The sequence below is a fragment of the Cupressus sempervirens genome, chromosome 10 (assembly GCF_028749045.1).
Source record: "Cupressus sempervirens isolate cs-2001-9-10 chromosome 10, ASM2874904v1, whole genome shotgun sequence".
Classification (NCBI taxonomy): Eukaryota; Viridiplantae; Streptophyta; class Pinopsida; order Cupressales; family Cupressaceae; genus Cupressus; species Cupressus sempervirens.
Window position 1 is genome coordinate 474,144,359 of NC_143127.1, and position 264,095 is coordinate 474,408,453.

General features: G+C 36.0%; 1 protein-coding gene across 1 annotated transcript; it reads left to right on the forward strand.

The window, feature by feature from the left end:
• Positions 1-81,936: 81,936 nt before the first annotated feature.
• FVE (Transducin family protein / WD-40 repeat family protein) lies at positions 81,937-241,423 on the forward strand. The gene is made up of 15 exons (XM_089807014.1): positions 81,937-82,184; positions 118,567-118,630; positions 118,892-118,978; positions 119,179-119,241; positions 119,347-119,412; positions 119,589-119,663; positions 119,961-120,036; positions 138,748-138,940; positions 149,023-149,104; positions 153,172-153,245; positions 153,557-153,668; positions 153,799-153,873; positions 187,050-187,123; positions 187,717-187,816; positions 241,088-241,423. Exons 1-15 carry the CDS (start codon positions 82,045-82,047, stop codon positions 241,184-241,186), a joined length of 1,380 nt encoding a protein of 459 aa, XP_089663140.1. The 5' UTR covers positions 81,937-82,044; the 3' UTR covers positions 241,187-241,423.
• The last annotated feature ends 22,672 nt before the right edge of the window (positions 241,424-264,095 follow it).

A 264,095-nucleotide genomic window follows, 5' to 3' on the forward strand; every position in this document is an offset into this window, starting at 1 on the left:
TTGAGAGTAAAGATCTAAGGAAATGGAAGTCTATAAGTTAGAGAAAGCTATTGAGAATGACAAACTTGATCTACATATGCATATGGAACAAGTAAAGAAACTCAAGGAACAACTCACTCACTCTCTAAAGGGAAGAAAATAATTGGATATATAGATGAATGAAAATATATACATAGAAGAAAGAATAGTAGACCTCTACAAAGAATGAAGTTTAGAAGAGGCAGATGAAACCATAGAATATCTATTAGTAAGGAATGCTACTCTACAAGAAGAAGCAAGAAAATTGAAAAGAGAAAAGGAAAGTCACTTAGTCAGGCTATGTGAAGTCATGGAACAAAATAAAAAAGTAGTAAATGATAGAGAAATGATAGATGAAGACAAAATATTACTTGCAACAAGATTAAAAGAAAAGACCAATGAAATCTAGCAGCTATCACAACATCAGGGAGACATGGAAAATCAACTAAACTATGCAAATCATGAAATCAACAATATAAGAACAAATAATGATAGACTCTATAATGAACTAAGAGCTAAAAGGAATTCAATGAAAGAAGGTTGAGGTTACAAGAAAGTGTGAATCAATTGTATGAGAAAACACTAAATAGACCTAAAGGCACTACTGGCTTGGGGTATACTAATCAAGGAGAATCAACACAACAAGGAGTACAAAAGAAAAAAAGGCCTACATGTAATAATTGTGGAAAGGTACATAATACATCAAATGTTTCTTGGAGTAATACTATGCAACCCAAGCTCAAAGGTCATTGCTATGATTGTAACAAATATGCACACAAGACAAATAAATGCAAACCAGATCAAAGTTTGAAGGAAAATGTTTCACACGTCATAAACATGGTCACAAATCTTCTGAGTATAGATCAAATTAATGGAGTCCAAATAATTAGTACAATATAGCCAGACAAAGAGAATTTATTAGTTGGGACTATAACACATGGGGAAGATGTCATTTATGTGGAGAATATGGTCACATTGGAGTAAATTGTGTAAGGACTCACTTTAGGACCAAACATACTAATGTGAGATGTTATGTATGCAAAAAGATAGGTCATTTGGAAATAAATTGTATGAATCAAGATACAACAAACTCTGGTGAAGAAAACAAAGGAAAATAAAGGTTGAACAGATCAAAATCTAGATGAAATAGAAATGGGTAAGGAAATCAAAGGAAAATACAAAGCAAAATAGTGAAGTTATTATCATCCAAACCAATGAGTTGGGTGAAGCATCCAAATCCAACTAAGTAGTCAAGGAGATAGATGGAACTGAGAATTCAAGGAAGATCATACATTGGTTCTAGATAAGCAAGAAAGAATAATCCAAATCTGCATATTGAGATGCACAAGGTCAAGCAAGGGAACTATGTTTTAACTGAGTTAAAACTCAATTGTAATCGAGTTGTCAATCATCATCGAGCTAAGCCAAGTTAGAAACTAGTTCTACCAAGCTTCTTGATGATCAATTCATGATGAGATTAAGATTGAAGACCTTGTCAAGTCTTCTCACCTACCATATATGAAGCATTTATTAGTCCCTTAAAGTTGTAATTTTGATGAAGGATGGAATTGAAAGTTTATTTTCTCACTATAAATTCAAAGACCAATTTGAGCAAAGTGATTCTCAAATCCCAAGTGATCAAGAGAGATTTATTGTGTTGGTGGAGTGAATTTATAGTACATTCAGGAAGGTCGTCTATCAAAAAATTTCTTCATTCACTGAGAAAAATGGCATCCAACTCTAGCACAAAGGTGAAGAAGGGTTCTAAGATGTTGCTAAAGAAAGTAGTTTGCAAGGCACCAACATTGAAGCTTTATCCTACAATTGCTGAGTAGAAGGACCCTATGGGAGCTCACTTGGTCATTCCTCAAAAGTTATTGTTGATCAACAGCATTAGATTATTTTATCATTGCACATTCCATGAATTAGGTTCTTTCAAGATAAATGAGGCATATAATGTATTATGTGAGAATGGAGTGTTGAAATCAGAGTACATACATTTGGAAGTCATGCATTTGACTTATATCTTACACATGCCAAGGAATTTTCAAGTGAAGTGGATCAGATATGTTCTAAATGGGTTCATAATATGTCATTATAGCTTGAACAACCAATGAAGATCACTAAGAAGATAATTCACCAAGTGACAACTTACCCAATGCTAGATAGACCCAAAACAACCAAAACCCTAGCTCAAGACAAGCTTGTAAAGAAAACCCCAGCAGAGTGGGATGATAGGGGCATGAAATTGAACAATGTCACAAATATGGAAATCAAGTTGGGAATCCGTGTAATTCCTCACAAAATCTACATCTCGAGTAGGCCTAACAACATACCTTGCAAGATAGTTGACCTAGCTTACAAGGTTGTGAAGAACAATCTATCTTTGGACCTAGCCAAACTGTAGTTGAGTCAATTAGGAAAGAAAATGGAGAGCATTCAGGCATCAAAGAAGAATGTTCATAAGTTTGGCTCTCTTCTGGTATGTTTATTTTTCTATGTGCAAAATTTCTTTCCTTCTAAGCGTAGTGCAATCTGGAGCAAGGATAAACCAATTATATACCAAATCAATGATTTCACAAATGACTTAGGAGAAAAATTTGATGATTCATACTTTGAGAATTTTAAGGAAAAGATACAAAATAGCTTTAGAATTCCTCAACAATTGGTTGACCAATATGAAAAAGGCATTTATTTCCTATTTGATTATGATACTAAGGATATCATACTAAGGTTATGAAGTGAACATTGATCATACTAAGGATATCATTGAGGCTCTATTGAATGAGCTAGCTAACCCCAAGGCTACATATTTTTGTACCTATGAGGAGGCTAAAACAAAAATATTTCCAAAAATATTTATCCCTCAAAATTTGAAGAGAGGAAAGAAGAAAATAGATAACATTCAAAAGAAACTAGAAAAAAAGGATGACCCTCATATGCTCACTGAGGGAAAAGGGGAAGATGAAGAAGAAGAGGAGGAAGATCATGAAGAAGAAGAGGAATAAGAACCTCCAAAGAAGAAGGGGAAAGTGATCAAGTCTACACCTAACAAAGATACACCTAAGAAGGTAGCTACCCCTGTGATCACCACTACCAAAAAGCCAAGAAGGAAGTTGAAGCTTTAGGATGATGATGAAGAGGAAGAAGAAAATACTTCTATCATCCAACTGAAGAAACCCCCACTATCCTTTGAGAAGCATTTGAAGAGATTGAAGGAAGAAAGTGGCATGGATTGTTTCAAGTATATCAAATATGAATCCAGCAGCAAGGAGGAGAAAAAAAAGATAGAGGATTATTTGGTTGAAAAGATGGCTAGATGGAAATATGATCCAAATGAGCTAAAAAGCCAAGCTCCAGAAGTCCTACTAAAGGAAGTGACACATAGATGGACAAATGTTGTGAAAATAGAAAGGGACATCAGAGAACAAATGTTGAAGAGTGTCATGCCACACTTCACTAAAGAATAAATCAAGGAGGCCATGAGAAAGCGTGAAAATAGACAAACTCCTAGATTCAAACCTTTTCAAAAAAAATCTAACAATATAGAAGAGGTTGTTTAGTCCACAAAAAAATTGTGGAAAACCATTTTTTAGGAAGATAATAAGGTAGATAAATATGAAGAATTGGTAAGTGCACCAAGTTGTGGTGCCAAAAGGAGAGTATAAGTGGCCAATTTTTTTTCTAAAATTAATAATTTGTGAACTTCAACAAAAATTTGAAGATAGTTACACTCAAAAAGTTTAGATATATTAAAAAAAAAAGTAGTAGTCCTTTGAATCTAGTTTCTAAACTACTATTTTTTTTTCAAAATACTTTAGTTTTAGGTCCTCAAAAAAGGGGGCCACGAAAAGTGGTACTATTTTTTTCAGAAAAAATATAACATAGTGCCAAGTGTGGTATCCCTAAAATATTAACTTTAAAAAAAAAAATTTAATCACTCTAGTCATAAGTTACCTAACACCATGTAGTTTATCCTAGATTTTTTTGGGTAAATTTATAATGTGTATTTTTTTATGAATTTTTTAATTGGGCACATCCCAAAAATGTGAAATATTTGTGTGCTCCCCTAGAAATGATTTAAAACTAATCTAAAATCACAACTTCTTTTTTTCAAAGTGTGTATAATGGAGTCTTGTTTCTAAAAAACTAAGTTGTTGTGAAATTCGATGAACAAGCTAAAATCTACACCCTGATTAGTACATGTTGATTTTTGACATAAAATGGATTTACATTCAAAAGAAATTATAGTTTAAAGGCTATAAATAGTTCAAATTTGAAATAAATTATATTGTTATATAGCTAACACAAAGGTCTACAATGTCATGTAACCTAATTTTATTGATGCTCAACCACAAGGCAACTTGAAAGAGAGCACACAAAAAAAATCAAACATTTTTTGTATACTTGCTGCAAAACACATCTTAGGCCAGTTTACAAACTCCAAACCTTTGGGTTGGATCCCCAAGGAAAATCCAAGCCTTACACTTGGTAGAATCCAAAGCGTTAAATAGCATGCACATGTTATTTAAAGCATTTTTTAATTCAGGCTTACATAGCACGTGCGTGCTATAGTGCACATGCACTTTGTAAGCCTAAATTTCAATAGAGAGGGAAAGAGAGAGGGTAGAGAGTGAGAGATATTAGAGGATGGAGAGAGAGTAGGAGATGGGAGAGGGAGAGAGGGGGGAAGAGAGAGAGAGAGAGAGAGAGAGAGAGAGAGAGAGAGAGAGAGAGAGAGAGAGAGAGTAGGGGATGAGAGAGGGAAAAAGGGAGAGAGAGTGATAGTAGGAGATGGGGGAGAGGGAGAGAGAGAGAGAGAGAGAGAGAGAGAGAGAGAGAGAGAGAGAGAGAGAGATGTGTGTGTGAGAAATATATAGTAAAAGAGAGGATTGGAAGAGAAATTTAGCTAGAGAAATATGGAGATGAAGATCAAGATAGATACATGAATGTGTGTGTGTGTGTGCGCGCGCGCGTGTGTGTGTGTGTATATAATTTAATATGCAACTTCATAACTTTTACCTAAGTATTTGCTGAATTAATGACCTCATTTTGTATATTTATCACTACAGTCCATATTTTTGTTGTTATTGCACCTGAACACAATGAAGAAGGGACAAATTACTATTTGCGTCATTGTATCTAGGCCAAAAAAAAAATTGGTTTCACTTATAGATGGTGAAGGTTTAGAGTACCATATAGGTGTGATGGTTGTAACTGGCACATGGCTTAGATGATATTCTATGAAGAACCCTAACTTGTGGTTATTCGAGGATTGGCAAACAAAGAGAAAGATTCTTCATTATTCGAGCCTTGTTGTCATGTCAAATATCCACTTAATAAAATATGGTGAAAACCCAAATAATAAGACTCTTTTGAAGGTTCGTAAGTCAGACCACAAGGAAATACTTAAGACATTAAAATGTAGAGTAGCTCTAGTTGGCTCATTAGATTGAATATAATTACAAAAACATGGACCTCTCTCACTTTTTGTGATGCAGAGTGCACAATTAGGTAGCTTCAAATGGAATTTCCCACTCTTTGGTGTAGGTAACCTCCCTTCTTTTTGGTTTTTGAAGTTTGTTAAGGGTTAGTTAAGAGGTTGTGTGTGTCTAATAAGTTCCAAGGGTCCTTTGAATGCAAATAGTCCCAATGTGTTTGTAAAAGAGCCTAAATTGCCCATTAGGTCCTAAGTTGGTCAAAAGTTGGTCAATGAGCTAAAATTTTCTCAATAGTCTAAATATTGTTAGGGTTGGGAAACTAAGGTATTTTATTAGCTAATAGGTCCTATATGGAACCATTTGATCAAAAGATGTAAAGAGTAAAAGTTGCTCAAAAGTTGCAAAGTTGCTCAAAAGGTTGCAAATGATAGTTTGGGAAGTTGTTGTGTGCATAAAAGTGTCATACTTCTATAAAATTTTAATGGCTATATAAGCATGTGGAGATTATTTATGTTGTGCCCTTGTCCTTCTAGTATCTGAAGGATTTGAAGGATTCCCCAGCAATGTACCTATTGAATCAAGTGTTTGGTGCACCTAGCAAGGTCAAGTAGAAGAAGAAGATGAAGAAGGAATATCCTTAACTATTTGTGGACCCTACAAAGGCGGTGGCCTGTGAGTCATAATATCATCTTCCAAGTCACTGTCATCACTATCACTTTCCAAGAAGGAAGAAGAAGGAGGAGTTGAAGAAGCCAAGTTAGGAAAAATTTCTTCAAAGTGAACACTCCTCTCATAGAAATTTTTATGTCTCTCTGCATCCATGGGTTTGTATACCTTAAGATATTCAGAATAACCAACAAATATGCAAGCTTTACTTTGTGGTTCCACTGCCTTGTAATTCTCTGGAGGTGTCCTTTCCTAAGTCGGACAACCAAGTACTTTAAAGTGTTTCAACCCAAAAAGGAGTAACTCCATCCAAGGCCTTATGAGGACTTCCATTCTAGATGTGGTTGATACAACACATAGCTTCAACCCAAAAAGCTTGATCAAGAGACTTATGTTGTAGCATACAAGTGGTCATCTCCTTATGGATTCTATTATCCCTTTTTGTAACTCTTTTTTTTTTTTGTGGAGTGTATGCAAGTGAATGTTGAAGATCAATACCCTCGTGTGTACAAAAGTCTACAAGTCTTGAATTTACATACTCACTTCCATTGTTTGTTTGAAGAATCTTGATAGCTTTCCCTGATTGCTTCTCAACTTGAAGGTGAGAATTTTATCAGACACTTCACTCCCATGAGAAAGAAAGAAGACCAAAGTGTAGTATGAAAAGTAATTAATGAAGATGAGAAAATAGTGAGCCTTGCCAAATGATGACACTAGAAATGGGCCAGCTACATCACTATGAATCAATTAATAAACAATCGTTACTCTCCAAGAATTCCCCTTGTCAAACATTTCTTTCAAATGCCTATCTACTTTACAACCTAAACATACACCCTCTAAATACTTGACTTGAGGTAGACTCGTGACCATATCCTTGCAACTAAGTTGCTAAAGATAGAAATAATTGAGATATCCAACCTTTCATGCCTAAGTTTACTCTGTGAATTTGAGTGTGTTAACAAGGCAAGGCAAGTTGACTTGGGCACAAGGTGAGATAAAGAATCAAGTCTTTTATAATGATTAGCTTTTCCAATTACCACCATGGAACATCCTTCAGATTTTTTTACCACAACTGAATTATGAAGGAACACTACTTTTTTTCCACATCCATGGTGAGTGATTTGATAAATTGAAAGGACTTTGATACTAACCTCAGGAACACGAAGAACATCCTTGAAAACTCAATTGTCCATCTCAACTTCCCCTATTCCTTCAAATTTCACTTGTGTATATTCTCCAACATATATGTAAGGTACATTAGGTGGTTTCAAAGAGTAAAAATGCTCCTTTGAAGCATCCATATAATATATAGCTCCTAAATCAAGAACCCATCGCTCAGAGTTGTTTGTACTTGCTAATAAAGCTTGTCCCTTACCTTTTGAATTAGATGAGGATTCCTTATCCTTGTAGGCATTTGGAAATTCAATATTTTTTTTCCTCATTATGTTTTTCAAGTCCTCAATTTGCCTCTCGTAGCATTCATGCACATCATGACCATTCTTCTTGCAATATGCACAAGTTTTATTTTCCTTCTTGTTGAAGTTGTAATCCTTCTTGTTATTGTTGGAAAGAGACTTTCCTTGCTGTGAGGAGGAAGATTTTTGTGTCTCATCTTGTGTCTTAACCTTCCATTGCTTTTTCTTCTTGTTGGAATTCTTCTCACCTTGATTCCCTTGATTCCCTTGATTAGCCACCAAAGCCCATTGGAAATGTAGTATAGACTAGGTGACTAAGAGGGGGAGGGGGTGAATCATGAACCAATAAAACTTATACTTTAATTTACCATTTAAACCTTCACAATATAATCTGATCTAATTGCATGTATGAAATACTAAAAGCAATAAAACATTCATAATACTTGACACAATATTTGGTAACCCAAAAACCTTCCAAATTGGAAGTAAAACTAGGGTGGGGATGATACCCAAAAGCTTTATTACTGCACTATAAAGCTAGTCGGTTAAAGCTTACAATTGATCACTTATGATGATCTACCTTGTTAGGAGCAATAAGGACTATTAGGCCCACCTTGTGAAAGGATTTGCAACGTACAATGAAGTATGCACTCTGTTGGGAGATTTGGAAAAGACTATCAAGTCCACCTTGTTAGAGGATTTGACTAATTTACCTGTTAGAATGAATAAGTGGTTGATCTCTAATCTGCAACTCCGTTTGTTGAATGAGATTTTTTATAAATATAACGATTAGCTAATTGTGATAGATAAGACCACGTTTTCCTTATACTTCTTGTAGCTTTCTTAATTTGTACTCATATTGCTTCTTTCTTGTTTCACTCCGATGCTCTAGATATGATAAGATGTATTACATGTATACCAATCCAATAAATTACCTTCTGGAGTGGGTTACAACACCTAATTCAAACAATCTTCACTACGTCAGCTTACTGCTATAACTTAGGTTCTAAAGACCACTTGGGTGATATTTTGACACTTGGCAACATTGTCAACTCGACAAACTTTGGCATTCATTTGACACTGGTGCTCAATCCATATTGATCACTCTAGAGTAGCACAAACTCAGTTACCATTAGGTGACTCGACAAATACTGAAGAACTTGGTAGAATCAGTTGACATTGAAGCTTGATCAACACTACCTTCATTCTAGTTCATTAACACATTGTAGCTCGGTAGACATTGATAAACTTGGTAGACACCACAGAGCTCGATTAACACTAAACTCTTCATTGATTACTTTGATGAACTCAGTAGCAATTGATATCTACTTCTAGAGCTTGGTAAACTTTGTTATGCTTGACAGATATTGCTATTTGTATATGGAGCTTAGCATCAACTATAAATAACTAAGTAAGTCACTAATTGACAAATGATTTGACCTTAATGTCAAAAATCCTTAGACTTGGAAGACTTGAGAATCCCCATACTCACCAACTTTTCATTTTCTAAGTCCAAGAATCTTGAAAATGATTTCAATGAAGGCTTAATGAAGGCATCTCCCATTGTCAACTTGTGATTATTATAACTTGAAATAAAAGTGACATACTCAGGAGGAAGATGAGGCATCCCATGTTTGATCAACTTTCCATCCTTGATGGGTTTGCCACAATCCTTAAGTTGTGCTCTATACATTTCTGCTTCAGCAATATAATATTTTATAGTGTCAAAATTCCTAGGATCCAATTTGAGAAGATTATCCTTAATGGTGTATCTTCATCTACTATCCCATACAATGCTTCAAGTTTATCCCAAGCTTCTTTTGCAGTGCTAATTTTTTTGATATGAAATTTAACAGGTTTTGAGATATGTTGTATCAAGGTTCCTAAATCCTTATCTAGTTTTGAATTAAATTTATCTACAAGAGAATCATCATCATCATCAAAAGGTTTCTTTGCAGTACCATTCACATGGCTAGTCAAACCTTTATTCGATATTTCTCTTCACACATTTTCTTTCCAGCTAGCATAGTTATGTGGTGTTGATTTTGCTAGAGAACCATAATACAAAAGAAAGAGCACAATAGAAAAAGAGACACAAGAACCCCCCGCCCCTGGCCTACCTCAATCAAAGAATCACTCCCCAAAAAATATGTTGTGACACTTTATATATAGTGCATGTATAATAGCCACTTGCCAATTTTGGTGCCAAAGTTGTAATACCACTCCTTTTCTATCATTGTAGGTTTCATTGTTTAAGTCCTTTTGAGCCTTCATTGAACTTGTCAAATCTTAGAATTCTTTGAAATGCAATATCTAAATATGTAGAGTAATTGATTTATATCAGTTAGTGGTGATTATTTACTTGCATTTATGATGCTTTTATTTCTCTTAGTTAGTTAATTGAATTACCTTTATGATGTTGTCATATAACATGTCTTCAAGATATTTATTGTATCCTCATGATGATGAGATGCTCATGTCCGAATATGATATTTTTATAATCAAGATTTACAACTATACGTACCCCATACTTACATGTGTATGTTGTGCATGTTTGTTTTATCTTTCTATCTGACATGCTTGATGTGATTGAGGGAGGGAATCATAGTCATCTGCTTGTCAAGATCTACACAATGCACCACTCCTTGTCATTATTTGTTTAAGTTAGATTTATATACTCATCTTTTATGTAGGCTTGTAGGTATTGGGCATTGACTTCCCTAAATTGCCAAAATGAGTGTGTCCTATCGCAATAACTCAATGGTAAGAATGTGGAGAGAATGTTCACATCTAATTCCAACCATAGCCTAATTAATTGTCTCAAGGAGAACATGTATTTGAATACCTACCCTTTTTAAACTCATGAGTTTATCTTTACATGTGTTGTTTGATTTTGGTTTTGGTTGGTCGTGCTTATGTTGCCTTTATGTGAATTTGGCTATGTAGTTTACGTGGTGAATGATTTAATTATGGTGTTTAGATTAATCTATTCATATTATCAAATGTTATTTAAATAAAAAAAGAAAATATTAAAAATATTATGTTATTCAATTCATTGGAAAATTAATTAAATATGTGCTTCAATTTTAAAGATTTAATTTAAACATCCAATTTGAAAAATTACATAAAGAGAATTAAAATATTAAAAGGTTAAAGACATAATTTTTTTTTGATAGGCAACATTATTGGTATTATATTGATATTAAAGAGAGATTACAATATTTGAGGTATGGCCATATACCTTACTACCATAAATCTACCGTCCCATGGCCATACATTTAACATTACAAAAAACAATAGAGTATTGACATCTTGCCAAAAGCATAGACCATCCAAACTAGATACAAAAAACCAAAGACAAAACAAAACAATGGATGACTACATGTTAATGTCATCGTCTCCACCATCATCTTATTGCCACTCCTCAAGCCAATGCATTTCCTCCTTGTGTGTGAATGTTTATAATGTTCCCGTTATAAAACAAATAATAAATTAAACTTTGTAATGAGCTGATCAATTTAATTTATCTTGGACCCATTTTTATTTTGTTTTCATAATTTGTGTCATCATCGGCTATCTTTGTACACCCTTGGAAAGTTTCTCGATGAGTATTTAAGCACAGTTTGTAGGTATGCTTTTGGATTATATCTCTTTGTATTGCAGATTCTTGGAGTTCAACATTGTTCACCATTTCGAAAGTGAAATACCTTCCCTATTTGGCTAGTGTAGTTTTGGTGGGACTCAACCCTCACCCTATTCCATTGGTGTATGTGTTATTTTGATTGGATCTAGCATATCAGAAACATTATTCTTTATTTTCATTCAAGTATCTCTGTTTATGTGAATTTCCATCTACAAATTCTTTGTGTTTTGTATATGCAAGTCTGCATTTCAGTTCCAGTTGTTTACCCTCTTCGTACGACCATTTTATCATCACCATGTAGCCTGTCAAGACACCGTACGACCTTCTTCCAGCCATCGTACAACTTCTATTTAGCATATCATTTTCTCCCTGTACGACCTCTCCATCTTTTCCTTCCCACATACTGTACTCTCTCTCCCGTACACTGATCTGTATGGCTTGAAATTGCATTGTCCTTCTCGCGTACGATCTTCAATAATCGTATGACCTTCTATATAGTCCGTACAACTTCTTAATACATAGTAAAACATCATCCAACATTTGTATGACTAGCCTTCCACCCATATGGCCATCTTGGTCAGTTTATAGGGCATCTAAATTGAAGTATAGAGTGCATCTTCTTTGGTCTCAACATAGTCGTACAGCCTCCCAAATCCTTAGCATTCATTGAGGTAAGTCATCCTTCTAGGTAGCAGTTCAAAGGAGAACATCATAAGGCACTGGAAAGACTTCTCGAGATATGGAGGAGAACATCTTGAGGCATTGGAAAGACATCTCAAGGCACAAAGGAGAACATCCCAAGGCACTGGAAAGACATCTCGAGGCACAGAGGAGAACATCTCGAGGCACTGGAAAGACATCCTGAGGCACGGAGGAGAACATCCTGAGGCACAGAGGAGAACATCCTGAGGCATGGAGGAGAGCTTCCTGAGGCACTAAAAAGACTACTCGAGGCACAGAGGAGAACTACCTGAGGCATTGGAAAGACTACCCAAGGCACAAAGGAGAACATCTCGAGGCACTAGAAAGACTACCCAAGGCACAGAGGAGAACATCTCAAGGCACTGGAAAGACTACTCAAGGCATGAAGGAAGAACTACCTGAAGCATTTTGCTACTAGGAGCATACGACAAGGCTACCTAAGTAATTGTCTATGGATCGAGATCACCTACAGGCCAAGTTCACCTTTGGAACATTAAAATCGTATCAGAGCCTTTGATCTTGCCTACCTATGGAAGTGAATGCAAGTTTATACTTGAAGGAGAAGAAAAAATAACCCTATTAATAGAATGGAAGATCATCAAGATCCTACAAAAAAACTCATGGATCTTTTAAGAGAGCTGGAAAAAAATCAAATGCAAATCAACGAAACCCAAAGGCTTATGTAGGAAACTCTACAAAAATTGGTCAAGGAAAAGACAACAGGAGAACAAAATGGGCATAGCAATGATTCTATTTTGGAAAGGACAAACTTTCAACCCTCTCGCTCTTGACCCTCAATACCCATCTTTCTTCCAAGGACATAAGCACCACAAAAAGGAAGAGAGGCCACTTTTGAGGAAATGCAAGAAAAACTTCAAGAAGATTGGCAAAACGCAAATTTGGAAGGTGATATATCTTACAAAGACTATGTTGATCTAAGAATGAGATATTCTGGCAGAGGAAATCGTGGTTATTTTAATGATGATCTCAAGAGAAAGATCCATAAGGTAAACTTATTGCCATTTGATGGATTTGGAGCCATTATTGTACAGTCGTGGATCCTAAAGGTAGATACCTATTACCAACTCAATCCAATGCCTGAAGAGGAAGAAATCAATTTCACAACACTTCATCTAGAAGGAGTGGCGCATGAGTGGTGGCATCGTGGATTGGTCACTCTCGATCACAACCAATTGACGTCTTATGTTGAGTTTACTGAGAGACTCATTGATTGTTTTGATGGGAAGGATCCTGAGCTAAACTTCAAAGATCTAGCTTAGCTAAAGCAAACAGGCACAGTAGACAACTATGTCATTGAGTTCCAAAGGTTGTCCGTATTAGTCACAGACATCTCTGAAAGACGTTGAATTGTGTTATTCATGGATGGGCTAAGAGAGCCTTTGAGAGGCTGGATCAAAGGGTTCAACCCAGGTACACTCAACAAATCTATTAAGAAGGTGCGTGATATGGCCACATCTTCCTCCAAAACTCACATAGTTACACCAACACTATCCCCACAACAAGACAAAGACAAGGAACTAATTTAGAAAAAAACCTCTATTTGATGAAGAAGATCAGTAAGAACTCTAGAGGAAAAAGCTCTATTTCACATGCAAAGAACCATGGCGTCTTAATCATCATTGCCTCAGGAAGGGAAACATTCATTACATTGAGGTGATGCCTGATGACGACGAAGAACAAATACCTACATCAACTGACAAAGAAATTACCCAGTAGGAGAGAATAAATGCCTTGATACAAAAAGAGGGTTCCATTGCTACCCTCACTACACTGACTAGAGGTGGTATCTTCATAGTTCACGACACAATTCATAGAAAATGAGTCCCAATCATGATTGATAGTGGTGCCACACTCAATTTCATCAATTCATCTTTAGTCACTAGTAAAGGCTTGCATGCAATTAAGCATGGAGGAATTGAGGTTAAGGTTGTAGGAGGAACCTTGTTACCTTGCACTCATGTGATCCCATGGCTACAAATTTCCATGGGAAACTATACCATGGAAGATGATTTCTTTGTCATAGATTTGGTTGATACTGATATCATTTTGGGCATCTAGTAGTTGGAAACTCTTGACTAGTACACTCAAAGTTTCAAAAGGATGGACTTTTCATTTGAGATGGATGGCAAGAAGGTGTTGCTAAGAGGAATGTCAAATAAAGGATCAAGGGAAGTCACGATCAAGAAGATGGAGGCAATTTTTGAACAGGATTTGGCCCTAGACACTGCAAGTAAAAACAAGATAGTCAACACCTCACCGCAATCCTTGGATAATTGGTGGTCCCATCTATTGGCTAAGTATTCCAAGAACACTTTTGCATGTGAGTTGATGTATGGTTATGTACGCAATGAAAGATACAAAGTTATTGATGATATCATTTACTTTAATGAGAAGATCTACTTAGTGCTTAACTCAAAACTGAAGGAGTTGATTACGAAAGGTTTAGAACCAAGTTTGCATTTGCTTGAGGACAAGAAAATTTTGGGATGGGAGGATTGTAATGTTCTCGCTATAAAATAAATAATAAATTAAACTTTGTAATAGGCTGATTGATTTAATTTATCTCAGACCCATTTTTATTTTGTTTTCATAATTTGTGTTTTCGTCAGCTATCTTTGTACACCCTCAGAAAGTTTCCTAACGGGTATTTAAGCATGGCTTGTAGGTAATTTGTAGGTATGCTTTTGGATTATATCTCTCTATACTGCAAATTCCTATTGGAGTTCAACATTGTTCGCCATTTTGAAAGTGAAATACCTTCCCTATTTGGCTGGTGCAGTTTTGGTGGGACTTAGCCCTCACCCTATTCTGTTGGTGTATGTGTTATTTTGATTAGATTTGGCATATTAGAAACATTATTCTTTATTTGCATTCAAGTCTCTCTGTTTGTGTGAATTTCCATCTACAAATTCTCTGTGTTTTGTATGTGCAAGTCTGTGTTTTAGTTCCAATTGTTTACCCTCTCCGTACGACCATCTTATCATCATCATACGACATGTCAATACATCATACAACCTTCTTCCAGCCACCGTATGACTTCCATTTAGCATATCATTTGCTCCCCATACAGCCTCTCCATCTTTTCTTTCCCACCCTCTCTCTCCTATACACTACTCTGTACGACTTGAAATTGCATTGTCCTTCTCTCGTACGGCCTTTAGTAACCATACGACCTTCTGTATAGTTTGTATAGCTTCTTAATCCACCATACAAAATCATCCAACATCTGTATGGCTAACCTTCCACCCGTATGACCATCCTAGTCAGTTCGTCGGGAATCTAAACTAAAGTATGGATTGCATCTTCTCTGGTCTCAACATAGGCATACAACCTCCCAAATCCACAACATTCATTGAGGTAAGTTGTCCTTCCAGGTAACAGTTCAGAGGAGAACATCTCAAGGCACTGGAAAGACTTCCCAAGGTACAGAGGAGAACATCCTGAGGCACGGAGGAGAACATCCTGAGGCACTAGAAAGACATCTTGAGGCATGGAGGAGAACATCTCGAGGCACGGAGGAGAACATCCTGAGGCATGGAGAAGAGCATCCTAAGGTAGTGGAAAGACTACTCAAGGCACGAAGGAGAACTACCCAAGGCACTGGAAAGACTACCTAAGGCACAGAGGAGAAAATCTTAAGGCACTAGAAAGACTACCCGAGGCACGAAGGAAGAACTACCTAAAACATTTTGCTACTAGGAGCATATGACAAGGATACCTATGTAATTGTCTACGGATTGAGATCACCTACAGGCCAAGTTCACCTTAGGAACATTACAATGTTGGCATAGAGCAATTGTCCAACAACAAAATGAGTGTGCCCTATCACAATAACTTAATGGTAAGAACGTGAAGATAATGTTCACATATGATTCTAGCCATAGCCTATTAATTGTCCTAAGGAGGACATGTATTTGATTGCCTACCCTTTTAAAACCCGCAAGTTTATCTTTACATGTGTTGTTTGATTTTGGTTTTGGTTGGTCGTGCTTATGTTGCCTTTATGTGAATTTGGCTACGCAGTTTACGTGGTAAATGATTTAATTATGATGTTTGGATTAATCTATTCAGATTATTAAATGTTATTTGATTAAAAAATAAAATATTAAAAATATTATGATATTAAATTAATTGGAAAAATAATCAAATATGTGCTTCAATTTTAAAGTTTTAATTTAAACATCTAATTTGAAAATTTGCATAAAGAGAATTAAAATATTAAAAGGTTAAAGACATAATATTTTTTTATAGGTAACATTATTGGTATTATATTGATATTAAAAAGAGATTACAATATTTGAGGCCATATACCTTACTACCATAAATATAACTGTCTCATGGCCATACATTTAACATTACATAAAACTACAAAGTATTAACACCCTGTCAAAAGCATAGACCGCCCAAACTAGATATAAAAAACTAGAGACAAAACATAACAAAGCATGCCTACATGCTAACATCATTGTCTCCACCATCATCCTATTGCTACTCCTTAAGCCAACACATTGCCTCCTTGTATGTAAATGTTAGCGTAGAGCAATCGTCCAACACTGAAATCCCCTGCCTCATCCAATGACGCTTGCTACTGCCTTCCCCTCCTCTTCAAGCAGGAAGGAATCCACCTAAACACCCTTTGTCATGGAAGCTCCCCCCTCATGTTGATTCTTCATGAGTTGGTGGCACAATGGTTGCCCTAGAGTGAGCGTGCTCTTTCTCGATGTAGCCTTCACGAAGCCTCACTTGCTCTCAGCTGACACCCAAATTTGCCTAAGTAGAAAATTCACAATCTTTCTCCAACCCTGCTCTACCTTTGGGAGATGCACTCCTTGTGGATTTGTAGAGGACCACACTACCAATGGTTGAACCGACAATTCCCCACCACCAATCAGTCTCCAAGGCTCCTCTCCCATCTGTACACCCACACCCACAATAGCTCATTCAATTATATCCTCCAACCCCAAAAGCCACTACATATCCACACAAGTTGTGACTATACAAAAAACCTCCTCCTTCATTTCCCCCACCATTAGTGCTAGTGCCAAAAATAGAGATGCCATATCTAGGTTTGATTGTCACTTCCAATATGCACCTAGATACTTCGATCCAAACATCTACTAAACTCCCTCCAAGAAATTTAAATCATCAAATCCAAATATGTTCCTAAGGTTCTGAGTAATGATCTTTCCCTCATAAGTCAGTGTCTGATTCTTAGAGCCTAAAGTGATATTTGCCTCCATTTCTGTCACCTTTGAAAAAAATTGGATTTGGCTTGTCTTCTACCCAAATTTAACTTCCCTGGAACTCTTTGGAAACAAGAAAATGTCGGAGTGCTGAGAAATTATTTCACACAAGCTAACACATGTGGAGGATTGGTATCTTTGCATACCATAAAATGATAAATGCTATTGAGGGTAGGAGTCATGATGCCTTCCCCAAGAAATTAACTAATATGTAAAGGTTTTAATTTGCAAAGTTGGCCAAGGCAAAAATATTTTTCTTTCTTTAATCTAATACAAAGTGTCTTAGGTCCTCAAAAATTTCATTATGAGTTCCCATTGCTACATTTGTGCCCATGTTAGCCAACATGTCTTCCACCCTGTTCACTTCTCGAAATGTATGGGAAAGCTTAAAGTCTTCAAATCCTATTAGCAAACCTTTGATTTTCTGAATATATTTATCAAGGTTCCAAGCCTCCATCTTCTCTTTCTTTATGCCATTTATGATTATCTATGAGTCCCCTTCCAAATGGACTCTTCCAATGCCCAATTTGGCTCCTAAGACAAGAGCATCTTTTGCTGCATAACTTTCAGCCACATTATTCATGCCATCATACATACATTTTGTCACGAAGGCTAAAGTATTGCCCTTGTAATCTCTTGCTACACAACCACACCCTGAGACCCCCGGGTTTCCCCTAGTCACCTTGTCAAAGTTAATTTTAACCCATCCTTCCTCTAGTGGTGTCGAGAAAACTATTATCCTTTTTTGAATAGGATTAACCCTACCAAGCCCATAAATGGGCCAAGTTAAAGACATAATATTGTTTTATGATAATTATTTAATTAAAATTAAATAAATTAGAGTTGCATTTAAATAATGGGCCTAATTATTATTGAGTAGAACAATAAATTACACTTTAATAGTGCTTTGCATGAACAATTTGTGGAGAAAATAAAATAAAAATAATATTGTTTCTTAAGAAATGAATTAAGTGTGCATGAGAAGATTAAATAAAGCAAATATTATTTAATAAAGTTAGGGACTTTTGATTAAATTAGAGGTTAGAAACCGTAAGCAGGGTCAGGGCTCTTTATTAGTGGTTTTCTTTGGTCATTTGAATACACACAGGTTTTGGGAGAGCAATTTGAGAATTGAAGTTGAAAATTTATTGAAGGATTGAGAATATTTGGATTGCACATGTTCACTAGACTATCCAAAATTTTGGCTGCCAAATTGAGGTAGGGTTTGTGAATCTCTCTATGAAAATTATTTTGAGAATTCTGTCTACCTTGTGTCTATCATGTTGTTGAAATTTATTTGTTAAAATTTATAGGATGGTATCTCTAAAAACAAAATGGTTTATATTTGAAACTAGAATTTGATTCATGTGTTGTTTGGGAAACTGTGTGATAAGTAAATAGTGGAATCACGTTGCTAAAATTTGTATAGAAAATTCTAGATCTAAGCAACCAGTAGGAAATTCACATTAAAATTTAGAGAAATTAGAAACTATGATTTTTTATATTCATCTCAAAACCATTTTTAATATGAGAATTTCAACAATAGAAAATTGGAGAAAAACAAATTCATTCAAGATAGAGAACAAAGTATATTATGCTTGCATGTTTTTCAAAAGATCATTGACGTGGAAATACTACTTGCATGCTTTAAAAAAAATAAAAAATTCAAATTTATAAAAAGAAATATAAATAATAATTTAAATTAGTTATTAATTGTTAACTTTAGAAAATAAAAAGAAAGCATTTTTTAAAAATCATTAATTATTTATTTTAGAAATTAAATAAATAAATAAATACTATTTATTTTTTAAAGTTAATTTTTAATTTTAATTCTTTTTAAATCTCTTAATTGGATATAACTTATTATATATTTATTAATGTAAGTGGAGTTAAATTTAATATGTGTGTGTGCGTGACTTTGTTATATTTTACGAGAAATTATAGTGGAGATCAATAAATAATTATCAAATTATGAATATTTAAATTTATGAGAAAATTTATAATAAATTTAATTATAATTATAAATATAAATATAATTTAAAGTTTGATTTATCTCTAGTTGCATTATGAATTAAAAGAAAAGTAAATATTACTATTAGACTTGAATAGAAGTAAAATTAATACTTTAGAAATGAAATTGATATTAATATTTAAATCTAAAAATATATATATTCATGTTATTAATTGACTCATTTGCAATTTAATATTATTTAGATTAATAACACAATAATATTGCATAACACTTTATATGCACAAAGAGATTTGACATTTAAATAAGTATATTAACATAAAAATTTATGTAAACATGTGTATTCATACTTTATTACTAAACACATCATTATGGCTCAATCTAAACATACCAAATGATGAAATTAAACTATGTGGCTGAAAACTATGTGTTTCTTATGTTTTGTTTAAAGTCTCTTGATTTTATTTTATGATGAATTTATGTGACTTGTATAGTTGGCCAAACTAGGACGTGCACTAGAGGCTTTTGAGATTACTTTTATGATGATTATTTGACTTGATGTCATCATGTATTTGATGATTCAAATTAAGATTTACGTTTATGAGATTTATTTCGATGAGCATTTATGATGACTTGACTCTTGAGAACCAATACATTTTGAGTTGACAGCTACGGAACTAAATTCCATCATCAGTGTTTTTGTGCTATGGGACACAATCGTGGTTTGTGAGTTTTTGAGAAGGTAGTCTAGGTGAATCCTATGAGAGTGACTTGTAATGGGGGCCAGGGCCCAAAGTGGCTGCTAGGGTAACTCATTGTAAGTTGTGTCACATGTGATAACATAGTAATTAAAATATTTAGACATACATTAAAAAGATAAATAGGGATGTTGCCTCACTCATGCCTTGACTTCTTGTATACGTTAACGATGGAAATAGGATGATAACTAGTGAGAGGTATGATTAGTTTTCTCATTTTCATGAGAGCATATTATAGTTGAACCGCATGTGTCATGTTGAGGGCCTAGGGTTCATAGTGACCAATCTAGGGTAACTCAATGATTGAGGGTTTTGGGTCTAGTGAGAGACCAATCTAGGGTAAAACAAGTAGTTTGACCATGTGATGACACTCCCTATTATGTAGTCTAAGTATCTTTTGTGGTTTTTTATATTTTCCTCTGGTGGTGTACTTGTTGGATGTATTTATTGTGAGTTGATACTCATTGTTGGATATTGTTTATTGTGGGTAGTAGACTTTTATTGAGGACAATTGTTTCTTTGTTTGTTATTATTCATTTGATACTTGACATTTTATTTGCAAGTGATTTCCTTTTAGTGTTGTATTTATTTGTCTTTGATATTTGATTTGGACTTAGTATCTTGTTATTAACTTTGGTATGTGCTGATTTTGGTATTGAATGATTATCTTTTCAACTTTGGTTATCTTTTCTTTATCTATAGTTATGTACCCTTGAGATAGATTGGGCTACCAAGATTCCTTGCCTAGGATTGATTTTATGATTTGATATATGTATGTCAATCCTACATTATCTCCCCTGTATAGTAAGAGTGGGAGCCTGATTATGTGACTATGTGGTTAGGAGGCAGTGACTACTTACCATTTACCCCCCCTAGATTGGAAGATGTTGGATGTCCATTGATGTAGTTTTAATATTATCATTCTTATTTTTATCTTGGAGATTTCTATTCAAATATTGTATCTATGTATTATTGTAATGATCCCATCTTTTAGCAGTTGACCAAGTGTGTGTGCGTTAGCCTTGTTCTACATGGTCCCGAGGGCTAACGAAGGGTTTAATGGGATCCTGGAGTGTTTTGGCCTAGTCATTTCCAGTTTGGGCCAAAACGAAGTTGATTTACTCAGTTTCAGACATACTATTTTTAGTAAGTCGGCAGGACACAGTACAGGTCAATTTTGGTGATTGGAATTCGATACTCCTCGGTGAGAGCTTTCCGATGAGCTATCACTTGCATTATTCGGAGTCCGATTGCTAATACATTTTAATGCCTGAAGTTTTATTAAAGTAACGTCTAGTTAATTGTAAAATATTAAAGTGTTACTTTAATATTTATTTTATGGTAGTGTGTACCTAAGGGAGACATAAGGGGTATTTTAATATATGTTTTATATAGTACACATCTTTTATCCCACATTGCCCATATGAGTTGAGCGGACCCTTGGAAATAGAATAAAAGGAAGCATTTGTGGCTTCATTAGGCAGGTTGAATATGAGAAGAAATTGGTGTGTGAGTTGCAGCTTTGTTCTTGGCATTTGAGGACGTCTATCCTCTCTTGTAACATTCTAGACGTCATTCCCTTGGGGTTTGGCCTTTGAAATTCTTTCTTGTTGGCTTCATTATCAGGCAGTTTAGTTGCATTTCCGGCTACAGGCAGATTTGATATTTTGCTCATATCTTCTTCACTACTTGTCCGACGCTTATGCCACTTGGAGGGAATGGTATTATGAAGGTAGTGGACTGATTGGAGGACAAAGTATTGTAGCAGCAAGTTTGTAAGCATGGGCTGGAGTATTATGACAATATTGTTGAAGTAATTAGTGAGTTGATAAATCTGCTATGTATTTGGTTTTATGAATTCTGAAAATAACATTTTATTAGCAGCAGTTCATTTCCACTTTGCATATTATTGTAGTTTATTTCTTTTTTATGTTGTATGATACCAATTCCATGCACGAAACACAACAAACAAATAAACGTTTGATTTCCGGAGTTATAAGGGGTTTTAAGAAGTTGAATGCAAACTGTTTGACATAATTCCTTTCAGCAATTTGGTTTAGTTTTTTGGGACATCCAAGGGTGTCCATTACAGTGGTATCCTTTCAGCAATTTGGTTTAGTTTTTTGGGACATCCAAGGGTGTCCATTACAATTATATATCTTGTATTGCAAGATCCTATAGGATGATGTATTGTATTCTTATACTTATATGATTATTGCATACCTTGTGACTTGTAATGGATGTTATTTTCTAGATGTACTTCATTATATCAATTTTATTTATGTATTTTCTCATGAGGCTATGTATATGTTTTTCAGTTATGATATTGATGTTGGAGCATCTTGGGTCTTTAAGCAATCTTGCATCAACAACAAAAAAAATCCAAATTTTCTGTAACAGTTTGTTGTTAGCAACGTAATCATTGTTGCTTTTGTTTTCATGAAATGCACAGTTATCATCATGTCAAGGACCTATCCTATATCCTTTTCCTAAATGTGCAAATTCTTATGTTTGATATTTATCAAATTCTGTGTCATTCTTTGTAGTTCTATTTTCTTGTAGTTTCCACCTTGTGTAACATGTTGATTCAATTGGCACAATTTTAGTTGCTTACATGGCATCTTGTGTAATTAGGAGCTAACTCCTAACACATGTGTGGACATACCTTCAAGTGCGTGTAATTTCACATGACTATTCAGATGGTTTTTTCTTATTCTTCCAAGTATGGACCTAAATTGTAATTAATTCTTAACTATCCAGCATGTGGCTTAGCTAGATATAAAAGAAGCTTGGTTCAATGTAGGAAAGTAGATTTCAAGAGGTAGTAAGAAGATCAAAAGAGATTAGAGAAGCAGTAACATTATTGGATAGAATAAGATAGAAGATGCGAACTAAGGCTTTAATTTTGTATATCTCTTGTTTTGTTTAAAGTTGCAACCTACAATGCCTCACACCCAGGTATGTTGTGGTTGTTCTATATGAAAAGTTGAATAGTCTCACCTAAAATATGTTCCATCTGGGCTTGTATTCTACGTGGATTCATTTTATTAATGTGTAGCTTTTATGTATAACTCTAAGTAGGGGTGTGAGAGTTGCAATTTGAGTTTATTCTACATGTTGTTTTGGAATCTCTTCACACCTCCTTTTGTTAGGTGGTTTCAGAGCTAGGTTCTTTCTTATGGCTTGGATCATGGAGAACCTTGTTGAATTTAGTTGTAGAGTGGAAGAGCTAGAATCTTACCTATAACTTATAGAAGGTTATGATCTTGCAGGAACTATTGCCAAGATGATTCATGGTAGAGGAAATGTTGATAATGCTATTATGGATATGTTAAGGCAAATTGCAGCGAGACTTGAAGCTGTGGAGACAATGCAGAGAAGAGGCATATATCTTGAAGATGTTAGTAATGATGAAGAAGCAACACTAAATCCTAATCCTAAACCCGAGGTTGAACAAGATGAGGAAAGGCTCATGAGAGTTTTGTCTATGATGAATGCTAGAGCCATTGTTAAAGTTGCTTGCTATGATGGAAGACTTAAAACTAATGCTATGTTGGATTAGATTGCTGATATGGATAAATACTTTAAGTATGAAGGTACTCTTGATGATAAGAACGTTAAGATAGTAGTCACCAAGTTAAAGGGTCATGCTTCACTTTGGTGGGATCATTTGTAAATTGTGAGACAAAAGAGAGTGAAGACATGGGAAAAGATAAAGAAGATGTTTCTCCCTATTGATTTTTGAGTTAACTTGTTGAGAAAAATGTAAAATTTGAGACCAAAAGATCTGAGTCTGAAGGATATACTAAGGAATTCTAAAAATTGGATATCATATCTCAACATGTAGATGATGAAGTTGAGAAGGTCGCAAGATACCTGAATGGCTCGAGGACATCAATTGAGTATGAGATCAGCTATGTTAAGATGGATAGTGTGAAAGAAGCACATTGGTATGCTTTGAAGGCTGAAGAAAGATTGGCAAAGAAACATGGTCAAATACATGGAGGAAGAGGTGGAAATTTTTAGAGAAGTAGAGGTAAAACATATGGAGAAGGTAGCAGATTTGTTAGTATAGTGAAAGATAAAGGAAAATCAGAATGAAAGGAAGAACCTGTTGGTAGAAGAGATAACTACACTTGAGGTAGCTATATTTCTTACGCTAGGAATAATAATGGTTGAAAGAGGGAAGAGATGTATTGGTTTAAAGGTACTCGTTATAAATGTGGAGAAGAAGGACATAGGGCCTTTGAATGTACTAAATCTAGATAGAAAATTGGAGGTAATAATAGAAGAACTTTGGCTCTTGAAGAAGTTGTTGAAACACCTAATGAATCTACAAATGGTGAGAACCTGATGTTGAGAAGAATCTCGTGGAATGAGTAGATTGATGGAGAACCTTTTGTAAGAAGAAATTTGTTCAAAACCAAATGTAAAGTAGTTCGAAAATGTTGCAAGATAATTGTTGATAGTGAAAGTTTTGACAATTTAGCATATGAGGAGCTGGTTAACAAATTCTAGTTGTAGAGATTGAGACATCCTAAGCCTTATCATGTCACTTAGATCTAGAAGGAGCATAAGTTACTCGTAAGTGAAAAATGCCTTGTTAAATTCAAAATTGTGAATTATCATGATGAAACCTTGTGAGATGTTATGCCTATGAATTGTTGTCATATTATTTTGGGTAGACCTTGATAGTATGATAGTCTAGCTTTGTATGATGATAGATTGAGTCAATTTTCTATTTGGGTAGATGGAAAGAAGCAAATATTGTTACCCTTGGTAGAGAAAACTGAGGAGAATCACTATACCATAGTTAAAGTATGTTTGGTTAAAGGTAATCAATTTTCTAGAGATATGAAAGAACATAATGTTTGTTTTGTTTTCATTCCTACAAAGACCAAGAAGCAAGATGAGTTAGAGCATGCAATTGAGATTAAATCCTCGATAGAAAAGTTTAAAGATATAATTTATGATAATGTACCTGATGGTTTACCACATGTGAGGAGTATAAATCATTGTATGGATTTGACACATGGAGCTAATTTGCCTAATAAAACACTACATAGATTGGAACCTGATGAAAAGGTTGAATTAAATAGGCAAGTGCAAGAATTGTTTAAGAAGGGTCTGATTAGAGAAAGTTTGAGTCCTTATGCAACACCTACTATGTTAGCACCTAAGAAGAATGGGGAATGGAGAATGTGCACTAATCCTAGAGCCATAAAAAAGATAACAGTAAATGTAGATTCTCTTTGCCTAGGATGGATGACATAATGGATAGTTTGAGTGGAGCAAAGCATTTTACCAAAATTGATTTGAAAAGTGGCTATCATCATATCAAAATTAGAGAAGGGGACAAATGGAAAACTGCTTTTAAGACTAATGAAGGTTTATATAAATGGTTGGTTATGCCCTTTGGTTTAACTAATGCACCTAATACTTTAATGAGATTGACGAATGAGGTTTTGAAGAGATTCTTGGGTAAATTTATGATTGTATATATGGATAAGATTTTGATATTTAGTAAGAATAAGGAAGAACATCTTGAGCATGTCAGACAAGTATGCAGAGATTAAAAGAGGAGAAATTATTGATTAACTTGAAGAAATGTTCATTTATGAAGGAAGAGATCGTATATCTTTGATTTTTTTTTTAAATTTTATGTGATGGTTTGAAGATGGATCCTAAGAAGGTGAAAGTTATTCTTGATTGGTTTACACCTGAGAATGTTGGAGAGGTGAGATCATTTCATGGATTAGCAAGTTTTTATAGAAATTTCACCAAAAATTTCAGTTCTATTTGTAATGCTATGGTTGAGATTATGCGAGGAGATTAAAGGGATTTCAAATAGACACATGGAGTATAGAAGAGTTTGAAACACTGAAACAAAAGATTACAGAATTGCTTACCTTTTCTTTGCCCAATTATATTAAAGTTTTTCAAGTTGAATGTGATGCTAGTGGAGGTGCCATTGGAGCTATTTTGAGTCAAGAAGGAAGACCTGTAGCTTTCTTTAGTAAGAAGTTGAGTGATGCTAAGAGAAAATATTCAATTTATGATCAAGAATTCTATGCTATTGTTCAAGCTTTGAAGAAATGGAGACACTATTTGATGCCTAAGGATTTTGTATTGTAAACTAACCATAAAGCTTTGCAGTATTTGGAAAGTTAAAATAAGTTGAATTAGAGACATATGAAGTGGGTTGAGTTTTTGCAAAACTTTTCCTTTTCTTTGAAATGCAAGAGTGGATAGTCAAATGAGGTTGTTGATGATTTGAGATAAAGAAGGAAATTTGCTGATAGAAATGAGGATTGAGGTACTTGTTTTTAATGATTTGAAGTTTTTGTATGAAATTGATCTTAATTTTCTAGAACCTTGGAAATTTTGTAAGGAACAAATGGTAAGGGACAAGTGGATTGATTATTTCATTTAGGAAGATATGTTATTTAAGGGAATTCAGTTGTGCATACCTAGAGGATCTATAAGAGAGAACATCATAAAAGAAAAACATAGTGGTGGAATTGCTAGATACTTTGGGATTGACAATATAGTGAAGTTGATTTTAGACATATACATTTGGTTGCAAATATATAAAGATGTGCAAAAAATGGTAAGAAGCTGTAGAATTTATCAAACAAAAAAAGGAACTAGTCAGATTTTGGGATTATATCCACCATTGTCTATACCTAATAAGCCTTGGGAAGATATCAATATGGATTTTGTTCTTGGTTTTCCAATCTCTGCAGTGTCTTGAATGGAATCAACAACAACAGCCTCCTGAGCCAGCTTCCTAGAGCTCTACCTAGTTCTCTTGCTTGGACCCCTTGGTGATATGATCTCTTCATCTATGTATTTTCCAAGACTGGCAGTAGCAACACATACCCTGGAAGTCACCTATTCCATTCTACTACCACTTTCCTTTATAAGCATTTGGAGGTTTTGTTCATAATCCTTGAGTTTGTTTGGGATGTTTCCCACTTGCACTTCCAACTGGATAATTTTGGCACGGTCTATATCTTGGTTTTATTGCACAGTATCCATTTTCTTTTTTAGACCCATAATTTCATTATATATCCATGAATCAACTTGGAGAATGGAATCGGCTTTTTGCTTAGCAGAGTTCAAAAAGGAAAGCATAGTTTCCCTCTGTGGAGAATCATTCTTGTCCTCTTCCACAACCTCTCTAGTAGGAGAAGCAATCTTATATGTTTGTTCCTCCTCCCTTATAGTAGCAGGGTCCTCAATTTTGTCTTGTTCCACAACCACTCTAGTGGGTGAAGCAATCTTAATAGACTAATCCTCCTATCTCATAGTAACATGGACCTCTTTATCCTTTTCCATCTCTTCTTCACCTGCATCAATATTAGTCTGATTATCCTCATCACCATTGTTCCCCTGTTCTGTATTATCTTCACTATTTTCTTCATCATCCTCTTTCCCACTTTTTCCTTTGCTCTCTGAGTAGCCTTCCAGATTAGAGATAAAATCTCCAACATCCGTGTTATCCACTTCCTCTAGAGTATCATCCTCTTTCCTTTCAAAGGTCTCAGACTCTATGTTTAATTCCACCTTGTCTTTTTGAGAATGTGAGGGTTTTTGTTCGAGAATCCTCTTCTTACCCTTAACATTCTCTTCATTATTTTTCTTTTTAGAATGAGTATCAGTAACAAAACCCTTTATTTTATCTAATGAGGGAGTGGAAACCATAGACTTGCTTTTACAGTAACCCTCAATTAGAAGAATTAAACCTTCATGTAAAATAGGACGCGACTCCTTCTTCCTATGAGCATGCAGACTTTGAAGCAAAGAAAACTACAAATAGAAAAGAAAAGAAAGTCTATCCTTGTATCTAAAATGATTGAGAAAGACAAAATGAAATTTATGAACTATTTCTATCATCCATAATGAAATACTCACGGGTACAGGAGAGCACATCTGGCCAAATTTCCTTTATTTGATCCACATCGTAGAAATCTCTACTTTTTTCCAGAGTTTTCTCCTTAGCATCTATTTTAGGGAATTTTTTGAAAGCAACATTTGAAATGCTAGTTTGTTTAGTGAACTTAATGCCTTCCATGGGTAAACCCGTGATCTCAGCTATGAAGTCCTCCATCAATTTCAAAGTAACACCATGTAAAGAGACCTTGTCCTCAGTCCAATTTTTGAAAAAGGCCATGGTGACATGCAGTTTGAACCCGTGAAGGCATTCCAAATAACTGGTCACCTTCCCCTTCTCCAAAATCTTCCAAACACCCTTCCTAGCCTTCCATTCATCACAATTTTTGGGTTCTTTTTTTTGTGGATCACCTCCCATTTTCAAAGAATTACAGAGAATGGTAGAAACTAGAAGCAAGCAAAAGCCAAGAGCAAACAAGTACAATAGGTACCAAATATTCATCACATCTCATAAAACCCATTTTAGAGGTGATACATGCAAATCCCACCTTGTAATCACATAAATGTATCTCCTCGAGGAAGAAACTCTAACAACCGTAGGCCCACTACCAAAAATTATTAAATTTCTAATCTTGGCATATCTTTCCCACCTTTGCATGAGTAATATCATAATGAATAAGGGCTTTAAGATCAAGGTGCTTGTATAGCTCACCAATCCACATCATTTTATAACCCATATGGATTGCATAATTGGCAACCCAGTCAGTAACCCCATTAGCCTCACGATAAGTATGGGATATTATGACTTTTTTAAATTTATTAATTAGAGACTTAATTTCCATGACCGTTGCCTCAATCGACCAAGTAATTGAATTTTTGTTATTGAGAATGTTAATAATATTTAACGAGTCACCTTCCAACCATAGTTTAGGGTATCTTGAATTAGCTGCTAATTTCATAGTGTACATAGCAACAGTAGCTTCAACAATGTGGCTATTATAATTACCTATAGGAACTGCAATGGCATCAATAATATTGCCAACATTATCTCTTAAGACCCCTCCACATATTTCTCTTCTTGGATTGCCCTTTGCAACACCATCAAAGTTCCCTTTAATCCATTCATTAGGGGAGTTTTCCATCTAGAAGTTAATCTTGGGTTATCAATTTTCAAATTAGGACCTTGTGATCGCAAAGGGTTATCAATTTGATTTGAAATTTTCCTTTATAGCTGTAGCAATATTTTGTCCAAGCACCCATCCTGGAAAATCTTTATTTCTAAAGATTCTATTATTTCTTTCTTTTTAGATACCCCACTAGAGATGGGGAAGAGTTATTTTCCATAACAGTTGAACATTAGGATCCCTAGAAGGGCACTTCCAACTTTTAAAACAAAGTTCAACATTATTTTGATGGACCCCCAAATTATATTCTAGTAGTTGAAAATCTCAGCCCAAACTTGTTCACTATAAGAACAATTCAAGAACAAATGGTCTCTATCTTCAAATATATTTTTACATAAGGTACATCTATTTACCACATTAATACCTCTTTTTTGTAGATTATCCTAGGTGAGGATTTTATTTTGAAGCATAATCCAGTAAAAAATGTTTATTTTAGGTATGAGACCCTTGATCCAAGCTTGATACCAAAAAGGAAGATTACCCTTCTCCCTATAAGTAAAGAGAGTAGAAACTTTGAATTGACCAATAGGATCAGCATTCCATATTATCTCATCCTCATAAGTAGGATATAGAGAAAAAGCATTCAAACTTAATTGTATGTTATTGAAGCCTTGATTAATATCAGTCAAATTCACCCAAGAATTGTTGTGCCAGTAATGACTCACTAAAATGCCATACCTTTGCTCACATTTATCAAGTTGAGTAGTATCTTGAAAGTCTTCTAGCAGAGGATGATCCATTAACCAAACATCTTCCCAAAATCTCACCTTTTGCCCATTTCCAATTTTCCAGGAGAAACCCTTTCCAAGAGTATTCTTTGTCCCCTGAACAACACCCCATATGGCAGATGGATGAAGGGCATCAAGAGAAGAAAGGAAATCGGCTAGAGAATTAATATTGAAAAGGCACTTATATTTCCATATGGTAATCCATTCATTGTCATCATGATAAGTTCTCCAACCTTGTTTAGCCAACAGAGCTCTATTCATACTTCTTATTGTCCTGATCCCCAGACCACCTTCTCTAATAGGCTTACATACTTGGTCCCAAGCAATCAAAGGTAGTCTCTTTTTTTCCTCAGTCTCGGTCCATAAAAAATTCCTCTGAATTTTTTCAATAGTATTTGCAAATTTCACTGGAATTCTAAAAATGCTCAAAGTATAAGTTGGTATACTTTGAAGACAAGCTTTGAGAAGAGTTAATTTACCCACCCGACTTAAAAGATTTCCTTTCCAACCTGCCAACTTCTTATTGAATTTATTAATGAGATCTTCCTAGAAGGAATCAGGGACTTTCAAACCTAAAGGAAGGCCCAAATAGATTGAAGGGAAAGATCCAATAGAACACCCAAGGATATTAGCAATTTTATTCTATCTAGGAATAGGGGTGTTAATAAAAAAAACACAACACTTTTATTCCAATTAATCAATTGACCCAAGGTTGAAGAATACAAATTTTGAGCTTGCTTCAGGTTTCTGGCTTCAATGACTTTAGATTTACCCATAAAGATTGTATCATCAAAAAACTGACCATGAGAGAAAATAAGAGGATGGGAAGAAGGCTATAAACCTTTAATAACACCTTTTTGAACCGAATCCCCTATGTATCTCCTAGACAATTAGCCATTATAACAAAAAGAATAGGGGATAAAGGGTCTCCTTGTCTCAAACCACGGGAAGGATTGAAAAAGTGACAAGAACTACCATTGACCAAGACAACAATAGAAGAGGTAGAAATCAACTGATAAATAGTTCCAACAACCTTATGGTCAAAACCAAAAGCATATAAGATTCTAGATAGGAATGCCCATTCAACTCTATCGTAGGCCCTAGCAATGTCCACTTTCATAATAAAATCCTAATTATTGGAACATGACAAAGAATGAATATTCTCATGGGCTGAGATAACAAAATTAAGAATTTGTCTACTTGGGATGAAGCCATTTTGCTGGTCAGTAATGATTGAAGGAATCACTATAAGAAGTCTAGAAGTAAGGACTTTGGAAATAATATTATAGAAAGAATTACAAAGGTTATTCGGTCTAAACTGATTTGGAGAATCAGCTCCAATCTTCTTCGGAATTAGACAGAGGAAAGTGGAATTGATTTCCTTTAGCATTTGTTTTGCTCCAAAAAATTCCTTCACGGCATCACAAACATCATTTCCAACAAGTTTCCATAATTTCTGAAAGAAAAACATGGGAAAACCATCTGGACCAGGTGCTTTGTCTCCTCCTAGAGAACATATAGCTTTGACAATTTCTTCATCTTTAGGAATAGAGCTTAACAGTTTATTATGTTCCTTCGAGACCAAAGGTGGAATCACTCTAAGAAAATCAGCCCGGTGGTCCAAATTAATAGTAGGATCAGCAGACATTAGAGAAGAGAAAAAGGCAACCATTTCTTCCATAATTTCTTCCATATTGCTTAAGTATTGTTACTTTGTTGTTGTGTAAACTTTAGGAAAAAAATGGTTCAATAAGCATTATGACATATTAGTTAATTTGTCTTGGGTTCCTAAGTAGGGCATTACAAAAGTGGACTTTCAATTTTGATTTACAACTACCTTATTAAGGCTGAAAAAATACACTAATCTATATATTTCAAATTCAAATCAAATCTAAATCTTTATAATGATCATACAAGGCCAAAAATACTAATTTTTTAAAGTGGACTTTGTGATTCAAATTAAGATTTATGTATATGAAATTTATTTTGATGAGCATTTATGATGACTTGAGTCTTGAGAACCAATGCATTTTAAGTTGCTAGTCATGGAACTGAATGCGATAATCTATGCTTTTATGGCATGGGATACAATTGTGGTTTGTGAGATTTTTGGAAGGTAGTCTAGGTGAAACTTATGGGATTGGCTTTCAATGGGGGTTGGGGCCCAAAGTGGCTATCAAGATAATTCATTATAAATTGTGTAATAAGTGATAAAATAGTACTTAAAATATTTAGGCACACATTAAAAAGATAAATAGGGATGTTGCCTTGCCCATGCCTTGCATTATTGTATAGGCTAAGGATGGGAATGAGATGATGCCTTGTGAGAGGTATGACTAGTTCCCCCATTTTCATAAGAGGGTATGATGGTTGAACTACATATATCATATTGACGGTTAGGGGTCCATAGTGACTAGTCTAGGGTAACTCAATGCTTGAGGGTCTAGGGTCTAGTGAGAGACTAGTCCAAGGTAACTCAAGTAGTTTGACCATGTGATGATGCTCCCTAGTATGTATCTCAAGTCTCCTTTGTGGTTTTTCATATTTGCCTCTTGTGGTGTACTTTTTAGATGTGTTTATTGTGAGTTGATACTCATAGGTGGATCTTATTTATTGTGGGTAGTAGACTTTTATTGAGGTCAATTATTTCTTTGTTGGTTATTATTCTCTTAACACTTAGCATTTTATTTGGAAGTGGTTGCCTTTTAGTATTGTATTTCTCTGTCTTTGATATTTTGATTTGGACTTGGTATCTTATTGTTGGAGTTGGTATGTGCTAATTTATGTATAAGATGATTATCTTTTCAACTTTGGTGTTTGTTATGCCTTGCATTATAGTGCCTCTCATGTTTGTAGTCTAAACCTTATTATACTTTGATTCAAGAGGTACTCGTACTCATGTTATTATTTCTACATTTGAGATGACCTAAGGGACAGGTGTTCTACTTTGATTTCAGTATCATAGATGCTAGACTACTATGTTGTGCAGTTAGTCATATTTTCTTGTTGATGCCATTTTGAGACAATAGTATGTTATGTGATGATATTTGGTTATCTGGTATTTGGATATATCTCTAATTATGTTATGTGGTGGACTTAATAGTATGGTTATTTACTTCATCCTTGTTTCTTTGTGCTTTATGTGAACATGAGTGATGTAAATGGATTATTTTAGTATAACTAAATAAATGGTTAAATTAGGTGATTTAATGCGTTTATTGCTTTGACTACATTATTATATGCAATCGTACTTGATCATGTGTTTTAGTGCATGATTTATATCCCTCACAGTGGCACATGGAGTTAGTGATTTAGTTGTTCATATTTATCAATGTCATCCTTGTATGGTTGATGTAATTAAACCTTTCAGTGATTATTAAATCCGAACTCATTTGCATTATGTGGCTAGACCTGTGAGCGTGTTGGTGCATTTAGAGGTTCACATTTTTTGTGAAAGATGTTAAGGAATTTCTATGATTTTGGGTTTTCGGGCTTTATTTTAATTAATTTTAATTTCTGGCAACTTTTCTATATATGAATTCTTATTACTAGGAATAGCCTATTTTTGTTTGGGTTGATTCAGGGTTTAACTAGGCTTTCTGGTTATTTGCCCTAATTGATTATTCACTAAAAAACTAAATAAGCATTGAAAGAGGAATTTAATTCCTCACTTTTACAATTTGGAAAATTGAGAGCTTTTTTTGAAATCATTTTCTAAAGGATTGGTTTTATGTTCATTGTGAGAGCTACAAGCATGGGATCTTCACAAAGATGGACTTGTTGGATCCAACTCGGGGAGACCTTGCTTTGCTATCATTGTTTGATGGTTCTGCCCGGTTGGTTAGGTATGAATGATTTCCCAATTTTTGGGATGAGGGTTTGGGGTTTCACACTATTATGCTGGTCATTTTTGCATATGGTATTAGAACCCAAATTTTATTGGATTTTCAAGACTTTTGTGCTCTAAGACCAAATGGGTTTTTATTTCAAAATTTTCCAGTTTTGGGGTTTTTACCTCATTTTGTGTGCCACCATATTTTCTTGAGTTTTCTTGGCATGATGTTGTTCATGGACTTGGATGTCAGTCAAACCATTGTTTCTCTTTTATGTTGCATTGGGATGCATTCCACATTTGTCCTCCCAAGATTGTTTTCAGTTGAGTGATAGTTTGCTTGTGTTCTCATCTAGTCCTTATGTTATGATCTTCATGAAGGTGGTGCACCACACATGAGTATGTGCACATACATTGTTAGGTGACTCACAAGGCCCAATCTCTTATTTTCACTTCGATGGAGTTATGATCATTTAAGGTTGGGTTGGGAGCATGCATGCCCATAGGCACTCATCACTGGATGAGCATGTTTAGGGTAGGGTAGCACATGGAGGGGGCTTCTATCTCATAGCCTAGTGTTCATGGCACCATAGGGTTGACATAGGAAGTTCTAATTAAGTGATAACTAAATAATTTAGTGGTTGGTAATAAAACTTAAGGTAATAAAATACTTTAGTGCGAGAGCCTTCCATTGGGAAGTTGAGTCCACACAATCCAAGCTCTGGCTTTCTGATGCCAAGCGACTCTCCATGGTGTTAGCACCTACATAGTTACCCATTGAGTGTTTGACCAAGATTTGTATTATCACATGATCTTGGTTTCAGTTATCATTATTATTTAGCGTGTGTGATAGCTATGGATGTTTGCTTTATGTGAGTGTGGTTGGATCATTATCTCCATCAGCACGGTGGGAGTGGACCCACAGGTTCCACGTGGTTGGGAGTCATAGCTACCTTCACCACTACTGGGGACCAGTGTATAGAGACTATCTTTTGTTCTAGTGCGACCGTTGCTTGATTTTTTCACTTGGTACTTTGAGTTTCAAAGTATGCTTTCTTGTGACTTATGTTTTCGTTGGAATGCTTGGATATCATGTTTAGATTATGTTGGTTATTTGACACATTCCCTTATTATGATGTTTAGTAGAGGATTTAGATGATGTGATTTGATTAGTTGGAATATCTAATGCTTTACCTTTTAGCACGTTAGATTTCCTTATTCTTATGATGTAGTACGTTTTAGTTGTAACATCCTCATAAGATAGCTCTAACAATTTGGTTGGTAGTTTGGGATGTTATGTGTGGTGGATGGCTAGGATCTTTGAGGTCTCATGATGCTATTATGGTTGGGAGGAACCGTGTATAGTTTGATTATTCTTGTACATTGTGATGTTGTGTCTGCATATTAGGATGTTACTTTTAGTACATTCTTTTACTGCTATGTTTCAGATGGTTGTTGTAGTTTCCATCTTGTAGTTCAGTGTTCAAGTTTTTATGCGTCAATTTTTAGATCTGGTACTCCCCAGTTTGGAGGAAATTCATTGCTTATCTTTTTAACTTAATTTTTTATGGCTTGCTTTTTTGGATCCTTGAGTGAGAGTACAAAAGTTTGCGTGGTGTGTTGAGTTTTCTCGTTCAGTTCTTGGTATTTTCTCACACAAAATTCCACACTAGTTTTGGGTGTTTTGGCTACTGGTACAAGTACTTCCTCATGTTATTTGGTGTATTTACTTATGTGAAAGGTAATTTCTCGCATGGCGTGTTGTACTTCCTCACTTGAAATTTTGTCAATTGTTGTCCTTGAGTGAAAAATAGGGGACATCTCCACTGGTTTTCGAGGAATTATTTTTGGTGTTTTAAGTACCCTTTGGGTTTGCTTAATTTTCCATGCCTTGATAAATTTGAGATTATTTGTTTTGTTTTCGTCTCTAGTCTTCGTTTCTCTGGTCATTTGTGTCAATTTGCTAGTGGCGTTTGGAGCTTTTTTGGTTGTTGGGATTGTGGTTAAGTCTTTTGTTGTGACCCTTGTGATCCTTGTATGTTGAGTGTTGTGTGCATCCATACTTGTTTTTAAAAAAATTATCTTGGCTTGTGTTGAATCCTTGTTCCAAGGATCTTTTTTCTTTGCCTTATTTGAGGTAGGCCTTTTGTTTGGATTTGGTTTTTAGATTCCCTACTTGCCTATCTATGATCTTGGACCCTTCCATTTTGTAGAAGAAAGTGTGGATTCCCAATCTCACAATAGGGATTTGTGGTCTTCAAGAAAGCCATTTTTGGATCAGGTAGAGGATGTTTCCCATGTGTCTTCTATGCTAAGAAAAGGTTTCTATGGTCTTAAGTTGAACGTGTGGAAATGTTCATTAATGTAGGACATGTACAATTAATGCTTCCTTTTAATTATCATGATTGATGGGTTATTTAAGACACCTAAAGGGATTAATTGTCACTTTGTCTAATAATCACAATTATGCTCTACAAGAAAAGAGTTTTTGTTTAGGTCATCACCTCACCTATAAGAAGTCATCCTATAGGTTTGCAAGTGTTTCCTAGGTCAAGCTACTTCTAGTCTATGCTTGGATGAGGATGGGTCCCAACGCCATGCCATCTTTGCATTCTAAGTGTTCAGGTTAGTTTTTTTTTCCCTTTGCCTCTCCTTTTTCATCTGTAGGTGTGCATCTTTCTAGTTTTCATGTGGTATATCTTTCTCTTCTTTCCTTTTAGGTCATTTTGTTTCCTCTATCGCTCCTTAGTGTGGTTTTAGTAGTCACTTGGATTTTTCATTGATTGGGTTTGTGTTTTGTATTGTATGGTTGTTTACTGTAGGATGAAGTTGCTTTGGCTCCACTCTTTATGTGTATAGTAGGTTCACATTTGTCCGACATAATGGACTTGGTGGTCTAGGTTTTGGGCCACTATGGGGTTGTTCAAACTCCATAGCACAATGTACATTTCACCATGGGGGAGGGGATTTTGTATTTTCCTTTTTGGTTGATGTGGTCTGGTGGTGCAATCTTGTTTCTTTCTAGTTTCCTTGGGTGTTTTCCCTATCAAAGGAATGGTTTTCACCGCATGGGTGGTCCTTAAAACCCTCTTTCATCCTAGTTTTGCATAAGGTAGGATCTCACTGGTTGAGTTGTTTTTATTTGGCTCAGCTAAGGTGTTATAGACATGCCTTCATGAGTGTTTGATTGGTGGTTTTGTCTCTAAAAGATAAAGAATATGGGTATGTTGTCACAAGTTACATGCACGTGTGACCTCTGTCCTAGTAGGGTGAGTGGTGGCTTGTTAGTGTTGCACTAGTGGCTCCACTATATTCGAGTGAATATTAGTGGTAGTTTTTTTACATTTGATCATCTACCTGGATGCAACATCCCTCCTCAAGTTGAGTGCCTTGCATCATTCACAAGAAGTTGGCTAGTATTTTGAATTTAAATAGTTGTTACATGAAAGTATCCAATATTTATTAGTCTCATGTGTCGCATGAGTGAATGTTGAATAGTGGTCTTGTCAATTGTGTAAGTACTATTGACATTAAGGTCAAATTGTCTATTAGTGACTCACACTTAGTCAATATATAATTGCTATTGATTTTCTCAGTTGCTACTGAGCTACAAAACCTATGTACAGTTCATGCCAAGTATAGCAACATCTACCAAGTTATTCAATGCAAGTGATGGAAACTCTTGTGTTAACCAAGCTCCATAGTGTCAGCTAAGTTATATAGTGTTAACCAAGTTATTTAGTGATAACCATGTTCTTTAGTGTCTACTGAGCTCATAGTGTTAGTGATGTGAATCTAGTGTTGGCCGAGCCATGGAGTGTCAACCAAGTGATTTAGTATATGTCGAGTTTCAAAGTGTTCACCAAGTCACACAGTGTTGATTGAGTTCAAACTACTTGGAAGTGATTAGTCTGAATTGAGCCTCTTCATTAATCAAGTGCTAGATAATGCCTGGTGTTGATAGTGGTTGCCAAGTATCAGAACATCATCAAATTTATCTTTAGAACCTGAGTTACTACAGTTGGGTTGACTTTGTGGATTTTGGTGAAACTTGTATTATAACCAACTTCAGTAAGTTATGACTTGGATTGGTATATATGTAAAGCATTATATCATATCCAAATAAGTATTACATGAGCATGGAATACAAAATGTTGTGAATTAAGAAGGCTACAAGCAATATAAGGGACAACAAAGATTTATTTATCACAACAAGGTGATCATTATAATTCAAGGAATCTCAACTAGCAAATTAGAGTTGTAGATCAAAGATCAGCCACTGGTTCATCCCAACAGGTGTATTAGTTAAATCCTTTAACAAGGTAGACTTAAAAATCTTATGTAAAATCTCTTTACCGAGTGCATATTTTATTTTCTGTTTTGTAAATCCTTTCACAAGGTGGACCTCATAGTGCTTATTTCTCTTAATAGAGCAGATCATCAGAAGTGATCAATTGTAAGTCTTAATAGGTTAACTTTATACTACATTACTAAAGCTTTTGAGTATCATCCCCACCCCATTTTTACTTTCTATTTGGAAGGTTTATGGGTTACCATATCTTATGTTAAGTGTTATGAATGTTTTACTGCTTTCATTCTTTCATGCATGCAATTAGATCATAATATTATATGGATGATTGATTGGTGAAATAAGATTAAGTTTTATTGGTTCTTGATTCACCCCTACCACTTAGTAACCTTTCCTACCTAATATTTCCAACAATTGGTATCAAAGCATAACAACTTGAGCAAAGATCATAGGCAATGGAGGTATACAGGCTAGATAAGGCTATTGATAATAAAAAGTTGGATCTTGAATTGGTCATTGGGCAACTGAAGAAAGAAAAGGAGAAACTCTTTATATCATTGAAAAGAAGGAAATATCTTGCAATACAAATGAATAATAATCTCTACATTGAACAAAGAATTGAATATATATATCTTGAAAGAAATTCAGATGAAGTTAATGAAGTAATCAAAGACCTATTAGAAAAGAATTCCAATCTTCAAGAAGAAGTTAGAAAGTTGAAAAGAGAATAAAAAATTCAATCAGTTAGATTATGTGAAGTCATGGAGGAAAAAAACAAAGACAAAGAAAAGGTAGAATAAAAGAACAATGATATCAATCAACTATCCCTTCAGCAAGAAGATTTTATTGATCAACTCACTAGTGCAAATGAAGAACTTATGAATTTAAGGTTAGAAAATGAAAGAATGTAGAATGATCTAAACACTAAAAAGCAAACCAATGAAAGGATGATGAAATATCAAGAAAACATGAATCAATTGAATGAAAAAAGTCAGTACAGATATAAAGGAAAAGCTAGAATAGGATACACAGAAAAAAGTGAATCATCCAAGCAGGGAGCTTAAAAGAATCAAAGGCCTACTTGCAATCATTATGGTAAGATAGGTCATACATCAAACAAATGTTGAAGTAATGGCAAAGCAAAATTCAATGGATAGTGTTACAATTGCAATAAGCATGGTTGTAGAGAAAGTGAATGTAAAGAGAAACCTAAGTTTAAAGGTAAATGTCACAATTTCAAGAAATACGGACACAAATATTCAGAGTGCAAAACCAAGTAGTGGAATCCAACAGAACAAATTGTGAAAGCAATATTTGGATGAGATTACAATACATGGTGTAGATGCCACTATTATGGTGAATTTGGGCACATTGGAGCAAATGGTGTGAAACATCACATGAGGAAAAGAGATACCACTAAAAGATGTTTCATTTGTATAGAACTTGGATATCTTGCCAAGAACTGCATGAACACAAGAAGAATTGAAGATAAAAAGAAAACCAAGGCTAACAATATCAAAAAGCAAATGAAGTAGTAATGAATACCAGAATCTCTTGAGAATGCAAGCCCAAGTCATGAAATAAATGTCACTCAAGAATTGGGTGACTCAAGCATTTCAACTTGAATCCCTATGGGAATTGTTAGAGTAAATAATTAATTATTAATTATTTATTCTATTGCTTAAGCTTACTTAGGTCATGCATTTATTTAATATTTCATATTTAATGCATGTAGTGGTTAGTTGTTGACAACACGGGAGTTTTTTCCCTTCTAGTTGTCACACTTATCTTCTACCACCTTCCAGCTTGTTCTACAAGCTTCCATGAGCTCTTTATATTCGGGCTCTCTCTCATTGTATCATTACAACAACATCACATCATTTCTTATTGTAAATACATTTCTTCTTGTGTTTGCATTCATGGTGTCTCTCATGTCCGTTTAGGGTTTTGCCTGTGCTCCATGCTCCTCCCCTTCTATGGCTTCTCTTTGACAGGTTTCGCATGTAGGTGATCTTGGCGTCTTCAGAGTTGGCTTTCCTCAACTCCAACATCCGAAAGAAGCGCTGGAAAGCTGGTTCCCAGACAGAGATTTTGGTGCAGGTATTTTTTGGTTTTGATGCTTTTTTATTGCTTGTTTTTTTTGTTGAAGTCCGAAGTCCTGTTTTTGACTCCGGCATGCATATCTTTTGCGTCCCATGTCTATTTTTTGAAAACTTTATATTTCTAGAAAGCTGGTTCTATGTACTTTTCAAAAAAGTAGTCCTTTTTCTTTGTTTTTGGCCTCTGCTCTTTTTATCATAGTTTTGGCATTTTTGCTCTATGGTGGATATTTTGAGTGTTTTAGGCCCGAGGATCGTTTTCCTGGCATGGTTTGCTTTCTTTTCGGCTGTACTTTCTTTTGGTTCAGCTCTTTTTCAGTTCTGATCATTGTAGCTATCATTTTGAAGCACTTTTTATTCTCGCACTGAGATAAACTGTCACTTTTGTATTTCGGGAGTCATGAACGTTGTTTTGAGTCAGCTATGCATGCACTATTTCATAAAGCACCATGGGGGGGATTATTGTTTGCTATTTTAGGCATTCTCCCTTTGTCAAGTGAGTGTCCCTTCCACGACATTAGCCCCATGTAGAGTCATTTAGACCGTGTCTTTATCGGTGTCTGTACGTCTTTTCCTCTCTCCTCGTTCTTGGTTCGTCTGCAAGAGACTTCGGCCCACCTTCTCAGTTGCCTGTCATCACACCCTGTCTGCATTAAGGGGGGGTTATGCTGTGTTCTAATGCATCCATGGTTTGATGGTTCAATAGTGCGAACTATGTATTCAATGGTTGATCCTATATACAAGGCAATTGTAGTGGCTGGCTACCTATGCATTTCGGTGAGATGGATCATCTACCATATAGACATGCTCGGTTCGTGCCTTCTTCCATGGAGGTTCTTCAGATCAGAAGTTTGGCAGATTTTGCGGCTTCTTCATGCTTCAGTGATGCTGCTTCTTCATGATCATTCCTTGTTCCTGTTTTAGGGGACAATTTCCCTAGTTGGAGACTTCTTCAGCTCTTCACTGGGTTCTTACCTCTTTTTGGGGGAGGGTTTTTCCCACGTGGTTTTCTCTCTTTCCTCGCTTACAGAGGTTGCATTCTTCTTGCATTGTACATGGGTACCTAACATGGCCTCATTGCCGGGACCCATTATGCATTCATCTTAGCTTTGTGAGCTTAAGGCATTTCCCTAAGTTGCACTTAAGGGGGGGTTGTTAGAGTAAATAATTAATTATTAATTATTTATTCTATTGCTTAAGCTTACTTAGGTCATGCATTTATTTAATATTTCATATTTAATGCATGTAGTGGTTAGTTGTTGACAACACAGGAGTTTGTTCCCTTCTAGTTGTCACACTTATCTTCTACCACCTTCTAGCTTGTTCTACAAGCTTCCATGAGCTCTTTATATTCGGGCTCTCTCTCATTGTATCATTACAACAACATCACATCATTTCTTATTGTAAATACATTTCTTCTTGTGTTTGCATTCATGGTGTCTCTCATGTCCATTTAGGGTTTTGCCCGTGCTCCATGCTCCTCCCCTTCTATGGCTTCTCTTTGACAGGTTTCGCATGCAGGTGATCTTGGCGTCTTTGGAGTTGGCTTTCCTCAACTCCAACAGGAATAACTGGAACTAAGATTTTGAAGCACACATCTCTCATCAGTTCCAGCTAGTAATAAGAAGAGATCCATATCATCATTCAAGATACACAAGGATCACCGAGTGGTTGTAGAAATTCAAGACCTTACCAAGCTAGGTTAGGTCGCAAGACCATGCCAAGCAAGATTGGGACACACTAAAGTATTTTATGTGGACACTGAGTTGTTGATGACTCTACCAAGTGATAATGATTTTTCCAAGCTATGAATGTCTATCGAACATTAAAGGCTGAACCAAGTGGAAGACAGTCTGTCACTGAGTAAGTAAATGTACCAAACATTAATGGTGATTGTAAAGAGGAAATTTGTTAAAAATGAGAAATTGAATGCATTGTTTCACCACGAATTTCAAGAGCTATTTTATGAAGGTTAATTTCAGAGCTTAAGAACAATTTGAGTGTTTTCTATTGAAGAAATTTTGAGGTTTTAGAAACCCTACCAAGCATGGCATCTTCCAGCATCAAAAACAAGAAAGGGTCTAAAATGTTGGTTTGAGGAGTTGATTGCAAGGCACCAAATGTCAAGTTGAGTTCGACAATTGCAGAAGCACTTGACCTAGCTGGTGCACAATCACATATTTTGCCCAAGGTATTGCTCATGCATGATATTCATTCATATTATCGCTATTCTATTCAAGAGATAGGCACTGATGAGATGAACAAAGCATTGAACGAGTTATGTGTGAATGATGTTCTAAAACTTGAGCATCAACATTTGGAAGCTCAGGGCTTGAAACACATATCAGATATGCCAGGAGACTTCTAGGTCAAGTGGATAACATTTATCCTAAGTCATGTGCAGAATGGACAGTTATGGTTGGAGCAACCTATTCAGGTATCGAAGAAAATGACTCACAAAATCACTGGTCTTCCAATGTTGAACAAAGCCAAAGTGACCAAAACCCTAGGATGGGTTGAATTAGTGAAGCAAACTCTTTCCAAGTGGGATGGTAGAGGAATGAAGATAAGAGGAATCATAGACATGGAACTAAAGTTTGGAATTCACATGATCGCTCATAAGATCGACAACTCTAGACATCTCAATAGTGTGTCATGTGAGCCAATTGATCTGGCTCTCAAAGTAGTGAAGAATAACATGGCATTTAGCCTTGTTGAGTTGTTATTGAATTAGTTCAATAAGAACATGGAGAGCATCATAGGTTCCAAGATAAATCTATATAAGTTTGATTCACTCTTTACTTGTTTATTCTTCTTTGTGCAAAAATTCTTCCCTTCTAAAGGTTCAGTGCTGTGGAGAAAAGATGTCCCTGATTTATATCATATAAATGAGTATATAGTAGAAATGGGTGAAAACTTTGATAACATCATGGAAAAATACTTTGAAACATTCAAGGATAATATGCCAAATAGATATAGAACACCTAAGAATCTTGTAGAAGACTACAAGGATGATATTTGTTTCATGGTGGACTGTACGAAGTGTATATTCAGGTAGTCATACCTAGAGTGGCATGGGTTAAGCCTTTGTAGTATGAGGTTAACATTGATGACACCAAAGATATCACTGAGGCACTGTTAAATGAGCTAGTGGATCCTAAAGAACCTTATTTTTGGGACTTATGAAGAAGCCAAGGAAAGGATAGAACTTGAAATTAAGCTTCCTCAAGCAGTTGACAAAGGAAGAAAGAGGATAGCAAAACTAAGACAAGTAAGTTCTACTCTCCTATTGTGGTGCAAGGAAAGGAAAGAATAACTCGGGCCAAAGGCACACCCAACTATCCAAACCACCCTGCAAGAGTTAACATAGTAGAAAACACAAAACCAGGACAACACCAAGGAGGAGGAGAACAAAAGGTTTATTGATTCATTAGATAATCAACATACATGCCCAACTGTAAGGCCTTCTAGGTTATGACCAATTACAATATACAACTTTTAGATTCTTGATCCAACTTCAAGTTCACACTTCCAGACACATAACACTTTATTTTATTCCTCTTTGTTCTACCAATCTACCTAAAACTCAATTCCTAGGCTTCCTTAAATAATTGAGCGGCCATAGGTTGGCCCATCATAGAATTAAATCTTACATTAAATGCATGTGCAACCACAAGTCGACTCATAATAACTACCTATACCAAAATTAAATGCAACAAAGGTTGGCCCAAACAAGAACTAAACACAGACTACTCAGCAAATGAAGACTTCGCAAAACACTGGCACTCAACAATTACACGAGCTCGATATCCAAAGGAATCGCTCAACAAATATTACAAACTCGACATCCTTCAATGCTCAACAACCAAAGGATCATTCAGCAACCAAAGGAATCACTCAACAACCAAAGGAGTCACTTGGCAGCAACTAGGAACTCGACATCCACTAAATGCTTGACAATAACTAAATGCTCAGCACCCACTAAGAACTCAACACCAACTGGTAGAATGAACAAAAGGTGTAGGATCACAAGGCAACTAAGGATGCTCCTACATCATGTTGATAGAAGGAAAATTTTATAATATGGAAGAAGATAATGTAGAGGATGAAGATGAGGAAACCAAATCTGAGGAAGAAGAGCCCATCAAGAAGAAATGTAAGGTTATCATAACTAGATCTACTAATTCATCCACTGTTGTATTCACAAGAAGGGCACCAAAGTCCCAAAAGAAAATGAAGTTAGGTGAAGAGGATGTCGAGCAAATTATCTTCAAAAATCTTGCACCTACACTTCAAGAAAAGTTAAAGGAATTAGAAGAAGGAATTGGCACGGCATGTTTCAAATTCTTCAAATATGAATCAAGGAATGCAGATGAGAAAAGATAGATTGAAGACACCATTATGACCAAAGAAAATAGAAGTATTCTACTGATGAGTTTACTCAACAAATTCCTAATGAGAATATGAAAGCAATTAAGCATAGATGGGAGCATGCAAGAAGACTAAAAAAGGTGTCTTTGAATAGACTCTAAGGCAACTCATGCCAAGTTGTAGTGAAAAGGAGGTGAAAGAATCTTTGAAGGAGAATGAACAAAGGTTCACTCTCAAATTAAAAACTTGCATGATACTTCTCAAAAACATTAAATATGTAGTGAAGGCAACTACAAACACATGGAAGAACATCTACAAACTACATCAACCTAGTGATTTTGTTGTTCATGTTAATGACAAAGATGATGATGATGACGAGGAAGAGAATAAGGAAACAAAAGCTAATGAAGTAGATGATGTAAATCTGGATGATGAGGAGGAAGAACAAGAAGCTACTGGAGGAAGTCTTCCAGAGATTCAAAGCATTGAGGAAACTGATGTAGAGAAGATTGCAGCAATAGTAATGGCCTCATTTCTTCATTCTTTGAGAAAAGCCTCAGTGCAATATGGCTCAACAAAAGCTTCTATCAAGTTGTTTGTGGCTACCACTACAACACCAAGCACCCAACCAAGCTTAGGTCCTATTTAGCTGAGTATTCCATTAGTTGAAGTGATCAACACTTCATCTACTGAGAATCAAGTGCCTCCATCATCAGGTTCAATCATGCAACAACAAGGTATTTATACTATTAGTGTCATATCTACATTTGTTGCTAGCCCCTCAATTTTTGCTATTATTTCTATTCCACATGTTTCCATAGCTAGTAAAATGACAGTTGAGAACAAGTCTCAACCGAGTACTGAAGTTTCTAATAAGGGTAAAGAAGAAGAAATTGATCTAGATGAGGATATAGTTATTCCAAATCGGGATATCTCTACACTCACTCTTGATCAAATGAATACCCTAGGAGAATTATTGAAAAATAGAGTTAAGTAAGAAAGCTTAGAGAAGAGAAGAGAAAGGAAACCCAAGTGCTTGAAGATATAAAGGACATATTTGTAAATGCACCAAATATTGAGGTTGATTGTACATAACCTATTTTGGTTCAGTTAGTAGAAGTTGTCCAAAAATTCAATGAAGACTTGAATGGATATGATAAGTTTCTATAAAGAGTAGAAAGAAAGTTTGAGAACAAGTTATTGGAACAAGTGGCACAAAAAATTGCAATAAACCAAGTAGAATTGTCTACTACTCTTGTTTTATTGGAGACACCTAAAAATAATGTCACTTCATTATTTGTTAAGTTGTGTAATAATGTATCCATCTTCACACAAGGAATTAAAGATAAACTATCAAAGATAGATGAAGACATGAAGGAAAGTGCCCACCATTTGTCACTTGACCCAAGCTATAGTTCTGCTCATTATTCAAAGATTAGATTTCTGAAAAATTTGCAAGCATAACTATTAAAGGAAGAAGCTAGGACTAGGGGTACACTTGTAGAAATCCAAAGCATGATTCTTCCAAAAATAGATGCATTGAAGACACACCTTGCACATGCTAAGACACTTATCCATGACAATAACTTCTCCATAGCTAATCACATGATGGAGTTATCGACAGAAGTTTAGATTGTATTGCATTCAAGTAAGGTGTTACAAGAAAATTGGGATAAGACAATGGCATTAATCTTGAAGGTACACTCTGAATTCTCATCACATTTTGGTATTAACATATAGTATACACCTTTGGCATTTATGCCAGAAAGGGTGAGAAGTATAGATGATTGTATATGTGTATAAAGAGGGAGAAGTGTATGTAAAGACATGTAAATAATATATGTATGCAGGAGTAGTACTCTATATATATAAGGTTTATGTATGGGGGAGTAGTATAATACTATATAGATACATGAACAAATAAGCAGAAAACATCTTTTGCAAAAGCAATTTTGAAAATTTTGAAAAACAAAGTATGTTACCAAGTTGTAGACACAAAATGGTGATAAAAGAATGTTTTGATTTGTAATTTTGAGTATTCAGTTTTTGGGATGATAAGTGTTTTTGTCACTAATGGAAAAGGGGGAGATTGTTGACATTAAGGCCAATTTGTCTATTAGTGACTCACACTTAATCAATATACAATTTCTACCAAGTTTCTTAGTTGCTATCAAGCAATACAACCTATGTACAATTCATGCCAAGTATAACAGTATCTACTGAGCTGTTTAGTGAAAGTGATGGAAACTCTTGTGTTAACCGAGCTCCATAGTGTCAACCGAGTTACACAATGTTAACCAAGTTATTTAGTAATAACCATGTTCTCTAGTGTCTACTGAGCTCATAGTGTTAGCGATGTGAATCTAGTGTTGACTGAGCCATGGAGTGTCAACCAAGTGATTCAGTATATGCCAAGTTTTGCAATGTTCACCGAGTCACACAATGCTGACCAAGTTCAAGCTACTTGGAAGTGATCAGTATGAACTGAATCTCTTCATCAATCGAGTGCCAGATGATGCTTAGTGTTGACAGTGGTTATCGAGTATTAAAACATCATCGAGTTTATCTTCAAAACCCAAGTTACAACAGTTGGGCCGACTTTGTGGATTTTGGTGAAACTTGTATTCTAGCTAGCTTCAATAAGTTATGATTTGGATTAGTATATATGTAAAGCATTGTATCATATCCAAATAAGTATTACATGAGCATGGAATAAGAAATAGTGTGAATTAAGAAGGCTACAAGCAGTATAAGGGACAAAAAAGATTTATCTATCACAACAAGTTGATTATTACAATTTAAGGAATCTCAACTAGAAAATCAGAGTTATAGATCAGAGATTAGCCACTGGTTCATTCTAACAAGTCTATTAGTTAAATCTTTTAACAAGGTAGACATAACAGTCTTATGCAAAATCTCTTTACTGAGTGCATACTTCATTGTATATTTTGTAAATCCTTTCACGAGGTGGACCTCACAGTCCTTATTGCTCCTAACAGGGCAAATCATTAGAAGTGATCAATTGTAAGCCTTAACAGGTTAAATTTATACTGTAGTACTAAAGCTTGTGGGTATCATCACCACCCCAGTTTTACTTTCTTTTTGGAAGGTTTGTGGGTTACCATATCTTATTTTAAGTTTATGAATGTTTTACTGCTTTCATTTTATCATGCATGCAATTAGATCAAAAATATTATGTGGATGATTAATTGGTAAAATAAGATTAAGTTTTATTGGTTCTCGATTCACCTCTCCCCTCTCAGTAACCTTGCCTACCTCATATTTCAAACAAAGACAACCTAACTTCATAGGACACGTTGCTGAAAGTTTTTTCTAGGCAACACATTTTTGGGTTTCCGATGGAGAGAAAGAAACTAATATTTTGTTAAGTTTGAAATTATCTATTTTTGTACTCATAAGAGTTGAATTTGTAGGTTCTCAGTATTTGGGGATTTCATCCCTTACCACTAGTGGGAGGTAGTTTTCATGCTTCAAAGGTATGGCTTCTGAATACCATTCTTTTGTCTTTTATTAGAAGTTAATTTACTATCTTAGGCTTTCATGTTTTGGCATTTATTTCTCCACATGGCATATTTATTCTTTAGGAGGATGGAGAGGCATAGGATCTCGAAAACCCTATAATATCGAGTCTAATAAAAGTATTTTTCTTAAAAAGGGATCATGATATTAACATGTTTTTTATTCTTCTACATGTGCTGGGTAGTGGCTTTGGAGGACTAGCAAAATTATTCAAGTATTATGGCAGGACAAGGACTGGTATAAATTTCAAGAGATGGTTGTCACTATAGATACCTAAATTTGATCACATAAATTTGTAATCAAATTTAGTTATCTTCTAAAGCATATTTTAATTAAATATTAAATATTAAATTATTTTAGCGCTATCCCCTAACTAATTTATTATAGTCAAATTAATAAATAGTAGACAACCAATAGTCTAATTTATTAATAAAATACCCCTTCATCTATTAATTTAAATAAATGCAAAAGTCATTTTATTTAATCTCCAAAAAACCCTCTCTATTTAATTAATTAAAACCCCCACCCACAAACTATCCCTTCAACCCAACAGTTACCCAAACTCAACTCATGCACTAAATATTCCTACTTTAATTAAATAATTCATTTATTTAATTAAACCTCATGCATCAAATATTCCTATTTTTATTAAATATTTCATTTATTTAATTAAGCTCACCACCGATCTTTTCTCTAACAAATCCATCCACCTCCCACATTATCCAATCAATTGAACCACCTCACCCACCTTAACTGAAACACATCACCTCCTCTTTCATGTCTAAAATCTCTCTCTAGATCACTTGCATAAATTAAGGAATGATTTATTCCCTCTAACTCAAGCCCAAGTCCACTCTCATGCTACATCTCCCTAATCCATCTCTAAACATAGAACTCCAACTCCTCCACCTATCTCAGCTAACTGAAGCCTATCTCACACCTCACTTAGTTAACTATCCATTAGGAATTCTTATCTCCTTCTCACTCAATTTCCTATAAATTGAACCCCTCTTCTCTCACAAATCATCCAACTTCATATGCAAACTTATAATACTATTTTGAGAGTCAATATACCATTTTAATGGAAAAATCCATTCATTCCTCCATTATTGAATCCTTCATCCATCTCTCATCCATTGAAGCTTGAGGCCAGACTTGAGCATATATCTCCATCCTTTGGACACATCTACTCATTTATAAAAGCTTAGATCGCTCTCCTTTGGTTTGCATCCCTCTTAGTTGTTTTTATTGTCTAATCTATATGTTGGTATGTGATTAGTTTGTGAATATTTTTTTTCAATTAACTAATGTTCTTTGCACACTAGTTTTCATAGCATACATTTTGGCACGCCTAATGGGACCCCACAAATGGGTCATTCATTCACCCATTTCAATCTATTTTGCTCACATACTAACAATCTAATGTGTGTTGTTGTTTGAGTGTGTTGCAGGGTGGGTTTGTTGATTGTGCAAGTTAGGAAACACATTTGGAGGTAAAACCCACACTTGGAATGCCTAGAGACTCACTCAAAGCCTCTTAAAAGCTTGGTAAAAATTTTTGGGGTCATTTTAGCACATATTCCATTTTCTATAACACATATGTTAACTCTTTCAACATATTTAATCACATTTTAACGCATTTAAACATTGTTATAACACATTTACTAGTTTCTGTAGTATATTTATGAGGTTTTGTAATGCATTTGTCAGGTTCTTGTAGTGCATTTGCCTATTCTTGTAGTGCATTTGCCTATTCTTTTAGTGCATATACAACTTTATATAGTGCATTTGCCTAATTCTATAACTCATTTGTTGAAATTGCAACTTTCCATTTTATGTTTGCACCAAAGGACCTGAGCATCATTTTAGTGCATTTATTAAGTGTTATGACACATTTAAAATTTGTTTTAGTGCATCCATATGGACTTTTAGGGCTTTTACACTATCTTTTAGTGCATTTGCATCATGATATAATGCATTTAAGAAATGCATTTTTACAGTGCCTGCTAAAGTATTCTAAAGCACTTTTACAAATTTTTTTAGCACTTTTACATGATTTTGTAGCACATCTAATGTCTTCTATACTGCATTTGTAGAACTAAAAAATCTTAAGGATCTAATTATGGATTTCATCTTTGTGTAGGTGAAGGAGCCTTGGAAGCTATTATTTTGCTAACTATTGCTTGCAAGTTATCATTGAAAGTCATTTTCTTTAGAATTAACTTGTTTGCTTGATAATGTCTTATATAATCACACTTTCAATTTGGGCTTAATAATCCAAAAAACAAAATCTTGAATGCAAAGGGGTAAAAAACTGATCAAAGTCATCACATTTCAATTTGGATGATAAAATTGAACAAATGCAAACTCTATCTTGAATGCTTAAGGGATTTACAATTTTTTTTTTGGAATGAATGTATAGAAATCAAACACACTTTCAAATGCAATAAGGATCAAAGAACAATTCTATAGAATCACACTTCAATTTTGGTCTAAAAAAATCTCATCAAATCTCGAATGCTTAAGTATCAAAGAACATAGCAAATCCACACATTTCGGTTTGGGTCTTAAAAAGAAATCACAAAGTCTTGAATGCTTTAAAGAGAATTACTCTTATTCATATCCTTTTCAAAGCTTTCATGTGAAATTTATTATGTTGACTCAATTTCTTATGTTGATGATATGTTGTAAAGTTGGAAAGAATAGTACATGCTGATCACAAGTGTCTTCAATCATATGTAGAAAATGTAAAGGTTTCTAGGTTGGAATTAAAAAAGCGTCTTGCATACCAACACATCTTTAAGCTATCTTTCATTTTTTACAAAGTAGAACCATTAAATACATGACACATGTACTGAAGTTGTTAACAAGATCATTCACAACAACCTAGGAGTGCTTCTAGTGAGTTCATCATCCTTTGGGGTGTGTCTCCCCTTTAGATATTAGCTCAAATGGGTAAACCCATTTGGACAGTATATAAATGAGAAGAAAGGTAAACTTTTTTCTCCATCTAGACATGTTTGGGTGATGCTTTTATGATGGTAGTCTGAGATGGGAAAACTTTCCCACAATCTTAGCATGGTCATAATAGAATATTAAGTGAGTCACATGCCTAACAATTGTTTGACATGACTCTAGGGATCTAATTACAAACCAACTTAGTAGCTACCTTGTTAGCCATATTCTAAAAATCCAATTTGACCTTAGGGATAATGCATTTCTAAAATGCTTGCATTGTGATTTGACCTCATGAAAACATTTGTTGAACACACACAGTTCTTGGTCCTCTTTTCCAAAATCCTTTTTTAGAAAAGACTATGTACTTGTCTCTCTCAAAGTTTCTATGTCCTTTGAGAGATCGTTTGTTCACATATCATATATATTGTTTACAATTATAACTTTGAGTACCAAAATGTTGTTAGCCAATCCATTCGCAACAACCCTAGGATTTTTTCCATAGAAAGTGATTATTCAACCAAAACTAGGGTATTCTTACCACAATCACCACCTCGTCAAAATAATTTGTCCAAACTTCCCAACATGGTCATCCTAGTGTTAGAGTCTCATCCTTGCTATCATCCAACATCAATTTTCTTATAACAACATTATTCTAGTCTTCTATCAAGTCCTCCTTTTTCTCATCCATCTTCATCCTTCATACCTTTCTAACTCATCATTAGTAAATCCTTTAATAGAGTGACCTTCTAATAGAATATTCTAAAGTCCTCTAACAAGGCTCACTCCTAACAAGGTGATTGAAATCCTTTAACCAGGTCACATTTAACAGTGTGCATTATAACCTTTAACAAGGTTAGCTCCTCATAGGGCTCACTTTAGAAGAGTGAAAATTGGTAGCATGTTGCTGGTGGTTTTTCCCAAATTGGGTTTCCATGTAAAATCCTTGTGTGAAAATGTGTGATTGATTTTGTGGTATTGTATGTTTACATTTTTGCAAAGTTATTTGGACATAAAACAACAGTATGCATATGTTTAAGATATTGAATGGTCAATGCATGCATAAGAATAAGTTGAGTACTGAAAATTTTTATTTGTACATTTGGACCTTGGATAACTAATTCACCTCCCCTCTTAATTATTATAAAGTATTCCAAAAATTAAAGCACCAAGTTCTTGAGAGAAAAGTTTGAAGGTACTTAAAGCTAAATATCAAGATGTATAGAAAGAAGGTGCCCAAGTTAAATAAGGAAAAATTTCCTACATGAAAATTTTTAATGAAGCTACATCTATGAGGTCTTGGATATTATGCATAGTTAACTATCACCACTGAGTGTGTTGATCCAACTGGAGCCCCGACTGCGAAATAATTGAAACAAAAGAAGGAACACAATTAGGCAATGTTAGAGATTGCATCTACCCTAATTTACTTAGAGTTTGAAAACATCAAAGGATGTGATTCTACTAAGAAGATGTGGGATGCCCTATAGAAGATCTATGGAGGAGACAAGAATGTGCTGAGAGCCAAAGTTGAAAGCTTAAGAGGAAAATTTGATGAATGAGAATGCAAGATGATGAGACTATAGTCTAGTACTATTAGAGTCTCTGCTATACAAGAACTGAGGTGCACCCCTAATAGTAATTTGACCCTTGAAGGACTGGTTGGTAGTCTCATTGCTTTTGAACTTTCAATTTTTGATAATTTCAAATATGAGAATGTTGAATTTGCTTTCAAAGCTAAGTTGACACTAAAAGAACTTAAAGATAAGAAAAAGAAAAGGGTCAAAACTTCTGCTAGTGATATTGATATAGATGATATAGAGCTAGAAGAACTAGAAGCATTTTTGGCTAGGAAATTTCACAGAGGCAAAGGAAAATACATAGGTAAGCTATCCATCATATGCTTTAATCATTATCAGGTTGGTCATATTGCAACAAGATGTCTTGATAAATCAAACAACAAAAATGAAGACAAATTCAAAGGTAGAAAAGATGATAGTAACAAAGGCTACAAGAACAAGGGAAAGAGGGCTTGTTACATTACTAAAGAAGAATACAATGATGAATCTAAAGATCATGATGATGAAGTTTATGTTTCTATGAAGGTTGATTCTAATGAAGATGAGGCAACTGCATTGATATCTTATGTGGAAAAAAAGTGACAAATGGATCATTGACAGTGGATGTTCACATCACATGACTAGAGACAAAAGTAAGTTCATTACCCTTGAGTATTACATTAAAAATAGTGTTAGATTTGGTAATGATGCACCCTCTTTGATTAATGGAAAAGGATCAATAAGATTGACAGATAAGATCATGTGTAATAATGCTTACTATATGGAAGGACTTAACTATAATATGTTGAGTGTGTCACAATTGAATAGTCAGGTTGTAAAGTTGAATTTGATAACAGAAAGGCTAAGATCTATGACATTGATGGAAAACTAATTGGAAGTGGAGATCAGACTAGAGGTAATCTATTTTATCTTGATATGAATGATCCTACTTGTCTTGTTGTACAATTTAATGATGTGTGGCTATGGAACAAGAAGTTATGTCATGTAAATTTTGACAATTTGGTCAGTATCAGTAAGATGAAAAGAGTAATTGGTTTGCCAAAATTGAAGAAACCTGATAATGTGATTTGCAAACAATGTCAGTTAGGCAAGATGATAGAGTCTAGTTTTAAAAGTAAGACTTATACCTCAAAAGAAATTTTGGAATTAGTTCATACTAAGTTATGTGGACCAATTGATGTGCAAAGCTACAAAGATGACAAGTACAATATCCCATTTGTTGATGATAACTCAAGAATGATAACAAAAATGTTCTTAAAAGAAAAATTTGATGCTTTTCAAACATTTAAGTGGTATTTGGAAAGAGTTGAAAAGGAAACTGGTAAAAGCTTGAAATGTCTGAGATCTAATAGAGGTGGAGAGTTCACATGAAATGAGTTTGAAAACTTTTGTAATGATAGAGGAATCAAGAGACTAACTTCTGCACCTAGGAATCCTCCACAAAATGGGGTTATTGAAAGGATGAGAATATCTATAATGGATTATGCTAGAACATTGATGATGGCAAAGAGTGTTGCTTTGAAATATTGGAGAGAAGCTATTAGTACAACTGTCTATACCTTGAACTGAGTATAAGTCAAGAAAGGTACAAATTTAACACCTTTTGAATTATTGTATGGATACTCACCCAATGCCCAATATTTTAAAGTTTTTTGGAAGAGAGTGTTACATTCTTAAAGACAACAAAAATGTTAAACTTGATGCAAAAAGTGAAGAAGGTATATTCCTAGGCTATCCCACAAGAAGTAAAGCTTATGAGTGTCTAAATACTAACACTAACAAAGTTGTGGAAAGTGCAAATGTAAAGTTTGATGAATATATAGAAGTGCATGAAGATGAACCAAAGAAGGAACTTGAAAATTACAAAAAATTTATGTACTATTATGAAGGCATGTCTACTAATGATGATAATTATGAAAATCAAGTTGCTAATCAACATGAATTAGTGACTGTTGAGTAATGTACAATGGATGTCAAGTTACAGTCAGGAGCCAAGTCGCAATCAGAACCTAAGGTACATTTTGATATTGAGACCAATTTACATGAAAGGAATGTTGAGTTACTTGATAGAGAAGTGCATAGTTAATCTAAAATTGAAAGACCCATTGTAGAAAGAAGAGTCGAGCCAAGGTTGTTAAAGTATGTCAAAATACATCACCTTGCTAAACAAATTATTGGAGATAAAGAAGATAGACCAATGAAAAGGAATAGGTTGAGAAATGACACATGTTTGTTAAGTATGCATGAGCCTAAGTTAGTGAAGGATGCATTAGAAAATGAAGACTGGAGTGAAGCCATAAAAGAAGAGATTGAGAAGATTGAGAAGAATAAAACATGGACTCTAGTACTTAGACTAGAGAAAAAGAATGTTATTGGAACCAAGTGGGTGTACAAAAAAAATTGGATGAGAATGGTGAAGTTACAAGGAATATGGCAAGATTAGTTTGCAAAGGATATGCACAAGAAGAAGGAATTAACTATGGAGAGACATTTTCCCTAGTTGCAAGATCGGAAGGAGTAAGAACTTTGCTTGCTTACTTTGCATACAAAGGATTTAAAGTTGATCAATGGATGTTAAGTCACCATTTCTAAATGGTATACTAGAAGAGGAGGTTTACATACAACAATCTAAAGGATGTGTTGATCCAAACAACAAGAAAATGGTGTGTAGATTACACAAAGCGTTATATGGTTTGAAGCAAGCTCCCAAAGCATGGTATGAAAGGCTTCACAACTATCTTGTGAAGATTGGTTTTAAGAAGATTGATGGCGACAACATCTGTACATAAAGATAGAAGGAGGTAAAGGAATTTTACTGGTTGAAATATTTGTTGATGATATCATATTTGGAGGACAAAATGCATTGTGTAAGGCATTTGAAAATAAAATGAAGAAAGAGTTTGAGATGTATAGGTTTGGAGAGATAAAGTTCTTTGTTTGATTGTAAGTATATCAGATAAATATAGTATTTACATCACTCAATCTAGGTATGTGAAGGAAATATTGAAGATTTTTGGTATAGAGGATTCAAAACTTGCTAGTACTCCTATGGTAACAAGACACAAACTATCCAAAACTAATTATTCTACTAAAGTAAATCAAACATTGTAAAATTCTATGATTCAAAATTTGCAATATGTAGTTCATAGAAGACCTGACATTGCATTAGGTGTTGGGATTATCACAAGGTTTTCTACAAATCCTAAGGAGAATCATTTAATGGTTGTTAAAAGGATCATGAGATAATTGAAAGGAACAAAAGACCATGGTCTATACTACAAGAAAAATGACAAGTTTGAATTGAGAGCTTATACAAATGTTGATTTGGTTGGAAACATTGATGATACAAAGAGTAAAAGTGGTGGAGCATTTTTCTTAGGAAAAAGATTGGTCACCTAGACTAGCAAGAAACACAATTGCATATCACAATTTACTATTGAAGCTGAATATGTGACTATTGCAGTGAATTGCACAAATGTGGTATGGATCAAATAGTTACTGAAATGAATGAAAGAGGAAATTATTGAATATGTGGTACTGTACCATGATAATACAAGTGTTATAAACATATCAAAGAACCCTATGATGCATACAAAGACAAAGCACATCGTAATAAAGTATCATTACTTGAGAAAATTGGTTCAAGAAAAAGAAGTGAGAATGTAATATGTGAATATAAAAGAATAGATAGCTGCTATATTCACAAAGGCTTTACCTAAGGATACACATGAATATCTTAGTGGTGATACCCCTATCGAAAGCTACTTTAGAAGCAAGAGTAATGCCCTACATCAATTGAGTTGGATGATATATTTTACAAATTGATGTAGTGGATCTTACTTTAGGACCTACCTGAAGTAAAGAAGGAGCTAAAAACAAAAGATTTATAGTCACATGCAAGGTGATAGAGGGAGAACCTGAATTGATTATATCTATATGTATAGATGAAAAGTCTTTAGCATTATTGTCAAAGAGGGAGATATCAAATAAAGAGGAAGAATATATAGAAAGTTGTACCTAAATCATATATTGAGGTAGATAAAGATATCAAAATGATAGAGATTGTTGGTCTCGTATTGGTTTTGACATCTGAGTGTCAACACATTTAGCCAAATTCTCAAGTTAATGCCAAGTATAATACAGAAGTCAAGCTACAATGCATGCCAAGTTAGAGAATTCAACAGGTGCCGAGTGAACTTCAAGTGCCAAGTAGTCTTTAGGTGCCAAGTAAAGTTCAGGTGCAGAGCAAAGTACAGGTGTCGAGTCACTATAAATGTCGAGTGAAACAAAATTGTTATAGAAGCCAAGTGAGCCAATTTTTCTATATGAGCCGAGCATCAACAACTAGTATGTGCCGAGTAACATAGAAATCAACATATGAGTTTGTGCCTTCAAAAACTTAGATGTAAACCATTTTTGGAGCTGACATGGGATGAATCTCAAAGGATCTTGAAGATAAGAACAAATCTTTCATATTACCTGTGCAATCAACATGCAACCAATAAAAAAAATGGAAAAAGGCATGCAACCAATAGGAAAAGTGCAAGGAATGAGTAGGAAATGAAGATTTAATATTGATCATAGATTCATACCTAACCCTAAGTCTTCAAAATCTTTAAAAGGAGGACAAAACCCCATTGAACACAGTGGAAGGGAGAAGTGTGTGGGTGAACTATAGTGAAATTTAGAAGGGTAAGAGACTTAGTGAAGAACATAACAACATTGTAGAATTTAGTTATTGAAGAACAAAGTATTAGAATTACATAGAGTGACATATCATATCAAACAAGGATTAGAGTGAGAAAGTAGAGCAAGGATCTGGAATAAACAATTGAAGATTACAAAGCTATCAGGTCAAAGATTTTCTAATACTCTTTAGCAATTGTATTAGATATGGAAATCCTATGGACTTAGGTTGGCCTAACAACCATTTGTAAATCCTTTAACAAGGTGCCATTCCAATTGAATGTACAAAAGTCCTTTAACTAGGCCTACTTTTAGCAGGGTAGTGAAATCTTTTAACCAAGTCACTTTTAACAAAGTGTAAAGTCTTTAACAGGATAGGCCCTTCAGATGGCAGACCATTGGAAGTGGTCAAATATTGTAACCTTGAACAGTTTCAAATTGCTACAATGATATTTTGTGGGTGTCATCCCCACCCCAGTTTTACCTTCTCATTTTGGAGGGTTTCTGGGTACCAATATTTGTGTGTTGTCTATTTTCATGCATGTCTTTATTTTCATGTTTATTAGATAATGGATGCATGTGAATGGTTTTAGTTTTAAAAAAATTGAAAAGGTTAAAGTTAGTTACTTCTAATTCACACACACCCCCCCCCCCCACTCAAAAGTAAATCTTCCCACTTGTGAATTCCAACAATTGGTATCAGAGCTAAGTTCTCACAAGAAGGAGCCTTACAACTTGGAGAAAAGATCTGGAAATGGAAGTCTACAAACTTGGGAAGATCATAGAGAATCAGGTACTTGACATACAACTTTCTTTACATGCTTTGGAAGAAGCTAGAGGAGAACTGTTAAAATCCTTAAAAAGAATAAAAGAGATTGCCATAGCTGAGAATGATACATAGTACAAGGAGATTGACACCTCAAATTTGTTTTCAAATGGAGATTCCAAAGAGTTTGATTTAGCAATAACAGACGTGATGGAGAAGAATAGAGCTCAAGTCGAAGAAATTAGAATACTTGAGCTTGAACAAGAATCACAATCCATGATGCTTTGTGAGGTAACTGAACAGAAGAAAAGAGCCATTGAAGACAAGGCTATGCAAGAAGAAGACAAAAGAAACCTTGCCAACAGATTGGAAGAAAAATCAATTGAACTTGCAAGAATCTCAAACATGTATCTGAACACCCTGAGTCAGATGATGAATGCACATCATGAACTAAATGTCAAGGATATTGAGATCTCTACACTAAAGATGCAAAATGAACAACTGCAAAATGATCTAAAAAGAGAGAAGGAGATTGCAAAAAGCTTCAACAAACCCAATGAGTCCATCAAATACTTTGAGTAGCTACTGAAATCACCAAGGGCCAGTAATGATACTTCAAGACTAGGTTACATCAGCATTGAACAAGGAGAGTCCTCCAAGACTGCAGAAGAAAGGAGTAACAAAGGTAAGAACACTAAACCTACTTGTCATCTTTGTGGTAAAAAGGGACATACTTCTAATGTATGCAGGAGCAAAAATGCCCATCAGCATGACAAGCCTAAGAATGCAAGTTATTGTCATAAGTGCAAAAAACAAGGACATCAACCACATACCTACAGAACTAGGACTAACAGTACACCAAAATTTTAAGGTCACTACTACAATTGCAAGAAGTATGGACATAGAGCTTTTGAGTGCAGATAAAAGCCTATGTGGACATCAAATTAGCCAATAAGGGAAGGTAACCATGGTCATCACTGCAATTGGGACTACAACACCAAGTATAGTTGTCATTACTATCAGGAATATGGACACATTCCTGAAAATTGCATAAGGACACATTTTAGAGGAAACTAAAATAGATGGTTGAGCCAAACCACATATTTTAGTTGCTTGAAGACTGGTTATATCAGTAGGAATTGCCCAACAAAGTCAAAGGCACCCAACTCAAAAAATGACAAAGGTAAAGAGAAGGTAGATGTTGAACACATCAAAGGATAAATGAACAAGACATGGAAGAAGAAAGATGAGGTTAGCACATCAAATGAAGGGATCACTTCATCTAACAGGTCAAATGGTCACACTTCATCAAACTAAGCAAGAGAAGGCATAAGGGATTGATTTACAAAGTTTCATCATGCATAAGTTCCTAGAAAATAAAGTACTAAAAAGAATACATCAACATGAACAAAGATGCAAAGTCAAAATTTCAAAAGTGTTGCCGAGTTGCCCTCAGATGCTAAGTACAATTCAATACAAGCCGAGTTGATTGTCAAGACTGTAGGAGCCAAGCTGGTAGAGGAAGCCAAGTGAAGAAGAAATCTCAGCTGAAGCCGAGTAAGTAATACTCCTATGGAAGCAAAGTGGTGGAAAGACAATGGAAGCTGAGTAATGTAGAATCCTTTAGTAGCCAAGTGGACAGTTGTAAACATACTGAGCATTAAATGCGATGAAAATAGGGTATAATATCATATTTTCATTCATTTTTCTTCACTATGAATGCAGAGCAAAGATGAGAAAGAACGCAGAGTGAATCCCAAGTGAAGAAACCAGTGTATACAAAGATTTCAACAGATTTCAGGCACAACTTCATCAATTTTAAGGTATTTACAACTGTGCCAAGCTACACAATTTCATGTTTTCATTGTGTTGAAACCCTAGTTTGTGAAAAATGGCATATAGCTCAAGAAAAACTTAGAAGAAGGATACATTTGAAGTTCAATTAGTGTCCAAAGAGGTTAGGCAACCCAATTTTCGTCCAATCCTAAAGGTTGCATACAAGAATGACCCAGCTGGAGCCCTTTCCATCATACCCCCAAAAATTGTAATGGTTCAAAACTTAAGGAAATGTTATAACTATAAGATAGGAGCCATAGGTGACATGGAAATGACAGAGCCATATGAGAAATTGTGCAAAAATAGAGTGTTGAAGGAAGAGTACAACATTGTTGAAAGGAAGGGTTTTACATGTGCCCTAGATTTCCCCACAGTGTTTAAGACATAATGGATTAGACTAGTTTTGAGTCAAGTGCATGATGGAAATTTATGGTTGGAGGATGGTCCTATCAAAATCACTAAGAGGATAGTTCATAGAGTGACAGGGTACCCAACCCTAGATCGGCCAAAGACCCTTAGAAGTGACTCTAAGGAGGTAATTGAGAAGAATACAAGTGCAAAATGGAATAAAAGATGGATGACAATTGACACAACCCAAGACCCTCTAGTTGACTTTGTAGTAATGGTCATTGCACACAAATTCTACCAGTCCAGCAGACTCAATAGCATGTCTTGTATTGCAATGGATGTAGGATATAAACTGGTAAAGAAGGATCATGCATATGATCTTGCAAAGCTGCAACTACAACAGATAAATGAAAATTTGGCAGCAATTAGAAGAACAAAAGGAGCACAATGTAAATTTGGTGCAATTTTGATATGTATTTTCTTTTATGTACAGAATGAATTTCGTTCTTTTGGTAAAGTGGAATGGAAGAATGATGGGTCAATCATAGCTTAGGTCAATGAATATATAGAGTAGATGGGAGCTAATTTTGAGACATTAATGACTAGTTATTTTGAAGATTTTAAGAAATCAATGAAGTAGAGGCTTAGAATTCCAGTTTCTTTAGTGGAGAAACATGTAAGTGAAGTTTGTTTTCTTGTAGATATTGATTACACATACATATAAGTAGCCGTACCAAGAGTGAGATGGTTGAGACCTCTTGGATATTAGATAAATATAGATGAAGCATTAGCAACAATAACTACACTACTTGAAGAAGTGATTGACAAGGATGCACCACATTTTGGAATGTATGATGTGGTGAGATACAAAGTGGATATGGAGTTGAAGACTACCTCCACTTTGAAGAAGAAGGACAAGCTTTTCAAGAAGCTTAAAGCAAAATTTGGGGAAGGCACTATAAAGGAAGCTGAGGAAGAAGAAGAAGATGCCAAGGGTGAAGAAGAAGAGTAAGATCAAGGACCACTTGCCCTAACCCAAGGTATGGGAGAAGATATAGATGAAGAAGAAGGTGCTGAGCAAGAAGCTCCAAAGGCCAAGCCACAAAAAAGGAAAGCTTAGAAACAACTAGTTGCCTAACCCAAAGGGAAGAAGAAGAAACGTGCAAAGCCAAGCCCAGCCAAGCCAACTACAAGGGCTGACACTAGGGAAACTACACAAGGGGCAAAGGAGTAGGAAAAACAAAAGGCAATAGAACAAGTAGAACTTGCCAAGTAGAAAAAGAGGAGGAAATATGTTGCACCTCCAAAATCAGATGAGGAGAGAATAGAGTTTGATGAAGATCAATTTAGATTGGTAAGCCATTCTACCACCTCTAAATTGGAAAATATTTGCAACAATATTAGAGCTAATGCAGATTTATCTGGTCTAAAGACCATAGAATTCAATAAGTTGTCAAAATAACAACAAAACATAGTGGAAGAGTCCATCTACACTATGATGGCTAAGTTCAAGACTACCCCACTTGAATTGGACACTTCAATGCCCAAGGAGCTAAGCTCATTAGAAGAGAGTAAGTGGCATTACTATCTGAAAATGGAGAAAGAAATAAGAGAGTCTACATTGGCCCATGTAATGCTAGACCTTACTAAAGTTCAAATAACTAAGGCTAGCAAAAAGCATGAGAGCAAATTTGCACCCAAATATAGAGCCTTCAGTATTTTGCAAAACCAAATTGAATATGTTGTCCAAAAATCCACACAAATGTGGAAATTAATACATGGTTTGAAAATAGTAAAGGAAGGATAGGAAGACCCATTTGAGGGTAGTAATGATGAAGAGTAAGAAGAGAATGAGAAAGAGGAAGAAAGAGAGAAACAAAAAGATGAAGGAGAAAAAGAGCTAGAAAAAGAGACAATGGAGACACATGGTGAAAGGGTAATAGGTGACGAGCAATAGGTAGAACAAAGTGTCCAAGACACCCAATTGCCACCACCAAGTCTTCCACATACAACACCTGTAGTTATAGTCATTGTAAAGGATGTTCCTGACACTTCAACTCAGAACATCAATCCTTTAACTATAGAGGATCTCAAAAAGATCCTTCACCAATCAACATTGCAAGCACAACTTTGCACAAATCTAGTATTGGTGAGTGTTGATGAACTCCAAAAAGTTGTAGTAGAAATAGCTAGGGAGAAGGAAAGTACACAAGAACAATCCAAACCTCCCATAGCTACAACAGATCAACCCAAAGAGCAAGAAGAAAAACACAAAATTGCTAAGGTTGATTTGACAAAAAAGGTGACAACTACTGCCGAGGAGCTAACAAAGGAAACAATAGGACAAGATGTTCTTGTAGTACAAACCCAAGGTACATCTCCTAAAATTGTCATCATTGATCAAGGCAGTAGACAATAGGAGAAAGAAGTAGAGAAAACCCCTAACGAGTAGGAGGCAATACAAACATTGGTGAACTTGCCTACCTTAGGGACTCCTCATAAGAAGCCAAGCATTGATGCAGTACCATTGTAGATATTAGCACTAGGCTCAAGCACTACCAGGGTTGTAAGGGTACTTTACTATGGAGACCCTGCACTCGATGAAGAAATTGTCATACCAAGCTATGACTCAAGAACCATGAACTTGGAGTAGATAAATGAAGTGCAAGAGGCACAAGAAAGGAGGAAAAGAAAAGAGATACTAAAAAATGAGTATAGGTAGAAGCAAGAATTGGTGGAGATCAAAGACATATTTCTTGATGCATTTAGCTTGCAAGTACCTGATGAACTCAACCCATAATGGAGCAACTATCCAATATTGTGGACCAGGTACAGAATGAGGACCTCAAGACTAATGTCAATTGTTGGAATGGTCAAAAAATAAATTTTAGATGAAAGTGAATGAGAAGATATCAAGTGAAATTGCACTTTCTCAGGTCGAATTGGTGAAGAAGATTGAAAAAGTGAAAAACGTACTCTAGAATGTATTCTCATTATACAATAAGTTGTGTGATTCATTCTATTTCACACAAGAAATCAGCCAAATAATAATGAGCTTGGAGCAAAATCTAAAGATTTCTAGCACTCAACTGCCAAAAGATCTAGCTCAGAGTGAGAAGCATTTTGTAACAATGCTTCACACACAAAAAGAATTAACTGTGTTGACAGCAGAGGAAGCCAATATTAAGGCAAAATTGATGTAGATTCAATCCTCCATAGCTCCACATTTGGAATTACTTCATAAGGAGCAAGCTTATGTAGAAAATGTACTAAAAAAAGATCCCAATCTTTCTACTTTAGAAAGCCTTGTTCATCTTGCAATAGAGACAACCATCCAACACAAGTCATTGGAGATAGCTTTAGACAATTGGGATGCTTCTCTCAAGATGATTATGGAGGTAAATAATCTTTTTTTGGCAAAGTATTCTATTCATCCTTAGGACCCTTTGACATAAGTGTCAAAAAGGGGGAGATATATACTAAAGGGGGAGAATAAGAATATTCATTATTTATTGTATCTAATAAAAGGGGGAGTATAATTTATTGAATGGAAGATGTGAATAAGAATGGTTACATAATACGTTCTTTGATGGAAGCAATAAAGAATATCCAAAGGGTGAGATATTCACATTCATATTTTGAGGAAGTAATAAAGCCAAAAGGATGCAAAACCGCAAGGAGATGTGAAAAGGGAACAGGCATAGAGAACAGGATTCAGAAACATGGTACATAGATACAAGAAAAGACAGATAAGGAAAAGAGTATTGGATATATCAGCATGAGACACATTTAGCTCAAAATTTTTGTTACATGAATGGAAATGGCACATCAGCTTAGGAGGAGTTACAAGATTTTGAGGTATACAAAATTTTGAATAAGTTTTTGAAAAGTCTTATACATATGCCGAACAGAATATGTAGTATACTCATAAAGATCAAATTCATAATGTCTAGTTAAGTGTTTTTGCCACTCATGTCAAAGGGGGAGATTGTTAGTCTCAGATTGGTTTTGACATTTGAGTGTCAACACACTTAACCAAATTCTCAAGTTAATGCCAAGTATAATACAGAAGCTGAGCTACAATGTATGCCGAGTTAAAGAATTCAATAGGTACCAAGTGAACTTCAGGTGTCGAGCAGTCTTTAGGTGCCTAGTAAAGTTCAAGTGCTGAGCAAAGTATAGGTGCCGAGTCACTATAGATGTTAAGTGAAATAGTTGCTATAGAAGTTGAGTGAGCTAGTTTTTCTATATGTGCTGAGCATCAGCAACTAGTATGTGCCAAGTAACACAGAAATCAGCATATGAGTTTGTGCCTTCACAAACTCATATGTAAACCATTTTTGGAGCCGACATGGGATGAATCTCAAAGGATCTTGAAGATAAGAACAAATATTTCATATTACCTATGCAATCAGCACGCAACCAATAAGAGAAATGGAAAAGGCATGCAACCAATAGGAAAAGTGCAAGGAATGAGCAAGAAATGAAGATTTAATTAAACATAGTGGAAGAGAGAAGTGCATGGGTGAACTATAGCAAAATTCAAAAGGGTAAGAGACTTAGTGAAGAATAGAGCAACATTGTAGAATTCAATTATTGAAGAACAGAGTATCAGAATTATGCAGAGTGACATGTCAAATCAAACAAGGAGTAGAGTGACAAAGCAAAGCAAGGATCTAGAATTAGCAATTGAAGATTGCAAAGCTATCAGGTCAAAGATTTTCTAATACTCTCTAGCTATTGTATTAGATATGGAAATCCTATGGACTTAGGTTGGCCTAACAACCATTTGTAAATCCTTTAATAGGGTGGCATTCGAAGTGAATGTACACAAATCCTTTAACTAGGCCTACTTTGAGAAAGGTAGTGAAATCCTTTAACCAGGTCACTTTTAACAGAGTGTAAAGTCTTTAACAAGACATGCCTTTCACAGGGTAGACCATTGGAAGTGGTCAAACATTATAACCTTGAACAATTACACATTACTGTAGTGATATTTTGTGGGTGTCATTCCCACCCAGTTTTACCTTCTCATTTTGGAGGGTTTCTGGGTTACCAAAATTCGTGTGTTGTCTATTTTCATGCATGTCTTTATTTTCATGTTTATTAGATAAAATGGATGCATGTGAATGGTTTTAGTTAAAAGAATTTGAAAAGGTTAAAGTTAACTACTTCTGATTCACCCCCCCTCTCAGAAGTAAATCTTCCCACTTGTTAATTCTAACAAGAGATATCATAGAGATCTGAGGAGGAAGGAGAAGGATTGTTAAAGAAGGAAAATACCAGATGAGGGAGAAATTAGAGGAAGAGATCAGAGTATACAGAGGAAGGCTCACATATTGATAGAGGGAGAAATTTCAATAAAACGTATTAAGTTTCCTTTTGGTATTGTTGTTGGTATTGGTTTGCCATCAATGCCAAAGAGGGAGATTGTTGAAGTGAAGAAGATTGATGAAATCTATCATGGAACAATCACTATTTTGTCACTGGTGTCAAACATACTACTTGTTGGTAAGACAATTTCTTACTTTGGTCTGAATGCTATCAATTGATTGATTGATGAAGAGGATTTGAAAAGAAAGGATAACAAGAGAACCTAGAGAAAGGTTGAGTTATATGGTGTATAAAAGGACCACTAATACCAAGCAAGACATTGATGATATAGTGTATTGTCTATCTACTTAAGGCTATAGTGAAAGGATACTTGAGCAAAGACTAGAAGAAAACTAAGTAAAGAAATGTGTCTGTCAAGCCTGACTGAGTAAACAGTGCAAGCCGAGCCAAGTTAGCATAGGCCGAATAAAAAATTAGTTGAAGTCAACTAGTAAGTTTAGTATGAGCTAAGCAAGAGAAATATAGTTGGTGTTGAGTGAAGAAAGTTAGTGTGTGCCGAGCACCAGTATAGACTTAGTGGATGCCAAGCAACCTAGTGTTGGTTAAGCATTAGAAGAAAATGTTTATTGAGCAAATAGAGTGTTATTGTCGAGTACCAGTAAAATGAGTTAGATCAAAGATTTAACAAATCTGAGTCAACAAAATTAATTTCTTGAATTGTGTGAACCATGTGAAAGACTAGTATGATGAGCTGGTGGTACAGAATTCAAGATAAAGCATGTTGAGGTGAATTTAAAAGAGGATTGTAGAGAAAGTTTCTAGAATGGAATAAAATGGAAAGATGGGTAGATTCATTGAATCTTACCTAACCCTAGAATGGATGATTGTGGTTAAGAGAAAAAAGATCTATGTTCTCTATTTATAGAGATAACATGCTAGAAGCAAATGTTGTAATGTGCGAAAACCTAACAAAGACAAGAAGTGTATGATGTTGCTTCATATGGTGGTCAAATAGAACAGTATGTAGTTGGCATACAAAGCAAGGAGGATTAAGGTGATGGAGGCTTTAAAGGTGAACAAGTTGTATGAGACAAAGAGGATGAATTCCAAGTAGAATGGAGGATTGAATGCGAGATCTATAATCTGCAAGTGAGTTATTATTATCAGATCAACTCCTATTGTTACTCTCTAACAATTGTATCAGTTTGGATAAATCCTTTGAACTAAGGTTGACCTAACAGTCATTAGTAAATCCTTTAACAGGGTGACATTCTAATGGAATGTTCTAAAGTCCTCTATCAAGACTCACTCCCAACAGGGTGATTGAAATCCTTTAACTAGGTCACAATTAATAGTGTGTATTGTAACCTTTAACAAGGGTGGCTCCTCACAAGGCTCACTTCAGAAGATTGAAAATTGGTAGCATGTTACTCGTAGTTTTTCCCAAATTGGGTTTCCACATAAAATCCTTGTGTTAAAATGTGTGATTGATTGTGTGGTATTGCATGTTTATATTTTTGCAAATTTATTTTGACACAGGACAACAATATGCATATGTTTAAGATATTGAATGGTAAATGCATGCATAAGAATAAGTTGCAGTGCTGAAAAGTTTTATTTGTATATTTGGACCTTTGATAACTGATTCATCCCCCCCTCTTAGTTTTAGATTAAGGAAAAAATAGGTTTTGGGGGGACCCAAAACCCCTTACAAAAACAAAAGATAAGGGATAAGGATCAATAGGTTTTACAAGGACCTCAAACCTAAAATTCACAACTAAATGAAATCTAGGTTTTACAGGGGCCTAAAACTAGAATAAGTACTAAACATAGTTCAAACCCAAGTTTTACAAGGACCTAAAACCTAGAGTAAATACAAAAAAAGCTAGAAATGGTAGAAAAAATAGAAGACTTGAACTAGCAACCCGACCAAGGACCAGGCACTTGCAAACTAGACCAACATCTAAATTAGATCTTCAATGACCTTAGCTAATTCATTTCCAGCCTCCATAGTACTTTGAAGGATGTCTTCTATAGCAGAACTAGGCACCTCAACAACAAATTTCTTTGTGCTCTATCTTGTTCTTTTGCTTGGACCACCTAAAATCTTGGCCATAATAGCATTAGGTGACATGATCTCCTCGTTACTTTTTTTCCCTTAAACTGGTGACTTTGTACTGGCCAACACTACAAGTTTTAGCATCACTTGAGATGGGGTTGCAAAATCAAAATGGAATCCAATCTCAAAAGAGAGAGAGAGGTTATTGTAGGTTTTAGTAACATGATCCTAGAGTACCTTGAATTTCATCCATACCTCATATGAGTTCCAAGATATGCCCCGTCAAAGATCACTGCCCTATGACATTTAGCAACTCTCAAGGTCCATTCCGTTCAGTGTGCCCAAGAATGGTCAAGCGGTCAATAAGATGGGATGAGCTTAGGACTAGGGTTTACCTGGCCACTCAGAGCTAATGAAGTATATAGTTCAATCCCAAGATGAACGGTGAGAGAAATATGAGCAAGATATGTATGTCGAGGCCACTTTGTGCAAGATATGAGCAAAAGTTACTAATTAGAAAAAATTGGGTCTTTTTGAGATTTTGGTCAAGACAGCCTAAGATTAAGTGTTTTTAGTTTTTTTAAAAATAATTTGGAACCTTTTCCAAGTCCTAGAAGTGAAATCTAGTGAACTTTGCAAAAGTTGCACTTTTTGTGCAAAATTGCAAAAGTTGTAAAAGTTGCTTAAAAATGCAACTTGGTTGGAAAGGAGTGTAAAATTTGATTGGAAACCTTCTAACATTCCAAAATATGTTTCCCATGCTCATATACCTGAGCATGGGTAGTTACAACTTCCCAAACCTCCATTTGCAACTTTTTGCAAAATATTTGCAAAAGTTGCTCAAGCAACTTTGCAACTTTTGAGCAATTTTTGCTCTTTACATCTTTTGGTCAAATGGATCCATCTAGGAATATTCTAGGACCCTAGTTAAGATTCCTAGGACCTATTAGGTAACCAGATACCTTATTTTCCTATCCCTAACAACATTTAACCTATTGAACAACTTTTGACTCATTGAGCAACTTTTGACCAACTTGGGACCTAATGAGCAATTTTGACTCTTTTAAAAACACATTGGGTCTAGTTACTTATTAGAAACAAAAAACATGTATTACTATGTAAATAATCCTTATAATAATTTTTGGATAGGTGTTTGCATGGTTGGAGGCCTCTAATGGAGTTTAGGTGGCTATAAGTGCATGAAATACATGCATAAGGAGCAACAACAAGAGATATATCCTTTGGAGAGGGGTATTTATGGTATATTATGTCTAAATATTCCTTGGATATGGTGAATCAACCTTCAGTTGATGGAATCTAGCTTGGGAAGTCATACATTGAGAAAGCCCTAGGTCTAAGGGTTTATAAGAAACCAATTTGGGGATTTCTTACTTGCAGAGGTTGGAGCATCAAATTGACATTATATTCCTTTTATTCGGTCCATCTTAGGAGACTATTGATAGTATGGATCATTGGAAGCAAGGGCAACAGGTAGTTGCTTTGGAAAACCAACCTATTTTAAGCTTAAAAAGGGTGCCTAGTTGGAGGATCTGTTTATTGTTCCAAAAAAATCTATACTGAGGTTGAGATATGTTAAAGAAGGATGGAATGGGTATCTAAAAACCTATTTTATTTGAGAAGTTCTTTGGAGAGTTTGGGAGAAAACTTAACATCTTTCTCGTCGGGGACTTAGTTGGGGGCAATTAGGCCTAGTAGACAATTTTGAGGAATTTGAGTGCTTCCCCATGCTAAAAACCTTCTAAAATTCCAAAATATGCTTCCCCATGCTCAAATACCTGAGCATGGGTAGTTACAATTGTAATCAACTAAAAATGGTCATCTAGACTATGAGCCCCTTTTCTAGCATTTTTCCATAATTTATCTAATGGTTATTTTTGATCAAATCCTCAAAAATCTATTTATTCGATTATAACCTATGGTATGACCACTTTATCCCAAGTTCATATTTAATTAAAGGAACATGTCCCCTTTTCAATTAAATAAAATTCCCCACTCATCTCTTATCCTAAATTTGCACAAATACAGTGTTATTCCTATTTTAGAAATAAAATAAAAGACATTTTTGTCTACACATGAATGCATAATTTCCTATATGAGAGGAATATTTTATTTTAAAAATAACTTTAATTCTCCTCCACACATTGCAAACCCTCTCAAAAGTCAACCATTAATTATGATTGGTTGAGATGGTTGTGCACATGGATCACTCCCACTTTCAACTCCACCTTTGATTACATTCATCTTGCTTCTTAATCTCTACCATCTATCTTTCTTTAAAAGGGAGGGCTCTCTCCTCATTCAAAAAATCTTAGTCTCTCATGCTATTGTTACACTACAGGTTTTCTTGGTGATTTTGGAGACTTGCAGCATTCTTACATTTTTGCATTTTAGCTTAGCTCTCATTCTACTTACATTATGACATACTTTTTAGCTTAGTTTTTTTTGTTAGCTTGCATTTCATTTAGAATAGCTTGCACTTGCATTTTATTTTATTTTAGATGCTTCGATATTGTCACTCTTGCCTTTGTTCTTTGAATCTCTTGTTCTATGGTGCACCTTGCAAGGGTTGCATAATTTGGTTCATTTGAGAGTCACCATATCATAGCCTTTGCACATCATAGATAGAGAGCTATAAGCCAGCTCTTGAGACTCCCTCTTCCATGGGTTCTCTCAAGAATAATGGTTTATAGAAGTGTGATGCTTTTATGCACATATTTTTTGGCACCCACCATGGGATTTGAATCAAGTTTCTAGCTCCATTTTCTTTCATTTCTCATTTCTAATTTTTTTACAGTAGCATATTGGATCTAATCAAGTGGTTTTGTAGAGTTCTCGCTTTGGTTTTAAGGTTAACCCATATGCAGATTGGTTTGAAGGCCAAAACCCTAGGTTTTTGAAGATTTGATCATGTCTCCTAAACCACTTAGAGTTTGTTTCTAATTTTTTTTTAGATTGACTATGTATCCAAGATATCTCATTCCAATTTTCATATCATTTTTACTTGATTTGAATTAGTTATGAATTTTTCTTTGTTTTTCACAAAAAAATCATTTTTGGTCACAAGTCCACGACTTTAAACAAAAATTACATTTTTAAAAAGGTATCTAAATTATCAATGGGATTAGTTCTTTGTGTTTTGACTTTTGAACTCATATTAGGCCTCAAAAACTTGATTTGATAAATCTGGTCTATTTTGACAAAATGGGTCCCTAGGGCACAAATGAAGAGATTTTTTTGAATTTCTTGCATTTTGGAAAGCTCTCTAATTTTTAGTAGGGGTCTCTTCTTTTCATTTATATTTTTGAATCCAAAATCATAGAAAATAAGTCCAATCTTGTTGACTAGGTCAAAATCAAAGAGTAAAAAAGAGATCATTTTGTGATTAGATTGCACTTTCTTTGCATACACTTGGTTGGAAGATAACTTGGATTTTTGAGGCAACTAACCAATTTATGTTGTAATTATTACTTGGTTGTTATGCCCTAACCTTAGTTGCTTTGTAGGGAGTTTCTCATTTTCATTGCTAAAAAGAACGCACGTCAAAGCTTCAAATGTGCAAGGGCTACTAACGATTGTTTGTAGGGCTGCCCAAAGCATAAAAATCAAATTTTCTTGCTTTTTTTAATTTCTTGTGAGGCATCTACTAGTTGTTTATTTTTTTTAGGCACATTAAACTTGCAATTGGGATTCCTTGGTGATAGGAGAGTATGCTCTTCACCCTTGTAGTGAATCATAACTCTTGACCCACCTTTGGAGTTCAAAAACAATAAGATAATTGGATCTTCTTGGTGTGTTTGGGGGAAGCAATCAAGATAGCGGAGTATTCTCTTCACTCTTATGGTGAATCAAAAATCTTTACCCTTTAGAGTGAATCCATTTTTTGGTAGTTAGAATCCTTTACTAGAGGGCCTACTCTCGAAAAACCTGAGAGGAACAACCCAAGTGGGGACAAGAAAATTACCTAGCTCTTTCAATCCACTATAAAATCAAGGCTATCAAGGACAGAAAACCTTGGTAGATGTAGTGTTTGTCTTTGCTTAGTGTGATCGCTTATGGGATTTTGATCATAAGGAGATCACTAGGCAAGAATTCTTAAGGTGCTCTTATGACCGCGAGGTCTATTACCCACCGTAAGGTGGGGCATCCCTTAATTAGTTGTAAGAGGAACATTAAAAATGGAAGCCCTTTCTAAACACCCTAGGTTAGTATCTACCCTATTGTGATGCTCAACTTCTTGGTGCAAGGATCGATCCTAGTGGACTACCTGAATCACCCCATGATTTTACACCCGCTATCCGTGTTCTCTTGGTTGTGCTTGTGAAACTTCTATGAAAAAACCAATATCTCTTGTAAGAAACCACTTGGTGTGAGGAAAAGGAGAATCAAGTTTGGGCCAAGTTGTTGAGTAATGAACTGTGACTTTTAGGTAGATATTGCTTGATGTGTTCTCGATTGTGCTTGACCTATGGAAATCTTTTGAACATACACGTGACGATAATTCTAGGGCTTTCTTTTAAGACCTCATATATGCTTGTATCATGCAAGGTTGCTTTGTCCCTTGCTTGATTATTTGAAGACTACTCCATGTTTCACTATCTTGCTTGGAAAGAAATTTCTTTTGAACATCAAACTTTCTATGCTATCAACTATTGTCAAACTTTGTCAACCAAGTCAAAGCATGAAGTCTTAACATTTTTCTTATGTTGCTTGATAAGGGGAGTCTCATCATTTGATTTTTCTTTTCTATTTCTTTAGTGCTTGAACATGCTTAAATTGACTCTTTGGTCTTAGCGCTCTTGGTCTTTCTATCTTCATGGTCTATGTCTGCTTGCTAGTTATCTTTTTTTTGAAATGGTTACCTTGATTTCTTGACTACACTCTTAGGTTGGGATAGTTGTTCACTTGTCACGTCACTTGCTCTATCTATTTGGCTATTTTGCTTCTTACCTAGCTCTTGACTTGAGTCACTAGTGTTGTAAGTTTCTTGGACACTTTCTTGACAAGGCACTTGACTCTATCTTTACTATTTTGGCAAGTGAACACTCTACCTCTTTAGTTTGGACATCAAGTTATCTTGTGTCACATTCTTAGCTTCCTCTAGTCTCCTTTAGGCTTGATTATCTATCTACCACTATGAAATTCAAACCTTGTGCTACAAAACCTCAACCAAAGCAAGATGATCATGATATCCTTCATGCCACTAAAGAGTTTCAAGATCTATGCGCTCAATATAAAGAACTAGAAGAGACAAATGATCTTTCTTACCTTCATTTCTCTAAGCGTATGATAGAAATGAAGTCTAAACTTAAGAAAAGATTAGAGGAGAAGATTTCGTTCTTAAATGAATCTCCCTTAAGACCTTTACATACACATGGTTCATCTTCTTCAAGGTATACATATTCTACTCCAAGATGTCAAATATCTTCATCTTCTAGATCTAAAGACCTTCTTAGAGAGAAAGAAAGTGATACCTCCTTTGAGCCTATTCCAAGCTATCATGATGGACCTATCTTTGACCAAGACAATGATGAAGACATGGATGCATACCATTCACTTGAGAAAAAACAAAAGGACTCTAGACATACTTTTGATAGAACTTTTTCTCCCTTGGAATATTCTTATGATGACACTTTGCAAACACTTCTTCGTACCAAGCTCATCACGTTACCTAATTCTAGCTCACATGGAAACCCATTCTTGGATATCTATTATGCTTATCATTGACATAATGAGCATAGTACTTTAGATTACACTGAGCTGAAACATAAAATCTAAGATCTTATTGATACCTCTAATGACTTAGGTGATGAGGATACTTTTCTTGAGAAAGATCATATTAATGAACCTATGTCTAGTGATGGTTTCCTTGGTACCTCCACTTCTTCCAACACTCATGCACCTCCCAATATTTTAAATCTTTCCGACATGCCTCTATCAAATAAAGAACCTAATGCTTTTCATGTACACTATGCCTATTCTCAAGAGCTACCTCTAAAAGAAACTCAAGCTAACCTTCACTTGGCTAAAAACCTTTTCCATTCTACTAAGCCTAAAGATCCAAGCACTACTCCATTCACTCTTCATTCTCCCTTGTTCTTAGAAGTGGCTCCATGTCATGAGGACTCTCAAAAAGAAAAATCTATAAATGTCAAGAAAGATCAAGATTAAGCACCCTTTCATCTCCTTCAAATTTTACCCCTCTGTATCCTATGTCTTTTCCATCCCTTAAGTATGATGAAGATACCACTTCCATTATCTCCTTTGAGCTTACTGAAAATTATGAGAAAATTTCTCTTCCTATGCTATCAAAAGCTACTTGTCAAGATCAAAGCATCCCCTCATGTTATACTTCTCCATATCCACTTCAAAATTATGCTCAAACTTTAAGTGCTCCTACTAAAAATGTTGCTCCTATCAAAGTTACTCATGAATCTATTGATGGCTTTGACCATGTTGCTCAATCTAAAGATGTTGATATCCCTTTCCACTATCTATTTACATATCCAAAGTCTATCCTTGGTCCTTATCCATCAAAGCTAAACCTTCAAACCTTCCATCTATATTGGGACCTTATGTTCCTTCATCTCCTACATTTTCCACTCCTAGCTATCCCATCATACCTCAAGCTCAATGAAGACACTCATCCTTGATGAATTTCCACCCATCTATCCATCAAAACTAGTCATATCATCCTTATTCATGCACAAATCCCAAGTCTTTTGGAAGTGAGAATAAACATAAGAATCCATTGAAAAATGAAGATCACTATGTCCCATCTAAACGACAAGTGAATGCTAAGAAGGAAAATGTGAAAAAGAGACCACAAAGGTCCACTATTAAGAGAGCTAAATCTATGCAAATATGGGTTCCTAAATCCATCATTGAAGAAATGCACTCTCAAGCATCCAAAGAACAAGGAAATTCTAAAGCTATATGGATTCCCAAGTCTCTCTTGAGCATTGAAAAGAAATCAAAGTTGACATTCAAGCTTCCAGAGGCTCCCACTCCATTTTCTTTTAAACATCTTCCTCAAAAGCTTCCAAAAGCTTCTGTTCCATCTTCTTCTCAAATTCTCCTACTACCCCATACATCTAAACCTCAAGCTATTTCATCCATGATTCCTCCATCATTCCAACACCCTTCAAGGTGTGTGTTAATGTTGATCTTATCCAATATTTCAGCTACCCTCATGAAATCCTCTAAAGCTCACACTTACTTTCTATACATGAACCCTTATCCTCCATTTACTCTATCTACTACCATTTCTCTTTCATCACCCTATCAGCATCTTTGATCATAACTTTCTATGGTCTTGGCTTATCATGACTTATCTTTCCTATAGGAGCACTATCTACATTCAAACAACTTGAGCTCTTTCTAAAAATTCAAAATGATAAGGGATCATTTTTTTTTTTTTAAATACCTTGGTGAAAACCACTTCTTGTGGCACCTTGGTACCAAAAGTAAAGAGAAATAAATTTGTCCTATAGTGAAAACCACTTCTTGTGACACTTTGGATAAGTACCATGATGAAAACCTGGTAAATAGGCATTGTGTGTAATTCTTCCATCATCCATCTATCCCCTTTTCTCTCTTCCTCTTTGATCTTGACATTGTTGAGCTATCCTTGTGTATTGGCTATCTCATCCACGAGATTCTCTGTTGTGCTTTCTCATTCACTCATAGCCTCCATCTTGATCTTTATTCTTATTGCTCTATCCCATCGCTATCCTATCTAGTTGACCCCTTGTTCTTGATCACAATAAATAAAACATGGTTCTCATAGGTCTTTAACATCGCTACTCTTTTGGACTACACGCTTCATGTTATCTCACTTGTTGGCTTCATTGCTTATCCTACATGCTATCTTACTCATTACTTCCATTTCTTATCCAAAACATACTTCATCTAACTATTTCACCTCTTTCCTTAGCTTGGGTACTCTTGAGGAGTCAGTCCTTGAGGATCACTTTCACTTGCTTCATACTCTTTTCTTATTCATCTCTGCTTATCCATCGGCTTTTTTCTCCATCGTGTCCTATACCTTGCTAGACATTGGAATAAAATGATGTGATCTTGCTTGAGAACTAGTGATCTCTAAATCATTCTAAAAATTCCAAAAAAAAAATCATACACAATGCTAGAAAAATCATAAAAATTAGAAAATGTTCTAAAAAAATGATGATCTTAGTGAAAACCTAGCAATAGGTGCTTTGATGTATCACCCAAAAAATAAAAAAAATAAAAAAAGACAAAAAGAAATTTGAAAAAAGTCTTAAATTTTTTTTCCAAGTGGTGAAAACTTGGAAATAGGCACTACTTGAGACCCTTGCACTTATGTCTATCAGTCTCAATCACCCACTTCATAACACATTTCCTAGCTTGGGATTTTTTCTTGTCCTTGTCTCGTGGGCACAACTACTTAGCCTATTCAAGGTATTCTTGTGCATTAGGGTTTCTCTAGCAACTCACAAATAAATGTTTCTCAACACTACTCCCCCAACTTGACATCAAGTGTTTCTCAACACTTTTCAGATAGTTTATCTATGGTCTTTGATGTTGTGATATTTCTCACTATCAGAATCAAGTCTTGAAGAAACGGCCAAGTGACTTACACACACGCACTTAAACATTTAAACAACTAAGATATGATGAACTTTATCTTCTTTTTGTGTTGTCTATGATGATTCCTTTGCTATGTGTTCCCTTCCTAATAAATATTTTGAGGATGTCATGGAATAGAAGATTGTGGGCATGGGGCATGTTTTGCTTGCTTTTTGCTTGTAGTTATACTTTGTTAGTCTAAGGTGTTTAGAGAATTCATGCTTGTCCTACTTGACACTTTGGACCTATAATGTATCATCCTTGTCTATTTTTGCAAGACCGCATTTGGGGGTTATCCTAGCGCTTATGCCTTGATACAAGTGTAATCTTGCTATACTAAACTTAGGAAATCTAATTGTATTTGTCATCTTGACTTGCATGTCTTTGATGCTTAGGTTGGATTCCCACATTTCTATCTGACATAGATCATATTCATATCCTCATAGTTTTACTAGTGATGATTATATGATCTTATGATGTCCCTAATAAGGCTCGATGATAAAAACTAGGACCTACTTATCTAACCCTTACAATTGCACATTTTCATACTAGCTTGCATTCTAGGTTTCATTCTAGCTTAGCTTTGCATTTTGCATGTTGAGAGAGCTATCTTCTTTATCTTTCATGAACTTGTCAACTAAATGCATTCATCCTTCTCTTGTGTCTTCTCAATCTTATCTTATCTCTTCTTTCCTATTTTTTGCTTCTTTTCTATCTTACCATCTCATCTACGCTTTTGACCTATCTTTTCTAATCTTGACATCCTGGATCCATTTTTGGGATCAAAATCCAAATTTGGCTTCATTTTGCTAGTCAAAAATTTGTTCTTTCTTCTACAGTTGGATAACCTATTGAGGCTTAATCTTTGAATCTTGTCAGGTAAATCATCATTTCTTCATTTCTTCATCATTTCTACTCTCTTCCACTCTTTGCTTTCATTTCTATTTCATCTAATTTCATCATTCTTCTTTCTTTGACCTAATTTTTATGCTTTATCTTTCCTAGTCAAAGCTAGTCAAACTAGGGCATATCTTCATTGTTTGGTGGTCACTCTTTGGTCTTAATCTCTTATCTATTATCATGAGCTTTTCTATGTTTCTATTAGATCAAATCTAGCTTATTTTTGCATCTCCTCTATCTTATTTTGATTTTGATCCTTAGGGGGCATGAATATTCTATCATTTTTGCAAATTGCTTTATGCTAAAACTATATATTTTCTCTTGATCTATCTACTTTTCTTGGTGTTAGTACTCTTCTTGAGTTCTGATATCTACTCTATTCTAGTGTTCAGTACTATCGTTATCAAACTGTGTATTTAGGATTTGCTATCTCTCTTTGCTTTGTTCTTCATAATCAAATCTCTCTATCATCTTGGCTTCTTCATTCTTTGACGTCATGTGTTCCCAGACTGATCATACATTAGTCAAAGAGGGGAAAATGTAATCAACTAAAAATGGTCATCTAGACTATGAGCCCCCTTTCTAGCATTTTTCCATAATTTATCTAATGGTTATTTTTGATCAAATCCTCAAAAATCTATTTATTCAATTATAACCTATGGTATGACCACTTTATCCCAAGTTCATATTTAATTAAAAGAACATGTCCCCCTTTTAATTAAATAAAATTCCCCACTCATCTCTTATCCTAAGTTTGCACCCATAAAGCATTATTCCTATTTTAGAAATAAAAGAAAAGGCATTTTTGTTTACACATGAATGCATGGTTTCCTATGTGAGAGGAATCTTTTATTTTTAAAATAACTTTAATTCTCCTCCATACATTTCAAACCCTCTCAAGAGTCAACCATAAATTGTGACTGGTTGAGATGCTTGTGTACATGGATCACTCCCACTTTCAAACTCCACCTTTGATTACATTCATCTTGCCTCTTAATCTCTATCGTCTATCTTTCTCTAAAAGGGAGGGCTCTCTCCTCATTCAAAAAATCTTAGTCTCTCATGCTATTGTTATGTTGTAGGTTTTCTTGGTGATTTTGGAGACTTGGAGCATTCTTGCATTTTTGCATTTTAGCTTAGCTCTCATTCTACTCACATTATGACATACTTTTTAGCTTAGTTTCACTTATGCTTTAGCTTAGTTCTTTTTGTTAGCTTGCATTTCATTTAGAATAGCTTGCATTTGCATTGCATTTTATTCTAGATTCTTGGATATTGGCACTCTTGCCTTTGGTCTTTGAATATCTCATTCTATTGTGCACCTTGCAAGGGTTGCATAGTTTGGTTCATTTGAGAGCTGCCATCTCATAGCCTTTGCATGTCATAGATAGAGAGCTATAAGCTGGCTCTCGAGACTCCCTTTTCCATGGGTTCTCTCAAGGCTTTAGATCCACGATCATTTAAGGAAGCATCAAGGGTTTTTGAATTGGACAAGGTTATGGAGGAATAGTATAACTCTTTAATGAAAAAACAACACTTGGGACTTGGTTCCTCTTCCCAAGGGAAGAAAGTTGCTTCATTGTAAGTGGATCTATCAAACCAAGTTTGCAATAGATGGAAGTGTGGATAAGTATAAAGCTAAACTTATTGTAAAAGGTTTCTCACAGGTTCCTAGTGTTGGCTATACTAAGACCTTTGCACCTATAGATAAGATGGACTCTATTTGTTTGACACTAGCTATTGTTGTATCTCATGGTTGGGTTGTACATCAAATGGATGTGAAGAGTGCATTTTTCATGTGGGGATCTTCTTGAAGAGATTTATATGGAGTAGCCACATGGATTCATATAGGATACTAGTGTGGTTTGTAGGTTGAGGAAGTCTATTTATGGATTTAAACAAGCTTTGAGGGCTTGGTATGCCAAGATGGATTCCTTCCTTCTCTTAGTAGGATTCACCAGGTGTTATTCAAATTTGAATGTCTACATTCTTCAAAGGGATGACACACACTTGATACTTGTGGTTTATGTTGATGACTTGCTCATTGTAGGGAGAATGTCATCCACCATTAACAATGTCAAGGCTTCTTTGCAAGATAGGTTTGCTATGATAGACTTTTGTTTACTTCATTATTTCCTTGGTATTGAGATCATACAACCTTCAACAAGGATCACACTTTCTCAGCCCAAGTATGCCCTTGATTTACTTGCTTAGTTTTGCACGAGTGATTGCAAGGTTGCACTCACTCCTCTTCTTTCAGGTTTCAAGGTAGAGGGTAAGTGTACCACACCACTTGTTGATGCTACATTGTATAGATAACTTGTTGAAAGTCTCATCTAGTTGACGCATACAAACCCTAGTATAGCTTTTATGGTTGGTATGATTTCTCACTTTATGCAAGAGCCACATGAACTTCATTGGAAGGCAAGCAAACACTTCTCGCACTACATACATGATACACATACACATGGATATGCCATGCAACAAGCATTTGACTTTAGTTGGTTGGATACATAGACTCAGATTATGCAGGGGATCTTGATTTTTGCAATTCTACTTCATGATACATGTTTCATCTTGGTTCAAATCCCATTTGTTGACGGAGTGAGAAGCATAATTGTATTGCTCTTTCTTCGAGTGAGGCTGAGTATTGAGGGGTTGTTCCTGTAGCTATAGAGGATATATGGCTACATCATATCTTGAAGGAGTTTGGTTTCAACATTCTACTACCTACAATTATTCATTGTGATAATCATAGTGCTATTGATATATCAAAACATCCAGTTTAGTATCAATGGACAAAACACATTGAGGTTCATATGCACTACATTGGAGAGCTAATACAAGAGCAAGTCATTGAGTTGCGGTATTGTCCTACAGTACAACGAATTGTAGATATCTTCACCAAACCCTTCATGCGAGATCTTTTGGGGGTGTGAGATTTTTTTTTTGGGGGGAGGGGGGGGGGGGGGTGGTGATCTTTTCCTCACATGAGGTCTTCTTCTCTCTCATTTTCTCTTATTGCACTTATCTCTCTTTTTGGAAGGGGTTTTTTCCCATGTGGTTTTTTCTCGGCTTTATGAGAGATTGCATTGCATATCTTTTGCACTTGTAGTTTGTACATGGGTATCTAATGTGACCTAGTAGCTAGTATCCATCTTGTATTATCATCTAGCTTTTGTAAGTTTAAGTACATTCCCCTAAGTTGTACTTAGGTGGGGTGTTGGTGTAAATAATTATTTACTATTTATACTTTACTTAAGTTTACTCAGGATAATGCATTTTCATATTAGTTGTCATGTAGACACTTAGGAGTTTGCATTTCCATATTAGTTGTCGTGTAGACACACATGAATTTGCATTCTATCTAAGTACATGTTGTCTCACACCTCTCCTTGTGAGACAAACCTTTGTATTCTTATTTTCTCATTGTAGCACATATTTTCATGTACAATGGAGAATAATCCACCTTTGGTAGACATGTGCTTAGTTTTTATGCTTATCTCTGGCAAGACTCCTAATTATCTTGTTTGCCTTTGTATACATGCACATCTATAATGTATTTATCCATTATCATTTGATCATTATTGAGATTTTCATTTGATCATATCTCGTCTCTCTTATGCTTCTAGATCTTAACATTGCATTTATTGCCTTCAACAAATTCTTACATATTGGCTTAGCATAATCCCTAATATAGGAAGATGTATTAGAATGTGACATAATTTGAAAAGGTATATGAAAGGCATTATTTTCAATACCTTGATGCTCTTGTTTTGCATTGTGACTAAATGGCTATATGTGTAAGTAAACAAGCTAGTGGCTTGTTGAGGTGGCATAATTTTTGTTGTTGCTACATGATCAAGGTCAAGGACACAGAGTTGATATGAAGGCCAAAGTTGTGGAGCTTGAAAGAAAGATTGATAACTTTTTTAGGTTAAGTTTGAGGGTGATGCACACTCAAACACTTTACATGTGTACTACTGAAGAAGATGCTCAAAGCAGATGCCAACAACGAGGGAAACTGTAGGAACTCTTTAAGTTCCTAATTGAAGATTGGCCCACTATTCCATTTAACAATGTTTGCAATTTCAACGAGTTGGGCAACTACAATGTCCCAATTATTTATTTATTTTTTAATATTGTAAGTGACCATAAATGCACGATGTTTGATTTCTATATGTTTATGGTAATTTTGTTTAAGACTCTTAACGATGGTATGTTACTGGTTAGGTTTGTCCCTATATGAGCTACTTATAAGGCTAATTATAATTCTACTAGTTTAGATGGTAAGTTTTTTAAAGATTGATAATAACCCTGGTAGTTTAGATAGTAAGTCAATACTATCTGCTTTGTTATTTTGATTAGACATGATTTTTTATATTGTTAGAATGCTATCAACGTATTACTAGTTAACTTTTTTGACGGAGGTATTCCACAAAATCATTTTAGCTAGCCGATACGGGGGCACTAGCCTTCCGACTAAACCTCTTCGATTAAGAGCAAAAAGCTAAAAGGTGTCCATTTTGCCAAATTCACTCAGAGTATGATCCCAACTTCATTCATTTTTGATGTCAGAGCCTTACACTCTGCAAAACTTGATTCCTAGTATTTCTTTAAGAACCTTTGAACTTTATCGATAGACCATGAGCCCATTGACTACTAGTTAATTTTTAACTATTAATATTCTAAATTATTCGTTAAAAAACAATACCCCAATTTTACCACTTTTAGCATCCAAAACAATGATTTTTTTCTATACTTATTATAATTATTACTATAGTATCAATGACATTTTTATTATATTTATTACTTTTATTACCTTCATTCCTTAGTGCCCATCCATCATAATAGATATATGCACCTCTCTCTCTTGATCTTTGCAAAATTGCAACATATGATTTATTTGAAAACTAAAAACAAGCCAAATGCGTTTTTATGTTCTGCCTGTTCGCTTTTTCCCTCCAAAGAGGTTCACCTTAAATCGGCCAGAATGCCTTTTTGTTAAAATTATTTACTGGAAGACTGTTTGACTGTTCGAGGTTGAAGCACTCCTTCCGTGGTATACACAGTGTACGGAAGTAAAATACAGTGTTAAGTGCTCGTTGAAGGAAGGGGAAATGAAAGAGAGGGGGCAAGCGCAAGTACAAGCAGGGCAGCCGTCAGTGGATGAGAGATATACACAATGGAAGTCACTGGTGCCCGTTCTTTACGACTGGCTGGCTAACCATAACCTAGTCTGGCCTTCTCTCTCCTGCCGGTAAGTCAATTTACACCCAATATGTATGTTCATTCTTTCAGACCTTGGATTACCTGGGTAATTTTTTTTCAAAGAGTGTTATTTCTTAGGAGGCCCGTTGTTTGATTCTCTTATCCGTTAAATCCATGCGTAGTCCTGTTTTGCAACTCAAAAGTTGAAGTCTATTCCTCTTTTGCCAGTGGAAATGTAACCTAAAATAACCATATCAGGGAAAGCGTTCATTTTTTAATTAGTCAGGCCTTAATTCCTTCTTCCTCACTATATCCTGATATTTATAGGTGTAATAAGGACGAAGTTGGAATTTTAAGGTACATCAAAAGCAATCGTTTAAATCTTTCTTATTGAAAGTTTGCTTTTGAAGGTTGATTTTATCCTATTACTATTCTCCTAATTGAGTTCAAATGCAAGCCTGACATCTTGTAATTCTTCCTTGTTAGCTTTGGTTTCGGTGATCTGTTTTCTGTTCCAAAATCTTCAAATTTAAGCAGATCGAACAATCAAGCTTAGATCACTGCCAGGGCTTAGAATCAACAGAGTAGCATTTCATAGTCCTGCCTGCAATTTTTTTGCCAAATTTTCCCGGGTCTGGCAAATTTTGGGTCTTAGTGCCCAGCCTCACATTGAGGTGGATCTCTAACGTATCCACCTTGTTTGATTGGACCTTTGTTTTCATTATAGCAATCAATTTGATTTGCCAGTAGACCATGGTCTATTGGAGATCCCTCACAACTCTTGTTTGATGCGCATTGTCTTAATTTCCTGTTCATTTGGTTATTTGCAAGTTAGCAAGATAAATATAAGGTTTTTGCACTCCACGAGAATTGTATGCAAAAGGCTCATGGGAGAAAAAAGTGTTCCTTTTATTTTTCATTCATGTTTGGGATTACATTGCATAATCCAATTCATCTTTTGCATGGCACTCCATTATCCAACATCTAACCTTACGTCAGATCAAGGAGAAACGTAATGCCCCACTTGGGAATCCTTGGACACAAGGATTAAACAAGCATGGACATATTTTCCTTTTTTAAGTTAAGTTAATTACAACACTACAAGATAACCAAGTACATTAAATAATCATATTAAGATATGAAATAGGGAACACGACAGTCACATATCCACATATGCAAGTGAAAGTCTTCTAATCAATGCCAAGATTCCCAAGCTACTACTGAGTCCTTGGGAGGGTTACACACATCCACTAGTTCACTATTGTTCAAGTGATTAACATGCAAGAATTCATCCAAGTTACTATGTTATCCATTTCCATAACGATGTTCTTTTTAAGGCCAATGTACAATTCCTCCCATGCTTATTCGTACAAGTTCAATTACTCATTTATTTGCATAGGCAAACATTGATTTTTTTACATCTTTTACTAAAGTAATCATTAACCGATTTGTTTTGACTTGGGAAGATACTCCTCCCAAAAGGGTACTCAACTTAGATATGCAAAGACCCGATTTAATACACGTGTGGAAATACTCACTGTTCGAGAAACAAGTAACTAGACGCAACTTGGAATACAAGATACAACTTAGAATCCCAAAATCGGCCTTTAAGAAGTGACTCTTCATAGACAACAAGGCAACTTGGATCGTCGGAGTTATCGGATGTGACTTAGGAATTACGACATGTGACCCAAGAGCCCATAAATTACTTGGAACCCAGAGGCAACCTTTTGATAAACTTCTAGAAAAGAAATAGAAAGATAAATAAACTCCACACTAGGGAGTACCATAAACATGGATATTGGGGACAAAGACACTCTTTTGAATCAATAGCATAAATACAACATCCATGAATGAATCTAGATCATATAATATTATAGATTTACAATCTAAATCATCACAATATGGATTTGTAAATCTAATCTATCACCATAAGAATAACACCAAGTACATATACATGTGCATAATCAAGTGAATAAATAGTAAGAGATGAGTGAGCAAGCAAGATCCAATCCTGTAGTTGAAGGGAAATCGTCTTTGTACTTCGATTCCCAGCAATGATATAGGTTAGCAATCCTTCCTAAGCACGTGGAACCTATAGGGCCATTCCATTGTGCTCATGGAAATATTGAGTTGACCACAATCACAAAGGACTCACACACGCCAACCAATGCATGACTCAAAGTACACATAAATGCTCATGAAGGTCACATTTCAGTATTTCAAGTCACTGATAAGAATACTATGTAGAATTTGATGATGAACAAATTCATAGATCCTTGGATATCTTGCATGCAAATAACCTGTTACAAGGAAGTAAGAAAGGCTGAGAGAGAGAAGGGTTTGCTCAATAAACAAGAAGATTGAATTTACTTGTGCAAAACAAAATGAATGAATTTACAACCGATCAATCCTTATGAAGGAGATCGAAAGCCTAAAAGGGAAACCCTAAGAGGTAAATGACATTTAATAATTACTAATTAATTATTAAATGGAAATGCAAGAGCATAAAGGGAAATCTTAAGAAGGGAGTAAAGGTAATTTAATAAATGAAATGAAATTAACCTTTTACTCTAACACACTATAGGATACAATGTAGGGACTCTAGTGGAGTGTCATCACTTGGCTCTTACTAGCCCAAGTAGTATGTGGGTATGGTAAATCAACTCCCTTGAGAGGCCTCACACCAACTTTTGCAAAAGACTAGCTATTGCTTATATACACATTATCTTCTCGGCCACTTTTGGGCCAGGGCACTCGTGAGAACCCACTCCACATGCCTACCCATACATACCCTTCTCGTCATACAATGACTGCTATAAGGCAATGCATTTCTTAATCCAACCCCAATGCTCAAATACTCAGTTGGCCTATATCCAAGATTTCAGGTCTTGCAAGATCCCACCAAGGCACACTTGCATGCTTGTGAGTGGGTACAACCAGTTCCATGCTTGTCCATGTATCATACAACCATGCAAGGCGTTAGATTCAAGGAATGGAACATCGAGAAAAAGCATGAACACATTGGGGAAAACAACCGAGTGGAAACCATAAGTGGTATATTAATACGTAGCTCAACCAACCACTTTGGTAAGAGTACAAATTCCTATGGAATCCATAAATCATCTCATTAGCACACGAGGATGGTACATAATGCCCAAAAGAAACCAATTACCCAAATTTTGGCAAATTCTAGCGAAGGGCAAGATCCACATTTTAAACTTGACAAAGCACTTTTGGATTGTGGTATAAAAATACTCAAAATGTCCTCCAACCATTTTGACTCCACAATCCTACTCTTTGTAGTAGAGGCTATTAATAACATTGATCAAATCATGCCAACAAGCAACAACGAATTAATGGGCAACACGCTAAATAAGGCAACACACGAAACACTCAAAATTCAACCTTCTTAGAATTTGACAAAAGTGAAAACCGATTTCCAGAACACGCCCAAACTCTTGAAATCAAATAAAAGTCAAGTTCCGAGCACACATACAAAATCCAACATCATAATGGGGCAAAACTTCAAATCCCCAAGTATGAAAACTCTCAAATACTTATTCCCATCTAACTGGTAATGGAAATAAATGAATCTCCCAACCTAGGCAACTATTGTAAAAGATTTCATTTGAAGTAACAAAGCTATTTAAAAATGGTGAGATGCCTTATCTCACATATTTAGTAAAAACCAAGAAAAGGGAAACATAAATGAAGACTCCATTAAATTGGTTGAAATCTTTGGCAAAATGGAGCAATCCTGGCCCGATTCCAACAAGCCACCCCATGCAAGAATCCAACAATTGGATCAAACACAATGAACAAAACAATGATTTTCTTCAAGAAGGTTTGGAGCAAAATCCTCAAATTCTCATAACATAAAAGTAAGAAGTGAGAATAAAACTCACTTTTTGCCTAATATTGTCACTTTTACAAAAGTGACTTCTAAAATAGATTATTAACCCACTTAATTTAATAATCTATTAGCCCTTTATCCCAAATTAAACAAATCAATCATAGGAATATGGAATCCAACTACGACAAATTAGTCAATAAAATTAATAAAATAAATAAAATAAATAAAATAAATAAAATCCCCAAATACATTTAAATCAGCATTTTAATTTAAAGCCTTCTGTGACAACTATGGAACTCTAAATGGATTGACACACTCGCTTATCTAATCACATAATGCATTATGATATCTAGCTTTACCAACATGTATTGGAGGGATAGTAATATAACAATACTTATGGATATGTCGTCCATAAGGGATGACATTGGCTTAGTATGAAAAGTCAAAGTCAATATCTTCTGGTGCCCACTGTCGAGGATATAGGTACACACTCAATTTTTGCAACTCAGGATGAATGTATGGTGCTATTTAATAAACAAGCAAACATCAAGTGCAAATGCTCAATATATAAATAGCCGAAGCACTTAACACGCATAATCACAGTTGAAGGAGAATGAGACATTGTGTAGATCTCGCAAGTGACTACGACTCCATTCCCACTTCGTACTAGCACTAACAGGTAGCATGCATAACAGTGATGCAGTTGAACACAACAAAATATAATCACATGATATTGCATCTAAATTAAAACTTTTAAAATAATCATTTACAATCATTTGAGCACATATATCTACTTTCAGTAGATAGCTAAAATACCCAACAACCTACATGGCACATTATCTCATATAGTCCCATAAAAACATTTTGAAATAACATCCATAATCTCAAATGCAAAGTACTTCAAATAATATCACAAGGCATCATCATACATATATAATCAATCTAACATATAAGTCAGCACATTGCAAGAACTAGAATAAGGTGCAGTAGTTAAATACATCACACAAATATAGGTGACCATCGACACATACCTCATTGAAACCATCAAACACATCTTAACTCTCATAAGCTAGACATAAAGCATAGACATTCTTCTAATATAACAACACAAGTCAAATCACCCCAAGTGTGTAAACCTCTCATGGATCCCAACATTATCACACAATAGGCTTGAACATTACGGTCACATCCATCAGGATGACATGCAAAGCATAAATGGGAGAGGCACTACAAAAAATGACATGTTGATTGCGAAAATACTTTAAAAAATAGTGCATTTGATTCCAAGGGATGGACTAGAATATTGTGGAACCAATAATAAATACTCAATTGATTTCTTTAAGAAAACATTATAAATAAAAAAAAGTTATTAATAACAATTTAAAGGTTGACACAAACAAAAAGGTTTGAGAAACATATAAAGAACTTTAGATATCTTTTTAAGGGAAAATATTAAGAAACAAAATGTATAGCAAAGGTAGCTAGAAAAATAGAAGAAAGTGAGAAAAATGATAGTGGTCAAACTAGAGGTGTTGGTGGCTAGAATAAGAAGCAAAAAGTGTAGATAGAAGGGAAAAAGAAATAAAGTTGAATTATAATACCAAGTCTTTGAAAAAAGAGAAAAAAATGAGGTAGCCAATGTTTTTGGAAAGAGCAATTTGGAAAATGAAACAAGGAAAGACAATAAATCACTTGATTGAAATGGTGTGGGGGCATGTTTGCAATCAAGCATGTTGAATCTCTGAAGCATGTCAGGAGCGTTCTTTTGTTGAAAATGGAAATCCCATCTGAAGACTGAATAACTTGTAAACTAAGGAGGTAGTGCAGAAGACCAAGATTTGTCATCTTGAACTGCTCCATCAATGCTCTATGAATACTCTGGAATCTTGGCTTATGGAAGAAGAATTGGTTCTAAGAATCAAATCATTCACTTACAACACAAGTATTAAAAGATCTCCCTTTGTCTTTGAGTATAGAAGGAGACAAGTAATGTTGCATGTAGCTTGATCAATACAATTCATCACTATAAAGTTCAATACAAGGAAATAAGAGATGTTGCATGTATGATGTTCAATGCAATGGACTGGAAAGGAAAAAAAGGAAAGGTCAGTAAGAAAGAAGGCTATAAGGGAGAGTCAAAGGACAACTAATTCATAAACAAATGGAGAGAGGTTATGAGGAAAAATATCTTGGATCACAAAATTCAGTGAAAGCACAAGCAAGTTAGGAACCTAATCACTCATTGAAAGATCATAAATTTGATTCATGATTTTTAGGTCTTCAGAATTGTGTGCTTTGTGGAACTCCCTACATTAGTGAAGCAAGGCATGCCATTGGTATTAGGATTAAGGGACAACAAAGTAAAATAAAAACAAGTTGTTGAACTCAACAAACACCGAAAGAAACTCAACATAGATGAGAGGTGGGGTTTAAACTTCATGTGGAAACACATCATAAACTTCCTTAAACATATCAACAACTCAAGATTGTGGCTTTCTTTTGATCCCCACGCCTTTATTCATCTTGGTCTTCATTTCATTGGACCTTGTGATCCTAGTTGCTTGTTGGGTCCTTCCTCGAGATCTCTTTCCGTGTTAACCATTTTCTATTATACTGTTGATTTTCTCCCTTTTGCAATGTTATTTTTTTTTGATCTCTCCCTTTTCTTTGTTCTTTTCAGTTTCATCAGTCACTATACGTGAAACCTTTTTCCCCTTGCATTAAACTTCATTTGGTTTCTTAGGGGTTCAGTTAACTTACTTTGAAAAAGGATCCCTTTTTTGGTACTTCATGGCATTTTTAAAGAGGTTTTGGAATGGGGGAGAGATTTTTGGAAGTTGGAGAATGTACAAGGGGTTATGTGGCATTCATGAGCATGCTTTGGTGGAAGAGCAAATAGTGAAAATTTAGTATTTCTTGCTTTATGGTGAAATTATAGTTGCCACAAGCAACAATAAAAGTGAAATTGCTGTAATGAATTTGACAACATTGCAACAAATTCAACACAATTGGGAAGAAAATGTTATTGCCATTTTATAAAAAGTGATGATGCCACTTTGTGTGAAAATCACATCCTAGGACATTGTAGTTTCAGTTTTCTTTTTGGTGTTTTTTGAATCCACCCAAGCTTTGCACATAACCATCTTGAACACTCTTGAGATGAGTAAGAGATGAGTCAGAGACAACTTACAAGATTTACATTGTGGATGACTAGAGGGGCTAGAATTACCTAAGTTCCCGAATCTATCTGTTATGAGAATTCTTTTTCATAAAATAACCTAGGCAAACATCCCAACCTTTGTGAGCTAAACTTTGTTCCAACAAAGATGAGTAGGAACCTATCTTCTACGTCCTTTTTTGTAATTGTATAACCAATTTTTGTTGCATATTATCTAGAGTTTCAATAGTTTAATCTTGTAATAATTGCTCAAAGCTCAACAATATCTGGGCTAAGGATATTCTCATGTTCAAAGTCCTTCCAACACCTAGTGGAGATATTGTATGGTGTCTCTTTGTATACACAGTCAGTTAACCACACATATTCACCATTTTATAGAGAGGATCTGTTTTGCTCGAGCAAAGGTGCCACATTTCTGATCTCCCAAGTTTGTTTTTAATTGCTTTTTAGCAAGAAACTATATAATCCCATATTCTAGAATTGCTTGGCAAATTAGTTTTTTTCTTTATGTTTTTTTCTGTTGTCTAGATATTTTTTTTATAGGGTTTGAGCCAATTTGAGATAAGAATTTGAGTACATTACATAGCTTTAGCTTCAAGCATTCTATTTTGAGAACATTGGTTTCTTAGTCACATACTTCCTTCATATTGGGCTTATAAATTGTGTCCTAAGTAATTAACCTTCTTGTGCAATATAATCAACATGCCTTCTATGAAGAAATCTTTTTACAACATCTTTTCGAAAGAGGATTCCATAATTTTGCTATTTGTAGACCTAAAGAGAGTGGTAGGCTTAAATACATAAATAAAAGAGAGCCTTTTTGAAGTTTAGGATTTTAAGTATTTTGATCTGTTTGTGGGGTTAAGAACAAAAATACCTCAAATTTTGCAGCATTTAGTAATTGGCTCGAGACCATTAAATTTGAATCTAGGATTCCTTTCATTTCATTTGCGTCATTTTTCTTGGAGGGCTAAAATAACATTGTATCATTTGATAAATTGCCGATAAGAGGTCAAAGGAAAATTTCTTGTCATTGCTATGCCTTCCCAAATTACAGATCTCATTGTTTCCTTTATTGCTCTTCCCAAAGCATCTACTATTGAGACAAAGAGAAAAGGAGAAATGGGATCACCTTGGCATAGATCTTGAGAGCACTTAAGAATTAAGAAACCTTGAGGGCATCCATTTAATATGATTGAATATAAGGGAGAGCTATTAAATTTGAATCTAGGATTCCTTTCATGACATTTGTGTCATTTTTCTTGGAGGGCTAAAATAACATTGTATCATTGACAAATTGCTAATGAGAGGTCAAAGGAAAATTTCTCGTCATTGTTATTATTATACCTTCCCAAATCACAGACCTCATTGCTCCCTTTATTGCTCTTCCCAAAGCATTAGCTATTGAGATAAAGAGAAAGGGAGAAATGGGATCACCTTGTCGTAGACCTTGAGAGCACTTAAAAATTAACAAACCTTGAGGGCATCCATTTAATATGATTGAATATAAGGGAGTGGATACCAAATTGAACATTCAATCGATCCATTTATTACAAAAACCTTGTGTCTCCAATGCTTTGAAAAGAAGTCTCCAATTAGCTTTATCATCATGCTGCTCCACCTAGTTTAGTGAATTGAATGTATTGCCTCCTAAGTAATTATTGTACCATCTAGGATTGATTGACCAAGAAGGAGCTACTTTCTTCCTTTGCTTTAATTTGTTTTACACTTTCTCTAAAAGAATCTTATAAATCGTGTTGCAAAGGGAAATAGGTCAAAATTTATCAGAAGACATTGCTTCCTTCTTCATTGGGACAAGGGCTGTTAAAGTGTTGTTTAGATCTTTCAATATCTTCCCATTTGGCTTGGATTCCTCAACAACCTTATAAACATCTTTACCTATGATGCCTTGACACTTATGAAAGAAACTTGTCAAAAAGTCATCCAAACTGGGGCATTGTTAGAATACAATTGCATTGTCGCCTCTTTGATTTTTATTTAGAGAAGGCTTCGCGTAAGCAAATCCTTATGGTGCACTTTTACCAATTCTTGTATGCCTCCTAAGAATCGTTCTTGATATTTTAGATGAGATCCATTCCAATCATTTAGAAGGTTTCTCAAATATTCTACTACATTTGTTTTTATCTCTTGCAACATTTCCAATATGGATCTATTATCTTTTTTGATCCATCTTTATTCTATTATTAATCTTCAAACCTTTGTGGCATTTTGAATTATTGTGTTTCTATTCTCATCTCTCATCCACTTTTCCCTAGATCTTTGTCAGTAATAGATTTCTTTTGTGCTAGAAGTTCCTCTCATCCACTTCTCCTTGGACTTTTGTTAGGAATAGGTTTCTTTCATACTAGAAGTTCAAAATCTTCATTCATTAATACTTGTTAGTGGATAAATTCATTTTGGTCCATTTCAAGACAAAAACTGCTTCTATCTACTGTCCTTATCCACTTTCTACCCTTTTCTTTTAAGCAAAAATCTCCTTGAAGTGATTTTTGTACCATTCTTCTAAAGTTTTTTTATACTCTTGAATTTTGAGAAGAGCTTGAATTTATTTATATCATATTGTTGTTCCTTTGTGCACTATTTTTGATCTCTCATCCATATTTTCGAAGTTGAATAGAAATAGATTTTGTTTCATATCGACAACAATATGCAATTGGGTGTGAAATTGGTTTGACCCTGACATTGACACTAGAGCTCTCCTTGACAAATTTTGGAAGTAGCTTCCCAATCAACACTTGAAGGTGCTAGAAACTTTTTATAATGAGGTTGGGGTACAAGTGAATGAATGAATGAAAGATTTTAATAACGTCCACGAGCCCAAAGTAGCCAATGGGACCCACAAGCTAGCACACACCCCTAGAAAGGAGGAATAGAACCTAAGCAAGCTTTAACCTCTTGACTAACTCGTCTTTTTGCCGATGGATTTTGATAATCATGTTTGCGGTGTTTCCTAATTGTTTTTCCTCAAATATGTGGTTCAAATTGTCTTTCTCCAAAATCTCTGTATACCCAGATTTGATGTCATTGTATGCCGAACACTCCAAGACAAAATGTTGCTCCGTCTAAACAACCCCCCTGTCATAGAATAGGCATGTCTTGTTTCCTTATTCCTCTTTTGGCACCTGCTATCTACCTGTTTCACATCTCAGCTAATGAGAACCAATTTTGAGTTGGGCAATTAACATTTTTGCTCTCCATTTAATATTAGCTCCTATATATGCTTTTTCATCATGATTTGCTGTGGGATTAAACTCCTTGATATATTAAGCTTTTTTCCTCCCATTGTACGTTGACCATATGATACTTTGAAATTTCTCACGAATTAACTTTTTTATCTCTCCATCCCTTATCAGGCACCCATGAATGTTAATGTCTCATTTTTTCATCCACTTGTTCTTTTGCTTCATCCATGTGCCTTTTCTCCTATTTAGTCTTTCCTCTATAACTTAAGCCAAAGGTGATTTTCCATACCTTGAGTTTTCTTTAGGTAACTTAGTAGCCGAATCCTTGTAACTCTTAAGGGGAAGAAGTTGACTTTCGCCAATAAGATCTCATAAGGCGCAATTGTTTTGATTTTGAGGCTGCTGATGATAAAGTGTTAATGCATTCTTTCAACCTGTCTCCAATTTTGATTTGACATACAACTCCCCCAAATTTCAGACCCATACAAGACCACTAAGGTGACTAGTAGACCAAATAACATTTTCTTGGTCTTCCAGTCCAATAATTCTGCATTCGTACATTTATTTTGTAGAGAATACATCGCTTTCCACCCCCCCTTGATTTCTTTTTATTTTTGCATGTTTCTTAGCTGAGCTTGTTTTGAAAATCGATTCCCAAATGTTTGTACTCGTACACTATCTCTAGAGGATTACCCTCAAAGAGAAATGCCTTGGAGGGCCTCCGATTTCTCTTAAAAGAGAAGATCATCACTTTAGTTTTGCTAGTGTTCACTTGCATTCCCACTTCTTGGCAAAAGCTTTCCAATGCCTTCAGGTGTCGTCTCAAAACCATTGGTCGTCTTAGTGATTATGATGAGATCATGCACATATAAAATAGTTTTATAACATAGCTAGTCAACTACACCTCCTCACCATTGGACTTGTTTAACCCTTACTTTTAACTTGTCAATGTAAAACCCGAACAAGGTTGGAGATAACAAACACCCCTGTTTGACCCCAATGTCGCTGCCAAAGCACTCAGACATCCCCTGTGCAGTTCTGGTTTTAACCTTAACACGCTCATACAATTTATGTACTACAACCCTAAGTTCCATAGGAATTTCTAGCTCTTCCTTTCTATCCCAAATTTTGTCTTGTGACACTGTGTCAAAAACTTTTTTAAAGTCCACAAATCAACAAAAGGCCTCTGCCCCCGGGGTGTTCCATATTTTTTCAACCAAGAATCTGAGAGTGACCCCATGATCGGTAGTGGAATGCTTTGGTCTAGAATCGGCCTGCCCCTTAGCTCTTTTTCCTTCTATTTCTGTCCATCTATTGGTTTTCCATTCCACCATGTTGCCAAATAATTTGCTGAAGAGGGGGTTGACCACGATAGTCCAATAATTTGAAGGGTTGTTTAAGTCTCCACTTTTGTGAAGTGATATCACCGCTAGTTGTACAGTTTTGAGGGAAACCCTATTCATTGACATCGTTGAAGATATGATTGATATGAGGTGCAAGAATATCGATACCCCACTTTAAATATTTAGCTTGTAGCCCATTAATATCTTCTGCTTTTCTTGCAGCTAACCTCCTTATGCCTTGAATTGTATCTTTGTTGCTGAAAAGATCATCTATGGGCTAATTATTGCAGTTTTGTGCTCTTCCATCTTGTGCTCATAAAGTATCTTGGTGTACTTTTGCCTTGAGCTCTCGTGATGTTTTTCTCTATTTGTTTCTTCTTTTTTCGTAGTTCTTTATATAACTTTTTGGGGTTGTTTTTCCCAAGGTTGAGCAACTCGAGCCTTCTTAATTCCACATATTGTTCTTTCTTCCACCTCAATAACTTTTCATACTCCTTTTTGTTTTCTTTATTCATTTTCCCTCTCATACTGTTTTTCGCCATCTTGGACTCATCATCAAGTGAAGGATTAGTTGGGAAAGTATTCTTAGCATCTCTTTTGGTCCTTAATCTTTTACATTCCTCGAGAGACTTGGACTATTACTATTAAGATCGTCTTTGATAAGTAGGAGATGATTTCCACAGCTAGTCAAATTGTGATGTGAATATCAGGATTTAACTGTGTGATTTTTGAGTCAAACTCGATGACCCATGTTTCATGAGTAGTGATTCAACATGAATCCATCTCTCATGAGAATAAATGGAACACTTAGCACTCATTGGATCTAGGTGATGCTCACAGGGGTGAAGCACCGGGACTTCCCGGGAGGTCACCCATCCCAGTACTACTCCAGCCTGAGCGCGCTTAACTACAGAGTTTCCTCCATAGTTAAACCCAAAGCTTGCAACCCCATTTGCAAAACCTTCACCAAGTGTTGTGCCTTATGAACCATTCATTAGAAAGCCCCTTAAGCTCATCAATTGATAAGTAGGAGATGATTTCCACAGCTAGTCAAATTGTGATGTGAATATCAGGATTTAACTGTGTGATTTTTGAGTCAAACTCGATGACCCATGTTTCATGAGTAGTGATTCAACATGAATCCATCTCTCATGAGAATAAATGGAACACTTAGCACTCATTGGATCTAGGTGATGCTCACAGGGGTGAAGCACCGGGACTTCCCGGGAGGTCACCCATCCCAGTACTACTCCAGCCTGAGCGCGCTTAACTACAGAGTTTCCTCCATAGTTAAACCCAAAGCTTGCAACCCCATTTGCAAAACCTTCACCAAGTGTTGTGCCTTATGAACCATTCATTAGAAAGCCCCTTAAGCTCATCAATTGATAAGTAGGAGATGATTTCCACAGCTAGTCAAATTGTGATGTGAATATCAGGATTTAACTGTGTGATTTTTGAGTCAAACTCGATGACCCATGTTTCATGAGTAGTGATTCAACATGAATCCATCTCTCATGAGAATAAATGGAACACTTAGCACTTATTGGATCTAGGTGATGCTCACAGGGGTGAAGCACCGGGACTTCCCGGGAGGTCACCCATCCCAGTACTACTCCAGCCTGAGCGCGCTTAACTACAGAGTTTCACATCACAAGATCGTCTTTGTCAACAATGTGTTGTTTTGGACTATTAATATTATTTTTCTGACTATTGGACAACCACTTAAGAGAACATTTGAAACAGAGTAACGAGAATCGCTGCGATTTGTGCGATTTTGCGATTCCAGGAAGGCTGGGTATTTTTTGTGGACTTGTCAAACCGGATCCCTGATTTTTGAGGCAATCACCTGAATTGCATAAATTTACTTTTTTTTGTCAAAAATTGCCAAAAAAAGGCAAAATTGGCCTTAAAAATTGTCAAGTTGGTAAAAAATCACCATAAATCACCAATTTTTTTTAATGTATGTGATGGATTTATTGTTTATGTATGTTAGGCTTTAGCTTCTATTTGATGATGTTATAGCGTGTTTAAGTTATATTCAATAACAGGTGCATGAATTAAGTTTTGAATTGTTAAAATCTTTGTATTTCAACGGTTTTTTAACCTTGTCAATTTATAGGCGATTCACGATTCGAGTAGGCCTTGCTGATTCCGATCTAATTCCGATTTTTGGTTGTTTGATTTAAAAATTTCATGATTTTCATGTGTCATTAGAATCCTACCAACTAAAGACACTTTCCTTCCTTGATAAGTGGTTTGAATGTTTTGTTGTCCTTTTATGTGAGTGGAAAAAAATTAAGTGATGATATTCTCTTAGAAAAAGAACTCGAAGACACAAAACACTTTTCTTTTTGAAGACAACCTTGTAGGGATGGTGAATGAGTACAAATATCTTGGGTAAATTTTCACAACAAACTTAGTTGGGAAACATGTAGAGTAAAAATAATTTAGGAAGGCTAGACAATTGCACATTTCTTACAAAATAGATGTAAGAATGTGGAGTTATGGAATTGAAAACCAATAAAATGTTTTTGGTTTGTTGGCAGTCTAGTGATTGTTTGCGGATGTGAGATTTGGGGCAATAGCATGCCAGATCAGAAATCGAGGCAAGTAGAAAGAATCCAAAAACATCTAATCATCACAGTCTCAAATTTAAAACTGCTGTCCCTTATAAGATCTTGTTGGTGAAAACAAGCATCTCTCATTAGAGGCTTCGATAATGGTATGGTTGTTAAGGTACACGGATGTGAGATTTGGGGCAATAGCATGTCAGATCAGAAATCGAGGCAAGTAGAAAGAATCCAAAAACATCTAATCATCACAGTCTCAAATTTAAAACTGCTGTCCCTTATAAGATCTTGTTGGCGAAAACAAGCATCTCCCATTAGAGGCTTCGATAATGGTATGGTTGTTAAGGTACCTAAAGAAAACTTAAAATATGGAAAAACACCATTGGCCTAAATAATCATGGAGGAAAGACTAGATAGAAGAAAGAACATATGAATAAAGCAAAATGATAATTGGGTGAAAAAATGAGATATTTTTAATCGGTTATTCATACCGTTTTATTCATAATTATAAGTAAATGGAGTACAACATTGAGTCCTACAGAAATCCATAAATAGCCTATAAAACACCACATCGAACCACTCTTGTGTTCATTACTCATTAACCCTTGAACTTTAAAATTATGCCTAAGGACAAACAAAAAGGCATTGACTCACAAATATCCAAAAATTCATATTATCTACATTTCTAAGTGCCTACAATGCCACTAGATTGATTGTAGCATACTTCTAGGACCATCTAAATGATTCACAAAACGACCATTAATGGTAATGAACACCAAAAAGCATTACCAACAAGATTTCTTTTCCTTGCCCAGAGGGCCATTGTACCAGTAATCCTCAAGCTTGAAATTGGTATTGCCTCATTTTGTCTCATTCTTAATCTTGGCCAATGTATGTTCCTTCTCTCTGTTATCTAGGTATTTAAGCAATGACTTCCATCCAAGATGAGCTTCCTCACATCGAGCTTCACAGTTATCGAATACATCCAAATCAGAAAGAGTGTCAGTGAGGGGCCAACATTGGCCACCATACACTAGTCTCCATTATGCACACCTAGTCCCACAATTGCCCCTGCCTTTGCCAAAATAACAGACAGCCCACCACGCCATTTAGGTTTCATATATTCCCTCATCATGTGCTCTGCCATTGCCTTTGACCCTATCTCTTACGCTCATGCAAGAAATGTTGAGGCAATATTGATATTGAAGCGGTAATTGTGCACCATTTTCATAGGCCTATATAGTTACATCAATTATTTTCCAAAACATAGGGTTGTCAAATTTAAAAATACTCCTTAGGGGTTTTGCCATGATCTCCTCTATAAGATGTTGCTGCTGTTTTACAAATAGAATGCTGAAATTTACTTTCATATTCCTTCGGCCCACCTACCTATGCATAATTAACCAAGTGTTATGTGTCTGCTAATGGCATCTTGAGTATAAATTGTATGATTCAAGCATGCGAAAGGTGGTCATCATAATTAATGATGACAATAATTGTTGTTGTCATACGCCATACCCAATGCCAACTCTACTCCATGAATTTCTTGGAAATTTTCGTATAACCCCACACTTGCCGTCTCGTTTAATGATGTTCCCACCTATGACAACGTGTTTGCCAGACTGTTCCCTCCCCTTTTTACATGGTTTATTTTGAATTCGTTGAAGGCGTTGAAAAATGAATTGATCAATTTGATGTATCTATTTAAATGCCAAGCACTAATCTTCCCTTTGACAATGGTGTTAGCAATGATCAATGAATCTCCTTCTAAATGAAGTTGTGAAACATTTTTTTTGGCCATCAACATGACATTGAAGGTTGCATGTACTTCAACCTCATTATTCATTCCATCACAAAGACAAGTTGCTCAAACTGTCAAAAGGTTACCTCTCCAATCTCTGGCAGCAAAACTAGCACTAGGACCCAAGTTTCCCTTTTACACACCATTAACATTCACTTTGGTCCACCCCTCTTTAGAGGTTTCCAAATCTTTTGTAACACACTTTGCTCTGGTGGATCAACTCAATCCTGCCCATTAATGGGCTGAAAAATGGGATGTTAACACAAATGAATGTCCAAATAATACTGAAGAAATAAAAATGTTTGTGAGGGAAAAATTAGGAGTACTATTGGGCAAAACAAAATGGGCATAAAATGCCTACTATATCAATAAATTTAACTCAACAAGAGATAATGAGGAAAAAACACACATAGGAGTAGATATTAAATGGAGAGGAAAAATGCTTATAACTCAACTCGGGACTAGTTCTTATTATTTGAGGCATGAAACGAGTAGATGATGATAGCTAAGGAACAATGGGAAAAATGAATATGCCTATTTTACAACATGGGAGTGGTAGAGCAGTGTGACATTTTATCATGGAGTTCCCAACATAAAATGACATCTATTCTAGCCAAGTGGATATTTTAGAAGCAAACAATTTAAGTACTTTATTTGAAGAAACACAACAACATAACATCAAATCTGGTGATCAAAATTCATTGTCAAAGAGGAAATTTAAATAGGAAGATATAGGAAAATAGATGTTTTCTCTAACAAAGGGATCGAGATGAAATGAAGAATTTTTATTAAGGTCCGAAAGGTTGAAGCAGCTTATGGAATCCCCAAGTAGCACACACCCTAGAATAGGATGCCAAGGGACATTGACTTTCGCCGCTGTACTCCTATATCTTCCTATTTAAATTTCCTCTTCGACAATGAATTTTGATCACCAGATTTGATGTTATGTTGTTGTGTTTCTTCAAATAAAGTACTTAAATTGTTTGCTTCTAAAATATCCACTTGGCTAGAATAGATGTCATTTTATGTTGGGAACTCCATGATAAAATGTCACACTGCTCTACCACTCCCATGTTGTAAAATAGGCATATTCATTTTTCCCATTGTTCCTTAACTATCATCATCTACTTGTTTCATGCCTCAAAAAATAAGAATGAGGTTAGTCCATGTGAAATGATTGTTCTTGAGAGGAATATCATATAGATGGTTATTTTGCTACTATACATGCCAAATCATTCTGTGATTGGTTATTTTGCTAGAAAACCTGCCAAATTATTTTGTGATTGGTTTCTTTTCTGAACCTCACCAAGCTTATCTGCCTTATAAAATTGCATTGCACCTCCACTTTTTGATGTTGACCTCGAGGAAGGGGGACCACGAGTAATTAATGGTCTATAAATTGTCTGATCGTCAAAGGTCTTTAGGACGAAGGGTTCCTTGTGCCCCAATAATCCATAAAAAGCCAAAACAAAAGGAAGAAATGGGTGAATCGCTGACCTTGTGAACTGGTGATCAGCAACTTTAGTTTAGTTGGGTGCAAAAAGGGTGTGCTGAGGGTGACATTGCCAACCCACTATATAGGTAGGGCTTGGCCTTGAAAGGAGATGCCTACACTCATTGGTTCATCTCCTTGCACCAGTGGGTAAGTCCCTTCCCAAAAGTGAAGAACAAGCTAGAAAACATAGAGAAGACTTATTTCAATTTTGATCATACTTGATTTTTCTTTGTGCAATTGCCTCGGCCATAGATACTGATAAACATGAATTGAAATATGCCACAAGGCACATTGATGTGGAGACCAACCAATGCATCATTTCACCATTCTTCTCCATTGTGACAAAAGATGGATGCCACAAAGTGACAATGCCTTTAGAAGCACCACCTACTAGGACAAACTAGCCATCTCAAAATTTTAGTTTTGCTTTCAATATTGTACTACTTTTTGTAATGTCCCCTTTTTCTAGGACACTATAATTCTGTGTGGCTAGCTCACTTCGCCTAGGTTTCAGGGGCGAAAAGGTTCTTTACAAGGTTCAGTTGGAGATCTGGCCTAGACATTTCCAATTCCAAACCCATCGGAGCAATTTTGGCAGGTTGTCCAGATGCTTACTATTTTTAGTAAGTAATTAGAGCTCAGTATTTTCGGTACCTCAGTGTTGAGTTGGAAGCGTCTTGCCGAGAGCTTTCCAATGAGCTATTGCATATGCTCATCAGAGTTCATTCGGTCAGTTATTTAAATGCTTGATGACTATATGGTTTACTGACTAAGTGACTATTAAAGTTCATTTAACTTGTCACTTTATTTAAAAAAGGTACTATGTTCACTTAAGTGACTAAAGGACAAAAAAGTTGCTTTATCCCACATTGCTTGAATGAGCCTGCATCCCATTGGGAAAAGTAATAAAGGTACAACAAGCTCCACATGAGAGGATATATGAAGATTGAATATTTAAAACAAATATTAATTTGGGAGCTGGAAACAGTTGCTGGTTATCTCTTCGAGGATGCAAACTCTTGAGGAATCTTTGAAGGTTGGACGCAAACCTAGCCTTCTTGCAGGTTTTATTTATATTTCCAATTTGACTATTATTTCTGTATGTAAGATTGGATATTCTGGATTGTTGCATGTTATTGTATTGCTGTTATATAAGACAGTAACATATATTGGCAGATTGTTGTGTTAATTCCTGGTGCATATATGTATTTTTGAATACCGGAAGAAATAAACAAACTTTTTGAGTTTTCTTGTATTGAAATCTGTTGGTTATAAAATTATTAAAGTTCTGGAAATTGTATCAAGTGTTGGTTTTTTGTTCGGTTTTTAAATCTGCACTTAATATTAAGGGTTTTGGGTAAAGTATCCGGAAAGGAATATTACAGTGGTATTAGAGCTGGTGTATTCTGCCAGCCTGTAGGGTTATCAATTTACAGGTTATGCGGTTTGAAGAAATCCTCAGCGTTTCAATCACAATATTTTATAGATAAATTTTGTGGATTCCATGAGAGTGATTCTGAAAATTATATACATAAGAATCATCGAAATTCTGGAAGCTTGATAAATTATTTACAAACATCTTTATAGGAAAGACATAGTTCAGCAAAATGAAACTACAGATGTCCATCAGGAGATTGAAATAAAAAAATCAGTTCATAATAGAAAAGGCAAGAGTTAGAAGATTGTGGTGTTCACATGAATCAGTGAGTTCTGTTTTGTTTACCAATGTGAGTAGATTAGGGTTGTGGAGATGGGTTTATGAATAAATGATAGGATAGTTGTTGGTTTGGTAGTGTTTGGAGTAGTGAATACTAGTGGTCGAGTTTGATACTGTGCACGTGGAGCAGGTATTGTGTTGGTAGGGAAGGTAGAGAAGATTTGAATAGCAATGGCCTCAAAAGAGAAGGCAGTGCATTGACAACTATCGTGCAATACAAAACCACACCCAGGCAGGTCGGGAGGTAAACCCAGGCAAAGGAAAACTCACGCAAACTCCAATTCCGAACAGGTTACAATGTTTCCACTGTGGACTAGTGCTGGCTGAGTATAAGTTATGACTGTTCTTTTTCATTCGCGCAAGGAAAGGCGATGTTGGTAATGTGTGGAGGTACCTTGCACAAGCATCTAAATGCCGACCATCATTCCCATTTGCTATGCAATAGCAGAGGTCACCGTTTGTAGTGACGAAGCATTACGGGTAAGCTTGAAATGGGTGTCGGGTGTAGTGATGAAGGCTGGAAAACCCATTGAATGAATGTGTTTTACCTACGTGGGTTACAGGAAGTTCGACTCTTGCATATGTGTAATATCAGAGATTTATCCTTGCGGGTACCACGCATTTAATAAAGATTTGAACTCCAGCATCCATCAGCGTTGAAGAAACTCGGTGGTACCAGTCTTGGCTCAGCGGACATTGATAGTGTTTGAAGGGAGGGGAAAAATCGCTCGGGTGGAGGTATTGGCTCGACTTGAAGCATAGGGATTCTCATTTATACATAGACGCGGATATCAGAGGGTCAGTCGCTGTCAAGTGCAGATGCCATATTTCTTCATCAAGGTTTGAACTACTCTCCAAGTCTGCACCAGTTAAAACACGGGTCTGGGCATTTTGTTCCACCCAAAATTTCATTCTGTTATATAACTGAGTATTCTGTGTAATAATCTGAGATCCTTTTTATCATCGGTTGAGACTTTCTTATTGATTGGATCTTTGCCAATTAGAAATCTGGGAGATTTGAACTTTTCACCCCAACCATAAAATCCAGGTTTTTCTTCCATTCGGGCTACCTTCATCTACAGATATATTGAAGAATTTGTCCATAACAAGCAATTGAAATATAGTAGTAATAGTAACCGGTTAATTGAGAAGACACCAGGCCTGTGGGATAACAATGGCTGCCTCAGCACATTCACCAAGGATAATCACCTACTTCGGGTCTGTTCTTCTTGCTTTTCCGCATAGTTAACTCTCTTATCCGCGTTATTGTTATTGTCTTCAGTATATGATTATAAGTTTGTTGGTTCTGCTGTATTACTGGATGATTGAAGAACTCTGAATACCAAGTTCAGTCTGAGATTTATTAGTGCAAAAAAGGATCTGTTTATGGGTTTAAATTCAGCATTTAATGGTGTTGAATTAGCAAATAGTGGCTAGGTTGTTCGTGGGTTTGTTAGTGAAAAATCAGGTGATTGGTGGGAAACTGTTTGACAAAATTAATCAATTAGAGTTCTCAGAACTCTGTAATAAATTTGGGGATCATTACAGTGGTGTGTGTGTTAATCTACAGCAATGCATTACCTTTCAAAGCAGTAGTTGTATCAAATGGGCGTGCCTATAGCAGCAAAAACCAAAACAATGGGGGTGCTGAATCAAATGGACTTCCAACTCGATATTAAAAGTGAACTAAGGAGACTGTACGATAATTATAACAAATTCCTGTCAAAGCTTCAAAAATAATTTCCTTTCATTGATTACATGGACTTTTAGCTAGGGCTGCAAAACAAGACGGATATGATAAGAAATAAATGCTATGATTTGGCTCGAGATCTCCTTATAGAGGACAGGTATAGAAATTTATATAAGGAAGCCATTGATCAACTTGATAATAGTACTAAAAGGAAAGAGGAACAAGAGGTCCCTATAGTATCTAGAAGCCTCTATGATGAATTCCCAGTAGTTAGTGACCATCATATAGCTGACCTTATGGAGGGCAAAAATCAGACCTTAGAAAATGGATCAGAAAATTCATTTGATGAGAATGAATCCCAAGATCATGATGTGGGTGGACACGCAGCCACCTTGGAAGTGGAAGAGTGTGAAGATATTGTTATATCAGCAACTTCTACCTCGTCAGTTGAGCCATCCTATGAGGTGCATAGCAACAAAACCCTAGATATTGAGGAGTGCATAGATGATAGCATACACGATGTTGCTTATCATATGGTGCGTGACATTGATTCAGCCTCATATCACAATGCGGATGACAAATTGGAAGATTTGTGTGGAATTGTTTCGTCACAAGGGGATCATCATTTAGCAAGCCAATTGAAGGTTAATGACAGGATGGTTGCCACAACTGTTAAGCATTTTGATGTTGCTCGTCAAATGTTGGCCACCTATGGTTGGAGTACTCCTTTAATAGATGAGCATGGTGATAGTGTTTTTTCCCTTGTAGAGATACATGCACTCCGAGAGGTGATTGGAATGATGAAACAAATTTACGTACAACTACTTGCAGGTAGAGATTTTCTTCTCGAGTGGGATCGCATTTGTTATGTTGCATTGTAGGGAAACGAGGATAAGGTTGATAAGCTCACTCATGAGCTTGAGGTGACTATGGATTCTTTGTAGAGTGCCCAGTTGGCCCTTCAAGAATCACAATCACAGATTGAGAAGCTTACAGAGGAGTTGATTTTGGCACAGTCTCCACCAATTGCAGATATAGTACAGTTATACACAGAGGCAGTTGATAAGAATTTTATATCCATGGGTTGTAGTAGGGATGTGGTCACATCTATCACAGATCTTTCAGTTGGGATGAGTACCTTGGTGGAGAACAATAGAGAACCACTAGTTGTATCGAGTTCTTCTGAGGTTGGTGCCATGATAGTTGATACAGGACAATTTACTGGTAGCTCTTGTGTCGCAATGGTAGATTCTCATGAGAGTTGTGTGGTAGTACACGACGCTACTCCATCATCCACATAGGGCATTCATAGAGTGTCATCCAGTTGGGAGTATAGCTCTCATGTTGATCTGTTTCCATCTCCTAGAAGCAAATCTGTCACTTCATTCCATGCAGCTGATTTTGGATGCTGGCTTGTTGATTTTCAGAGTCAGAGGGATCAACTGCTTGATTCAAGTGTTTTTAGTGATGAGCCATTGACAGGGGTTGGAGCATTTTACCGAGAATACATAGTAAGGAGTGCTCATTATTTTTCTTTTGACCCATGCACGAGGGACTTGATGCATTGGTGTGGGTTGGTTCCAGAATTATATCATCCTTTGTGGGATGGGTATTCACCATCTTCGGAAGGTGGGATTAGCGGATGCAAGCATCCAGCTGAACTATTTGTGGGGGATTACTTGCAAGGAAAGCTGTCGGTTATACATCATGCTGATATGTATCCAACATGGTTTGCTACTTCTATGTCACAAAGTTCTCTTATGGGTACATGGTTACAGGACGATTATGGTGTCAGTTGGCATGATGGTTTGGTTAGTTATCACATCCATGGGAGTTTAGCGGGAGCTGTAGAGAGATGTTGTGTTATAGACGCTACCAGGTATTTTTACCTCTATAGGGTGAATGGATGTGGGGTTCGACTGTTTTGGGATCCAGGTGGCGATAGGTTTGACACGATGTATTGGTTGATCGGGGATCTAGGTGTTAACAGTATCTTACATCTAGTAGATTATGCTGTGACTATGATCTGTGTGTTTCAGCCTTTTGACATATCAAATATCCAGAGATTAGGATTACTTTGTTTTCACCTAGGTGATATAGTGATTGAGTTAGATTGGTTGGATCTATCATTGTCATCGGTGCAGATGTTATAGGAATTGGTTAGTGGTATTTCAGATAGCGCGCAAAATCTCGCTTGGGATCCAGGTGGAGCATCCCTATGTATTGTTTTTTATCGGGGAGCTTGTTGGAGAGTTTGGTTGCTATCATCTTGGGGTGGATATTGGTATATTGTTGAGCTCCCATCTTCACTTGACAGCAGAGACTCATAGGGTCACTCATGGAGTGAGGCTTTCATCTTGACTGAGGGTATTGGCACACAGGGCAGCAACACATGGCAGTTGGTGTCCCTTTATGGTGAGACTTGGGATCTTAGCATTCAGTTATTTGACATATTGATTCCTATTGTACTGTTTCACCATTCTGAGTTTGGGAAGGTGCATGTCGGGGTACATCGACCGAGGAGTAAAATCGCATTCTCAAGGTGAGTATGGGATCTTGGCATTTGGTTTCTATAGGTATGAGCGGATTGCTTGAGGGCAAGCAATCTTTGAGAGGGGAGGCTTTGTAATGTCCCCTTTTTTTGGGACGTTATAATTGTGTGTGTGTCTAGCTCACTTCGCCTAGGTTTCGGGGGCGAAAAGGTTCTGTACGGGTTTCAGTTCGAGATTTGTCCTAGACATTTCCATTTCCAAACCCATTGGAGCAGTTTTGGCAGGTTGTCTAGATGCTTACTATTTTTAGTAAGTAATCAGAGTTAAGTATTTTCGGTACCTCAGTGTTGGGTTGGAAGCGTCTCATCGACAGCTTTCCAACGAGCTATTGCACATGCTCATAAGAGTTCATTTGGTCAGTTATTTTAATGCCTAATGACTATATGGTTTACTGACTAAGTGACTATTGAAGTTCATTTAACTTGTCACTTTATTTAAAAAAGGTACTATGTTCACTTAAGTGACTAAAGGACAAAAAAGTTGCTTTATCCCAAATTGCTTGAATGAGCATGCATCCCATTGGGAAAAGTAATAAAGGTACAACAAGCTCCACATGAGAGGATATATGAAGATTGAATATTTAAAACAAATATTAATCTGGGAGCTGGAAACAGTTGCTGGTTATCTCTTTGAGGACGCAAACCCTTGAGGAATCTTTGAAGTTTGGACGCAAACCTAGCCTTCTTGCAGGTTTTATTTATATGTCCAATCTGACTGTTATTTCTGTATGTAAGATTGGATATTTTGGATTGTTGCATGTTATTGTATTGCTGTTATATAATACAGTAACATATATTGGCGGATTGTTGTGTTTATTCCTGGTGCATATATGTAATTATGAATATTGGAAGAAATAAACGAACTTTCTGAGTTTTTTTGTATTGAAATTTGCTGGTTATAAAACTATTAAAATTCTGGAAATTGTATCAAGTGTTGGTTTTTGTTGATGTTTTAGCATCAGGAGAAGGAAATCTGAATCTTCTATGATGTTATCATTTCAGAGATATAAGCATTTGACATTCTAACTCTGATATCTGTCTTGTATTGCTAAGAAATATGCATACATCACTGTCTGATATACATGATAGAGGCATATCTATACGTACATGTATTCATAATAATGTATGCATACATGTACGTATACATACACCTCTGTTATGTATGTATATTATTTATGACAGTATAAATATGCATTACGGTCGATCAACTTGAGTGGTCAACCTTCATGTTACACATGACAGACTTTGTTGTCGGATTTATCATAATACATAACAGATATCATTGTCGGGTTTCATGTTACCCGTAACTGGAAATTATAATGACTTTTGTTATTCCCGACTAATGACATTGTCGAGGTGTTAAGCATGCTTCTTATATCGGGTCTTCAACCCGTAACTAATCCCATTATAAGCATGCGATTTATATTGCAATATAAGCCCAGTGTTATCAACAGTTACGTAGTTAACATGCCTCCGAAGAGGCATGTCCCTACGTGGCCTTTGGGCCACGTAAGGGCATGACTCTTCAGAGTCATGACCGCTTCTTCATGTATGTATTTGAGATCGCTAACCTGCAGTGAAAATATATACAAAAAGACATACAAGTACCTGTAGAGCTCTCATAATATTATTGCTATTATCATTCACAATACTTGTCTTACAGCGATCCAGTAAAAGCTATCAGTGTTGAGGAAGGAAGAATTTAAAGAACCTGCTGCAATCACAAAGAAGATAAGTAAAGTCATTTTGTTCTTTCAATTCAGAAATTAAAAGCACTTATTTGTAATTGTTTTACTATTAGAGATCCTATATTTTAATAGTTTTCTGTTCAGTTTTTAAATTTGCACTTAATATTAAGGGTTTTGGGTAAAATATCCGGAAAGGGATATTACACTTTTTAGGCTAATTTTGTTTCTTGAATCATGAAAATATTTGCTTTTGAAATTTGCATCCCCTCTCCCACCCCTTGTCTTCTCCAATCTTTCCCTATACCCTTTTCCACCTCACTGAGGATGACTATGACCTCTTCACCACCCATTTTGGATAAATCGGCCCCCTCAGTTAGCTTCACTGACTCTTGCCATGCTTCTTCCTTGTTTGACTTATTGGTCGCCACGATTTTGGAGTCGACTTTCCTCTCCATTCCCCATCGCTACGCCCCCTCCCTCAGTCTCAATTGTCGGAACGTGTGCCCTATGAATCAATCTTTTGATGATGACTGTAAAACCTTTCATCGCTCCTTGCATTTGCTTTTGATGCTCACTCCCTCACTTACGCTAGGCTGCGACTCTCTTATCACTGCTTATTTCGCTACAAGATGCAAATGTTCATCGTGTCGTAGTATATATCCCTTTGTGACACGCTTGTCCACAACCCCAAGCTATTTTGGCATACTCTGTTTCCCTGTTGTACCTCCCATCTTCCACCCTTGACCTTTGCTCCCTCACCTCCCATACCTCCACATTTTATGACTTCTTGGCCAACCCTCTCTCCACCTCACCCCTCCTCATTGCTACTTGTTCACTCCCTCCAACATTTACAAGGCTGTCAGATCTATGAGATGTAGTGCAGTAGATGAGGAAGGGTTCCAGGTTGAGCTCTTCAAGCTTAGTATCTTGGTCTTGTGTTCCTTTCTTACTATGCTCTTTTATAGGGTGGTGTGTACTGGCTTTCTAGATTCTTGGTCGAGACATGTGATCTACCCAATCCATAAGTCCAGGTTGGCTTTTGACCTAGGTAACTACAAGACCATCGTGATTGGGCACACCTTTGCAAAACTTTATGCCATGGTGCTAAACACTATCTTATTTAGAGAGCTTGACAAGAGACTTTGCTTGGGTAGGAGTCAAGCCAGTTTTTGGACTGACTACCATACCATGGTTCATATCTTGACACTGTGGGCTATTATTGAGGAGAAGTGACATTGCTCAACGAAAGTCTATCGCTGTTTTGTGGACTTTTGTAAGGCTTTCGATTCCATCCCTTGGGTGGCCCATTTTTAGAGGCTTAGAGACATTGGGATATTAGAGAATTTATCAACAACTATTATGGGGCTATATGAGATTTTGGTGGGTAGATTTAGGACTCCTGAGGGCTTCTCCGACCATATCTAGAGCACCATTGGGATGAAGGAGGGCTGCCCTCTCTCGCCCACCTTGTTTTGCATCTACATTGATGAGTTTGAGGACTTTCTTAAGGATTCCTCGCTTCAAGGTGATGGCTGTCACTTGCACCAAATCTCAATCTCCATTCTCCTTTACACTGACAATGTGGTTCTTTTGGCCTCCTCTCCCAAGGGTCTTTAGAGGCTTTTTGATAGGTTAGTATCCTTTTGTGACTTACAATTACTTGTTGTGAATCTGGATAAGGCTTGAGTCCTAATTTTCAACTGTCTGAAGACCTTGCATCTCCATTTTTACTTTCAGGGCCTAGAGGTTGAGATTGCTTCTTCTTATATGTTCTAAGAGTTAGCTTTTTTGGAACTCACTTCAGCTTGAGACCCGTCATCCAACCCAGAGTTAGCAAGGGGTTGGGCTTCTTTGCCATGTTGGAGAGACAATGTTTCAAACATCACTTTTAGTACATTACATCTAAGTTGTTCCTCATGGATTCCTTAGTCAGATTGACAATGCTATATGGTTATGTGGTGTGGTGACCTTCTCTCCTAGATTTGGATTGGGTCTCGATTGAGCAGGTTTAGATTCTTTTCATTCGGTGCATCATCTGATGCCATTGGTCCACCCCACGTAGTTTTATCCTTGTAGAGTTCAAGGGTTATCTTTTCAAACTCGGGGCTATCTTTGATCTGATCTAGTTTCTTCACCATTTCCGTGGTTTTGTAGACTCCGTGGAAGGTCACTATAGATACGCCTACCAGGCTTATTGCTCCTCAGTTGACGTCGCTAGTTTTGATCCTGCTACCAAGGCCCGTTGTTGGTACTCTCAAGCCACTACTTTGTTGAGATTGATCGTGATTGGGATTGACTGCCTCCCGTTCACCTCCTCCCCTTGCAACAAGGGGAGTTGAATGGGCATGTTAGACTTGATATTTACAGACAATACATTTTCTTGACTTGGTGTAATCCCCTTGGGGGTTTATGTCCGCGGATAGCAGTTTATGCTAAGTGCTTTTTGGATATCCAGGATGGGATTATTGTATGCAAGGATACTTGTCATGCTGCTGGAGCCACGCCTTACATATCTCTTTGGGTTCCTTCAGAGTTGGTTCTTGCCGCCTTCGAATTCAGATTGATCACCATATGGATAGAGAGGATCAGGTCTATCGACTGAGTAGTAATTTAGAATATAGGATTTGTAACTATCCTGCAAATTTGGAAATCTAGGAATTCTGTTCACTCCTATTTCCATTGATGTGTGTTTGGGAGTCCCTTCTTTCTTTAGGATCTCCATCTTTCATTTGGTCAGCCACCAAATTTTTCCAATCAGTGATTTAATGCTTTACTTAACTTTTGGTCTAGGAAATTTCCTTTTTTTGTTTCAAGTTCCTTCTCCAATCTTTCATCAAAATCATTCTTTCTATCAAAGTTCTAGTAGAATCACTTTTGAGACTTTTTTTTGATCCTTTGGCCTAATATATTCGACCATTTTTGAGCTGCTTCCTTAAACTTTTGCTCCGTTTTTTAATTTCTTGATAATATCTTCATTTCTTAATATAACCAAAATTAAGTAACTTATTAGTGGTTATGTCATAGATGGCCTTTTTTAACAAATTGTCCTAGATTTGATATATTTCCATTAATCCCAAAATTGAATTGTCTTGATTTAGAAGTTTAATTTTCTAAGATAGAGACATATCATGCCATTGTATAGAAAAATTTGGGCTAGAATTCCCTAGCTTACTAGGGTTTATATTTCATTTTCCATAATGACTCCATTTCAACATCTTTGTTTAAAAACTATAAGTCAAGAGTAAATTTAGATGTTGAATCACCGCAAAAGTAATTTATAAATGCACAAATTTAGTCCTTGAATTGCAAATAAATTGGCATGTAGGAAATCTATTGGAATCCACTGTGAAATTTGTTTTGGGTTTTTGCTTTTTTCTAATGGATTTTTTAGGGTTTCTATAAAAATTTGAACAAGCCATTTCATAAATTGTAGTGAGGCTTAAACTAGTGTATATAACTATTTCATATCCTAATAGGTGAAGGAATTTTTTTGGTTGATGATGCCGTCGGTAAAAGTCTATTTTGTAGCTAACGGGTAGAATTGTATCCAAACGGGCGCGATGGTTGAGTCACCATTCGGGAACGTATATGTACACCGTCTGAAATGGACTTTGAGCATCATTGTAAGCAATCGTATTAATATGTAATCTCTTCGGTATACATGCAAATAATAAAAGGAGTATTGCTGTGTTACATGTTCTTGTCTGTTGTCGGTATGCATTAAACTATTTACCCCATACGGTAAACAGATAATAAACATGATTATCCTTGTGTAGCAAGGCAATTCTCATATTATTCACTAGGATTAGTCTCAACCTCCAATGGAAGCTGCAAGTTGGGCAGAGCTAACATTTGAGCATGACAAATCATAAACAATTAGATGAGTCATCATGTTCCTTATTCCATTGAAACTTCTTACCTATGGCTTCAATTGAGCGTAAGGGAACATCTATAGAAGAGAAAGATGGAGTGAACTTACCCCTATATTTGAGAGTGCTTTAAAAACTAGTTGTCTTTGTTGCACTCTTGGTGTTGGCCAATTTATAATAGGCTCCACCTTTGTGAGACTCACTCTCAACTTACCGCTTCATAACCACATGATGCAAATATACGATTGATTCTTTTGTAAGCACTTTAGTTTATTCCTCAAAACTTGCAAAAAATTATTTCAAATGGCATTTTTTCCATTTGGTACTGTAAATCAAGATATAATCTAGATACACTAAGGTACATGTATCTATGGAATTTCTCAAAACATCATATATCAAGTGTATAATAGTTGCAGGTGCATTACATAAATCTAAAGGACGCATTGACCATTTGTAAAGACCTTTTGTCAATTTGAAATTGCTCTTCCATGTATTCTCCTCCATTTGTAGTTAATGGTAACTTGAAGTCCAATTTTGTGAAATATTCTCCATGTTGCTATTAGTTCAATAATCATCTATCCTTGTGAGAGGATGGCGGTTTACAATTTTGATCTTAGTGAGTGCTTGGTAATTTGTGCACATTCTCCAAGTGCCATTCTTTTTCTGTACTGTGACAACAGGTGATCTACATGGTGAGGTGCTTGGGTGACTTACTTCTTGTACTGACAACTTCTGAGCTGCTTTCTAACTTTGTGGCTTTCCAGTAGGGATTATCTACACAATCCTATATAGCAGATTTTGGAATTAAGTGAATCTGGTGCTCTACATTTGGGGATGCCACCCCTTAGGTTCATGACAACCCCATGTGAAAACGCAAAACAACTCATCCAAATCTTCGTATGGGTGTTAGCATTAGACATCAAAGAAGTCCCAATAGCTTCATCTTGACTAACTGTCAAATAAGTAAATAAATTGATTTCTCTCCTTAAACAACTTGATAGTGTTGGAAAAGTTCTCATTGATGTCAAAGGAAGGAAGACATATTGTCATTGATGTCTAAGTTCAGAGAGAGATTGGATCTAGAGAAAGTATTTGAAATCATAGAGGTATGAATAGTAGGGAACCTTACAACTTGTAGGAACAAAGGTTTTGCATTCATAAAACATGCAGTTGTTGAACCAGGGACCATAGTCTTGTCACAGTTACTGCAGTTCACCGGAGGAGATGTTACTTTTCCCCAAGGATGACGGATATAATAAGCAGGGATTGGGTGCTAATGAGCATCAGCAATCTTTATAATACATGAAGCAATTTATAAGGGAGCATATTGTTAAATATGCAATAAATTAATGAGTAGTTAGATGAGCAACTTTATTTAGAGAAGATATGGAAGAGTAAGTGCTGCTATTATTAGAAGAGGGCACATAAATTATAAAAGCAGAGTTTGTTTTATAAAAGCAATGAAAGAGAAAAAAGAAGAAGAATAAGACAAAGCAAGATAAAGACAAAATACGTGAAGACAAAACAAATATTTCATAAAGCAGCAATTTCATGAGAATGGATTTAATCAAACTATTACTATTAATAAGGTACCAATGATTAATATTAAACAGATGCAAAGGTGGCATAAAGACAATTTATGTCTTAACTATACAAAAGACAAACTTATATTTTATTGTAGTCAAAGACAAAGGCCATGATTCATTATTCAAAGGGTTATTATTATTAATACTGGCAAAAAGCGATGACTTTTAAAGAGCAGCGATTAGTTGGAAACATATGACTGTTTTAAACTAAATGCTATTTATTCTTGAATTAAGAAATCACTTTACAAAGGGATATCTCCCTTTGTAGAAATATGAAGATATAAACAGAGACTGGAAATAAAGAAGGGCGTGGTTGTAAAAAGAATGTAGAGAAATTAGAGATTAGAAATATATAATTCTGCATATATGAAGAATATGCACGCTAATGAAGGGTTACCTCTCTTTGTTAAGAGATATGTTGGAGTAACATGAGACACGTGAGAGATGTGAAGTGTAAAAAGGTTTAAGGTAACATCCTTCCAAATAATAAGCAAATTTATGAAGATTCTATAAACAGTTTTTTGTAGACTCTATGAGCATAATTGTGAAGACTTTATGAGAGTTATGAGAAGGGATTTATGCAAAGAGAATGAAGACTTTGGAGCAGAATTATGAAGCATGTTGAAGAGAGTTTTGTGAGTAGTAACATGACAGATTTATCATGAGTTTTATGAGGATATTGTGATCTGGTGTGAGTAATGAACTGAACTAGACTCAAACTGTGATGCTGATGCACAAAGTGGTATTTTTTGTATTTTTGATGTTTTGTGATTTTTTGTAGTTTTTGGAATATATACTTTTGAATTTTTGCAATATAACAAACAACAAAAAGTAATTTTCAAGAAAAAATGCAAGGCACAACTCAAGAAATTCATTTGCTTATTTCTTAAACATAGTTTGTTGATGTTTGCAAATGTATTTCAAACAATTTACAAAGAACAAGGAACCTGAATTTAATTGTGTGGATCCTTTGCCTCACAGTCTGCCTGTCCAAGTGCAATGCCAAGTAACAAAATGAATTTCCAGAGCTTAAGGTAAATCGCAGCACCCACAATATGTTACCACAACCTTTAAACTTTAATCACAGGCTCAGAGGATTAATCGTCCAGGTCTGCAACTGCGTACCATCCCTCGAAGTCCAGATTTGGAGGTGACAAAGTGAACGGCAGGCCCTAAAATGCAAATCACAGGAAATATTGAAGGTTTAATTGCATCAAACACAGACCCCTTCAATGCTCACACAGCCCGTAACTTGATCCCCAATTCCCTGAAATATAAATCGCAGCTCAAGATTAATATTCTGGTCAACCTCCAAGTGAAATTTGGCTCAGAACTCGCCAAAGAACATGAAACACTGCTCCAGATGTAAATCAGCAGACTTCCAATGCCACTATTCGAACTCACAATTTGCAATCACACCAGTGCAAGATGGTAATTTGATCCTCTTCACAAATCAGACAATGTTTCAAAATCAATCTCCAAGACACAGTATGAACAGAAGGAGATTTTGCAATTTCTTATACCTCAACACCAATTGCAACACGACTCAGAAAACTTCACAGAAACCCTCAGCCAGACAATCAATGAGAAAATATAAATATTTAAGATGATTCATTCTCTCCCAAGAAGTCATACTTATAATGCTTTTTGTGCTAATTAGCTTCACCCACACACCTTTCACTTAGAAATAACTTTATAATATAAAGTCTGATTACTTTATAATATAAAGCACAGCAATAATTAAAAGTGCATTAAATACTCATTAAATCCCATTATAATAAAAATAAATATGACTTCACCAGATAATCCATCCGGAAACTGAGAGCTGGAATACCAGGCAACCACCCCAGCCTGAACTGCACCACTAAAATAGCAACTGGCCAAAAATGACTTACTAAAAATATTAAGTCCAAAAATAGAAATCTCGTAACACAGACCCCCAAATCAAGACATCAGCACATGAGGGTTGCAATGATGAGCTGAAAAACCATACTCCAGAGACCTGCTAAATCGGGGACATTACAGTTTGTGACAGATTTATTGTCAACATAGCTCTTGTATAGACAATTTGAATGAGGGGTTGGTATCCCTAGGGGGGTAGTGCTCACAAATTAAATGAGGGGTTGGCTCTTTTAGTGCGCTAGTGGTAATGAATTGAACGAGGGTTGGTGCCTCTAGTAGCTTGGAGTCTACAAAATTTGAAAGAGATTATTATATAAGCAATTATTTGCCATGGTTTCCTCTCATAAGGTGTGATATCCCCAATCTCAGAGGTCAAATTAATTAAATGACACAATATTTAAATAATAAATACAATATCTAAATGATTAATAAATAGTAATAAAATGATATAATATAATATAATAATATAGTATTAGTGTAACAATAATATTTATATCTTAATAACTAAATAACAAATAAAAAATATATTTTGACCAACTATTAATAATATGTTGCTAAAACAAAATTAGCATATAATAATGATAATGTCTAAAGTAATACAATATTATATTATAAATTGATAAATAATAAAGTATAAAATAATATAAGTTAAATAAATAAATATGATAATATTTTAATGTAATTATTTCATGGCCAAACTCATGATTCGAATACAAGTCTTAGAATAAAGTCTGAGAATCCATTGGTGATTCAGGAAATGATCTATTGCACATATCGATCAAGAATTGATCAGATATGTTATCAATATATATTATATATTGGATCAAGCAAATGATTCCGGATAATATATGCAGATTGAAGGACTTATATATGGATTTTGTTTATTACTTAATCATCTCCGATTAGTATTGGGTTAGTTAGGATGAACTGAGTGCCTCCGTGTCTCTTCATGAGAAGACACAACATGAGTGGACATGTCTGCTCATGATGTATCTATTAGAAACATTATAAATATACACCAAAAGCAAGAGACATGGATGGAAAATTGAAAAATGCATTTCTCTCTACAGATTGAAAATTTCAGATCAGTCTGATTTAATTATCACCTGAAGCAAATAAATATAAATCAGTCTTCCTCAAATCTGCAATAGCCATTATCATGACAGTCTAATCATAAGTTTGGTTTACAATCACATGGTATCAGAGAAAAGTTTGGTCTTAGGGATCTTTCTGATATTGAGTTGTCAGGAAGCGGAAGGAAAAAGTCTGAATTAGAAGTTACAATCATCAAACACACAGTAACAGGTTGGACCATATTCAAATAAGAGCAAACACCGCCAATCAGTATAAGAAATCATATAACTTCCGCCAGCACTAAAGGGAACAATTCCTATTTTTGACGGAGATGTAGAAAGCACTAATTACTACCAAGCATCTGATCCCTTTTCATTAAGAACTCACAAGTAGAGGAAAGGCATACGAAGAGAAGAACTGCAGGAAGTGACGTGGAGTGTAAGAAGATAGTTCAGAAAAAAATCCAGAGACTCAGACCATTCCATATAAATCAGGATTAGAGCATTCATAATCATCAAGATAGATTAAAGAGGCACACTAATCTGCATTGATTTATACTTTCACAAATATTACATTCTCTTATACATTTGAGAAATGTTATAGATGCATATATTGGAGTGAACTTGAATATCTCAGCCATGTTTATTATATAATAATCATAGGTGATCCCAATACATTTGGGAATAGAAGAACAACTTAGTCAATAATAAGTGACAGTTATTAGGGAATTTAGGGGAGGATCAAGAGAATATAGAAGAAAGATTTATAGGTCTAGAAGGGGACATTACATAAGGGCTTCCACATAAATATCATGTGTTATTGTGTTCTTCTCATGGGTATGATTATTTATGTTGTGTAAATGGTGTTACAATTGTTTAAGTTTTAAATATGGTATTAAGTTTGTGAAATTCACCAGCCTCTCTCCTTTTACTGTAACCATGTGCTCATCAGATAACTTGGTCGGAACTTAACATATTAATTTTTGTTTGGTTTGGTTTTTCATGATGATGTATTTGACCCCAGCATTGACTTACGATTCTTGTTAGTCTCGTGAATATAGCATCACTAACATTTAGACTTCAAAGAATAATGTAAATAATGTCTTCATCAACATATTGTTGGTTATACAAAACTAAATTCTGCATCCTTTTGTAGCTTGAATCTGAACACCTTTTCTAAACCAACCCAATGGATATGGGTGGGGATGGTCAGAAATTTTAAAACCAAGCTTCTTAAAATATCAGCTGTAACCAAATTGCATCGAGGATTGGGATTTACAAGTGCACATATCCTTGTTTTTGTCAATTGAAATTTGAGAGTGAATAGTTGGTTCAGTGTGAAAAGTTCTTTGTCAGAGATGACTATCTCTATGCATCCAAGTCTTTCATTTTCTGTCCTCAGTTTTTCATGTCTTTATAGATAGGTGTCCATGGACTTGTTGAAGTCGTCTTTGACCTTTTTTTGGATGTAACTCAAGATGCAAACTACAACACTTATTGCTAGCATGACCATTGATCCTACAATCAGAAAAATGATTTTGAGCCTACTTTCATTGATGAATTCCATCATTGGTTTTCTTGCCTTGTCAGTTATCTTTCTTGAAGCACTTCCCCTTGTTCTTCTTTTGCTCGTTATTGCTTTTCTCTTGCTTGGAAGACTTCACTCGTCTTCTTTTCCTTTTCTATGTAGTCTGCTGAGGTTTATACCTCATCTAGGTCCTTTGGCGTTTTGATGATAATTCTTCTCCTAGTATAATAGTGCAGTCCACCAATATATTTGAAGAGGATCTTCCTCTTCCAAGTCCATACCAAGCAACGTGGCTTGTCTCCAGATATAATCAGAACCTATGATCTCTTGTATTTTTTAGATGTTTGTTTTTCTCACTCTCAGTATCCAAGGATTGTAGAGGAATACGGCTTTTCTGAAAGGGTTAGTTGTACATTTTGAAGATTACGAGGAGTTTACTTGTTACATGTAAGATTGTAATCCTATGAGCCATGTGACTCATGAAATACATTCGTAAAATAAGGATTTCTGAATGAGGTCAGGAAGATTGTACTTTTGAAAGGTCGAGTAGAACTTTCTGAAGGTTACCAGGAGTTGAAATGGGAAAATACATGTAAATCTGTGAGCTTGCAAGTTAATGAACACATTCCCAACATATGATTTTAACTGCGGTGAGGCTATTTTTTTTAATAGACTTAATGGAACCTTCTGGAGGTTATTAGGAGTTGAAAGGGCAGAATATATGTGAGCCTGTGTGCCATGTGTGTTGATTGTTGAAACTTGAAACACATCCCAATAAATGTGATTTTAGCAGTGTTCAAGACTGTGGAAACAGAAGTGTATAAAAAAATGCGGAGTGAGGATTCGCAGTGTAAAAATCCTTTGGGGTTTGGATTTATTTTGGAATCAGTTATCAAGTAATAGAAGCAAACAAAACATTTAACAAATGAACAACATTTTGCTCAAATGAGAAGCTACATAAACTGAGTTGATTAGTTTGTGAACTGTAAAAATATTTCCTAAAAACTTAGTAATTTCTCTTTCACATTTATTAGTTTTTCCACTGTGGATGCTGTTGCACTCTGTTACAGAATGTTTTCACAACTATTGCGTGACATATGACTTACAAGCATATGCTACATGTTGAGTGAGTTTGCATTTTTTTCTCTTGTTTTGAGAATGATCTTCTTACTGTGCATTAACATGCTAGTCTTCTGGATCAACCAGTGCAGAATAGTTTATGCAGGCTGATTTTGCAGACTCTAGATTTGTACGGTTTTTTTTATTGGCAGAAAATTGATTGTCCGAATTTTTGCTGATTTTGTCTCATTTGTTATGGTTATGCATTTCGATTTAATCTAAATGATTATGATTGAATGCTATCTTATGTTTGGGATGCTAGATGGGGGCCTCAATTGCACCAAGCAACTTACAAGAATAGTCAGCGCTTGTACCTCTCAGAACAGGTACTTGTTTTGTTGAGTCAGTTCAATCTTTGAGAAGTCCTTGATTCTTCAGTGAACTAGTTATGTTTCTCTGGATTTTTGTTTGGTGAATAGGTGTGTCAGCTTCTTTTCAGGTGACTGACCTTCTTTGTATTTTCTTTAGAAATATTGGTTTGGAACTTTGCCGTGACAATCTTTTCACCATACCTTTGTGGTTTCAGGGTTTTGCATGCATAACAATATCAGACAAGATCTTGAAATGACTAATTTTTTTTCCTGTAGACTGATGGAAGTGTACCAAATACATTAGTAATTGCAACATGTGAAGTTGTCAAACCAAGGGTTGCAGCAGCTGAACATATATCTCAGGTAGGTTGGATGATTTATTCATTTGTTACAGTTATAATTCCTTTCAATTCTAAAAGGCTTTGGTTTATTGAATGTGTCCGACTTTAATAAACTTGAACAACAGTTCAAAATTTATAGAAAATTGTCCATTTCGCATTGAAAACAAAAGAAAAATGGGTTATAAAAGGGAGTCATAGTAACTGCTCATGACATTTGTGCAGTTTAATGAAGAGGCACGTTCTCCTTTTGTAAAGAAGTTCAAGACCATTATACATCCTGGTGAGGTAAGAAAAAATAAGTTATTTCGTTTTATATGAGTATATTTGTAGTTATCCTTGACATATCTGCAACTGTTGATTTTGAGATAGCTGTGTTGATTGTTGTTACAGGTTAACAGAATCCGGGAATTGCCACAGAATAGCAAAATTGTTGCTACACACACTGACAGTCCAGATGTACGATTTATGCATATTAGTTCTAAAGCTTTTTTGTTACTGGATAGAAATTATGGTAGACACCACATTTTACAATGATTTGACCAATGCAATTGGTTTAGAAATGCATATCCAGCAATTGTACTTTTCAAAATTTTCTGTGTTATTTGACATTCCTGTTTTATATTTGATCTTAGGTACTTATATGGGATGTGGATTCACAACCAAATCGCCAAGCTTCCCTAGGGGCAGCAGATTCTCGTCCAGATTTGGTCTGCTTTAACTTCTCTTCCTCATTTATTCCATGATGCTCACACCTTCCTTATAAAATGATTCAGTCACATCCTCTTCTTTGTTATGCAACTATATACACCTATTCAAAATATTGAGTTGCTGTCATAGAGCTAGCATTTGGGATGCTCTAGTTACCATAGACTTGGTTTTAGTGGGCTTCTTGTTTCATAGAATCAATGTACAATGTATCGTAAATGTGCAAAATCAAGTAGTTTTATGGTCTAGCGTATTTTTCTTATGATGGAATGTGATGATTATATTTATTTATTTTCCAGGTTTTGACTGGACATAAAGATAATGCTGAGTTTGCACTGGCTATGAGTCCAAGTGCACCATTTGTGCTATCTGGAGGTTGTAAAATTTTCTGTTATTGGTTATAATTTTATAAAGTATCATGGGCAATATGTTTTACATTTCAAAATGCCTCAAGCATATTCTCTAGAGAAATGCAGTGGACATGAAATATGCATAAAATTGTGGAATTGTCTATTTGATATTGAATCAATTTAATATGAAATGAACAGGCAAGTGATATCGCATATGAGTATCTGCTTGAAAAAATGGACATAATACGTAAAGCTATAGAGTTATAGTGCTATTGTAAATTGTAAAATACAGCTATAGCTTTTCCGTTTTTGAAATTAAGCACAGGTAATGATGTTTGTGTTCCTATTATTTGAATGATGGCATAGTGGTTTCCTAAATGCAGAACAAGCTGTTTGTGTATTGCAAAACATAGCTACTGCTGTATATTAGCATCATTCTTGTTCTAGCAATGCTATTTCTCTAGCCGTGGTAGGTATCATAAGGTATATTAAGGGATTACTTCTCTGTTTTTTTTTGTAAGGAAACTTGCAAGAAAGAATATAACCATTTCCACATAACCCATAACAGATGTGAAATAAATATGTAATTGAAATCCACATGCAAGAGAATAGACAACATACTCATAAAAATTGTAACACAAGATATATCCTGGGAAACCCTCATTGAGGGAAAAGATCCAGCCTTCAAAAGCATCCATCACCATGTATTATTCAGCAAAATCGCTATTGCAATACAACAATGGAAGTCTTTAAAGCCATAGCCACAATTGCGCAATCCATGTGAAAAAGCATGAATCCACATCTCATGCCATGCTTCCAACCTTCACAAATGCTCCCTTGGCTAACCTGTCAAGCCTTGTCCCGCTTGACTCTTTTTTTCTCCCTTTTTATCTTCTCACATATCAACAACTACCCTTGTGGCTGCTTATATAGTAGCAAGTCCCATAGGACCATCAAGTGGTATTACATAAACCATGTGCTACCTAACCCATTGACCCCACATTTAATATTGGAAATTTAATTTTTTTCCCCAATATTAAATAATTGCATCAAATATTATCACAAGGTTACAATAAAACTCATCAAGTATATCCCTTGGGAATCTTTATATGTTGCACATCCATCTAGGTGCAACATTAAATAATAAAATAAAATAATACAATATAACAATGTTATGCAATGTGTGCAACACCTATTATCTCAATAGTTTTAACTTTTCCTTATGAACTTTGAGCCTTTGACTTATATCAGTTGAATGGACCCTTATTTTAATGACACATGAAGAGCATGCTTGTGTCAGTAATTTGACGTCAATGTGGGCCCCTCAGGTATGTCAGCTAGTCTGACTTTTGATTATGTGTCATTTGAATGATTGATCACATCCTCTTCTATCAAGAAATTGCTGTCTGAAAATTGAAGCCTGCTATGTGCGGCTTCTGTTTATTGCCATTTAATCTTGTTTGAAGCTCTACTCTTCCATTCAGGCCCAAGCTGTGCTACATGATGAAACTTTCCCATCTCTCCTGTACTCCTTAGTTTGTGCTCTTTGGGGCTCATGTTTCCCCTACTTGGCTTTTTACATTGCTTTCTTGACAACATATGTTGGTGGTCACCAGCGATATTATATTTTTGTTTTTGGTTCTTCCTCTTTGTGAACCTCTCTGTGAATCTCTTCCTGGAACTTTTGATTTTAACCTAATGTACACTTGAGTTGTATTGACCTTGTTTTGGTCATCTGCGGATATTAATACAATTTCTTTCTTCCTTTTCCATCTTCTAGGCTATGTTTAGGATGAATTGTCACAGTTTTCTTCTCTTTGTTATTTGGTTTCGCTTATCAAAGAACATATCCTTTAAACTCAGGTACAGCTGTTTGCTATATCAGAATTTTAAGATGAATTTAGTTTAAGTTCATTATAAGATGACTGTAAAATTGGCCAGTGCCGTTCATGCATTTTTAAAATTAAACAGCACAGCAACAATATGTTATCAGGTATGACATTTCTTTATTAATTAGATCCCATATTAGAGTTGTAAGGTTTCTACACTGGTTTTATGGTGCGTTACAATTTTATTGTGAGTAATTTGTGGTTTAGTTTAATGACAACTATACAGCAGCAAGTGAATATCAATGGCTGATTCAGTGCACATGTTCCATGGGGATTGCATCCATGCCTCTTCATCCTTGGCGTTCTTTTATTTTTTAATTGAACATCCTTATATGATTTTATGGTCACTTTAAGTGTCCACATTTGCACCTCCTTAACACCGAACTCATTTTGTGGCTAGTTGTCCTAGGGTCAATATAGCATTTGATATCAAGTAAGTATTGATGGGCTTAAGTGTTAGACCTTATTGGCACATACCTATGATCAAGCTTGAAAATCTTGCAAGCACTTGTGAGCCAATTCGCCAAGCGAGTCACTCATAGCAAAAATCATGAGTAAATGCAAAAAATTGCAATTTTTCCTTGAAAACTCATCAAAATTCTTATAATATAGTTTTTCCTTCTTGTACTTAGAAAACATGGTGCCTTTAATCCCCATTGGGTGTCTTCACTCTCAAATCTCCATGAGTTATTGGATCTGTCAAATAAGAAACTTGGTTATGATGAATGAGTGATCAGAAATTGGTATATAACTATTGAGTGTGCTTACTTATATGTTATTATTACACAACTTGGCAAAAATCTCTTTAGATGGGGCAACTTCTACACATGACATGGCTTGTGTAAGTGGCATCATCACTCATTTAGGGTTGAACTTGTTTTTTGATCTGTGATATGCATTAATGATTAAATTTTAATTTTTTATTTATAAATGGTGAAAGTTTGTAATGTTCTGAAGATGATTGTGGCTTGAAGGTGATCTCCGTCCAAAGGATTGTAAAGTCCCAAGGCAATCTTGGCCCGAAAGTGATCACTGCCCAAAGGCAATCTTGGTTCGAAGGGGATCTCGGTCCGAAGGCGATCTAGAAATGACTATAGGTGTAGGTTCAAGAAATGAAGATTGAGATGCCCAAAACTTATGCGCACTATTAATTGGATGCCCAATATAAACAAGATATTCACCCAAGAGAGATCCCACTATTATGTACTTTATAACACTACTTGGTAGAGATCCCACCTCTAACCAAGTCTCTTATTGCTGACATATGCACAATTTTGACCACTACAATGTATATATTGTCTCTAAGAGATTCTCTACAAATCTCTCTGGGTTCCAATTTGGAATCTCGATATTCCTTTAAGAATGCCCTCTCTTTGAGTTAAGAGAAACTCGACATCCATAGTTGGATGCCCTCTACCAAGATTAACTTGGAATCTATGAGAACTATAAAATTTTCTTATGTCCATCATTGATAAACATTCTCTACATTGGGTATGTCAAGTTCAGATATATAAATATCAAATATTACATACCTCTAATTCTCCTTGAAATTTGCAACTATGTATTTCCCTTTAATATATATATAGTTCTCTATCTTTAGATATTAATTATTAACTTTGTAGCTTACTGCAACATACCTTTTAGGTATATCCACTGAATATGAATAGTAATTGGTTTAATTCTTCAAGAGGTGCGATTTCCTTCCTTGGTATTCCTTAGACGATGCATGGGGATCCATGTATTTTCATGGTATGAACACCTATTGACATCTTTGCCTTATGTTAACACTCTTTCATACTCTTCATCGTGTGATCATCTTTTCATCATGCAAGACTTGTTTGATAGAAGAGTGACCCTTGCTCATGTGGACATACTCCATCTTACCTTTCGTATGAAGTCCTCTACATTCGATGTGGGCTTTATCTTTTTGTTGTTTGTTCGATTCTTTTATCCAACTTAGTGCTTTATCTCTACTCTCTATTATTCCGTCTTCAAGTGCTGACGTGTTGTAAGTTGCGATGGCTATGAATTGTCCTTTGTTAATATTTTTCTTCTTCTTGGGAAATTGTATTGTCTGCGTTTACTATACTTGATTGGTTGTTTCTACCTTCTGTCAAAGGTAGTGGTGTTGGGTTATATTTTCTTGTTCAGGGTTATATCTTCCCTCGTCCCCGTTCTCCTTATCCACATTGGCAAGATATTTGTTTATTGCATATATTGTCCGCTTCTTTCTGCATTTGGTCGACGTCAGGATATATGCCTTGTTTTTCGTCTTCTTTTGAGATTATGACCGATGATCCTTGACTTCCACTTTGGCGGGAAATGAAGGTTCGTTCTCAACGTTCAAAGATGATGATATCTTCATTTGTTATTGTATTTGCCTGACCCTAAATAGGGTGGACCAGTCTACTCAGAAAGGTCGTGACCATTTATTTTAATGATGCCGATTCAATTATATTAAGGAATGGCGATGTTCAATTTATATTGATTATTAAATGTATTTAGTATACATCTAGGAAGCCATCAATTTAATCTAGTAAATATTGTAAGTTGAGAGTGTCACTTCTATAAGAGAATCCCTTATTTTAAAATTTACTGATCTTGATTAATATATTTATTAGAATAGATTAGTGTTATGCTACTTGATGATATCTATTGCGTTTTTCATTTATATATGGAATATTATCATCAATAGTTGGTGGTATATTTGATGACTTATATGCCTTCATCTTTGATCTATGACAATATATACGTATGGATAGACAAGTTTGTATTTATTCCTTGTCTTATTTCTTATTATATTTTATTATTCAGATTTTAACTCAAGGAGTGAATATTACATAGCCTTTTGTAATTTCTTGAGGTTGTTCGTTTTGTTGTGGATTCGTATTTGGAACTAATTGCCTTGTGTAACCTTGCCTCTTCAAAAAGTCCCTTCATGTTGCTCACCTGTAGGCCATCCTTGTACTTGCTGTGAATATCTTCATATGCAACACACTCTTTGGTAAAGTGCTATTCCGTTTCCACCACTCCTTTTCTGCAAAAAGTACAAATGCTCTCTTCCCACCCTTCTTTAGGGACCTTCCATTAACCAGTTTTACATTGTAAATGATGAGAGCTGGTCCTCAATTGAGCAATTAAAATTTGGCTTTTCCTTTAATCTCGGATCCTAAATATTCTTTATCCTCGTGTTCCCATGTGTGATTAAATTCTTTGATGTAATAGGTTTTTTTTCTATCTATCAGATTTGTCTACATGGCAGTTTTGAATCTCTCTAACACCCGTTTCTTTATTTCTATATTGGTGTTTGAGCACTTGTGAGGATTAATGTTCCATTTGTTCAACCACTTGCTATTTTGTTTCTTCTACATTGTTTCCCTATGTTCTAGCTTTTCCTCAGCCACCAATTTAGGCCAGCAATGTTTATCCATATTTCCCACTTTTTTTAGATAGCTTAGCAATTGGATAATTGCTGAGGCCTCAATAGGGAACATGCTTGCCTCCCCCCAAAGGGATCAACAAAGGAAACATTATTTAGATGATGGTTTTATGTAAGCCTAAGTGGCAAACTATTTTCTCATTAGTTGGTAATCTAGATGCTTAATTCTGATTAGCTCATGTTTGGTGCCATTTGGTTGGTTGTCACTTTTTTGTAATTTTTCTATTGGCTCATGTTGAAGTGCTCGAATCTCCATTTTTGATGGGGTGACAACTCTAATTAGGGTTTGTAGGACTTAACCTGGTCCATTGATTCTAATTTAATCTTGGCTGGCCATTGTTCTTGAGCTTCCTATATAAGGACTACTGTTTTCTTTTGTAAAGGAGATGTTCGAGAATTGTTGCTAATATAATGCCAAAGTCGTTCTACTTATCATTGTTGTGCTTTGCATGGTGACTAGTTGTGATCAAGTTTGGATTTTTGAACAATTATCTTCGTCTTTACTTAGTATAGGTTTTCATTTCAATTTTTTTAGATAGAATTAACGTAGCTTAAAGTAATTTAGTTGAATGAAAGAATTTGTCAATGCTTACTTGCTTGACCCAACATGAAAGAGGCCACTAGCCTCTCGCTGATTGTAGGAGTGCTTTTGTGTTGTGAGCTAGTCATTTTAAAGTACTTAAATCCAATTGATATGTAATCTTTAGTTTGTATCCATTTAATGGGATTGAATAGGAAATATTGATTTGAAAATCTTTTAAGCACACCTTAGAAGCTTGCACTATGTGGGTGGAGTCGCTGGCAATATTACATCTATTAGAGTCCAAGTTCATCCACGTTCCCTTGCATTCAAAATTAGTAGTGGAAGTAGAAGTTTAGATTAGGTTCAAGTTAAGTTCAAGAGTTGGCAACCCAAAACAAACATTATTTTCATTGCACATTGTGAAGCCAAATCTTTAGAAATCTAATTGACAAGTCTTGAGAAACAATGCAAGTCCCCTAAATGATTATCAATAAATTACATTATTTTACCGAGTGAGTGTCCTCAAATTGAAGGAACCTTTAAGTCATTTCATGATCTCATTTTGCAAGCTTAGCATGAGAAACCATCTTCTCAAGAGAGGATTGAGTAGTTGGTGTTTCATCCCAAAACATTGGTTGTTTGATTCTGCATGTTGTAGTGGAGCAAAACTCACATCAACAAGTATTAATAGTTTTGTATATTTAACCAACACAGAAGAATGCTAGATAAGCCACAAATACTTTGGCACTCAGGGGCATTACAAAGGTTCTCCCCTCATATTGAAAATGTATTTCTCTTGAACAATTGGGTTATTTCATTAACTGAAGAAAATCCTCATGCATGTTTTGCTAGACTTGAGATACTTAGCATGAAGGAAAAATGCCGGACTTGTATACAAGAGGCTCGACCCTTGTCCAATTAACGTCTTCCCAGCTAGAATGTCTCCTATTTCTGGTGCGGAGGTTTAGGTGATTTTCTCACTAATAACAGTTGAATTTCACTAAAGTTCTCCATTACCAAAGGACTAATAGGAAACTGAAATTAAATCAAAGAGACCTTGGGTGAGACAAACTTTAGAAACATTCGTTTCTCCAAAAATGATATGAAGCAACAATACCATTTGTAACAAAGCCAAATTTAATAAAATAATTCCTCTACTGACTATACTCAGAAGTGATTTCTACGACTTCTGTAACAATCATAGTTACACCACCCTGGGAGATGGGGGGACAAGATTTCGAGACGGGGGGATAGAGGGGCCTTGATTTGGGGATGGCAGGGGGACGGCGGGGGGATGGCAGCGGGGGATGGGGGGGTGGCGGAAGGAGCAAGGGTGTACATACTATACATATGGTATAGTATATACCATATCAACTGGAAGATCATGATTCATGATCAAATGACAAACAAACAATGAACATTGAACATTGAACATCAACAAATAATAAATATTAGTCTAGACTCTATATATCAGCTTTCAAATCAATAGTATGAGTATTTAGATTCTACTATCTAATAGTAATCAATGATCATATGAGTCATGACATAAAGATGATTACAATAAGTATCATGTGCCATGAACCATGATATCAAAATAAGTATATAATGCAAACAAAAGCTACAAGTCTCCAAGAGTCCAAATCAAAATGTCAAATCAATGAAGGAGACTCCTTGGCGTCCCCCCACAATGAAGGAGAGTCCTTGGCGTCCTCCCATCAATGAAGGAGACTCCTTGGCATCCCCTCGCACCCCCACACTTAGAGACGTCTCGCAGTCTTCAAAACGACCTAGTTTGGGGGGGGGGGGGCGCATCCTCGTGTTACACTGTTAACAATTAATTGGGACCCGTGATGGCACAGACGACACATATAATCTTTGCCTCATTAAAGGTATTTCAAATATTTCATCCTTGCTATCAGATAGGAGGCACTGAGTCTTCAGTGTTCCAGGCCAAATATTTAATTATGACTTCGGCAAACTTTCACCACAGCATTAAAAAATTTCACCCTATAAATGTAAAAAACCAAATCTTTATAATATTAATCCCTGGAATGTATTGATCCCAGTGCTTTGAGCTGTCCTTTATAATGAATCTTTGATTGTTACAATAGATACATTGTGGGATTAGAGAAAATGCATCCATACCTTGAGTGGACCCATTCAAAAAAGTATTTTCCAATATCATAGGGTCACATCGATTATTAAGATGCTTCCAGTGACTTACGTTCCATCAACAAATTAACAGAAATTCCAATTTAATATTCTAATATTTGGGACTCTTCTCCTTAGCTGTGCTAAAATTCATAACAAACATACATATTCTCACAAAGCTATTATATAAAAGCTTTATTTTTAGGATGCTATTGACTGCTAAATATTAGAACTTGAAACAATCCTTACAAATTCATGTACAATGAAGACTTGCAAATTAGGCACAACTGTCAACTTTGAGACCTCACGGGCTGGCAAAATACACTGCTTTGATATCACTATATTATTGATGCAGGAGCATCCTGGGTTGACGTGTTATCTTGCTCCTTTGTTTTCATTCTGCCAGTTGTTGCCGAGTTACAATCATTGCCGAGTTGCAACAATTGCCGAGTGCCAGTAATTTTGTAGTTTAAGCCGAGTTGAAGTTATCCCACGTCATGTTAACACTCGGGTTAGTATGTTATCTTACTCTGCAGTGTGTGCCGAGCTATTCTTCATGTGTCGAGTGATCCTTCATGTGGCAAATTTTCTTGTTGATGTCGAGTGTCAGTGTTTTGGACGAGTTTTCTATGTTTTTGGATGCGAGCCGACTTACAGGATTTATTTCGACCGTGACGTTAATGATAAGATCTTGTCTTGGGAAGTGTGCAGACCATTCTAGAGTCGACCTTTATGTTTTGTAATGTTCTAGAATCTTCTATAAGCCGTTTTGGCAAGTATAAATAGGGTGTTTAAGCATAGAGTTGGGGCAGAACTGAGAGGTTTGAAAAGTTGGTTGCATATGTGTCTGGAAGTGCGAATTTGAAGCTGGAGCTTGGATCTTGAATGTATTTTGTACCTGGCTATAACCTAGAAGGCCTTATAGTTGGGCATGTATGTTGATCATTTGATGAATCAATAAAAGAATATTGTTCTCTCTCTCTGTGGTGCTGTTCTCTGTGTGTTTACTTTCATTGTGTTTACTTAGCAAGGTTGGTTTGGATTGTTGGGTGTGCCTTTTTCCCTAGTTATTCTTGCCCTCCTTGCATCAGGTGGTATCAGAGCTTGAGGTTCGTCCTTGTGGAGATTGGATCGTGTAGAATCCTAAGTGGATTTTGTTGTAGGGTTGCAAATCTGTGGATTTGACCTATAACTTGCAGAGGGTTACGATCTTGCAGGAACCTGATTTGTAAAGATGGTTCGTGGCAGAGGAAATGTTGATAATGTAATATCAGATACATTGAGACAAATTGCCGCCAGATTAGATGCTGTGGAGACAACCCAGAGGAGAGGAGCACATCTTGAGGATGTAAGTGATGATGAAGCGGTAGCACCAAACCCTAATTTGGAACCTGAAGAAGATCAAGATGAGGAAAGATTGCTGAAAGTATTGTCTAGGGCACATTCGATGCCTACTGTAGAAGTTGTTCTTTATGATGGGAAATTGGACACCAATGCTATGTTGGATTGGTTCTTTGAGTATGAAAACAGTCTTGATAATAGGAAGGTGAAGATTGCAGTTGTTAGGTTGAAAGGTCATGCTTCACTGTGGTGGGAGCATTCGCAAACTGATAGACAAAGGAGAGGAAAGGAGAAAATCAGAACTTGGGTGAAGATGGTGAACAAGTAAAGAACGAATTCCTTCCTACTGATTACCAAGTTAGCTTGTTGAGAAAGATGCAAAATTCGAGACAAAGAGACATGACTGTGAAAGAGTATATAGAGGAATTCTATAGATTGGACATCAGATGTGGACATGTCGACGATGATGTTGAGAAAATTGCATGATATCTAAATGGATTGAGATCTTGAATTCAAGATGGGATAAGTTTTGTGAAATTGGAAAGTGTGGAAGGAGCATATCAATATGCCTTGAAAGCTGAGATCTTGACAAAGAAGCATGAACAAAGATAAATACGTAGAGGTGGTAGATTCCAGAGAGGCAAGAGGTAGATTTTATGGTGAAGGTGACAGATTTGACAGTTCTGCGCAAGATAAAGGCAACTCTGAATGGAAAAATGATGACAAAGACAAGACCGAGTGTAAAGGTGGTAGTTAATACCTTAGAGGTACTGGTTCTTACCGAGGAAGAGGTAATTCTTATCCTAGAGGTGATTTTCGTGGTAATTATTTCGGATGTGGTAAAGAAGGGCATAGATCTTTTGAATGAAGATATTCTAAAAGTAGGCAAGGTAATAGAAATGTTGTGATTCAAGGAGACATTGAGAGTTCACTAAGTGGACTTGAGGCTGGAGAAAATCTGATGGTGAGAAGAAGCTTATGTAATAAGGGAAGTGATGAGGAACTTGTTTTAAGGATAAATCTTTTCAAGACCAGATGTAAGATGGCTGAAAAATGCTGCAAGGTGATCATTGATAGTGAAAGTTCTACAAATTTGGTATCAGAAGAGTTGGTTACAAAGTTGCAGTTGCAGAGGCCGAAGCATCCCAAACCCTATCATGTTTCATGGATCAAAGATGAGCATAAGATATTGGTAAGTGAGCAATGCACTATGAAGTTCAAGATTGGACATTACTTTAATGAAGTACTGCGTGATATTATGCCTATAGATTGTTGTCATATTTTGTTGGGTAGACCTTGGCAATATGATAAATATGCTGTACATGATGGAATATTGAATCAATATACTCTTTGGGTGAATGGGAAGAAGCAAATATTGCTGCCTTTGATTGAAAATCTAGATGAGGTTAATTGTACTGCAATAAAAGTTTGCATGGTTAATGGAAAGCAATTTGAAAAAGAAGTGAAGAAGAATCAAGTTTGTTTTGCTATAGTTTCTAGAGGACCGAGTGTTGGTAGTAATGACCGAGCAATAGAAGTTGGTATCGACCGAGTGACATCAGATAGTGGTAGCCAAGTATCAGAAGAAATTATAGAATTGCTGAAAGAGTATAAAGATATTGTTGTCGAGGATATTCCTGATGGTTTAGTGCCAATAAGAAGTATAGGTCATTGTATGGATCTGATTCCTGGAGCTAGTTTGGCGAACAAAGCACCATATAGATTGACACCTAGAGAGAATGAAAAACTTAACAGACAAGTGCATGAATTGTTGCAGAAGGGATTAATCAGAGAAAGTTTGAGTCCATGTGCTGTACTTGCTGTATTAGTACCTAAGAAGAATGGAGAATGGAGAATGTGTACTGGTTCCAGAGCCATTAACAAGATCACAGTGAAATATAGGTTTCCTATGCTGAGGATGGATGACATAATGGATTGTTTGAGTGGAGCAAAGTATTTTACCAAGATTGATTCGAAGAGTAGCTATCATCAGATCAAAATTAGAGAAGGTGATGAATGGAAGACTGCTTTCAAGACAAAAGATGGTTTGTATGAATGGTTGGTTATGCCTTTTGGTTTGACTAATGCACCTAGTACTTTTATGAGGTTGATGAATGAAGTTCTGAAAAGATTTTTGAGTAAGTTTGTGATTGTTTATTTGGATGATATTCGGATATTCAGTAAGACTAAGGATGCACACCTTGCGCATATTAGATAAGTATCGCAGAGATTGAAAGAGGAGAAGATGATTAATCTGAAAAAGTGTTCTTTTATGCAAGAGGAGATTGTGTATTTGGGATTTGTGATTTCAATTGATGGTTTGAGAATGGATCCTGAGAAGGTTAAGACAATTTTGGAATAGTCTACACCTGAGAATGTGGATGAGGTAAGATTATTTCATGGTTTGGCTAGTTTTTATAGGAAGTTTATAAAGAATTTCAGTGCTGTTTGTAATGCTATGACTTAGACAATGAGAGGAGATAAAAAGGATTTCAAGTGGACACATGGAGCTGATAAGAGTTTTGAGACATTGAAACAAAAGGTTGCTGAATTGCCTGATTTCAATAAGGTATTTCAAGTTGAATGTGATGCAAGTGGTAGTGCATTAGAAGCTGCTTTAAGTCAAGAAGGTAAACCTGTTGCTTTCTTTAGTGAGAAGTTGAATGATGCTAAAAGGAAGTATTCTATGCATGATCAAGAGTTTTATGCTATTGTTCAAGCTTTGAAGAAGTGGAGACATTATTTGTTTCCTAAGGAGTTTATGTTGTATATTGATCATAAAGCTTTACAGTACTTGGGAAGTCAACATAAATTGAACCAAAGAGATATGAAGTGGGTTGAGTATTTGCAGAGTTTTACATTTGTGATTTAGCATAAGAGTGGAGTTACTGACAGAGTTACTGATGCATTGAGCAGAAGACATTCTGTGTTGACTGAAATGAAGATTGAAGTTCTTGGTTTTGATGACACGAAGGAGTTGTATGATATTGATCCTGATTTTTCTGAGGCGTGGAGAGAGTGCCGAGCGCCAAATCTGACAAATCACATTAGTAAGTATGATGAATATTTCATTCAAGAAGGTATGTTGTTCAAAGTTATTAAGTTGTGTATCCCTAGAAGTTCTATGAGGTTGAATTTGATTAATGAAAAGCATAGTGGTGGATTGGCTGGACATTTTGGAATTGATAAGACATTGAGTTTGTTGGAGGAAAAGTATTATTGGCCATAGATGTATAAGGATGTTCAAAAATTTGTGAAGGGTTGTGGAGTTTTTCAAGTTGCAAAAGGAGTAAGTCAAAATACTGGATTGTATACACCTTTTTTTTAATTCTTGAGAAACCTTGGAGTCACATTATTATGGATTTTGTTCTTGGATTGCCTAAACAATGAAGGTGTATGATTCTATATTTGTTGTTGTGGATAGATTTTCTAAAATGACTCATTTTATACTATGTAAGAAGACATCAAATGCTGAGCATGTTGCTGAACTTTTCGTCAAAGAGATAATTAGATTGCATGGATTACCAAGAAGTATTATTTTTGACAGAGACAGTAAGTTTGTTGGTTATTTTTGGAGAACTTTGTGGAAGAAAATGGGTACTAAGTTGAAATTTAGTTCTACATTCCATCTATAGACTGATGGACAAACATAGGTTGTGAATAGAAGCTTGGGTAATTTGCTGAGATGCTTAGCTGGAGATGAAACACATAATTGGGAGATGGTATTGGCACAAGCTGAGTTTACTATAATAATTCTATGAATAGAAGTACAGGGAAGACACCTTTTGAGATTGAAACTGGAATGAAGCCTAGAGGAGTATCAGATTTAAGGGATGTTGTTGGTGAAGAGAAGACAAGTACTGCAAGAGAAGAATTTGTTGATTTATGGAGTCTTTGCATAAGGAAGTCAAATTGAAGTTGGAACAAAGTAATCAGAAGTACAAGGAGAATGTTGATAAGTCGAGATGATGTCATGTTTTTGAAGTTGGTGATGAGCTGATGGTACATTTGAAAAAAGGGAGATTTGCGGTTGGAACATATAGTAAGCTGAAGATGAAGAAGTTTGGACCTTGTAAGATCTTGAAGAAGTTTGATAGTGGAAATGCTTATGAAGTTGAATTACCTGATGAAATGGATATATCTCTTATATTCAATGTTGCTGATCTGTATAAGTATCATGAGTTAGATGATGGAGTTGTACCTGATGATTATCCTAAGAAGCAAATTAAAGAGGTTGAACAAATATTGAATCAGAGAGTTGGTAAAAGCACAAGAGGAAAAGAGTACTATGAATATTTGGTAAAGTGGAAGAACAGACCAGTTGAAGATGCTACATGGATTTCTCAATCTGAGTTGGATTCGACTTAGGTTTTGACACTTGCATGATTAAGGAGAATCATTTCTTTCTACCCTAGTTGTCTGATGCAGGAGCATCTTGGGTTGACATGTTATTCTGTTCATTTGTGTTCATTATACCAATTGTTGCCGAGTTACAGTCATTACCAGATGCTGAGTGCCAATAATTTTGCAATTTAAGCCGAGTTGAAGTTATCCCACATCATGTTAACACTCGGGTTAGCGTGTTATTGAATCTCACTCTACAGTGTGTGACGAGCTATTCTTCATGTGTCGAGTGATCCTTCATGTGCCTAGTTTTCCTGTTGATGCTGAGTGCTAGCATTTTGGACGAGTTTTTTGCGTTTTTGGATGCTAGCCGACTTGCGGGATTTATTTCAATCACGACGTTTATGATAAGATCTTGTCTTGGGAAGTGTGCAGATTGTTTTAGGGTCAACCATTATGTTTTGTAATGTTCTAGAATCTTCTATAAGCCATTTGGCAAGTATAAATACAATGTTTAGGCTTAGAGTTGGGGCAACACTAAGAGGTTTGAAAAGTTGGTTACATATGTGTTTGGAAGTGTGAATTTGAAGTTGGAGCTTGAATCTTGAATGTATTTTGTATCTAGCCGTAAACCAGAAGGCCTTATAGCTGGGCATGTATGTTGATCATTTGATGAATCAATAAAAGAATATTGTTCTCTCTCTGTGGTGCTGTTCTCTTTGTGTGTTTTCTTTCGTTGTGTTTACTCTGCAAGGTTGGTTTGGATTGTTGGGTGTGCCTTTGGCTCTAGTTATTCTTTCCCTCCTTGCGTCAAATATCCCTCTAGGATATTTTCTCTTGATGTTTTTACCAAGTATTTTGCAAGAATTTACACAAACATTCTTCACAAATTTTTCTCGTTACGTACAATTATGTTCATTTGTGAGATCCATTTTTGAATCCACCTTAAAATCAAATTGGCTTTCCATTCAATTGACTAAATTCAAAATTGCCAATGATTTCTGTCCCAACAATTTTGAACCGAAAGCCTAAAGCTTCCAAATTCTCCAAGAGAACAATCACCAAAACATAAACCAAGCATACCAAAAGAAGCCTCTCAATGTTCTTTAATAGCTCTTTCCTGCGAGTCTTTGTTTTCACTCTGTTTGACTCTTGATATTTTTTTCTTTTGTTTCTTTATTAATCCCCTTCGTTTATATGAAAATGATTTTATTAATATTCATTAAGCTCCATTAAAGTCATTTTAACACTTTATTTAATGTCATTTAACTTTCAATGCTCACATAAAAGGGGGGGCATTACATGTTGTTTTATGGTATTGTAGAATTAATCAACAAATAAATTCCTGTCACTGCATTCACAATTCGGCTTTGTTTTTTGCTAATCTATAGTGCTCATGTCCACAAATTTATAGAGGTTGCTTTTCACAACCTTAACTTCTTTGTTGTTCTATCAATCAAATGGACCATCAAATAGTTTGGTATACTCCTCATTGGCTTCTCTTTTTCCCATTTTGTTCAAGAGCAATGGCATTGATTTCTTAAGCATCAACCTTCAAATCTTTCTTCGTTATAATGACACCTTTCTCACATCCTTTAAGATTTATCATCACGCACAGTGTCATGGTGGATTGAATGTTGCGGAGTGGATTTTATTGCATAATTGGAAGCAAGCAGTGTATGACAATGTAATTATGAGATTCATCTCCAAATAGAGCCTCATGAGGTTTGTATTTGTAATGCAAATTACAACTGATTGTGAGGGATACTGTGTCAACCACACAATCTGTATGACAATTTAGTTCATTCTAATGTAAATTACAACTGATTGTGAGGGATATTGTGTCAACCACACAAGCCGCATGGCAATTTAATTTAAATCTTCCTTTCACTTTTGAGCTTGTACTGCCCATAAGCCAATGGTCAATAGAGGTCTTAGACAAGGTTTTAATTGCCATAATCCAAATTTTGTGTAGTATAGGAGCAGCTTGTGAAGAATACCTCTCTATGGTGTTATGGGCCTATTGAAGGATGTATACAATGACTGCAAGCTATTACCCATTTAGCTAATGTACTAACAAGAAGCAATTTTTTTGATGGTATATCTTATGCCAAGTTTGGGAACAAAGAATTGGCAATAAATAGGCCTTTAGAGAGTAGTTAATCCACTCTAATAAATGAATAATGATTTATCACATGGTAGGTTATAGAGGTTGTGCAAATAAGGCAGAAGTACTGGCATGATAGGGAACTGTAGAGAATGAAATAAAAAAGAAGAAGCTGTAGTACTCATGTATAATGTTAAGCAAGAGATCAGAGCTTAGAATTTTAATGAGGTGTATCTTGGGTTGTTCAAGACCTAAGAAATGTTAGCCAATGGAAGTTAAGGTTGTAAAACTTGGGTGGGATGCCAATGAAAGGCATTGGTAATTGGTTGAAGATAAAAATCCATCTCCAATGGATAGAAATTGTAATTGACATGGAAGTGGTCAACAATGATAAAGATAAAGGTAAAGATATGGTAGAATTTGTTAAATGTGACTTTAAAATAATATAAGGGAAAAACATGAAGTGTGAATGTAGAAATTTTTATTTTAACCCATCTGGATGATCTCTTTTTTATTTTAGTTTTTAACACCAATGGTAAAATGGAAAGTGCAAAAGTAGAAACTTTTATTTTAACCCATCTGGATGACCTCTTGTTTATTTTAGTTTTTAACACAACTGTTAGCGTAGTGATTGTACAAACTACAATCTAAATTTACACAAGTACCTATCCCATGGTCAAGACTTGAAAATCTTGTACTGCGGAAGTTGTTTCTTCCTTAACATTGTTGCTGTATAGTTATTTGACCTAATTGTATTGGAATCATCGAACTTTGCCTCTGTGGTTTTCTGCCCCCTGGCCTTTTGTTGATTATGTTGTGAACCTTTCCATGTGATGTGTAATTCCTGCTTGGCCTGCTACATACACTGAAATGTTGTCTGCTGTGCTGACTTTTTTAGTCAATCTTTTTGTATTAACTTCTATGGCTACCTTTTTCATATTCACTTGTATTGTACAACATTTCCTTTGTTGACGCCACACACATTTATGTAGAATGTGCAAATTGTCTCATTCACCCTACTTTCATATGCCAACTCTTTAATATATTTTCTTCTTATAAAGTTTTGATCATTCAACTTGTACAAACTGCAAATGTTTCAACTGATTTCTGGCCTGATGACCAATATGTACTCTAATGCTTTATTAGTTGGTATGCTAAATAAATTCTGTGCAAAATGCAAAACCTGCTGTGCAGACAATTGTTGCACATAAAATATCTCTCCTTGTCTACTTTTCTGAAGTATTATGAATGCTGTAATAGGCTGTATTGTGTTAGGCCTACTCTTAGTTTTGTGAATACTGTATCTTATTAGTACAAGGCAGGGAACTAATGTTTTCATTCGTCCCCCACATTAATTCTAATGGAAAAATTACAATGTTTAAAGCTAGAGTTTCGGTACATATATTTTTAAAATCAATTATACAGTTCAAGTTTCTAATTTCAGATTGGCCAGAGACTAATTTCCGGGGCTTTTATCAACTTTTCCCAATTGAAAAATATAAGGAAAAATAAGAGATAAAAACGAATTTATTATTTCGTAGTCTCATTAACACCTGTCAGAAAATGTGTCAGGCATGCTCCGGCTATAACATTCTTGTGTCCATTCAACAAAAGTATGATTTTGCCTTAGGTTTGCCTTGATTTGTCGAGCACCAATTTTAGAAAATTAAAAATATTGATGCCAACCACATTCTAAGTTCCAGTAGTTAGAAAAAACAATAGTTTTATTTTTTTCTTTAATTTAACAAAAATTAATATTTTTTAATAATATAAATTTTATATATAGAATTAAATTAATGTGAGTTCCTTTCTTAAAGTGTGAAATAATTTAGAATTTATTAAAATATAGATATATTGTCATAATTTCATAATTAAAGTAAACACAATTTATATTAAAAATAAAATAAAATTTTAAAATATCTAACATTAATTATAAAAAATGCAATAAACTATATTATCAATATTTGATTATTAAAATTTAATACATCTAAAATTTTTAAAATCTTTTTTATACACTAAAAAATGGATTATAATTCATATATTTCAAGTATACTATTTTTATATAATTTTAATTTAAAAAAAATATTCTATAATTTTGATTGTATGATCATTTGGAGATGAATATTTCAAATCTTTATAATTTGTGACATGTAAGATTAAAGAATTTAAAATAAAAGATTTAAAGTTCAAAATTCTTTGTATGATTAATAAGTCTAATTTTTATAACTTTCTAAATATTCAATGTGTTTATGTGTTTCAATATTTACTTCTATTTATTGAGTATTGTACAGGCATCGAGTATTTCTAGGCATCAAAAAACATATAGCTATATCAGATGATATGGTTGGATAGTCCCTATTGTTGTTTTATCTATGAAGTTGAAAGGCTTTGAGGCTCATAAATTTTGTTGCTCTATATTATACTATAGCTTTATTTAACATACTTTACTCCAGCCATGTTTGGCCTTCTCATATTAGTTCCCTCTTATTATTTCCGCCATTTTCATAAGGCAGGGACTCCAGCTCAATCAGAGCTCTTGTTACATGAATACATTCAGACAATTACAACTTTATTCCTTTTAAATGTCATGATTACATCCTTTATGTGTGTATTGTAGCTCAAATGTGGGTTTTGCCATCCATGCAAATCCATATAATAAGTAGAGATCATTTATATCTTATGTTGTTTAATGAAAGAAATTCTAATTTGCTGATCAGTGTGTGATTTTTGTTTGTGTGCATGGTTGTCTATTTGATTCATGTATGTGTAATCTGTAGTCTGTACACATCTTTATAGACATGCATATAACATACCTTATGCCACATATACTTACGTTTTGCAGAATTCATGGTTACATATTTTCTTGATAGGTCTTACATTTAAATTGTCAATTCGTGTTAAGAAATAATGTTTATGTTTCAAACTCATTGTGAATTTAACAGGAAAAGATAAATGTGTTTTGCTATGGAGTATACAAGACCATATTGCTTCTATATCTGAAGCCTCGTCTTCCAAGCAAACAAGATCTCTCGCATCTCATAGTGAGAAACAGTCAAATAGTCCTTCAATTGGTGCTAGAGGTGTGTATAAAGGGCATAAAGACACAGTTGAGGACGTACAGTTTTGCCCCTCCAAGTAAGTAATTTCAATATCAAGCTTCTAGAATTTGAACTTTAAGGACATGTTTTCATTCTTTAGAGATTTTCCTGTAGCTTTAATTGCACTCTTCCTCTTTAATTGTTGATGGCCAACTTTTGTTTATATTCTATGGTAAATTGAAGTTTAACAAGAATTAATCTCAAAAATCTTGGCTGCAATTTAGTCTATTTACTATGATAATATAGTGACAAATCATATGCTTAAATGGTGTTTAAGTTACTGCATTCTATATATCTAATTGTAGTAATCTAAGAGAAATATTTTCAGTTTAGCTGTTGATATGTTGCATGTGTTGGTGAAAGAGGACTTCATACTCTCTTACCAGTCACTTGGGGTGAGATCAATGCCAATTCCTCTCACTGTGTGCACTCTGATTTTATAGTTTGTAGTAAGCTTTCCTGTCCTAAAATGTTGAGCCTTGTAACAGCTGCATTTTGCTTCTTTTTATGGCTTGACTTTGGAGTCAGTATACATCTGACAGTAACTTTTGATGCATTAACATGAATGTACTGATCCAGTCTTGGTTTTCATATACAAGGAGTGTTCATTATGAGTCCTTTCTTTGAATGTTCAAATGCATTAGTTTCTTCTTCCCCCATGACATTGTATGTTTTAGTTGTTAGAATGTTAGTAGACGGTAAACCCAATGGATGTGCACTAGTTGCACAGTTTTTGAATTTATCTGATGTGACGCTAGCAAGCTTAGAGGATGCTTCTATATAGATAACCGATCTTACCTTGTTTGGAGTTGTTTTCATTTCTCATTTGTAGAGAACATGTATGAGGCGTAAGTGTTAAGGCACTAAAGAAGACCAATGCCTTGGCAGCAGACAGATAAATGCCCTCAATTTGTTGTTCCCTATCTCAAAAATAGAAAATAGATGGAGATGTTGTGCCTGTTATGCTGCATGTCAAAGGAAGGAAAGATAGGGCTACACTTGTTACATGTTCTCCCATTCACTGTTCATATGGGATGCCAAACTGATACGAACCTCAAGGTTTGCTTCCTTCTGAACACTGTAAAATTGTGTACAAATAATTTTTTGAAAATGGTTGGTGCATTGAATACCCTAAAGGGTATTCGCTTATTTGAAGCATAAATGCCTCTCTCAACTACATTAGTTGTTAATAAATGCACCCTGTCTGAATTTATGGTACTCTGAAATGTTGTCTAGAAAAGATACATTTCTCTAAAGACACATTTTTCTACTTGTGATCTCCCCGGTGTTGTGATCTTTGGAATTGTAAAGGTGCCATTTGTAATAACTGCATTTGAATTTCAAAAGTTTGCATAAATGCTAAGTTGTTTAGCATTTTTTTCTTGAGATTGCACTACAAGTACAGATAACATCTTAATCATTTGCCTTTGCCTCAAATATATCGTGGATAGACTATAATATAGTTCAACGTCAATCTTTCTGTATATCTGATATTTATGTTATGGTAATTGCTTGATTTTTTTTCCAAAGAATTAAATGTACATATATAGGCAATTATATTGATGACGTTTCCTAAAGAAACAATCGATATCTGATTATAAGATAATTTAAGATTAGATAAGATAATTTATTAACCCTATCATAACAAACTTATATTACATTATTAACCCTTATCTAAATATATACGTACATACTATTCTAATACTCTCCCTAAATGGTCAATTTCAATTTATCAACTACACCAAGTTGTCCCCTAAATTTTACAAACTCGTCCAAGCCCATCGAGACTTGGTGAGAATGTTTATAGACTGATTTAGTTGGATTATATTGCAACTGTATGGATTTGTCTTCTACAAGCTTGCAGATGTAATGACAATGAGGCTCAACATGCTTGGTTCGCTGATGGAATACGCGATTTTTTGCAAGTTTGAGCACCCTTGATTGTCACAAAAGAGAGGCGAAGGATCTGCTCAAGTCATGTGCATATCAAAAAACATCCTTCAAAGCCAAATTGCCTCACAGACTACTTTACCACTTTTTTGCTATTCTGCTTTAGTTGAGGAAATAGGGATTATTTCTTGCTAGTCCATGTGATTGCACCTGTTCTGAGACTGAAGACATGCCCAGATGTAGGCTCCTTGTCATCAATCGAAGCTGCCCAATTTGAGTTTGTGAAACCAAAAGTCTAGGATCTTTGCTTCTGCTGTATAGAATGCCAAAATCAGAAATACCCTTCACATAATGCATCACATACTTTGCTGCAACCCATGTTTAGCTCTAGGGGTTGTCATGAAGCAAGAGATGTAACTCATGACAAAATATAGGTCAGGTCTAGTGGTAGTGAGGTAGATGAGATAAGCCACTAGTTGTTTGAACACAGATTCGTACACCATAGGTGAATCTGATTTGACATAAAACTTCAGCCCTTTCTTTATAGTTGTGGATGTACGTTTGCAATCTTGCATTTCTTGGCATACTTGGACTGAGGTATAAAAATACTATCATTTGTTTGCCAAACCTCAACACCTAAACAGTAATGCAGAAGTTCCAAATCTGTCATATCAAAGGATTGGCACAAATAGTTTTGATATATAAATTGGAATCATGACACCTCTTAAAGCCTTGATCATTGAGGTACTTATCAATCTTTATGCATCTAGCCCGAGGAGCTTGTTTTAGGCCAGAGTGTTTTCATTAGTTTGCATACATGGTATTCTTTGCTAGCAACCTTGAAGTTAGGAGCCCTCTGAATACCTTTAGCCTCTGAATAGGATTGAGTCTTACAAGTACTGTGAATGTTGGCCATAAGAGCAAAGTTCACTATATTCTATTATTTTCTATTGTTTCAAGATAACCTACCTTCAATGAGCTCATCATCATGAAGATCACCTATGGCCTTGGCCAACCATTTCAGTCAAAGAGTAGAAGTACCAATATCTTATTTTGGAGGAACGACTGTGCCGGATTGGCTGGAACAGGTTCATCAGGATCTAGATTAACAAGTTCTGGAGGAAACTTGGTTGGTGCAATAGCATGCCTAGAAGACTCCACAAAGCCAAAGTTAGAGATATTTGAATCTCTCCTTGCAACTGGACCTAATGGAAGACTATATCCAAAATCCTTAGCTTGCAAAGCCTTCAGGTTTCAAAACTAGAGAAGAGAGCTGAAAAGGTCCCTGTTTATCATCAAAGACAACATCTCAACCAAATATCAGTCGGTCTACATTAATTAGTTGATATGATTTGTGGTTCTACTGTAGCTTGTGAGTATTAGCTTTTGACTCTTGGAATCCAGTTTTGAGTATGGTACTTGTAGTCCAAACATAAGTGAAAGAGCCAATGAATTTCAATTGAGTAATTTAGGTTCCCTACTAGACTAGGCTTCCTCTTAACAACTTGTGTAGTAGACCTGTTCAAATTTGATTTTACCTTAAGTTCAAATTTGAAAACTAAACAACCAATATTGCAAGCAAACTGTTTGACAAAATAACATAGCGAGTGGAAATCAGTTTTGGAAAAGCAATATGAAGACAATGGCATCAGATGACAGTTTGGTTTAAGTGTTTGGTGAGCTAAGTTTCAAACCTAGTTTGACAGTTGTAGAGGAATCTCCTTTTGTTTTGTTGCAGTTTACTGTTGTTGTATAGTGACTACTTTAAGTCAATACAAGTGGTCAAGATTGCTGGTTACTACTTGTTTGATGGAGATCATAAGAGCTGCAATGCCTCAAGAACCTTATGAAGATGGCATAATGAATGAGGCACTTCAGCCAATTGCTGATAGCTTCTAATATCTTGGAGACATCAGAAGTTATCATTTCTCAAGAAGAGTTGCCATGCTTAAAGCATTTGCATAAATCAGATTGAGTAATCTTATGCTTGACTTGGAAATGTATGATTTAACTCATACCATGTTGCAACATTTCTTGGTCACAATCAGGTAAGAACACAATAAAGATGTCATTACAGCCATGAAGACCATTATGGTTATGACATATAATGAGAGTAATGCTCATTTCCAGCCCCTTATGCATATATTGTTAGCAATTTCAAGGCATGAACAAGATGCTTTCAAATCTGGTTATGAGTTAGTCAACAAACTGCCCAAACAATGTGAGTGGAAGATTGAGAAGTTAAAAAAACAATGGGCTGAAGAAAAACCAACTTCATTGGAAATACATCTTGCAAGATCTTCTAAAAAGAGTAAGCATCAAATGAGGAAAGGACAGATTTGTTTCACATGTCAGAAGGCGTGGGCAGTTGAACATACTTGTGAACTTATTCAAGAAGAAGATATATTGCAGCCAAGAGGTGATGAGGAAAAAGTTGCAGATGAAATGAGTGCCATGACTTTGAGGAGTAGGTGAAAAATACAGCTTTGAATACATCTCTTATTGGAAATGGTGAAAGCATAGAGAATAATCCTTTCCAATCAGCTAAGGTAGATAATGGGGAGGAAGAGGAAGAATCAATCATCACAGGTGAGGAGTATTCAAAACTCATTTGGTGATTTGCAAATCCATATTGAGAGAAAATGTGAAGAGAGAAACTTCTTTGCTGAATCTTCATACAATCATATTGATAGATAGATAGATAAAATTTTAACGTCCACGAGGCTAAAAATAGCCTATGGGACAGCAAGACAACTCAAGCAGACTTAAGTAACAATGTTCGTTGCTTGTGTAGGATGATGATGAGTCCACCCAATTGCTCAATGTACTCTTCGTTGAATAGGTTATGCGAAGAACTGTCACATATAGTGTCCGCAAATTTATCTCTACTACTCTTGTAGGCTTCACATTCTAAAATAAAGTGCTGTTCAGTTTCCACTTTCCCAGAATTGCAGAATCTGCAAATTCTTTCTTCCCAAGCCTCCTTTGGCCTCTTCCAACGTCCGGTCTCACAACGAAGTTGGTGAGAGTTGGTTCTCAGCTGAGCAATAAGAATTTTAGCCCTCCAAGAAATGTTGGCTCCTATGTGTGCTTTTTGGAGTTGATCACAAGTGGGGTTGAACTCATTTATATAATATAATTTCTTCCTTCCGTTCTCACTTCTCCAATTTCTCTTGTAGAATTTCTCCATGACAAAGACCTTTATTTCTTTATTATTTGTGGGGCACATATTGAATTGAATATTCCATTTACTCATCCATTTGATGTTTTGTTGCATCCATGTCCTTTTTCGTTGACATAGTGTTTCACTAAAGACCACTTTAGGCCATCTATCCTCTTCCATTTTTTCGATTCTTTTTAGATAACTTAGAAGGCGAACCATAGCAAGTGCCTCAATAGGAGCAGCCCCCATTTCACTTAGCATGATATCATATGGAACAATGCTTTTGATTTTAAACTTGCTTGTGATCAAGCGCTTTTGTATTCCTTCGATTTGTTTCCATTGTGCTATAGTAGTGTTGCTGGCCCATAATTCACACCCATAAAGAACAACTGGCAGCACAAGAAGACCGAACAAGGTTTGAATAGTTTTCCAATCCCACAACTCTGCTTCACGGCACCTATTCTGAAGAGCATAAAAAGCCTTCCACCCACCTAATATCCTTTTATACTTGCAGCTAGACCAGCTTAGTTTTTTGTTGAAATCGATGCCAAGGTATTTATACTCTGCAACTTCTTCAAGAACACTTCCATTGTAATAAAATTCATGTTGGTGTTGTTTTTCATTATTAGAGAAAATCATAACCTTAGTCTTCCTGATATTGACTTGCATCCTCACTATTCCGCAAAAGCGCTCAAGAGAAGATAGATGATCTTGCAAACCATAGGCAGATTTGGCAATTAAAATGAGATCGTCCGCATATAGGAGCAGCTTTATAACAAATTCACCTAGCTGAATGTCTTCACCCTTTTGCATGTTTAACCACTCTTCCAGTTTGTCAATATATAAACCAAACAAAGTAGGAGATAAAGGGCAGCCTTGTTTGACCCCGATATCGCTCCTAAAACATTCTGAAATGCCATCTGAAGTTCTGATTTTAACTTTCACCTCTTCGTACATCCTATGAACAGCAGCTTTGAGATGCATAGGAATCCCCAATTCTTCCATCCTAAACCAAAGCTTGTCTCTCGGGACGGTGTCAAAAGCCTTTCTAAAGTCGACAAAGCAACAAAATACCTCTTCCTTTTTCTCCCATTCTTTTTCAATAATGTGTCTCAAAGTGACACAGTGATCCACTGTCGAGTGCTTTGGCCTAAAACCAGCTTGCCCTTTAGCACGTTTATGGTTTTCTTCTGCCCATTTGCTGATCCTAGTTTTTATCATGCTGCCAAAAAGTTTAGCAAAGAGGGGATTGATCATTATAGTCCTGTAGTTGGAGGGATTGTTAACATCATCACTCTTAAAAAGTGGTATTGCAAGGCTGATTGTCCAATCTTTCGGAAACCCTTCTTGACAAATTTTGTTGAAAATTTCAGTGATGTGCGGTGCAAGAGTTTTCATACCCCACTTCAGATATTCTGCTTGGAGCGCAACAAGGTCTTTTGCTTTACCTCCACCTAACTTCTTAATCCTTGCCTCTATCTCTTGCATAGTGAAAAGATTTGTATCATCATTGACCAAAGGTGGCTGTCCCACTCCACCCTCTTGTTCATAAAGTTTCTTAGCATATTCAAACCATTGGGTGGTAGTAATATTATTATTTTCAGTTTGTTTTCTCCTTGGTTGGAGTTCTTTCCAAAAACGTTTGGGGTTATTTCTGCCCAAGAAAATTAACTCCTCTCTCCTTGTGAACATAAAATTAGTTTTTTTCTTCTTTAGGATCTGTTTGTAGGCCTTAATGTCAAGGTTAGTTTTATTTGACTCCCTTAGGTTTCTTCTAGCCCTCTTGCATTCCTTATCAAACCAAGCATTGGCTGGAAAACAATTAGTTTCAGATTTTCTATTTTTTGCTCTCTTGCATTTTGAAAGAGCCTCATGAATCAAATTTGATAAATCATAACTATTAACACCATGTTTATACATAGGGTGTCCCATACAAAGTTCCTCAAGAGTAGTTATGAAAGTGTGACTGTTTTCTGAAGTTAACAAAATTCTGCCCTGAGAAGGGGGGTATTGAGGGCCTTGGGTTTTTGCTCCAATCTGCCTATCCTTTGCCCAATACAAATTTACGTACAGCGGTCTATATCTGATTTGAGATCCCAAATGTGTTCTCCAATTGCAACTTCTTCAATATTTTCATACAAATTCTGTGAACAAATTACATAATCTACCACACTTGCTCCGTTGTATGTGTTGCAAGTGAAAGTGCCTGACTTAGCCCATTTAGCCAAACCATTACAAATTATGAGATCAAATGTGCCACATAGAGTGATCAATTCTTCCCCAAAATGATTGCAGCCTTTAGCATCTTCGGATATTCTTTCCCATTGATGATTTCTTTCTTTTGTGAGCCAAATAGGGTTATCATTTACTTTGGAGCTGAAAATACTTGCTTGCCAATTTGCTGTCCTAGCATTGAAATCTCCAACAAGAAGAACATCCCCATGCTGTGAAAAAATAGCAACATCTTTCTTTAACGCAGCATAGGGGTCATTGTGATCTAAGCCACACTTTTTATAAGTTTTAGATACTTGTGGAGCAAAGTAACAGGCTGCAATCCTGATAAGAGTGTTATTTTCCACAATTTTGAGCCATATGAATTGTTTATTAGAATCAGTCTTTTCCAACTGAATGGCACGACCTTCCCTTTCTTTTACTAGAACCATTATACCTCCATAACCTTTACCATTTCCCGCTACCTCATTCCACACTGCCATCTTCCAGTAGCCTTCAAACAATGGGGTCTTACATCCCTCATGCTCATGTGTCTTTATGAGACAAATAATGTCTTTGCCTTTCGCAATAGGTCCTAACCTAGGCCCACGTCTCCATGGATAACCTCTGCAATTCCAACAAACTAAACTTAAGGACGCGTGGGTTAAGTTTGATTGCTATTTGTTTTGATGTGAAAGACTCGAAGTTGAGTTATTATCGCTAAGCGTGATTGCTGATCTTGTTGTATCGCTGCATGCTAATGTGTTTGTTGTCACACCTTTGTTGCCTTCTTGCTGCCCTTCATTGGAGTGGTAGCCAAAATGAGCAATAATTGCTTTTCTCTTGAACATCCAAGCTCTTTTGCCTTCATTTCTAGCTGTTCTGATTTTTTCCATTTCCATTCTTCTTTCTACTTGCTGTCTCATGGTTAAATCCTCCTCTATAACAAAGCGAGAACCCCTCAAGAGCTGTTTTTTGTTAAGTAAATTTTGTTTGTCGCTAATGCTGGGCATGACTGCCTTGATTGGCCTATTTCTCTCAGCTTGTGGTTTGCCAACCCTACAAGCTTGACAAATTTGTCCTTGCCACAACAACACATCTTGTAGGAAATCCCTCGTTAAGTCGAGGGTGTGTTCGCCTTCCCCATAATCTTTTATCCCTTTGATAATTATATTGGATGCCCTACGTTGCCTTTCCTTGACCTCTCTGTCTTGTGTGTTCACACGAATCTTTGCCTCTTCTCTTGCCATATCAAGGTGTTTGCTGTTTTTGTCCCAAGTTTTGGTGACTTCTGAAAAACTTCTCCTCTCCTCTTCAACCCCTGCCTTTCCCAACAAATTAGTGTGAAAAATCGGTCTCTCCTTATAATGAGATGACTCGATATTTGTTGTGACCTTGTTTGTTTCCAATTTAGCATTCAGATTTTTCCATTCATCCTTCATGTTCTGCCATTCAAGCTTCCCTGCTAAAAGTGTTTCTTGCAGCGTTGAGATTTGAGCTTTTAAAATGTTGTTATTATCTGCAAGAGTTTTATTTGCTGCAATTAACACCTGCATAAGAGTTTTATTGTTATCCCATTTGTGCCACATGGAGAGTGTATGGCATATTCTAGAGAGACAACAAAGTGTGATGGATATAATGTTCTCAAATTGAGAACAAATCAGAAAATAATATGGGTGACAACTCATGTACCCTAGATGAATTTGCACATAGACCTTTAGCATTGCAAGATTTGAAGGACAAATCAATGGTCGCAAAGGAGAGGGTTGTGCAAGTATTAGAAATGACAGATAATTTTCACAACTGTTGATAATTCTCACACATCTACAGAAGATGAGACATTCTTATAAAAGAAGATCAAAACCCTAAGAGGAGTCTAACCTAAGTTGCATGATAATAATTAATAAAAAAATAATTATTATGTGCCTTAAGTTTAGATTAAGTAAAAGAGAGTTAATATTTATCATTTAATACGCACAACTATCAAGTTACAAAAAATAGTGAATTGTGCCAAGTATGATTTAATCCTGGTCACCAACACCAAAAGTGCATATAATAGATGTCTATTTTAATATTGGTGTTATTTGAAGATGACAAACTTCCTCAAGAGGTGTAGAGTGCTCCTGGATTGTGGGATCTGCACATGAAAAGTTCAATTGTACTTATCTTGGCTCTAGAAAGGGTCTGCAACTGGCGGACTACTGTCTTGATAGAAAATGCAAACTTTAGGAAAGTTGCAGCTTCCAGAAGTGTTGGAAATGACTGGAAAGATTCCCCTGCCTTAAACATTGCATGAATCATAGAGTAAAAGGCTCCCCTTCCTTATTTATCTCAGAAAAATCCACGGACACTACCAAAGTGTTGATATGCACTCCTGCTAATGTCTCAAAAGTGTTGATATGCACTCCTGCTAATGTCTCAAAACTGTTGAACTGTAGAAAGACCTTACAGGTCTTATTGCTTTTCTCTTGCTGTGATGATCCTTTTTCCTTACACTGGTGGGACAGTTTCCCCTTTTCTTGAGCAGCAATAGCTTCAAAACCATTATGGCTTTTTCTTATCCATGATTTTACTCTGCTTTGAACGTGAATCCTTCATTGAGACACTTACAGATTCACATACAAGGTTTTACTGGGTGGTCCATGCTCAAATCCAGGTCTTCCGATTTTAATTACTTATTTGAAAATTACTTGCTGGATGTTGCTTGTACATTTTTCCTCCACCATCACATATTTTTTTATTCAATTAAAAACTACTTATAGTGCTATTTGCGCTGTTTTTTGTATTTGTGCAATTAACGTTGCAAGCAAATAATTGCCTGACTGATGCTTTCAATTTGTATGATATCCATGAAGTGCACAGGAATTTTGCAGTGTAGGTGACGATTCCTGCCTTATTTTGTGGGATGCTCGTGCCGGTAATGAGCCAGCTGTTAAGGTATTTATCATTTTATTTGTTTAAGTACATGTTACTTTTTATTTATTAGTTCATGTTGTATTGCAGGATCATGATGCCCTCCTAACACAAGGAACATCTTTGTTTGGTCTAGAATTTCGTGTTGCTGAGTGGATTTTTAAAACATCACAGGGTTTCATTTTTTTAAATATTTACTGAATTGTGTATGTATGTTAGTTGAAATATAATCACCACAATATAGTTTTCTTTTTTATTGTTGAAAGCTGAATGAATGTTAGATTAAGGTGACCAATGACTCAGTGAAGACAAATTGTAACTCCTCTATTACTGTAGCTCAGAGAGTTGAGAAAGTTTGAGGGAGGAAAATGGGTAATGTCATTATATACTTGTAGGGCATTCTTTATGATAATATTAAGTTCATATTTACTTCGAAAAATGGTCTTTGGAGCTTGGTCATTATTCATTTTACACATTTCTATATTGTTGTGTTATGTCAAAGACGTATCACTCATAAGCAGCTTCAAATACTCTTGAAACATGTTTTTTTTCCAAATTAGTTTTTGGGCTAAAATCCTAGGGAAGTAACTAAATCATTCTATAGGTTGCTTAAACATGAAGACATTTCTGGAATAACATTTATTCTTCATTGAAGGTATTGGAAACTGCCTAGAAAGAACATCTGGAAAGAGTCAACAAGTACATTCAAATGAAATTCCTTATACTGTGGTCCCTCATTTTTCTGTATCAATTTGGATGAGGGTGGATTCCACCACAAAATCTTGAGACGAAAAGTGTTCGCTGCAACAATTAGGAGAGACTCAAGCATTTGTTCTCATTACCAGGTGTAAGAATGGATCAAGATAAATCATACAAAAATCCCTATTTCAGCTATTATGCCTCATTCTAGGCCTGAGGTCTCATCTAAAGTTCTTGACTTCCTGAAATTTTCTTTTGTGTTAATTTGGTTTCTTGTTTGATGACGTAATTAGATGTAAATAAGAGGGAGAGCCTTTGACCAAACTTCTTTTTTTCAATTTCATTGGCATCCTGTTGCACTCTACTCAATATATGTTGTAGACGTCCCCTTTGGTATAGTGACATTTTAATTTTCTTTTCTTATGTTAGCATTTCAGTCTGTCCCTTATAGAGTAACACAGTATAGAACTTCTTGGAAGGTAAAATGTTTCTTTGAATGCCCTTATATCAAAGATATAACCTCTAAACTCTAAACCATAGTCTGAAAACACCTACTTGGGGGCCTGAATTTTTTTGATTGAACTCTGTTTACTGCCCTTGTTGAAATGAGTATATGAATTAATAACAGAGATGACAATGCATAGCAAATGCAGGATTAATGTATATCTTTATCCACACATGGAATTGTCATGGAAGAAGACCAATGATGGTCATCCAAGGATAAAAATTGTTTTGTGTAGATCATATTGCTTTCCTTGATACACAATCTATACAAAAGACGCGATGGTTGTCAAGAGGAACATGACCGTTGACCAATTGATGCGTTTACCTGCTTGAAGCTGACAAATAATTAAAGTATAGTTGGGTAACATATATTATCAGAACATTATAAGAGTCATTTTACACTCACAACATTGTCCCCTGAAAAGAATCAGTTGCTCTTTGGACAACAATTAAACATCAACTAACATTAGGGAAGCCTTTCCAATCTGATGATGATATTATCAATGAAGACTCGTAGACAAACTTGGAAGTGGACTATGCAAACTCTGATTATGAGAGGAGGTGGCAAATCAAATGAGATTGGTGGGTTTTGGAAGGAACATCACCAGCAGGGTCAAGGGACAATGAACCTCATTTTCACTAATTTCAAAAGGCAAGCAACAATGCTAATAAAGCCAAAATGACAAAACCAAATTTTTAGAGTGTTTAGTCAATGTGTGTTAGCATGTGAATAATGTTATGAATCAACCATACAAGGGACTCCATCTAATTGCACTCTAAAAGTTGAGAGTGGTCAACCACCAAACCTATATAGTGTTGCAACAAGGGTTTACATTTTTTGTAACTAACTATACACATTACTTACTGAGAGCACTAAGAATGGGTTTTAGTGAAGAATACATTGTTATTAGGAATTACACCCATGAATAGATTGTTCTTGAGAATGCTTTTGTGAATAGACAATTATTGAGACTGGCTCTGGAGAGTAGATTTTTGTTAGGAATGGTTCTTGAAAATAGACGTCTGTTGAGATTGTCTTTCAAGAATAGACTTCTGTTGAGGCAATTGGAAGGCCGTTGAATTTAAGAGTTGTATCATGAGGATTTTCAATTGCAAGTGTGCAATAGAATTTTTAGGTGTACAATGAAATATTTGTTGTAATGAATTGTTGAAGTCATGTTGTGTCATCCAGTTGAAACTTGTTGTAATATTGAAACTCGTAATATGAAGGAATTATATAATAGTAACACAGAGATGCGTCCCCCCCACGCCCTTTTGGCCCATGTCTCAGAGATGGGGACACACTGGGGACATGGGGACTTTGTCCCCCTTTCCCCAGTGTTGCCACTATATTCTGCCACCTCCGTTGAGGATGGGGGACATCCCAGTGCTGACTATTTGCTGATTTGATTATTTATGTTCAATGTTTGATGTTCGAATTTAATGCAATGTTCAAGTATATTCTCTTTTACATCTTTATATAACTAGCATTTTAAGTACCATATGTATAGTATATACAACCCTCCCTATCTCCCACTACCGTCCCCCCACTGTCCCCAAGTCAAGGCCCCTTTGTCTCCCCGTGTAATTATGAATTATATCATGTTGAATAATGAAAACTTAAAGTCATTGTTTACCGCATCATAGTGGTGGCTAACAGTTTGTTGGTATTTGGGCATTGCTCTCTTCTCTGTTAGACCTGTAATGAGTGAATTCAGATGGAATCTTTCTATTGGTTTGATGACATATTTGGTTGGATGTTTGGGTGATTGAAAAATCTCTTAAGAAAATGAGCATTATACTTTTTATACTTGTGTACAGGTGTTTTTGTGATGCATTTGATTTAACTGTACAAAGTACACAAGTCATGTATTTTGATGATATTCACGGAACAATATTTTTTTATAATATAAGTTGTTGTGATATGTGCTACCACACAGTTCTAAATGCCATTTCATGTATGTCTTCTATGAGACTGTTATTCTTCCTCTATATCGTAGATGGTTCTATGCTTTACAAACTAATGATATTTGGTAGGTTGTGAATATATATTTTAGTTATTTTGAGCCGAGCCATTAGTGATTTGAGTCATATCATAAAATATACCTTCTGGATTGTGTTTTTGAATTTGTTGTGGTTGTTATATTCATTTCTTTGAATTTTGTCAACCAATATTCATTGGAGTAGCTGAAAACTCCTTTGTCCCTCCTCAGGGGTCCATATCCCTGTATCCAATTTGGATACATTTCCCATACTGCCTGAATACCCATTGAATACTCTACCCATGTGTGCTATATTTCCCATACTGCCCAAATATGCATTGAATACTCTACCCATGTGTGCTAACAAAACCTGGATTTTCTATTTGTGCCAAATACCATGTGAGATTTTTGTTTTTTAACGTTATGTAAATCTTCCCAAATTTAATTTAAAGAAATTCATAAATGCAATAATTTTCATTGTTATGGTACAAACAAAACCTATAGTAAATAAAAAAGATAAATGAAATGTATTTCTATTTCACTGACCCATATATCTGGGTTATCTTCCAATGCAAATTCACTATTTTGCATACTATAAAGTGTTAAATTAACTTGTAATCATTTATGTATCTATATTGCTTTTGAAGTAATGACAGTCTCTCTAATAACTTAGAAATTTGTGTTAAATATGTGTATGTGTTTTTAATTAATGTGGTATCCAGCTGTATATAGATTGGGGGTCTTAGAAATCGGCCATATCCATATCTGATACCTTATCCACACCCTTGTGCATGCAATTTTCGTATTTATTGGCTGCATTTTTCATAGCCTGTCATACTATTAGTGACACGTATTGAGGATTTTGGTCTTTTAATTTCACTTAATGGTTTTAACTTTGTGTTGCAGGTGGAGAAGGCACATAATGCTGATCTTCACTGTGTTGATTGGAATCCTCATGATGAGAATCTAATTTTGACTGGGTATGTTGTATACAAACCTTTTGTTAGTAGATACTAGAGTTTAACTATTACATTATCACGATTTATATCATCAAGTTCAACTGTGGTTTGTATTTTTTGAGGGCATCATGGTTTTAATTTTCATGGAATGTGCCAATCGACAATGTTTTAATGGGCCTTATTAGTATCTTGTCCCACTTTGTCATGCCTAAACAATGATCTTAATTTAATTAGCTTTGTTAGAATCCTGCCCCACTTTGCTATTTATCTTATCATATACTCCTGATATATAACTTCTTATATACTCCATAATATAATATTTAAACAAACAGGTCTGCTGATAATTCAGTGCGCATGTTTGACCGACGAAATCCAATATCCGGTGGAGTTGGCTCACCTGTACATAAGTTTGAAGGTCACACAGCTCCAGTTCTTTGTGTCCAGGTATGCTGATTGTGGCATGCATATAATGGGAGATGACATAATGCAGCTTAGATTCCTCTAAGAAAAATCATATATATTTTTTCTCACTATGGGTAAATTATTGAAAATTTAATTTGTTTTACATGTGCAGTGGTGTCCAGACAAAGCGTCTGTGTTTGGAAGTGCTGCAGAGGATGGTTACTTGAATGTGTGGGATCATGAAAAGGTTAGTTTGCAGTAAGAAATTTAATTTTTTTTCTGCTGCTTACCATATACCTCTAGGTTTGCTTTTTATTTTCTTTGTAAAATATAGCACTGGCCTACCTTTCCATGCCTTGAATTCTTTGTCTTAAGAAGCCGTAGAAGGATATAATTTTAATGGATTTTGTAATTGTATACAAAGAAATTTCAAATAATTGATGTCATGCAGGCTTCTGCCACAGCTTCCAGTCAGATGCTTGTCTGATGTTGCTTTATCAATTCTTATTTATTATTTCATGGTGTCCCTTAGATTCTAGTTTTAACTTTTCTGCCCCCATTCTGTGTCATGTCCCCTCTTTCCCAAGTAATACAAAAATTAAGCTTAGCCTACTTCACATCTCGGTAGGCTTAAGTCTAATATGAGGGATGCTTTTGGGTGAATTGGATTATCTTTAATATTTTAATTTATTCACCTTTGGAAGTTATTTCCGCTCTCCTGATGTGCGGGTCCTTTGTGGTGGGGCTCACTTGTTACGTGGCATAGAGCATCCTCTTCACCGTTGGCTTTCACTTCATCGCACCATCATCCTTAGTTGGGTTGTAATGCTTGACCTTTCTTATCCATGCGAGACTCCGTGTAATGCATGTTTCAGCACTAGAGTGGGGTCGTGAGTATATAGGCCTTGGGTAAACACAGGAGGATGGCATAATGAACAAACTCTGTCTCTGCTCTAGGTAATCTCTCTCTGGAAGGACGACACCCCTTAAGATATTTTGAATAGGACGAGACCTATTCATGTTGGTATCTCCGTATGAAATCATTCAGTCTGATTATCACGTAAACTACATATCGCAGGTGTCAACTAAGTTTGAAATGCAGGTTGAGGCATGGATTTGCAACTCCAGGCACGACCAGACTGGAGTTATTGACGGGAGGGCCTGCTAATTGTTTGTGCACCTGTGCATTGTGTTCCTGGACGTGGAGGGCTCATACTTGCACCTTGAGGATAACTATTGAATGATAAGATACAGGAGTGTAAACTTGAATGTTCCCTGTTTAATTTGTTGGTGGTGGAGAGAGATATCTGATTTAAGTGTCGGATGCTTGACTCCTGCCATCCACTTTCAGCCAGACTGAACGGTATTTATGATTATGTATTCAGAGTCGCATGTTGTTTAGTGTTTCTGAAATGAACTTGATATTAGGCAAATTCTTTGTGCAGTCGACTCTAGGACAGATTTTGAACTTGGCATGGTGTAGTTTGTGGTTGCTTGTTTCATGTTTTGAATGTTTTTGTATTCTGAGTTCTATCAAATAAGTGCATATCCAATCTTGTTAGTTATTACAGTATCGTGCAATTTTGATCCTCCATTCCTTATAAGTCATTCCTACAGTTTAGAAGATCTTGCAATATTAAATCAGTGTATTCAGGCTAAGAGCTTATCACAGTGGTATTAGAGCACCGAACTTTCTGCCTTGTGGATTTTCTTCATGAATGTGCCAGTACAACAGAGAACTGCGTCGAATTTGGAGAGCTCCACAAATTTCCGAGGGCAAAACAGCTTCAAAGATCATTGGAGTACATTCAATGGCTGAAAAGGTTCCAAATGTCATTGAGAAAGTAGATAGAGAAGTAACAGAAACCTTAAGGGCTCCGAGAGATGGACAAAATCAGGTTGCTAATGTTCTGCAGAAACTCATGCAAGCTATACAATAGATGAATAGTGGGCCTAGAAGACCCCAAGCCATCATAGTGTGGCAGTGTGGGTGGTAGTGTAGTTGGATCACTGTGTGGCAGAGAAGCACCCACTCGAACTATAGACAAGCCTTCAATGCCAGTTTTTGTTGAACATCATGATGAGGTTGTTAATGCTGGAGTTGTAGGAGACATACTTGATGATGTCATCGCTACATATGCTGAATAGGATGTGTCATGTCCCCAAATTTTAATGTAATAATCAAATCAAATTAATTAATTAATTGGTCTTTGAATTTAAATAATATAATAAAAGGACCTTTAATTAGCTAGTTTAATTAATTATTATGGGGACCAAGTTAATAATATTTGTATTAGTGGTTCCAATTGATTTAGTATATCTCGGACCCATTTTTATTTTAATTGTTTCCGTAGGTGTTGCCGTTGACTATCTTTTTTAACCCTCGGGACTTCCTCCGAAGGGTATTTAAGCACTACATGCAGGTAGTGGTTGTCATGGGATTTGGATTATTTCGTTGTACTACGAATTCCCGTTGGAGTTATGGATTGTTTGCCATTTTGGAAGTGAAAGATCTTTCCTATTTAGCTATTCCGGTTTTGGTGGGATTCAACCCTCATCCTATTCCTTCTTCTTATATCTATATATATGGGATTGGATTGCAAATAGTTGTACTGACATTAATTGGTGCATTTGGCAAATATATTCACATTGTTCTGGCATCTCAGATTGTAGCTTTGCCTCCGAAGGGTATCTAAGCACATCATGTAGGTAGTAGTTGTCATGCGATTTGGATTATTTCTTTGTACTACGAATTCCTGTTGGAGTTATGAATTGTTTGCCATTTCAGAAGTGAAATATCTTCCCTATTTGGCTATTCTGGTTTTGGTGGGATTTAACTCTCACTCTATTCCATCTCTGTATATCTATATATCTAGGATTGGATTGCAAATACTTCTACTAGCATTAATTGGCGTGTTTGGCGAATAAATTCACATTGTTCTGGCATCTCAGATTGTAGCTCAATCTGTGGCAAAACAACCCTCAGTCATCCTCCTACCAAGACCCAAATCACATCAACGACAACCACTCCTGGTGAACTGTGACTTCCATAACTACCGTTTGTGCAACACCCAACTCCATCATACAGCCTGACTACAGCTCTCATATTGTACGACCAATTGCAACTCTTAGACCGTTCGACCAACAACTCCTTTACAGATTGAACTGCACTCCACACAGACCGTATGACCTAATTGTGCATGCTTTTCCCGTACGGTTACTTGGGAGTCTCCACTCTATGGACATCATCATACTGTACGACCTCCTAACACCTCTCACCGTGCGCCTCTACCAAGACTTTCTGTACGACCAAGCATTGTTGTACAGTCATTCATTGTCTCACCAATGTACACACTCCATATCTTCCTCTCCTGGTTTTTGTACAAACATCAAGTAACCACTACTTTCTCTGTTGGGCGTAACTAAGTATAGATCCAGGTCCCTCTGTACCTTGGGAACATTACAGTGGTATTAGAGCAATTGCCTTTGGGTTGAGATCCCCTTCGGATTGAGATAACCGTTGGCTGTTTTTGCCCCAATTCAACCTAGCATTGATAACCGCTCTGAGAGATTTTCAGCGGGATGGATTTTTTGTAGAAGGTTGACATATCGCATAGGTTGGCAGCTAGCATTTCTAGTTGGCTTGGTTTCTCCATTGACCGAGCTGACTCAATTTGTTCTTGGTTGGGTTGACTCCAGCTACGAGATCCATTGACTCATATTTTTGCGAGCTATCTGCCCATCTTCTTGAAAGCGAGAGATGCTGCCACGGGTTGCCATTCCGGTGTTTCTTCATATTGTAGAGTCTCCGCGAGGCTCTAAGGTCTGGAATTGTGCCATGTATGTTGAGCGCTCTAAACAAGTTGGCTTCGATGGGTTTGTGGGTGATAGAGTCTTGTTGTTCGTGATTGGTCCATGTATTTCCATATCAGTAGTTGATAGGGTCCAAAGTTTCATATGCATGTAGGCGTAATGCTGCCACGTGTTGCAATTCCGATGTTTCTTCATACTACAGAGTCTCCGTGATGCTCCAAAGCCCGAAATAGCACAAGATACTGCCACGCGTCGCCATTTCGGTGTTTCTTCACGCTGCTTTGTTCCTTGAAGGTTCTGAAGCCTTGAATTGTGCGATAGCCGTTGGATTTGGCTCATCTTGGAGTCTCCTTGCTGCATCTTAGTTATCCGCAGGAAATAAATCTCATCTTTATTGACGGTTGCATTTTAATCTCTTGATAAGGGAGATTCTCTCGCATCTCGACCATCCATTTCGAGGGGAAGATTTGCATCGACGGTGGCGACTTAATATGTCATTGGGGGAGATTCTCGTCGCAACTGGGCTGTTCATTTCTATGGACAATCTATATCAACGACTAACATTTAATTTCAGGGAAATTAGATTCCTCCCCTCTGTCAACCCTGCATGTTGCGAGTAGATAATACGTCATGTTATCCTTCTCCGCGGTTTTCTTTGTCCATGGCATGCCATTAGGGCCAGTTCTTCAATGCCCAAAAACTTCTTGGGCCTTGTTTTCATGACACCAATGCAATCCATGCCTCTTTAATGCATGAAATGATTAGATTTTCGGCGATTTGATCTCTTGCAGCTGGATGCATTGTTTTTGCCCTGCCTGTCACTTCCAACATCAAATTGCACTTCAGGATTAGATTTCTTTTTGTTTCTCAGTTGTTGCTTTCCTCTATAACTCAACTCCACCTGGTTGGGGTTTGAACTCCATAGTTAAATCAAAGTTATGCTTGAACTCTTTAAAAGGCAGTTGTAAATATGTTTTCTGGGTTCTTCTTTGCTTGTATTTTTGCAGCAGTGTTATACTCTGCAACTTTTGTCTTTTCATTAATGAAATTTTTGTTCCTTACCTTCTCTTGCCATTTTGTTGTCTAGTGCATGTATGTGCCTTGTGGTGAATGTTTCTTTTTTTGCTTTTCTTGATTTGGATGTTGTGTTAAGTCTGCTAGTAGTTGCTCCATAGTGAAATATCTTTCCTTTTAGCACTTCAATCAGTTTGAAACCTGCATGTGATTCCTTGAGAAATAGAATAGAGTTAAGAGTAGTGTATTTTGGTTGTTTCATTGATGTTTTATGTAGCTATAGGTAGAGTTGTAACCATGTTTCTATCTTGGTGCATCACCCCCCTTTCTCTTCATCATTTAATTTTTGTTCTCCTTCTCCCTTTTCCTCTTGAGCAGTAGTTTAGGTGCACCTTGATAGTGAGGAAGCCGACCTTCTCCGGAGATTCAGCCTCAGAGCACAAGTCTCACACTTGAATGTTGTTTCCATGTTACACAAGGTCGCTTGAGGGTCACACCTCAAGCAGGGGTGCAGATGTTTGTGTCAACAATAACATTCGGGTTGAGGTCACTGAGATCCCCTTTGGGAAGTCATTGCCTTCAGGTTTAGATCCCCTTCGGGACGAGATTCCTCTCGGGCCGAGTTCGCCTTCTGGACACTACAATGGTATTAGAGCAATTGCCTTCGGGTCGAGATCCCCTTCAGGCCAAGTTCACCTTTGGGATATTACAATTTATTCCTAGACAATGTTAAGGCAGTTTTAGGCTTCGTCCAATATATGAACCAATGAAGGGAATTAATGAGAGCCAGACAAGATAGGAGGCCAAGGACCCCTAATAGAGATTTAAAACATGCTATGAACAAGCTCTCATTACTAGTATTTGATGGTAACGGGAAAACTACAGCCAGGGCCTAGATACAAAAACTAGATACATTTTTCACACTTAAGCCCATGTCTGAAACTAATGTAGTCAAGTTTTCTACCATGCTTCTAGATGGACCAGCTTATGATTGGTGGCACTATGGTCTAGTCACTCAAGATCATGGAACGATTAATTCATACGAGGAATCTATTAATAAATATATAAGAAGGTTTGGTAGGAAGGACATAGAGGTCTACTACAGGGAGTTAGCTCAACTCAAACACAATGGAGCTTTGGATACTTATATTGATGAGTTTCAAAGAATATCTATCATGGTCTCGGATATGACAAAAAACAAGAAGGTAATGTTGTTTGTAGAAGGTTTGAGTGAGAGGTGTTGGTTTCTGATTTAATAGATTTACATATAAAACTAGGAAAACAACAAATAGTACATTACCTAGGGTTTAGCTACTCCCCATGATTGGCAAGAACTATATAGTCCTGGACTAACTTAACAAAGCCATAATGCTTTCTACACTTTAGGTTTTGCTAAACCAACACGAGTTAAAGTAAGGATTTGACACTCTTTTATGGATAATGCTCTGTAATACAAATCCTTAATCAATAGACTTGGTCTTGAAGACTTCTTGAAATTTGCAAGACAATGACAAGCTAATTAGAGCTAATAATGAACTAGATAGAATTATGCAATAAGTATTGACCAAGTTTACATTCCACTATGATAGTAACTTTTAATGATTTTGATTTGTAAAATATATTCATGCTAAGACAAGATTAATATTGCTTGATTTCTTCAACATAAAGACCACTGCCTTAATCCATTGTTAAATAGAGTCATACCAGCTATCTATTAGACCTATTTAATTGACATGAAATTAAATGCATCAGCTGTGAATCTTCAAATCCTATACTTATCAAATCCCTTTCATACCCCAAATGATTCTATCACTTAGTAGATGCATTTACATAATTATTTGAATTAAAAGCAACTTCTGAGATGACATACAATTCATCAAATTACATTTGAATAAAATGAAACTTGCTTATTCATTCTCAAAACCACAAAGGCATGAAAGAGGAGACAAAATTATAAGACACAAATACCCTGCAAAGCTTACTTGTATTAATTTCTTTGAAGATAATACATAACTCTGATATGAAATCTGATAGAGACGTATGACTAAAACCATACTTTCATTAATTGCCAGACTTCTATAAAACAAGCTAAATACATCAAAAACTCAGCACAAAACTTAGGACTGACTCAAACTAATATGAATTACAAGATTAGAATTCAGACCCCTTTTCCAAGCCTTGGAAATCCTTTTATAACAGAAGGATCACAACAAGCTTTAGTCTGGAAAGGCTTACACATGTCAAAAGACCATTTGTAACAATGTTGTTTTCCAAAAGACAAAACAGTTACAAGAGAAAAGGATGGAGATAGCCAAAATGTGAATAGCTGTCATTTTAGGTGTTCAGGATCAACTTCATTGTTTGTAAAGTGATACTACCCACAGCAGGTGAACCACAAAGATAAGGTATCTCATCAAAATGGTTATACTTCCTCTTTTTGCTAGTGCAACTTCCTCCAGTCTATTCAGTCGCTATCCCCAGATGGTAATGCCTTGCTGTTAGCCACAACCTCCCAAATAGTAACGTTGGTGTCTATATCTGGCCAGATGGCTTCTCTAACAATATTCAGTTCACTTAGACACTTGTTCTATTTTGCATCTGTTATGGCTCTGACCTTTGCAATTGTTTTATTCATATTTGCTTCAATTTTATACATGATATCAATCATATCATATACTGTAGAAACATTAGTTTCACCATTACAATAAGCAATAAATCTCTCATGCATCAAAATATTATCAAAGGAGTTAGACCATTCTGCTATGGATATTTTGTGAAATCTGTTTGAGGACGTATATCTTATAGGCAAGCATGTATTCCATCATCCTTACTTCTATCTTCTTATCTTTTTCTATTTCTTCCACATCCACGTCCATTTTCTAATTTGTTGCTAAATCCATGTCTTCCACATCAATATCTATTTGGGTTTCTTTGTCCTTCACCTCTGTAACAAGTTTGGTAACAGTTCTCAATGTTTTGACCTCATTGTCCAAAGCAACATTCCTTTGTTCTAATACATGGTTTCTTCATTTCTTCTTCATAATGTGTCCTTGTTTCAATGTATTTGCCATAAGCCTGATACAACTATTCTTCTAACAAACCTATTTTGCTCTTTCCCACGAGCGACATTGTACTCATCATATTGAAAAATTGGTCACTAGATGTGGTAGTGACATTCCAAAAAATTACATTTCCCTGTGGAGAATCTCTGACCTTCATCAATGTAGGCTTGTTTGATTCTGGAGCTAAACTCCAAACTGCAATTGTTTGAGCATCAATATTAAAACAAGCCCCCTGTAATTATCTAGCGATATTAACATCCTCAAAAGAGATAGATTTCTCTCGCCTTCTCATTTGATCCAGTAAAAAGGATGAGCTCATTTCCCATCTAGTGAATAGTAACATTCCGCTTCTTTTCACAAGCTCTCTAGCTTCATCCACAGTGAGTGCTTCACTATTTGGATCATACTCTTGCAATCTTTTCACCAGCTATGCTATTTTCTCATCTGAGTCCCCTAATTGCAACTGCAAAGATAATTCATTCTGCTCTTGTTGAAAAAGAAAACTTTAAATTCCTTAGAAGTAATGAAATCATCATCCTTCATAAATTCTTGAGCTTGTATGATTCTATCATCGATCATTTTAGCCTCAAGCTCAAGTTTATTATGGATTCTTTCATTCTCAGTAGCTTATCTCATTAGAAATTTGTGCCTTAGATCATCAAAATATTGACTTCCCCTTGGCATAATTTGAAGGGCCTTTTCCCTTGCTTTATCTAGTATCTCAATTAACTTTTGCTTCTTCTTTCCACCCTTGGCCCATAATGAGCTTTTTGGCTGCTGCTCCTCTTCATCAACTTCGACCATAATATCTTGCTCGGGAGGTTCAGGCTCTAATTTGTTTCTTATTTCTGGGGGTACTTGAGACACTATATGTAGACAATTCTGAATACATTTATTGTATCTTTCCAAGTATCTTTCCTCATGATAGAAACCTTTGAAAAAGGGATCTATTCTCTTCATTTCCTCTTCAATGGCCATTATTTCTTTCCATTTTAAGGTTATCTTGGCAAACTTTAGTCTCCAAACAATTAGGAATCACATCTTCCTCTCAGAGTTGTTTACTTGTGGGCAAATTTTTTTTTCTCATCTGTTTCAAAGCATGTTTGACAACATCATTGGGGTCATTAGTTCTGGTAGGCACAATAGGCAATTTAAATTCCCTCATTAATTCATCTAGTTCTTCTATTGCATCTTTACCTATGTTCAAATCCCTACCTTGAAATTTCTAGGTACAAAAGCTCCCTTCCTGATAGTTGGTCCCAAGTATTCTCTATTCATCAGAATTAATTGCCGGAAAAATTCAATGATTCCCAATCTTTGAGAGATGTACTTTGGGTAGAAGATGAGGTGGCTGAGGGCACCCATAAACCCTTATTATGGAACAATTCTCAAACAAAAAAACACTTCCCCAATCATGTTCTAATTTCCTACCATCATCATAACATCTAGAGGGCTTAATCAATTTTCTTACACTTCTTGGGACCCTTTTAGTAATATCTCCTAACATATTGAAATGGGGTATACAAAGTCATTGTAAAAGGCTAGAGAATTAGAATAAGGGTAGAATTTTTTCCATGCCCTTGTCCATCGTTACACTGGTAGATTCTCTCCCATTTCCTCTGTTTCTTCAATGAAGTCAGGGTTTATGTATCCTGTATTCTTATATAGGATTATGTGCATTAACAATGAATAATGATGAAACTTGAAATTTCCCATCTCTTCTTGTTGTGCAACCATAATTTTCTTATTGATAACATTGATTATATGAGTAACAAAATCATACCCTACATTGGTATGCAAATCTTGTATGTACAAAGCCATGATATATAAATAACCAGGAGCATTCATGGTTCCATCCAACCTTGTCACCTTATCTAAACTAAAGATAGTATACTGAAAATATCTTCTGGAAAACTGCAGGGGCATGAAATCTCCCACTTTTTTGGGAATCACACCCTTCTCCTTTCTGGACCTAAGGATGTGTCTCCTCATGACTTGGCTAGTGAAGAAACCCTTTTAACTCTTGAAAGTCTTTTCAAGTTTCTCCTATTCAATGATGTGAGTCATGGTCCTCCCAAATCAAAGACTTCTATGAACGTTTCCCTATCCAATGTGCATAGGATACTTCTGTCTTTCTTGTGGAATGCATGGGTTACTAGATTGTATGCTTTAATCAAAGTTTTTATTAGGTCTACATCCTCGAAGACCTTTGGCATAATCAACTTGCCCAAATTTTTGTTTCATGGATTTGAAATGGGAGGCTCACATAGTCAGTTACTATAGAAAAACTAGATTAACTCATTCCCATTGGTCTCTGGGACTTTTGCATCCTTGCAAAAGTTGTCTGGATCCCTCAAGATGTGTGAATTTGCAAACTGAGCATTTGATGAGCCTAGCAAAAAATAAACCCACTCATCTGCGAATGGAGTTGGCGCCTTTGTTTTCTCCTTTCAAGCGCTAGGGGGAGCCTCCTCAATGTTTCCTTGCGCAATTAGCTTTCCCTCCTCTTGTGCCATATCTTCACAATTCAAATTCTCAAGCAACTCTTTGCTATTCAACTCTCGAACCAGCTCCGTGCACAACTCTCTCTTAGCAATAACACTTTGTGAATATTGGTGCCGAGAATTCTATTACATCACCGTTTTAATGACGTCTGAGCTGAAAGTGGCATTAATGGCATTTAAGGCAAACATGCATAAAATCTTTTGTAATATCCCTTTTCGGATATTTTTCCAAAAACCCATGATAATAAGTGTAGATTTAAATCTGAACAGAAAACCAATATTCAATATAAATTCTAGAACTTCAATCGATTTCTAACCAGCACATTTGCATATAAGAAATTTAGAAAAGATTATTTTATTTCCCCAATATTCAGAAGCTTATACATAAACCAACAGATTAATACAAATAACTGTCCAATAACATTACTGTATTATACAACAGCAATACAATAACATGCAACAATCTCAATAATCCAATATTATAAACAGAAATGACAGTCAGATTGGCAATGTTTATTAAATCTGTAATAAGGCTAGGTTTGCGTCCAACCTTCAAATGCTTCTTCAAGGGTTTGCGTCCTAGAAAAAATAACCAGCAACTGTTTCTAGCTTTCAGATTAATATTTGTCTTCAATATTATAATCTTCGTATATCTTCTCATGTGGAGCTTGTTGTACCTTTATTACTTTTCCCAATGAGATGCACGCTCATTGTCGTCGGTGAAATTGTGTATCGGCCAACCGGCCCCTTCGGGAAGGTTTTTTTTATTTAGCTGACGGGCCCTTCGGTAATTGTCATGTAGCTGACAGACCCCTTCAAGAAGGTTCTTCGGAAAGTATTTATACACCCGTTTGGGTTATTGTAAATCATTATAAGCATAATGTAATGTCTCTGACATATGCGAATAATACAAGGAGTTATGCTGTTCTTATCTATTGCCTGTATGCATTAATTTGTTTACCCCGGTACGGTAAACACTCATTCAAGCAATGTGGGATAAAGCAATATTTTTGTCCTTTAGTCACTAGTGAACGTAGTACCTTTTTAAAATAAAGTGACAAGTTAAATGAACTTTAATTGTCACTTAGTCAGTAAACCATATAGTCATCAAGCATTAAAATAACTGACCAAATGAACTCTGATGAGCATGTGCAATAGCTCGTTGGAAAGCTCTCGGGGAGACGCTTCCAACCCAGCACTGAGGTACCGAAAATACTGAGCTCTGATTACTTACTAAAAATAGTAAGCATCTGGACAACCTACCAAAACTATTATGATGGGTCTGGAATTGAAAATGTCTAGGCCAAATCTCGAATTGAACCTTGTAAAGAACCTTTTTGCCCTCGAAACCTAGGCGAAGTGAGTTGGCCACACAGAATTATAATGTCCTAGGAAAAGGGGACATTACAAAGCCTCCCCTCTCAAAGATTGCTTGCCCTCAAGCAATCTGCTCATACCTGTATAAACCAAATGCCAGGATCCCATTCTAGCCTCGAGAATGCGGTTTTACTCCTTGGTCGATGTACCTTGGCATGCACCTTCCCAAACTTAGAATGATGAAACAGTACAATAGGAATCAATGTGTCAAATAACTTAATGCAAGGATTTCAAGTCTCACCATAAAGGGACACCAACTGCCATGTGCTGCTGCCCTGTGTGCCAATACCCTTAGTCAGGATGAAAGCGTCACTCCATGAGTGACCCTGTGAGTCTCTACTGTCAAGTGAAGATGGGAGCTCAACAATATACCAATATCCACTCCAAGATGATAGCAACCAAACTCTCCAACAAGCTCCCCGATAAAAAGAAATACATAGGGGTGCTCCACCTGGATCCCAACTGAGAACTCGCGTGCTGTCTAAAATACCACTGACTAGTTCCTGTAACATCTGCACCAATGACAATGATAGATCCGGCCAATCTAACTCAATCACTATATCACCCAGTTGAAAACGAAGTAATCTTGATCTCTGGATCTCTGATATGTCAGAAGGCTAAAACTCACAGATCATAACCCTGTGACTGTGTAACAACACATCATAGACCACCAGATGTAAGATACTATTAACACTTGGATTCTTGATCACCCAATCAACATGATCCTGGGTAAAGGAAAGAGTGGTTGATGAATCACCAGCATCATGGATGCTAATACTGTTTCCAGTATATTGCCAAGTAAAAAATGTAGACACCTCATGTGGTATGTAGGGTAATGTATGCTCTCCCCACTCATCTGCAAATAACTCATTGACCCCTGAAGGCCAACTAGAATCAGTGAATATACTACCATCATACACAGGCAAACCATTGATAGCTGGAATATACCAACAAGTAAAATCACCAATCAACAAGTAGGCCATGGCCATCCCATAAGAGCTAGGTGATAAAACTCTGGGCAAGCTGAAGATTCCCTCAGAGCATGCCAAGGATAAATCTGAACTTCCTACTCCACCATAAGTACCCTTGCTTACGTCAAGGTCTTTGTGAAAAGAAGGTTCACCATTAATTGTAATCTCTGAATTATCCTCACTTGTTGTATCATTAATCATGTGCTCTTGTGAAAATGTACAATTGCTGTCATAAAAATCAAAATTATCAGACTCATCAACTTGCTGATCCATAGAATTTTTCTCACCATAGAAAGTCTCAAACGGGGAACACGTGATTGAATCACATTGTTTGCCTTCACATCTACCCACTTTATGAATCCTTTCAATGATTTGCGTGATTTCTTGTGCCCTTGAATCTCGGTTATCTTCTTCAAAAGTGGCTGCCTCACTCATTTGATTTTCAGCTTTGTGGATGGAATAATGTGTTCAGCTGAATTGAAGGCATAGCTCATCTACCTCACTCTTCTTGTTCCTTCCAAATTTTATCGCTAGATCTCTATCCATTTATAGTTACAAGTACTCATATTTTATCATTTTTAAAGTTTCAAAAGTAGTATGTAGAAGAGTACTTGTGACACGACATACATTCCCATGCCTCTCTTCTATCACAATCTTCCGTATGAGATCCCCGATCAAATTGGAAGAATTATCCATCCTCGTCAACACTTGGACAATCTTGTCCTCTTTGATCAAAAGCATATCCAATAAGTGAAGGAGTGATAATTGTTTTTGACCATCTCCGTAAAACACAAGTGGGCTGTTTTCCATAGAATTTTCTGATTTTTCATCACTTAGGGGAACAACATTTTCAGATATATCCTCTAACTCAATGTGTGCTAGATCATCTATCTTGCCAACATTGCGGTCCATTTGCTCCTTCTCGAAACTTGACATAATTTCCAGCCTAGTATCATCATAAAATTCATCCAAGTTAATTTCCATGTCACCAAATAAGATGTTGGAGTTGCCAATGTTGGCGGTTTGGTCAATTCTACTGCATGGGCCATTAACCTGCTCATCAGAAGGACTAGTGTAAACAGCTCCATAAGATCCTTCTGTCTCCCAATTACTTGTTAGTATACTTGTGTCGTTATTAGTGCTACTATCAGGTTGATTGATATCTTCCTTATGCAAATCTCTGTAACTGTCCTCTGCAAGGAGATTTTGAGCCAATTCATAGTATTTGTTTCTCATCATAACCGTTTTGTTTTGCAGTTCTAGCTGAAAGTTCACATGATTAATGAAGGGTAATTCTTTTTGAATTTGTGGAGGAAATTTGTTGTATTCATCATATATGCTCATTATTTTAGTACTCATATTGGACTGGAAATTGTGGGCAAATTGCTGTAGTGACTTAACAATGTTTTTCTTAACCTTTTTGTAGCTATATATTTTCCCCATTTGCAATTTTGTTAAGCAGTTTGCAAGCTTGCTGATATGATGTTTCAGTTTGTGCAGTGATAATGTATGTTACTGTTTGGACTGCTAAGATGCCTTTGCAGTAATTCCCTTCTATCCAAGTTCTGTATGCTGCCTCAGGCAATGCTTCCAACAATCTTCAGTAACCAATCCAATATACTGTATAGAATCAATTGTCTACCTTGAAGATGTACAAGGAATTTGTTTGCTTCAACCCCTAAAAATGACTCTCCAAATATAGCAGCCTTGGATGTAGGAAAGACCAGTATTCTTTTTGAATTTGCTGTGTGCCTTCTCTGCTTGTTGGAATAGAGCAAGAACCAAGTCTTTCTGAGCAAATAATTTCTCTTGCACAATCTTGTATTCTCTTTCCTGGTACTGTCTTAAGATGTGAAGTGCATGGTAAATCCTATTCTCAAATTCTAAAATTCTGAACTTAGCAGGTACATTTTGCAAATCAGAATGAGTGCTAATATCTTCTGAAATGGATTCCTTTTGCTGGAATTGATCGAGAATATTTGCAGTTTCCTTGTTTGAACATACATCAGGTGTAACAACTCTTGATTGTAGACGACAAGAATGCTTTTTGCTTGATGTAAATAGACTCTTGGATAATACTTCAAATCCTTCATTCATCTCACCTGCATTCACTATTCCAGAATTATCGTGGGCATCCCCAAAGATATATTGTAGCTCCACTCCACTATGAAGCTTCTTTAAACCCTTCAGTATAAAGATCTCAAGGCTTCTGCACCTTGCCTACTGTGTACCTTATATAAGACGTAGAGCTAAATTCAAGCTTTTTTCAAAATCTGACCTCAATTTGCCCGATCCTGTTGTAGTAATCAAACCTAAAACATGCTTCAGTAGATCTGTTTTCTTGTCGCATCACCTACAATAATACTCAACATCTAAACCAACGCTCCTCACAACTCCTGTTTGACAAATAATAGCACATTATCCTGTACTATGCCAGGGCGTGATTTTTAACCAATGGGTGATTGAATGCAAGAGATGTAATTTTGACAAATGGTTCTCGGACCACCAATAACATTACTATTATCACTGTATGTAAATTTTTCCAGATTCTGAGCACTAAAAGCCAACTACTAATGTATTTGATATTAGTTGATATAAAATCTCAGAACAGTTACACCCTTGCAATTCAATATTTATTGAAACTATTACTTGGAAAACAATAATATGAAGCCGGTCCAATATGAATCATTTTGGAATTACAAGCTCTATAGGATTAACGTGTTCATACATAACCAAATGTAGGAAGTTCATATGTATGCTGAAGACATAGTTAACCACTTAACCAAACATGTTACAGTATGGAAAGCAAAATGGGAGGGTTGGAAAATAGATTCATACAGTCGCGGATAGGAGACTACTGATATATGTGACGGATTACATATAATGCTCATTCGTGGTGCCCGACTACTGTTCAAACGCCCAACCCGATAGCCTGTTATGGTCCTTACGACAGTATTACTATTGGTTGCTTATGAGTAGTTCACTGCTAGCAATGTACAGACTCGTGATTTCCAAACGCTGATGGAGTTGAAGTTTGAAAGCACAGTGAAACTGGTTGCACCTGTGTATTGGATGTTTGCTGTTGCCGGCATAACTCAAACTTGACCACTGTTTGAAGGCCCTTTCTGACGTGAAAAAAAACGCTCATACTCCCTACTGAAGTGGTACTGTCTGTAACTCGTGTTAGGTTAAAACACTCTCATTCAATGAATTTCCCACCCTTCATAACTGCACCCGACCATGTATTCTGAGAGCGTCCCACGTGAGGGTTTGCTGTCGGTTACTTCTAGAAATCTCTATCTTCCTATTCGCAGACCCTGTATTAACTTGGACGTTTTCACATATCCATCTGGACTGGTGCGATGATCACTCAAATACCCTTGGCAATGTATCTCCTGCTCGAACTTGGAAATGGCGACTGTATCTCAACCTGTGAGGAGTATTTCTGATTACTTACAATGTATGACATTCAACACTTGTTCCTTTCAACCGCTTGTCCATCCATTTACATTCGCGTTTAACTTGAACTAAAAAAAACAACCACTTTTCAGTTTGTATATTCGCAGTCTATATATTCTGAGTTTGCCAGTTTTTTTTAATATAAACTAAAACTCATACCTCCTTCATCTTCCTTTTCCTGGATTTCTTGTTTGCCGATTCTTTGCCCAACTTGTTTGCATTGAATGTAGGAAGGTTGGGGTGATGTCCAACTTCCTTTGAAACTCAAAAACTTTAGGGTTTTTGTTCTCTAGTTTCGACCAATCACATTAAAGCAACCAGAACTCAAAAGTATTTCATTTCATAGAGCTCTTGTGTGTTGCTTGATTCCACAGGATGGCAGATTTCTTGGCTTTGATACCATTGTAATATCCCTTTCCGGATATTTTTCCAAAAACCCATGATAAAAAGTGCAGATTTAAATCTGAATAGAAAACTAATATTCAATATAAATTCCAGAACTTTAATCGATTTCTAACCAGCACATTTGCATATAAGAAACTCAGAAAAGATTATTTTATTTCCCCAATATTCAAAAGCTTATACATAAACCAACAGATTAATACAAATAACTGTCCAATCACGTTACTATATTATACAACAGCAATACAATAACATGCAACAATCCCAATAATCCAATCTTATAAACATAAATGACAGTCGGATTGGCAATGTTTATTAAACTTGTAAGAAGGCTAGGTTTGCGCCCAACCTTCAAATGCTTCTTCAAGGGTTTGCGTCCTAGAAGAAATAACCAGCAACTGTTTCTAGCTCTTAGATTAATATTTGTCTTCAATATTATAATCTTCCTATATCCTCTCATGTGGAGCTTGTTGTACCTTTATTACTTTTTCCAGTGAGATGCACGCTCATTCAAGCAATGTGGGATAAAGCAACTTTTTTGTCCTTTAGTCACTTAAGTGAACATAGTACTTTTTTAAAATAAAGTGACAAGTTAAATGAACTTTAATAGTCACTTAGTCAGTAAACCATATAGTCATCAGGCATTAAAATAACTGACCAAATGAACTCCGATGAGCATGTGCAATAGCTCGTTGGAGAGCTCTTGGCGAGATGCTTCCAACCCAGCACTGAGGTACTAAAAATACTGAGCTCTGATTACTTACTAAAAATAGTAAGCATCTGGACAATCTACCAAAACTACTCTGATGAGTCTGGAATTGGAAATGTCTAGGCCAAATATCGAATTGAACCTCGGTAAAGAACCTTTTCGCCCTCGAAACCTAGGCGAAGTGAGCTGGCCAAAGAGAATTATAATGTCCCAGAAAAAGGGAACATTACATCTTTCAAATTTCAGAAAACCATCGCATTCATGTTTTACGACATTCGTACTGCCAGTCCAACACCCAAAGTTTACCTTTTTTCACAAAGTACTTCATGTTTTAAGCAGTTGCAAAGTAGTGGCGACTAGTTTCCCTCCTTATCTCCAGTTCTCGCCAGCTATCAACAACCTTTTAGTTGAAGTCGCGACGGTGCGAAACCTTGGAAATTTGAGCTTTTCGCAGCATCATGAGGTCTTCATGCTAACCATTTTACTAGGCTGCGGTGTCGGGTGTAATCCCTTATCTCTACTTCGTGACCAATCCTTTACACTAAGCCTTTTTACCATGCGAAGTGGCAAACATGACTAATATCCCTTCATCGCTGCTTCACGACCCTTAATTAGCCTTATGCCCCTAGTCGCGAGATCGAGCGTGAATGACAACTTCTTGCATTACTTAACCTTATCATTGAATCTCAACTATCCTAATTGCATTCTTAATTGTGCGATATCGCAAAAGTAGTTAATCTTGTGTTCTCCCCTTAATGACAACACTAGAGATCTCAAACCGTGAAGGGGCGTTATAGTGTACTGTCTGGCTGTTTGTTGCTTGTCTACTCTATTTTTATGCCTTCAAATCACTCAGAGAAGTGACAAACACGACTAACTTAGCCTCATCTCTCCTTCGCAATTGTCAACTAACCTTATAACTTTGACCGCGAGATCCAGTGTGAACCGAGCTTTTGCACCATATAAACCGTTTCTCTACTTCACAATTGTCAGCTCAAACTGTGTTCATTGCTACGCAGACTTGCAAACAAGGTTAATCTCTACATCTCCGTGCAATATTAACATCAAAAATCTTAAAGCCGCAAAGGAGCATCATAACTTTCTTTTACATCGATCTCTTCTTCGCCACTTAACAAACTTTGTTATATCATAGTGCTTTGTCTCAAATAGCTTCACGTGGTATGCTTATGGACTATTATAACATTGGAGATCTTGCGTTAAGAGGTTCTTCACAACATCGCTAGCCAAGCTAGACCATCATAGTTAACCACGGAGACACTGTGGAAACTACTTAGTAAACCGTGTCTTGCCTTCTCTGGTCAAACTGAAACTCCATAGCTAAACAAGGAGAAGCCGCAAAAACCTTGCAACAAGCTGTGCAACATCGTTGCGACCTTAAAACAACTAGGGCTTAATAGACTAGAGATGTAGCATTTAAGTTGGATCGCAACTTCGCTACTTAACATTATAAACGTTCTTTAAGCCCGAAAAGACATGTAACATTGGAATTAATGAGCTAAGACATGAAAAGAGAGATAATAGGAGGGAAGACATATACAAACATGAAATTAGGGCTTTTATAATAAGGGCTCTGTAACAAAGATATGTAAACCCGAATTTTGCCTATTTAACTTGAATTTTCACAATGGACTCTTAGAATTTTAAAATGGTTAAAATACAAGCCATCAAGAGGTTTAGGGGATTTGTCAAAGTGCTGAAATGAATACTTTACAGGATGCAATCAAAATGACACTCGATTTGGATAGCTCATCTTCAGCAGTTTAGCGTCCCAAAAAGCCTTTTAAGGGACCTAAGACCAATCTGAAATGTTCAAATCAGAATAAGAGTGATCCTCCTAAAACTGATTTTGAGTCAGGAAATGAGCTAAGGAGGAGAAATTTGTGCTTTACATGCAAGGAGCTTGGCTCACCAGATCATAGATGCTGTGGAAAGGGAAAGGTTTATTATGTTGAAGTAGTTTCAGATGATGAAAGTGATAGTATCAAGTTTGATGACAGCAATGACGATATTGTTCATGCGCAACCCTAGTTGGGAAAAGTAGAGAAATAGGTTTTGGATCAGCCACCTATGGTTGCTACTCTCCTAGGAGTCTCATTTGTCTTAAGGGAGTGGATAAAGGAGAGCAAATGGTTTGTTTGTGTAGTATTCCTTTCCGGATATTCAACTAAAAACCCGTGATATAAACTTGCAGATTTAAATCCAAATAGTAAACCAATATTTGATACAAATTCCACAATTATAACCAGCAGATATGCATACGAGAAAACTTAGAAAACTTTTTTTTATTCCTCCAATATTCAGAAAGTACATATATAAATCAGTAATTAACACAAATAACCACTAGATGCATTACTGTATTATACAACAGCAATATAATAACATGCAACTATCTAAATGATCCAATCTTATAAACAGTAAGAATAGTCAAATTGACAATATTGAATATAGATAAAACCTATAAGAAGGCTAGGTTTGTGTTCAACCTCCAAAAGCTTCTTCAAGGGTTTGCGTCCTTGAAGAAATAACCAGTAACTGTTTCTAGCTCCCAAATTAATATTTGTTTTAAATATTATATTCTTCATATATCTCTTCTCTCATGTGGAGCTTGTTGCACCTTTATCACTTTTCTCAATGTGATGCACGCTCATTCAAGCAATGTGGGATAAAACACTTTTTTGTCCTTTAGTCACTTAAGTGAACATGGTACCTTTTTAAATAAAGTGACAAGTTAAATGAACTTTAATAGTCACTTAGTCAGTAAACCATATAGTCATCAAGCATTAAAATAACTGACCAAATGAACTCGGATAAGCATGTGCAATAGCTCGTTGGAAATCTCTCGGTGAGACGCTTCCAACCCAACACTGAGGTACCGAAAATACTGAGCTCTGATTACTTACTAAATATAGTAAGCATTTGGACAACTTGCCAAAACTGCTCTGATGGGTCTGGAATTGGAAATGTCTAGGCCAAAATTTGAACTAAACCTCGAAAAGAACCTTGTCGCCCCCAAAACCTAGGCGAAGTGAGCCGGCAACAGTGAATTATAATGTCCCAGGAAAAGGGGACATTACAAGGCCTCCCTTCTCAAAAATTGCTTGCCCTCAAGCAATCCGCTCATACCTACAAAAATCAGATGCCAGGATCCCATACTCGCCTTGAGAATGAGGTTCTACTCCTCAGTCAATGTCCCCTGGCATGCATCTTCCCAAACTCAGAATGGTGAAACAGTACAATAGGAATCAATGTGCCAAATAATTGAATGCAAGGATCCTAAGCGAGGACTCATGCGTTGTCAGAGATACCATTGATTAGTTCTTGTAATATTTGTACCACTGTATCACTGTACCACTCCTGTAATATTTGTTCCGATGTCAATGATAGATCTGGCCAATCCGACTCCACCACCATATCACTATGGTGAAAAAGGAGTAATCCTAATCTTTTTAACTCTGATATGTTAGAAAGCTGAAACACAACTCATAATCATGTGACTGTGTAACAACACAACATAATCTAATCTCTGAAACTTTGATATGTTAGAAAGCTGAAACACAACTCATAATCATGTGACTGTGTAACAACATAGCATAATCCATCAGATGTAAGATACTAATAACACCTGGATTCTTGACTACTCAAGCAACATGATCCTGGGTAAATGAAAGAGTGGTTGGTGAATCACCAACATCATGAGTGCTAACATTGCCTTCAATGCCCTGCTGAATAAAAAATGTAGACACCTCATTGGAACGTAAGGTAATGTGTGATCTCTCCATTCACCTACAAATAACTTGTTGACCCTGGAAGGCCAAATAGAATTAGTGAATATATTACCAACATACACATGCAAATCATTGATAGTGGAAATATACCAACAAAAAAAATCACCAATCAACAAGTAGGCCATGGCCATCTCGTAAGGGCTAGGAGATAAATCTATGGGTAAGCTGAAAAATTTCTGAGCGCATACGAAGGATAAATTTGAACTTCCTACGCCACCATAAGTACTCTCGCTTATGTCTAAGTCGTCGTAAGAGAATGGTTCACCATTAATTGACATCTCTGAATTATCCTCACTTGTATCACTAATCATGTGCTCACGTGGAGATGTACAACTGCTGTCATAAAAATCAGAATTTTCAGACTCATCAACTTGCTGATCCATAGAATTTTTCTCACCATAGAAGGTCTCAAACGGGGAACATGTGATTGCATCACATTGTTTGCCTTCACATCTACCCACTTTATGAATTCTTTCAACGATTTGTGTGATTTCTTGTGCTATTGAACCCCGGTTATCTTCTTCATAAGTGGCTGCCCCACTTGTTTGAATTTCAGCTTTGTGGATGGAAAAATGTGTTAAACTCAATTGAAGGCATAGCTCATCTACCTCACTCTCCTTGTCCCTTCCAAATTTTATTGCTAGATTTCTGTCCATTAATAGCTGCAAATACTCATATTTTATCATTTTCAACGTTTCAAAGATAGTATGTAAAAGAGGACTTGCGACATCATGTACATTCCCATGCCTCTCTTCTATCACAGTCTTCTGTATGAGATCCTCAATCAAATTGGAAGAATCATCTATCCTTGCCAACACTTGGACAATCTTGTCCTCATTGACTAAAAGCATATCCAATAAGTCAAGGACTGATAATGGTTTTTGACCATCTCCTTCAAACACAAGTGGGCTGTTCTCCATAGAATTTTCGAATTTTTCATCACCTAGGGGAACAACATTTTTAGATATGTGCTTCAACTCAATGCATGCTATATCATCTATCTTGCCAACATTGTGGTCCATTTGCTCCTCCTCAAAACTTGATATAATTTCCAGCCTAGTATCACTATAAAATTTATCCAAGTTAATTTCCATGTCATCAAATAAGATGATGGTATTTTCCATGTCTAAACAAGATGGTGAGTTGCCAATGTTGGCGGGTTGGTTGACTCTTCTATCTGGGCCATCAACATGTTCATCAGAAGGACTAGTGTAAACAGCTCCATAAGATATTTTTGTCTCCCCATAACCTTTTAGTATACTTGTGCCATTATTAGTGCTACTATCTAGTTGATTGATATCAGCCCTATGCAAATTTTAGTAACTATCCTCTGCAAGGAGATCTCGAGCCAATGCATGGTATTTGTTTCTCATCATATCCGTCTTGTTTTGCAGCTCTAGCTGAAAGTCCACACAATTAATGAAAGGAAATCCTTTTTGAAGCTTTGACGAAAATTTGTTATAGTCATTGTATAGTCTCCTTACTTCGGTCCTAATATTGAGTTGGAAATCTCGTCCCACTTCTTTTGTCATGTAGCTTTTCAAGTGCCTGAGATGGACCCAATATTGTTTCATATGTTCTACTTGTAGGCTTACTTTTGCAAACTACACCTTGAAGCTAGAAATAGGCTTTCAAAATGTTATATTACCATTCTACTAATTCTGACCACGAAGTTCTGACTTTAAATTGGGGTATTTCGTCAAACAGTTACATACAATCTCTAATACCACTGTATATGTTCCTGTATTTTGAAAATCTGCAACTTTTAGAAAGGAAGTTGTGTCATCTAGTATATCACTCTGGTTTTATCGGCAAGCTTAGGAAGCTCCACATCAAATTGATCTTGCTATTCTGATATTATTGTTCTTAGACTTTGGTGTTCAATAATATCTATTACTACACATATATTCCCCGAGTTTATTCATAACGACAGTGAAACGACTAATTTTTCTTGCATAGCAATGCCAGAGACCCTCGCCCCCCCTTTAATTCATCTTCATTAGAACTAATAATTGCATCTGAAGACTTCTGCTTATATAGGCATATGGCACCTACAGAAAACTATATGCGAGTAATGCCACGTTTGCCAACAGCCAGAAAGTGCAGTGGATATACTTCACTATTCTTTTCCTTTTTATGTGGTAATTGCTCTTGGCTCAGGCTAGACACCAACTTCGATACACTTGGAATTATACACATGGTTTCTAATGGTTCATATGTTAGTAAGTTGTGAAAGCCTGTTCTTCAATTCCACTTCTATTTCAGTTGGTCCCTCCCATGTTTCAGTAGTTCTCTCTATATTCTCTTCTAGCTGTTTCACCTTGACTTGCACTTGCTCAATTTTCTCACATAAACTTATCAAATATTCATCAGATCCTTCTAGCTCCAGCTGAATTTCTTTTTGAAATATTAACCTGAGCAGAACCTACTAGCTTATGGTGTAGAAGTGTCGCCTTTCTCACAAGCTTTGCTTGAGCTACCTCTTTTGACTCTCCACTATAATAAACTCTCTGAATGGTTTGATTTAACTATTTGCTAATACTGTAGTAATTTAGTCAAACAGTTGGACATAACCATAACATGTAAATATCTTTACTAGTTATTTAATCTAATATTCAAGAAGTTTACTGCCAGGAAATCATAAACCTGTGAATATATATATTGGCAATCGGTGGCAGATGTAGCTCCTCCAAGTTGACCCGTGTAACATCTAACTGGGCAATGTTGATTGTAACCACGCCGAATGTCTTCCAGTTGTCTTTGTAAATGCCTCAATATCTGGTATAACCAACCCACGTTTACTCCAACAATTCCTTCCGCGTGTCTGATTCTTTAACTGCAGATATATATATTGGAAACCGCGGCTGTTAGAACCCCTCCTATATCGCGGATGTATTTCGCATTCAAAGATTATTGTTGGAACCCCACGTGAAGTATCATCCGGTTGCTTCCTTGTATGTGCGATACCGTAATGTCTATATTACTGGCCTGTGATCAGATATGGTGGGCGGCATGCCTGAAAATAGCCTTTCCCTTCCTGTCGTGCAACTACCTTGCTGGATGCGGTTGTGAGGATACCTCAAACAATGAATAACCCCATGCTGAGTCTGCTGTTATGAGTTTATATTGGCACCCACAGTTGTGGTAGTTCCTCCAAGATGGCCGGTGTGTGTTACTCGATTGGGCAATATTGTTTGGAGCCACGCCTAGTATTCTAGTTGTTTCAAAGAATGTAAAATGTCGCAACGGCCTGGTATATCTCGCCCACGATCTACTATGAAAGGAAAGTTGATTGTGAACATTTCTTCTCAACTGTAATATGCTCACCCTGCCGGACGTGAATAGTAGAGTCCTCACGATGAGATTGACCCAGTATGATATGCAATGGCCCCAAGTTTAGCGCTTAGTGGTATTAATCCGAGTCCCCTCTTTATCATGTGGAAAAGTGAAATCCGACTAAGAAAGCTCACCATGTAAGTAATATTGCAAGGGCCCTTTTACTGCCGCTTCTTCAACTTGATAAAGGAATTACCTAGTTGTCAAAACTTTGCTCATATGCTTGCGATTTCTCAACTGTATTTAACCATTTCAAATACATAGACTAGATAGTATTTACTTTATTGCTTGAATTGAAACCTCATGTGTTTACTTACTTTTTGCCCAAACCAACAAATACTGAAATATAAGGGAGGATTGGGGTGACATCCAACTCCCTTAGTGTTTTCTAGACCTGAGGGATTTCGTCCTCACAGTCTTAGACCAGTCACATCAAAGCAATCCGAACTTGAAAATCCTCTCTTTTCATAAATTCTTCTGTTGCGTGATTCCATAGGATGGCAGGATTCTTGGCTCTGATACCACTGTAGTATCCCTTTCTGGATATTCTACTAAAAACCCGTGATATAAACTCGCAGATTTAAATCCATGCAGTAAACCAATATTTGATACAAATTCCAGAATTATAACTAGCAGATATGCATATGAGAAAACTTAGAAAACTTTGTTTTATTCCTCCAATATTCATAAAGCACATATATAAACCAGGAATTAACACAAATAACCACTAGATGCATTACTGTATTATACAACAGCAATACAATAACATGCAACTATCCAAATGATCCAATCTTATAAACAATAAGAACAATCAGATTGGCAATATAGATAAAACCTGTAAGAAGGCTAGGTTTGCATCCAACCTCCAAAAGCTTCTTCAAGGGTTTGCGTCCTCAAAGAGATGAACAGTAACTGTTTCTAGCTCCGAGATTAATATTTGTTTTAAATATTATATTCTTCATATATCTCTTCTCTCATGTGGAGCTTGTTGTACCTTTATCACTTTTCCCAATGTGATGCACGCTCATTCAAGCAATGTGAGATAAAGCACCTTTTTTTTTTCTTTTTTTTCTTTAGTCACTTAAGTGAACATAGTACCTTTTAAAATAAAGTGATAAGTTAAATGAACTTTAATAGTCACTTAGTCAGTAAACCATATAGTCATCAGACATTAAAATAACTGACTAAATGAACTTTGATAAGCATGTGCAATAGCTTGTTGGAAAGCTCTTGGCAAGATGCTTCCAACCCAGCACTGAGGTACCAAAAATATTGAGCTCTGATTGCTTACTAAAAATAGTAAGCATCTGGACAACTTGCCAAAACTGCTCTGATGGGTCTGGAACTGGAAATGTGTTGGCCAAAACTCGAAATGAACCCCGAAAAGAACCTTCTCGCCCTCGAAACTTAGGCGAAGTGAGCCGGCAACATTGAATTATAATGTCCCAGAAAAAGGGGACATTACACTTTGGTGGACACTTGGGCCACACATAACTTCACTAGCACATCTATAGAAGCAAGAAGGAAGTTACAAGTAGATACCATTATGTACTTTGATTTCAAGGTCACTAGTGGAGATCTTAATTGTTCAAGGATGGTTAGTCAACTAGACGTTTAGCAAGGTACTTACACCCTTGCAACAAATTTTTATGTGATTGGGTTAGGTGGGATAGATGACATTTTAGGCCTACAGTGGCTCTAGACACTTGGTAGATTTACCATTGATCATGATTAGAAACATATTCAAGATATGAAGGGAGAGCAGTAGGTCATTCTCAGAGCTATGATTGATATAGGTCCCAAGATCGTTTCGGTTCATAAGATGGAATCTGTTTTAAGGAATGAGGATACAGAGTGGGCAGTGCGTTGTTTTATCTCTTCTAAGCCTGTTTCAGATTTAGAACAGTAGCATCACGTTGATATTCAATCAGTTTTAGACAAGCACAAGGTAGCCTTTGGTGATATTCCCCCTAGTATTCCTGTTGATTGTGGATTTGAGTATGTGATAGAGCTGGAAGAGGGTGCGAAGTTGGTCACATGACACCCTATCGTCACCCTAGACATTACAAGGAGCAAATAGAGAGAACCATTTGAGAGTTACTTGACATGGGGCATATAAGGTCAAGTTCTAGCCCGTTTGCTTTATCGGTGGTTTTGGTTAAGAAAAAGATGGAACTCTGTAAATGTGTATTGACTATAGGGCTTTGAATAAGAGAACCATCAAGAACATGTATCCCATACCCTGTATTGATGAACTGCTATATGAGTTGCATGGGGCTGTCTACTTCTCTAAGATTGATCTTCGTTTTGGGTACCATGCGATTAAGGTTCATAAAGAGGATGTTCATAAGATTGCATTCAGATGTCATTATGACCACTACGAGTTTTTCGTGATGCCTTTTGGACTCACCAATGCACCTACTGCATTCCAGTCATGCATGAACCACATTTAATAAGCAGTTGCTTAAGTTTGTCTTGGTGTTCTTTCATGACATTCTGGTTTTCAGCAAGACATGAGGAACACTTGTAGTATTTGGATGAGGTTTTAGGGATCATGGAGCAGCACTTGCTATTTGCTAAAGAATCCAAATGTGAGTTCGGTTTGGTAGAAATCTTGTACTTAGGACGTGTGATAGGTGCTAATGGGGTCAAGGTTCATCAAGAAAAGTTCCAAGCCATCCTTGATTGGCCACCTCCTAAGAATGTGTCCGACTTGAGGGGATTCTTGGGATTATGTTCTTACTGCTGAAGATGGTAGCTGCGATAGAGATCTTTATCTTTGGAAATATGAATGTTAATACCATTATTATGTTTAGCTGAAAAAGACACTTATGTTTAAATTGTAATATTAAATGTAATGACATGTGTCATTCGACATGCATTAAGGCATGGAAACTCAAAGAGTTGTTATTGTATTTGTAATAAAGAGTCTCATTTTGGGAATTTGTAGAGACCTTCATTTGGAATGTGAAGAATCTCTCCTTAAGTTATTTATATTGCATTAAGTGATAGGCATTGTACACTTGAACTTTTGTGATCAATAAAATGATCTTTTGTTGTGTGGTTGGGTTTTTCCCTTAATTCTCGAAGGGTTTTCTCAGGATATTTTTGGTGTCTTTGTTTCAGTGTTATCTTTTTCTTATTGCTAGTTATCTTCGTTGTTTTCTAGGTTCAAGTTTCAACATGGTATCAGAACTAGGTTCCATAATTGGAATAAGGAGTCCCTTTGAGTTCCTCATCTCTATAGTTCTTTGGCTTGATTTTGCTGCTTCTGTTTTTGCTCTAACAATGCTTGAAGAACTTATTTTTATTTGGTGTTGTATAAGATCCACTCTTTTATGTTTTGCGTTTATGGTGTTATCCGTATTTCCATCTACTATTTGTCATCATGCCTTCTCAGTTTTTATGATGATTGGTTGATTTTCATATGGTGGTATTGCTTTATCTTCAGAGAGAACGTTTGTATATACAACAACCAATCTCATGGAAAGTCGTATGTTGATCGACCATTTAGTTTTCATAATGCTGAGAGGTTGTAGGATATCTATGTCAATAGTTTTGTTATTTTTAATGGAAATCTTCTAATACTCAAGTATCATGGTATGTGTCTAGTGCGATATGTGTGTATTCAGCCAGCATAATTATGTGTGTGTATAGTTAGAAAAATAAAAACCTTTTGTTTTGGTGATCAGTTTCGGTGGTGTATTTTTGAGCAGTAGTTTATTTATATATTGTTTTCCCTTGCTTCTAGTCTAACTGGCTATTGCCAGATCTTCACTATAATGTTTTATTTTTTACTTGACAAAATTTTCCATCTCTTGGTATCATCGAAGCTTCCTTTGAATTTTTCTTGGATGTGTGTAGAGCTGTATCGTTTCCTTGTACGACATATTGAAATTCTATTTCTTTGTGGCATAGCATTGTTGGGTATCTTTGAGTCATCTATCAGAGCTCGCTTTTTATTCGTCATTTTTTTATGCTCCCATGCTTTATGTGGCAACTATTCATGAGATCGTTTAACTTCATAATGGCTTAAAGAATAATGTAGGATGTGTGCAGCATTTTTTTTTTGGTGTTAAGATATTGCAGATTTTTTTAATTCTCTTAACGACTTTTGTGTTTGGTGTCAGGTTTTCAGACTTAATCAGTATTGGTGTGCAGATTTATAGTCGAGCCAATACTGCCGCAGCTCAGAGATTTTGTTGGCATAATTATTTTCTTTCTGTCACACCTAGCATTTCTCTCACCCTTTCTTGTTAGCCCTGGAATTTTTCAGTGGGAGGTGTCATTTGTCTTTGGTATTGAGGATTCTTATGTGTCGTCTTTGAATTCATCAATCCGATTTTATCAGATATTAGCAGTGTTTTGTCTTCACAATTTAGATTTTGTAATGATAAGGAAAAGCGTTGATGATGGATTATCATCGAAGGATCGAAGGGCAAATATGGAGAGATTATGGTCTCAGCCCATATGAAATATATAAGTATTCTATAGTGTTTATTTTCAGAATTTTATCTCTATATATCGCTTTATGATAGATCAATTTATTCTCTATTGGTTGTAGGATGCAACAATAATCATGAGACGGAGATGTGGTTTACTGAATTGAATTAGAGATACATTATTTCATTCAGATATGAAGTTCAAAAGGAGCTTTTGCTTCAAAGAGGGGCTTCATAATTAAGAGGGAATGCTTATGGAATCCCCTTCATTTTCATATATGCTTTTAATGCTTGCAATATTTGTAGAATTTGAGACTTAAATGGAACTAAGTCTTGTTTTGTTATGTTTATCTCTATTCATGTGAAATCAACAATAAGATTGTAAGAATCAGCTATGATAACTCTTTCACTATGCGATAGTGAACATCACGTTGAGAGTGTCCATGATGTCATCCGGTTGAGAGATTCCATGATGGGAGTTGGATGTCGTGTTGAGAAATTCCATGACAGTTCACATTGAGAGAGTTTGTGAATAAAGGCTTAGCTGTGAGTCTTGTAAATCTTTTCATGTTGAGTGATTCCATGAATATGAGTAATTATTACAGGTTTTCATGTTGAGTGATTCCATGAATGAGTTATTGTTATAGGTTTTCATGTTGAGTGATTCCATGAATGTAAGTAATTAATTATAGGGTTTCATGTTGAGTGATTCCATGAATGTAAGTAATTAATTATAGGGTTTCATGTTGAGTGATTCCATGAATGTAAGTAATTAATTATAGGGTTTCATGTTGAGTGATTCCATGAATATGATTGATTGTTACAAGTTTTTATGAATCTTACAGGATATATGGGATGAGATTTTATCATCAACATTTTGGTTGCAGTCTTGTATGATTGTTCAGCTAAAGATCTCTCCGGCTAAGAGGGAGTGTTGAAGATGGTAGCTGTGATAGAGATCTTTATCTTTGGAAATATGAATGTTATTACTGTTATTGTTACGTTCAGCTGAAAAACACATTTATGTTTAAATTGTATATTAAATATAATGACATGTCTCATTCGACATGCATTGAGGCATGGAAACAGAGTTGTTATTGTATTTGTAATAAAGAGTCTCATTTTGGGAGTTTGGAGAGACCTTCGGTTGGAATGTCAAGAGTCTCTCCTTAAGTTATTTATATTGCATTAAGTGATAAGCATTGTGCACTTGAACTTTTATGATCAATAAAATGATCTTTTGTTGTGTTGCTGGTTTTTTCCCTTCATTCTCGAAGGGTTTTCCTAGGATATTTCTGGTGTCTTGGTTTTAGTTTTATCTTTTTCTTATTGCTGGTTATCTTCTTTGTTTATTGTGCTCACGTTTCAACACTTACTATAGGAGGTTTGTGAAGGGATTTTCACGGCTTGCAACACCTCTTACTAATCTCACAAAAGTATTAGGTTTTAGGTGGTCCACAAATTGCCCTATATTGGCATTACAAGATTTCACGAGACCATTCATCTTGGAGTGTGAGGCTTTAGATGATGTGATTGGGGCGATACTCATGCATGATAGACACCCTATTGCATATGAGAGCAGGAAGTTGAAAGATCATGAGAAGTTCTATTCCACCTATGATAAGGAGATGGTCTCTATCATGCATGCTCTAGTCAAGTTTAGACAACATTTGGTGGGCGGTCGTTTGGTGGTTAATGCAGATCATAACAATTTGCGTATCTTCTTTGATCTAAAAGAGCTGAATGAAAGGCAACAAATATGGATCAGCAAGATCCAAGCTTATGACAGACATTCAGTACATCAAGGGGAAAAAAATGTAGTTGTTGATGCTTTATTCAAGAGATCAATCAATGCCTCTTATTGTGCTATGTTAGAGATTTCAGCTGACTAGACGTCTCAAGTGTTCGTTGAGTATTCCAAAAACACCTTCACTTGTGAGATTATGGATGGACAAGTTCAGAATGGTAGGTAAAGGGTGAATAGATGATATATATTTACTACAAGAATAAAATTTACTTGGTATTATGCGCACCATTCACGATAGCCCTGTGAGAGATCATCTTGGATATTTTAAGATCTACAGGTAGTTATGTGAGAGGTTCACTTGGAAGGGACTTAACAACAATGCCCTACATCATATCAGTGCGTGCTTGCTCTGTCGGCAAAACAAATTAGAACATGTGCACTCCACTGGTTTATTGCAACCTCTATTGATTCTCGTGCACAAATGGGAGAGTATATCCATGGACTTCGTCACAGGTCTCCCCAAAGCCTAGGGTAAAGACTATTTTTGTGGTGGTAGATAGATTGACTAAATAAGCACATTTTTTTGCAGTGACCACTGATTGGACAACTTTACAAGTTGTAATTTTTGTTCTTCAGGGAAATCTTTCGATTACATGGTTTACCCAAGAGTATTATTAGTGATAGAGACAATAAATTTCTTTTAGCATGTTTTGGCAGGAACTTTTCAGACGTGGAGGAACTCAGCTAACATCCAACACCAGTTACGACTCTTAGAAAAACGGTCAAACAAAGATAGTAAATAAATGGATAGAGGGGTACCTGACTAATTATGTTTCAAGACAACAACAGGCATGGGTCAAATGGTTGCATCTGGGAGAATACTTGTATAACTCCACACATCATATGAGCATAGGCATGTCCCATTTTAAAGTACACTATGGGTATGAACCACTCTCCTTTGTTGATTTGGCTTTGTCGGGTAGTCGGGCACAGTTGGCCCAAGATTGGTTGTAGGAGCAGTGAGATATATTGTCAGCTCTTAAAGAAAATCTGCAACGTGGTCAGAATTAGCAAAAAGTTTATGCAGATTGACACTGGATTGAGAGAGTTTTAGGGTTGGAGAGATGACATTCCTTTGGCTCTAACCCTATAGGCAGAGTTCGCTGAAGAAGAGTGGAACCGAGAAACTTAGGCCCAAATTTTATGGACCCTTCAAGGTGACAAGGAGAGTTGGGGAAGCTGCTTATGAGTTGGAACTACCATTAGATAGTCGGATTCATAATGTTTTTCATGTTTATTTGCCTCAAAAAGGATTTTGGGCAGCATGTTACCATCACTTGTGGATTATCCCCATTGGATGAAAGGGAAGTTGGAGCTCATGCCATTAGAAGTGTTGGATATGAGAGAAAAACAGTTAAGGAACAGAGTCATTAAAGAGTATTTCAATAGGTGGGCCAACAAGCAATCCCATGATGGGAGGACTGTCATGTCCCCTCCCTCGAAGTTATCCAAAATTTACTCTTAGCCTACTGTACATCTCAGTCGGCTTAAGTCTAATGTGAGAGATGATTTCGGGTGAATTGGAATACCTATAATATTTTAATATATTCACCTTTGAAATTTATTTCTGCTCTCCTGTTATGTTGGTCATTTGTGGCGGGGCTCACTTTTCACGTGGCATCGAGCATCCTCTTCACTGTTGGCTGCCACTTCATCGCATCTTCTTCCTTAGTGGGGTTGTAACACTTGACCTTCCTTATGCATGCGAGACTGTGTAACACATTTTTCAGCGCTGGAATGGAGTTGCGAGTATATTGGCCATGGGTAAATGCGGGAGGATGGCATGAACAAACAAACTCTGTCTCTGCTTCGGGTAATCTCTCTCTGGAAGGATGACACCCCTTCAGATATTTTGAATAGGACGGGACCCCTATTCACTTTGGTATCTCCATGTGAAATCATTCAATCTAATTATCATGTAAACTGCATATCACAGGTGCTAACTAAGCTTGAAACACAGGTTGAAGCATGGATTTGCAACTCTAGGCGCAACGAGGCTGGAGTTATTGACAGGAGAGCCTGCTAATTGTTCGTGCACCTGTGCATTGTGGTCATGGATGTGGATGATACAAGGCTCACAGTTGCATCTTGAGGACGCCTATTGAATGATAACATACAGGAGTATAAACTTGAATGTTCCCTGTTTAATTTGTTTGTGGTAGAGAAAGATATCTCATCTGCCAACCCTGATTTAATTGCTGGATGCTTGACTCCTGCTGTCCACTTACAGCCAGACTGAACGGTATTATGATTATGTACTCAGAGCCACACGTTGTTTGGTCTTTCTGAAATGAACTTGATATCAGGCAAAGTCTTTGCACAGTCGACTCTAGGACAGATTCTGAACTGTGCATGGTGTAGTTTGTGGTTGCTTGTTTCATGTTTTGAATGTTTTTGTATTCTGTATTCTATCAAATAAGTGCATATCCAATCTTGTTAGTTATTACAGTATTGTGCAACTTTGATCCTTCCCACCTTATAAGTCATTCCTACAGTTTAGAAGATCTTGCAGTATTAAATTAGTGTATTCAGGCTAAGAGCTTATTACACTCTGCTCTTTTTATTATATATTCAGGATCTTTCTGATAGAGTTACTCTTTGTTGCATTATGAATTTTAGTTGGGTTTAGTTCATTATTAAATCAGAAGGATGCTGTGTTGATTGTATTGAAGTAGTTCTCTTCAAGTTTCATATTTCTTAATGTAAATGCTGGAAATTCAGGTTGGAAAAAGTGTTGGTAGAAGAAATAGTCCACCTGCTCCATCTGGGCTGTTCTTCCAGCATGCAGGGCACAGGTACTGCCATCCTTCTATGTCTTTTGCAATATAAGCTACTGAATTTTGTTGAGTTTCTATTCAATTATTTGTTAGACCTACCAAATCTTATCTTCGTAGAGAGTATCTTCATGATTATGTTCTAGTTGATAATAATGTTTCTTTAACTCCAACATTCTCAGAGCTTGGTTGATTACAATCATTCTCAATTCATCTGTTAGATTCTCATTATACTTTTCCTGTTTTTGGCCCTTTCTAACCCTGCATGGAAACTTTCAATGGTAAATACATATATTTAGAGCTTGAAAAACACCTTAATGAATGCAATCACACCATTCAGATATGTCTTGAATATAATGAGTACCTGAAACGAAATGCAACATATAATATTACTGTTGAGATAAAATTTAACTATATTTTAGTTGCATTGCCCATGTTTGGGCAGTGCGTTCAGATCCCTTAGCATCAATTTCTGACATTTACAGAGGGTATTAGATTCTATATCTATGGACGCTTTCTTCTTAGATGAGCTTTTGTTTTTTAATAATCACCCTAGATATTTTTTTTTGTTTGAATTAACAAATTTTTGAAAATGCAATCAACATTCCTTGCAGGGATAAGGTGGTTGACTTCCATTGGAACAGTTTCGATCCATGGACTATTGTTAGTGTGTCTGATGATGGTGAAAGTACTGGTGGAGGAGGAACATTACAGGTTGCTTATTTAGTACATAGATTTTTTTTTTTTGAATTTTGATATTTAGCAGTTGCATCTGTTTTCAAACCTTACAATTTTATATTAATCAGATTTCAGAAATATTTTTTGTTGCAAGGCTTGATTCATCAGAGAGTATTTTTTTTTAATCAGTTTCGTTTTAGAGCTGAAGGCTAAATTATTTTTTCAATGCCATTTTGCACATTTAAATAAATGTTTGCTTTTAGTGAATAGCTGTTGGTTAATGATTGGTAAAGGTGTTTGACAATTGAAATTCTAAATGATAAACAGTAACTGTTAAATATCTGATAGCTTGGAATATTACACACTGCTTATTCTGAATAGCATCCAGTTTCTAACCTTTCAATTTTTGTATTAGTCAAAATCTAAGTTACAGTTGAACTTCACTGGTTTGCCATATTTTTCCCATGTTTGGCACAGCTGGGTTTCTGTGTGTGGGTGGGTGTGCATCCAACCACTCCATAAATGAGTACAAGATTGTTTCCTATTAAATTTGATTATCTGAATACAATGTAAGTACAAAATGGCATCATCATGTAAAACCTCAATACAATAGTTAGTTAAGATTAAAGAACATAATGAATTTATGATGATTACTTGTATGTGTCCAACTGGTCCATAAATGATTATTCTATTAAATTTGATTATTTGAATATAAATTGAGCAGAAAATGGCATCATCATTTAGAATCTCAACACAATTAGTTATTGACTATTATGAATCTATGATGATTCTGTAACGTAAAAATCAGGGGCTCGATGATAATGTATTGTAATGTGTATATTGATTCCCCAATTTTAGATGTATATTAGGGAAAGAGAAAGAGGGACCTTTAAGCATAAACTTCCAAATGGCCCAAATTCAATTAGCACAATTTAAAATGGCGTCCTTTCAAACATGTACACTCAAAGGATCTCTTTCAATTGGTTGTTCTTTTCCTTTATTGTTATGCATTGATTCAATTTGATTATGTGTTTAATGATTTGACTTAGTACAAGTAGATTGACCATTTGAAATGCAAGTGATGTAAAAACACATATGATAGCTGAGAACATGAAACGATCTGATATGATACATCAAAGTGCTATGCAATGACAAATGAAGAATCAAACTCACTTTGAGGGCTACTAGAGGATGCCACTTCTGATCTGAAAACTGAGTGTTAGACTGTAATAGAAGCAGGAACCGAGCGGGATATGGAACCAGGGGATTGAGATTTGCAGATTTTGAAAGTCTGGAGACTCCAGGTGATGGTCTATTTGGGGGGTAAGGGACAATTATAGTAAGAGACAACTTGGTAAGGGCCGAGGCCGTCCTTGACATTGTCTTCATTGGAAACCTACAAATCCAAAACTTTGACATAAACCAGAAAACCTAGATTCGTAATCCAAATTCCTTGCTCTGAAAATCTGCGAATCTACTCTTGCACACAAGAAATATAAGAATTGTTGGGGGAAGGGGCTTGCCTTGGTCAATCCGCCATTTGAGAATTAACCTTGAAATGCAAAAACATGTAGAAGTAAGACAAATGTAAATACTTACCTTACTTCCAAAACCTCTACAGATGTATTCAGATCTGTCATTCACAAAGATGCATAGATACTTTTGTGTAGATGTGAGAATGATGTAGATTGGAGGATATCTTCAGGAATGCAATAGGTTGATAAGTGCCAAATCATAGATCCGTGGATATAAGTACGTTCTTGAATGCTTGAAGGATGACTTTGAATGCTTGTGCAATGTTGATGAATGCTGATCTCCTTCCTTGATGGCCAACTCCACCATCTCCTATGAAGAAGAAGCTAGATGTTGAGAAGGAAGTGCATGATTGATGACATAAAATGAGGGCGCTCAATGAATCCTTGTCTCTTTGGCTTGAACTCCTTGATTGCACCTTGAAAGTCCGCTTACAAATGATGGTTTGTAGTACTTGAAATTGATAGCATGAATGGATCTTGAATGTGTGTGGTTACCAAATGATGTGAGTAAACACCCTCTATACCCGATTTTGAGATCAAATGTGAAAAGGGCCAAGTACACTCGTGCGAGAAAAGATTGGAAACCCCGAAATAAGTTTGGGTTCAAGGAGAAACTCCTCGATTAAGAGACGATCTTGACCCTTATCAAAAGGGTTTTCCACATCGGGATGTCCTTTAGGATCTCAGGGGTGGAGAAATAACAATAAGTAAACGAGCAAGAACTCGGAGAAACACAGCAGTTCGAGCATAAATGTATCCATGTTCTAGGAGATCGCTAAAATGGGACCTAAGAAGCCTTCAGAGCTTCCAAATTAATGGGTGCTAACATTTAAGATGATACAAACCCAATCTGAAAATCATCATCATAATTCATTAATTGCATATTACAAAATTTTACGTCTTCCCTAATCTAGTGAAAACTTGTGGAGAATTTCTAATCATTGCACTTTGCAATGGCGCTTCACTTAGTAAATAAGGTTGTATTTGTGGTTCTAGCCTGATCTGCCTCTTGCCAGTAGATGGCAATGATTATTCCTTTTACATCGTCATTGCTGTCCACTAATAATCCAATAGCTCCTTTCATTGTAGCCACATACTCCAATTGGTGATACAAACATATTCGATTCTCACTAGGCTTTTTAGATAAATATCTAGCGATTTCAAGCTTATAAGCAGCCACTGTGTGTTCCAATAGAGAATAGGGAGATTTATTTTTCATGTTCAAGGATTTGGGGCATGTAGTGGATGGAGGGGTGCGAGCTTGGCCTTGAAATGGAAGGAAAAGGTGGGACCCTTTCCACATTGATTGCTAGACCCAATGCAGTCTAATAGTGATGGCGTCTATAGCTTTTGTTGGTTACAAGAACATAAAGGATGGAAATTCCTTATCCACAATCATCTTCCCAGTGTGTGCTACGAATCCCTTGAGAACACTAATCCTTTGAAAGGCAAGGTTGGTTGTCTACTCCACTCCATTCCAATAGTGCAAAGGTGCCAACATCTCACTTTTGGTGCTTATCTAGACTAAACTTAGCATGATTAGAAGTGGATAAGGTTCAAGAAAATAAAAGGAAAAAATATTTAGTGCATATCTTTAAAGAAATAAGTTTGCAGCAGACTCCTCTCAAATAGGTTTGAGAATTCATATTGGCCTTCAAGTAGATTCACACAAAATTTGCCTCAAAGTTAAGTTTCAAAAGTGGAAGTGGAACTTTTGAGGACTTCTAAGCCCCAATTCCATATAGAAGTCCCCCCTTTGTTGATTTTGAATTAGATGCTGCAAACTCACTTACTTTAGTGGACGAGACTTTTGCATTGGACCCACCACTTGCACTTTCTCTTGGTAACTTTACTTCCAAGCCAAGAAAACGACCATGAATGAGAGTTATTTACGGAAGGCCTAAAAAGGAGTGCAACAAACATCCAATTCTGCAATATATCATAAGCAGTATGTCTTTAAGCTAGTGGAAGATTTCATCAAACGTCAAGTTGAAATTTGTTTCTTCAAATCTGCCAAGTAATCAAAACAAGGAAAATAAATTCTTGCAAAACTTTTCTCATGGCACGTGGGAGTTGGATAGTTCAACAAAAGACAATTGGAATGTTGTTAACCTCACTAAGCATTGCCAACCCAATATGTCAATAACTTTGCATTATTCTAGTGCATGCGACATAAAACATGAAAATGGTTAGTTGTCCAAAATATAATTTTTCTATCTCAAAGCCAATGGCAATCACCATATAGCCGAGGCTTCAACATTTAGAACTTTGAAGTATTGATGGTCCAATCTGATCCCAAATTATGACATCAATATTAAATACAACCAACATATTTGTTGTCAATGTGTGTTGGCAAACCCTTTAGGCTTAGAGCTAGTTACACTACATCATGCAAACACTTTGCAACTTCATTGGACTTTCTAAGGATTGCTTCATTTGTAATATTAACAACCACCCCTTTGTTGCTACAATTTTAAAAAAAATATTTCTAAATATGGACCAACTTGATCGACCAACATTTTTGTTCTAACTTGGAGGAATCAATTTACTAATTTCTTTAGTCATTGTGACAACAACTCTACCCCAAAACTTATGCTTACATTTGAAAGTGGTAGGCTCTTGTTGTCAAAATCATTCCTATTCCTAGATCTAAGCCTTGAGGTTTCATTCTTAGTGATCCTATGGCATGTCTCCATTTTAAGATAGAATATTAATAAAAAATATACAATACAATATTGTGAAATAAGTAATGATAATAAAGTCATATGAAAATAAGATATAGTAATTAGATATATATAAACTATTATAATTAAAATAACATATAGTAATGGTAAAATTACAATAAATGAATAAATAAATAAAATTAAATAAGAGAGAATATTGTAGAAAGTTTGATACCTTTCTAAATAGGATTTAATAACAAATGATAATAAAAACAATATAAATAAGTAAATAAATAATATAATATAGAATTATATAAATTAACTAAATCTAATGAAAAGTCAAAAGATGGGTAATAAAGTGACGTGACTTCTTGAAATTAATATATAAAGGTAAGAGAGTTCTTTTTAAGGAGGAAAGCGGAAGAGGAGTTGAAGAAGAATTAATGGAAGAGGAAAGGAATGAGAAGAAAACAAGGAAGTGATTTTTTCAAATGGTTGCAATGATAAAAGGATGTCACTCTTCAAAAGGGTTGTTATTATAAATGGCTGTGAGTTGTGACTCTTCGAAAAGATTATAAACATGAAGTGTTGTGACTTTTTGAGTTGTAAGGTTTCAAAAGGACATAGATGACAAGTAAAATAAGATTTATAAATTAGTATTGAATAAGAAAAAAGAAGAATGGTATCAAAAGAAGAAAATAGAACAAGGTAACAAAATAGATATAATCGCATATTGCTTGGCATATAATTAATGTGAGAAGCAAGGGAACTCTAAAAGGTGGTGAGGACATCATAAAGGTGTGCTATATATTTAAAGTTTTCTTTATTCATCTATATATGAGTAGTTTATTATTAATCCAAAAAGAATAATAATTGGATGAATATTTAAAATTTGATATTGTATTCCTTAAATGAATACAAAGAAATAACGGATTAAACTCTCATAGTGCTAGTGTAGGGATTATACTCAACCCTGTATAAATGGCGAAGTGCTAGTGTAGGGATTGAGATCATCTCTATATACATGGCTAAATTGGGTTTTGATGGAATCTCATAGTACTAGTGCATGGGGTTCGTTTCCTCGTATAAATGGCTTATAGTGCAAGTGTGAGAGGTCACTACAACCTCTGTATAAATGACTAGATGAGAACAACTCATAGTGTCAATGTAGGAGGTTAGTACAATCCTCGTATAAATGGCTTGCAATACAATTGCAAGAGGTTAATACAACTTGTGTGTAAATTGCTAAATAAGAATTAGATAATGGCAAGAATGTTCAGATGATGATTGACCTTGGATAGAGGATGTCTCATCCAAGAAGAACCTTAAGGGATACACTCTAGAGAAGATGGTGGAATAACTAAGGGTTAGGAAACTTGATTTGGAGATGTCTTTAAGGTTGGGGTTAAGTTAGAGGGTAGAATAGTATGTTTAGACTTTTTATTGTTGAAACTTGACATTTATTTTGTAGGTACTACTTGTCCCAAGCTAACCCTACTAGTAGGGACATTACACCCTACCTATGTATCCTCTCAAGGTAAATCAAAGGCTTCATAGATCGTCTTGAATGTTAGAGAGAGAGCCTTCTCTCTTGTATTAAATCTTTGATATTTCTTTAGACCTTGACTATTCACCTAGCTTAATATATTAGCTTAGTTCAATTACAATGGGACCATGAATATATGCCCATGAGTGGAGTACAAACATACACACACTTGATCATATCATTTTATAAATCTTAATTTCCTACACCCGACCCTCGACCCCCATAGGACATTGACACTTCACCCCCTATTGATTAGTGTCTACAAGGATGGTGTCGAGGATGCCCATCTTGACTATTGTTGGATGTCTACCCGTGTTCACCGCTAATAGCATCAGGTCAGTTGAAGGCCTGACAAAGTTGGCACTTTTGCGATTGGTACCATATTTAATAAAGCCGTTTGTAATTGTTGCATGGTTTCAAGGAGATCTTTAATTTTGACTAGAATTTATGTTTGCATCATTTGCCTCAGTATGTTTTGTTTTGTGTGACTTCTCATTGAGGTACTTGTGTGTCTCTCTCCTCTTAGTAGTCATTTCCTTTTTGATATCTGCCTTTCCTTTATGTACCCTCTACTTTGTATTGGGATGTAGAGAGGTGGCCTTGTTTTCTTGCTCTTCGGTGATTGCCAAGACCCCTTAATTTATACTGTCCTTTTCAATGTTTAACAGTTTTTTAGTGAACAGATTGCCCTCCAAAGAAATATATACAAATTAACTCCAAAATCCCAGATAGGAAGACTAAATCAACACTAACAGTTGGGTCACTTTGCTATTGAAGAGCGTAAGCACCCTTTGAATTTATTTGGGTAAAGCTCCCCGCGTATGATTTACAATGAATCAACTGCACTATAATCGATAATGCTTTTGACTTGAAAGCAATAAAGGTTTACAAACATCTATCTGTAAACACGACATAGATGCGAAAGGACTAACTAATTGGAAAGGAGATGGAAAATAAATGACACAAAGTCCATTTATCCAATCATTACATTACAGAAATAACATAAAGACAGATTGATCTTTCCAAAAACACGAAAAACTAGAGCACTAAGTCAAAAAGATGATCGTGATGACGATCAGATGTAATAGATACACATTCAGAGAAAATCAACAGCATTCAAAGATGAACATTGATCAAAAAACAAGCATTTAAACTCAAAGTTTTAATATACTGAAGTTTGCCCTCTCTGAATATGACAGAAGAACCAATATTCTGTTGTTCTTGTACATTGACCACTATCTGAAAATAAAAATCCCCTTCCCTTGCATTATAATCAGAATAAAATAAAGCAGAAAATTCCCCCTCTCAAAAGCCCAAAGTCTGTAGAAAAAGGCAGTCTCCAAAAATTGGAACCCCTTGTTAGTTTGTGGTGACTGATTAGGAAAGTACTGTACATACTTCATAAATTCTTTTGGGGCCAACATGTAATTATTAATTATAACCCTAAAGCGGTAAAAATACTTGTATAAAAGGGCTTAGGGTTAGGAATTGTTTCATAAGGTGATGTGAAAATTGGTTCTTGCGGCGGTATTGAGCTGTAAGGGATTACGGATTGTAATCAGGTTGTAATCATTGGATCGTAAAAATATTGGACTTGCTATTTGGTGAATGTAGCCTAGGGTTTGGGTGAACCACGTGAAATCTTGTTGTCTTGTGTTCTTTTCTGTGTGATCTATTATTTTCTAATATTGGTTATATTTGCATGTTGTTGTTATTTCTATCCATGGTTTAATTCTAACACCCCTTTCAATTGAAGATCAATTCTTAAATAATTATTCATTTCCCTATTCGGTTTCTTGTAACCATTTTTTTATAGAAAACGATTGAACATATAATCAAATCACTTTCTCTAGCAATTTCTATTTTCCCTCTATACCTAATGTAAAAGCTTCTTTTCTCTGATGTCGTATGTTGACAGGCGGGCTTGATCGTTATTTCCTCTTTATAGTTTAAAGATTAAATATTTAACTAGACCCTCAACTTTCCATTATGAGTTATCTCGGTATTATCAAGGTCAAATATTAAATTCAAAGTGACAAATCACTCTTGATTAGATAGGTGCCAAATTTCATATTCCACGTGGTCCATGTTTATTCAACTCTTCCTTCATTATGTGTGCTTGTCAATCGGTTTCGAGAAATGAGGAGATTTTACATCGCATTTGGACTTCACTTTTTCTTGTGCTTGCATTCAAAGGCATCGCTTGCGGATTCCTTCTTAGATTAACCAATTTCTCAACACAAATACTTGAACTCACGTAATGTTCATGCATCGCTCTATCCGTTGGGGTTGGGAACCAATATTGTCATCGGATGAAGATGTCTCTTTGCATCTCCATGTCTGCATGCTCTATATTGGCGCCACCATCAACTATATTGATTCTTTTGATATATTTGCATTGTACATAATTTGGATTCTCGTATCTGCCCAATGCCAAATTTGACTTTAAGTCAAATAGTTTCCACTATCCCAAACTATACTCTTCTGTAGCTGTTGCATGCATTTTGTCAAGCATTTCACATGCTTTGGACCAGTATGTACAACCTGTGATTTGTCCCAACTTGTCTTGCAGAGCTTGAGTGTCAATGTTCATGAATTTGGTGATGATCTTTGCAACTATTGAACATTCATGTTGAAGCGGCATTTTGTCAAATGCTTCGATTGCTATCATCTCACGCATCCATAATTAGACAAATGGTACTTGGACAAGAGCCTCCCTTTATCTTTCTAGTTTTCAACTATCGGAGTGTTCATAGGCAATTTCTTGATTTAGATTTCCTGATGCTTTGGCTATGTTTCCATATGAAGAGTCTTTTACTACTAAAAATGCCACTGTGTGGATGAGTATTCTGTCAAGCTGTTCACATGAGTTCCAATGTAGGCCCGAGCATAGAATAAACAAGGATGGACTCGGTTGGCTTTTCTACAACAGGTGGATTCGTCATTAGTGAATTGGGCCACATTTCCCTTATGGATTTTACATGCCCAGACTATCATGATTGAATCCTTAGCATATGCACTTTGACACAAGCTTACACACGTTCTCCTTGTGCTTCACTGTTGTTGCATGGTGGATTTGAAAAAATGCCTGCATTAATCATTTGTGGTGGAATTAGACGAACCATGAGTGCATCCAAACATAATTCATCCTTTAAATTGATATCAGGTCTCTAGAAGAGTTTTTTATGAAATAAGGAATGTCTCTACGTGACCCGATTATAATCATTGTCGGCATTTTGTCAAACAAATCACATGAACTCTCACATCCCCCAAGTACCTGAATATGGTTTTGATCTAATGAGGATTCATTGATCCGTATAAAGGCTTGTTCAAACTTTATGTTGACCCAATGACCTAGTTGGGTTTCATTATAGAGAGACCCGATGACTCATCTTGTCTTCATTTAAGTGGATACCTAGCATCCTTTTCCACGGGTCTCGTGGTCTTTATTGGTCCGATGTTCATACATGTTGTATGACTATCCCACTTGAGTTATTTGTTGCTGATAATGAGATGAGCCTTCTTCATTGACTCACACCTGTGAATATCTTATATTCATCACCTCAAAATTGATACTGATATTCTCGATCTATTGGATTAAGCTCGTGCCATGACAGCTTAGTCCCTTCATTTATAGAATGATTGGATATTGATCGAGTTGGTTACTTTGCTTCAGACAATCGGCCTTCATTAACTTATCCAAATATATCAGCTTGTGAGGGGCATTATGATAAGGTTTATCCTATGCCTTATATAACTTCAACAAGATAACAGCGGGTACCTCCACTTGAGCCTCTCATCCTATTCCCGTCTTGATCAGTGGCTTAGCTGCAAAATTGAATGGAAATCCTGAATCAAGAAAAGAGAGCAACCTATTAAGCTTCCAATTTGAAAACCCTGAAAATTTTGAGCAATCTGGGCATGATGCTTCTGAAATTGCAACTGATTAGAAATGATGGGATTCAACACCATACCACCAAATCACCAAGCACTAACCCATTAATTATGCTTTTTAGAAATTGCACACTAACCCATCAATTGCGCTTTTTAGAAACTGCATCGAAGAACTTACACCTCAAAATCTACTTTTGAACTATGGGTCTGAATTTAAAAACTGAATCTTGAAATTGAATTTGAACTTAGTTCTAAACTTTGGGCCGCTAATCTTCTGAATCTGCATTCCAAAGTCTGACAAGCTAGAACTTCAAACTTGAACTTCGGATTGGAACCTGCTTATGCAAACTGAACCACTTCAAACCTCTTTGAACTAAGTTCACAGAGGTTCACGACCCTAAACTTGAAAATTTAATTATTGGGTTTATATGGATAACAATACAAGTTTACCCCAGTCTTCAAACGTTTTGCATCGTCGTGGTCTCTCGAACCACACCACCTACAGAGGAATTGTGGTGTTTCCTCCCTTAGGTAGTCTTTGCCAAAAGGCTTCCATTGCGTACATGTATGACATTGTATCATCGATGATCCTTTGGCATCATACTAGATGTGATTTTGGCTACCGTAATTGTTATTATTGGTGCTATTTAGGTTATTATTCTTGCCTCCATGTCAATTGTTTCGATAGCTGCCAAGTGTTGTTGTAGTGTTGGTTGATTGTGTGTTCGCCGCTACTATTGAGTTGGACGGTTCTTGTGTCACCAAGACTTGTTGGCTCCACGTTTTCATATTATATGGGCATTCCTTGGTGAAATGTTCCATTCTCTGACAAATGTCACAAAACATTTTCTTCAGGTATGCACTCTAGGCACATCCTCCTTACATCTTGTATATAATAATTTGCCATCTATTTGGCTCATGCTAACCTTCATTGTTTTGAACTCTCTCATCATTCGTAGCATGTCCTTCTGTAGGGCTTGTATTTTCTTATTAGATTCTTCGTCACTACGCTTCCCTGAGGAATCATCATCATTGGACGATATGTTCTTTTTCCTAGTTGTTTTAGTCTCACTTTCTAGGTCCATCGCTTTGTCATATGTGTCAACGTAAGATGGTGGTGGTATAGTCTTCATCTTTCTCCTGAGGGAGGGTTTCAACCCTTCAATAAACCAATGCTTTTTTAGGCCATTCGCCGATAGACTCCATCTTTTCTGTCAACTTCTTTAGCCATTGGTTGTAAGGTCAAACAATTTTATCATTCTCCTGCTTCGTGTTGTAGATTTCGGCGACAATCTGGTTATTGTCTTCAAGAAGTTGGAACTCAATTTGGAATTCCTTTTTAAGATTTGTCCATGTAGGATTTTTGTTTGATCGACATCAGAGTACTAGTACACGGCCACTCCACGTAATGTTGTTGGAAACTGGTTCGATCATTCATTCTGATCCGTTACTACATTGATAGTCTGTATAGTTTCACATGTTTTGTATTGTTGTACATGATCCTCTTGCCTTCGCCTGTAAACTTAGGTAACTTCTTCTTTTGTGACATTGTAATGGTTTTGGTTACCATTGGTGTTGGTGCCCCTAAGCTATGTATCCTCGAATTGGAATATTCAAACAAGATAGATTGCTTTGATTCTTGTGCCCCTGTGACCCTCTGATACTCGTGGTTGCACTAGTATCCTTGACACCTCTATCCTCAGCCTCCTGTCCTTCCTTCCTTCAGGCTTGCCTTGCCTCTATGTGCAAGGTGAGAGTTAAGTTTCCAAGCCTTCTTCTAGTCTCTTTAATCAAATCCTCCTCGTTGTACACCCAATGGTGTTCCACTTTGCCAAACTCCTCTCGATGTTCTTTACCGAACTCCTCACCTTTTGTGACCTCGATTTATTTTTCCTCTACTACCCCTTTTCGTAGCCCCTTGGTGAGCCTCTTCAATCGTTGTCTTCATTTGGCCTATTATTGCGATTACCACACCCTCTGAATAGCCTCACTCTTGTTTATATGTTCTTTTCTACTTTTATCTTTATTTAACAAATTTGGCATGAATTCTTCTTGTACATGCAAATGAAACAAGTTACAACACATGATATAAATAAGAACACTTTTAATTCATTATTTGTGTACAGTACATGTCACCTGTACGACATAATCTTAACACTATTGTGTTTTTTTAATATTTCTATTTCCCTTCGAAAGGTTTTGTTTTTGTTTTGCGTCTAACAGTTTTCATTGCGTGCCTCTTCTTCTCTTCGGCAATGGTAGTCTCTGAGAATTTGTTGCCTTCGATTCTCACGATTGACCTCCTAACAGTTTTGAAGGGCAAGGAAGTTTTGCCCAACAATGGAGGGAGATGACACATCAACTGGTCCACTGAGGGACTCACTCCTAGGGTACTCCACATGACACTCTTCGACACCTCTTCTCGTGCGGCTTCCCTACTAATGTGAGTTTCAATGGATACTTGTAGTAACACAACAAAGTCAGATGCCAAGACCCATTCGCCTTCAAAGAGTTCTTGGGTTTCCTCCTCCTTTTGGCAGCTACTTTCACCATATTCTATTGGCTGACCCTTTGCTTTCTCTTCACCATCCACACTCTATCACTTCTCGAGGTTGTAGAGGCAATGTCGCCAAATGTTTACTGCTATGGGTGAAGTGAAAAAATGCATACTATAGATAGAAGAAATGTAATAGATACAATAAGAACAATGTAATATTAGAGAATTGACACTTCTTTCGTTAATGTCAATCAAGTTTTACATCAAATTGTGACCCCATACACAGTGATAAGCATAACGATATTTTTAGATCTCTTAAGGAAAATCTTCAAAGGGCATAGTACCAACAAAAGATGTACGCTAATAGGCACCAAATTGAGGATAGTTTTGAAGTTGGTCATTTGGTGTATCTTTGACTTCAACCTTAGAGACAATCATCTCTAAAGGCATGTGGCAAAGAAAAATGAGGTTGCATTTCTACGAGCCCTATTGTGTAGGCTGGAGGGTGGGCAAAGTTGCCCACGAATTGGAGCTTCCCGCAGGAATTCAAATCTACAATGTATTCCATGTATCTTGCCTAAAGAAGTTTGTGGGACATGTCATTGTATCAAAGGATTTGTCGCCAATCAATAAAGGAGGAAGATTAGTTTTGGAGCCAACAAAGATTATCGACACCTGGGAGGAGGAGTTGAGGAAATGTACTGTGAAGGAGTTTCTTGTGCATTAGAAGGATTTGTCAATGGAAAACCCTACATGGGAAGGCGAACAGAGTTTGGAGCACCCCTATTTGTGATTGCTTGAGGACAAGCATTTTTTGGGACGAGAGGATTGTAATGTCGCCATCATTAATAAAATAACTGATAATATGTGTATTTTAAGGTCCTGATTTATTTATGTATATCTCGAGGCCATCTTTTATTTTTTGGTTGTAGGTGTTTGTTGTCGTGTCAACACTTGTTGTGCAGCTGTGGAGCTTTACTCTGATTGGGTATTTATGATCAGCTTGTAGGATGTTATTGGTGGCAAAGGCATCTTGAATGCATCTTATACGTGATTTTTGTTAATCCATTATTACTAAACACCATAGGCCGTGGAGGCATCTTGAATGCATAATTCCCTCGGTTCGGTTTGTATGGATACCATATTCTACACCCATAGGCTTAGGCATCCAATTCACATCCCATACATGACATCCACAATCCTTTACCACCGTATGCCTTGGACAACTCCCCCATCGTACAACACTTGATATTCCAACAATTGTATGCCCTACAATCGCCTGTTGTATGGTCAACACCCCAACTTCGTACGTCCACTCACCTTCCCATTGTACAAATTGGTCTCTTTTTTTGTACATCGTACAACCTTGCTAAATAGTTGTTGCCTATTGTCTCTACAGTATGACCTGTCTTGTTTGTTGACCGCCCTTCCACATTGCCATAGGCCTAGGCATCCAATTCACATCCGATACATGAAATCCACAATTCTTCACCATTGTACACCTTAGATAACTACCCCACCATAGACCACTTGATATTCCAACCACCGTATGCCCTACACTTGCATATTATATGGTCAACACCCCTAATCCGTACGCCCGCTCACCCTCCCACTATACAAATTTATCTCTTCTATCATACATTGTATGACCTTGCTAAGCAATCGTCACCCATCTAGTCTAGTCTGTCGCCCATCCTTCCACATTGTGGTATGGTCCAGCTAGGTTTGTCGCAAGCATGTTTGGAGCTACTGGATCTCGACATAGGGACATTACAATCACATATACGCAAGATGAATTGCTTCAATATATGTCACGTGTATGTTCAATGACTAGCTCTAAAATATGTTATCAATACACCATGACTAGCATATACATAGTGACAATCTTCAACATACGTCTCTTGTACATGATGACTTGCCCACAATGCATCCCAAATATGAGAGGAATGTTGGTGCATTGTGCACTATATTGTGGGTCAAATGCTTTCCTCGGTCTTTTACACAAATGAGCAAGTGGGAGAGGATTCATTGTATCCCATATTACATGGAGGATCCGTCCTTAACCCAACAAGGTCAAATATAACCAAGGCTGCATGGGTACTCGTACCCACACCCCTGGTACTCGTATCCATGTACCCAAGTACTGGGTACACGTATCCTTAGTACTGGGTACTTGGTGGAGAGCACCATTGCTAAGGACCTTGATTAAGATTTCTGATATTTTCTTTCGGTTTTTTTTTTTTGCACATCAGCTTGTTGTTTATAAAGCTTAATTCAATCCCTAATCAGTTTGAAACTTTGATACAGTATTGATTAACAATAAACTTTATCACTGCTCAAACCAGAAGTTTATCATTTGCAATATGTCATTGTCATATGATTTATGGTCTTGTTCATGTTTAAAGTCTTCCTTCTGTGTTATGCATCTAAACATTTATCATATATTATTATAACAAACATATAGCAAATCTGAAACTGAAAACAATACATTACATTTGCAAACTTCATCACTGTTCTTGTTTTGAAAAACCATTATCATGACTCATAATTTCAGATTTTCTATAAATATAGAAGTATAATAAAAAATAAAGTTTGACATACCCAAGTACCCCTGTCCCCTATTATGAAAAATAGCTGTACCTGGACCCGTACCCGTACCCTAAGTACCCCAAGTACCCACGTCCCCATGCAACCTTGAATATAACTTTTCCACATCAAGTTATGCCAAAATTATATTGATTTTGGTCCTTTTTTTAATTGGCGTACTCTTCATTAGGGCCCTTTTCCATGGAGTCCATCATATACTAAACATAAAATGACATCCATTGGCCCTTAGAGCCCACATGCCCTTGACGTAATGTCTCACTGTCTTGTGGTAGGACTGATAGTTTAGTGGCCTCGTATGCTTCTTGACTATTGTCAATATGGAGCTTTAATAAGCTTATTTTTGAACACGTCATAGGATTTATAGCCTACATATTAGAGGAACCTTTGCTCATGCCCTTGTAGCACGCTTATTCTATTCACTGTTGTAGAGTTATTGTAGGTACTCAATGATATAGCCAGAAGGCAGATTTGTAATTAGGACTGAGTAGATCATAATTGATTGATATGTGTTTAAATTTTATGTACTTAAGAATTATTTGGATACAACATAAGATGGTATCTAGTAAAAAGATAAACAAAAATTGATTATAAGTTAGTCAACTCATTCACTTCATGTACTTTTCTATTCAAAATCTTGTGTATTAACTTATAATTATGAGGTTTTCTTAACTCTTTCATAGTTTCTAGTACCTATTTATGCCTTGTGTAATGCCTATACAAAAAGAGAAAGCACCAATTAGAGCAACAGCAAAACATGGGAGTTATCGCTCCACTAATTTAATATTTAACTAGTTGGTGTAAGATACTACTCTTCAAGAATTCATAAATTCACGGATTGTTCTTTTTCACCATGATACCTTTGTCACTCATACAATCCATTACTTTTATTGTTTTATCTACTCCCCTATTCGGTGACTACATCGTCATTTAAATTACCATTAGATATCCTCTCATTAGTAAATTACTTAAAAAAAATTAAAGCTTCAAGTATTCGGTAGTAACATCAAGTTATTATCATTAACTTTTCACAATTTCTTTTAGATCTATCTAATTGGGATTGAACATCTCGTGCTCTCTAAATGGTACAACCTTTGTGCATTTTAAACAAATTTATTATTTTGAACGTCTCTCGAATGTCACAAAGCAGGGATGAAGGCATTGCTTGAGACATTTTCATGTCCAAAGGCATCCTTCATAAAAATATTGCCTCACATGTTGCTTTTATAATTCTTTGATATCCTGCTTCTATCAAGCAAAGAGCTACCGCCTATTGTTTCTTATAGGTCCATGCAACTACACCTATACTAAGATTAAAGACATACCCAGAAGTAGATTTACTGTCATCTATGAAGCTTGTCCAATTTGAGTCTGTAAAACCAATTAAGCGAGGATCTTTGCTTCTTCTGTACAAAATGCCAAAGTATAGCACGCCTTTAACATATCTCAGTTTACGCTTCACTGCAACACAATGCTTTGCCTTAGGAGCTGTCATGAAAGTATATATTTAACACACAACATAACTTATATCAAGTTAATGGCCGTATCATAGATGAGACTGACTGCTTGTTGACATAAAAACAATTCATTCACCAGATGTGAATTTAATATGGCAGATAGTTTCAACCCTTTCTTCATAGGAGTAGATGAAAGCTTACAATCAAACATCCTACACTTATCTAGCAAACTCCTGATATACTTAAATTGAGAAATGAAAATATTACCACCTGTCTATTAAATCTTTACACCAAGACAATAATGTTAAAGTCCCAAATGAGTCATATCAAATGCCTGACACAAATTCAATTTTATCTGCTCAAGCAACCTGTCTTATTACCAGTAATGATAATATCATCATAGATGACAAGAAAAATGATGTTATCGCCAATCTTTTGACATAAAAGTTTGGATTTGAAGGCCTGATATGAAAACCCCATGCAACTGAATAGCTATTTATTTTGATATACTAAGCCTTGAGGGTTTGCTTGAGGCCATACAGAGCCTTGACTAGTCTGCATATCTGGTGCTCTTTGCCTACAACTTAAAACTGAGAGAGGACATATAGACTTCTTCCTCCAAATTACCTTTGAAGAAGCTACTCTTCATGCCCATTTGATGGACTATCCAACCACACCGTGTTGCAATGGCTAGAATGAGTTGGATGGTGTCCATTTTTGATGTAGGAGCAAAGATTTCCTCATAGTCTACATCTTTACTCTGTGAGATGCCCTTAGCCACCATCTAAGCTTTGTACTTGTCAAGAGTTTCATCTACTTTCCACTTCACTTTATAGACTCATTTGCAGCTGATGGGTTTCTTTCTTGGGTGAAGATTTGACAGAACACAAGTGTTGTTCTTTAGAAGACTATGAAAATTTCCCATTCAGTTATTTGCTTTTCCTCTGAATAAGTTTGTGGTTCATAAAAATTCTATATGTTGGCCATAAGAGCAAAGTTGTTTGTGTTCTTGCTCTTGCCTTTGGATGATCTACCCTCAAAATGCTCATCATTTCAAATATTACAGATCAAATTTTCCCACCATTTAGTTGAGAGAGTAGAACCATCTTCTTCCAAATCATGATGATCTTCGCGGCTTGGGTTGTCTAAAATGAAATCATCTGGATGCCGATCCAAGTTATCCTGAGGGAAATTTGGTGGTACAATGTCATGCCTAGGAGATTCCACTAGTTCAGGTTCAAAATCTTTACAATCACTCTTTCAAGTAAAGGAAATGGAAGCCATACATCCAATTTTCTTTTCTTCATATAATGATGTTCAAGACCCTTGGATAGGAGAAGAGAGGCTAAGGGCCCACTTTCTTCATCAGAAGCTACATCTCTACTGAACAATGATTGTCAGTGTAGCCGGTAAGCATCAACTTTTGAATTGTGGAATCCAGCTTGGCCCTCTTTGCATTTAGAATCCAAGTTGCCATTGTACCAAAAACCTTCATGCGACTGATATTTGGCTTCCTCCCAGATCATGCTTCCTCTGAGGTCCTTCTTGATGGCTTGTGTGGGAGACCAATTCAAAACGTACACTGCAATATATACTGCTTTTGCCCATAACTTGTTGGAACATGTCTATGTTCCAACACAGATTGCTCCATTATCATAGTAGTACGGTTTCACCTTTCAGCAATACCATTTTGCTGAGGGGTGTAGGGTGTAGTAAGCTGATGCTTAATATCAATTTTAGCACAAAAGTGTAATAATTCTTTGGAATAGAGTTCCCTGCATTATCTGACCTAAAACTGATGATTTGACATCTTGTTTTAAAAATAAATAAATAATGCTTTAAACTTTTAAAATTCGTTAAACACATCTGATTTTGCTTCAAGGAAAAACACTCACATTTACCTGTTGAAATCATCTAATAATAAAATAGAATGCCCAGCACCAGTGACTGATGCAGTTCACATTGGTCCATAAACATTTGCATGAACCAACTACAAAACTTTGGATGCTTCCCAAGAGTCTCCAACTAAGAAGGGAGTGTGATGATCCTTCCATGCCTGACAAATGCCATAAACACCATGTGTCCGTAACTGAATCTTAGGCAAACCATTCACCAGATTTTCCCAAGACAAGTAATAGAGATAGGGTACGTTGAGGTGACCGTACTGTTGATGCCAAAGAGAACCAATGGATGAATGCTTCACAACCATTTCAACTTCTTGAGATTCTCTAGTATCAATAAGTGGAAATAATCAATGATCTTCTAGACCAACAACAATTGCTTTCTTCAACATTTTGTCTAGAATTTGACATTTGTTTGTATTGAAGACATCCAATTTCACACTGTTGGACATAATCTGACGCATTGAGCAGATTGAGGTCCATACATAGAGCATAGTATACATTAAGCAATATGAGATTTCTCTAGTGAAACATGGGGACTCACACCCCCGCTCAAAACCTCAAAGTACCCGTCCCTGAGATGTCCCTACACCGGGTACTTACATACCCGAATACCGCCACCTCTACCATTCTGCATCCATGCCACTGCAGGGACGGCTACTTGAATTTTGATTTTTGACCGTTACTATTGGGTGTGTACTATGCTAAATGTTCAATGGTTTTGTTTAGTGTCGTGATTTCACCATGTCCAAGTATTTCAATTTGGTATGTCAACCTGAAATATCATTTCATAACTAGCTTTTCAAGTTCTATATGTATAGTTTTCAACAACCCCCACCCTGAAAATGAGGCCCTCTGTCACCCTGTCCCGATGTACCCCAGTATCAGTGTTACAATGGATTTCTCCCAACAAATGAATTAATTTCTTTTATCTGTAAGGAGCTGAGAAGCTCCAGATTCAATATACAAAGTAGACGTTTTGACACAATCTGCTACACTTTTGGCCATAAATGAAGACTCCTGCTCAGTATGCTTTGTAACATGGGCCTTCTGTTGAGGCCTTCCCTCAGATTTTTCATCAGCCAACTGTTTCCATCACTGAATCTTTATATGACCAAGTTTATTACAATAGAAACTTTTGATTACCTTCTTGGAGCTCTGCTCAGACTTGCTTTGTCCTTTTTGTTGAGTGGACTTGCATTTTGCCTTTGTCATTGACTTTGGTAGTAAATGCTTGTTCCATAGTAGGTGTTTGGCTGCTCACCAAACTGCTGTTTCTACCTGTTTTTCTGTAGGAGCTTGTTGCATAATTCATTGACGTTCAAATCAAAATTGGTGGATGTTATGCTGAGTCTTGATGAAGTACTCATAGGATCGTGGTAAGCTTTTCAGCAGGATAACCACCATAACCTCTTCTTCCATCATGTGACCAATAGCCTACGACTGGTCATGAGTATCATCAGTCTTTGTAAGATGCTCTTGCAGAGACACCTTATTGTCCATCATACTACAAAACATGTTCTTTAGAAAGAACGCTCTGCCCAACTTTGGCTGTTCGTGGATATCCTTCAAATAAATCAAAATCTATTGAGCTAGTTTGTCAGATGGTATCTCTAGAAGCATGTCATTGGTGACTAATAACTTGATGAGCATGGTCGCTTCCTGATTATGCTCATTGTACTTGTCCTGGTCTTTTCTTGTCACCATTGGAAATATCCCTTTCTGGACATTAACTATAAACCCTTGATATAAAACTTGCAGATTTAAAAACTGAACAGTAAACCATTGTTTGATATAAATCCCAGAACTTTAATCGATTTATAACCAACAGATATACATACAAGGAAACTCAAAAAAGTTTATGTAATTCTTCCAATATTCAGAAGTACAATATAAACCACTAATTAATCACCAATGGTTACCAAATAACGTTATTGTATTATACAACAGCAATACAATAACACACAACAAATCCAGAAAATTCAATCTTATAAATAGAAATAACAGTCAAATTGGTAATGTAGATAAAACCTGTGAGAAGGCTAAGTTTGCGTTCAACTTCCAAATATTTCTTCATGGGTTTGCGTCTTCAAAGAAATAACCAGTCACTAATTCCAGCTCCCAGATTAATATTTGTTTTTAAATATTATAATCTTCATAACTCCCCATGTCGAGCCTATTGTACCTTTATCACTTTTCCCAATCTGATGCACGCCCATTGTAATGTCCCCTTTTAAGCATTCATAGCATGATGTTGTCGTTAGCCTATTTCCCCACGGTCCCGTAGGCTAACCAGGACATTAAAGGGGCTTAGAGGCCATTTGGCCTAGATAGTTTCAGTTGCAGGTCTTTCTGAGGGGTTTTGGGGCAACTTTGGGCATACTTACTATTTATAGTAAGTCATCTTGGACATGGTCGGACATCCAGGGGCAGCGGTATGTCGATGGTAATTGTTTAAAATCGACAAGAAGACTTGTTTATCATTGATAAGATTTGTTATGCATTGATAAAACTATTTTATAAAGTTAAATTTAAATATTTAACTTTATTAATGCATAGACTATAGTTTGTGAGAAATATTTAAATTAAAAGAGTCCCCTTTATTTTATAACACATTGGAGACATAAGTTACATAAAGGGAGTTATGTTTTATCCCACATTGAGAAAACGAAAGACGGAGCTCTTGTGAGAACACTATAAAAGAAATGGAAAGAGCTTCTTTTAAGCATGGTTGGAAATATCAAAGAAATTGGAGAATTTTTTGGAGGTTATGTCTCAATAGTTTGAAGGACGAAATCCCTTCAAGCTGAAAATCTTGACGCCATTGAAAGATATGGTCTTGAGATTCAACAAGGTAGCAATCCGAAAAAGCAGAAACGAAAAAGCAGTCCGAAAAAGCGGAACCGAAAAAGCAGGCAGAAAAAGCGGAATCGAAAAAGCAAACGGAAAAAGCGGAATTGAAAAAGAAGGCGGAAAAAGCGGAATCGAAAAAGCAAGCGGAAAAAGCAGAACCGAAAAAGCAGGCCGAAAAAGCAGTTCGAAAAAGTAAAGCAGAAGGGGCAGCATTGAAGGAAAATTATTACAGCCATCTACAACCAGGTTCCCTTGTTAGTATTGTTTTTTTAGGGTATTATAAGTTTCAGCTGTAAGTGTGCATTATACCAGCATTGTCATTTTGGTAATCCATGTAAATGCCAAAGTCTTGGCCATATTTCATGAGCATTGTATTAGAAATTTGATTGCAATCAAAAAGATAATAGTTGCTGGTGTCATTTAAGCAATTCAATCTCATTATTTATTAGCTAGATAGTTTGCATACCAACTGTTTGCAAAAATGCCAGTTGGCTGTAGGTGTTCTTTTCTCATGCTTAGATCATAATATATACACTGAATATTGTCAAAATTAGGAGCACACTCATGTTAGGTCATTGTGTAGTTCATTGTAATCTTCTATCAGTAGATTGCCATTGATGCAAATTGGAAAAAAAGTCATTTAAAGCAAGCTGAGATACTATATCAGTCATATGTCTCTTGCATGTGAATTGTTTGACAAAATTCTTTGAGCCTTCAATCATCATCTTTGAGAGCAGATTTGAGGAGGGTTATTACAGTGTTATCAGAGCTTGCTTGCAAAGTGTTTGACGAAATGTCAAACAACTGAAGTATAAAGATTTTTGGTGTTTGAAGAAGTTATAACCTATTGGGGTTATTACACCCATTTAGGCAATGTGGGATAAGGCACCTTTTTTGTCCTTTAGTCACTTAAGTGAACATAGTACCTTTTTAAAATAAAGTGACAAGCTAAATGAACTTTAATAGTCACTTAGTCAGTAAACCATATAATCATCAGGCATTAAAATAATCGACCAAACCAACTCGAATAAGTACGTGCAATAGCTCATTGGAAAGCTCTCGGCGAGACGCTTCCAAACCAATATTGAGATATCAAGAATATTGAGCTCTGTTTATTTTCTAAAAATAGCAAGCATCTGGACAACCTGCCAAAACTGCTCTGATCGGTCTGAAACTAGAAATGTCTAGGCCAAATCTCGAACTGAACCTCGTAAAGAACTTTTTCGCCCCCGAAACGTAGGCGAAGTGAGCTGACCACACAAAATTATAATGTCCTAGAAAAATGGGAGATCGCAAAGCCTCCCTTCTGAAAGATTGCTTGCCCTCGAGCAATCCGCTCATACTTGCAGAAACCAAATGCTAGGATCCCATACTCGCCTCGAAAAAAAGGTTCTACACCTCAGTTGATGTACCCCAGCATGCATCTTCCCCAAACTCGAAATGGTGAAATAGTACAATAGGAATCAATGTGCCAAATGACTGAATGCCAGGATTCCAAGGCTCACCATAAAGGGACACCAACTGCCACGTGCTGCTTCCCTGTGTGCTAATACTCTCAGTCAGAAAGAATGCCTCACTCCATGAGTGACCCTGCGAGTGTCTAATGTCAAGTGAAGATGGGAGCTCAACAATATATCAATATCCACCCCAAGATGATAGCAACCAAGCTCTCCACCTAGCTCCCCGATAAAAGGCAATACATAGGGATGCTCCACCTAGATCCCAAATGAGAGCTCGTACATTGTTTGAGGTACCATTGAGCAGCTTTTGTAATATTTGTACCACTGTACCTCTCCTATAATATCTATATCGATGACAATGACAAAACCGACCAATTTGACTCCACCACCATATAACCCTGGTGAAAACGACATAATCCTGATCTCTAGAACTCTAATGTGTTAGAAGGCGGAAACACAAAGATCATACTCCTGTGATTGTGTAACAACATAGCATAATCCACCAGATGTAAGATACTATTAACACCTGGATTCTCGATCGCCCAATCAACATGATCCTGGATAAGGGAAAGGGTGGTTGGTGAATCATCAACATCATGAATATTAACACCGTCTTCAATATACTGCTGGATAAAAAATATAGACACCTCATTTGGAACGTAGGGTAGTGTATGTTCTCCCCACTCATCTGCAAATAACTCATTGACCCCTGAAGGCCAAATAGAATCAACGAATATACTACTAACATACACAAGCAAATCACTCATAGTTGGAATATACCAACTAGAAAAATTACCAATCAACAAGTAGGCTGTGGCCATCTCATAAGAATTAGGTGATAAATCCTTGGGTAAGCTGAAAAATCCCTCAAAGCATGGTAAGGATAAATCTGAACTTCCTACTCCACCATAAGTACCCTTGCTCATGTCAAAGTCTTCGTAAAAAGAAGGTTCACCATTAATTGAAATCTTTGAATTATCCTCACTTGTTGTATCACTAACCATATGCTCATGTAAAGATGTATAGCGGCGGTCATAAAATTCAGAATCTTCAGATTGATCAACTTGCTGATCCATAGAGTCTTTCTCATCATAGAAAGTCTCAGACGAGGAACACATGATTGACTTACATTGTTTGCCTTTACATCTACTCACTTTATGAATTTATTCAATGATTTGTGAGATTTCTTGTACCACTGTTATCTTCTTCATAAGTGGCTGCCCCGCTTGTTTGATTTTCAGCTTTGTGGATGGAGTAATGTGTTAAGCTCAATTGAAGGTATAGCTCATCTACCACACTCTCTTTGTCGCACCCAAATTTTATTGTTAGATCTATATCCATTAATAGTTGCAAGTACTCATATTTCATCATTTTCAAGGTTTCAAAAATAGTATGTAAAAGAGGACTTGTGACATCATATACATTCCCCTACCTCTCTTCTATCACAATCTTCTGCATGAGGTCCTCAATCAAATTGGAAGAATCATCCATCCTCGTCAAAACTTGGACAATCTTGTCCTCTTTGACCAAGAGCATATCCAATAAGTCAAAGAGTGATAATGGTTTTTGACCATCTCCTTTGAACACAAGTGGGTTGCTCTCCATAGAATTTTCTATTTTTTCATCACCTAGTGGAATAACATTTTTAGATATGTCCTCTAACTCAACGCGTGCTATATCATCTATCCTACCAACATTGCAGTCCATTTGCTCAAAATTTGACATAATTTCCAGCCTAGTATCACCATAAAATTTATCCAAGTTAATTTCCATGTCACCAAATAAGATGCTGGTGTTTTCCATGTCTAAACAAGATGGAGAGTTGCCAACGTTGGTGGTTTGGTCAACTCTTCTACTTGGGCCATCAATATGTTCAATTCCATAAGTTACTTCTGTCTCCCAACTACCCATTAGTATACTTGTGCCATCATCAGTATTTTGCATATTATCATGTGAAGGTTGCTCTTCTTTTTTAGTACTATTATCAATTTGATTGATTGATATCTTCCTTATGCAGATTTTTGTAATTGTCCTTTGCAAGGAGATCCTGAGTCAAATCATAGCATTTGTTCCTTATTGTATCCATCCTCTTATGCAGCTTTAGCTAAAGGTCCACATAATCAATGAAATGAAATTCTTTTTGAAGCTTTGGCAGAAACTTGTTATAATCATCGTACAGTCTTCTTACTTCCGTTTTACATTCATAAGGATGTTCAACTTGCCCATCACGAGTGTACCTTGAATTTTTATTTTTTTGAAGCTCTGTTGTAGCCATGTTTTGTGTCTTCAACAACTTCCTGTCTTCTATACTTGTTTTGAAAGACTTAACAAGATCTGCTTTGTGTTGCTGCTTATATGAGATAGCTACTTACTTGGCACTTGTGGATGACTTGCATTGAGATATGCCCTATGAAATATAGTTGGCACCATCCAACTTCTTGAATTTGATTCCAACTCAATGCTGATCACTGTAATAAACTTCACAAATTCTGACCAAAGAGTTATGATCTGGGCTTAAGGTATTTCGTCAAACATTTACTATGAAATTTCAATCCCATTAGTAGGTACGCAAACTGTGATGTTGTGGGTAAGCTGGGGCGAGTTTTACCATTGATAAAATCTTCAAACCATGATTAGTCCTGTACTCCGACCACCTACTGCCTTGCTACGTCCTTCTACTGCTGTTCTGGCTGAGTGAAGAAGCCTTCTCAACCTGTGAAGTGAAATAAGATCACTGCCCTGTTCATTGCGTATGCAATGGAGACCATGAACCTTCCTTTACAAATGATACGGTAAGATAGAAATGAAGATTCGCTGTTTGCTGGAGACTGAAAGCTGTCTATTCACGTGACCAAGGTTTTTGTACTATAACCACTGAAATGTTCTCAACTTGAAATGATCAGAAAATATATGTATTGACTGGCAGGAATTTTGACAAACAGTTGTCATACGATCAACCTTTAACACATGTTTAATGCTGTATCCGTACAAAATTGTCAAAATAAATTTAAATGATACAATGTAACTATTTCAACCAAAACGTTGCACCTTTTAGAGAATACAGTTCAGAATAGAACACGAGACATGATACAATGTATTTCATTAATAATATTTAACTGCTGGGTTCTGTACGGGTAGAATATTACTTTCCATTTTCTCACAAGATAAAGTAAGCAAGTCCAGAAATGCAATGGAAGCAAGTAGTTACAGACTCGTTATGTTTGATTGTATAAGTGAAGAACTTTGACCTGTTACTGGAATCACAACCGTCACTATAAACCCCAAGAGAATGACCTAGTAAAATGAAGCTATCTAGATTTTTGGCTTTACGCCATGCTTCAAATGAATCAATGAACCAAGATTTTGTTTCTTCTGTGCTTTTACATGTAAAGTCCGGTTGACTTGATGCACCCCATCCTAATTGGTCAATAGCGATGACTCTGAACTAAGTGGCAAGTGCATCAAAATTACAGAAGAAAAAACCCTGAGAAGCTCCATAACCATGAATCGGCACTAAAGTTGGTGTGCTGCTACTATTGTCACCAGATGACTCCAAGGTCATTGTATTAATAAATCATGGCTCACCACTCAAAGACCTGAACCATGAAACCTTTGATCCAGGTGGGCCACTTCCAATGTTTACTTGCTCTTGCACATATGGAATCCTATAACCTCCAATGTGCAATGATGACAACAACTCGAGACCTTTGTACCTGACGTGTGTGATGAGATGTTTGTTGATGCTGAAAGGAGAGTGTTGTTTGAGTAATGGTGGGCAAATAAATGATGACTCAGTCTGAGACCAAGTAGTGTGACTTACTTGACATGAGGAGTGCCTTCCGCAATTGGAATGATTCGCGTGAACTTTTCTTGCTAGAAGCCAACGTAAGGAACAATCTGATTACTACTGCTACGTGAATAATGCTGCATCTACGGGAAATACTGTTTGGAGCGAGCCAGCTCGTGAACTGGTGTGAGAAGGCGACATGATTGATATTTCCAACAGCCGTGTACTCCCTACTGAATGTGGTCGTAGCGATGTATTACCACTGATGAAGGCCCAATGGTTTGTATTGCCCAGAAATATATTTCTTCTGCTATGGAATTAGGAAGAACGATGCCACAACCAATTGAATGTGATCCTGAAGGAAGTCCACATCGATTCAAATGCTATTCTGAACAATAAATTTATGTCTCTACATGGTCTCTGGAAGATGGCACCCAAATATTTTTCCTAAACCAGCACATTAGATAGGTTCATTCGAATCCACAACATATCCAATTTTCTTCTATATTAACCTGTCCAGACCATTCATTCTCCAATGAATGTTTGATTTATATTCTAATTGCTCTGACGACAGTTCTATCATCGCTTGGTTGTTTGTTCCTTTTCGTCCTGATAGGATAGATAGTATTGCACTGACATTCGCCCAAGGAAATTTAATGAGACCATTTTCTAGAAATCTAACTAGTCTATTATAGAACACTACTGTTATTGAACCTCACAGGTTGGTAAGACCTTTGGCTTTAATACCACTGAAATATCCCTTTTCAAATATTAACTAAAAACCCTTGATATAAAACTTGCAAGTTTAGAAACTGAACAATAAACCATTGTTTGATATAAATTCCAGAACTTTAATCGATTTATAACCAGTAGATATGCATACAAGGAAACTTAGAAAAGTTTGTGATTCCTCCAATATTTAGAAGTACAATATAAACCAGTAATTAATCACCAATGGTTACCAAATAAGGTTACTGTATTATACAACAACAATACAATAACACACAACAAATCTAGAAAATCCAATCTTATAAATAGAAATAACAGTCAGATTGTTAATGTAGATAAAACTTGTGAGAAGGCTAGGTTTGCGTCCAACCTCCAAATATTTCTTCAAGGGTTAATGTCCTCAAAGAAATAACTAGTCACTATTTTCAGCTCCCAGATTAATATTTGTTTCTAAATACTATAATCTTCATAACTCCCCATGTTGAGCCTTTTGTACCTTTGTCACTTTTCCCAATGTGATGCACGCCCTTTTAGGCAATGTGGGATAAGGCACCTTTTTTGTCCTTTAGTCACTTAAGTGAATATAGTACCTTTTTAAAATAAAGTGACAAGTTATATGAACTTTAATAGTCACTTAGTGAACCATATAATCATCAGGCATTAAAATAACTGCCAAACGAACTCGGATAAGCACGTGCAATAGCTCGTTGGAAAGCTCTCGGCAAGATGCTTCCAAACCAATATTGAGATATTAAGAATATTGAGCTCTGTTAACTTACTAAAAATAGTAAGCATCTGGACAACTTGCCAGAGATATCAAGAATATTGAGCTCTGTTTACTTACTAAAAATAGTAAGCATCCGGACAACCTGCCAAAACTGCTCTGATGGGTCTGAAACTAGAAATGTCTAGGCCAAATCTCAAACTGAACCTCGTAAAGAGCTTTTTGCCCCCGAAACCTAGGTGAAGTGAGCTGGCAACACAAAATTATAATGTCCAAGAAAAAGGGGACATTACACCATTGGACAAACAGCTTTACCGAGTACAACTTGTTCTAGGCATCGGCACCAGAAGTTTGTGAGCATGCACTGTTTCCATTTGTTGTAACTCTATTTGTTGAGTCACTGTCTGCTTTTCCAAGATGATGATGGTCAACAATGCCATCCCTCTTGTTTCCCAATACATGAAAAATGAGGTTAAAAAAAAAGCAAGACTGAACTTCAGAAAAAAGCTGAGCTTGCAGTAAAATATTAGAAGAAGCTGCACCAACATAGATTGAAGTTGTTTTGACTGCAAACATTTCTGGATTTTTATGAGAAAATCAGAAAAATAACCCTTGTTTTTTCTGTCAAATAAAAATTGTGAAAAAGCTTACAGAAGAAATAATATTCAGAAATCGTTAGCTACGCGCAAAAGAAAACATAAATATGTAGAGGCGATGTGGATTTTTGCAAAAATACTAGACCCAAAAGGACAGTTTATGATTTCTTAAATTGTGGAAAAAATTGCTCAAATATCCATCACTTGAAAGAAAGAGCTTTTGCAAGTCTCTAACTCACATGGGTCTGAAAAATGTACTGGGAAAAATTACCTCCCTGGTAAACACAGACAGGGAATGCATGGGAAGAAAACTGCAGTTTGAAAAAGTAATGCCAAAAAAACATTTCATATGCCATGTGATCTTTTCAGAAATAGTGCCAAATACTAATGCAACGCTAGTAAAAAGGGCTGACGTGAGTTGCAGGGCTATTGGAAGTCAAAAAATAGGTTTGGCAAAAACCATGTTTTCTTGTAGAAATAATGTTGTATTTTGCAGAAATCCCTGTCTACGGCTTATAAAAAACTTGTGATTCCTCTAGGAAATCCTTGAAATCGCCAGTTTTTAATAAAAGATTATTAAAAAGGCTTTTGAATGAACAATTCAAGATTTCCCATAATATTTTTATGGAATAAAATCTGTTAAAAAAATTACTGAGCTCTAATACCATAAATGGCAATTTATTGTATTTACAATGGAGATGAAAGCTCCATTCAAAGGAATTGCAAAGATGATGTTTGTAAATGAAACAATTGTAAACTGAAATTGGAAATATAAAATAGCTAAAGTAACTAAGTATGTCAAGTGACCATTAAATAAGAAATATACCAATATTACTAGAATAACTATGAGGTGTCTTGCCTCAAACTCAGGTGTTATCTTCTGGTGTCAGGTTTCATGAACTTTAATCTTTGCCCTTTCTTTACCTTTTCAACAGCTTTGAAACAATACTAAATCAAAACTGATCTGTAACAACAAATATTACGAAACACTACTATAATATTGCATTCGTTCTACTATGGCAGCATTAATATACTTGCCATTCACCACATTATGACAGAAATGAAGATTTTCACCCAATTTTGACTCAGATGTTATTGTATTTCAATACATTTCTGAATATGATAAAACAATGTTTACAATGGAAAGTATTACATTTAATCACTTCAAGAAATTCACAAGTTTGCTTACCAATTTTGCAGTATCCAGATACAGACTGGTCCGATACAGTTTGAATCAGGTATATATGGCTTGCAATGCCTGCTGGTAATGAGTAACACACTCTTCCCTAATCACTTGATATGTAGTACACCTCCTCTCAAGATGTTTCAGGCCAATGCGGCAGCCAAGATGTAGTCTATAGCCCAGTGCAATACTGCTGTAGATGTTTCAGATATGGACAGCCTGCTGAACATGTTTTCCTATCTCCTAAATTGACTCCCAAGTAGACTGAAACACACTCTACATGAAAGCTATAGATTATCTCCAAATTAGATTCTCTTGGCAATTGAATAATGGAAAATGGAAGCTCAACACAACCTTTGACTACCTTGATTTTGTAATCGTTTATCCTCCTGACTGTTTCTGGTAACACCAAGAAGCATGTTAGCATAGAGGGATTTCATCCTCAAAGCTCACAAGAGGAGATTTCCACAGTTTCACCAATTCTCATATAACATCCAAGCATGCTGAAAGAGGGCTCCCCAATTTCTTTTATAGTGCTTTGTAAGAGCTCATTCACTCAGCTTATCAATGTGGGATAAGAAAAATCACCTTTTGCTCTTTCCTATTATATCTGATTTCTGTTTCATCCCTACTTTTTTCGCAACTACTTTTTGGCCCATATTTTATTGTGATTGCTTTCTCTTTAATATTTCCCATGTCATGCAACATGATTTTCCTTCAACTTAAGTCCCCAAACACTTTTTATGTCCAAAAAATATTATAGAGTGAAGGGGCACTCATTTATTTATAATTTTTCACAAACTATAGATTATGAATTAATGAAGTTACATATTAAAATTTAACTTTATTGAATTACTATATCAACATAATTAATCTTATCAATGATAAATAAGACTATCTGTAAATTTTAAACAATCGCCATTGATATGTCATTGCATTGAATATCTAATTATGCTAGAAAGACTTACTATAAATAGTGAGCATGCCAAAATCTACCTTTTAAGACCTCAAAAAGACTGGCAACTGAAATTGCTTAGGCCAAATGGCCTATAAGTTCATTTAATATATTGGATAGCCTATGCGACCATGGGAAATAGGCTAATGACAACATCATATCATGAAAGCTGAAAAAGGGACATTGCAGTCCGCCTCACTTGTCCTTGAGCAATTTTATCTCTGGATGTTACAAGATCCGTTCATTCTTTCAAGTAACAGCCTCGACTGACAAGCTCTTCTACTTAACAAAATATTCTTTGATTGTCCTTTCTTAATGTGTCCTTCCCTTGGTATAAATGGTCACCTCTGTAACTAATATCAATTTCACCTCCTCATTTTGGGGTGGCAACTTCGTTGTTGTTACGACATTATGGCCTAGAGCCTTTTTAAGTCTAGGGACATGAAATACATTATGCACCTTATTGCTGGCTGACAAATCTAGCTCGTAGGACTTCCTTAATGCGCTGAGTGACTTCGAATGGACCATAAAATCATGACTGAAGTTTCTTAGCACCACTCTTCTTCAAAGAAGATTGTCCGCAAGGTTGAAGTCTTAGGTAGATAATATCACCAATCTTAAAGTTGCGTTCAATCTTATGTTGATCAACATATAACTTCTGATTTTATGCACATTAGATGTCCACCTTGAGTGCTTTTAAGATATCTTTACTATCTTGTAACAAATTCTTAGCCTTTGGCACCCTATCACGCCTAAAGAGTAAATCCATGAAGTTTGGGGCTTCGTAGCCATACAATGCCATAAATGGAGTCATCCCAATAGTCATGTGGTAGGTTGTGTTGTAACAACTCACCTAAATGGAGCCCATCTGACCCAAGCCTTCTGTTTGCCTAGTACATAATACCATTGATAACCATCTACCAACATGTTTATTATCTCTATCTGATCATTGATCTACAAGTGATAGCTACTATTGGGATTAAGCTCTGCATCACGCAACCTAAAAAGCTTCTGCTAGAATAAACTTAGGAACTTGCTATCCTTGTTGTTCACTATGTTCATAGACAACCCATGAAGCCCGAACACCTGTATGAAGAATAAATTTGCTACTTGGGTTTTTTGGGTAGGTGGCTGCAATGGCAAAGAAATGAGCTAATTTGGTCTACTTGTCAGCCACTACATAAATGCAGTCCTTACCCTCTATTTTGGGCAATCCTGTAATGAAGTCCATTTTGAATACTTTCCTGCTTTTGATTTGGAATTGGTAAGGGTTGTAGTAATCCAAATAGAAATGTATGCTGGTTCTTGTTCTGCTGGCATGCTTGGCATTCTCTAACATACTTTTGGACTTCATTCTTGAGTCCCTTCCAAGTGAACCTCTCTTGAATCTACCTATAAGTCTTGAAGCAACCCAGGTGACCAGCCAATTGAGCATCATGGAATGTTCTTAGGATCAACTTCTTAATGTGGGAGGAAGGCACCAAATAGATTTTGTCTTATGGAATATGATACCACCATTTATTGCGTAGCTGTCATCTTGAGTTGTGCCCTCAATCAACCTTGTTGCCCCCTGATCCTTTACATACTCTACTTGAATCATCTTTCTCCAATTGGTTGATATCTCTACCAAAGATCATATGTGCGGTCTTCGTCAGAGTGCATCTTCCACCACATTCTTCTTTCCTTCGACATACTCAATGTCAAAGTCATAGATATGTATTTAAGTGATCCATTTTTGTGCTTATTTGATGCAGTCAAGGATAGAGAATCCCCCAAGAAGTGTCTTACCTTGCAACAAAAATATGCAACAATGGAAATGCCCAAATAAACTAACAAGCATTGAGCAAAATTGAATGAACATCATTGAATCAAGTTGCCTGCAAATCCAAGTATTACATCACCATTGTCAATATACAACAGTTGCATGTTCGCAATTGATCTTCCCTCAAAATTATAAAACTACAAAAAAATCAAGGTTGTCCCAGTTGCTTCTTTGAATCTATTCTAACCTCCTAATCATGTACTATTCTTGCACTACCATGGACTACTTAAACTAGAACCACTACCCTACTTATATACAAGATTGCCAACCACAAATTGGCTTATCCGATCACTAATTTCCTAGACAAAGAAAACATATTACAAGTAGATTGGTCAGGACCCAAATCATAAGAACAACCTCAAATGAATACATCGTGTCATGGGAACATACAAGAGGGTCGATCAAACATGTTACAACATAGAACAATGCACTATTATGCATTGCATGCCGCAACTTGCCACGCTGTTACAATAGGAAAGCCAACATAGGACGGGATCAATCTTAAGATAACTTCAGTTGGAAACATTAGAACAAGATGCTCCATGTTGCCTAGACTATGCCATAAGGATCAAATAAGAAAAAGAGCCAACTAGATTGATCACAAGCTAAAATAACATGAAAACTGTCCAAATGAATAATAAACAGATAAAGTGAAAGGAATTGTTTTTGGGTGATTCAATGTTGCTGATAACCCAAGGATGTTTCTAAATCACTATCATTAAGATCTCTCTTGCTCATGAAGTATTATTTGGTGTTACGATCTTTGTTAATTAGGAACTTACCTCCTTCCAAATAAGACCTAAGTTTGGCTAGTGCATGCATAATGGGCAACACCACCCTATCATATATAAAATAACTCCTCTCCATCCTCTCAACTTCCTGCTCTCATATGCTATGTTGTGTTTCTTCTGCGACATAATTGCACCAATTCCATCTCCTAAAGCATCATACTATAGCTCAAATGGTTTGGTGAAATTAGGTAGACCTAACATTAGGCAAGTTGACATCACTTGCTTGAAATCCTAAAAACTTCGTTGTGTTATCTCTGACCACTCAAAGATCCTTTCTTCTTAATATTTGTCAAAAGAGGAACTGCCTTTAAAGAACCTCTCATAAACCTCCTATAGAAGCCACACAAACTAAGGAACCCCTTCAGCTATGAGAGGCTAGTTGGTGTTGGCCATTCAAGGATGACTCTAATCTTTTCTAGATTTACTCTCTCCCCATTGACGCTGATGATATGCCCCAGATATAACAACTCAATCATGCCAAATTCTCACTTTGATTCCTTAGTGAACAAGGACTCTCTCTCCAAGATACTCAAATTCTCTTCCAAGTGCTGCACTCCTCCATCCTGTTGGTGAGGACCGTGGCCCAATCGTACACGGTACCATTCATGATGCTGTTCATGAATGGAATCTGCGACAAAGCTATATCCGAGGCCTAACTTGCCCCCGTCAACCTGCTTTTAATTACATCCATGATAGACCTCCAATGGCCCTCCCGAATAAAATCTCTCTGCAGTCCTCGACTCTTGCCACCCTTCACCACAGACTCCATTTCCTCTGGTGTGAGGTTGCAGCCTACTAATTTCACCCAATACTCTTTACGTTCCTATGACAACTTGCGAGTCTTGGTCTCCACTTTTTGTCCTCCTTGGCCAGGAATGCCAAAAATCCTACTGAAATCTCTCATTTTGAAGGAGATCGTTATACGATGTTGCTTGTAAACAAATGTACTGGTTCTGCTGTTCCTATTGTACAATTCTATCATAGTTCATAAAATTGATTCAAACAACCGAATGGAAAATACGGGAAGTTGTATTGCCCAATGTACTTGCACTCGTACCAGAATTTGTTTAATCACCTTTGTATCTACAGTTTCTTGCCACCATTTTCGACACTCGTTGCCATTTAGTCCTTCAAAGTGCACCGTGAGGTGTGAGAGGTCAGGCTGCACTTTTTGTTTCTTACTACTGGATGCTGTTGGCCCTGCAACTCGGATTCCAGAAGCCAACACTCACATTCTTTTCCATGTTTGCGTTCAACTGGTTTTTCCACTGCTTTCTTTTTCCTGCGGATTCTATAATAATGGTTTCTTGCTTTGTCTTTTTATGTACCTAAAAGAAACGGTTAGATTTCTCTTTCTCCTTTTCTCTTTTGTTTCCCGTAGCAAAGATTCTCTGGTGGTAATGATTCCCATGTGAATTGTCCTTGCTATGCTCTACCCATCTATGGATATTCTTTCTTCCCGCGGATAATATGTATTGAAATATGGTTCCTGTATCTTCTCTTATCGACACCAATAGCTTTCGCGGACTACCCCTCTCCTCCGTAAACTTCCTTGTTCCTGCCACGGCTAACTTACTTGCACGGATTAACCTTGGCAAAGAAAACATTCTCCATGGCATGTATTTAAGAGACTCTAACGGCTGCGATTTCCCTTAAAAACCTTGGCTTATTATCATGTCTGATTTCTTTTATGCAGTACTTGCATATTGTAAGTCTTCGTCACGCAGCCTCTTATAACCCACGGTTGAGAATTTGCTTGTGTCCGCATAATTTTGAACGCCCTTTGCTGTCTACGGGAGTTTAACATGATCTCCATGAGACCATCATCGTGGGACATAAGTGTTTGCGGCCACGTGTCCGTGGAACACTTTGTGTCTGCGGGACAAGTGTTCGTGGGACACCCACGGGTCCGGGGAACTTGTGTTTGTGAGACACTTTTTTTTTTTTTTTTTTGAATTTTTGGATATTTTTAAAAATTAATTAATTTATTATTGTTATTATTTTTAACGTAGTCTGATTTGGCAATTATTGCTCACTTTGCCTCCTTGTCGCTCCTAATAAATTTTTAGCTTCGATCCATTGATGGCCTTAGGAATCTCGCGCCCATGTAAGGTCCACAGTTTTATGGATCCATTGTCGCCGACTTCCCTTACTTTATCTGGTTCTAGCCACTTAACCTTGAATTTGCCTGGTTTTATCTCACTACGGCCATTATACTGAAGTACGAGTTGCCCTGGCTGGAGTCTCGACCTTTTCAAATGTTTATCATGCCACGCTTTTCGATGGGTTTGTGCCATTTCTGTCACCCATTGTGTTGTTAATCTGCGTTCATCCTGTTTGTTCAATTGGTAGAGGCGTTCTCATAAACTCTCCATATCTCCTAGTCTATTATTGATTGCAATTCTCAGGCTCTGAACCATAAATTCGGCCGGTACCACTACTTGACCAAACATCAACTAGAACGACGTTTATCTCGTTGTGACTTTGAATGTGGTATGGTAGGCCCACAGTGCCAAAGGTAACTTCTCCCAGTCGGCTTGTTCAACGCCAGAGGATTTGTATATGATGTCCACCAAAATTTTATTTGTGGCTTCTGTCTGACCATTGGCTCGTGAATAGTACAAACTTGACAATGAAGGAAAATTTTTGAATTTTGTTGTTAATAATCTAATCACGTGGTTGACGAAGTGACCTCCTTTGTCACTCATCAATTGAATAGGTATATCTATCGAGTGATGATTTGTTCGTACAAGAACTTGGTCGTGTTGATTGCAGAATTATTAGTTAGTGCCCATACTTCTACCTCGTGGCTACCACTATGTATCAACATTGTTGAGCCCTACTCGCCTTCAGGGGACGCACGAAGTCTAGTCCCCAATGTTCAAACAACTTCTTAGATTGGGACGGGTTTAATGGCATGAAGTCCCTCTTGAGCGGTTTGCTAGCTCTCTGGCATGTGTTGTAGTTGAACACCCATTCCCGTGTGTCATTGTATAGTGTGGGCCACCATAACCCGGCAAGCAGAACCTTCCGTGTTGTTGTGTCAAGTCCCATGTAGCCACCTGTCGGTTCTTCATGTGCTTCCATTAGGACATTTTGCACTTCTTCCTCCATGACACATCGCCGTAGTATTTGATCAGGACCCATCTTATAGAGAAGACCATTTATTAATTGAAACCTTCGGCTCTTGAGAACTAACTTCCACTGTTCACCTGACGGCATCTCTCTTGGAAATTGAGACGTTGACATGTATTCTCTTATAGATTTGTACCATTCCGGAAGAATGGCGATTCTGAATAGATGTGCATCCGGAAAGTCGTCATTGACCCCTTTCGGTGGTTCCCTAGACTTGATTCGGGAGAGCTGGTCAGCAATGACATGACTCTTCCCAGGTCGCATGATGATGGTGAAGGTAAATTCTTGGAGCAGCAACAACCATCTGCTGATTCTACCTTGGATGATTGGTTTATTCACCAGGTGCATCAATGCTTGGTGATCCATGTAAAAGGTAAATGGTGTGGCCAACAGGTAATGTTTGAACTTTTGTACTGAGTACACCATCCTAAGAGCCTCCCTTTTAGTGGTACTATAATTCCTCTCAGCTTTTGACAGTAGCCGACTTGCAAAATACACTGGATGATCAAGACCATGATCACCGGTCTGCGCCAATGTCACACCGATAGTGAAGTTTTATGCGTCCACGTGGATGTGGAACTCCCTGTCCCAGTTAGGATATGCCAGTATGGGTGCTCCTAGCAATCTGTTCTTCAGTTTTGAAAAGGTAGTCTCCTGTTCGGAAGTCCAGATGTATGATTCTCCTTTTCGTGTCAACTTGTCTAGGGGCAGAGCAATTTTGGCATAGTTCTTTATAAATTGTTTGTAATACCCAACGTGCTCGAGAAAGGACTTGACTCCAGATACCTCCATCGGGGCTTCCATTTCTACTATGACCCTTACTTTATTCGGGTCGGTCTTTAGTCTCGTCTTGCAAATGATATGTCTAAGTAGTTTTCTTTGAGGAACCATGAACTGGCATTTCTTTGGATTTAATGCTAGCCTTGCCCACCGACACCTCTCCATAGTTTCTTGAAGTGCCTTTAAATGGTTGTCTTGTCCATTGAAAATGGACCAATCATCCAAAAATGCACGGAAGTTGTTGACCGACATTTTGTCAAATATATGGAAAATGATCCTTTGGAATGTGGCTGGTGCATTACACAATCCAAAGGGCATTTGGTTGTACGCATACACGCCATCCTCCACCACAAAAGTAGTCTTCAGTTTATCTTCCTTTGCGATGGAAATTTGGTTATAGCTAGAAAATCCATCCATGAAAGAATACATTTCGTGTCTGGCCACTTCTTCCAAAATCGTGTCGGTGAATGGAATCAGAAAGAGATCCTTTATTGTGATTGCATTGAGGCACTGGAAGTCCACACATATCTGGATTTGGATCCTGTCCTTCATCAATATTACAATAGGTGACACCCACTTGCTTGTTTGAACTTTGAATATTATGCCGGCCTCCAGCATGCGCTGTTTTTCCTTATCTACACGGTCTGTGTAGTTTTTATTAATTCTGTACGGGCATTTTCGCACAGGTATGGTTCCGGGTACCAACTGTATGCAGTGGATACACATTTCTGGTGGGACTCCCTTTAAATCTTTGTACATCCATGCGAATACATCTTTGTACTAAAGAAAATTTTTGAATGCCGCAGCCTTTAGTACTGGGTTCCAATCGTCTCCCACGAGTATGTTCCCTAGATTCTCCGCGTCTCCAAGATTAGTAACTTCTACAGACGGTTCTTTGTATCTTATCTCCTTCCCTTCGAAGCCATGGGCGAGACTCTCATTGATCTCTGCATTTCCCTCTCTATATTCCAGGAACTGTGGTGGCAATACCTCCTCATCTTCGGGTTCTTTGACACCAAGCATGGACCTATGGAAGAGTTCATAGTCTTCCATCTGCCAATGAAAAAGCCCATTTAATGAACTTGTCTCATCTTCCGAACACTCCTCCAATTCTAAGACGTCTTCTTCGTTTGGATTCATTCTGCCTTTCATCTCTCTGGTGCTCTTCGTCTGACTTGGACTCCGAAGACGAGGCCATTTCTTCACTTACCAGTTGGGTTCGGAGATCAATTGCAAACTTCCGCCCTCCACTTTCCATTGACAGGATATTCTTCTTCCAGTTATGAGTTACCTTCGCAGCCACCAACCATCCTCTTCCATGAATGGCATCATATCCCTTTTTCTTTAATGGGATTACTACGAAATCCAACACAAATGGTTGTTGGTCAATAGTTACTTGTTGAGCCACTAAGGTCCCTAGGGATTTTATCCCCTGTTGGTCAGCACCGAGTAGGTTGAATGTGGACAGCCACAGGGTAGGCTTTCCCAATTTCCTCCACTTCACCTCGGGAAGAACATTTACCCTGGACCCACCATCCACGATGGTGTCTGTCAGGATGGTCCCGAAGATTCCCATCTTGACCATCGCTGGATGACGACCGTTGCTTACTGTTAGCAACATGGGATTTGTCGCGGACCCTCCTGGGTTGGTTGGCTGTCCTTTCGTCTTGGCCGTTCATGCATGGGTTTTCAGCAATATCGTCCTTAGTTGCGGTACTACTTGTAAGAGGTCTTGAACTCTGACGGGCACCTCCATTTGTAGGATCGGATTGACTAAGTTGTTTTCTCCCTCCGATTGTTGAGGAACAACATCTTTCGTATCCTTCGCAGCCTTAATTGCTTTCTCTACATCCTCTCGTACCTCTCGCAGCCTTTGCTTCTTCGTGCAGGGGTCAGGATAGGTGGCCTGTTTAGCTTGGTGGCGAGTAACGACCAAAACCTTATCTTCGTTGTTGTTAATGAGATTTACTTGTTTCGGGCAATTCGCATCTTCATGGTCCCTTGGACCACACCATCAACATAACTTCTGCGGAGTGTCATTCTTTGGACACTCTCTGGTGAAGTGGGCCCATTGGTTACATGCTCGGCATTAGATTATGGGCCTCCCTTTGGAATCATATTATATTCGATTTCTATTGTCATTCTCGCCTCGTCCTCCTCGGTGGTTGTTCCTGTAGCCGTCGGATGTGGCAGTATTGTTTCCTTGGGTGTCATTATTTGTGCCAGACGTGGATGGTTGTTCTTGTGTGAACAATATCTGTTGGCTCCTAGTCTTCATGTTAAACAGACATTCCTTGGTAGAATGCCCTAGGACTTGATAGATATCACACATCGGCTTTTTGGGACATGCTCCCTTTGAATGACCCTTCTCTTTGCAGTCCGTGCACCAGGTTTCTCCTTCCTTCGTGTGGCGACTCGCTCCCATCATGGATTTGAATTCCTTGTGCATCCGCTCCAAGTCTTTTTGGAGTGTTTGCACTTTCTTGCTAGGCTCATCCTCAATGTTGGCACAACTTCCCTTGTCGGAGGATTCATCGCTTTTGGAAGATAAGAAAGATTTACTTCTCCTCTTCTTCTTCTTCTTTGCTGTTTTACTTTCACTTTCTAGATTTAGGGCACGGTCGTATGCATTGGTGTAGGACGTGGGCAGAACTATTTTCATCTTTCTTCTCAATGCTTCGCGTAGGCCTTCTACAAACCATCGTTTCTTTAGTTTGTCTGCTGGTTGAGTACCTATCCGGCTAAGAAGATCTTTAAGACTTCGATTGTAGGCTCATGCTACAACCTCGTTATCATCCTAGAGTAGTCGAAATTTTGCTTGGAATTCTTTCTTGAGATCATCCCATGTGGAGATCTTTGCCTTGTCCATGTCGGAGAACCAATCCACCACTAACCCTCGTAAGCTGGTGGGAAATTGGTTCAGCCATTCATCCGCATCTGTGACTGTGTTGGCAGTTCATATCGTTTCACATTTATGGCAATGTTGTACGGGATCTTCCTTCCCTTCGCCAGTGAACTCCGAGAGTTTTTGCTTTGGAGACATAGTAGGTTTTGCTTTGGAGACATAGTACTTGCCCATTGATCACCACTAGATCGTGTCGTTGAACTATTAGAAGTTGATCCTAGCTTGTTACTTTGACCACCGTGCAGTGTTGCTCTGGCACATCCTTTCGCCCCGGTGTCCTCTGTCGGCCTCGCCTCTTCTCCTCCTTCACAGGTTCACTCTCGTAGTGGTGTGTGTGATAAATATATAAATTGCTTCTTTGTCTCCTCAAGCACTACCAATCGATGCTGTGTTTCCTCGAGCAACTCCTCGTTGCTCCGTTCGCACCGTTCCGGCGAACTGAGGCACCCTTCGCTGGTTCCTGTGAAGTCCGCTACAACCACCACACTAGGTGATTCCTTCGGCTGCCCCTCAGTACGTTCCGCAGTGAGTTGTCTTATCCTCTGTCAGGTTCGGCTTCCTCACGTACAATTTGTAATTCGTTGATTTCTTCCCTCAAGTTCCTATTATTATTCAAAAGATTGGGCATTTGGCATATAGTACCATTATAAAAGAAAATCAAAACAGAACACTCTTTTATTTATTTATTTTGTATACATCATGTGTCGACTTATGCGACAATTACAGATATATGAGTGCCTTTGACACTATGGTGCAATGACTCATGGTTTAGTTTTTTGCCGCTATGCAGCTCTCTCCTCGTAGAACTTCTTCAGAGTCTCCTGACGGCATTCCTCGCGTTCTACTTCCTCCCAACGTCTCTTTTATGCCACGTAGGCTTGTGTGATCAGACGGGGAAGTTGATCTAAAAACTTGTTTGTGGTGGGGCTTGCGTGCATATCATCCCACACACTCTCTGTTGTAACATCGTTCTTGGTGGCTTCCCTCTGTACGGAAGTTTCCAGGCCTATGCGATACAGAATGTGAATGTTCTGCACTGCTTCGTGCTCTCCTTCAAAAATTTCTATTTCGCCGTCATCATTTGTATTCCGGTTGTCTTGTACTGTTTTTCCCATTTATCTTCGTTCCTCCATACTATCTTGAATTCGAACTAGCAATGACACCAAATGTTCAACCCGTGGCGAACAGGAAATAAAACATATATTCAATGCAAAATACTATTCATCATCAAATGCTTATCTGTACATAACAATGATATTCCGAACAACGATAATGATGCCGAAATACATAAGTGTCCAAATTTATAATGTACGAAATGGTGCAATGAAACGACACAACCGTCTCTGCATCGGTAACTGTCTAACTACCCTTTTGTCGGAGAACACTTATAAATTCCTGATCTCTCTTTCGATGGCTTGACTTTGATCTTTTCAGTGATGGTGAAATTTTCATGTAGCTGGATCCTTCAAGCGAACTTGGATTTCCAGAGGAAATTCAAGTTTATGATGGTTTCTATTTCTTCCACTTATATTGCTCTTCACCTTCTTGAACTCCATCTTGATCTTTCTTTGAACTTGCACTTTGATGATTTGATTTTGAAACTCCTCATTTGTAAGTCCTTGGGCTTGACACTGCCATAACCTTTTTCTTTTCGAGCTTCTTCCTTTCCAAAGTTTACATTGCAAAACCAAGAGAGGAAAATGTTTTAAGCTCATAAAATGAAGGAAATCTGAAAGATTTCAAGAATTAAAATCTTCATCAAAACAAAGAGGCAAAATGCAATGATCATGGATTTTGTGTAATTTAAGACGAAAGTTCTCTTCCTTGTTGCAAATCCTTAGTTATGATTTTGACAAAATGGCTTTACTCCTTTGACTTAAAGTGAAACTTTTCTTCTGAGTTTTGGGGATTTAGAGTAGTTAGAAGCCCATTACATGCGTAGATTTTATTTCGTCACCTCACTTTACCCCTGATTTTGAATGATTCTCTGCCTTAAATGTTCAAAGTTGATGTCTTTTCATGTTTCAGATTGTTGACAAAGGATGTAATTGCTGTCACCACAAGATAATGTATCCCCTCTTCTAGATAGTTCATTGTCTTGGAGGAGATAGTTTGCTGCCTTAGAAGAGATAGAGCTGCTTCTTATTTGATGTTGGAACGATCTTTCATCCCCCCCTTAAATAGAGAATTTGGTGTTATGAAGGTGTGTGTCCTTATTGAGGCCAACTTGTTTAGGAGGGAGCAAAGGGATGTTTCTAGTTACTGATTGTCACTCAAATCACAACCTTATTTTCTTTTCGATTAAGTATGAGCTTTAGGTGGAAATCAGACATTTTAGAGGATAAATAATTCTTGAAGAATGGCAGAATCCTCCACCTTTCAAGGAATTTCTTTTGGCATTCAGTCAAATTTGATTCTTATCCAGTTCCTTATTTTCTCCTACGGTCTAATTTTTCATCTCCTTGCCAACACTTTCCTATTCCATTCACCTTTTCTCTCCCTTTGTGCCACTTGGAGGCCAGATGCAAGTTTCGAGCTCCATCAATCTAAGGGCAGAATTTGGTGGTGTCTTAAGGATTTTCTCTTTTCATTTTTCAATTCATTCTTTTTCCTCGTTGAACATGGCCCACAACAATTTGATTCTCAAGTTCGCCAATCAATACCCTCAATTCCATGTTTTTTGATCTTCATTTTGTGTAAGTTTCCATCTTGATGTAGACAAGGCAGAATTTGGGGCTCTTTGGGGTTTTCAATCCTTTTCTTTCATCTTCATTCCTTATAATGCAAATTGGGGTTTTGCTTATGTTTCCATTGTCATGGATGTAAGGCAGAATTTGTGGTGGTTTGAGGATTATGAATCCTTGGAGGATGTCAGAATTAGCCATCCTTCAAGGAACTTTGCCTGCACTTTCATTCAAACTCATCAACTTGCTTTCAATTTCTTTCCCCTTCATTTTATGCTTTGTATCTGACTATCCAAGTTAAAGGGGAAGGGGTGTCGGGAGGAGTGGGAGAGTGGTGTGGGCTTTAATTGCCATCCATGCAGCGCAGAATTCAAGGGTGAGAGAGGATATAGAATCCATGGAGGGTGGTTGAATCCGCCATCCCTCGAGAATTTTTCCCCATTTAAATAAATGTTAATATGATGCTCCTCTTATTACATGTCAGTCTTCACTTCTTTCTTCACCTTTCATGTTTAGTTTGCAAGTTTCCTGTATTCCAATTAACTATGGATCCAAGGCAGAATTGGGAGGCAAGCAAGGATTATGAATGCTTGGAGGGTGGCAGCTGCCGAGGAATTCTCTAGTTTGAAACTTCATCTTTTTACGCCTCTTTTAGCCTTTAGACTTACATTCCCTCACCCTTCGTTGATCTTATTTTGACTAGTGTAGAGTTTCTTAAAATTTGATCATGTTCAAAGGGGACAAAAATCTCCCCCTTGTCAGATTGGTAGTTCTAGGAGGTAGGAGGATTCTGCACCTCGTGAGGACCCTTGCATTGTCACCAACTTCCATCAAAATATTACCTCATTTAGCATTTTCCTTCACTTTTTCAGCAATTTGTGCTTGAAACTCAATCTTACACAGGGCTGAATTTTAGGGGGTGCTGGGATTATGAATCCTAGGACATGGTCAGATTCCAACCTAGTGCCAAGATTTTTCATTTGCAAGTTAACTTCCAAATTCTTCAAGACAGTTTTATCAGCTTGGAGGGAGAGAGGGTTTATATAAAAATAACATTGAAGTTACATTTATTTTTATATAAAAAATGTCAAGATGTTTGAGATAGGTTTTAGCTTCATAGGAGTTATAATAAAGATTCTAGATTTTGTAAGTTTCTATAAAATTCCAGATGTTGCCAAATTTCAAATTCAGCATACCTCCAACAGTGTTACCTCCCACAACCTTTCCTGAATTTTGAAGATGAAATTGAAATGGGAACAAGGATTTTCAGAAGGTTTTAACTCATTTCATCACAACTCTCTTGGTTTCAACTCCACATCCTTGACTAACTTAGCCTAACTCTTGCTCACATCTTTGACAAACTTGACTATCCAGCAGGTGAAAGTTGTCCAAACTCACCCCTTTAACTTGGAGACTTGGAAATTGTTACCAAGACCACCTAAGACCACCTAAAAGCATCTAGGACCACTACTGCTGCTAAAGAAAAAGAGGGGGTCCCCTTTTGCAATGGGGCAATGGTGTAGAAACCTAACACCAAGACTCCACGTGGAATGCTATCAAACACCTTAGTGTGCCTAGATATAACCTTGTGAACATTCGGGTGATAACTCTTAATCTGCTGCTATGAAACTGCAGTATAAGAAGGCGTGCTGCTTCCCACTTGACCTCTTTGTGTCTGAATTCAAGGGTAAGAGAGGATTTAGAATTCGTAGATGGTGGCGGAATCTGCCATCCCAGAAGGATTTTTTTTTTTTCATTTAAATTCTTGTTAATATGATGCCCCTCTTATTACATGTCATTCCTCACTTCTTCCATCACCTTTCATGTTTAGTTTCCAAGTTTAGTGTATTCCAATGAACTATGTAAAGTCTCTGCAAATTGTGATAATTAGAGTGCTGATGAAGTACTTATAATTTGCTGAGACTAACCTTCAGATAATATGGACTGAATATAATTGATCCTGAAAGTAAGTTGTGAATTTGATATTAATTCTGCAAGTAGATCACCTAGGGCTGAATGCTAGAAGGAGCAGACTTGTGTAATAATTGTGTGCCTTCTATCTACAAACACACCCCTATGTTATACATAACCCAAGGGTCAAGACCTTTCAACAAGCACACCCCTTCCTAGGTCGGCCTTTTCCAAATTATGTCCCTTCCTCAAAATCGGCACCCATTCTGTTTTGACTAATGGGTAGTGGTTAACTAACCACATTAGTCAATAATAGGTCTAATAAGACCCATAGAAAATTGCCGATTATTCCTAAAGGAAGTATAATGATTCTAGGTCCATATTATAAGGTTATTCATGCGTCTGGTTCACACCAATCCGATAACTCAGAATATTTATACTGTCAGGTTATCAGCAATTAACACTCCTTAACATGATAATATAAATGAGAGATAACATATCTATCTGAATCTTCTAAGCATGTGGTATCATTGTACACATGATACTTTGTCATATTACTATACCTGTAATATGACTTATCACTTACACTTGTGATAACAGTATTACATGGAATGCAACATAGAGGATAAAATCCAGAGAGTGATTAAATTCTTCCTTTATCCAAGATGTGAATCATAGGCACTGATAGACCCATATCATAATATGATCCTGAGTTAAGGTCTGCCAGTACACAGGATAAAATTTAGAGAATGATTATATTCTTCCTTTATCCAAGTTGTGACTCATACGCATAGAAATATTTACATCACAATGCAATCTTGAACTCATCCAGATCTATCAGTAGTTCTCTACTGTTTAGTACATTATCTCAGAGATCGTCATCTCTCATAATGTCTTTTATACAAGTGTTCATTATCTCAGAGATCATCACCTCTTAGATAGTGAATACAAATGGTGAAGCCCATAACAGTCAATAGCTTGACAATAATAATAATTTTAACACAAAATTATTTCATTAATAATTTAAAGAATACAAATGTATTATAATTCAACCATACCAAGTCCTTTTTTGAAGTGATCTATCTTCATTCGAGAAAGAGGTTTGGTAAGAATATTTGTTGTCTGATTTGCAATGCAAATGTATTGTAACTTTACAGTTTTCCTGTCTACCATATCTCTTACATAATGGTAAGGAATTTCTATATGCTTGGATTTGTCATGAAAAACTGAATTCACAGAAAGCTTGATGGAACTCTGATTATCACAGTGAATGATAGTGAGATTCATGGGTTGATCAAATAATCCCACAAGTAACTTTCTAAGTCAAACTGCTTCCTGCGAAGCCATTGCAATTGCAATTTATTCAGCTTCCGTGGAACTCTATGCTATTGATGACTGCTTTCTGCATATCCATGATATCATTGTAATGGATACCCTAGAAATAGCTTTGATACCACTGTAATGGGCACCCCTGAATGTCCCAAAAACTAAACCAAATTGCTGAAAGGAATTATGTCAAACAGTTTGCATTCAACCTCTTATTTCTCCGTTTAATGTTTTAAACCCCTTATAACTCCGGAAATCAAACGTTTATTTGTTTGTTGTGTTTTGTGCATGGAATTGGTATCATACAACATAAACAAGAAAGAAACTACAATAATATGCAAAGTGGAAATGAACTGCTGCCAATAAAATGTTATTTTTAGAATTCATAAAACCAAATACATGGCAGATTTATCAACTCACTAATTACTTCAGCATTATTGACATAATACTCCAGCCCATGCTTTCGAACTTGCTGCTACAGTGCCGCGTGAATAGTGTCGCGTGAATAGTGTTGCGTGAATAGTGCTGCATGAACAGTGCTGCTACAGTACTTTGTCCTTCAATCAGTCCACTACCTTCGTAATATCATTCTCCCAAAGCGGCATAAGCGTCGGACAAGTAGTGAAGAAGATATGAGCAAAATACCAAATCTGCCTGTAGCTGGCAATGCAACTAAACTACCTGATAATGAAGCTGATAACAAAGAATTTCAAAGGCCAAACCCCAAGGGAATGGCGTCTAGAATGTTACAAGAGAGGATAAACGTCCTCAAATGCCAAGAACGGAGCTACAACTCACACACCAATTTCTTCTCATATTCAACCTGTCTAATGAAGCCACAAATGCTTCCTTTTATTCTATTTCTAAGGGTCCGCTCAACTCATATGGGCAATGTGGGATAAAAGATGTGTAATATATAAAACATATATTAAAATACCCCTTATGTCTCCCTTGGGTACACATCCCCATAAAATAAATATTAAAGTAACACTTTAATATTTTACAATTAAATTAGACGTTATTTTAATAAAACTTCAGGCATTAAAATGTATTAGCAATCGGACTCCGAATAATGCGAGTGATAGCTCATCGGAAAGCTCTCACCGAGGAGTATCAAATCCAATCACCAAAATTGACCTGCACTGTGTCCTGTCGACTTACTAAAAATAGTAAGTATGTCTGAAACTGAGTAAATCAACTTCGTTTTGGCCCAAACTGGAAATGACTAGGCCAAAACACTCCAGGATCCCATTAAACCCTTCGTTAGCCCTCGGGACCATGTAGAACAAGGCTAACGCACACACACTTGGTCAACTGCTAAAATGGGGACATTACAATCATTGCTGAGCCTAAACTGAAACAACATCTTGAAGTGCTTTTCCTATCAATAACACTTCCAACTCAATCCGAGTCTCTGAATCCATGTAAGTTCAAGTCAACTTTCTTATACATAAGTCCAAGGTTAAGAGTGCCTTGTAAGTATCTCATAATGTGTTTGACTGCAAATAGGTGAATCTCCTTTGGCTCACACATAAACTAACTTAAGACATTAACAACATAGCAAATATCAGGTTTTGTATTTACCAAGTACATAAGAGACCCAATCATCTATTTGTAAAGAGTAGAATCTATGGAGGGTGATTCTACTGCTGCTTCCTTAAGTTTGTGTAGATTAGTCTCCATTGGAGAAGATATAGGTCTGTAGTTCCACATTTCAAGTCTCTTCAAGATATCTAATGTATACTTTCCTTGATCCAGTATGATACTATCAGAGTTTTGCCATACTTCTAGTCCTAGGAAGTAATGAAGGAGTCCTAAATCTTTCATATCAAATTCTCTGATTAGATCTTTCTTGCATTGATCTATAATATGATCATCACCTATTATTAGCAAATCATCAATATATTGTATCAAAATTATCATATCATCTTTATCCCTTTTATAAAAGAGATTTGGATCAGCTTTATTCTTAGAGAATCCTAAACTAGTGAGATATGTATTGATTCTTTCATACCATGCTCGTAGAGCTTGTTTAAGCCCATAGAGAGTTTTCTTGAGTCTGCAAACAAAGACTTTAGGATTACGAGTTTCAAATCCTTTAGGTTGTTCCAAATATACCTCTTCTGTAATCTTCCCATTCAGAAATGTTGTTTTCACATCCATCTAATGTACTTTCCATCCCTTCGATGCTGCAATAGCTAGGACTGTTTTTACGGATGTGTATCTGGCAACTGGAGCAAAAGTTTCTTCATAATCAATTCCCTCCTTGTGAGAGAATCCTCTGGCTATGAATCTGGCCTTATATTTTTGAATGCTTGATCTTAAATATCCACTTAGAAGAGACAACAGATTTTCCCTTAGGCCTTGGAACAATTTTCCAAACATCATTCTTAATAATGGATTGGTATTCTTCTGTCATGGCATCCTTCCGAGCTGTATGTTTGATAGCATCTGAAACATTTGTTGGTTCTGAGTTAGGTAAGTCACTCATGTTTGCTGCATAGCTAGAAAATATTTTGGTTCTTTTGCTCTCTCTGAAGGTTCCAGATGGTACAACGAAGTCTTGTGCTTCCTCTATAGTCTTAATAGCCAAAAGTGGTCTTTTCTTAGGATTTTGAGTTTCCTCAAGATTAAGGTTTTGAATTTGACTTTCGATTTCTTCAGTGTTCTCCCTTTGAAACTCAGGACCATGATTTTCTTTAGAACTAAGTATATGAGGGGTCTTCAGGACTCAGAGCTCTATTGGATGCAAGCTCTTCTTCAAAGATAACATCTCTACTAAGTTCAATTTTCTTTTGACCAGGTATGTAAATTCTATATGCTTTAGAGGTTTCACTATACCCGACAAAAATGCGCTTCCTTCTGGAGGGTTATAACTTAATTCTCTTTTCTTTTAGAACATGTATGTATATAGGGCACCCAAATATCCGAAGATGACTTATATTTGGTTTAACTTTAGAAAAGACTTCTTCAGGAGTTTTATCTCTAAGCTGCGAGTGAGGACTTTTGTTTTGAATATAGACAGCAATACATGAGGCTTTTGCCCAAAGATAAAATTCTAAGTTTTGATCAAGTATCATAGCTCTTGCTGCTTGTATAGTTGTCCTATTCTTCCTTTCTGCTACCCCTTTTTGCTGTGGATTATAAGGAACATTAAACTCCCTCTTAATTCCCGCTTCTTTACAAAAATCTTTAAACAAATCTGAAGTATATTCCCCTCCATTATCAAACCTAAGAGTTTTAATTTTATGCCCTGATAGGTTTTCAGTTTAGGTTTTGAATTCTTTAAATCTCTTAAGGATTGCTTCTGATTCTTTATATTTTAAGAAGTAAATCATGTTTTCCTGAAGAAATCATCTATAAAAAGTATATAGTACAAAAATCCTCCAAGAGAAGGAATAGACACAGGTTCACACAAATCTGAGTGGACTAATTTCTAAAACATTGTTAGATTTTTTAGTGCTAATTTGAAATGGACTTTTGGTGTTTTTACCTAGTGCACATCCTTTGCATATGCTAGAATGATCTTTATTTAATTTAGGTAAACCAGTAACCATCTTCTCCATAGTTGATAAGGCTTTGAAGTTTAGATGCCCTAAGCTTCTATACCACACTTTGTTTATATCAGCAGCTTCATGGATTAAGGCTTGAATAGGTTCTATATTCAATTCATACAAGTATCCCTTTCTTTGACCAATCAACTTTGATTTCTTAAATGAAGAGTTCTTAAACCAGGTCATTACTTTACCCTCCATGAATGCAACCTTATGTTCATCATCTTCAAGTGCTGTAACAGAGATTAGATTCCTCTTAATTCTTGGTACATAGAGAACTCTTTTGAGATGAAGAGAAGTACTCGACTTCAGTTTCAATGTGCACTTCCCAATTCCTTTGACAGGATGATTGGAATTATCACCTATGGTAACTTTGTCATTAACTTCTTCTGATATTAAGTCTAGTACTTCTTTGTATCCTGTAATGTGTCGAGATGATCCACTATCAATTACCCATGCTTTGCTTGATGCTTAACATGATAGCACTGAATACAATACATGTTTCTCAGGATCATAATTTTCCTCTTTCTTAGTAACATTTGTACAATTTACTTGCTGCTTTGTATTCTTTGGGCAATTTGCTTTATAGTGTCCAAATTTCTCACTTTTAAAGCATTTTACTTTGGATAAATCTCTCTTAGGTTTGTCATTTCTTTGATGAGCCTTCTTCTTCTTGAAATTGTTCTTATTACCTTTGTAGGAATTTGTGTTGAGAATATGAAGTTCTTCATCTTCAGTTTTCAATTTCCTTCCTTTCTTGAGTTGCCTAGATTCTTCTTGAAGGCAATCTCCTTTAAGTCTATTGAAGTCTAGGAGTTTGTCTTTAGCACTTACTCCTTTTGAGAATATTTCCCATGAATCTGGTAATCCAGCTATTGCCATTAATGTTAGTGCTTCATCATCAATTATGTAAGCAATGCTTGTAATTTCATCTCTTAGACTAGCCACCCTTAGGAAGTATGAATTCATAGATTCTCCCTTCCTTATTTTTATATGATTTAGTTGCCTTTTTAGTGAAAGGGTTCTAGTTGCATTATTAACCTCATATGCATTTATTAATGCACGAATCATATTGAATGCTGTCTGATGCTTCACTACCATAGGTACTATTTCATTTTTAACTCCATCTAATATGATTTTCATGGCTTTCCCGTTTCCTTTGATCCATTTAGTTTTATAAGGATCAGCATCAGGTTGCTTGGATTCCTTATCAACAAACCGTGTTACATCATTTTCTTCAAGAGCCATCATAATTCTGAATTTCCATGCAATGAAGTGGTCTTTTCTATTAGACCTGTCTTTGGGTTTGATTGCATTGGCCATTGTAGGTAGGAGGATGTTGCTAGATATGTTTTAAATCTGATTATCAATTTGTAGAACCAAGGTTTGACTACCAGAGCTCTGATACCATGTAAAGTTTCTGCAAATTCTGATAATTAGAGTGCTGACGAAGTACTTATAATTTGCTGACACTAACTTTTAGATATTATGGACTGAATATAATCGATCCTGAAAGCAAGTTCTGAATTTTTTATTAATTCTGCAAGTAGATCACCTAGGGCTGAATGCTAGAAGGAGCAGACTTGTGTAATAATTGTGTGCCTTCTATCTACAAACACACCCCTACCTTAAACATAACCCAAGGGTCTTGACCTTTCAACATAACCCATAGAAAATTGTCGATTATTCCTAGAGGAAGTATAACGATTTTAGGGCCATATTATAAGGTTATTCATGCATCTGGTTCAGACTGATCTGATAAATCAGAATATTTATATTGTCAGGTTATCAGGAATTGACAGATCCAAGGTAAAATTGGGAGGTGAGCAAGGATTATGAATGCTTGGAGGGCGGTGCCCCCAAGGGAATTCTGTAGTTTCAAACTTCATCTTTTCACACCTCTGTTATCCTTTAAACTTACATTGCTTCACCCTTGTTTGATCTTATTCTGACTGGTGTTGAGTTTTCTTTAAATTTGATCATGTTCAAGGGGGTGGAAAACACAATAGACAGGAAAAACAATCAGAAGGTGTATACATGCTAATTGTGAAAAAAGAAATGTATGGTACCAATTATGCATGCAAGCCTCCAATACGCAGATATAAAGTTGACAGGTATGCAATGTGGCACAGACCAACCTTTACCAAACATCTTGCATGTATAATGTCACATGTGTAAACTCCAATTCTTCTAGTGATCTGGATCCAACTTAGTGCAGTAGTTGATTAATGATATCCTCATGACTGCCACGGCTTTGTGCTTTAAGGTTCACTTAATCTTCAGCTTAGGCTTCATCAATTGCACCATGTCTTCGCTATCTCTCTATGACCTCTGACATGACAAAGTACGAGTCATCAAAGTGTGAAAATGAAAAGGTTCATCAACCCAATGTGGTTAGGATTCAGTGTGTGACAAAGTAGGGCTTTCCTGTATATGCTCTTTAAAATTCCCCCAATGATTACACTTCCCTCTTTAATGATTTTAAAGTTTTCGCAAATCTACAGATTTTTTTAAAGCATATTATCCTTCTCATATTAAATAGGTATGTAATTAATTTAATTCATTAAATAATAAAAATAGTATCAGAAATTGTCATGATATCTAGTATATTCAGCTTTTAAACACCATAGCATTCATGAGGAAGGTCCAGCCTCAACGGGGTCTTCCCAACCGGTCTGCTACTGATAATAAATATGGAATCGAAAAGTAGAGCATCCTCTGCCCAATGGGACCTCTTTCCATAGACAATTCAGCTGACATGCTGACTTAGAGAGGACCAAAGAGACAACATGAAAGGCACTTGAACGTGCTTTCTCAAAAAGTTTACAAAGAATTACTGTAGTTTCTGTGCTATATTTGTTTTTAAAATCCAACAGCTTAGGACTGTCCAACATTTGATACGATAGCTCTAAAAACACTCTATGCAGTATTTGTTACATATATGATGCATATTTCTCTCTCTGCATATGTCTATTAATCATGGCTAGACAATGGCGAGTTGCCAACTGGTTAACAACTTTTTGAGCCCTGAGATTTTTTGCAGGATTTATTCAACGAGTCTCCCACCTGGGTTTTCACAAGTTTTTTTTGCGAAGTACTCAGTTTGGCAAGTCTGACTTTGCTACTCATAGATTCTGCCATACATGGAATAAATTCGTAGCTTCTCTTTAATCTATCTTCTTTTAGCGTGCTGCTTTTGTAGGAATGTTACATTGCAGCCACTCTTTCTACTAACCCCCAAAAGTCATATGCATGGAATAAGTTATACTAAATAATTCCAGATGTCAATATAAGAGTTTTGCTTGGACACAGCTATTGTATTGGATATGGATAGGGTATCTAATACCTACTAGATTAAGTGTCAATTATGTATATAACTGTAAGTCTCAGCCACTAATATAGATATGGCTAGATACAGCAATGATAAAATTACACATAATCTCAATTATTCATGCAGTTTAGATTCTGAAAGTGTAGAACATAATGCTAACAATTTTTATGAACATGTTTTGTTCTTTATATTTTAAGTTTATAATATTTATTTCCCTATATTATATTCGTGGCTTCTAGTGATATAAATGTCTCTATGCACGTCCAAGTGCAGCTGCGTTTGTTTGATTTATTTCTATGATCTGTTTCTCATGCACTTTTATTTTTGGATATGGCTCTGGATGGTGGGGTACCATATCCAGACATTGGTTGTATCCCAAATATGGGAAAGGTATTTTTTCTGTATCCAGGAGTAGTACTCAACACAGATATACATATCTGGTAGGGAAGGGGAAGTATCTGACAACTTTGATCAATACTGTTTTCATTTTAATTTTTCTCAAAAAAAAATGTTCAGCATATTTCGTATATTCTTTTGAACACGGCAGTTTCTGTATTAGCTTTTACTATAGACTCTTTGAAGCTCTGAAATTATAAACATCTTGCTACTGTTCTAGAAAATTTTGTATGTTGCTTTGGAAATGCCTCATGAAGTCGTACTGATTTATCACCTTTTGTTTTGCAGATTTGGCGAATGAGTGATTTGATTTACAGACCTGAAGATGAAGTTTTGGCAGAACTTGAAAAATTCCGCTCCCACATTATTTCTTGTGACAAGAAGTAGAAACAAAACACACACTCTCTTGTTCTTTGTTGTACAACTTAATGCCTGGAATGGACGCCATATAGAAAAAGAAAGCTAACTGAATTTCATTGGGAACATTTCTCTTACTGAATTCATCTTTCTTCAGTAACTATTCTTAATATGGACGGTTACCTAGTCTCATGGATGATGCATTTAACTCTGTAGACATGGCTGATAACGATAATCCAAAGATAATTAAATGATAGTTGTGCTTTTTATGGGTTGTTTACTGTTATCTACCAAATAGTGCATCAATTTAAAGCTTGTAACGTTGCTATATAGCATATAACTTGAGAATATAAGCAAATTTGAAAATCTTGGCCTTTTATTTATGACTATTTTCTTGATTTTCGGTGTGGCATTGTTATTCTTAAATATTTGCCCTGCTCTCCTGCCTCCCTGGTCCTCTCCATTACTCCCCACCTCACTTATCTCTATTTTGATACATGCCCTCACAGAAAATACTGTGGAAGGACAGCTGCAATATATAATTTAGGTATGATGTACCCAGTAGTTTGAAAGTGATAATCATATTTCTGCAATTTCACTTTGACGTGTTTGTCTGGAGTTGAATTGAGGACTACGATGAAGATGTTTCAAATTCCAATGCATTTGAGATCTTCCTATTCAGCAAGATATAAATGGTTGGTTTTTGTCTATTTATGTTTTTCTCTTATTCATCTTTCTTACACAAGCAAAAACACCAAAATGCACACTATGGAGCCTAATGGACAAATGAGGTCACCATGTTTGTTGCAGTTTAATTTGTAGTTTTAACATCATTGGGCTGATAAAGTGGCCTGAAAACTGGGCAGGTATGAGCATGCCCTACTTATGATCTCAGCCCCATCTATGACACTGAATATTCAAGTATTATTCTTAATGCGCTTCGGCTGTCATGAGACCACCATGTTAGCCGAACCTGTTGAATTTGTAGCTAGCTTAAAACATCACAGGCCCAACCAAAGTAACCTAATAACTGGGCAGTATGAATACATCACTTTTCCATTATCACAAGAGTTCCTTTAGAGGCCAAAACCCCTTTATTTATCTTCTTGTACATCTCCTTTCCATTACCACTATCTATATTTTTAGCATTATCACTGGGTTCTGTAGATTACTATACACTCAGTTCTGTTTATTATTTTATACTCATTCCTGCTAGCCATTATATTGCTTTGTTACCATTGGCATAACCGTTTTACACTTTCACAGAACCTAGTTTATAAATATGGAGGCCTCATGAACAAATGAGTTCACCATGTTAACTTCACATTGTTGTATCTCTATGGCATTGGAGATTGAAATATTATTGTTAATGGGCTTTGGTTGTAATGAGGCCACCATGTTAGCTGCACATTGTTGAATTTGTAGTTAGTTTAAAACATCACGAGCCCAATTATAGTCCTCTGAAAATTGGGCACTATGAGCATAGCCTAGTTATGACCCCAGCCATCTCTATGACACTGAAACATCATTCTTAAAGGGGCTTTGGTTGCAGTATTCATCCTAAATGTTTTTAAGCTAATCTCTTAATTGATGGAATGATATGCAGATGGGTCCTTTTCTATTAAATACGATTGTGTTTTTTGGTAAGGGCGTTTAGACAAGTTGATAAATGTTTCATCATTGCACAACTATGATTAGCTGGTTATGTTGATAGGCTTCCTCTGCGAGCTACTCATGCGTGTATGCTGGAAAAACTAGTCTCATGCCCTGTTTTCAAAAAATGGCTCAGGTTTGTTCTCACTTTAATGTCTGCTCATTCTCTATCAGAGAGAAGTGGATATATTTAAAAATGCATTGAATGAGAGGAGTCAAGGAGATTGAGTGCAGATATTGAATATGAAATAAGACAGGAAATACAAATAAAAGTCCCTCGGAGCTTTGTCAAGTCACATGGCATCAACAAATTGTACACGAAGTATTTGGGTTGCCTATGTTGGTAATGCAGTGAATTAGTTCTTGCCTTGTAATACATGTCCTGTAAAATTTATGTGTGAATACATTGCCGTGAGGATGAAAGGTGTATAAATGGATTTTTGTATGCAGACCATCTTAATCATTTCTCCTCTGACATATTTGTCTCCGTGTAATCATGGTCAATGTGGGGGAGAATGGGTGGACATGGGTTCACAATATATTTCAACTGCATTCTTCTCTTATCCACTATCCACAGATGCATAAAAATTATAAACAGACACCAACTCTGCAACTTTGTTCCTGCCATCACTGTTTGAAGATGCAATCCATCATTCTTGAGGTGGCTTCATAATTTGCAGGTATTTAAGTCAATCTATTTGCTGCACGTTTCTAATTTTGTGTGCTTTGTTTGAGTAACTGCAATTGCAATATTTCGTTTCGAAATTGGTCTTTTATTATATTACCAATTTAATCTTATTATGGAAATAATCAACATATTCTACCATGTGCATGTGAAATCACAACTTGTTCCTTCTCATTAAAATATTGTTTTTTTGAAAGATCCAGTCTGTTTGTTACATACTGTCCTATGCAATTCTTGTATAATTTTTTTTTTAATTATATATTTCTCGAGTTCAAAGCTCTGCAGTTAGATATGATATATTAGAATTTTTGAGGCATACAAAATCTACTAGATGGACAATTTATACTTGAATTGTAGGCAAACACAACTTGCCTTTATCCCAATGCCGATTTTTTATTTACAACTTGACTGTTAAGTAGTAGTTTTTGTTGACGCAATAGGATCTCTTTAAGAATAAACTGTATTTCAGACTCTAATGAAATATGTAACTTGCTTCTAGATTTGTATGTTGTAGATCTTCAATTCAGAGCAGTGCTTTGGTGCTTGGAGAATCTTCTAGTTGAATTATAATGTATAATAATCTGCAAGAGAAACAGATCGCTGGGACTGCATATATGACTTGTAATTGATATATGATAAGTCCCACGGATATATATATATATATATATATATATATATATATATATATATATATATATATCCAATGAAGAGTTGCATCCCTGTAGGGCGTGACGTGGCCACGTAGTGTCATGACCCTACATTGACACAACTATTGAATTACCTTTAACAAAACAATATTAATCAAGATCGGTGGTAGTATTTACCTTGCTTGATAATATTCATATAATCAATGTATTATACCTAGTGTGAGATCGGTGAAAGAGAATGCTCTAATAACATGATAAGCCCAATATAATTCGAAGGTAATGATGTCTAAATTCACACACACGCGCGCGCGCGCACACACGTGTGCACACGCACACACACGAACGCACGCACGCGCACGCGCATGTGCACATATATAGGCATATATGTCTGTCTAGCATAACCACAAAATCAAATTTAATCTATTTAGAATTACTTCAACAGAAGTTATATTTCAACACTCACTCTTAGTGAGGGAGAAGTGAGATTTCTAAAAAGAATACATAATGTTTGTATATAACCCATTATTTGTGTTTTAACACTCAAATGGTGACTAGTCAAATAATTAAAATCACCATGCTATGAACACTATCATAACACATTATGATCTCTAATTGTCTGAAACAATATCTAGAGTAATCATAATGCATTCGTTATCAATGACTTTTGGCATAATCGAAACAAACATCATGATAATAGGCCTATCATTTGCAAAATCGTCACCTTGCAAAGGATTACCTTTTGAATATATATGTACATGAAAGATTATCAGCTTTCATTACATATCTGATGCAATTAAACAACCATAGAAGCATAAACACATATAATTTGGAAATTTTAAGTTAAACATTCAATATTACAATTTAATCATACCAAGTTTTCTTGCTAAGTATTCCAACTTCACTTTAGCAAAGAGGCTTGGTAAAGATATCCGTTGTTTGCTCATTAGTACTAATGTACTCCAATTTGATAACACCTCGATCCACCATATCTTTAATATAGTGATAAGGAATTTTAATATGCTTAGAACAATTGTGAAAAACTGGATTATCTAGAAGCTTGATACAACTTTGATTGTTGCAATGAATCACAATGGGCTTTAAAGGCCTTTTGAACAAATCAACTAACAACTACTGTGACCACACAACTTCTCTAGCTCCCAAAGAAAAGGCAACGTATTCTGCTTTAGTAGAACTTATTCTGCTCCAGTAGAACTTAATGCAACAAAGGATTGTTTTTTGCTAAACCAAGGCACCATTCTAGATCTAAGATTGAAGCAACATTCAGAAGTACTCTTACGTTCAGTAGAGCTGTCTGCCCAATTAGAATCTGAATATCCATGAAGATTGATGTCTACTTGATCATATCTGATTCCCATGCCAATAGTGCTTTTTAGATACCTCAAGATGTATTTTCTTCGGTGCACACATAAACTGGCTTAAGGTGTTAGTAGCATAACATATGTCAAGACGAGTATTCACTAAATACATTAAGGATCCAATAATCTGCCTATAGTAAGTAGGATCCGTGGATTTAGATTTGATCATATCATTCTTTTGCTTGTGTAAATTGACTTCCATAAGAGTGGTAGCTGGTTTACATTCCTTCATTCCAAATTTTGTCAAAATATCAACGGTATATTTTTCCTGGTTTAGAAAAATGTAGTTACACTTTTGCCAGACTTCCAATCCTAGAAAGTAGTGAAGACCTAGATCATTCATATCAAATTTTGCTATTAGTTTTTGCACTTCTTTATTAGATTTTCTTCACCTGTTATTAACAAATCAACATACAATACAAGAATAATCATATCATCACCATCTATTTTGAAGTATAAGTTAGGATCAACATCATTTTTAGAGTACCCTAAATTTGTGAGATAGTTGTCTATTCTTTCATACCATGCTTTGGGAGCCTATTTGAGACCATATAATGCTTTCTTTAACTTACATACGTGAGATTTTCTGTCATGAGTGTATAACCCTTTTGGTTGCTCAATATAAAATTCCTCTTCAATTTTTTCATTTAAGAATGTTGTTTTAACATCCATTTGATGAACTTCTCATCCTTTGGATGCTGCGATAGCCAAGATAGTTCTAAATGAAGTGTATATAGCAATTGGAGCAAATGTTTCTTGATAACCAATATCTTCTTTCTGTGAGAAACCTCAAACTACAAATCTGGCCTTGTACTTTTCAATGCTACTGTCAGGTGCATGCTTGATTTTGAACAGCCACTTAGAAGTAACAACAAATTTGTTTTTAGGTCTGGGTACAACATTACATACATCATTTTTTAGTATAGAATTATATTCTTCAATCATTGCTTCTTTCCAAAGTTGGCTAGATAAGGCTTCTTCAACATTTGTAGGTTCTGTTTTTATAAGTTCAGTTAATAATGCTACATAATTTTACTTTCTCGAATTACTTCATTAGGTTCAACATGATTTTTTTCTATCATTTTCCTAGCCCAAAGTGGCCTCTTTTTTATTGTTAACATTTTTAGAATCCTCAGGATTTGATGTACTGGTAGAAGAGGGTTCAATATCATTCTCCCTCTCAATTTTTGTTGTGTGATTTTCATCTATTTCAGAGACAGGCTCTGTAAGCGATTCGTCACTATTTTTAGAAAGATTGAAGGCAATATCTTCTTCAAATTTCACATCTCTACTAATCCAATTGTTCTTTGACTCGAAATAAAAACCCTGTAGCCTTAGGTTGTTTCATTGTATCCAATGAGTATCCACTTCTTCCTTGATGATTCTAGTTTTGTTCCTTTCTCTTTGGAAATGTGAACACACAAAAATTCTTAGGCGACTTAGATCTAGTTTAATACCCGTAAATACTTTTTCAGGAGTGGTGTTCTCTAATATTGAGTGTGGACAATTGTTTTGAATGTAAACTGTAGTGTTAGATGCTTCAGCCTAGAAAGAGTTATTGAGGTTTTGATCATGCATCATTGCTCTGGGTGATTCGATAATTGATCTATTTTTATGTTCTACAACTCCATTCTGTTGAGGATTATATGGTATAGAAAACTCCCTCTTAATCCCAACAATAATGCAAAAGTCTTTGAAAATTTTAGAGATATATTCACCTCCATTGTTAGACCTTAGTATTTTTATTTTTTGTCTTGACTAGTGTTCAACTACAACTTTGAATTCCTTAAACTTTGATAATACTTCAATTGATTTCTTTCATTTTAGGAAGTAGATCCAAGTTCTTCTAGAATAGTCATCAACGAAAATTACATAAAAGAGACACCCATTTAGGGAAGGCACAAACATAGGACCACGAAAGTCAGTGTGGATAAGTTCAAGCATAGATTTTGATTTTTGAACAAATTTTGGAAAATGATTGCTTAGTGTTTTTGCCTAAAGCACATCCTTTGCAAATGCTTAAGTGATCAGTTTTGGGACTATGTAATCCTTTTACAATTTTTTCTATAGATGATAATGTGCGATAATGAAGATGTCCTAGCCTCCTATGCCAAATTTTGGTAGAATTTGAAGTTTCATGACTTAGGGCTAAATTTTGATTATGACAAAGTTTATATAGGCTTCCGTCTCTAAATCCAATAGAAATAGCTTTCTTGATATTATAGTTCTTTGGCCAGGATAGAACTTTGTCTTCTTGAAAGGTGACTTTGAATCCTTGATCAACAAGACCAGAAATAGAGACCAAATTCCTTTTATACCAAGTATACATAAAACATTTTTGAGTTGGGGGTAAGTCCTGAATTTAGGTGAATTGAGCAGGAACCAATACCTTTGATTAGATGAGTGGAATTATCTCCAATGGTGATTTCTTCTGAGGAGTATTTTAAGAAACTTTCAAATTTGTCTCTAAAACCTGTTATATGTCGAGATGCTCCACTGTCTATAATCCAAGTGTTTCTGTTTGAATTTAATTTACTTGAAAGAGCTAAATAAAATGCATAGTTTTCTTTTTTCTCTTTCTCTACTTCTTTGACTTTTGCTAGGGTTGCTTGAATTCTCTTTTGTTCAGGGAAAAGGTTGTGTGAGTGACCAATTTTGTCACAATTGAAACATTTTACTTTAGACCAATCACGTTTCTTATAAAGTTTGTCAAATTCCTTCTTATTATGTTTGAATTTTCTTTTCTTGTTTGAATTTGCATGAAGAGTTTGAATGTCTCCCCCTTGATTTATAATTAGTCCTCTTGAGACTAATCTTGATTCTTTTTGCGTGCATTCATTTTTTAGTAAATCAAATTTAGAGAGTTCAAGTCGGGAGCTTAGTCCTCGAATAAATGTTTTCCAAGATAGAGAAAGTCCTCTTACAGCTATCATGCTGAGTTCTTTGTCATCAACATAATTTTCAATTGCTGCAAATCAATCTTTTAATTCATAAAATCTTAGAAAATAGGACGTACTTAACTCCCTATTTTTCATTTTAATGTATAATAGATCTTGTTTTAGGGTTAGCAGTCTACTAGTATTGTTGATTTCAAATGTGTCTTTAATAGTAGAGAACATTTCAAATGTAGTCTTAAGGCTGGATATAGAAGGAAGAATATGATCCTTCATAGAGTCTTTTATAATTTTCATGGCCTTGTTGTTGTGTCTTTTCCATATCGTTTTATCTGGATCATTTTTAGGCATGGATTTGTTTGATTCTATGTACTCTTCTAATTCGATTTCTCTTAATATTATCATGACTTAAATTTTCCATGATGAAAAGTTTGATGCTCCCTCAAGTCTATCCTCTAACCTTACATGATTAACCATTTTGAGGATATAATTTAAACTTTATAATTATGAGATTTTAATTTTAATTCTGAACAATAGAGTTTCTTATTAGAATGACTCTGATACCATGTTATTGTAATAGGACCTCTGATAGAATAAACTATATTTCAAACTGTAATGAAATATGTAACTTACTCTCATATTTGTCTGTTGTAGATCTTCAATTCAGAACAATGCTTTGGTGCTTGGAGAATCTTCTAGTTGAATTATAATGTATAATAATTCACAAGAGAAATAGATCACTGGGACTGCATATATGATTTGTAATTGATGTTAGCATGAATGTTGATGCTATAGGAGAGCAATGCAAAACATTGTTATGACATATTTATAACTGTGTTTGTCATTGATGAGAGCATAGTAATGAGTTTGTAAAAGACTGATAGAGCAGCAGACTATGATTTGTATTAAGGACAATATATCACTTATTTGATTATGCATAGTTACCAACACATACTATAGTGTGTATTTGTTATATAGGCAAGTGCACAGAACTTAAATCGATTGTGTACGAAAGATATAATTGATCTACAGAGAACCGTATGGAAACAGAGTATTAGGAAAGTAGTTCCTATTGTGTGATTGTTACAACTCATTACATTTGTAATGAAGGGTTGCGTAGTCAACTAGAGATAGTATACTGACCGTTGATGATGTTAGAGAGTGCGCATGTACGAAAGTCGCACGTGCGAAAGTTTGTGTATAATTGTGAGCAGACAACATTAATTAAATGTGTATTTCATTTAATTAATGTATGATAATGAAGTGTGAAGCCAACTCAAGTATTTATTATTGAATGTGGTATAAAGGAAAGATGTTTTGCATGTTTTATAAATGTGAGAAGAGAGAAGACTTGTGAATTACTAAGCAATATAGAAGAGTGACTTACTAGTGTGTGTAAGTGACCTTAAGGGTTACTCACAGAGTCCCAGATCTGATTGCATGATCTGAAGGTGAAGGAGTCCGACGTACTAGATAGAGGAAGAAGCAAAAGCCTATTACACATCTATTATTATGAAAGGAATAGTATCGAGGTCAATTGGATAGTGGATTTGCTAATATGATCCTAAAGCTGTTTGGACAGTGGGTTCAACTGCCTTCCACAACTCGTAACAGGGTTGGAATCTCCTAACAAGGATTCAAAGTCTCCTAATAGGGACTCTTGTACTAAATGTTGTAATAGACTCTTAATAGGGTCCATCCCCTAACAAGGAATATTCATAGTAGTACATCATTTTGTGGGCATCATTCCCACCTGAGTTTTCCCTCTGATCAAGGGTTTCCCTAGTCAACATATCTAGTGTAATTGTTTATGTGTATCTCCTTATGATTATTGTTTACTTTGGTTGAATGGTCAAGATTTTTTAAGAGGATAAATGTTTTAAATTTTCACATAACTGATTCAACCCCCCTAGTTATATTGGTGGACTATTGTTTCTAACAATTGGTATCAGAGCATCAGGTCCTTGAAGAATTTTTTTTTAACAACTTTGGGAGATCCATGGCGAACATATTCAGAAAGGAAAGTCTGAGATTTGATGGCACAAATTATGAGAGTTGGAAGGATAAAATGAAGACTCATCTTTTGTGCATGGGTCCAAGATATTGGCTTGTAACCAAGGCACCTAAAAACATTGCAGAAGAAGACAATCTTGAAAGCTGTACTGAGGAACAAAGAGAAGTATTTATGTGCAATATAAGGGCAAGAGAAGCAATATTGTCAGCTCTACCTAAAAGTGAGTATAGCAAGGTAAAACAACTCAAAACATCTCATGAAATTTGGAAAACCTTAGAAGCTAATTATGAGGGTGATAGACATGCAAAAAGAGTTAGATTTAAAAATCTGTATTTCACATTACAAGATGCTAGAATGATGGAAGATGAATCTGTAAGAAGCTATATTGGCAGAATATCTGAGATTTTTGTAGGAATCACATCTCTTGGTGGAAAGAAGTTTGATGATGAAGTAATATGGAAGATCTTGAAAAGGCTGACACCACCTTTCAAGATAATAACACAGGTGATTCAGGTGATGATACCTTGTACTACTAATGTTACCAAAGAAAAGTTGCTTGGTAGATTGGAAGCTGAAGAATTCGATCTAAAATAGTTTGGAGAATTAGCAAAAGTTGAGACAACATTTAGTGCATTTAATATTAATCTTGGTCTAGCAAGGAACACAAGAGCACAAGGAGACATTGTTAGTAACAGTAAATCTGTTGAGGAAAAGATCCAGGAAGGAGTGGCTCTTCTTGTGGAAAGAGAAAAAGATGGTAAGAGTATCTTTAAATGTTGGACATGTAATGAATGTGGTCATTATGCATCTAAGTGTCCTAAAAGAGAACAAAAGTATAAGGGAAGAGTCAAATCTAGAAGACCTAGAAATTGTTTATATGCTAATGAAGAAGAAGAAGAAGAAGAATCTAATCAAAACAAAAGTGAAGATGAATTAGGATTCATTGCTATAAAGGAGGATGATCTTGATAGAGAGATAAGAGAAGAAAGCACACTGATTTCACAAGTTGAAAGGAAAGATTGGATCATTGATAGTGGTTGTTCACATCACATGACTAGTGATACGAGCAAATTTGTCAAATTCAAAAGCTATGATGGAGAAATTGTCAGAGTAGGGAACAATGTAGGCTATCACATTACAAGAATTGTATCTATCTCACTAGATGGTAAAACAAATACCAATGATGTTTATTTGTTGATGGACTGAAACATAACTTGTTAAGTGTTGGACAACTTATGGACAAAGGTTACCAATTACAGTTTGGTAATGACACATGCATCATCAAGAACAAGGAAGGAAAACTACTTGGTACTAGCACAAGAACCAGAGATATTGTATTTCAGTTAAACACCACTAAAATAACATGTTTAGTAACTAAAGTTGATAACAGTTGGTTATGGCATAGAAGATTTTGTCACATAAAGTTTGATAACATTGTGAAAGCCAGTGATACACTTGCTGTGAGAGATTTACCTAAGATCACTTAGCCCATTGACATTATTTGTAAGGAATGTATCTTGGCTGAGCAGAAGAAAGTTTCATTTCCTAGCAAGCAGTTTTGTACTACACAAAAGTTGGAATTGGTCCATACAGATTTGAGTGGTCTTACAATAACAAGAGGATTCTATGGAGAGAGGTATTTTATGATTTTTGTTGATGGTTTTACTAGGACGATGTGGGTAGCTTTTCTTAAAGAAAAATCAAAGGTATTTGAGAAATTCAGGATATTCAAGAATAAAGCAGAGAATGAATCTAGAGTTAAAATCAAGAGCTTAAGATCGGATAGAGGAGGAGAATTCACTTCCAAAGAATTCAGTATCTACTGCAAAGAACATGGAATAAGGAGACAAGTATCTTCACCTCATTCACCTGAGCAGAATGGGATTGCTAAAAGAAGAAATAGATCAATTGTTGAAGCAACAAGAGCTATGTTATTCGAGAATGATGTACCAAAGACTTTTTGGAGAGAAGTAGTCAACACATCAATATACAATTGAACAAAGTACAAATTAGAAAAGGTATGGAGAAAACACCTTATGAGTTATGGTTTGGTCACTCACCATCAGTCAAATATTGTAAAATAGTTGGAAGAAAATGCTACGTCAAAAGAGATGATGATATCGGTAAGTTTGGTTTTAGGAGTGATGAAGGTATGTTTCTTGGCTCTTCATTAAAAAGTAAAGCTTACAGATGTTTCAACTATAGAACAAAAACTATAGTAGAGTGTGCAAATGTAAGAATAGATGAAAAGTTTGGCATTTAAAAAAAAAGATGATGGATTATAACTCTGATGGAGATGATTATTCTGCAATGACCAACAGATGTAATGAATTATTTCTCAAGACTAACAATGACTTGCAGAGTAATGTGCAAACTGAAGAAGTAAGAGAAGAATAGAGTGCAGTACTTGAAATAGGAGTTGAAGCAGTGACTCCTACCCAAAATAAGAATGTGATAAGAAATCATCCTACTTATTAGATAATAGGAAGTAAAGAAAAATGAGTAATGATAAGAAGCAGAATCAATGAAGAACTATGCCTAATATCTCAAGTAGAACTAAAAAGTGCAGATGAAGCAATCAAGGATGATCATTGAATAAAAGCAATGAAGGAAGAATTTCAACAGATAATAAAAAATGACACATGGGAATTGGTTCTTAGACCCAAGGACAAAAATGTGATTGGTACAAAATAGGTATTTAGAAATAAAATGAATGAACAAGGAGAAGTAATAAGAAACAAAGCAAGACTAGTATGTAAAGGCTACTCTTAACAAGAAGGAATTGATTGTGAAGAAACATATACACCTATAGCAAGAATGGAAGTAGTAAGAATGTTCTTGGCATATGCAGCAAATAAAAACTTCAAGGTATATCAAATGGATATTAAGTCAACATTTTTTAATGGAGAAGTTGAAGAAGAAGAAGTTTATATTGAGCAGCTAGAAGGTTATTCTTTGACAGAAGAGAAGGATATGGTTTGTAGATTAAAGAAAGCCTTGTATGGATTGAAGCAAGCACCTAGAACCTAGTATGCAAGGTTAGATAAATACCTAGAAAAGCTTGGATTTGCTAAAGGAATGACATACAGTAACTTGTACTTGAAAGAAATAAAAGATGGTTTGTTGATAATCATTGTATTTGTTGATGATATCATTTTTGGAGGAAATGATGAAGTTAGTAACAAATTCTCATAAGATATGAAGAATGAATTTGAGATGAGCATGATAGGAGAAATGAAAATTTTCTTAGAATTGCAAATTGTTCAAAACAAAGAAGGAATCTTAATTTCTCAAACAAAGTATTTGAAAGATTTGATGAAAAGATTTGGTCTAGAAAACTGTAAACTTGTTGGAACTCCTATGATAATTGGTCATAAGTTATCAAGCAAGGACGAGACACCTACTATTGAACAAAAGAAGTACAAATCTATGATTGGAGGATTGCAATATCTAATTCATAGTAGACCAGATATAGCTAATGCGGTTGAAATTGTGGCAAGATTTCAGGTTGATCTTAAAAAATATCACTACATAGTTGTAAAAAGGATATTTAGATATCTAAAAGGGACAATTGATTATGGCATTTGTTATGACAGAAGTAATGATTTTACTCTTTGCACTTATACTAATGTTGATTGGGTTGGAGATATGGATGATAGAAAAGGCACCAGTGGAGGAGCATTCTTTCTTCGTGGAAGATTGGTTTCTTGGCTAAGCAAGAAACAAGATTGCACTTCACAAAGTACTACAAAGGTAGAATATGTTGCAGTAGCAAACAATTGTAATCAAGTTATATGGATAAAGCAGATGATGAAGGACATTGGAATTACATTCAAAGAACCTATTATTATTTACTATGATAACACAAGTACAGTTAACATGTCTAAGAATCTTGTTTTGCATTCTAAGTCTAAGTACATCTCTATAAAGTATCATGTGTTGACAGAGAAAGTTGTAGAAAAAGAAATTAGACTAGAGTACATTAACACTAAGGAAAAAATTGCAAACATTTTCATAGAGGCCTTACCAAAGGATACATTTGAGTACCTAAGAGGTATGCTTGGGGTTATGCCCCTGCCTATTTCAGAATAAAAGATGCAAAAGTGCATCAGTCCAGGGAACAAAGCACCAATGATAGACTGGATTGAATGCTGATGCTTCCTGTATGGGAGAGTATCTGTGATGAATAGAATCATCTAGGACTCTTGTTGATTTTGTTGTAGTTTCTTTTGACACTTAAGCTAGTAAGTTGTTGCAAAGTTTGATGTAGAGATGTTAGTTGTTGAAACCTTTGACATTGATGCCAATGGGGGAGAAGTATGGCATGAAAAACATTGTACTATTGGGGAGAAGTATTGCAATAAAGGATTTGCATAAATCGAGATTTGATTGATGAAAAAGATTTGAGAATACTTGTTGGTATTCTTGGAACTAGATGTTTTTCATCTATGTTGCCATCAATGTCAAAGGCGAAGATTGTTAGCATGAATGATGATGCTATAGAGGAGCATTGCAGAACATTGTTATGACGTATTTATAATTCGAATTGTCATTGATGACAACATAGTAATGAGTTTGTAAAAGATTGATAGAACAACAGAGTGTGATTTGTATTAAGGACAATATATCACTTATTTGATTATGCATAGTTACAAGCACATACTATAGTGTGCATTTGTTACATAGGAAAGTGCACAGAACCTGAATTGACAGTGTACAAAAGATATAATTGATCTATAGAGATCTGTATGGAAACAAAGTATTAGGAAAGCAGTTCCTATTGTGTGATTGTTACAGCTCATTACATTTGTAATGTAGGGTTGTGTAGTCAAGTAAAGATAGTATATTGACCATTGATGACATCAGAGAGTGCACATGTACAGAAGTCGCATGTGTGAAAGTTTGTGTATAACTGTGAGCCGACAATATTAATTAAATGTGTATTTCATTTAATTAATGTATGATAATGAAGTATGAAGCTGACTCAAGGATTTATTATTAAGTGAGGTATAAAGAAAATATGTTTTACGTGTTTTATAAATGTGAGAAGAGAGAAGACTTGAAAATTACTAAGCAATAGAGTAGAGTGACTTTCTAATGCATGTAAGTGACCTTAATGATTACTGCTACAGATCACAGAGTTCTAGATCTAATTGCATGATCTGAAGGTGAAGGAGTCTGATGTACTAGATAGAGGAAGAAGCAAAATCCTATTATACATCTATTATTCTGAAAGGAATAGTACAGAGGTCGATTGGATAGTGGAATCATTGATCTGATCCTAAAGCTTTTTGCACAGTGGGTTCAGCTGCCTTCCGCAACTCCTAACAAGGTTGGAATCTCCTAATAGGTATTCAAAGTCTCCTAACAGGGAATCTTGTACTAAATGTTGTAATAGAATCCTAACAGGATCCATCCTCTAACAAGGAATATTCATATTAGTACATCATTTTGTGGGCATCATTCCCATTGGGGTTTTCCCTTTGATCAAGGGTTCCCTAGTCAACATATCTGGCATAATCGTTTATGCGCATCTCCTTATGATTATTTTTTACTTTTGTTGTATGGTCAAGATTTTTTAAGAGGATAAATGTTTTAAATTCTCATATAAGTGATTCACCCCTCCCACCCCCACTCTTAGTTATATTGGTGGACTATTGTTTCTAACAATTGATATATGATAAGTCCCACCGATGCCAATATATATTTCCAATGAAGAGTTGCATCCCCCTAGGGGCATGATGCTACATGGCCAAAGGCCACGCAGGGTCATGACCCTATGTTTGTCACAATTATTGAATTACCTTTAACAAAACAATATTAATCAAGATCGACGACAGTATTTACCTTGCCCGATACTATTCATATAATCAATGTATTATACCTGATGTGAGATCAGTGAAAGAGAATGCTTTAATAACATGAGAAACCTAATATAATTTGAAGGTAATGATATCTAAATTCATATACATACATACATACATACATACATACATACATATATAGATATAGGCATATATGTCTATCTAGCATAAGCATAGAATCATATTTAATCTATTCAGAATTACTTCAACATAAGCTATATTTCAACAATTTTCCACAGCAAATCAAATTGTGACAATGCTATTAGAAATCATCCATGTAGTTATTTGAGTCAAAATCATTGACCTATGTTTTATGAGTAGTGGTTCACACGAACTTAGATGCAATGATTGCTAAGTGTTCCATTCATTCTCATGAGTGATGGGTTTGTGTGAACCGTCAATCGGTTTGACTCAAAAAACTACACAGTTGAATCCTGATAGCATCACAACTTTTTGATTATTATTGTCACAATGATAAGTGAGGGAATTTATAATTGATTGCTAAGCTTCTTCCTTAAGATTATTAGAAATAATGTAAAAATCTAGGACGAAAGCTTGTCCCTCCATGTTTGCCAAAATGGATTAAAAAGTAGGAGTGTTAAGAAGTGTGCTTGGAGTGATGCACAACTTCCAAAAAACATAGTTTTGGGCACTTTGCTAGCATTCAAAGTTTAATGAAGGAAATTGATTTATATTTTCAAGAATCTATAAACTAAAAGAACATGTTCATTAGCTTGATTTGTTTGTCACATGCTGCTAACATGCATAGATGTATGTATCCTCATTTCTTGTTAAACACAATGGTGCTTATTTTGAGTCTCTCCTTGACTTGGCATTTGTCTTGAAGACAAAAAAACCTTTAAATTGAAAAATGAAATCCTCAATTTTATTTGGTACAACTATGTTTCTAGCTAAATTTATATGTCATGGGACAACTCATTTTTGCATCTGAGCTATCAAGGCAAGATTCTGCAAAATTTCCAAAAGAGATCTAATTTAATATCTTCTAAAGATAAACAACTTCATAACTAGTTTAATTTCTACATCTAGTTTTTTAGAAGTCCACACAGAAACCATTTTGTTTTGTTTTGTTTTGTGTTTAGGTGTAAATACACTCCTATTATGCCTTTAATGATAAGTTTTCTCTCTTATGGAGACTTAGCTATTTCCTTGTTCTTATGATTTTATGCAATCTACTCACACCACAAGACTTAATTGCTTGTACATATTGCATAAGTTTTGTTCTATTATTGTGTTCGAGATCACATAGGCATTTGGTATGGGGGAGAACTCGAATTTCATTGTTTGGAATGCTATTTGTGACATTAGTTTGCAGTTTAATTGAAGTTAATATATACAATTCTTAGTAAGGGTGAACTACAATAGATGACCAAGTTACTTCCTTGATATTTGCTAGAAATGACTTTTAACTTAGGTCAAAGCTTCTTTCTTGTCATCCTTAGACAATAGTGTAAACCCTCATGACATTGGTGACGTGAATGGAAACATGTGAATGAACAATTCAAGCTTACATGTTATTAGTTTTCAATATTTGATTGAATTGAGATTCACAACTTCTTGTTTATATTGCATATGCTTTATTATTTGATGATTCAAATTACATTTTATTCATTTTTATGTTCTTTTTCATAACGACCACTAAATGTAATCCAAAATATTAAACATACACAATATAAACTAAAAACTTTGCCTCTCAATGTACTTAGATGGGCTACTTTGCTAATATTAGAAGTTGGTAAACATACAAATACAACATAGAAGATTAAAAGTCTTTGTTTATGAAGGTTATGCTTTTTGTTATCATTCAACTCAACATTCATTTAAATCATGAATTTTGCATGGAGTAGAGTGGAATTGGATGTGACAGAGCTAGGGTTTTTTCTATAGAGTATGGAGATGATGATGATGTAGAGTATGGGGAAGGGGGTGAGGGGTTGCAAATCATTGTAGCTACTCCTTTCCCTTAGGTTTGGTCCTGTTTGTACCAAGGCTTGATGGTTTTAGTCCACACTTCTTTTTATTATGACTTTATCCATGTTTATGAGAGATCTTTTCCCTTGGTATGAGTTGTTTTGGTTGAGGGAAACTGCTTGTGGGTCATGGTTTATTGTGTGTAGCCTCTTGTAGATTGTGTTTGTGGTGTTGTGACTTTTTAGGGTTTTTTTGTTTGGGCTAGTTGTCTTATTTTGGGAATTTCCTATTTGTGCCTTGCTTTGAAGCTTGGTATGTGGGCGTTTGTCTTGGTTGTGTCCTTGTTGTTTTTCTTTAGGTGCAAAAAGTCATTGTTTTGTTGGAGGCCATTTTCTTGGGTTTTGGCTTTGTTCATGTTGGTGATTAGACAACCTTGGTTGGGTTTTTGACTACAGGGTCTCTAGTGTTTTTCTTTCTTGCCTTTTGGTGCTCTTTAGTGTTTGGTTCAAGAGCCCTATGTGGAGATTTCTTGCAAGGTTTTTGGTAGTCACTTTGTGGAGGTTTTTCTGATAGTTAGCGATAGCAGTAGTATTTGTTGTGCAATAGGGCTTGGTTACTTTTATAGTTTCTTCACCTCTGACGTTATTGGTAGAGGCTTCTTGGAGGGTTGTGAAATGTTTTTTATACTCTAGTTCTCATTGTGGTTGCTTCTTTGTTGGCCTCTTGTAGTTTTCTCATGGCTTGGGCTCTTTCCCCATTGGTGTTTCCTTCTACTTTTGATCATAAATGGGTGTTCTTTATTTCTCCTTTTTTGCAATTTCACAAGTCTTCTATAGAGGTGATGATAGTGGGTTCGTCTTGTCTTCATCCCTTTTCTTGTATGGCTCATTCTATTGTGGTGAATACCTCTCTATTATGTTGGAGAGGGGATGCTTGGAAAAAGTGTGATGTTGTAAGAACGGGTTTCTTATTGAGGTGGAGAAGGTTTGCAGGGGAGTAGTGGGTTACTATTTTTGATGCTTGTTTGTTGCTCCCTTGGTTAGATTTTTCTAGTTGTCTTATTCATTGTCAATGACAAAGTGGTTTTGGGAGGCATTACAAAACCTAACTTGAAGATTTGGGGAGCCCTTCAAAACCCTATGACCCTTTTCTTGTGGGAGACTCTTCTCCCTCATTTTTGGGATTCATATAAAACTCAAGTATAAGGTTTGGGATAGTTTTCATTACCATCTTGTACCATGCTCTTTTTGGCCTCTCCTAATCTTTATATACTTGCTAGTTCATAATGAATTCTTTTGTAAAAGGTTCTAGGGTGCTTTTAAAAAACTTCTCATTTTTTGGAGGCAATGATGTCTTTCCTTGACTATGATTATCTTAGTTAAGGGTGTCCTACTAGAATAAGGTTGTGTGAAGCCTTTCAGAGCCCATTGGTTCCTTTTTAGATTCTTAGGTTGTTTATTTTGTTGTCATTTGGTCGATGGTACATGGATTTTTCTGAAACCCCTCTATTCTTCACATGTAATCTTTAGGGAGGTCAGGACCTTGTGTCTCACTAGTTGGTTGCTCTAGTCAAAAGATTTCTCTTTAGTAGGGGTTTGCTCCTTATTGTCTTTCAATAATTTCAATTCTTGTGAGTTTCCCCATTTTCTTCTGCCTTCTAGCTTGATATTACTGGTTTTTTTGTGTTCGAGCCCTTTCCCAATTGAGTTTAATTAGAACATTAGAAGTCAATCACCAAATCTCCAAGAATAGAATCATTAATTGGTTGTGCTTAAGATGTACCAAGTACAAGGTCGTGGATTTATCAATCTAAAGGTTATATTAGAATAGGAAATGAAATGTATAGGTCTATGATAATTTCTCTTCCTAACTCAACAATTTTGAGATGAAGACAAAAATATTGCTATAATCCTTTGTAGATGCATATATATAGTAGGATCTATACCCTTTACAACTCTCAATGTTGCTTTTCTACCAAGATGCACTTAAGAGGTTAGTGGTCCTTTGTAACTATAGGACTTGTAGTGAATGTTGAAATGCTCCCTTATAGAACTGAAAATCATTATGAAGGAAACTAATTTATAAAAAACAATGTTTCATATGTTTTAGATTATGTTCGATCACTTATGTTACCAAAAATATCATTTTAGTAGTACATAATGGGTGATATTTTTTAAATATAATGATATGACTACCCAAAAAATACAAGAAAATGCTTTAGTTATTCCATTAGGAAAGGAGATATCACCTACTTGGGTGCGAATTCTAAATTGAAGATGCCTAGGAGCATAACAAATCTCCTATTATACATTTTATTCCTTGTTCAATAAATAAGTTAGATTATGTGGTCTCTGCATGAGTTGCGAAAGAATCACTCAAGTTCCCCTTGTAGAAAGGGAGAAGCATCAATCAATAAATATTGCAAATTTGAATTGCCCACATGGCAATTGAGAGTCAATTCAAGATAATGCTTAAACAATTGTTACCAAGTTCGTTAGTTTCAATGCCTTGTGTTGCAATGACTTTGTACATTGTGAGAGAAGTGAGAAAATTAGTAGTGGTTGCTAAGTTCCACCATTTAGTTTGCAACCTTTACATTTTCTCTATTCTAGAGGTGTTTTTTCATGTGGGCTAGGCTATCATTTCCTGTGTTTAATTTGTACATGGTCAGATTTTGATTCATGGTTTTCCCTATTGTTTCCCTAGTGTTCTATTAAATTAACAAAAAAATAGTAGTGGTTTTTGAATCGTACCAATTGGTTTGTGACCTTTACATATTTTTTAGTGTCGAGTTTCTTTTATGTGAACAACATACGTATTCAAGTATTAAATTTGTATACTTACTTTTCTAATCATCACGGTCTAGGGGAGTGAAGTTGGATATTGTTTGTGGCGAGTTGTGTTTTTAAGTTATTTTTAATCAATGTTTGTCATTTTCCTCCACTTTATCCATATTTGGAGGATTTCATGTATTATAATTCATGTTGTAAGTAGAAGTTAATAGATTTTTGAATGCACCAATGCAAAAATGAGCATTACATCAATTTTTATTACGTTTTGAAATATGTGCATTTAATATATATTTTCATTAAATTTATTTTTATGTAATTTGTAAGGTAAATCAAGTAAAACATTCGACCTTAATATGAGATTAGTCTTTTGGTTTATTGCAAGAATGATAATATACTTTAAAATGATTTGATTCTTTTTGATAAAATATTTTAATTATATTCCAACATTTTTTGGTTGATCATTGTGTTAAGAGACTTATAGTATATCTTGCACCACATCATATTACAACAATGATGTTGCTTCATGTAACGTCCCCCTTTTTTGGGACATTTGTACTCAATTGAATAATTACATTTATATTGTCAAATTATATCAAATTCAAAGATGACTCATTCTAATTATTTAACAAGAGCTCCGTGGGCAAGAGTCCTGCCTATTGTGATAAGGAGAAATAAATAAATTATTAGATTGTCTAATTTGGCAATAGTACTTGCAACTTTCAAGCAATAACAATGATTCAAGTTTTTGAAGTGAGAGAATATATGCATTTTCAACTAAAGTACTTGAAATGTTACAAGATATTTTTGATATAATATAATAAAATTGTGAAATTAAATAATATACTTAGAAATAAAATAAAGTATAGTAAAAATTTATTTGCATAATGAACCAGATTTTAATAAACTTAAAATATATATTAAAAACTTAAATAATTTTAAAATAAATCATAATAAATAAAATAATTCATATATTCTACAAGTACATGTCTTGGGTCCTCAAATTTTGATCTCCATTTTCAAGGGTATTTCTACCATAGTGAGTTGAGAAGATATGTTCTTTCGTTGCTTCCAAAAATCTTGAATTGCTTAAAACTTTTCTAAGACATTGGGAAAGAGAAATTTTATTGAGGTGTTTAGTGTTCATTAAAATGGTTAAGACATCTAACAAGTCCCTCTACTATTTCAAGGATGACTAGACATCCCTTACAACAAAATATTTTTGTTAATAATATTTTAAAACTCATTAGTAACATCAAGATTACATTATAGGGATTCACTACCTTTCCCTAAAAGAAAGTATTGGATAGAGATGTTAAAGATAAGGAAATTATAAGGATCTCCTTACATTTTTCATTAAGGACTCGAGTTGTTTGATTTCTTAACCGATTGTTAGTTTATTCCTAATTTTTAGTTTAAATTTTAAATATTCTAGGACTTCTTATAGTTTGGCTTTATATGTTATTACTTATTGTGATTGTATACATTATATATTAAATATATGTTTTTACTTATTGTGATTGTATAAATTATATATTAAATATATGTTATTAATAGTTCGGTAAATCTACCTTTAGACTATTTTTCTAAATAGTCAACACCCTTATTTTACTACTTTTTAATATTAAAAGTATAAACAATAAATTTAATTTGTTTATAAAATAATAAAATATAAGATATCATTTTAAATTGTGTTAGCATTTTAATAAAAATGTAAAAATAATGAAATACGATAGTTGACATTAGTTTTTAACAGTTCATGATTTGTGAATAAAAAATTTCTTTTTTGCACAAGTAATTTGAAATTGGGCCAGACTAGCTGTAACAGTCATTGTAGGGCCAACACTATACAAGAACTTTCTAGAAATCTTAGATATTTTTGGAATTCATAAAAAACAATGCCTCATCGACCATTGCACCCACTCAATTGTGAGACTTTCTAACATAGGATAACTGAAAACAACCTTGCTTTGATACCACTTGTTAGGATTTAAAGATACAAATTATGATTACATACAAATATATCCACTATCAAAAAATAATAATGCACCCAAAAGAGAACACAAAACACAAAGATTTAACATGACTCACCCAATTCCTGTGCTACATCCACCAAACGATGAGTCCAATATTTTTATTATCTAGTGATTACAACCTAATTACAATCTGTAATCCCTTACAACTCAATACCACCGCAAGAAGCCATTATCACATCACACCTTATGAAATCCCTAACCCTAAGCCATTTTATACAAGATTGTTGCCACTTTTGAAATTAGGGTAAAATGTACAATACTTCATTGATCAGTCACCACAAACTAACAATCATAACATGATGAAAAATATTATTTAGTCATATCAATTATCTAGTTTCAGGAATGTGAATAGTTATTTCCTTGACTGTTATATTTTTCCATTAATTTGAAGAGATTAGTTATTCTAATATGTTCGTTCTACTACGTGGAAATTTTAGGATTTTTTTTGTATGGTAAGATGTTTTCAAAATTTATCACTTAGGTCTATTTTGTAGAGAATTTTATATTGCAGTTTGACATAACTAATAAATTGTTAGCATAAAAACGAATTGTAGTGTAGGGTATTTTGGACCTCATAATTAGAGGGTAGGAGCTACTTTAAAACACAAAAATAATATAACATGTATTCCTTTTTTTTCTAGTCTATACAATAGTTGTCTATTTAAGGTATGTGGTTGAGAAAACCTATTAAGATGATCACTAGGGTTTTGGAGGAAACTTATAGCTAAATTTTTCTTAGGAACTTACCTTTTAGGGTGTTGGTGTTTAGACACTAGAGTCTAGGGGATTGGTCTCCTTGAATTCTTCAAAATTGCAAGGAAGAGTTGGGTGAAAAAATATTTGATCACATCTTCATGACATGCTAATGATAGTTTTTACCTTGGTAATTTGTTCAACGAGTCATAAAACATGATTTAATGGGTGAAGACCAAAATGATTGTTAAAATATAAGTTGAAAACTTTGTATCATCAATATTTTTGATCACACTATGTGATCTATCATTAAGATACAAGCGATCTTTTTAATTTTTTACCATATTGATGACATA

What these genes read in the sequence shown, in the direction of transcription:
- FVE (XM_089807014.1), top strand. Translation starts at nt 82,045, where the DNA reads ATGAAAGAGAGGGGGCAAGCGCAAGTACAAGCAGGGCAGCCGTCAGTG. An exon ending in TGGCCTTCTCTCTCCTGCCG is followed by an intron (nt 82,185 to 118,566) that starts GTAAGTCAATTT and finishes TTGGGATGCTAG; the next exon opens with ATGGGGGCCTCAATTGCACC. An exon ending in GTACAGTTTTGCCCCTCCAA is followed by an intron (nt 138,941 to 149,022) that starts GTAAGTAATTTC and finishes ATATCCATGAAG; the next exon opens with TGCACAGGAATTTTGCAGTG.